A 283,990-nucleotide genomic window follows, 5' to 3' on the forward strand; every position below is an offset into this window, starting at 1 on the left:
TGTGTTATGTGAAGAATTGGACATGTCGTTCTATTTAATCATTTCAAAAGACAGCACTGCACTTCAGGGGCTAGAACTAACATTAGAATTGTACACTGCCTCAGTTTTAACACCATATAATCCATACTGAAAACACTAGAAAGCTTTACCGTTTGCAGATATTTCACCCATTTTTTAATTTCCCTCCCTTGTTGTTTAGGTTTTGGGTTTTTTTTTTCCATAACAGTTGACTCTACCACCATGCTGGGGTTGTAAGATTTGGAGGGAGGGGGCAGAAGCTGAATATGGGGTTACAGTGTCTGACCCACCAGTTCTGGGTCTGTTCTGGGCCCTGGTGTAGGAACACATGATGAGATGACCAAGGAGTGGACAGAGAAGGCTGCCTGAGACTAACTGCTAGCACAAAGGGACTGAAAGCCTAGAAATAAAAGCAGAAGCTTTCTTACAGAATTTCCATGATGGCTGGCAAACGAAATACAGTGTGAATTTTTTTAGTGATAGTGTAAAGTCACCTGTGTGGTATCTTTCATTCAGAAAACTATTCTTTTAAAAAAGTGGCTTATTATTCACAGTGCTATGAACCCAAAGGTCACTGCTAACCAATTTGGACTGTAGCACAACAGAAATTTTAAAAACAAAAATCTGCAAGGGATTCCTTATAAATACCTTTATTTTTGTCTAGAGAACCAAACATAATCATGAACGTAAATGCCTTTTTCTGAAAGAGTTCAGTGATTTGAATTACGTTTTTAATGTGCAGATCCTGACCAACTTCTAGTGCCTTTTCAACAAAGAGAAATTTGCTACAAAAACTACAGTTTGGCTTGCAACATGCCTCCTTTTCTACTTCTCTTCCACACGTGCCTCCCCTTACCACTAGCCCCAGTATCAGCTAGTTACAGTCCTCCAAGAGGCAGGATGAGTTCAGGGCACAGAGAAGAGACAGTATGTGGTTATGAAGAACAACCTGAGCAGGTTGCAGGAGATCAAGATCCTGTCTCTTCTTTTGTCACAGACACATGCAGTGGCCTATGCTAAATCGTGTTACACCTCTGTGCCTCAGCTTACCAACTGTAACCAGGGTATAAGATGCTCCCTTTTGTATCACGCCTATCTTTTTGGAGTCAAGGAGTCTCCAGGCTATCTTTTACTATGTGCACATGCATGGCACCGTGGCCTCTGTGTGCTATTGCAGCACAGCTTAAAAGAATGGCAATCCCATTAGGTTAGAAGAGAAAAGTGTCTCTGGCAGGTCGCTGGCTCTACTCCCTCAGCACTGTCATAAGTAGGAGCTCACCTGATGTCTGGGACAATTCAGCTCTCACCACAAATCCCCAGGCAGTAACTATAAATAATTCACATTGCAAAGTGCTGTAAAAAAGGGCTGCGTTTTAAGGTACCGAACCAGCTGTACGCATCACTAGAGAAAGGCTTAAAAGAGAGGACATTTCTGCTGTTCAAGGGTATAGAAGAGAGAGTTAGAACTGTTAATATTTATTTGCATTAAATGCCTGTAGATGTGGTCAAGCAGAGTTGAGATTTCCCAGCAATTCATCCAGGGTGTGGAGGCCCTCTGCTGAGTGGATGTGCCATCAGTGTCCTCCCTCGGAAAGCCAGAGCAGTCCACCCAGAGGGATTCAGGGAGATCCCTGGTACATGGGCTAAAGCTGTTTGAAACTATAAAGCATCAGCTGAGGTGAGCTTTGCACAAACAGAAATATGAGATTCAAAACGGGAGTCACTGCCTGGAATCCTGAGACCTGTGCCGTAGAAGAGATCAGACCACAACATGCAATCTTCTGCTGCTTGGTGTCTGTCAGCCTGTGACAGACTCACATGGACCATGTCTGGGACATACCCTCACACACCATTGCAACAACAATTTACAGGGTGGAAAACAGAATAAGCCTCAAAATTTCCAGCTACCCTATTTTAACAAGTGAGTTCTATTTGTAACTGCATTACCTGCGCAAGAAATCCAGAGACTTTACCAAAAGTACCAAAAGTGATCACAACATGTGAATAACCTTGAAGACACTTATTAATTTTGTTTTTTTCACAGTATTTTCTTGAAAAGTATAAAGTAAATATTGAAAATAAATAGTCAGTTGCTATCAGAGTTTGGACAGGTGCTAGATGCAAGGCAGACTTTAAGACTGTTTCTGATCCACCTATGAAATAGTTGTGCCAAAGCAAACTACAGCCTCTTTTGACCTCATTAGCTTTAGTTGTTCATTAAGACTGTGCAATGCAAAATGTAAATAACGGCTGCTGATGAGAAGTAAGTCAATGTTTAGAAAAGATGAAGAGTGCTGCTGCTGTCATATAAAACTGACTGCAAAATGCTTGTCTTTTCCCTGAAGCTAGACATCAGGGGAATTTTCTTTAGAAAAATATTCAGGAAAACAAGGGGAGAAAAGTTGGTGAAATTCTCTTTCTCTGCAATCGCTGAACAGAATAGCCAAAACCAATAGGATTGCTTTAGTACTGCTGCTACAGCACCGTAGCCACGTTACAGTCTGGTCTCTACACGATTACCAAGCGTCTGAGCCACCTCGATGCCTGCCTGCTGCCAGGGTCTGTGGCAAACCGACAGGGACACCAGCTGCACCTTTCTCATGGACGTTAGCTTCATATGAATGGGAGTTGTAGAAACCCCTGTGCTTCAAAAATGGTAGTCAGGCCAATTAAATTACACCAAATGTGTGCCTGCATTTATGTGTAAGTTGATATGAATACCAAAGCAAGGGCATTTCTATTACGAACGTGTGGGGAGTAGCTGAGATTTGTGAATAGGCAATGTTTTCTCTTTATGACCCATTGAACAACCTTGGCGGCCCCCACAGTAAAATGCCATGCCAACGTTCAGCCTTGGGTATTGCCTTTAGACCAGGAAACGGGGAATATTGCTGATAAAAAAGGCTTTTGCAAGTTATAATTATATCAAAAGCCCTATGCTGTTTCTAAATACCTCCATCCAGGTCCCTTTTGCCCTTGCCATCCCGAAAAGACCTAAAATTACTGACCTAAGATGCACCTATTTACTAAAACATAGTTCCTCTTTCTTGTATTTCTTTTTAATCAAGCTGTACCTTGAGATCTGGTGTCATTTTTTAATTAACACCTAAAGGTTTTATCCAATGAAAAACCCACATGCCCAGAAGAAGGCTTATGTGGAATTGAGGTGCTTATATTTAAAACATGATCACTAAACCCTTCCCCAGGCTCCCCCCCAAATTAAAAGGTATTTTTCTGTTTCACCGCAAAGTGTCCCAGTTGTCCGCAGTTCTGCACCACCACATGTCCACAGCCACCCATCCCGTGAGCCACCACCAGCAAGACAGGGAATGGCGGAGGAAGCTTACTTATGAGCAGGAACAAGGCTCATGAAATGTCATTGCATGTACTTTATTTTATTTCTCATGGGGGCTTGGCCAGCTCCCTTCACTCATTGCATGGACCACGCACCACCAGGGAGAGAAAAACACAGTGAACATAAAGCACAGACCAACATGTTCTTCAGTCCGTCACACCTGCATGTCCAGGCACTGTTCCCTGTGGCACAGATCCCCCCAGACACTAAGCATAAAGCCAGATCTGTTTGGACATGAGGTTTCCTAGTGGTGGACTTCCAGCTCCTCCAGGAATCAGCTTCTGATGGAACAACCATGAAACATGAACATGCATCAAGGGGCCAGGCTTCATGCCCTGTGATCGCACCAACTCCTGCCTGACAGAAAGACAAAGGGCCCTGGGAGCCCTTTTAAGCTACTGTTGACGAAAGCAGTTGTTGGGCTGCTTTAATTTGTGCAAGAGATTTGTCCACTTTTTACAAAGTTCCTGTATGGCAGTGGATGGATAAGTGTGAATTTAAAATACACCTTTATAGTTTAAAGGGGATGTTTATAGTGTACCACTATAACTATGTAACTATGTTTATAGCATAACACTATGAACATACCATGTTGCATACCAAACACCTTTTCCTGTTACCAGTTATGTATCTGTGTGTCTGATGATGCTCCTGTGAGTCTCATGAGAAGTATCTTGGTATGATTAGCCGATTTTCAGGCTTTCCAGTTAACAGGGATTAAAATTAAATAAATTTTAAAAAGACATCTATGATAATTTTCTACTACTTTTAGATCACAACTCAAAATTAATCAAGGATACTTTTAACATAGAAACACTATGAGTAAAAGTAATCAGTGGAAACTATAACAGGTTAACTGCAAAAGTAAGCAGATAAACATGTATTTGTAATTCTGAAAAGACTTGAAGTAAGAACAACACTGGTGACAATTCAACAGGGTGATTATGTTATTGTTGCATCCTACGAGAAGTCTACAGTTTTGATGTGTCACTTTATTTCCGAAGAATTAATATGCTTATGAGCATTACAAAGTTGTACACACTATACATTTTGTGTTTAACTTCATAAAAGACATGGAGAGGAACTGTAGATATCTATACAAGCTGCCTTTTGTTATCAGTTTATTTCCTGCTGAATTCAGTGCAGCTGGCCAGGTTTTGCCTCTCCCGTCTGCTGCCGAACCAGAGCTTTCAAGCAGCATTTTGGCCAAGGTGGCAATGGTCTTCTCCTGAAATACGAGCATCTCTGGAGTCGTCCCAAGGTTGAGTCCTTGGCATCCCAGACAGGGCTTCAGCACCTCCCCTGCTAGAAAATGTCAGTGCCGCAGATATGAAGGACCACAGATACTGAAGGACCACCTTTGCATTCTCCTAGGACGCACGATACTACACATCATGCTGGCGACAAGAACCGTCCTCCTTCCTAGCACAGTCTCTGTTTGCCGAAAGCACAACACTACGCGCAGGGCTGCAGCTCCCCTAAGAACTCTACTGAGATGACAAGGTGGTGCTGTCACCTTAACCATCACACAAGCCTGTTACCGTTGGGTTGCCATTAATGTACATGGACCCATGCAATAACACTGGAAAATCTGAGTATGGAAAATTAGAAAAACTGGTAACTTCAGAGAGAGAAAAAATCTGTCCTGGGTGGAGCACAGTGGCTTCATTCACTTATGTGCTGCAGAAAAATAAACTTCAGGTACCCTTTCACCTGTGCTGTCAGTGGTTCAGCTTTCAAACCAGTAAGTGCAAGTGAAATGTATCCATTCAGAACAATTTAACATTATTCACACTTCTCTTTACTTGAGATAATACCACTGAATGTTAACAGCAGCATGTTTTATTCTGAAATCTTCTGCTCGAGCACATCAAGCAAAGTAAACTTTGTGTAGATGCTCAGCTTTCTGTTACCTTTGCTCTGATGAAAGCAAATATGCATACCTGGTGCAAAACAGTGTTTACATTAAATCAGCACAAATAAATGGCAATTTTAAGCACCGTTCAATCATCACAACGAGTGCAAATATACACCTGCAGCTGCACACAGGAACGACACAATTTGTAAACATCCTGGATGTAAAATTCCATGATGGGGAAGGTGTATCGCGTTCAAAGCCCTTGGGCTGGTCTGTCCGCTTTCACGCCGCCCAACCGCAGTCACTCTGCTGTAAGTTACATTTTTCTCCGCCACTGAGCAAAACCTCCGGATAAAACCGGGCAGGCCTTCATTAATCTCTGCATGCATCGCACTCGTTAGCGAACTACTGAGGGTGAGCTGCCGACCCGGAAACCAGAGCCCTGCGTAAAGCCTGGCGCGGCTGCCGCGGCAGCGTCCCCGGCCCGCTGCCCCCGCGGCCGCGTCGTCGCCTCCGCCGCGCTCGTCCCTCCTCCTCGCCGGCCTCCGGCAACGGGGAAAAAGCGCCAGCAGCCCCTTCCGAAGGGAAACGGGGAGCGTGCTGCCGGCCGGGGCGCGGCTGCCCTGCCAGCCTCACGCTGCGGCCGGCCCTGCTCCGCCTAGCCCGGGACAGGCGTGGCCGCAGTCGCGGGGTCCGTGGGCGCTCAGCGCGGCACCCAGCGGAAGCGGTACCCGCCGGCGGCGGTGCGGAGGGTGAAGGCGTTGCCCTGCGGGAAGGCCAGGGTGCGGATGCCGCCCGCCTGCCCCAGGGCCGCCCGCAGGCTGCCGCCCCCCTCCAGCCCCCCGCCGCCCGGGCGCGGCGCGGCGCGGCCGGTGCGCAGCCCGCGGAAGGCGCCGTGCAGGCGCGGGGCCGGCCGCGGGCGCTTGGCCGAGGGGCTGCCCCCCGGGCTGCCCCCCAGGCTCCGCAGGGCGGCCCGGCACTTCTCCGACACCTCTCGCAGCATGGCGTCCACGCCCGCCGCCTCCTCCCGCGGCTCCGGCCGCCCGCGCCCGCCCCAGACCCCGTCCGGGGCGGCGGCGGCGGCGGGAGGAGGAGGTGGAGGATGAAGAGGAGGAGGAGGAGGAAGGGCCGCCCCGTCGGCGCGCTGCGGCAGCATCAGCGTCTGCCGGAGGGAGAGAGCGCGACTTCGCGGGCGGCGCCGCACCGCGCAGCCCCGCACGACCCCATCCTGCACCACCCTGCCCTGAACCGCACCACGCTGTCCCCCACTGCCCTGCTCCGTGCCGCACGGCTTCACCCCGCAGCACACCGACCCATCCCGCCCTGCCCTGCCCCGCTCCGCCCCGCACCACCTCACTCCACCGCACTCCACCCCACCCCACACCGCCCTGCCCTGCCCCGCTCCGCCCCGCACCACCTCACTCCACCGCACTCCACCCCACCCCACACCGCCCTGCCCTGCCCCGCCCCGCACCACCCCATCCTGCACGGCCCCGGCCCACACTGCACCACCCCGTCCCCCCCCACACCCCCCCACCCCCCCTCGCGGCCCTGTCCCACCCCGCGCTGCTCGGGCTCACCCCGCACCCTGTCCCCCACCGCCCCCCTTGTCCCCCAGGGACCAGCTGGGCTGTGGAGCAGCCGGGCCAGGCGGGCGGCAGCACTCACGTCAAGGACGGCGGCCAGCTGCCTGGCCTGGCTCGCCAGCTCCTTCAGCTGCACGTTGCTCTCCTGCAGCGTCGCCAGTTCTTCCTGCCTCTGCGTGAGGGTCTCCTGCAGCTGCGAAGGACAAGTGGGGACAGGGCGGTCGGGACAGCCCTGCCGCCCAGGGACTGGGGGGTGCTGTGCACCAGGGCCACGCAGCCACCTCAGCAGGATGCGAGGGAGAGAAACCCAGCGCAGGCCCTTGGGGAGGGCTTGGAGGTCCCCACCTGGCTGTTTGCCTCCAGGGCATCTCCCAGCGCTTTCTGGTGCTGGTCCACCAGGTCCCTCCAGCACAGCTCAGGGGAAGGCAGGGGCTGCGGGGGCATCTGTGCCAGCGCGCTGCTCTCCAGCTGCGGGGTGCAGGGGCCAAAGGCCACCTCCTCGCCAAGTGAGAAATCAAAGTCAGTGTAGTCCAAGGGCGGTGGCATTGAGGTGGACGCATCTGGAGGGAATAGCCACAGGCGTTAGCACAGAAGAGGTTTGTATGTCCTCTCTTCCCCCCAACCCCAGCACACCATCCTGGTTCTGGGCATCCCCCCAGTGTTTCCCGACATGCTTTTCACTCTGCTGCAGCAGCTGTGCACCCTAACCCTGTTTGGATTTAATTTCTGCCTCCCATGGGGGAAAACTCAGTGCCAGCCCAGGTCCTCTAAGGGGGTGTGCAGGGACGCACTGCCTTCAGACTGTCCCAGGGTGGGACGAGCGTGCAGTGAGTGGGCATCCAAAAACCCAAAAACAAAGCAAAAAAAGAGGAGACCAAACGCAGCGTGACTGCTGATGTGCATGCATAGGTGTGTCTGGCTCAGGTAAGGAAAAATTTCTACTTGCCAGATATAAAATCATCGACAGCATCTCTGAACTCCTGGAAATCAAACTCTGGTCCATCCTGGAAGCAGGGACCCTGGGAGGGGTGAAGGAAACGTGCCAGTGAGCAGGGCCCAGAGCTCGGACCTGCCCGCGCTGCCCACTGCTACCCATAGTGCTCCAACACTGACTGCTGCCTCTGCTCAGCACCTTCCCACAGCCCCGGCACCCCCGAGCGCCTGTCCCCTCCCCTGCCCTTGCCACTAACCCATCTAACGCATGGGACAAGATGCTGTCCCCCACTGTGCCCATTTCACAGGCGGGAAGCCTGAGGCTGGGGGGGCTGCCAGCAGCCATCGGCTTGAGGGGGCCACCCCCATGGGTGCCCTGTGCTGGGGGCAGCCAAGCCTGCCCCAGCCCGGGGGTTACCTGCTGCAAGGTCACGGGGCCGGCCGGGGTGGTGGGAAGGATGGGGGCACAGGCTGCCAAATCCTGCCAGTCGATGGTGGTGAGCGCTGGGGACAGCGACAGACAGTGGTGAGGAGCCCGGGCAGGGATGGGCATAGCCGGGGGCGGGGGGAGGGAAGCGGGAAGCGCGGCCGGCCGAGGTGCATCCTCGAGGGGCACGGCCGGGGGATGCGGGGCTGGGGAGCACGGCGAGGGGCACGGGGGACACAGCGGGGGCATGGAGGGGGGCATGGCCGGGGAGACACGGTGGAGGGCACGGTGGGGGTGTCACGGCCGGCGGACGCGGGGCTGGGGAGCACGGTGGGGCCACCGGGGGGCGCGGCGGGAGGCGCGGGGAGAAGGACACGGCCGGGGGTCAGGGCTCTCCGCCGCGGACAGACTCACCGAGGGCGGGCGCGGCGGGGGCCGGCGGGGCGCCGCTGCGGCGCGGGCGGGGCGGGGGCGCTCGGGGGCTGAGGGCGGCCGGGGGGGTCCCCGCCGCCCCCCCGCCGGGCCGGGCCGGCTTCTTGGCGAGGCGGGCGGGCGGACCCTGGACCCTGTTGGGGCAGATGCTGCCGAAGGCCCGGCGGCGGCCGCCCTGCTCCATGCTGCCGCCGCCGCCGCGGGCCCGGCCCCGGCCCCGGCCCCGGCTCCGGCGGGCGCCCTCCGCCCCGCGCCCCGCCCGCCGCCGCCCCGCGGGCCTGGGTGCGGGCAGGGCCGCGGGCAGGGCCGCGGGGGCCCGGGGCCATGCCGGGGGCTGCCCGCCCGCCTTCCCTCCGCTGGGGCGCGGAAACCTCCCGCCGCCTCCCCGGGCCGCGCCGGCGGCTCCCGCGCCCGCGGAGCCCTTCCCCGCGCCCGCGGAGCCGGGGCGGGCCGAGCCGAGGCGGCTGCCCCGGAGGGAAACCCGAGGAGGGGCGCGGCCGGCCCCGCTGCCGAGGCCCCTCCGCCCCGGCCGCCCCCCCGCCAGCACCTCGGTCCCCCGGCCCCCCCCGGGTCCCTGCCGGGCCGCGCGTGGGCGTCAGCTTGCGGGCTGGGCCGGTTTTTACAGGGACGTTCGTTACATGTGCAATGGGCTGGGCCGGTTTTTACAGGGACGTTCGTTAAGTGCCGTCAGCCCTGACAGCGCAAGGTGCGGCGGGAAAAGAAACCGGCCCGCGGCCCCTTGCCTTCGCTGAGCCCCGCAGCCGGAGAGGGTTCCCCCGCTGCCAGCCGAGCCCCGCCGAAACCACCGAGGGGGCTGGCGGAGCACAGACTGAGCCTCTGCCTCCTGCCGTGGGCTCGTAGGCTCTTCCTGCCGCGGCAGTTCGGAGGAGTTATGCTCAAAGGCAATAAAATTAATAAAGTATTTTACAGCATAATGACTGTTTTCTTCCCTGGAATGCTTCCCATGCTAGAGTGCCAACTTGGTTAGGAGTATGCACCTGGATTCCAGGCCCGCTGGAAAAAGAATAACCAGCTGTTTTATTATTTAACGTTTTGTTTTCCCACACCGAGGTCAGTGCATCTAGCTTGCTTTCTCCCGAGCCACGACCAAGCCAGCGCGTGTCAGCTTGAAATGGGGAACGGCACCATCGGGCGTAATTATTTTGTGGGGGCTGGAGTTAACTGTCGGGGTGAGCTCGTTCTGTGCCAATGTGCTTCCTCTCCCAGCTGCCTACACACACCGCCAGCAAATAAACGAGTTCAGGTGACAAGTAGAAAAGGCTTTATTCAACGTTCATGTGGTCCTTCCGCCGCCATCTCTGTGGACCACCCTCCGAATAAATAATACAGCGCTTGAGATTCTGCATACTATTTACATGCCGGATTTAACAAAACAGCGAAGGGCCAGTGCAACTGACACACAGTAACACCATGTGCAAAAGGAGGTCTAGCTTCCAGAACGCCAGCGACGCCAACGCGTGGCTGACCGGGCTCGGCACCAACGCCGCAGACGACGACCAGCACGGAGCCAGCTCAGCTGCAGGCCGGGCAAGCACCGCGCTGGCCAGCGGCACGGGCCGTCAGCGGCCGCCCCGCAGCCAGGGGCACTTCTGGGCCACCTCCGGGGGCAGGAGGAGCGGCAGGGACCGCCCGTTCAGAGACACCAGGAGCTGCAGCTGGTCCATGCAGTCCCGCAGCAGCCCCTCCGGGTAGCCGCTGACCCGCAGGTCCAGCGGGCTGCGGTGGCGCAGCAGCCGGTCCGCCAGCCCCAGGCTGCCGGCGGCCAGCAGGGAGGGAGCGTACTTGGTGAAGGCGTAGTCGGCCAGGCTGAGCTCCGCTACCCCCCCCGCCAGGCTCCGGGCGTCGGCCGCCTCCCACGCGTCGGCCCCCCGCGCCTCCAGCCGCACCTGGCTGAAGTGCTCCAGGAAGAAGCTGACGGTGGGCGCCGCCAGGTCGAAGCCCAGGCGGTGCAGGACGATGCGCTCCAGGTTGCGGAGCTGCTGGCGGGTGAAGGCGCCGCAGCAGAGGGCGAGGAGCTCCTTCACGCTGGGGGGGTGCACCTCCACCTGCGAGGGGCGACAGGGGCTGGGGTGCTGCAGCCGGGGGAGCAGCGCAGGGGGAAGGGGTGCGGAGCCCGGCCCGGCTTGGGCTGGGCTGGCGCCGGAACCGGAGCCGCCCCGGGCGGCCGAGGAGGGCTGCAGAGAGGCCGGCGGCGGGGCTGCCGGGCTCCGGGGCCGCCCTACCTGCTTGCAGGCGATGAGCAGCGCCGTCACCCCCAGGAGCTGGAAGCAGTCGGCGGCCACGGGGGTGGTGGCGAGGAAGCGGTCGAGGATGTTGACGGCCAGGCAGAGCGCCTCGAAGGAGAGGCCGAAGTGCCGGTGCACGGGGATGAGCCAGCTGACCAGCTTGCAGCGCGCCTCCGCCGTCACCTGCGGCACCGGCAGCGGGGCTCAGCCGGGGCCGGCCCCGGGCTTACCCCCGCCCGCCCCCCGCCGCCGTCCCCGCTGCCCCCACCTGCGGCTGCCGGGCGAGCGGCTCCCGCGGCTGGAAGCGGCTCTCCAGCCCCTTGCGGGAGCGGTACCAGCTCTCCCCGTAGTCGCGGAAAGCCTGCAGCTCCTGCGGGCTCTCCCCCACCGCCGCCGCCGCCCCCGTCCCCGCCGCCGGGCGCCGCCGCCGGGCCGGGCGCCGCGGGCAGCGGCCGGGGGAGCCGGCGGGGCCCTGCCGCTGCGGGGTGCCGCCGCGCCGCCCGCTCGCCGCCGTCACCATGGCGGGGGCGGCCGTGCCGGCTCCGCTGCCGGCCGCGGCGGCGGCTATTTGGGCGGCGGGGCGGCCCGGGGGCCATCACCGCCCGCCTCCCCGGGCACCCCCCGTCCCGCCCCACCCCGCCCCGCCCGCCGCGGGTAGGCCGGCCGGGCACTGCTGGGAGCGTCGTCTCCAAAACAAAATCCGCAACCGGGCCAAAAAGGAACCGGGTTACCAAAACATCTGGGTCTTCTCTAACGCCTTCCGCCGGGTGAGACGGCTGTGGTGGAGTCGCCGTAGGCCTGCGGTCTCCAGAGAACCGCGCCGAGCACGGTGCCCGTTCGCTGGAAGAGCACGGAGAGCAAACGGGGCGGAAGCGCCATGTCGGTGTTGGGACCGGCGCTGCTGAACGTCTTTGTCGGCAACACGGACAGCGGGATCGAGGGCACCCTCAGCAAGTGTGCTGACGCCACCGAGCTGTGTGGTGCGGTCGGCACCGGGGGAGGGACGGGATGCCGTCCAGAGGGACCCTGACAGGCTTGAGAGGTGGGCCTGTGTCAGCCTCAGGAGGCTCAACAAGGACGAGTGCAAGGTCCTGCACCTGGGTCGGGGCAATCCCAAGCACAAATACAGGCTGGGGGATGAAGGAATTGTGAGCAGCCCCGAGAAGGACTTGGGGGTACTGGTGGATGAAAGGCTGGATACAAGCCAGCAATGTGTGCTCGCAGCCCAGAAAGCCAACCGTATCCTGGGCTACATCAAAAGAAGCATGGCCAGCAGGTCGAGGGAGGTGGTTCTGCCCCTCTCCTCCGCTCTGGTGAGACCCCACCTGGAGTACTGCGTCCAGCTCTGGAGCCCTCAGCACAGGAAAGACATGGACCTGTTGGAGCGGGTCCAGAGGAGGGCCACAAAAATGATCAGGGGGCTGGAGTACCTCTCCTATGAGGAAAGGCTGAGAGTTGCGGTTGTTCAGCCTGGAGAAGAGAAGGCTGCGGGGAGACCTTATAGCAGTCTTCCAGTACCTGAAGGGAGCCTGCAAGAAAGCTGGAGAGGGACTTTGTACAAGGGCATGTAGTCATAGCACAAGAAATAATGGCTTTAAACTGAAAGAGGGTAGATTTAGATTAGATATAACTAAGAAATTTTTTATGATGAGGGTGGTGAAACACTGGAACAGGTTTCCCAGAGAGGTGGTAGATGCCCCATCCCTGGACACATTCAAGGTCAGGTTGGATGGGGCTCTGAGCAACCTGATCTAGTGGAAAGTGTCCCTGGTCACTGCAGGGGGGTTGGACTAGATGGCCTTTAAAGGTCCCTTCCAACCCAAACCGTTCTGTGATTCTATGAGAACCAGTCATAGCAGAGCCTGAACCAAGCCAGCTGAAGTTGCTGCATCTTCCATTTTGCCACTAGTAAAATAAACATTTCTCCAGCTCCTAGCATTTTAACTCAGAACTCAGTGAGCTTTAACAGCTACAGGTTGCTCTGCATAGGTAATACTTTCATTTGAGGTCACTGGGAAATACAGCATAAATACACCAGGGGAGATCCACGAATGCTGGAGTTCTCTGGGCAGTTTGGGTCTCAGTGCCACTTCCATCCATGGACTATTTATGTAACAGAGCACTATTTTAAACAGCCAAATGGAGGGAAATCAAAATGTTCCTGCACTGCGACCACTGGTTTACAGAAGCAGAGTTGAGGCCAGACATGACTATTTTATCAGATATGATTTGGTTATATGATTCATTGATCAAGTCTGCTATACATGAGGAAAGACTTGTAGAAGGAAAAAGAAAACCTCTCCTAGGTCGAGCAATGGGGAAGATGTCAATGGGAAGAGAGAGCTGCAGCAGTCTACAACCCCAGCAGCAAAAGAGAGGAGGAGGTGGGAATTCCGCAGCATGAATAGCAGGAGCAGGAAATCCTCTCCAAGGAGAGGATACAGAGACCAGGACATGCTGCCTTTTAAAAAAAGTATACCCTAAAGAGCCCTGTTGTGACTACAGTGAGAAAGATCCAATCAATACTGGTCTTGTGTCTGGCAGATGCTTTGAGAAAAGTAACACAAAGGCATTAGCAGAAGTATTTATTAAACATAGGGAACAAAAGAGAAAGTTCATCCACTCAAAAGAGCACAGGCACAAGAGTTGCTCACATACACTGCAGAAGCAGAAAGCCAGTGTAGTCTTTGTTTTTTGTTTGTTTTTAATTTTAGGATAACTGTGCTTATCTGTACACCACAGTGTGACCTGTTTCATTTGTTTTGCAGAAAACTGTTGCTCACTCAAGAGAGTATGCAGTTTCCTAGTTATTACAATATATCCCCTTAATAACAACTGAGAGACACTATTTCTTTGAAGGATTACAAAGCAGGGCACACTAGAGGAACACAATGCCTCTGAATTTCAACATTACCATACATAAATGGAACAAAAACTCTCTATTCATCACACTTAAATAGGGGAGAAGAACTCCAGCACAATTAACACTTTCACTAAGATTTAGCCATTTAAAACCAACAACTGATAAATGAAATTCAAATCCAAAAGAAACAGGAGCTTGTGAGTTGCTGAATTACGGAAATGTATTTCTAAGTCATGTTTCCAAATGATACAAATAAGAGACCTCTACTAGAACAAAATCTAGGAACTTGTTCAGGGTGTAGATTTAATTTTTATCTACAAGGAATGTAGTTTGCAGGTTTATTTCTATGCCTCTGACATGAAAGAACGTGTCTGGGAATACAGAGTGCAAAATTGAGGTCTTAAGATCAAAATTTAACTGTTTAAATGCTTCCTTGCATAAGTGTTGTATACTTTGGAATAAAAAAAAACTTCCTGGCTCTCCTAGGAAACCAGGACTACAACTAGTTTATCACAATTCATTAAAGGATAATAGATGTGATCACTTCTCCCCTCAGAGTTCTTAGCAAACTACTATTAGGAGAACTTGCCTCTTCCAGAACTGAGTGTAGAGTAACATGCACAAGCTGGTTTACTTTCAGCTTATGTTCCTCAGCATGGCAATACCAGTTCTGCTATGATAGCCTAACTGGATAGCTCCATGTATTTTGCATTTTCATCCATTTTCCTCAGTGCCCTTTCTGTACACTATTAACCTCTGCTTTAACCTCTGTATTAAATCAATTTTTTTAATCTGAAAAATACAATCTTCTGCACTATGCCTTTGTCTGCACATACAGAGTTCCTACTTGACTGCAATTGTTTAATGGCAACCCCTCCCCCCCAAATATTCCTCATTCTTGAAAGCTGAGTTGGTGATCTAAAATTTCACTTCATAATTCTAAATGGTGTAGATAGGTGGAATGTAAGAGCATCTGGTTCCTTAAGTTATCTGGTTAAGGAGTATTCAGTATAAAAGAAATAAGAAACAAAGGAACACAGACACACAGACCTTAAGGAGCAAGTGATAAGAGAATAATGAAGACCAGAAGGCTTCAGCCACTGATTGACGAGCCATTAAAGGAACTGCTCTGGCATAGCCTTGAAGAGGGTCAACCTGAACTTTGGTCAACAAATGGGGAAAAACATGATCATCATTTCAGGGGGCTTGCAGGACTGTGCAAAACTTAATATACAAAAGGGACAGCAAAACTTATTACAGCAGCAGGAAGAGACAAGGACCAGGGTGAATAGGGAGGAACAAGCGTGAAAAAAGGCAGAGGATGGGGAGGCGCTGCTGGTCAGTACACTTGTCTAGCTGAGCACCTGATCACAGCAGTCCATACTATCTTCTGATAAAGCATCTTCTTAATGTAAACCATACAGAAAAATGAAGACATCTATAAGATGTATTGCTTTAATACTGTAAATTCATAGATCAAGAAAAATTACCACTTAGGAAACCCACATAAGAAGTGTTTGTCTTCTCTTTACACACATCTAATGGAATTCTACTCAACTGAGATTCAGGACCCAATCTTTAATCATTACTACAGTCTGCACTACCAGTGATGGTATGATTAGTACATTAAACAAAAAAAAAAAGAGGATTTGGCCACAGCCATCTTTATACTGAAAAGAAACTGCTTCCATCCATCATTTGTACAGTCAGACAAATGACACCAAATGTATTGTGAAGGTTAAACATAGTCAATGTTCATCTTTAAAAATGATATAGGCAAAGGTAAATCCTATGCAAAATCATGCAGTCTTTCCACATCATGGCTGGTATCAACCACACTAAGCATTTAAATACTTTCAGTTAATGTTGGAGTGTATTTCCCCTGCCATTACTGAAGATCTGGTTTGTTACTGATTTCTGGTTTCAGTTACCATTCTCTGTTTTTATCAGTTCTTTGATGATGTGTAAGACCTTGTCATCTAGGAAAGAAAACAAACACAGTGAATGGAAAAGAGTGAGCTTAAAAATGATTCCCAAAACCCAAGAAAATCAGAAGCCAAGTCTAGCTCTCAGCAACTTAAAATCTTAATGTTTTAGGCTATGCCAGACTCTAAAGCAAAACAAGTGATTCCCATTTGCAAAGAAAAAGGGCAAACAGTATGTCCACAGTACTTCATTAGAAAGTTTATAAAACCACTCAACAAGCTGGTTGTGGCCATTTCAGTATTTCACAAAAGAGACTGAGAAAGTGGTGGGTTAACTACAAATACATTAGCACACAGGAACTTCCTTTCCTCCTCCTCCCCTACAATATTCTTTTGAACATACAATGTTCAGAGTTTAAGTTGTGCTCCTCTATGCCTTACTTTGGGGGCCAACATTTAGTTCCCCATCATTAACCTAAACTGTGAGACAACTTGTGTAACACTTAAAATGCATACATGCCTGAGGTTAAATCACACACAATCTCACTTCTGTTTTGAGACACAGACGTCACCATTACTACCACTACCTTGAGTGTTGTTATCAGGGCTATCTTTAAAACAGCAGTTGTGCAGATCTTCATATATCTGGGGTGAGCCACACAATATACGTAGGATTAGTAATGACTTTTTGTATGTCTCAAGAGAATGGAATGATATTCAAGTCACACTAACCCTAGGTTAGTGTGAGGATGCACTGTACTAACGCTTCCTCAGATTTGCCACAAGGTCCATTTAACAAATAGTCATGTCAGCAATGCAGTAATAAAGTTACCTTCAAGTGACATTTTAGGATTTTCAAGCTTCTTCTTTAGAACAGACTCAATGAGAACTCTCAGCTGTTTGAAAATCACTGCTATCTTTACAGGAGCCTATAAAGAACAGAGAAGACAAACATTTGCATTACTCAGACATTTGATATCAAAATACAGATAAAAAGATTACCTTACATATAAATAGAAGTTTATAACAAGATTCCTGCAAACATGATGCATATACATAGTTTTAAGCGTATGGATAGTGTACTCAGGAAATGACTGGGCTTACACTATGCCCTCTTATCTTTAAGCACCTGTTGTTTGTAGCACTACAGCCTAAAGAACAACAGCTCAGGAGGGTAACTCAGAATATGTTCCCACACATATTATGAACAACCAGCATAGGGTGAAATTATTAATTTACTAATATCCCACTTACTCTAATTGCCTTTTTCCAAGGTATAAAAGTACAAATTAATTTATACCTGAAACAAAATATCTACACATTTCCCTCTCAGGACATCTGCCTGGCCTGAGAAAGCAATCACAAACCGCTCCTAAATCTCGCTAGGAATTTGTATATCTAAAGCTGAAGCCTTTTCCAGGAATCTTTCATTTTATTCCTCCCTATTCCAGTCTTTATTTCATTTACATACTGCCTGTGGTACAGTAAGTAGCTATTATGGAAAAAGCACAACATGCAACATATTCTGCTTAGCATCTCAGTAGAAAAATAGAAATTCTGAAATACATTACAAGATGTAATTGGCCCAGCAACTGCACGACCTGTAGCCACCCAGGGACCATAAAAAGTTCTCCAACAAATACACAAGGGTGATAATCAGTGAATTCAATTAGATTGTTGCTTGCTTGCATCAGCGTAGTGCAAAAAACTAAAACGTTTTGTTGCTTATAGTCTTCCTTGAGTGTAACAGGGCCCACAGGAGCACAGAAAATTGTAACCAAGTAGCTGGCAGGCTAGCAAAAGCCAATGTTTGCCATTTAACAGAATTTATAGAGGATTTTGCCATGTCACCTGTTTTAATTTTGTCTGCAAAAATACGTTAAGAAAATGCATTCAGTTTTCCCATTCCTAAATGAGCTGGCTTTGGCTGGGATAGAGTTAGTTTTCTCCATAGTAGCTAGCATGGGGCTAGGTTTTGGATTTGTGCTGGAAAGAGTGTTGATAACAGAGGGATGTTTTAGTTGTTGCTGAGCAGTGCTTACACAGAGTCAAGGCCTTTTCTGCTCCTCACCCCACCCCACCAGCGAGGAGGCTGGGGGTGCACAAGGAGTTGGGAGGGGACACGGCTGGGACAGCTGACCCCAACTGACCAAAGGGCTACTCCATAACATATGGCATCATGCTCAGCATATAAAGGTGGGGGAAGAAGAAGGAAGGGGGGGACGTTTGGAGTGATAGCGTTTGTCTTCCCAAGTAACCGTTAGGCGTGATAGAGCCCTGCTTTCCTGGAGATGGCTGAACACCTGCCTGCCCACGGGAAGGAGTGAATGAATTCCTTGCTTTGCTTGCGTGCGCAGCTTTTGCTTTCCCTATTAAACCGTCTTTATCTCAACCCACGAGTTCTCACTTTTCTGCTTCTCTCCCCCATCCCACCAACAGGGAGGGAGTGAGCAGCTGTGTGGGGCTTAGTTGCCAGCTGGGGTTAAACCACAACACCAAATAAAACTTTTTCACCTAGAAAGAAAAAAACCCAAACAAAAAACCAAGCACCCCACACCCAAGCAAACAGGTATTTTCCATTTGGATTTTTTTCTTTCCCAAATACCTCTGTTTGGACTATAAAGCAAAATAGATAGTATTTTAAAGATAAATATATAGTTACATGATTATAAGATTGTAGGAAAGGGTAATATAAAATAGCTGAATTTTATATTTTATAATCTGTTTTCAGTACCAGCTCTATAAACCAAAGTTTAGTCTATAATGATTTCCAATACCTTTTCTGAAGGAACACAGACTTTCTTCATGAAGAGAGAGGGAACTGATCTGTTACAGGCCACATATTACAAGCCTATTCTTTTGAGTGTGTTTTGCTAAGATTTCATTACATGTATATAAAATTTCCTATCATCTCCTTTAATTCTCTCCTTCCTTCTTCCCTCTTGTCTTCATCCCACGTATATAGTGTTCTGAATTAAGCTTGTACATCAACTGTGTAATACAAAAGCCCATGGAACCACAAAAGGTAGTTCTCAACGCACCTGAAAATGGATCCAGCCATCAACTGTCAGGAGACACTCCCGATGCTGGACTTCTATATCCCCACCAAAAAGCAAAATGGGAAAGGGGGATATTAAAGTGGTCTCTCTCAAATACACCTTAGTGTACCTCACCTGCATATAAACAAACACAAGCATTAAAAACAACAGCAAACCCCAAATCACATAAAATCTGTAACACCAAATTTGACTCCTACTTTTAAAAGCAAAAAATACACTTTTTTCCTTTTAAGATCCAATCAACACAAGTCATTGTACACAGAACAACTAATGGCAGTTTGTCTGCCCTAGACCACATAGAATACATCACCTCTAAGTAAGTGACAGGCTTATACACTACTAGGAACTTAGCTACAGCCACATTTTTCTTGTTAAATTCAAACAGAAAGGTAATGTTAGCCTAGTGCTGTTCAGAGAAGAGACATCAAAACTAATAAGCCTACTAAAGTAAAAGGCAGGTAAAACTCTTCCGTTATACATTCTTCTTAGCAGCAGCTGGTTTGTCAATCTATCTATATCCACATATGCACATGCATGTGGGCACATGTGTAGACACATACAGAGTAAAATATGGGGCTCAGCATATGCTAATTCTGGCTTTGGAGCCTCTCACACATAAAGACAGAATGGGACGGAAAGGAGTTGCAGTGGGAGGAAAGGAAACAGAGATTGCATCTTCACACAGAAGTGCAGGCTTTGTTTGTTCCACTCTTCATTGAATAACATACCTACCTTAGCTACTGTCTTGCCCTTATGCTACAAGGTTACTGGGGGCAGGAAATATTTTCAGCTTTCAAAAAAATACTATCACTTCATGTGCATTAAGAATTCTAATGTGATTGCCTGCTTCTCTACAGTGAAGTTGGCCATTAAGCAACTCCTGTCAAGGTTTTGTTGTACCAGAAGAGTAACTAAATATAAACACTTGAATTTAGAAAATAGCTGACAAAATTTTCACTTGTGAGGGGGAAGAAAGTGACAGGAAAAAAAATGCAATTTACTTAGGAAGTTCAGCAGTCAATTACAGAATTGGCTATTTAATTTTAAGTTATTATTGGGATATGTGAGACCTAAACCAAGTTTCAAAACCTTAGAGTCTGCTTAGAACAGTAAAAAAGAAAAAGCACACTTTGAAGTGTTACTACTACATATTACTGCTTGAAGTGATCATATTAAAATCAACAGCACTGTATTAAAAAAGTCCATAATACTATTCAGTCAAATGACACACAGAAAGGTACTTTCATTTATAGCTACCAGTTTAACCACGACCTGATTTGTTCATGATGTTCAGCCTTAACTTCTTTCTTCAGCACTCACTTGACTCATTTTTATGGACTTTAGGATCATTAGATACTGAAGACTCTTAAGATGAATAAGGCATTCAGATATACTTTACACTGGTGTATGTTATTTAATATTAGAGGCATAATTCCACCTTTACACAAACTATTGCCTACATTCACAGTTTTCACTTACCTTCTCCTGGTAAAGGAGCCATCCGTATGTCTGTAAGTCTCGATTTACAGAGGAGGGATGCACTTGTGCTTTACCCTGAGCAGTTTCTACCATGCAAGCCAGCTTCTCTGTAATATCCACAGACTTTGTATATATTATTTTTCCTACGTTGTCATACAGGCCTGCAGTCAACACAGCTTTAAGAAGAGCTATTTCATGGAGAGAAAGGGATTGTGTGGCTCCATTTCCATCCCATCCACATTGTGTTGTAGGTGCTGTGAACCCTGCTGCTCTGACCACTCTTATGAGTTCTTGCTTCACATCCTGAAATTAGTAAGGTATTAGTAAAACTAAATTTAAGAAGGTACATAATCCACTCCATCAGCGAGCAATGACACTCCATCCCAAATATTCATGCTCTCCAGGGGAAAATCTCTTACTAGAAAAACACTTATTTTCTGCAACCACTTTGGAATCCTGGCTGCTTCTATGAGAAAAACATTATCTGGAATATAGGATTAGATATATGGTACTATATATACTGCAAATACTAAATCTCTTACCTGTAGTTAAAATAAAAAAAGATACATTTGCATCAAAGATCCACTTCTGCTTAGGAGAGCTCAGTCACCCAAGCTTAAACAGGAAAGACCAATTAAAACATTTTCTCACTAAAAATAAAAGGCCATTTACATAAGTTTATGGCTCACTTTTCAAACTAACTGTTACTGGACCTGTTCTTTGATATCAAGAATAACACAATCTAAGTATTTTAATTAATAAGTTTTGATTCTCTGGTGGAAGTAAGGACTAGCTTCTCCAATGGCAGTGACTGCAAAGATGTATACCAACAAAGTGTGCATATCAAAACTCAAATGCAGACACAGCTACCTCGATTGAGGGTGTGCATTTCATCAGTCCCTAGCAGTCCACTTGTTTTTGTCTTGTCTGCATAGTAACTGTGATATATCACCTCTTTAAAAGGACGTGACATTTTCAGAGGGAAATTTTAACAAATAATTTTTGAGTGCAGAGCATAATTATTTGGTTTACCTCCAGAGTTAACAGTGAAGTCCTATTAAGGAAATTTCTTCTGCAATAAGTCATTTCAGCACGATACCCTCCTTCTTGTCGAGCCCTTTTCCACCTAAGGAAAAAAATCCTATCTTATTACAACAAAAATAATCACATCAAGAGTATAAAAATATGAAAGTGGTAGTAAGTTAAAAGGCAATACTGTGTTTTGGTCAGTGTTCCCCACTCAAAACTAGAAATAAGTGGCATTAATGAAGATGGATGCTGCTGGTCTAAGAGCACTCCTGAACATGCCTGTAACAAACTTGACAGATACTAACAAAAAATAGAAGGTAGTTTTCCCTCAAAAACTACACACTTTCATCTCTCTTGACAGTTGAAACAAAATTCAGGTGTGGTTTTTGAGACTTAGTGATAATATCCTAAAAAGAAAAAATATGTACGTCATTTTATAATATATACATTTGTACTTTCTCAAATACAGAACATTCAGGTCAGCATACCACAAAAGAGCAAACAAAATACTTCAAACACTAGGATAAACAGACACAGTACACCTCTGTGTGTGTGCAAGCATAGTTAAAAGGATTTAAAGGATAAGGTACTAAGCAAGCTATCCTTTTGTGTTACAATATTTGGCAATCTATTGTTATTCTGAATGGGGAAACTTCGGGTGCAAGCAATTCAAGAGAAGACACTTACTGAGGATTCTTTACGGAACCACATTACTTAAGTGTTATCTGCATCTAGCTATAAGCACAGGAGAATTATAATTTACCCCAGATAAGCGTTGTAGATTGTTATATGGTCTGAAACTGCCATTGCTAGAGATGATTTTGCAAGATCTGCTTCATCTTTTCGACCAATTGGTGTAGTAAATGGGGATTTTTCTGTCATAACAGCAGCCAGAGTTGCCTGCAATTAGTAAAGTACAAATGACGTAAGAGTATTTTATTATAAGCTTACAGGTTTATCATACAAATAGCTTTACATTTTCTTTCACAGTAATTTTTAATGATACTTTATCTTCTACTAAGGAAAACTTATCACCGTAAGAATTTCCTACATAGAATTCAGAACTTACTTATATTAAAGACATTGCTTATATAGTGCCTTATATACACTGAAAAAAATACTAAATCTCAAAACTCACAGGAAATGGCTTGTCAAAGGGCAGAGCAATACCCGATAGGATACAGTGCAGGTCAGATTAAACAACTGCTTTAGATTAAACCACATTAACAGGAAATATTGAGAGAACAAAGAATTTTAACTTTCAGTTTTCAGCAACTAACATACCCACACTTCCTCCTAATTTGCAGTATATTAAATTGATTAGGTGAAAGTGTAAACTATGCCACAGTCTTCATATAATAAGTTACCATATCAATTACTTTGCAATAACTTTACATTAGCATTTTCTTGGCCCACAAACTGTGGGGTAATCCAGATTGGTGTAACACACATGTAAGAGGGCTCTTTCTGTAAGTATTATACTCCCTGGATCATAACAGACAGAACTAGAGACCAAGTCTGACTATCCCCTTGTGAATAGTACCTAGGAGTTTAGAATCACAGAATCATTTAGGTTGGAAAAGACCTTTAAGATAGAGTCCAATCGTGAAGAACACTTAAATTGTTCCCCTCCATGATGTCCAGGTGCCCTCATCCTAAAATAAACATTTTAACTTCTTGCATCATCCTTTCAAAATACCATATTGCAAGAAATCAGATTAATTGTAAAAAGTTAACCATTTCTATACTTTTTAAAACTTATATATATATATATTTTTATTTTTTTTTAACTCACCACAGGATCCAAGCAGCCAAATATAGCACCAAATATAAGCATTTTGCCAATCTTTACATTGACAGGAAGGGCTGCAAGGTGCTGGCCCAATGGAGTCAGCCTGGGCTCGTTTAACAGACAAGCCCCAATCTTCCTCAACAGGTTCATTGCATTACCAATTACTTGCTGCTGTGGTGGGTCTAATGCTCTGGAAAGGAAATCTTCAGGAGAGCCAAGATTGCATTTCTGTGGAGTAAACAGGCATATATTTCATTATGAAAATTATTATAACAAACTTTTATAGTAGCTACAAAGGAAACTAGAAAGCTGTTTTTGCGATCAAAAGCCCACATTCTCTCCCCCCTAAACCAGCAACTTAATTCCCAGAACACAGACACACCCCACATTAAGTTAACAAAACTTCATTGTTTGGAAGGACTTTGTATGGCATGACCACTGATCAGAGAAGCATGTTACCAATGGTCACAAGTGAGCAGGAGACTCTCAAACCTGATGAGATGCAGTTCAACCTGGCACTGATTTGCCAGGTTGCTAGTTTTCCCATGTATACCCTACTCACTCAGGATGGAGAGAGAGGGAACGGAATTGCTTCCTTAAGCAGAAATCAGTTTGAAGGCTATTTAACTAAGTTTGAATTGTCACTCTGAGGTAAACTGGAATAGTATAGTGTGCTATTCTCACTCAGCAGCATGCTCTGGATTTTCCAACACAGAGGTATTGGGTTCCCCCCTGCCCTGGTGAGAGAAGCCCCACTAACTACACTGGATTAGGGCTGTCCTAGCAAATGTTTTTAGCTAACAAGGTCAGTAATTCCAAAACCAAAACCACACAATAGTATGAAGGTGTAATTCCTCCAGAGGCACATGTAATATTTTTAGCCAACAAGGTCAGTAATTCTAAAACCAAAACCATACCATAATATGAAGGCATAATTCCTCCAAAGGCACACGCAATATTTCTGGAACAGAATATTCCATGAAACTTTCAAACCTGCAACATCACAAAAACATAGAATCACAGATACTGTTTGTCCTTTGAATTAAGGTGTTTGTGGTAGCTTGGAAAGCAAGAGTTTTAGTGAAAGAGATGGAAAGGCAGTAAGACCCCGATTTTCAAAAGAAATTCTTAAAATGCATAGCTCTCAAACAGAAGGTGTTGCATGTGGCTAAAACACACTTCATTGGTTATTTCAAAATACTTTTACCTTAACTGTTTCGCAGCTGAAATTTGCTTCAGACTTTCAGACAAGCAGGAAAAAGGTTATTCCACTGCAGTAACAGAAACTAATTCTGCAGTGCTGTATAACTTGCTATTTTCCCCATCCCTTATCCATAGAGATACCACTTCAGAAACCTACAGATTTGTCTGATAAAAAATTCAAAGTTCAGGAGGTAAGGTTTGTGTATATTTAATGCAAGGCAGTAGGTGTTAAAAACGGATCTTCTACAATACCTCGGTACTGCACTTTTCCTTTAATTATGAATTTTTTTTTCTAAACACTTACATTAGAGATACTAAGAATAGAATTTACTTTGAAATCGTGAAACAAAAAGACATTATAATATTTTATACTTTATTCATATGATATTAAAATTGCTTGGCTTTTTTCTCAGTTTAATCTTTCCAGTTTGCAGTAATTAAAGTGAATTTCAACAAGACTTCTTGTTTTTGCACAGAAAAAAAGACAAAGATATTTATGTGATTTACAAAATCTTGCTAACTAAGTTTACAGTACCTGTCTCTTGTGTACATTCGGAAGCAGAATCCATCCCTAACACGCCCAGCTCTTCCTTGCCGCTGCAGAGCGCTAGCTTTACTAACAAAGGTCTCCTCCAGGGAACTCATCTGACTACTTTCGTGATACCTTAAAAATTGTAAAGCAAGTGCCCATTCAGATTTCAGAATTAAAATTTTGATGTATACTTAACTTAAATACCAGCATATTGATAATATATCTAGATAGTATTTATTTGAAAATATTATATTTAGTTTTGAAAACTAAGCATACTTGGGGAAAACTGTATATCACAGAACCTTGGATACAACTCACTAATGAAAGTGTAAAAATTGGAAAATGAAAGAGCTATTGTATTATTTCATATCCCTAGTAATGGAAAATTGTTCCAACACATTCTGTAGGGCTTTTCACATTTAAAATGGACAAAAATGATTTCTAAAAACTGAGATAGTATAAAAAGGATCTACTTTATTTTTAAACCACTATTTAATAATGATTCTCCATATCTATGCACAATTCCCCTTGTTGTTCTTCACACCATTTGAAAATCCAAAGATTTATCCCAAACTTGTACCTAAACTGCAAGCTGTTCAATGAGCTCAGCACATTTTTTGTCCAGAACTGTAGTTTAATAAGGATACTACAAAATTCTTGCAGTACTAGCCTCCAAACATTTACAGTAATCACAGTATGATTGATTAAAATCAAACTCTCACCTATTTTCTTTTGTTCTCCCAGTATCAATTACAAAGACAACATCTGGTATCGTAATACCTGTCTCTGCTATATTGGTTGCCAAAACAATCTGAAAAGTAGTAACATAACAAATAAAAGAATTATGGAATGTTTGTCTAACAGCTTTCATCCTTTTAATCAATATTATAGAATAAGTTTGGTTAAAGTTTTTTACCCAGAAATGTTTCTTTAAGTAATCTGACAAAGCATTAAAAGCTACATCACTTGGAAAATGGTTTAGTCTTCCCCAATTACCAAGGAATCAAAAGTTAAGTGAGAATTTTGCATTCACTTTTTGTTTTATAATCCATCAAAATTACTAGCTAGTACCTGCCAAAATTGGTCAACTTTTAGTTAAATAGTTTGGCAGTAAGTAAAATACTATTTTCCTAAATAAAAGCTATACTTACTGGTTAACAATAGTTAAAATACAGGAAAGCAACAATTAAAGAAGCTCTTAGAAAAATATTAGGTTTAAAAGTTTGTCTGATTGCTGTCAAGATTTTCACAGCTTGCTAGCTTCTATCTGTTACAGAGCACCAAATTAGAAGAATTATTTCTTTGCAGTGAGAAAATTCCAGGAACAACTAGTTGTTGTGTAATTCTGTATGATTTGATTTTAAAACAATTCAGAGTTGCACCCACATAGTTTCTCCTTTCAGTGGTGAACTTTGCCTTTCTGAATATCATACCTTTCTAATACCAAGAGGAGGTATTGTAAATGCAGCTGCTTGATCTTGAGTTGAAAGAACAGAATGCAAAGCTATCAACCTGTGCCTAGAACAAGAAATTACAGTAATCAATATACACGTACCAAATTAAGATACAGGAAAAAAATAAGACCAGAACAATGACAACAGCTGGGAGAAAGCAACTAGAATGGACACTTGAAAGAGTAAAACTTTGTATGATTAGGTATGAAAGCCTGCTTCAGTGTTTTATTACAATATCAAGAAAGGATAACACCATTAGTTAATAGGGCTGTTCTATTGGGTAATATGCAGGAAAAATACTACTACTACAGAACTCTAGGTTAATTTACATCAATAGCCTAGCAAAGAAGGGAAATAGGTGTCCATGAACCCAAGTTCTTTACATTGCGCTTCCAAGACAAGGACCATTACTGAACTTTGCACAGAACTATAACACACATGCAACTTTCAGCTAGAGTAATAAAGGCCTTCAGAGATGAGACAGCCACAGAGATTTGTACTTTCCTTCTCTTCTAGACCTTGACATCTCAGTCCATCTATGAATCTTTAGAATTTGACTGCAAGTGTTTTTATGCCATCGTGTTGCTAACTTTTAGTTACCCACAAAATAAATTTCGAAACTATCTGTCACTACAACCCTATGCCATTTCTCTTAATAGGTTACTGTCTCTGGATATCTTCTCAGGAATTAGTCACTTCCACATAAACAGTAAGCCACAGAAAGCTATATTGCAGATCTGGCAGCTTCCATACCCTAAGAAGTGGAAAAGAAGTAGTCAAGTGCTTTGTGATTAAGTAAGTTTGTTGAAAAATAAAATCAAAAGAAAAAAGTTACTATTGTACCATTCCTAAGCACCTGTCATTTTTACTTGTATCATTTTTAGATAATAAAAGTACCTTTCTAGCACAAACAGCTCAGAGGTATAGCTCTCAGTTTTCCTTTTCAAGAATAGCAGACCTTAAAATCCAACAAACATTAAGTTAAACTATTAACTTTATAAAAAATATCTGCATTACCTGTTACGCAAGTTAAATCTTCTGTCAGTTGAAATTAGATCATACAGCTGTTGGATATGGGCAAGGCCTGGTAAAAAGATCAGCACAGCACCCTCAATGTTCTTGAACTGGGGACTTCTATCTGGAAAGTTACGGTACAGGCACATAGTTAAAACAAACATGCATTTGCAAACAGTTTCACTTGAGAACACAAACTAATTCTGGGCCCTGCAGTAAACACTTTTTAGGACTTTTCACATAAGAATGAAGTCAAGTACTTAATTATCAGTAGAAAGCACTGGAAAGTAAGTCCAAAGGACAGCCCCAAGTATATAAGCTTCTTAAGAAGTAGACTGTACCTAAGTATGCAAGCAACTCCAAAATAAGTTCAAGGTTGATCTTGTAAGGGTTCATATAGAAGATAGCTTGCTGTGTACGACTGCTATACTTTGCATAGTAAGGAGCCAAATCGATACCAGATCCAGATTGGACTGGGACATACTCCTAGAAAAGAATAGCAGAAAAAAATAATTTTCTCAGTGTTTTAGAAGAAGGTAAGACAGCAGAAGGTCAATTTGTCATTCACTTAAATTAGGTTTCTTAAAACGGAGATTGAGATAAGACACATTTAATTGACTAACTCCCCACCAAAATCAGTGTGACCTAAATTAAGACGGACACCTACATAACATGGGTATAGGTATCTACCACTGTTAAACAACATCCCAGATTAAAAAGTAAAAATTAAAGTCTGTGCAAGCAGTACTATACAGTCTGTTTTACAAATGAAAACAGTTCCCAGGTCCATATCTGGCATCCAACTGGTATCAATTCAAAATGGGATAATGCATTGGCTACTCTTCTTTCAATACTCCTATTTTGGGGTGTAAGAAACCAGTCTCCCCTTTCTCCTCTCCCTCACCTCACCCTTCTCTAATGGTTGCAATGAAAGTTAAGAGTGAATTAGGTGGCAACTCCTGCAGTGTTTTGGAGCAGGAGGAAAGGGGGAGGAAGGGAGAGTTAGCAGAACATACAGACATTGAAATTGTTTGTAAACATCTTCCTGATACATACTTAGCATAAGGCTTCTACGTTAAGTGGCACTATTGTAAATTATTTCATTGTTAATCAGTGCACTTCGAGAAGCTTGCCACCACATATCCTTCTGTACCGAAGGCTCAACAGAAATAAACCACAAAGATGAAGGAGCACTCAGGAGAGCACTTGAGCTTCAACTAAAGGATGCTGTTGTGATGTATGGGGTAACTACCACTCTAGGAAAAAAGCCAGCAGAGCACACAAGAGTATATTTTTCAACATATGCATCAGTGTTTGATCACGCCAAGCTAAATGGTCCTGCAGAGATTTTGAGAGCGCAAGTCAGAGCAGACAGGTATCTACCCAAAATATATACAGTCTAGATGAACAGCCTAAGTTGCCTAAAGTGAGATGGCATTCATATACTCTTTCCTTTAAGAATTTTGATTGACAAGCACATACAGCTATCACTGCAGAGTACCTACAGGATTAACCACAACCTGCTAAACCAAAAAGCTCTACACAATCTCATGTAAATCACCTCATTTGGCATGCCAAGTTGGAGGATCTTGTGAGTTTTTCAGCTAAGAAGGATATGGCCTTGCCTCTTTTCTTAGGTTCATTACTTAGGAGAATTCTTTGGGAGAAAAAACTTAAATGCTTTCCTCTGCTGTTGCTTATAGATCTAGAGCTGGGAATCTGTACAAGAGAACTCAATGTCAAATATAGCAAAATCAAGGAAGCTATAAAGGAGTTGGAGAGACAAACATAAAGGTGCAGCATTAATAAATATTTGTTTCCACTCTAGGAGTGCCATCATGTCTGTCTTATCAACTGAAAGAATATTTGATATTATACAATTAAATTGCATTTAATAAGAGGAACTAAAATGATAAAAATAATTAAAAATTATCAAAATTTCCAACCCAAAACTAGAAATGCCTATTTTACCTGATACTTTGTAGTGCCGCCTCCTTTGCTAGTAACGTTTATTGTTACTTCCTCCTCCTCCTCCAAGAACTTCTGACAATATTCTGAGTCTTTCTCCAGAACATAGCCAGTTGCTTCAATTACATCTTCAACATGGAAAATCTTTAGTGAAAATTCACAGGAGAAATACAAGGCATGTCAAAAACTAATCAGTACGTTTTTCGTTTTTTAAAGCTTACATATAAAGCTAAACAGGGCATGCCCTTCTCTTTTAAAGTTGTAATAGATCTTGCAGATTTCAACTTAATCTTTCTTATGATTTTTGAAAACCTAAACTCAGAGTTTAGGTTTTCAAAACTTAAACTGCTATGAGTTTATTAATGGGCCTCTCCACATGATCACTAACATTGTTTACCATAGCCTATATAACATGCATGAGAAACAGACATAAGAGTGTAATGACAAAGTTGCATGGGGAGCAGGGGGAATTCTTTAATGCTTTCCTTTCTACCTAGGTTGAATAGACAAAAACCAAAGGGTCACTGATGGACTGATTTTAATCAATAATAAATCCACCAGAAAAAAAAATAGTACAACCCTGTGCTTCAAAGCACAGAAGCTATTTTATATTTTCAAAAAGGAAAAGGGTTACAAGTCCTTGAAACACATGTTTAAGATACGTAGTTTTGGTAAGAAAAAAGTGATATAGGTATTTCCTAGAGACACTAACCAGGCAAACACTGTATACATGCATACAAAGTCTCTTGCATAATCAAAGAACCATTTACCTACCTCAACAGGGTAACTCCTCCCCGAGATCCTTAAAATGGGACAGTGTGAGAAATAGCTGGAAAACTTCTCACTGTCTACAGTAGCACTCATTAAAATCAGATGCAGGTCCGAACGCTTATGCAAGATCTCCTTCAGAATAACTAGCAAGAAATCAGACTGGACACTTCTTTCGTGTACCTAGAATTAGAAAAACATATCTATAGTAAGGCTTTAGTACAAGTCAAGGCCCAGAATAACTATAGTTTCTGCAGAATAGTAAGAGCTGATAACCTCATCTACAATAACATGAGATACACTTGAAAGAAGACCATCTTCTTGAAGTTTCCGAAGCAGGACACCTGTTGTACAGTACAGAAGTCTGGTTGCTTCTCCTGTTCTTGATTCCATACGGATTTGATATCCACACAGGGAATTCTTTAAAAAAAGATATTAAAAATATAGGAATAACTTAAAATAGTATACAAGCTAGAGATATTCAAAATGAAGTGAAATTTAAGCACTGTTAGATTCAGACACTGCACAAGTTGCTAATTAAATCACATGGTGAATGACTACCACACTTTTTTTATACATGCACTTTCCTTTGTTAAGAAAGGGAAAATACACTGAAAACCTGAATTTCTCCAGAGTAGCAAAGAGCTGCTAAACTCAGTGTTCTTTTCAGGGTTCTTTGCAGTCCTCAAACAAAAATATTTTTGCACAAACAGACTACCATAAAACATACAGGACCTTGGTTTTCTTCAAATAACAAAATAACTTATGTTGGAAGGGGCCTCTCTCAAAGCAGGGCCTCACTCAGAGCCAGACTGGATTGCTCAGACCCTTATTTAGGGGAGTTTTCTCCATCCTTAATGATAGAGATGCCACAGTCTCTGGACAATCTGCTCCAGTGTATGACCATCCCCATTATGAAACACTCTTGCTCTTTATCACCCTCTAAGGATTTTAGAAGTCATATATGGATACCCAGAAGTTCACAGGTAACAATGTGGAAAGAAACAGCTGACATAGCAACAAGCCCTTTTCAAGAGAAAATAACATGTAATTATTTGGTTGTGTAAGAAATAATGTTTTCACTTTGTACCAACAATTCATCCCCCTGTATTTGATCAAGACTAGAAAAAGAAGTTCAGACACATCTTACTTTTCCTCCTGGTCCTGATTCGCAGCCTAGCTCTTCACAAACCCTGGTTGCCAGACTCACTGCTGAGATTCTTCGGGGTTGTGTGCAAACAATATTACATTTATTTGATCCTTCATCTAGCAACAAGTCTTCTAACAAGAAATGGGGCACCTGGGTACTCTTTCCACTGCCTGTTTCACCAGCCACAACAACTACTCGATGTTTTTTAAGAGTTTCTACAATCGAGTATCTGTGCTTAAATACAGGTAACTCCTGTCTCTCTTCCAGAAGCCTCTGGTATCTGGAGGAACTTTGCAGCTTTTTGAACAAAATCCTTGAAGGTTCCAAATTATCTGTGTCTGAGGTCTCAAGGGAGAGACTGCTGAAGTCCTCATCAGAAACTAAGTTTTCCCAGGAATCTTCAGGACCTTCAGACACTTTTGGTTGCTTTTCAGATTGTAGCTGTTGTTGTTGTTTGAGTTTGTTTAATAATCTAGCAATAAAGTTATCACGAGGTTTGTTGGTTTCTATCTTGTTTTCTTCTTCCTTTTTCTTTTCAATATCCCTCCATTCTAGCCAGACATCTCTGTAGGTAGGAGGCAGTAACTGATGAACTGACTTCAGGTGGAAAAAGCAGAAAAAAAAACTTTATGTACTACTTAGTAGTACCACTAACATTTTATGTGTAAATGAACTTGAGTGGCAAAATATATGACAAAACATTAAATAGGGAGCTATTTCTAAATACAGAAACTATGAAAACAGTAATATAAACCTCAACAACACACTTTCTATTTTCAACTGGCTTGCATTCTTTACAACCCTTAAACAACAGTTTTACTATCAAAAAATTTCCTCCCTGTATGCTGCAACACATATGCATGATTGTAGCTAAAAGCAAATGAACATATAATACAAGCAAAGAATTTAATGGGAAACACTTCATTAAACTTTTTTTAGAATTTAACTACAGATACTATAACAAACAAGTGCAGAGGCAGATTCCAGGCTAAGAACAGTAATATTGGTGAAAATCTTACTTGTCCTTTGGTTAAATGATAGAGCGCCAAAGTAGCAGCTAGATGTTGTGCTTGCATACTATCTTCTGTCACGATTGTAGGACACATTGTCATTATATCATCTGATGATTTGGTAATCCTGACCCTTAAAGACAAATTCATACAGGCATTTCTCTTAGTTTGTTATCTATATAAATAGCACACCTGTTAGTGTTTTTGTTTAAAACATAAGAGTGAAATTCAAATAGAGAAACTAAGCTAGATAAACTTAATGTTACTCCATAATATTCTGTAAACAGAAACAACCGATAAAGTTTGATTGACTAGCAGAAAATTTTCAGCAGCAGATTCCAGCAGTGAATTTGTGATTTTTTTTCTCTTAACAAATGTGTTAATTTTCTTCAAAGCAGAAAAGTACTTATACACACACAGATCACCATTAAGGTTAATTGCTTTGGAAGAAGGACTAAATACTTGTTTGTGTGCTTGTAGCTACTTAGCATAGATTGAGATGACAGTTAATGATCTACTGAGATGCCAACATCTGTTTAGCGCATATATGCCAGTCAGACCAGCAGTAAAATTTCTCATATTTTCTTAGGGGGACAGGGTATTCATAGCTTTTAACTTAAGCAAGAAGACTAGTTCTTTTACTCGGTTCCTTCAAGAAGCATTACTCATTTGTAATGCCACGTCTACTTTTTTTGTACATGACAATACTCTACTTTATACCACTATATTATAGACTCATTTTCTAGAAGAAACTTAATTTCTAAAAGAAACTGATACTGCACTGTTTTGGTTACAAAACTTATGGCAGCTTTCATACAAATTTCTAACTTCCACTTCATTTTAAACAATCCCCAAAGGGTTTTTGGTATTCATATGCTTAAAACCTTTGATTTAATGTATTACTTTGAATGAGAATACCAGAAGTTAACTGTCCAAATTTAATCTCACAGGTTTGCCTCAGAACCTTTCAATCAGCAGTACAGAATTAAAAACAAATGCCTTATTTATGGGATCATTCACTAGAATCTTATTTTTGCAATAGTGTCCAGTCTAAGCATTACTTTTGCAGAGCTATCCAGCGTGAAATACCTCCCCAGTGGACTAAAAAAAAAAAAGAGAGTTTGGGTTAAACACACTATATTCATATAAATCTGGATCAACATGACAAGACAGAAGTAGCCAACACTTATTTTTAAATGAACCAAAAGAAAAATGTAAAGTTTATAGGAAATACATACCTACATTTCCAATATTTTCCAACTGGAACCTTTTCAAAAGCAGGATTTGGACTCTTGGGAAAATTCTTCCTGCACCAGTCAATCAAAAATTGTTTTGGAGATTTACCAGTCCAGCTTCGAGCACTATAATCAAAATTTCTTATATCTAGTGGTTCCTTCTTTTTCACTACAAGAGCAGAAAGACACATTTTAAGTCTCCTAAAATTTATTTGACATTCCTTTGATAGCCAAGAATGTTTTCACCTTTTCTTCAAATGTATTTTTACTAGAGAACAGTATTTTCTGAAATGTTTTGCAGAAATACTGGTACTGATACATGACAAATTCCTGCTTTTCCCACAAAAGTATCTAGCAGGAAATTAATTACAATATTTTGTTTACAATCTTTGATCACCCAATAATTTAAGAACTTTCACTAAAGTTCGGTTATTAGAAAATAATGTAGCAGCTTGAAGGTTCACAATGAAAATAGTTTTAAAAGATGGGGGTTACAATGGAAACAATAACTAGCCCTACAATTAAAAAAAATCAAAACTTTAGACATGACGGTATAGCAAAAATAGCTTTCAACATCATCTGCTAAAAAAAATACAGATCCTTTAAAGTCAGCTTGGTCAGCTAGGTAGTCCACCTTACTTTCCCACAATCCAACCTTGATGACTCAGCACTGCAATACAACCTAGAAAAACAAGAACTAGTACTGGAAATTTCTAGTACACTTCAAGCTTGTACTGAACCATTTCCAACACACCTTTGTCTTCCTTTGCAGCACCATCAGGTTTTTCAAGCAAGCTCAAATTCAAAGTGGTTTCTTGAGGCTGAGTTGAGGGGGTTTTCTTCTTTTCATTTTGTTGTTGGTTTGAAATCTTCAGAGCCAGATTAAATACCGGATGTTCTTCAAGTATTGCCATCTCTGCCAGAGAAAATGACACAAATGAGCATTTATTCTGCTAAGCATTTATTCTTTAAAAAGAAAATATCAATTATATTAATTGCTATTGAGCACCCAAAACCAAAAGTAGTGAAATATTACTGACTTTTTAGAATTTGACCCACATGGAAAGGATAGACTCAGGAAAGCCTGCAACTCACAGTGGCATAAAAGACGATGAAATCAATTCAATCTGACTCAGAGACTTACTTGCCTAACAAATACGCAGGCCACAAAATAAAACACAGGTAATTTGCATAGCTCTACCTTGCTGAATTCTTCTTATTTTCTCCTGTGCTACCTTCTGGCCTTGCTTGTCTTTGTCTTGCTTGGAGATGCTTGCTTGTTCTTTTGCTTCTGAAAGCTTAGCGGCCAGATGTACGTACCTCTCATTCTATTTCAAACAGAATTATTAATTACAAGTTGAATATTGTACAGTTGTCACTTTTAATGAACTTCATAATAAAAGAGTGGGGGTCTTTTGTCCTTTATACCAAGCTTACACAAAGGAGGAACAAATAGTTTTTACATAACTAACAGTCAAAACCTCTCACAATTTGATAGTCACTTTCCTAATCTTACTGAGATGTGCTTTAGGAATTTTTCCTTTCCAGCACAATGTATTCAATATTTTGAGCCCCTTAAAAAAAGGAAAGGAAAAACAATTTAGGAAAGGAGACACATTTCCCCTTCATTAGCCTGCAAATGTAAAAATAGATAACAAAAAAAGTACTCAACCCCCAATTTTTAACAAAATAGATCCACCACTTGCAGATGTGCCAGGCATATCAGTTTTTGAAAGACTTCCATGAAGTGTTATTCTGTCTTACTGGGTCAAACTTTTCTTCATCTGTCTCTTTCACAGACTCATTCTTCTCTTCATCACTCTGTTGCTCAGCATATCGCAAAATCCATTCCTTCATACTCACTTCTTTCTGTTTCCCTGCATTTGTCTCCTAGGAAGAGCAATGAAAATTAAAAGTAATGATAACAGTAAGTGAAAACACCAATGCTTTTCTCTGTCAGTATTTAAGAACTATTGCTTAAGATTTTATATATCAACTAAGTTATATGACATAAATAACACAAAAACCCACGGAGCAAACTTCTCCAACCAGGGTAAACATCTCACGATACACTTACATAGATCTTAACACTTGAACGATTAAAACTGCTGTAAGAAAAAGAAAAAAAGACTTTTGCAAGAAATCTTTTCTATTTCTAGATTTGAGATTCAATAACCCCAGAAATCAAAACACTGCAAGTATGCAGGCAAACTTAAACCCACACAAGTACGTAGAGAGTGCCATCTGTAAATAAACAGAATGAACCCATTCCAGGAGAAAATTAAGCTATGCTTTACTACAAAAGTGAGCTACAAAGAGCCTTCTAGACTTCACATGAAAAAAAGTTACCTTCAAATGACCATTCCACTGAAGTTAAAATAATGTGGATGACAATTATTAAGCATACCATATTTTCAGAAGTTTTTCATGTCAGTGTTGGAAGTCAATGCGAATTCTATATTTTAGAAAACTTTGTCCTCTCTTCCCCCCAGTAAATGCAAACTAATTTCTCAGATTACCTTAGTTTCAGGGCCATTTTCTTTCTTTTTGTTACCTACTAAGCGAGGTGGAGGTTCACGTTGTGACACAGGAGAACAAAATTTTGCTCTAGGTTTCTGTTGCTGTTCTTCAAACTGCTGGCTAAAGCCTTCAGGCAAGGCATCTTCAAAATAAAAACCCATGTCATAGAATATGTCAATAATAATTACTGAAAATATTTTAAAGTGCGTTGGGAGACAACTAGAAGAACATCAAACAAAAACAGCATGCCTGAAATAAAATTAGGCTTTAGCATTTAGGCAAGTCAGCATTTGCTTGCTGAACTTCCATAAAACTCTAAGAGTAGGAATAAGAGGTCTACAAGACTTCATACATTAAAAAAATATCCCAATAGCAGTCAGCAGCACATCTGGGAAAGGAACACTGTGATGACTACGAGTCTTAGTGAAACAACGTATTTAATTACTACTATGAAGCATTCCCATGCCAGAGCAGGTCCTATTGCTCTTCTGTTAAAAACTGTAGTCAATTCTCTGTCAGCATACTCACCATCAGGAAGGTTTAAACAAAGCCAATCAAGTGCAGAGTGAAGATCACCACCATATAAAAGTGTATTTTTCATTGCTTCCTCAATGTGCTCAGTCTTAAAAGAGAATCTCTGTAAAGCCATGTACACATCCTAGAAATAAAAAGGTTAGAAAATGTTAGGATTTAATCTAGCAATCTAATATAGGCTTGTAAACTCCTATTTCCCACGTATCAGGTAACTGGCATTAAATGAAAGTAAACAGCATAAATTAATATCAGAAGGCTGAGTAGAAAAATCCTGTTTTGCATACAGAGCTTATAATAATTTTATTGTAAAAATGTATGTATAAATAAATCTACATTCCAGCCTCTGTACAGAACATGTTTTCTAGTTAGAAAGATAAACCTACAATTTTCCAGCTATATGGAACAAAAAATGTAGGAAACATAAAACATTCAGATTAAGTTATATGCTTCTATCCTGTCTGAAGACTCTGATTTTAGGTACTGAATGCATAAAGACATCTCTCTCCTAATAAGCATACTTGTCAATTCCACTGACTAATCATTAACATAACTACTGGAGAGCACGCTACACTGGCTTCTACTACATGCAGAAGTGTAGTAGAACACATGATATGAGTGACAAAAAAAGAAACTGTTTATTCTAAATAAACAATGGTCAGAGAACAAAACTTTAAACTCTACCTGTAGTTTCTTAGCAGTAAGTCTTCTGGAAATCATTCCTTTGTCATCATTTTGTTTTTTATGGTCATTGATTACATCAATAATCCTTTTCTCCAAATTACCATTTATCATTACCTGCACAGAGAAAATTAGTTGATACAAAGCAAAACATTTACATTTTTATGACATTATCAATGCTCTTCACAGCTAAGAAACTAAGAATGCAGAAGTCTCTCTGCCATTCAAATCCCAGCTTTTCCAGCTTTCCATAAGTGTGGTAAACATTTCTTACGAAAGGGACATGTTTTTTCTTTTTACTTTTGCAAACTATATGCTTTTACTTGAAATAGGAGAGTTCATGCCTTATTACAGAGAAGACCCATTTACATCTTCAAGAAAATTTAGTATGTCAATGGAAATACTGTAAGGGGGGGAAAAAAGAAAATTCTACCAGAAAGAACAAGGCCTTTTTCCTCTACCTACAAGAACTGGTGTAAAATAACTTGATCATCAAGATACAATCTGTGACACTCTCCTTTTTACCTGGCTTAAAAAATAATTTTAGTAAAACAATAAATTTTATTATTTTTAACACTTCTAAAACATGAACCAAGCTTTGGTTGCTACTGAGGTTGTTATATAAAATCTGTATTCTTCCTCTGACAGTAAGAAGAATCCATATGCACAGCAGAAGTCCAAACATAACTCTTAATAGTCCTGCATGCAATGTATCATTTGTTACTTAAAAAATATAGACGTTCTCTTGCCCTGTTACTTTACTCCTATTTCTTAAAGCACACTCAAAATCCCAAACACATCAAGCTCAAGACAGTTAATGCCTAATACATGAATGTAGTTTACTTGCATAACATAATACTGAAGAAGAGCTGGAGAAATATTTACTCAGCTAAAAGAGTACTATGAAAACCAAAGTTGTTTTACCTAAAGAAGATACTCACCTTAAGAACAGATTTATCTAGATTTGCACCAGCACTGGAATCTGTTGTTGAACTAAAACTGTAAGTTTTTGGACCTGCAAATAACCATCAATTACATAAGCAGAACACAGAGGACATTGTTTACAGTAGCTAAAGCAGACCCAACATAATACAGGTTAGTGCAAGCAAATATTACACTAATTTGCCAGGAACATGCAGGTACATAACAACAATAAGGATAATCAATCATACAGAAAGGCCTTTGAACAAGGAATAGTGAAGAAGGGTATGACTCTTAGCAGACAAAATATAAAATCCCAGGTGGCACAATGAGAGGAAATGGGACTGACTGCTCGCTCTCTCTCAACACTGGAACAAGCAGTGCAAAATAGGAAAGCTAATGGCAGGTTCAAAACAAGTAAGACTGTTGAGGTTCTTTTTATTACAAAGTGCATAGCTACATAATGGAACTCTTTTCCACTAAAGCTGTCATACTGGACATTTACCGAAGTCCAAGAGCAGACAGGATAGCTCTGTAGTAAAGAAATCAATCAATCATTGAAAAAACATTGCATCTGGCTCAGGAAGACCCTAAGCCGCAACTGCTGGAGGATGTAAGAGTACCCTGTGGAAGTATTCCTGCATGTCTGACCTATTCTTACCTAGGTATCTGCTTTTGGCCCTGTCTAGGAGAGGGCACTGGGTTACAGAGGCCTTCGGTCTGATCATTCTTAAATACCTTTCATTGAGCAGCTGTTAGAAAAATATTAATTCACAAAGCTATTTGTTGTCATTAGAATGGTTTGGCATCTCACAATATACAGCTTGATGCTGGATTCCATCGTTTTCAGAACACACATACTATTTCTGGTACTGCACAGGTAAAAAGAAGCTGAGCAACCTCACAGCTTTCACCACCTCTCCAGGCTGCACGCCACCCCAGAGGGAGCAGTGCTGTGCTGCAGGAGGCACTACTAAATCCCAGCAGGCCGGACAGCTCATCCATGCTGGGCTGCCTGCAGAGAGGCTCTAGGGGAGCCCATTTTTAGATCAGGGCTGGGTGTAGGTAACCGCATTTCAGAAAAAAAAAGTGGTCACCTCTGGTCAGGAACTACAAGGAGCACTTAGCACTCACAAGCTAATCACTGGCACTTACTGGTAGGCTGTGCAACTACACAGTATTTAGACTAGACTAACTTACACTGACTTATTTTTCACCACAGCAGACAACCTGGGAGAGAAGCAGGATAGTTTCTCAAGAGGACTGAGCACCATGGTGTTGGAGGAGTGGGAAACATGAGAAATACATTTAGCAGAGCCCAAATTTGTAAAAGCATACTACATGAATAGGTTCAGGAAGTTTAAGTTTATGGATTGCAAGATTTTGTGTTAACAAGCTGGAATCTCAAATGGCCTGGCCATTGCATGATTTCCTTATGGTCTGCAACACAAGCTGTTACTGGTGTTATAAGGCATCTGAGCTACCTCTGGCAAAGCTGGTTTATTGGTAACAGCCATCTCACAGTGCTACATAATGATAGTTTTTCAGGCTGTACCCAGAACAGTCATCCCTCAGCTCATCCAACACTGCTGAAGTGCCTCCAGCCCTGGAACTGCTCTGGACTTTTTTCATGACTCACAAAAAAATATCCCAAATCCACATTACGTTGGTTTTGAGCACATATGGAACGAACATCTACAAAACAAGCTCATTACTGGGAAGGCGCCACACCAACACTTGGTTCCACAACAACTGGCAATAACCTAATGACAAGACATTCTGTAACTAACACATCAATGCCAACAAGGCTCATCTGCTCCGGGACACCCTAGGAAGTGAGACGGGCTAAAGCCACGCCCGACCAACCCCGTGTCGGAGGGATTTCAGGTGCCTCTCTCGACGCTCAATAACGTAAAGCCTTTCAGCAAGCCTCTTCCCGCAACGCCGAGGCCCCCAGGCAGAAGCAGGCCGCGCCCCCGGGGGCTCCCTGACGAAGCTGCCCTCCCGGCCAGCCGGAGCACCCCTCCACCGCCTGGACCCTGGACCCCTCCTCCCCACGGCACAGCCGCCCCCGGGGCTCCCTGGCCGGGGCCGCCTCACGCCGCGGGGCCCGCTACCTTGCTTGACACGCGGCTCCTTGGAGGCGGGAGGCGGCCGCGGCGCCGCTCGGCTGCCCCCCTCCGTAGCAGCAGCGCCGGCCGCAGCAGCGCCGGCTTCGGCAGCGGCTCGAGCCCGGGCAGCAGCGGTGGCGGCGGAGGCGGTATGGGCCGCGCTGCCCGCCCGCTGCTTCTTGTTGCGGCCGCCCATGGCACCCCCCGCCCGCACCGGAACCGGCCTGCCCCCTGAATCCGGGCACCGCGCTCGGCACCGCCTGCCGCTCCCCATTGGCCGGTGCCTCCCGCTTGGCACCGCCCTCCGTTTCCCATTGGTCAGCGCCTGAGGGAGAGCGCAGTTCGCCTCCGCCAGGCCCCCGTGGCCTTGCGGAAATCAGGTTCCGGGGCAAGGGCCACCGCCGGCCGCGGGGGGTTGTGGGAAGGGTTTGCCTGGGGGCGGTTGTGCGCTGAAGGGAGGGTTACGGTGCCCCAGTGCTGGCGGGGAGGCATCGGGATCGGGCCGTACGTGAGGCTCCCGGTGGTTGGGGGCGGCGGGGGGCTCTGTTTCTCCTCGGGGTGCAGCGCTGGGGTAGGGGTGGAGAGGATCCGGGGGGTGGGGGGAGGCTGTGCCACGCGAGGCATTGTGGGACCGGTGGGGAAGATGGCGGACGCGTTTGGGGACGAGCTCTTCAGCGTGTTTGAGGAGGACTCGGCCGCCGCCGCCTCCGGCGCCAAGAAGAGCAAAGTGGGCGCCACCGAGGGTGCCAGGAGACCAGGGTGAGGGCGCGATGGGGGGCCGGGGGAGCAGGGCCGGGGGTGCTCTGGCGGCGGAGGCTTGGGCCGCGCTGCTGGGCCCGGTTTCTGCCAACTTGTTTGAGCTACTGACCGACCTCGGGACCGGGGAGTCGGTGCAGCCTAAAAGGACACGTTTTCTTGGGATCCCTGGCTCCAAAGCTGTAGCCCGCCCGGGCGCAGTGGGCGACTGGGGAGCGCGGGGACCTGGGGGCAAGCTTATCTGGGAAGTGGTTTGAAAACCCACGTTTTCGTGGATGGAGTTCCCCTGGTTGTGCCCTGAATGCAACGTGGTCACTGTTGCCGTAGGACACCTGATTTCTTTTCTGAAAATACATACATGAAAGCGGCAGACTTTAAATTTGTTGTGTATTTATGTTGCAGAAAACGATCGGAGGAAAAATCTTCAGTAGCTGCAACAGGGAAGCCCAAAAGGGAAGTTGAGGTCAATAGTACTGAAGATGCTGTTTTGGGCAAGAAGCCAAAATTGGAAGATGTTGTATCAGAAGATGCTAAGTAAGTGCCCAGCTTAATGTATAAGGAAATAATAGCAAGACATACTGGTTAGCTATATGCCGGTTGTGAATAGTCAATGTAAGTAGCTTTGCAGTGTTTTCATATAAAGATGAATTTGCATATGAAGTTGATTTTCCATTATCTATATAAGTGAGGATGCGCTGGTAGTACAGCTTCAGAGTTGACGAGCATTGGGTAGGTTTAAAATAATACTGCAGACAGATAGGCAACTGCAGTATGAAATGTTCGTGTATTTCTGGTTGCTGCATATGGATCGGTAGTTCTGGGTCAAAGCCATCATGTTTATTTCAGGCATATAGCAAGAGATAAGCAGTGAGGCACGTGGGAGGAGGCAGGCTTGCTGTGTACCATGCCACTGAAAGACATAATTGGCTTGGGATGCAGGAGGAAGAATTTGACCGATGAGACAGAAACAAGGCTTTTGAGGCTTGTAAGGTCATGCCTTAGCAAAATATGTAAGGTCATGACCTCAGCAAGGTCATGCCTGCAGCAAATATTTGGAATCTTAAGTACGGACGTGTTTTTAAATTTGAGCACAAATGGCAGGTATTTGACACAGAGAAGGGGGTATACTTGGACATGTCGACAGCTGGGGAGATAAGGCAGCTAAAGGGAAGCCAGAATGCCATTTCTGTGCTTTGGGATCTGTATGTCTCTCCCTCTTTTCTTTCCAGAACATTGTGGTAGGTATGAGGGGTTTTGAAAACAAATTGAAGGGACAGTGTGGGCACTTTTCCAGCTTAGTGTATCTTAAGAGATGTTGGGAACTTGGACATTTATGTTGGTTCAGAAAATGATTAGGAGGGTTAATGGCATAAAAATTCATCCAGAGCTGCCAAATGCAGGTCTGTACCTCCTAGCTCAAGATGTAGAAAACTCCACTACAGAAATAGAAATTATATGCTTGCTGTGTTCTTATACTTTTCTCTGGGTGGTGTATTACTGACTTATGTCAGACAGAATTCTGTTCTGGATTGTCATTTGGTTTTACACAGTAATTTTTCTTAAGTTTAAGGTAAGATTTTCTGTGGGAAAGTCCTGAGAAGACTTCTCAGAACACTGTAAACAAATGGTACCTGTATAGAAACAAAACAGAACCAGAGTCAACATTTTAAGTCAGTTTCTGTGTTAGTGGTATCAGTAGAGTGTATACTTGCCCAAAGTAGCTTTCTAAGTATGTTAAAACCGTCAGAAAAAAACACTGTTTTATGCAGTGAGACTCTAGTCCCTTCTCGTGGCCATGAGAGAAGGGACTGGTAAAGAAAAGAGGGGTCTTGTCTTCAAGCAGCTGCTTGGGATGCTTCAGGCTGCTGTTATTTGGTGTCATGACTAGTTGCAGAAATACAGGTCTTGAATTTTGCTTTGTTCTATATTGAAAAAAAGTCCCCATTAATCAGAAAACTTCATGTGAACAAATGTGATCCAAGTGCAGTTTTGTGGTGCAAGTTTTTAAGGTGTTACAAATCCCAAAGCAGTAGCTAAAGTAGATTTATATAGTAACAAAATTTTAGCGCAAGTATTCTTAGTCCTGGTAGTAGTCTATGCCAACTGTCTGTTTCAAGTTTGTGCATCCTTTTTTTAATGTTGCAGTTAAAGTAGAGGTGAAGTTCAACATTTTCACATTTATAAAGAAAGCAGGATTTTTAAATACCTTTTTGGCAATCCTAATTCATATGTTTTTAGTCTGGCAGACCTGATGCCTCAAGTAAAGGTGCAAGCTGTGGAAACTGTTGAAGGTTGTACACATGAGGTAAGTGCAGTGAAAATGCTCATGAAAACTATAGGCTTGTTTCATAGAATTATATGTATTACTGCCACTATAATAATATTGGTTATTGCACTTGTACTTATTATATCATAGAATCATAGAATCATTTAGGTTGGAAAAGACCTTTAAGATCATCAAGTCCAACCATAAACCTAACACTGCCAAGTCCACTCCTAAACCATGTCCCTAAGCACCACATCTACACATCTTTTAAATACCTCCAGGGATGGTGACTCAGCCACTTCCCTGGGCAGCCTGTTCCAATGCTGGACAACCCTTTCAGTGAAGTAAAATTTCCTAATATCCAGTCTAAACCTCCCCTGGTGCAACTTGAGGCCATTTCCTCTCGTCCTATCACTTGTTACTTGGGATAAGAGACCGGCCCCCACCTCTCTACAACCTCCTTTCAGGTAGTTGTAGAGAGCGATAAGGTCTCCCCTCAGCCTCCTTTTCTCCAGGCTAAACAACCCCAGTTCCCTCAGCCGCTCCTCATCAGACTTGTGCTCTAGACCCTTCGCCAGCTTCGTTGCCCTTCTCTGGACACGCTCCAGCCCCTCAATATCTTTCTTGTAGTGAGGGACCCAAAACTGAACACAGTATTCGAGGTGTGGCCTCACCAGTGCCAAGTACAGGGGCACGATCACTTCCCTAGTCCTGCTGGCCACACTATTTTTGATACAAGCCTGGATGCCATTGGCCTTCTTGGCCACCTGGGCACACTGCTGGCTCATATTCAGGCAGCTGTCGACCAACACTCCCAGGTCCTTTTCTGCTGGGCAGCTTTCCAGCCGCTCTTCCCCAAGCCTGTAGCATTGCATGGGGTTGCTGTGACCCAAGTGCAGGACCCTGCACTTAGCCTTGTTGAATCTCATACAGTTGGCCTCAGCCCGTTGATCCAGCCTGTCCAGATCTCTCCTTAGAGCCTTTCTAGCCTCAAGCAGATATATTATTTCATACTATATTTAAGGTAGAGCAGGCTTGTAAAGAGTTTGAGGTCTGTATCTGGCATTGAGCATGCACAAAATGCAGTTGAAAAATTAATAGGATGTCTTACCAGAAGCAGTTTGAATGATGTTTGCAATAAAATGAGTGATTGTGAAAGACTCGATGATAATGTTGATAGGTTTCCGTATTTGAAAGGTACCAGTCATATCCTGAGTACTGTTGTTGAGGAGGAAAACCTACTGGTTGTTAAAACAGGTCTGTGTTCATAGTGCGGTCTAATTGTGCAGCAGTGCATTGAAATACTTTGCTATTCTGGTTGAAGAAGGAAAGGCTTTCTTGCAAGGCTGATTATTGTTGAAAATTACATTTTGGCAAAAAGGGAAAAAGGTCTTTTTATGTAAAAGCAAAATAATGAAAACTATCCTTTTTCAAATTGTGTTAATAAACATAAATACAATTTAAAATATGAAAAATCAGAAGTATTAATGCTGATTTTTTTTTAATCATCCTTCATCCAAAGATGATTGTCAGAAGGAGTTTCTATGAGTATTAAATACGTAAATTTTAACTTCCTTGTACTTTTATGCTCATTTTCTTTTCTGTGCTGTGTTCCAGAACTAGCTCAAGTTAATTAGGGTCACATTCAAGGACCCTGTATGATTAGACCTTTGTAATGAAGGAACTGTACATACAATTGACGATACAGGTTTTAAAGCCCATGCATCTGTACAGTCTTTGTTATCTTGAGATGTCTAGTAGAGGTTCACCATCACTTAGTAACTGAAGAGACCTTAAATATTTAGGACAAATGAATGTTAGATATTGGCCAGGAACAGGGACTTTACCTGTGTAAATACATTGTCCTTGGAAAGGGAGTGTTATCAATGTGAGCTGAGTAATTGCTTCTAACGTCCATTGGCGAGAAGCCATGACTGAGGCTTGGCTTGAAGACCTAATGTTCCAAGGTAGGTAAAGCAGAAGTATTTCACACAAGACAGTAGGAAGTATCAGAGAAGTGAGAGAAGGATCATTGTTGGGGCAGGAGGATAGAGATATTGGTTGAAAAACTCTTAGAGAAAGGGAGGAAGCCTTGACACATGAGCTCATAGAAACAGGATAATAGAAATTCAGATTCGTTTTCATGCACTTTACATCTCCTGCCCCAGCTCTTCATAGCTTGCCATGTCACTGGAGTGGACACTGAGAATTCTGCAACTGTTTTTATTTAAAATGTATTTTATAGGTTGCACTTCCAGCAGATGAAGACTTCACAGGCCTGAAGCCAAGAACTGGAAAAGCTGCAAAAGTATGTGATAGATTGCATTGATTTTTCTTTTTGCATATGCTTTAGATGATAGATGAGGGTAGAAGGAAAAACGATGTACTTTGTCAATAAGGCTTGGAAAAGAGTATCTTGAAAAGATGGCCTGTCATAAGTAAGAATGGTGTTTCTATATTTTAAACTTGGTAGAGTAAAATGATGTGGTTGAATGGGGTGGATAGGCTGTTGTGATTTCAATTCTGTTTTACAACATTAGGCAATGGCTTCAGTTGTACACTGTGGTTTCTCTTTCTAAATTAGTAAATTAGAGAAAATTCAGTCATCAGGGCAAGATTTTCATTTGCTATGACAACAAGACATAAGCAAAGATCTTAGGTGTGTTATTAGATAAAATAATTTAAATACAAAGTCATTGCAAAATACTGGATTAGGATCAGCTGAAGTTACAAATATCCACAGGATTTCATTTCTGCCTGTAATTTGCACACTAGATCAGTCACAAAATTACTTAGATGTAAGTAACCATCTGTGTTAAAAATATGTAATGTTTTTGCTTGCTTTCTTTTTAGGAATATCCGTTTATTCTTGATGCCTTTCAGAGAGAAGCTATTCTTTGTGTAGATAATAACCAGTCTGTGTTAGTGTCAGCTCATACATCAGCTGGTAAAACTGTTTGTGCAGAGTAAGTAATTTTCTGACAGGCTCCAATAAGAGAATGGTGTTATTTTTGTCATGTCATTTTGTTGAAGCATCAGTAGCTGTTGTGTCTCAGTTTCTTGATACAAAGGTTGGACCATCAGTGTTAGAGTTGAATTGACTTCTCTTGAATATAAAAATTACTTCTTTCACCTTGCTTAGTGGGTAGTGAAAGGCTTAATTCATGTTTAAGCTTACGTTTTATTTTTAAACAATCTGGTTTTGTTGAGATGTTATTGTATAGATTGAAAGGAAAGTTTCTGCAATACAGATTTGCATGAATTTAGAAAAAAATACCTTTGTTTTCTAGCCCCTGGCTATAACTAATAAGAAGTTTCTTGTGTGTTTTCTTTGCTTTGTCAGAAGCACTGGTTTGATTTAATTTGCAACTTGGTGTTTATCAGGCAAGAAATGTTTAAAAGATAGTGTACGTTTTTTGTCAGGATTTGGTTTGACAGTGGAGTAGCCTTGCTGACCTGAGGTGAGAAGTGAGATGTATATGTAGATATATTAGAGCATGGGTTCAAATAGTAATAGTTTGTCATGAGACAGTGACAATTAGATTTTAGATTAAACTAGATGTAATCTGATGGCCATAAAAATAAGATGACTTGTCAATGATTTGTCGCTCTCCAAAGAGGCATACATAGTTGAGTTAAGATTGCACTAAACTTAATAATCTAGATATGAAATGCTTCGTATCATTATACCAGTGTTCTGAATTGCATATTTTATTTTATTTTTTTAAGCAGAAGATTAGATGAAAGTAATATGCTCTGAATGTCTTCCTGACAACTTTAATATGTACAATGTTTGAATACAGGTATGCAATTGCCCTGGCTTTGAGGGAGAAACAGCGTGTGATATTTACAAGTCCAATTAAAGCTTTGAGTAATCAGAAGTACCGTGAGATGTATGAAGAATTTCAGGATGTTGGTTTGATGACTGGGGATGTCACCATTAATCCTACAGCTTCTTGTCTGGTAATGACAACCGAGGTAAGATCAGACATTAATTCTTGATCTGTGTTTTCTTCTACCCTCTTTTGACTGAGAGGTCTGATATTAAAGATTAAAGTGGTCATAATAAGCCCCATTAGGGTAGAAAATATTATAAAGTTCACTATGCATCCCCTTAATGTTTTAACTTTTGGTTATTGAAAAAGTTAGGTAAATTTCCATAAATTCATGCTTTTGGACTATCGGTCAGGAACTTTCATTCTCACATGGAGAAAGGCAGAACTTAATTTCCTGAACGCTCAAGACACTGAGTTTTCTTTGGATAGATGTGAAGTACTGAAAGTCAGTCAGACTTACTGAATCCTGTAGGGTCAGTATTTTGTTCTAGGGAAACAAAATGGGGAGAGGAAAATCATTGAGTGATAGTTGAGTGGTTCACGCTAGATGCTAGTACTGCAGGAATATACAGCTTTTCACCTTCGGTAACAAAGTACTGTTGGCACAGTTTTGTCATATTTCTGCTGTAGAAATCTGTCCAGCCATGAGTTGGAATTTTCCTCTTTCTGTCTTTACCTCAAAGGAGTAAAGAGTCTTATGGAGAAGACTCTGGTAGGGAAAGATTGGGCTGGAGGGACAGGATGACTCTATTTCTGACAAAAGATTTCCTCTTGATCATAGAGAGGTTATCTATTACAATGAGGGAAGAAGGCAGCTTGGCAGAAGTAGATATGTAGACCAGTAATAAATATGCTGCCACATAGCGGCTGGGAGAAAAGTAATGTTTTTGCTTTCCTGTTCCTTCACTGTTCTTGAAGGGAAGCCAGTTCATCTCATATAATGAGATTTGTTAGATTAGAATCAACTTGGAAACCATCTCACAGGCAATGTTTAAATGCTTTTAAGTTTTGTGCAAAATAAGATTTTGTCTTGCCATGTAAATATGAACCAAAATTCTGGCAGTTTCTTACTGACATCTCTATAACATGTAACTGTTGTTATATCATATGAAGGTTCTCAATTTTTTTTTCCCTTTTCTAGATTTTGAGAAGTATGCTTTACCGAGGTTCTGAGGTTATGCGAGAAGTTGCATGGGTTATTTTTGATGAAATCCACTACATGAGAGATTCAGGTATCCTATATGTATAATTTTTCTTTTCAAGAAATCTTTTTTTTTTCCCACAAAACCAAATTTTTTTTCTTTTGAAGAATTAAATCTTTATTCTCTCCCTTAAAATCAGTCATCTTTGTGCATAAATCATTCAGAATTTGTTTTCTGCTGAATGTATATAAGATAGTTATTGTGTGTTGCAGTCTTCATGTTCTTTGCCAAGGCAAAAGCCACTTTGAGGGCATTTGATATACCCCATTTGTGTAGGGAAGGCTTTTTTTAGTTTTCATTTTATTTTATCTTTAAGCTTGCTGTTCTTTGGCTTCAGAGCTGAAAAATAGGTTTTAATCACATACATTTCCCATGTGACTTTTCCATTTTCAGAACGTGGTGTGGTTTGGGAAGAGACAATTATTTTGCTCCCTGACAATGTTCATTATGTGTTCCTTTCTGCAACTATTCCAAATGCCCGTCAGTTTGCTGAATGGATCTGCCATCTTCACAAACAAGTAATGTTTTTGATGTGCTATACCTCCATCCTTATTGTTTTGTGGTATAATACTGTCTCTTTGGTTGATGAGAACTGAACCTTTGAGCATCTGTTTAGTCATCTTCTTATTGCTTATAAATGATGGTATAGGTCACTCCTGGCTTCCCTGCTTGTACTCCTAGCGTTTACAGCTATACAGGCTGTTGGTTCTACATAGCAACATTAATGCTGTTTCTTTAAAGTTTATTTTCCATACTTATTTAGATTGATTTCAACAGCTTGATTTCAACGAACAATCTGAATTATGAAACACGATGAACATACTATGATTTTCAGAGGTTATTTGGAGAATTTGTTTGAAGAGCTCAGTAAAAAGGCCATGCGGAAATCAAAACTAAATCATAAATCCATAGGAAATACTATGTATGCATGCAAACAAAGTGAGAAAAGAGGAATGTAAGAAATCTATCCAAAACCATTAGGTTTATTTTATTGGTTTTTTAAGAGATGCTTTTGCAGCAAAGAATATGGGAATTAGAATTAGGGAAGTTAATGCCCACAAGAGGTTGGTCTGATTTTAAAAATGCCCCAGAGATTGATTCTTAACGTTGTTTGTCATGAAAGGAGTGTGGTATAAGAGATGTCTATTTAAGCTTGGCACAAAACCTTGACTTCTTTTGCAGAACACTAGACTCTGATTTTTTTAAAGCAGATTTACATAATACTTAATGTTTTAAAGGAAATGTTTTGCTTATTTTTTTTCTAAACAAGCTTTCTTCGTTCATTAAACCTTAATTGTTTTTACAAGTCTGTGTGCCTGTTTTAGGTGGTGTAAGAAGTACTGCAGACTTTTTTACAAGATAGAAATTAACAGTTTTTCCTTTGGTTTTAGAAGGTGTTAGGATTTTGAGTCTGTGTAATAATACAGAAGGAAATACTACCTGTCCTTACTTGTTGTGTTAATGAGAGAGAATTTTTGTAACCAGCTAGTGTTCTTCTAAAGGATTGGCAAACTTTCCTTTTCTTAAGCAACGTCATTAGTCCGTATTCAGGAAAGAAAATTTGTTATCTTAGTTTCTGTGAGTCTTACTTTCTGGCTTTTAGAAAGATGTATTTTAATAGTCATGTATTGGATTTTCCATCAAGCAAGTGTTTTTACAATGCAATTACAAATATTAAATACTTATGTGTATGCTGTTCTTTCTTTGTAGCCTTGCCACGTGATTTACACTGACTATCGACCCACTCCACTGCAGCATTATATATTCCCAGCAGGAGGAGATGGACTCCATCTGGTTGTTGATGAAAATGTAAGGAATATTCAGTTTGTTTGAAAGATCTTTTTCTTTGTATATCAGTCATGAGCTTGATCTCTTGTAAAATTTGGATTGGCTATACAAAGGATGTTTGTGTTAAAATGAAGTACAAATGGGTAACAGTGATCTCTGAATTGCTGTTAGATTTTTGGAGTCTTATAGAAGAGATTGGTTTTATTATCTAATGTGATGTAGTCAGCTGAGTAATACTTTGCTGAGATGTCTTTAAGTGCCCTCATCCTTGCTTTGTTTTCTAAAGTGCATGCTGCTTTCTGTAAATCTGCAAAGTATCTGATGTTTCTTGTACTGTTTCTTGCTCAAAAGAAAACATGGTAGCATTTAAATTTTACTTTGGTTGAGGGAACAAAATATTTTTGTGTCTTTAGGTGATTTTGAAGTAATGACTTCTTTAAAATTCATCATCAGCTTGCACAGCAGTAGCTAATGCCATAAACAGAAGTACTGCACTTGAATCTAGGTCTTCACTGGGCACTGTAATTTCATGTAGACATTCCTAAAAGTGAGTTTTGGTATTGTGTCATTCAGCAGGTCTAGCGTGGTTGATGGTGTGGTGGATAGAACAATGAGCAATAACTTCAGAGTCACCAATGTAATTCTGAGCTGTGCCACTGACCTAGTAAACTTACTTGCTAGCTTATGCATTGTTTTTGTCCTTCTGCCTGTAAATATGGACTAATGGTACTGGCTATGCAAACCACTGAGTATTTTTAAGTGGGCTATGTAAGAAGTGATTGCTTACAAAGGTTGTGTTTTATATCTAGGGAGATTTCAGAGAAGATAATTTTAATACAGCAATGCAAGTGCTTAGAGATGCAGGAGACTTAGCAAAAGGGGACCAGAAGGGCAGGAAAGGAGGAATGAAAGGTGAGTTTGAATCCCATTCTAAAGTAGCTCTTTGTGTAGTACAACAAAGTTCTATGCAAGTTGTGCTTGTGTCTCAATTATTCCATAAGATACTTTTTTGCTAAAATTACATGTAAATTAATGTAATCTCTCTGCAGGTCCTTCGAATGTTTTTAAGATTGTGAAGATGATAATGGAAAGGAATTTCCAACCTGTGATTATTTTCAGCTTCAGTAAGAAAGACTGCGAAGCCTACGCACTTCAGATGACAAAGTTAGATTTTAATACAGGTACAGATAAAGAAAATATAATTTTACTCACAATTGTAGTTTGATGTGAAATGTTACTCTGGTTAGATAATTTCTATTTCCTTTGGGACTTTTGTGTAAAAACAAATGAAAAATACATATTGCTTTTTCATTTACTATGCTGGTGCCTCAGGCTATTTTCAGTAGGAAGCTGTTGGTGCACAAACAGTACTTGGTCATCACAATGTTGAATTGTTCCTCTATTTTATAAACTTCATTTCTTTCTCCAAAATCCTGTTCACTCTAATGATAGCACAAGAGGTCCTAGAAAATTCTATCTATAATAGGAGAAGACTGATCATAACAGAAGTATTTCCCCAAGTTTTCATGTTATGTCCATTAGAAAAATGAATATTCTCTCAAAGTCAAAACAACTGTGTAACAAACCACTAGGCTGTTCCTTCTCAGCTATTCAATCCAGTTTTCTTTCTTTCCTTCCCCCCCCCCCCCCCCTTCTCCTCAAAGAAAAACCCAAAAGGTCAACAAAGAAGATTTTTTCATTTTTGATTAAGACCAAGCTTGGAAAATAAGTTCATCGCTTCTCGGAATTGTTAAGGGTTGTAACAAAAATAAGGAATTTGTTGTAAATCAACATATCACTTCATGTTTGTGAATGGTTCAGGGTTCTTGCCTGCTTACTTGCTTCAATCTTTGCATGTCCTGGTTCAATGTTGCAAAATAATGCAGCTGTTTCTGTCAGAAAATGTAAAGGTATGCACAAATGCAGAGATGCATTTTTATATGTTTTCTTCAGTCATACCTTTGAATATATATTCTTGATACTTGTACTACTTAAGTAGAAAGGGTGTAAACTTTGAGAATTAATGGGGAAGAGGAAGAGCCTCTATGTCCATGCAGACAGGGACTAGTAGGTAGAAGAGAAACAGGGAGATTTATGAAATAGACAGAAAGTACGTAAAACTGAGAAATCCCAAGCTTGGAAATAGCTGAAGTTTGGATTATTCTGCCAGGTTTGTTCTGTTTTCCTTTTCCCTGAGCATCTACTTCTGGTTACTCTTGGGCTCCTTTAGGCTTACATTCAAGTCTTGATTGTCTGACCCAATACTGGTGATTTTGTGTAGACTTCACAGTCTTCCACGCTATTTTTATTGTCAACTTTTGTAAATACTACAATGTGGTAATGCTTTATTTACATATGGTATTAGCTTTCTAGATTTTGTAATAACTTACAAATTGCCTTCTTAGATGAAGAAAAAAAGATGGTTGAAGAAGTGTTCAATAATGCAATTGATTGTTTGTCAGATGAAGACAAAAAGCTTCCTCAGGTGAGTGGATATTGAATAGGGGTGGCTGCTGCTCTCCTGCATTCTGCAACATTGAGGTCTTTTGTAGTGGGTACAGAAATCATAAGCTGGATATTCTCATTCATCTCCCCGGGTTTTAGTATCTCTTGCATTGCTCCTTGGCATTGTCAAATAGGACTCAGTAATTAGGATTCCTTCCAGTTGTGATTCCAGCAAATGACATATGCCAAAATTAACCATGGAGTTCCTACACAGTGTTTTATTTTTTTCTAATTATGTTTTTAAGTAAACATAAGGCCTTATAAAGAGATATATCTGGGTTAAAACTGTCTGGAAATAGTTCAAATGAGAGTGCAGTATGCACTTCATCAGGTGTTGACTGCTGAGCCTTTCAAAAAGTTGAACTGATGCATCTGCATTCTAATTTATTGTATAATGACTAAGCATAGTGACTATCTTTACAGTGGAAAAATACAAGCTTCTAAATGGACAGAATATTACAGGATTCAGTACTTTTGTAACAAATACTAAAACTATAATTTCTTTCTACTCCCCTCTCTCCTTTATTTATGTCCATCATTTCTTAATGTAGTGGTATTTATTGTGAGCATGGCAATTTCTCCTTGAAAAAAACAACCATTTAATTTTTGGCCATGCCTACTTGCTTTGGATTCCACATACCTGTTTTGTTTGTGAACTTGAGAAAAACAGAAAATAGGAGTCTGACATATAAGGTGTTATGCGCCTTTTTTTTTGTAAGCTTATAACAGTGGCATTACATTCAAGTAATCTGGTTTTGTCTCTGTGGACAATATCTCAAAAGCGTATTCTTAGAATTAGGTTTGGGGTGGTAACCAAGTGTTAATAGGTTGTTAATGAGAATCTCTGTTTTCAAAGAAAAAAACAGAGACAAAGCTAAGTTTATGTAGTTACTTGTTTTAAGTATAATGTTTTCAGAATTTAAGAGATGAATTCAGTCATTTACAGCCTGAATTTCCTTGTATGGCTCTCATAGGTGCTGACTTCACTGTTTTACAACACATATCAGTAAGTTAAATGACCGCAACTAAAATTGAAACAAAATATCTCATGCATACCAGGATCACTATTTCCAAAAATGATTTTAAATGAGGCAATTCTTTTTTTATAGAGGCATATTTAAATACTAACTGCATGTGTAAATTAGGACATAGCTTCACAGTTGGCCTAACCCAATTTAAGACTAGTCTACTGAAAAGATTGGTCTCTGGCTTTACCCTTCATATCATTCCTAGTTCTAACTGGCAAATAATATTGAGGGGGTATTTATTGTATTTAAAATCAGGAAATAGTGAATTACATGAACACTAAGGGTAGTGTTGAGGTTTTCCATACAGCTTTTATTTTTTAGTAACAAATACTAAAATTTGTTTACTGGTCTTTATATGTTTCTTCCCAGGTTGAGCATGTACTTCCTCTTCTGAAGCGAGGAATTGGTATCCATCACAGTGGCCTGCTTCCTATCTTGAAAGAAACCATAGAAATTCTTTTCTCTGAGGGCCTAATAAAGGTATATATTCGATGTCCATATTTAGGTTTTTCTCTGTTGTGAATACACCATCAGTAATCCTGAAAAACCGAGAAGTATGTCTTAGCTCAGAATGTATGCTGGAATTATAGTGGAGATCTGCTCCTTGACTGAAAAAGGTGAAAGACTCATTGCATATGCCAAACTGAAAAATGCTTTGTGTTTTGAATGTGATGCTATATAGGAAGCGTAAGGCTTTACTTACCAAAAACTTTTTTTGAACATTGTGTGGACCAGTAGCTAAGCAATTTTAAAAAGAGCTACACACATATGAAGGGAAAGGCTCAGTTCTGTGGATCTACATACTGGGTTCTACAAATGCACACAGCACCTCTGGAAGTCTGTAGCTATTCCAGTGGCACAGGTTAATTTGTGTAATTGGTTGCAGCTCCCTTCCCTTGAGAAATGCAAATATTTGCATAAATGCCTCCATCTTTTTCTGAAAAAACTATTCTTGAAGCTGGTTTGTTTTTTTTTTTCCCCTCTCTCTCCAAAGTTTGTAGTCTTTAATACTTTTGCCTTAGATGTCTTATGTTAGTGCACAATTACAGCTCTAGTTTTAAGTGTTCCAGATTTTATTCTGAAGTATTTAAACTTACAATGTCTAACTTTAACATTTTCTTGAGCTGTCTTATGATAGATTTTGCTCCTAAATGACTGTAGGCATTTACTAAGCTGTTTGTTGGTTGCCCTAAGGGACATACATTCAGAAAAATCTAACCTTAGATGAAAGTTGTGGGGGTTTTTTGGGTAGCGAACTGCTATTCTCTTCTTGCAAACTTTGAATGTGGAAATTAACTGTTATTTTTCATTAAAGTAATTTGCACCCCTTTGTGTTTTCTTTTGGAGTCTTTCACATGGTCCCATCTAACCAGTTTTCATATTTTCCCAGAGGAAATAAGGGAAGGGGGAAAGAATGTTTTTGGTCCAGTTTTTAAATATTGAATGCACCTATGTTCCTATGTTGACTGTACATAAGTAGTAAAATTTGGAGAGGTTTTGTGTAGCTATCTCTGAGTATTTGCACGTTTGCTTTAAGAGCCTTTGTTTTTGCTTGCTTAACTTTAGTCTGTTTATTTAGGCCTTATTTGCAACAGAGACTTTTGCTATGGGAATTAATATGCCAGCCAGGACTGTGCTATTTACAAGTGCCAGCAAATTCGATGGAAAAGATTTCCGATGGGTAAGTGAAAAACAGGTTCTGTAGAATAACTGAGTTGCATTATTTAAACCTTATTAGGATTAAATTTACTCTTGACACATCCACTTCAATGTAGTAGAAAATATTATTTTCTTTCAAAAATCTTTGTTCACTAATCTGTTTATAATTAGTGTACAAATTCCTGAAGACAAGATTCCTCAGATTAGGCATGAGATTATTTATTTTAATAGATACAGCAAAATAGCATTAGACACAGGTTAGCAGTGGACACCGGATTAGACTAAGATTTCTGCACAACTTGTCCAAAACTGTGAGACCCAAGTATTTTCTTCTGTATTAGAAGAATGTGGAGAATAAGTGGGCTCAGTATCATAATGATCACAAAATTTAGGTTTTGACAGACCCAAGAAAAGAGATCATTTACTTCAGCAGAGTGTTGATTGTTCTGTTATAGCAGAGTATTTCGGGTAGCCCACAGAAAGACAGAAATGTGCAGAGGGACAGGCAGGCTCTTAAACAGCCGGAAAACAAATAATTTAAAAGCTTTAAACATTAAAACTAGGTATGTGATTCACATGTAAGTAATAATAAGGGTGTACAAGTCATCCCAGCAAAACTTTATAAAGAAGTGTCATGGTTCATCTTTCAGAGACAGGAGAGTTGTGGTAAACAGCACAAGTGACTTGACATGTGCATTATGAAGTAAACATCTCTTCAGTCTTTGTTTGGGCTGTTCAGTTTCATGATTCATTCAGTCTGATTGCATGTCCTTAAGTTATATGTGAGAATTAGCTACCTTTGAGGTGCCAGATATGTGGAACTCCTGCTTTTAAAATGATTTAGCACAGTTTCCTTAAGTAGTTTTTGAGATCTGACTTGAAGTGAAACTCAGGAAGTTGTTGGGAATGCAAGTTCCACAAATGACAAAAAAACCTGTTTTATAGCTTGCTGAGACATAGGGAACCAGTTATAGCTGGCTCTTGTCCATGTCCCAGTTCTTTATAACCGCTTCAATTTCACAGTTAGTAGGCATAGAAATACTGCTCTTGCTAGGTGTCAGTATTTTAATGTTACATTTGAATCACTTGAATGAAATGATACATTATTTGAAGATGGTGAAGGTGCATTATCAGTATGTTGAAGATGTATTATATTTTAATATTCTCCACCATGCCCAGCAACCTTCCATCACATAAGACATTAGTAAAATGTTTTTTCTGCTTATTAAAATGATGCACCATGTTATGGAAATCACTGTAGCTATGGGAGCATTAGTTAACTTACGCTGCTGACATACATTATTCATAGTCATGGATTTATGTCTTAGTAGCTTAGTGATCAACTATGAGTAATGAATTCGATCTGTGAAAAGTTCATGTCTTAGACAACTCTCCTTTGCTAATTTTTATACATCATGGTCATTTACTGTATAATTGTAAATAGCACTTTATATGTTCTTGCTATTTTTCTAATGTTTGTTAATTTTTTTCTTTTTCTCATTTTATCCTAGATATCATCAGGTGAATACATTCAAATGTCAGGTCGTGCAGGTCGCCGAGGTATGGATGACAGAGGAATAGTAATCCTTATGGTGGATGAAAAAATGAGTCCAACAATTGGCAAGCAGCTTTTGAAGGTAGGAGAGAAGTTAACTTTTTTCTTTATCCTCCCCACTAAGGTTATTCTCATTTGAATAATGTAACATGTAAAATTATACACCTAGAACAAAAAGTATGTGGATTATGCAGGTAGGAGATGACAACTCCTAAAAGGAGTATGGGCTTTCACTGAATTCTCATTAAAGTGTGAGTTTCTATTGTGAAACAAAATTAGAAGACTAGTTAATCATCTTTCTTTGTATAAAAGGGATCTCAGGCAGGAGAGGTAGAATTATATCCTGTTTTCTAGTGATATCACTGCTACTGCAGTATTCTGTTTGTTTCTTGCTGACTACAGTCAGTTCAAGGATATTGCTGAACTAGAAAAGGTTTGCTGAGCTTTCACAAGAATTATTAAAGGCTTGGTTCTGTGGTGAAATAAAACTTTGTTAATGGACTTTTCAGTGTGATAGACAAACTGGACAAAATCATGCAAAAAATGAGGTACATATGGTAAATAAGAAGAGTGAGATGCCTGAGTGAGCTAAAATTAACTATGGAGAAATTGACAGTGCTTGCAGGAAACTTTGACGTTTGGAAATCAAGAGGTTGAAAAAAAACACTCTTGTGATTGAGATGGGCACTAGATCACAGGGCTTCCCCAAACTGTAATGGCAGTTGTTAGAGATTATTACAATAATACCCTCTTGCTTTATAATTTGAATGTGAAACATTGCACTCATTACACTTCTATTTAAATTCCATGGGAAAAATCACCATAATGAAGCATAATATTCCGGTGTGTGTGTGCCTATCTTAGGCTGCTTACATTAATTGTGCACACATGTTAAAATTGAAAACTTGGCGAGTTACTCTGCAAGTTATTCAGGAGCTTGTAGCCTTGGTACAAATAGCAGGTCATTTGTGTTAAAACCACACTTACAGTATTATTAGACTTTGTATAAATTGTGGGAATCATCTTAAGTCAGCACCAGGGTATGTTAATAAAAAGCATGTATTCGTTGCCAAAAAAAGTCAGATGCCAATATTTCTCTATTTTGTTCAGGCAGATGAATAACAAGGGGAAAAATATGTACATGGCTGCTGTTAGCTATGTAGATGTGGATTCTTTGTTGTGTATCTTGCTCTGTCAGTGTGACCTGTTAATTCATAATAAATGTGTACTTTAGATCACTGTTACACACAGGTAGTGCTTACCCTCTTAAAGTCAGAATTTTCATGAATGCTACATTATGGCTAACTAACCAGAAATTAGTAAAATAAGAAATTTCAAAAATACTGGAACTGGTTCAAGTATGGTAGCATTAGGTTTTGAATTTATTTCTTAGTCTTAATTTGATTTGTGTTTTCTCAATGGAGTGGACATATATTTATTTGTTTACATGCCCACTTAACGCATGTGTACATCTCTGAGATGTGTGAAGACTACGTCTTTTAACTCGATTTTTATGAGTTTTTAAGACTATTTTTAAAAACAGATGTAATTTTATGGCATACTTTTTTAAATAAAGGCTTTATACCTTTGTACTTCCACAGCTGAAAAATTAAACAGCAGGAGATACAAAATGAGAGAAAAAAAACCCAGTCCTTATAAATAGCATTAATTTGTGTACTTGTAATCTGTATTTTATAAAGAATATCCCCCAAAAGTTAATTTATATTAAATAATTGTAAATAGCTTAAGAAAAATTGATATTTCAATTATTTATCTTCAGGCATTATGAGATTACTCTATAAGCTCAACCATTCAGAAGGTGATTTTTAAAGTTTGTAAATTCAGTAGTTTGAGAACTATAGAATTCAATCTGCATGAATTAAGGTGAAAAAAGGAAATAGTAGATCACTTACAGTTTTTTGATACTATTTCTGCCTTTTTGTCTAGATTTTAAAGAAATAATAAATAATATTTCCTTTATTGAAACTATAAGCCCTTTGATTTTTTTCCCCCTTTTGAATTATAAGGAAACAAATGGGAAAAATAATGGCAACTTTTTTGCTTTCTATATTATCTCTTGGCTCTTCTCCAGTGATCTAAATAAATTCATGTATTTCATTAATTTTTCACACTATTTCACTTGTGAGCAAGGACTGAATTTAAGATTTCTTTGAAAAAGATCAGAAGGGGCTATAATGAAGGTATTGATGCTTCTGTAACTATTCAGCCAATTGCTGAAAGGCAATAAAAGTAATCTTTTATGAGATGAGCAGTACAACATAAAAAATACTTCTTAATTTCCTTTTGAAATACAAAACACTTAGAGGAAATTTATGTCAAAAGAGGCCAAGAATGTATACAGACTAACATTTCTTCAATATTCACATTTTGTATTCATCGTTAAGTGTGTCTGAATTAGGTTTTACTTACTGACTGACATTGTATGTCTGCACTAAGATCACGATCATGTCTTGCGGTAGTGTTTTGCTGCCACGTCAAGTATTGTGGCTTTGCTCCAGGATAAGCTAAAGATTTATAGGGAAAACCTCAGCAGAAATAAATTAGCCATATTGAGAATGATGGGACATTTACATAGGACATTTCTATCATAGCTCTTCAACCCTAATGCATGTCTGATCCAAACCATTTCCTGAATACTAGAGCAAAACATCTAGGAATAATTTTATCAGCTGCCTAATATTGCGATCAGCTAAGTGAGAGCTTTGAGTATATTTCAGTACCAGCAGTATTGCTGCAGCTGTGCTGTTTGGCTGTGGCACTGTTCCTTGCAACATTGTGTACAGTACTTCAGGCTTAAATTCAAAGTTCAAATCTTAGATGGAGTTCTTACCAGGGATATTTGTAAATATTTCTTAAACTCAGTAATGTACATTTGTCTTCTGCAGTGTAACTAGGTTTTTTCGTTTATCCTTAACATTTACTTGACCACTGAATATTTAGTAAACTGGTGACTTGCACAAATCTGTAAAACTAAATGCTTACAATACTGTTGGATAGCTTTCTGAAGACAGTAAATTATAGTTTTACATTTGCATAATACTGAGAAATATTTGATGGGAATTTTTGTTTTTGTTTCCTTAATTAAAAGCTTTAGCTACATTGTGTTAGTTTAGGTAGGAAGTGGAAAGCTTCTTCTTGACGCTAGATGGCCTTTGAAACCAGAGCAGCATTTCTCTAGTTGGAATTTGGCCATGTTACAAGCATGTATTCCTACAAAGACAATTGAGTTACTGAGTGGTGGTAATCCGTTATGTCTCTAAAAGACAAAAATCTTAAGCTAATTATGTTATAGAAGTGAATGATTGTATAATGAAGAAAATGTGCTAATTTAAGTAGGTTTTTGAGCCTTGAATTTGAGTGTATCAATTCTTTGTATCTACTTATTCCTTCACAGAAGTTAGATGGACTGAAAAATCGAAAGAAAACATTCATCTAGCCAGATAAAATATACAGTATTATGCTTTCCTTGTCATTTGTGTATGGAACATAAAGTGCCCTGATGCCAAGCTGTAGGAGATATTCCACTAGCTGCATATGGCTCCTTGACAGGGCCTTCATTTATGGAGTTGGCAGTACTGTGCTTATTTGGCCTGTGTGCTGTTATTAGAAATCCATCTGGTCTTTTTGTATTTTATTTTGACTTTTAGGTTGTTTTATTGTACTAGGCAAATGAACAGGATAGCAATTCAGACAGTTTAATACTTTTCTCTTTAACTTCTTGCCTGTTTGCACAGCTCTCATATAACCACTGTGCAGTTGTTAGAAAGTTTCTTAATTTTGAAAGGGCAAACCATCATTCCCTTATAATTGTGGCAGCATCATTAGATGTTTTGTTTTAATCGTCTGCTGTGTATCACATATGGGTGTTCCTTTCAGACTCCCAAGTACAAAGAAAATTCTATTTAGTGAAAAGCAATATTTACATAAAAATAAATACATTTATGCTTATCAGGAATAAATGTAAGATTGGAAATGGTGAGGAGGTGATAAGAAGCTTCAGTTGCTAGAAGAGGAAGTTTCTGGAACAGGAGCTATCTGATAAAATTGCTGGAAGTTAGTACTTTTGCATAAGCATAGCTACCTGTCTGCAAAAGGAATTAATAATAAGCCTTGGGCACCAGTGTAATTTTGTGTGGATTTCTAACTTGGAAAGTGTAACAAGCAACTACAACTCTTGCCTGGGTCATGAGAAACACCATAGTTATGTAATGCTATAAAAAACTGTGATAAATCAGAATTTGGGAAAAACAGCGGTTAATGTGTAGGAACGAAATACTGTTTTATGCAGAAGTAGTTCACTTACTCTTTGACTGTGAGGTTGCTTGTTCCTTCTTTTGGCTTGTCTGGTATTGACTGATAGGCCATGGGTCTACTCCTGTATTGGTCTTTCTGTGTTTTAAAATAAATACGGGTATTTATCTTGTATGCTCTTGAATTGGGTTGAAAAATAGTAACACTTTAAAAATTACCCAATGTAAAAGTATAGATTCTGTTGTTTGAGTGATTGGGTTTTTGGGTGCTTTTTTGTTGATATTATTGTTAGGTAAATTTAGGACAGTCCAAAACTGTCATTAGTCTTCATTATTCTTTAAAATACCCATATTTATACCCACATTTATACCCATAAATACCCACATTAACATCATACTCTTGAAATTATTAGTGTGTTTTTGTTCAAATGACTTTGATTAATTGTCCTGGTTTTGGCTGGGATAGAGTTAATTTTCTTCCTCATAGCTGGTATAGTGCTGTGTTTAGGATTTAATATGAGAATAATGTTGATAGCACACTGATGTTTTAGTTGTTGCTAAGTAGTGCTTATACTAGTCAGGGACTCTTCAGCTTCCCATGCTCTGCCAGGTGCACAAGAAGCTGGGAGGGGGCACAGCCAACATAGTTGATCCAAACTGGCCAGAGGGCTATTCCATACCATATGGCGTCATGCTCAGTATAGAAACTGGGGGGAGTTGGCTGGGGGGCAGCGATCACTGCCCAGGGATGGGCTGGGCATCAGTCAGCAGGTGGTGAGTGGTTGTATCACTTGGGTTTTTTTTCCCAGGGTTTTGTTCCTCTCTCTCTCTCATTGTTTTCCTTTTCATTACTTTTTTTATTTTATTATTATTAAACTGTTCTTATCTCAGACCACAAGTTTTCTTTTGCTCTTCCAATTCTCTCCCCCATCCCACCGGGGAGGAGGGTGAGTGAGCGGCTGTGTGGTGCTTAGTTGCTCAGTGAAGCTAAACCATGACACTAATGTATCAAAAGCACTTCCAGTGAATGGGAATTTTTTTTCAGGTGGTAAGATTTGTTCTGTTACCTTGAGTTCTCATTTTGCTCTTACAAACTGTACAGAATTTTTACTGTATGATCAGGCAAGAAGCACGGGAGTAGAGCATCAACAGACGTCCTTTTTGCAAATGAAATGCTTAGTACTGTCTGAAGTAAAGAAATGGAGGTTGTTAGCTCTGCATGGCTGCCACAGAAGGCAAGAACAGGGAGCTGCTGACAAATCTCTATCAGAAAGCCCAAGGTACAATCAGATGCAGGCTAGAGCGTAGCAGTTGTTCAGCTCAGTGTTTGGCAAAATTGCAGCCCAAGCTTCTTTGGCAAGAGGATATCCTGATACACTGTCTATGAATAATGTTTTCTTGTGCAAAATTCGGTGGCGTGTGTTAAAATTGGTATGGAATGAAACGGTTTACTACTTCACTTTTTTGATAAAGACTCTGCAGAATCTTTAGTACTGCTGGTCGTCCAGTCCTTTTAAAACTGTACTGTGTGCAGATTTTCCATTTACTTTTCCCCAAATGCTTTAAAGACACTTCTAGAGAAGTAAATGGGTATTTCAGTTTATTTCCCATAACTTTTGAGTGAGTAGTAAGTAACAGCTTTCCATTTAGTCTTATTGTTTTGGATTATGCACAAGACAGTCTCACTAGAAGGCTTCACCTGCTGTCTTCCATCAGCATTCAGCCCCTCTGCAAACATCAGCTTAACATGCCAGCTTAATTACACTATTGTACTTTGGTTTGACTTAAAGCTTACTCATAAGGGAAAAAAGATAAATGCCTCAGGGTTTGAGAGATTTACCAAAGCCTAGTTTGGGAGAGAAATAGACTTCAGCTGGAGGTTGGCACTAACACTTGTTGGAAAAGCCATTGCAAAATCTAAAGAAATAGTTTGTCACTAGTGGTTTGAGGACAGTATAATGTTCTTTCTAATCTAAAGTTGTGACGTAGATGAGAATCTCAATGAAACAAACATTTTGGATACTTTATAAAAAATTTTATAAAAATAATTTTAATGTGAAGTTTTTATTTTTATTGTAAACTGCCAGACTTTTCATGCTCTTATGAGGCTTGCATTGCAGAAATTTTCCAGGCTTAAATTCAGGAAGGTATTTAACTTATAACCTTAATTTAAAATCTGCTTAAAGTCAACAAGATTTTAGCATGAAATCGTGGAGAGAATTCAGCTGTTTTAAGGGAAACAGATACTCAGATTCTATCGTGAACAGGGTCACGGTTTTGTAGATAATTATGCAAGGCAGCAGATAGAAGAGAACAGCAAATAGTTCTTCTTCCTGACATTTGCAACCAAAATATGGGAAGATGGGGTGCATGAGATGGCGTGTAAAATGGTTAATCATTCTAGAACTTCACCCCAGGCTTTTCCAGAGCCAGCAGGACTAAGCTAACTGGTATTATTTATTAATTGTGGTTGCTGCTTGTTAATACCACAAGTTACTTGATGTTTTATTAGGTCGGTCTGTGGAAAGCAGTTTCCCCCCAACTGACAGATTTTTGGGAAATTTTATTTTACGTTGTTGAACTTATCACTACAAATGTAAATGCGTTTTGACTGATTAAGCTAGATTTTTTTTCCTTTGCCTTCTTACTCTTAAAACAAAAAAGGTAAGTGTGAGACGAACAGAAGACAAAGTTCCTTTTTTTAATTTGTTAACTTTTTGTAGAAGTATATAGTCTTTACTAGGAAGGACATTTCCTTTAAGTTAAACACATTTCCTTAACACATTTCCTTTAAGTTAAAACATACTGCATATTCACTGAAATTGTAAATTGTCACATCACTGACCTGATACCTGTAGTAGCAAATCTGAAACCAATGAGTGTTGAGGATCTCAGCTAGCTTCTGAGTGCAGATACAGATACCATTTGGGTTTTTCCATTTCAGCTTTCTTTGAGTCCATCCAACTTAGAAGGAGCAGAGTTACTCTCTCAAATGTATTATACAAATACAGTTATAGTCTTATCAGGCCAGCTCCAATCCAAAAGAATCATTGCACATTGAACACATGTTAAATTACCTTTCCCTCTGCCGTCCATTTGTGTTCCATGCAGAGCAGTTCATCTAGCAATGCTACGATCCTGTTTTGGGGAGGGCCAATTTGTAAATTTTTAAGTTAATGTAAAGTATGATATTTGTGTTGTATAAAATACTTGTAGTTTTAAATCTTTGCTTGAGAGTTTAAATATTGCTTTGTTAAACTGGGATGCCTCGGTACAAGCGTGCAGGGTTTTTTGTGTATTTTTGTGTATTCAGTTCAGAAAGAAGGCAAAAGCCTTAGGGGAAGAACAGAACTTCGAGTTACCAGCCTGAAGTAAAACTAAAGATAGCTACAATGGTAGGAGCTACTGTATTAGAGAGGATAAATGACTGAAAAGTTCAGTCATTCAGAACTAACTTCAGATGGTGGTAGTTGCATGCGTGAGAAATCCAGATTCATTTTTTTCCTTTTAAGTCTCTTATTACAACTAGAGCATTTGTGGAACCCAAGCCTGAAGTATTTTCATCGGCAAAGCCTGCTGAAGCAGTCTTTTGCCACCCACAGTGGCTTCTGTTTGTGTTGGTGCAACTGTTTTGGGGGCAAAGCAGTGAGCCAGATTGGTAATAAATTTGTGGTTAAAATAGCTGCTTGCCATTGTCTGTTAAAAATAACCCTGCAGAAGGGGTTTTTATTGGTTTTGCAGTCATGCTAAAGTACCTCAGGATAATCCTGTTATCAATATAACTACGCAGTCTTTTTTGATATTTCTGAGATTTCTGATTCTGATAAGATTCTGATTATTCATGTGGTAACTATATCACTGATATGTGGAAAATATGTGTGCTGTTAATAGTTCACTAAAGGTATTTCTGTGTCTTACAGATGTGTCAAGCAGTCACTTGCATTTTTAGTTAATGAGGTTTTTCATAGAATTTTGTAATGGCCACTGTCACAGACAGCTAAGTGTACTTATTTCCCCCTTACGAGGAAACACATGAGAGGCTTTTAAATATCAATGTGTTCTGTTCTTTGCTCTTTTTATAAAGTGGTTCTTTGTGTCCTTTTTGGAAACTCATTCATTCAGCTTATTTCTGGAAACATTGATAAGTAAATGAAACTGTCAGTGGACCAAATGGTGTAAAATATGTCCTGTAGCATATCTGATTTGTGTCATAACAAAAGATACTTTATTGTTGCTTTGCAAGTTGCCTCTTTCATCTTTGTTAGCTCATAATGTCACTGTGAGTTAGTTTCAGACAGTATTTGCCATCTTACATTCCCTGTGAAAGCTTTGTACACGTTTTCCGTGAGAGGCTGGATAGCAAGAAAGTTATGTGCAAAATTTGTTCCTTTCTCTGCATGGGAACAGTTTGCAAATGTAAATATTTTTCTCCCACTATAAGAGAGAGCAGAGAGAGTAACCCTTACCAAATGTATGTCTTGCCTAACACTATGTGCCATAAGGCAGCAATGACAGCTCTCACATCTCTGGTTAGACAAGGCTTCCAAGGCATAACAGTAATTAAAAAAATGTGAAAAAACCCTTTGAATATCAATTCCAGACACTAATCTTCCTCCTCCCCAATCTTTATATCTTTCTAGTTTATGTGGGCAATAAATGGTAGGACTAGTAAATGCCGAATGCCCTGTTGGATGATTTCATTGTGTTAAGAAGAGACTGTTCTGAAATTGTTGGCAGTTAAACAGGGCACAGTGTATAGTGGCTATAATTTTCAGGTAGTTCTTGTCTAAATTATTTCTGTAGTGAATTGCTTATGGTCATGTTTGTGATTTTTAACATTATCAGCTTAAACCAATCAGTCTTTTGCAATCCAAATCTTGGAAAACTTGAAAGGGTGCTACTGATAAGTTGGCTTAAAATTTCTCAAGGAGTGAAGTGGTTGCAAGCACACAAAGTAGGTCATTAATTTCTGAGAACTGTAGTTGATGTATCCAGACTGTTCTCAGGTATCCAGGCAGTTCTCATCCAGAGGGATAAAAAAGCTTGCAAAATTGTTCTGGTTTTGTTTTAAAATATTCAGAAATAAATCCATTGCTACTGTCTGTCGAAGATTTGGGGGGGGTCTCCCCTCTTTGAAGGGGTGAGGAGGAGGATTACTTGCAGAAAGGAGGCCAGAGAACTGGGCTGGTAGTTCAACAACAACAGTAAAGTCATGGGCACAGCGTGTGTTTGAAAGTGACTTCTTGATGCCTGTTCAAGGCAGTCTTTCTCATCAACTTTTGTTGCAGCTCTGATCAGTTAGGTTTTGCCTGGTCTTTTGCATGAGTGGTTGGTGGTTCTTCCTTTCTCTAATATGGAGCTTTTTCTCTGGAGACGAGGGAGAGGCTTCCTTAGAGACTGAGAGGACTTGAGGCAGATGATTGCGTACCCAAGCTTGTCAAAGAGAAGGTTGATGAATTGTGACAGGAGGATCTATGGTAGAGGGTGACTAAATGTCAGGCACATGCTTTACAATATTTTTAAGAAAGTAAGAGAGAAAAGTAATTGATGTGGGAGCTGGTGGCACAGGGCTTAAGCAGAGAAAGGGATTGTAAGAGGAGCAAACCATCATGGAGAAAATGTAAGTTAAACTGATTTGTCTCTTATCTCAGCAGCAAGCAAAATCTGGGATAGTTGAACACTTTATACTGTGTAGGCTCTTCGAGAGCAAGTTAGGAAAGGAAGGCCCACCTTTTCCCTTTTCCTGTCAGTAATATATCCCATCTTCCCTCTGCTCCTGTTCTTCCCTTCCCTCCACCATATGAATCTGGCAGGTGGCTTTAGGAAGCCACTAATTGCCTCTTCAGTAATCACGCCAATCTTTATAATTTGCCAGAAAAGGCTGATTGTCTACTCACATTTTGTGTGTACTTAGTATAGAAGAACAACTGTAGGGCATCCAGGTGTTTGCTTCCTGTTAGATGCGAGTCCGTTGATAGCCCAGGGTAGTCAGTAGAGACTAATGCACACTGCAGAATTCATTGGCTGTGCTGAAGGTGTAGCACAGTAAAGCTACTATAGTTCTATTTAATTTGGAGAAGTAACAGTTCCAGTTTTCAGAAAAAATAAGCTTCTCATAACTTTTGATTTCGAATGTATTATTGCCAGAACAACACTGAGAAAACAGGAATTTCTGAAACTTGGAGAAAGATGTGTTTATGAGATGGAGGAACAGGAACAACTCACAATTTTTGCCGAAACAGGATTCATATTTTAACTGCTTTGTCTTAATGGAATGGTCTTATTTTCAAATTGTAAAAAGCTGATTATGTGTTTAAAATAAAAATTGCCACATCAGCAACTGGCTCAAATGCTGCCTTTCAAATAAGTCTGCTTTATATAATCTTGGAAATAGCTGGGTTTTTTAGTTTGTTTTTAAATTACTCCTCCTTCACAGTTGAACTGTGCTTATTTTAAAAAAGCTTTTGAAGTGAATCTGCAGGAATTGTTTGGTCTTTCTTGGCATGTTCTGTGCATGTATTATAGTTGTATAAAGTTCATTGTTTCCTTTTCTCACTTTATGATAGCATCTAAGTGAGACTGTGACATTTATGATTGTATTCTTTCAAATAGTTGATAATCTTGCAAGCACACAGCTAAGCTATGCATTAAAGCTATGTTCCATTCCTGACAATGGAAAGAGGGGTTCATAATGTGATCAGAGCAGTCACAGCAGCATTTTGACAGATCTCCACTGGTCTGTAGATATGCCGATGGCTGTAGGCAGCTGGTGGGAGTATTCCAGCTGCTTTAGTTGATGCCTGGCTACAGCAGTGGATGTTGCTGTAGGAAAGAATCTGACCCACTGTTAGCTGACACTGACATAATTGCTGTGCTGTTCTTTAGTAAATGCCATTCTTTAAATGTCATTCTCTGTTGTAGAGAAGCAAACTTTTTAGGGAGTGGTAATTTCTCTTTCCTAGAATAACTGATATATTTAGAAAAATAGACAAGAGCTTGGGTACATAATCCTTTTACCAGGTCTAAGGAAAAAGCCGTGTTAAACGTTGGTTAGCATCAGCAACAGAAGTTCTCTCATCTTTGTTTGGTGTATCAGACCAGAGAGATCTGTCGAAACTTGAGCTTTCATCCACACACTGCAGCTCAAGTGTTGATGTCGTACTTATTGAGACGTTTCTGTTAGTAGAAACCCATTTGTGGTAATTTCAGAACTGACGCTGTTGTTTTAAATACACATTTCATGATCTAAGTTGAGAGGTATTTCTGTTCTGTGGTGCATCACTTGAGGTGAAAACCTACATGTGTATTTGTGATCTACTCACAGATGTAAGCTAGAATGACTGAATGAGTCTCTGGCCATGGAAAGCAAAACATTAGGCTATATGATTTATCTTAAACTTGTTTTACATATATTCATGTTGGTACTTTCTTAGGATAAACATATGCTGAAGGCTTCTCTGTAACAGCTGATTTTTTTCCTGAGGTGAAATAATCATACAGTGAGTAGGATTCTGGTATTTGTAAGGTAATCTCATAAGGCTCTATATCTCACATAAAGCAAATGGGATTACAATATTCTTAAATCTCCTACATGTGAAGGAGTCTTAAGTTCAAACTGTCTCATTAAATCTGACATGAGTGCATCAGTGGATTTAGTATCAGAATTCCTGACTGAACATGTAAGATTGAAAGAAAAGTGTGTATATTGTGGTAATGTTGTTTCAAATCCATTAGACTTAGCTTGATCTAGGAGAGGACGTGGTCTGAATTTCAGCATTTGCATATATAAACTAATCATCAGTTGGTTTTTTTAATAGCCTATGCTTTTTAAAATTATGTATGATGAGGGAATATCTCTGCTAGATACCTTACTGTATAGCAAAAGGCAAAGAAAGGAGCTCAAGAGGACACAGTATAATTGGTTTTAGGTAAAGCAAATCTTGAGCTTAAAAGAAAGTGCAGAGGAGCATGTTTCCCAGTGTTAGCCCTCTCTGAGCTTCTAAAATGTCTGACAGAATATGTTGAACTTTCAGCAATAATATAGTTGCATGAAAAATATGTCTTGAAACATCCTCATTTTCTTGTTACCTGTTTTAGTTGTTATCAATTTAAAATGTTTAATCATGACTGAGTTTACTCATAGGCCTTGTTGAAATGACACTTGTTTAGTAAATCTCTTTTATTTCACATATAGGTCACTCATTAAAGAGCAGTGAATACTAAACCATTGCAAACTGTTGCACTTAGTCTTCTTTAATAATATACTTTCAGATTGAATTTCACTTGCCGTTTTATTCCTCATCATGCAACTCTCTGGGTTGTTGGTGTCTTCAGTGATCTAGTAGTATTTTTAGCAGACCCTAACTATTTTTCTATCTATGCCTTTTCTAGATTCCTTGTAAGTCCAGACCCCTTTGAATCTCCACTGGGAAATTTTGTTTTGAAAAAATACTAAATTACACTGGTTTTCTGTTAGTAATTCACAAGAGTTTGGTGGGGCTAGGGAGGGTGTTGCCATAAGCTTTTCAGGAATCAAGGAAGTATGGTAATCCATGTACTTGTTAGCACCTTCAGAGAGCTCTGAAAGATTTGCAAGATCTAACTTGGTTTTATAAAAAGTCTATTTATGCTGCTGTATTCTATCCAGCTGTCTGTTGCTTCTGGTTTCCATGCCTTTTGTTGCACAGAAATTGTAATTTTCTGCTTCATAACTCCTGGATTTCACTCGGATCCTTTCTGAAGAACTGTCAGGCACCTGTTCCTTTGATACCAGTGCTACTTTATATCAAAGGTTATGCACCACAGTTAGGCAGTTTCATACTTAAGAAGTTTTGGGTCTCTGTCGTCTTATTGCAGCAACTTCTTACTTGGTTTATCAGGATGACCTGCTGTGCTGACACTTAAGTTTGAGACAGCTTCTCAAGTTTGCCCTTTGCTCAGAGTGGCTGTAGTGTTGAGGTCTTCTAGATCTTCCTTGAACTGTTCTGTGTGTTCTTTGAATAGCTGGTTGTTTTACTGCCTATCAGTTAAATGTTTGCTCTTCTTATGATGATGAGGTCTTCCTCGTGGGTAAGAACATAATAACAGCCATGGTGAATCAGGCCAAAGATGCATCTACCTAGTCCAGTACCCTTTTTTGACAGAGGACAGTAGTAGATGTTCCTAGAAAATAAGAATGGGGAAAGAAGGTAGTGATGTTATATTTCCCCACAATACTTTCCCAGCATCCTTTCTTCTTAGGTTGTTCAAAATACCTGTAAATACCACTTTGTAAAAAAACTGAACTTCACAGGGTCCCAGAATGGTTGAGGTTGTAAAGGACCTCTGAAGGTTATCTTGTCCAAGCCCCCTGGTCAAGCAGGGTCATCTAGAGCAGGCTGCCCAGGACCATGTCCAGGTGGCTTTTGTGTATCTCCACTTGTGGAGATACACAACCTCTCTTGGGCAACCTGCAAAGTAAATTAATTTTATAATGAGACATTACTTAAGTTAAATAAGTTGTAGACTACCTATTTTTGAACAGACTTCCCAAGACACCAGTGTGATCAGTAAGTCTTAAGAGAAAAAGGTGTGCAAATAAGTTTTTCCAGAGTGTTAAAATAATGGATTGCTTTAAATAGTTAAATAACTATTACTTGAAAGTTAAAATAATGGAATCCAAGTAATAGACTATAAGAAACATCTAAGTTTTTAATCTGAGCTTTTCATTTCATTCAGATCTAATTTATAATATTGTAGTATAACTATAGATACAATGAGACGTGAATACTGTTACATGTTCAGCATAATAAAATTGCTTAGGATTTGATGAGACACATAATCTAAATTCAAGACAAGTTGTACTACCCATCAAAACAGCTCCTCATATAAAACACTGCATCATGATTTATTTGATATGTTCTTATATGCTGCAATTAATATTTTTTTAACTGGACAGTGTTCTTGGATCTTTTTCAGGGTTCAGCTGATCCTTTAAACAGTGCATTCCACCTGACGTACAACATGGTATTAAACTTGCTTCGAGTAGAGGAAATTAACCCTGAATACATGTTAGAAAAATCCTTCTATCAGTTCCAACATTACAGAACTATTCCAGAAATAGTAGAAAGTAAGTATTACTGTATATTGTACTCATGAGAATCAGTATAAAAGATGCTGCACTGTGAGACTGGGTAGTTACACTTCATTACGCTTGTAAGAGCTTATACCTATGCAGTTCTTGTCTTCCCTGCCAACAGTTGCCACTGCACCATTTGCTGTTATGTTATAGTTTCAGGAAGAGTAATTTCCTCTTGTTCTTAGGACCTATATTGATATGCACTGTCAGTCTATGAAGAGAGCTTTCCTCTCCGAGTCAAACAAGAATGGTTATCACATTGCTAAGCTGTAGGACAGGAAGAAGGAAAAACAATGTAAAAATTCTTGCAGCTTGTTGGAAGTGCAGAGACAAAAAGTCTTATTCCTTTTCGATATGCAGGACTTAGCTAAAAAACCCATAATTTTAATATCTCATTACAATCTCTAAAAATAACTCAGGCACACTGAATTCAGAGTAGTATAGGAAAAAATGTTCAATTAAAATACAAGGCAAAATTCAGAGAGGACTGAGACATTATTTGCACTCCACTGGGTAACTAAATTTTGAGCCATGATCTTTAAATAGTATGTTTTCATGAGCCAAAGTCAGTTTCCAAAGATCTCAGCCAGTGTTTGAGAGTGAGGCCTCTTTCCAAACTTAACCCAGAAGAGTCTTAAGAACACAAGAAGTAACTACTTCCTTTGCCACTGATGAATGAGCAGTTCATCTGTTCATTTATTGATTGAATATTAAGAGAGGCAGTGTGTGTGCCTGTAGCTTTGATAGACATGCAGAGTGGGTGTTTCAATTCCCTTTGCAGAGTTTCTGTTAGTTTGCAGATGCAGTATTTAAGACAGTAGTAGTCAAATACAGTATGTATTTCCTGAGAACCTCCCTGTTCCAATTGGCATGCCTAGATCTTAATTCTGGCATTCCAGCATTGCTAGTTAAATAGAGAAATGGAGCTGGAGAACATTTTCATATTTCTTGGACATTTTTTGTTTAAGCACCATACTGGGCTTTAGAATTTTGTAATAGCTTCAGCTGCAATTAAAAACACAAAGGAGAGAAATGGTTGTTTAGATCAAGGAGGAAATTATGCCATGAGTATTATGCCATGATTGCTAGCTTTTTTCTTTAAAAAGTTGGCACCTAAATATAGGGAGCACTTCCCTGAACTGTGTCTCAAGTCCCAGTGAAGTGGGATTTCTGAGTCACCCATATGCATTCAAATAGCGTGCAAGGGGGTGAGGCGGTAGAGAGGAAAAAGAGATCTGTGATGTGTCCTTTGTTTATGTTTACTAGTGGTATTACCAGTGTGAGAGAATGAAGCATGTTGCCTATAATATAAACCGATTTGCCTACATAAGGTGTAAAAATGTTGGAGGAAGAAAATACTGATTTCCGACTGATGAAATCAGAGCCTAAAACAGGTTAGGAAGAACATCTTCTAACAACTTCCCTCTTGTTGGAAGACATCTTGTTAGAAGATGTACTTGAGAAATCTTATTTTCATAGGAGGAGGCAGAAGAGCACTAGTAGGCAATGAATACCCTCCTACATATCATTGCAAGTTTTTGTGGGACTTCTGTGCAACCCTAAATCAGTGATTCCTGGACAACTGGGGTCCAGCCTTCTCCATTTTCCCAAGCTTGCTTTTTTTTTTTAAATTGATTTTTAGTATTAATATTTAATTTCCTATAAATTAAATGGACACATTTACAGATTTCTAGCTTTCCAGAGAATGGCTTATTGTAAATAGAAAATGAATGCCAAAAATGGTGACAAAATACTAGTTATATAGATCTGAAACATTGATTTCTAAATCTCTGAAGTAATTAATTTCCATGACATTTTACTTTCTATTATAGGAGTGAATAATTTGGAAGGACAGTACAACAAAATAGCAATTCCCAATGAAGAAAATGTGGTCATATACTACAAAATCCGACAGCAGCTTGCAAAACTGGGTAAAGAGATTGAAGAATATGTTCACAAACCAAAGTATTGCTTGCCCTTTCTACAGCCGGGAAGACTGGTAAAGGTAATTTGATTTTTCTTTTGTTTTGTTTTTATTTCAAATCTCTGCCTATCTATCTGCAAAATTTGCAGGGTTCATTTGTGTCTGCCAATTTGTCATCTTGAAAAATTACACACATTGCACTAAGCAACAGTTTTGACTTCTGTTATGTTTCTTTGTTAAACGTTCAAAAATAAATTAAAAGAAATACTGTTTTCATCATGAATAATGGTCCATGACTGTTGTTGTAAATATCAGAAATACAAAAGATATGCTTGCTAGGATGTGATTATACATAGGTTATGTTATAACATCTTGTAATATTTTCAGGTGAAGAACGAAGGTGATGACTTTGGATGGGGAGTGGTTGTTAATTTCTCTAAGAAATCGAATGTTAAGGTAAAATATACATTCTCTCCATTAGAAAAATATATACCTTACTGCTTTTTCTGAAAATAAAACCTATTTTCTTTGTAGTTTTCAAAGGCAAAAAAAATTTCCTTTCACCTTAAATTTGCAAAAAGCTCAAGCCTTCCTGAAGTGAAAGTATAAAGAAAAACACCATGGAAGGTGGGACAAACCCTCAGTCTTGTGTTAATTTTTTAACTTTTGGGATATTGATGGAGGAAATGCTTGTGTGTGTCTGGGATAAGTAGTTCAAAAGTGCACTTGGCACTACAAACATTTCAAACTATCTAATTTGTTCCTGAGACATCCACAACAGCGCTACACTAAGCCATTCATGGGAAAGATACTATGTCATCTACTGTCAGAAAATCTATGGAAGCTGTAAGTGAGGGTTGAGAGCATAGGGGGACTGACATTTGGCTCTACATAGAAGGTTATCTTAAAATAGGGAATTGTGTCTTGAGTCCTAAGCTAGTGCATGAGACATGGGATTACTGGTCCTCTTGAGACGTTGCTGTAGAGTTGAGGGTTGGGAAGTTAAAATACAAAGAGCAAAACAATAGAAATGGATTGGGGAAATGTGGAAGAAAATACAGAAGGCAGTGATGCAATAGAAGCCAGATTCATTTTTCCTTCCAAAAATCCATTTTTATAGTTGGTCTCCGCATAACCCCAGAGATGATGTTTTGGTCTCCCTTTCAGAAATGTTTTGACAGGCTGCTCTGCTGGCTAAATTAAAACCTAAGTTTAAAGTGTATTTTTCTGTGGTAGCATTTTTGCTGTAATTTTGGCAGCAGAGCATTGGCATTAATTACTAGGTCTAAATGAGAAGTTGTCTTTGTCAAGTTCTGGTGGCGCCCGTACATTGTGGCACCTTTTGGTGCTTCTCTAATATATATTCATTAAAGAGGAAATGAGAAAAATGTGTGCATACAGAACTTATTAAGAGAGATTTTGTTTTGGTTTTCCATCTTCCTTTTGAAAGTCACATTTCTTTCTAAGTTGGAAAACTGGACTGTTACTGCTATTGCTTAAACTTACGCTTCTAGACTGCTTTTTTCATGGAGCCACATGAGCATTAAAACAGATTTCCCCCTAACCCCAGCCTTCTATGTAAAATTGCCAACTTCTGTGTCACTGGAGGCATTTCTTCTATCTGTATCGTATTTTATCCACATATATATTTGCATTCCCTATCTGGCCTGTCTCACTGTTGTATAAAGCCTTTAGGTTTGAATGTTAGCTTTGAAATTACGGTCTGTTCTGCAGGAGATGGCTCTGGCTCCAGCAGCACTTTTTTCATTAAGTCATTCTAGCAGCTGGGTTGAATTTTTCCTTCTGAGTTCTGTGGAAAGAATGACAATAGGTGCTGAAAATCATGGAACAAACTTAAAGCTATGTAACTTTTAAAATCAGTATGGAAAGACTAGTTTCTATGAGCAGAGGCAAAACAAATGACCTAAAGAAGCTGTTATTTACCCATTTTAATGTGCATCTTCAATGCATTTTTATCCTGGGATACAGACGCATTTCCCCATTACTGTTTAAGGTAGTGGTATACTTAGTGTTGGAAATATGTCACTATTATGCCATGTCTTTAAACCTTCATCCACTTCTAAGCTGTGACAGTTCTTTGGATTTGCTTTTAGAAATCATGTTGAATTCAGCCTATATTACTAGTTTTTCTTTAGTTGTAAATTTTTCTTCACTGTATTAGTTTCTAATGAAGTCCTTTCAAGTGAGGAATATATGTAATTAAGATTGACATTTAGAGTTACAGTATGTCTGTATTTCACTGAGTAATTCTCTTTGTTCGTTGCAATGTGAAAGCAAAAGCATGAGTCATTGTCAGTTATGTTCATTGTTAATTATATTTATATATTTTTCCAGCATAATTTCACGATGCAGTGTTCAAAAAAATTGTGAATGCAAATAGCACTTTATCCTGTATTACAGTAGACAGAAAAATTTATTTCAAGCAGTGGTGATTGCTATGTATTATACAGTATAGTAGGCAGCAAAGTAACTATTTGCTTTGGAATTCATAAAAAAACCCCAAATATTTTTGAGTAAGAAGTTTTATTTCCACTAGATTGTGCCAGCAGTATGCTAGTTTTATTGTTGTGCTGTTTATAGTCCATATTGTCATCTGATCCCTGATTCTAGACAACGAATTTTTGTCCGTTAACAGTCATTGATACTAAAATTTGAAAACTTAAATTTACGTACTTATCTGTTCATGTTTATAATGTTTACTACATAAGCATCGTTTTTAGTGCTGTGTCATGGTAATTGAATTTTCAGTGAGTCTGATGTTATTAATCTGGGAATCTGAATTTGCTATCTGTGCCATATTTCTTGATTTGCAGATATGATCAGCTGTCTTGTCTTATTTTGTTTCCAATCACATGAAGTAATAGATGTTTCAGGGCAAATCTAAAATCCTTGTAATATGCCTAATAATGCAATATTCTGCCAAAGAGGGCAGAATTTTATTCTTGAGGCATGTGAATTGGTGCAGCATGAATCAAAGGATCATTCAAACTTGATATGCCAGAGATGTCTGTGACTTACAGATTTTTACAGGGTGTTCTAGTCTCCTTTTGCTCTTGCAAATAAAAACCTGGTTGTTCCTGTTCAAGGGTTTAGTACCTAAAATGTTGTAGGAAACCCATCGAAACCACATTCAAAAAGCAGTTCTAGATTAATTCATGTCTGGTCAGCATTGTCTAAAAGCCATTGGTATACGTAAACTTACAGAGAATTATATTAACAGCAAATGTTAATGCTACTTATACTCCTGCTTTATTAATAGGTTTACAATACAGTTACTGATAGAAATATTTTTTTCCTTCCATAATTTTCTAGGTGTCTCCAATTCTAGCATTTTCTGTAGCATATATGTGCAGCTATGAGTTTAGTCTCTTCTTCATTCAAGTCAGCATTATGCTTTCCATGGCTTTGGCTGGATACTGATTTGGTATATTTGGATATTATTTTAAAATTCTAATTCAGGGAGCAGCCATGGTATGGGTCTTGTACATTGTTGTGCGTGCTTTCTGCAAATGTAGGATAGAATTCAGAGGAACAGTTTCTTCCCCAGCAAGTAATTGCGTTTCTTGAAGAAATTACCTGTCTTGTAGAAGAGGATAACCCTGTTTTTCTGTTTGGTTTACTATTGCAGTTTCTCATAGTACTTCTGGGAATCTTTCAGAAATGCTATCTGGCTCCACCCTGCTTTGCATGCAGTGAAAGAAAATAGTATGTTGTAGATTTGTATTGAAAAATACTGCCCAGTAAAACTGAACTGAGTTAACAAGGGATTTTGGAAAGACTGTTCTCTCTTTCTTTCTCTTTTGTGTTTGGGAGCTAAGCTTGCACATAGTGTTTTAAAAGATGACGCCCGCCTTCAGTGTTAGGCCTATAACTTAGTTCTATTCAAAGTCGTTAAAATATTTGCTTATAGTAGGAGTATATTTGAGCAACCTTAGTGCATATTGATCCAGTCAAATAACTAACATCAGGGTTTTTTAAAGCAGTGTATAATAAAGGTTATGGCTTTGTGATCAATAGTCTTTGATCACCATATTGGCATGTTTGTGTTCTTTAAATGAATGTCAGATGTTATGTGTGCAGTTTGGGGTGTATAAAGATGTGGCCTGCAAGATGCAGCTTCCTGTTTGCTGCAGATATGAGCTGTTATGCTTGAAAGATTTTTATGTGGTCTTTATTGTGGGAAAAACTTGAACTTGCAAACCTGCAAATGAAAGAGATCCCCCAAATTGTGTTTCTTTTTAAAAAAAAGGCCAAGTTCAGTACTGCTAGCATGATGCAAATATTTTGCATTACAGTTACAAAAGATGGTGACTTACTCTGAAAGAGCTGCATCTGGAAGAAAAGGCAGAAGCATCTAAAGCTGCAAGTAGACTTTAGGCTACACTGGCAAGGGAGGAGTGTGTTTTTCTATGTGAGGGATCTTTCAATCCTGATTCTGTAGCTTTTAGAATATACTGCATCACTGAGCTGATACTCTGTGAAGAGCAATAGCTCATTTCATACCTTTACAGTTGAATAAAATAATGCTTTTTCCTTCCATTCTTGCTGGTATTTTAAAATAACTGTTATGGACCTGTTTTTTCTGTGCCCTCAACAGCCAAATTCTGGTGAACTGGACCCATTATACGTAGTTGAAGTGCTACTGCACTGCAGCAAAGAGAGTTTGAAAAACTCTGCTACTGAGGCTGCAAAGCCAGCCAGACCTGATGAGAAAGGAGAGATGCAGGTTTGTTACACATTTATTCTCAATAGTTTCTTATAAATTTTCTCAAAGATTCTATTTCCAAAGCATTTGTGAACTGTGGTAAAAGAGGGATTGACGCATTAAGGAAGAGAAAGGAATTGTACGCCTAAGCTGTTTTTTTTCTTGGATAGTTGTGCAGGATTTTGTGGGTAATGTGCATTTCTTCTACTAGATTTGAGAATTTAGTTAGAATTTTTATAATCCTTGAGTAATAAATTTTAGTAATGCTGTTTGGCAGATACTTTTCTTAGCAGTATCTTCTGTCTCTGGGAACAGAATTCTTTTTTTAATTCTTTCTCTTTTTCAGAGAGCCTTCAGAGAGCCTTTTCACACAGCTTTCAGCTTTGTGAGGCTATCTCATTCTAAAATTAATTGAAATTTTTAGTAAAAGCATTTGCATTATTTAAAATTTTCAATTTGAAACCCTATTATCAAGACAAACAATTATACTTTTCAGATCAGAGACAGTTGTTTAATTTGTCTGCATGTTTTTTTTTTCACAAAGTCAATTTAAAGCTTGAGATACAGTATTGATTCTTCATGGTTTTGATACTTGTGAATATGTATTTGCTGATTTGATGTTCTCTACTGTTAGCATTCCTAGTTAAGTATATGACAATAATTTGTCTGGTTTGGATGATAAGAGTTATTCCAGTAGATAAGAGGCAAGGTAATAAAATCTGAAAATTTTTTTTCCACTTGCAGCTTCTCTCCAGATTTAACTGAATACAGAATTTTCCCATTTGGACAAACTTACTTTTCTTCTTTATTAATGCTTTATCTTATTACGACGTTTTCCTGCTTCCTGATATTCCTTTACCCACTGCTGTGACCTTGTGTACTCAGTTTTCCTCTTCCTTTGTAAAGTTTTGCTACAGAACAGTAATAATAAATATATTTTTTACTTATTTATCAGTTACTGCACTCTCTTTGATAGGTTGTTCCTGTTTTGGTACATCTTCTCTCAGCTATCAGCAGTGTCCGACTTTACATACCGAAAGACCTGAGGCCTATTGACAACAGGCAAAGTGTGTTAAAATCTATACAAGTAAGTTTAACTAGTCTGTGTAAGCTCTCTGCTCTGATTAGTGAGGTACTCTTGAACCCAAGACAACTTGTTCTAAATAAATTCTTCTAAAGCTTGTGTCACATCTTCAGCCTTCTTCTTAAAAGGGGTTGGAAGCCATGATGTACGTCAGTTGCTTCTCCTGGTCAAGTCATTTTAAACTAATTTTGAAAACTGCTGAAACATCACATAACAAACTTATACTTCTGCCCTCTGTGTCCCTGTAGTTGTGCCAGCTGATTTGTAAAAGTATAGTTTATTTTACTGTTACTAATCTTACAAAAAAATATATTTTTTTGTTTTGTTTTAGGAAGTACAGAAGCGATTTCCCGATGGAGTACCATTACTAGACCCTATCGATGACATGGGTATCAAAGATCAAGGACTGAAAAAAGTAATCCAAAAAGTAGAGGCATTTGAGCATAGGATGTATTCACATCCTCTTCACAATGATCCTAACTTGGAAACTGTATACAAACTTTGTGAAAAAAAAGCACAGGTAAAAATACAAAACAAAACACTATATCTATACTTAGCTGAAGAGAGAGGCAGTAATAGTTCCCTTGTTACTTGCTTTTCTTTTTATTTGCAAAGCCCAAAGAATCCTTTTTAAATTAATAAACCCAAATAATCCTTTTTAAATACAGTAAAATTATTGAATCTCACTAACAAACTGGCTGAGTCAGTGGTATGCCCTTGATCAATACAGATGGGAAGTACATCTGAAAAGAAAGCTCTTCAGAGAAAGTCATTAGGGATTAGAAGGTTACAGAGGTGCCACTAGAGTCTTTTTCACTGAATAGGCATAGCACAATACAGCATAGGCAAAATCGTCACAGATATTTGAAACTGATCATTTTTAATATGCTTGTGCAGAGTGAAGTTGAATTGAGGGGGCTTATTAGCTTGGGGAGTGTACCATACAAATCATTGTGCTGCTGCTTCCTGAGCTGACTCCCAGCCTGGAAGCAATACACTTAGTTTGTATAGAGTCGCCTTGCTAGACTGAAACTGGTTGTGCACAAAACCAGCTCTCGTGTTTCTGTGCTGCTCCAGAAAACAGGTTCCAGGAGGTGCTTCCCAGAATTGAGGTAGTTCTGGTATGGTCAGCACAAAAAGTTGCATGTGGTAAGACCTGATGGACCAAGGAGACTTCTGCGAGCGTCTCTGCACTGTACAGTGCGCCGTCACGATGTTGACAGTGACTGTGATAAACTACAAGACACTGGAGAAGCTCTAATAGAAGGAAATAATGCTTTTGGGTTGCATTTGATTGAATAGTTGGTTAGCTAAGACTTAGTATGGTCTCAGAAGATGAGTGCTCATTTCCCAACCAAAGATTTATTCTGTGGTTTTTTGGTGTGGGCTGGTTGGGTTTTTTCCCGCTCTGGGTAAAAGCTTAACTTCCCAAACGTGCCAGAGTTTCCTATGGGTAGATGGAGCTGATTTTTTTTTTTTTTTTAAATTTGTTTTAAACCTTCCTCTTAGTAGAGTTAGATGAGTCAGTGTCAACTAGTATGTCCATATACCATCGTTCTGAGGCCTTTATGTAAATTAAACAGTGTCTTTAAAACACTTAAATCTGTTAAACCAGCAACATGTAATTTCTCTTCTTCTGACCCCCCAGATTGCTACGGATATTAAAACAGCAAAGCGAGAACTGAAAAAAGCCAGAACTGTCTTACAGATGGATGAACTCAAATGCCGCAAGCGTGTTTTGAGAAGACTGGGGTTTGCCACATCTTCGGATGTTATTGAGATGAAAGGACGGGTTGCTTGTGAAATCAGCAGGTAATTGGTTTCTGCGTGAAGTGATTATTGTCATGACTGAAATTAGTCTTGTCATGTTTATATTTTAAAGTTCTGAGACCATTAGAAGAAATATTCTTCAGAGACTGTGATCTGTGTCATAAAAGGGAATATACTGATTGAAGCAGTAAAGATAGCAACTTAAGGACAAAATACAATGATTTTAAAACTAAAACGTGGTCATGAAAATGCCAAAACAATGGCTATTTTCTTACACAGCTTAGGCAGTAGTGTGTTTTTCATTTAACGTTGTATATTACATGAGAGGATGGTCTCAGTTTCTATGGTTCCACTTCCCAGGACTCTTAGTACAGAGTCACTCACAAACAAGGGTGTAATGGTGATTGTCAGCAATTACCAAGTTGCTGACAAGTTTGGAATACAGCTTAATTGCTTCCATAGGGCTTCTGGAAGAAACCTATGGAAGTCATGCATTTTACTGTAATACATTTAGCTGGTATATTTATATTGAAACATATTGTAAAGATTTCACGGAAACTCATGAATCAGACTTTTTAATACTTCAGAGTGTAACTCAGATTTTGGTAGAATTGTGTATTTTTAAAAGTTACAGTGACTGCTGTACTCCTTGCCTTACAGACAGTTTGAAAGATCCTACCTATATTTGCTCGATATTTAATAACTTTTTTCCCCTGCAAAATTTGATAGCAAATGGGGAAGCTGAATCAGAATTTTATCAACTTCCTGATTTTGAGGAGCTGTTTGCTGATGAGTCACACTTTTCTTTGTAAAAAAAATCTACTTTTTTTACCCCATCCTGTGCATTTGTCTGATAAACTCCAAAAACAAAGGTGTGGTCTTATCAACAATTTGATGTTTTATCCAAATAGTATGTTTGGATTTTGTATCCTCATCATGCACTTCCCTTTATAATTCATTATTAAGTCTTTATCGTACAAGTAAATTGAAGCAAGTTTGTTCTTCTTTTCAGTATCTTGGAAATACCCAGTTGAATCTTTTTTGAGCAGCAGCAGTACCAATTTTAGTCCTTTTCATGAGTTGCCTGATTTTCTGGTTCTTTTCAATCTCTTGATGTTCTGTCTGCTAAAAACTGACTAAAGCAACTGTTAGTACTAACTTTTATGAACTATCGGGAGAGATGCTTTGTAGTTCAGTAAAAGCTTTTAGTTTCTTTAAAATACTGTCTCACTCGTACTAATTAGCATCCCCCTTAAAAAGCTAATATATTCGTATTTGGTGTTTCCGTAAGAAAAATTAAGAAGCTATTGTTTCTTATCTATATTCAGTTGCTTCACAAAACAGATTAGTAGTACTTCATTTAAAAATTACATTTCACTAAGTCTTTTCCCTAAGGTTCCTTCTCCTTCTCTTTATTTTAGTGCTGATGAACTACTCCTGACAGAAATGATGTTCAATGGTCTCTTCAATGACTTATCTGCAGAACAGGCAACTGCACTACTAAGCTGTTTTGTATTTCAAGAGAATGTGAGTTACTTCTTCAATTCATGAATTCTAGACATTCCTGTCTACCAACAGTATTGTTTATAATTCAGTTCCAGCAATGGGTCATAACAGTACAAGCCATTCCACTTTTTTTATCCTTTCCTAAGGTGTTTGACATAAACTCCCATTGAACTTACCGAAAGCATTGCAGCTTCAGGGCTAAAATACCTTTCCTCATGAGTGACATGCCAAAGATTGTGTAAAATTGCAGTCCTTGTAATGAATCTACAGCTGTTTCCTCCTCATGCAATGAAGCAATATTAGTAGATTCTCAGCATACATGCTTGTATTTATGTATGTATACACACACACATCCTTACAATTTAGAATGTAGAATGATTATTTCAAAAAAGAGGCTTAACAATATCTGCTCCTGCATTGCGGGGGTAAGGGTACCATTACCTCTGAGACATACCCATGTTTGGACAGTACCCTATTGTTTGGATAGTACCCTGCACCTCTTGGTGGAAATGGCAGTACCGCATGGAATTGATACTAAAAGAGCTGTTAAAACAGACCATATGTTATTAAAAGTTATTGTGCATTTAATACCAGATGCCATTGTTTTCCCACCTACAAGCTGTATAGAAGTTTAGCTTCATCAGGAAAATACAGTAAAAATAAACTTCCATATGAAATACTACTGTGGATAGCTAGCAAGAAGTTGATTTAGAATCACTCAGGTTGATTCTGAATATGGAAAGCACATTAGCAGCAGATGCTAATGAATTACTTTTGTTAGTAGAAGGGATGCCAAGGTAAGCCATTGTTAGAATATTGTGCTTCACTCAACGGTAGTACTCAGGTCTAAACAGGTGTTTGAATAGCCATGCTTTCCTGCATAACCACTGGTGTTTAAATTATTAAAAGCATTTGCTTTTTATATCCTAAAGAAAAGCTTGTAACAGTTAAAGTAGTAAATGATCAGCATTTTGGCAGTTCAAAACTATGGAACAGCTAAATAGAGGGGATTTTGGAAGTATACAGAAAGCAGGTGCTTTTTTTTTTTTTTTTGTACTGTTGCCATACTGTACAGAAATATTTAATTTTCTGATTTAGTTTGAGGAACAAGTACTTGGGGAATTCAGTAAATTTTAGTGTTTGGTAACAGGTTTGAGAAATCATTGGAATAATTTAGGATGGCACTAGCACCCATTGAACTTCTATTTTTGCATTTAATTTGGTGTAGAGCAAATGTATGGCAGCACATGAGATTATTTAATGTCTTCTTTTTCAGTCCAGTGAAATGCCAAAATTGACAGAGCAGTTGGCAGGACCACTTCGGCAAATGCAGGTAATCTGTCCATTAGAAACCTGTCTGAGCTCGGGGTTAATGTTAACATGAGTAAAGTGTATGAGTAAATTACAATAACTGCACAGTGAAGACTTGATTTTGGATCATCATTGAATTTGGCTGGCACTGCATGTGGTTTTGCAGTGTGCAATAACAGGTTATCTTGTTTGCAAGAAATCTTTATGCTAATTTAGAACATGCGTTTAACAACTTCTGTAAGCTTGCTTACTACTCTGTAAGTTGTTAGTGCAGGCAGACCTAATGTAAATGGTGGTTTACTTTCGGATTCTGAATAATTTCACACTAAAAAGGAAACGTCATCCTGTATGGACTACCTAATAATATGCAAGCCTTTCTACTGGTTAAACACTTAATCTGTTTAAGCATATTATAAATTTAAACTATTTTATTTTAAAGGAGTGCGCAAAAAGAATTGCCAAGGTGTCAGCAGAAGCAAAACTGGAAATCGATGAAGAAAATTACTTAAATTCTTTCAGACCCAACCTAATGGATGTTGTGTATACATGGGCAAATGGAGCTAACTTTGCTCACATCTGCAAAATGACTGATGTCTTTGAAGGTATGTTAATCAGTTCTGCTCTAAGAGGTGTGAGATGGTAATTCCCTAACATGGAATAGTAATTCTGAATAACCTTACAATAGATCACAAAATTTATTAACTCAGATGTATTCAAGTATCTGCACAGCTGAAACTAAGTGGGAAAAAATTGTTTACGATATATGTAAATTTATAGTTACGCTGTTGATAATTTAGAATTTATAGAAGACTTTTTAAAAGGGCTATCTCTGCATTTTAAAAACTTTAAAAACTTCTACAGAACTCAGAAATCCTAAGTAGTGCAACGAAAGACTATGCTTACCCTTGCTAGTTAGAGGGAAAACTATGATGTTCCAAATGGTTGCTATTAAGAAGTACAGCTCATGTGCTTGTCCTCATTACAGTTAAGTGTTTTATTTACTTGGTAAATTGAAGGTTCCTCCTGCTGTCTTAATGATGACAGAAGTGAGAGGTGGTAACCCAAGTCTCTGTTTTGGATGGTTCATCACAGCAGTGCAATGCAGATATTTGAAAAGCTTAGATGTAACCTGTCACCTGGGTTAATTTGGTTCCTAAAATTGGAGTATTAGAAACTGCCCCTGGAGGAAGGAGACTTAGTTTTCATTATTTTAAAAGTAGGATGACTTAAAGCCCAGATACTTTGTAAAAAGACAAACCATCCACCTGAGGGTCAAACCAGAATGAAAAACCTAATTTCATCTTTTACCAGCTACGTTGAAAGTCGTGAAGAACAGTAGGATGGGTGCACTAGTCTCACAAGTCTGTGTGTAGTGACTGATATTTGAAAGTCCGTTTTTGAAGTTACTACTGTCACCATTTCTTGCATCTCTCAAATGCTGTTTCCTTGTTTGTACGTACACAGTTGCAAATGGGAGCCCTCACAACAGAGGAATTCATGGACTTCAGTAATCTAATGCATAGACCCAGGAACTTCCTAAAGCAGGTTGCCTGCGGGCAACAGGAATCCTGGCAGTGTTTGACTCTGCATTCAGCAGATTCGTCCTATTGCAATGAATGTCTGAGCCTTACATCTGCTTTGGAGGCACCCTGAGTAAGGGGAACACAAAAAGAAGAGCAGTAGCTGGCATATGTTTTTATGTGGGCACTTGACTGTTCAGAATACACAGGGCAGTAATGTTTTCCATTTACCGTATTTGGGAAAAGGCTAGTTGGACAGCTTTGTCCTAGTCAACAGTGCTAGCTCCCTCAAAATTAGATCTTACAGGCCTATTTTGAGAAATTCAGCTCTTGTGGCAGGGGTTGACGCATGATTCTTCCCTTAACTTTTAATAGGCTGGTTTTCTGTGCATTGTCCAAAAGGAAGAAAAGCACTTCAGACATCCACCATCAGTTATGCTTACCTTAAATGCAGTGTGGTGTTGCTAAACCCCACAGCAGTTTGCCCTGGTTAACCAAGTCGCTATAGTGATTTCAAATAAATTAAAAACCAGAATACAGAAAAAAAAACCCAAACAACAAAACATAAACCAAAAACCACAGCATCCTTATTTTGATCTTAAGTACAATTTTTCATTTTTGGTATTGGTGCTTCCTGTCTTAACTGTCTTAATTGCGATAGAGGTTGTTACCATGAGGTACAGCATGACGGCTTATTAAAGCTCTAAAAGAAGGTATCTTTTTCCTCTTTGCCTTTTGGGCAATGTGGAATTAGCAATAATGAGTTGCTGCTATTACAGGGAGTCCCAACCTCACTGTTGTGCACCAATTTTAGTAAGGAGGCAGAAAATTGTCCAGCCATTAGAGAGTGCATTGGAAGCCACCACTTTTTTTAAAGTAGTTTTTCATCACACCCCCCCCCCCCCCCAACTTATTAAAAGTGCTCTCTGAAAGATTGTGCTCTTCATGAGTGAGAGACTAATGTTCAGTTTTACGCTGCCATCCACGCTAACAGGCACTAGCAGAACTTTTCTAGACAGAAATCTTGAGTTGATGGCATGCTTCCACTCTCACAAACCTAAAGGTAGATTGTGTTCTGCTGTTTTATTAGTATTGATGGTCAAGTGTCTGAAACCCCTTTTGGGTGCAGTTATGAATAGTGTGAAAGCTTGTAGTTGTGGTATGTAAATGGCTGCATTTTCAGGTTGCAGCATAAGCCCAAGTGCTCCAAGAGCAAGTGTGCTCACCACAGCTTTAGAGCAGTGTTGTTTGGCTAATGAAGATGAGTTGTCATTAAGCTGAAATGCGTGTGTTGGGAAGAAACAGAGAAGCTTTTTAAAGCTCTAGGAAAGAGTGGTAAACTGAGCTAAGTATCCTGTTAATCAGTTCCAGAGTGACTGTTTCGGTTTGTGGAAGTATGTACAGACAATAGAAATTTATTCCAAAAATGCAAACTTTTTTCTTGCACAGAAAAGTACATCTGCAAGAACCCCAGCTATGCTGCCTGTAAATGAGTACTCCCTAGAACAGTTGTTAGGGTTGGCCTTGTAAACAGAGACGAGCAGGATCTTTGAGGGCTGAACTGGGGCCTGCCACAATGCAGCGTGGCCATGCTCAGGAGAGCTGCCCGCGGTTTACTTGCTTTGGCTTTGTGCTTTGTGTCTAATAGACTATGTACGTTTTTTTTCACCCCATGTCATTGCAATAGGTTTTACAGACTGCTGCCCTCACACAACCTATTCTTACTGTAGAAACTGACATGGCCTACCGGTACCATATGCATGTGTTTTAGAAAAGAGAAGTGTTATTTTACTTTTCTTAACTTCTCACTTTCCCAACAGCTTTGTAGAATGTTCTTTTCATATGGACAGTTTGTCTCCAGCTACTATGCCTTGTCTAGAGCTAGTATTTTACTGAACCATAGAAAGGTCATCTAGTCCAACCCCCCTGCAATGAGCAGGGACATCTTCAACTAGATCAGGTTGCTCAGAGCCCCATCCAACCTGACCTTGAACATTTCCAGGGATGGGGCATCTACAGTCTCTGGGCAACTTGTTCCAGTGTTTCATCACCCCCATTGTAAAACATTTTGTTATATCTAGTCTGAATCTACCCTCTTTTAGTTTAAAACCATTACTCCTTGTCCTGTCGCAACAGGCCCTACTAAAAAGCCTGTCCCCATCTTTCTTATAAGCCCCCTTTAAGTATTGAAAGGCCGCAGTAAGGTCTCCCTGGAGCCTTCTCTTCTCCAGGCTGAACAACCCCAACTCTCTCAGCCTTTACTCATCAGAGAGGTGTTCCATCCCCCTGATCATTTTCGTGGCCCCCCTCTGGACCCGCTCCAACAGGCCCATGTCTTTCCTGTGCTGAGGGCTCCAGAGCTGGACGCAGTACTCCAGGTGGGGTCTCACCAGAGCACAGTAGAGGGGCAGAATGACCTCCCTTGACCTGCTGGCCACGCTTCTTTTGATGCAGCCCAGGATACAGTTGGCTTTCTGGGCTGCATGCACACATTGCCAGCTCATGTCCAGCTTTTCATCCAGCAGTACCCCCAAGTCCTTCTCCACAGGGCTGCTCTCAATCCCTTCATCCCACATTTACCCTATGACAGTTGTTTTGCATACCATAATTTTGACTGTAGGTGTGAGATGATGCTGAAGGAAATGACCAAAGAGCATACTGTTTGCGTGCTGCTAGAAGAGCATAAGCATTAGGGTCATTTTGTGAAACTTGTTACAGTGACTTGGGCCAAGCTGAGAAGTAAGTTAAAAGAGGAGATGAATGCATAACAAACTACAGTGGGTATTCGGTTGCAGTGTAGGAGCTATGTCAAGACTGAGCTTGTATGCGTTACTGTAAGCATGCAGTTGATTGGTAGAGTGGTCCATAGGCTCGAGTGGCACACAAGTAGTAAGGTAGACCACTTACTGTCTCACTGGCTCTGCCAACTAAAGAATTAAGGGCTATCAAAAAAAAAAACCCCACACGCAACTGTGTGTGGTGGTTCTTGAAGCAGCAAACTTAACCTGTATGGTTTTTGAGGAAAGTCTTAACAAATACTTGAAAGAAAAACCCACTAGGAATTGCTAAACAGCCCAGAAAGTCCGAGAAAACAATAACAAGACAAGCATTGGACATAGCTTCAAGGAAATTCCTGATGGAGAAACTTGACTGTTAAACAGAAGCCAAGCTTAAAGATGTATGGCTGTTCTTACCCAGTCTAGATAAATTGAACAGGGTTGGAGAGGGAACTGTTGCTTTGGTCCAAAGGGGGCTCAAGCAACTGAATTATTGTGACCTTATGTGGCAGGGGATACAAAGTTTTCGCTCACTTTCTATACAGGTAGCATAATTCGTTGCATGAGGAGGCTAGAAGAATTGCTTCGGCAGATGTGCCAGGCTGCAAAAGCCATTGGAAACACAGAGTTGGAAAATAAGTTTGCAGAGGGTATGTATTTCACTTCCACAGTGTAAGAAGTAATTCTAGAAAGCATATAAAAGAAAAGGGGGGGGGGGGGGGGGCGCGGCAGGGTGTGTGTGAATGAATTGGTAATAGAAGCTTGATATTGACTGATACAGACTTCATGGTAAACAGCATCATTGTCCTATTTCCAGATAACATCTATGTGATAAACTTTAAGTTAAAGAGTTAGTATTTTGATGCGTACTGACAGTTTAACCAAGTTTGTGACTGAAAATGGATGTAAAATGACTTCCATTTACAACTTGTAACACTTTCTCTACTGTAAAATATTACATGCCTGTAATTGTACTTAAAATAGTGATTGTGTTAATTATGACTGCTAGATATTAATAGTTTTCCTTTTCAACAGGGATTACAAAAATCAAGAGAGATATTGTGTTTGCTGCAAGCCTTTACCTGTAACAGAAGGTATCCTTTAAAAACAGTGCTAGATTCACATTATGGAACAAGTTCATCAACTTCATGTGCTACTTCCATCTCAAGTCATTATTTCTTTTAATGGTGTGTATTTAAACCACAGTTGTTTCAACGAGGCATGTACAAACAGCAGTGTATGTAATATAACTGTTACCATGTTTTCAATAAAAATTTACAATTCGAATAGCTTTTTTCTTTTAAGCCAGAGCTTGAACCAACAGAAATTTAAAGTTTAGATATACAATAACTGTGGTAGATGTTACTATATACAGGTAAAGTGAGCATCCAAGAGCAGCAGCAGTCTCTTAAAGGCATTTACTTATATTACATAGTTAGACTTGTGAAATTGTTTTCCTTTGAGAGCAAGACAGGTGAGGTGGGTCATTCTTCATGGTTGATGATTGCTGCCAAAGTGATTTCCATTTGTTGGAGTCTCATGTAGGGTTGTATGGGAATCTTCTTTCGGTTGAAATGTACATCCTCTCACTTTGAAGAAGTCAGACACATACACAACCTAAGTGAACAAATTCGTGTTAAGCTCCTGCACTTGTAAGTCTTTGAAACAGTGGGTAAATGCTTTTTCAGAAGGTAAAGTCCATGATCAAAACTAATAAAAAGTTTAAACATTAAAACAGTAGAAAATTGCTATTAAGTCTTATATAAAATTCTGGCATCTGTTCTTTCAATAGCTTTTTCTCCAGCTATTACCCCCCTCCCATTGACCCCTTAGCCACTGATGGTTTAAGTAAAATTCAAGGCTTGTGTGCTAACTAACTGCTCTAACTGCCCTATCGGGCACTGCTTCATTACAATAGCCATAGCTTGAACAACTCTAAATGAAGGAGCAAGATATGCTTGCTGAGGGCCCACATCGCACATATGGCTAAATTTATTCTGTAATTTATTTAGAACAGAGAGCCTGTGCTTTAGCTGAGGAAGAGGGTTCAACAGTTAGTAACTTCCTCTCTGGAATGTCAGTCTCACTTGCATTTCTTTAAAAGCTGGTTAACCAAGCTTGGATTCCTCTCCTTGGCAAGGTTCACAGGAGCTCCCTCCCCAATACCTGTGTCTCACCCACAGCTCCAGCAGCAGTAAGGCCAACTCTACCTATGTTATCCTTTCCTGCATTCCTTTGACCATACCACCTCACTTCTTCACAGCTACGGACTATGAGACAGGTGCCTTGATCCAATTCTGCAGCTTGCTCTCTTCCTGCTGCCCACTTCACCATACTAGTAGACATGCTGGGTACAGTGCTGCATGAAGTGCAATAAATGAGAAGCCTTCTCTCGTGCTCCCTTCCCTTCTTGTACCACCTCTTCCCCTCCCACTGCAAACCTGAGAACTGCAGAACACAGTTTAGGGCAGCAGCAGAAACTATTTTCCACACTGAGGGCTGGCTGATGAGCCAGCATGCTGCTTCAGCTGCATACCAGATGAGTTTCAGCTTCCACTTAATGCTGAATTCACTTGACTCAATTTAGTGCTCCATTTGCAGCTGCTGCCCCAGCATGCTTTATCTCAGCTTTCTGTTTCTGGAGGTGAACTCTTCAGTTCTTTCAGATAAGGGTTTTGTTTGGGGGGTTTTATTTTTAGCAATCATTTCCTCACCTTTCAACTCCGTTCACTGTAATGCCACCTTCTACTCATTCTTGTATTACCAAACGTCTCTAAGATATCCTCTCAATCATCCAACACCCTTCACTAAACTTGTTTTCCTAATAAAAGTGCCCTCAGCTCTTCAATCCCTGACGTTTCTCATTCCCTGCAGTCCTTCTCTTAGAAAAGGAGACTGTACAAAAATGAGGTGTAGGATTATGTTTTAGTCAACATGCAGCCATTTAGTAACAGCTAATGCAGTATGTAGGGTTTCCCAGAGCTGCTTGAAGATTTGTTTTGATGACTGACTGCAATAAGTAGACAAAGCTTTGTCTTGAAATGAACCATACCCTTCTGACTTCCAGCTGAGAAAGCGTAAAATCTTGGAGGTGGTTCTTACAGGTGAGCCTCAGTTCCTGATAAGTGAATTCCTCACTATGATCTCAATTAGCTCTTGTCTCTGAACCAGAAGTCTCTCTGATCTGTCCCTTCCCACGGATGAATCAACCATGGCACTCTGGTGACAGCCAGCACAACTGCTGCCATTAAGTCAACCGGGCCTGTAGGTCCAAGCTCAGCTGATTCTCTGTTCTTTGGGATAGCTTTTCACTCATCAGTACAGCTAAGCTTCACGTGCTGGTTGTTGCGAACACCCTTTTAGCACTCAAAACGCACACAAGAAGTGGTGAAGAGTTTCAGTTTCCCATTGGACTGAAAAAACAGGCCGTATAAGCTGGCAGTGGCAGAAACTTTCACGCTGTCTTTGTCCCTATCCTTAAAGGCCTTTTTTTTGCCCTGCTTACCTCATACACAGTTCTCCTCTGCTGTTGTACTTGAGATTTAGAATTTGGCTAGAAGCAAAAGGTGTGGTTATATAGAGGCCCACATGGTTTTGCAGTTGACTGTTTCCATCTTGGTTATTTGAAAAGCTCTTGGGCACAGACAATTTCATGTTGTCTAACAGCTAAAACAGCCACTTATCATTGGCTCAGAGTTTGCCTCACTCCCCGAATTACTATTGCTACACCCAGTTCAAGGAGTTGTTTCCCCTTTCCAGCAATTTTCAAAGCATTACAAAGACAGGTCTGCTCTCCTCTGAACACAGCCTCCAATTCCAAGGTTCTGTTCACAGAAAGCAGTGTTTACACCCCCCCCCCCCCCCCAGGAATTACTTACAATGAGCACAGCTACCACTGCTCCCTGAATGAGTCCTGTTAAAACATCACTCCAATGATGCTTGTAATCAGACACACGTGAGAGACCCACATAAATAGATGCAGCAATAAGACCAAATTGTAGAGTAGGACGTACAAGTCTTGCCCAGTCTCCTTTCATTCTGGCCTGAAGGTAAAGCTAAAAGGAAAAGAAAAATCGTTATAAAATGCAGTAAATACAGAAGCAGTAACGTCTGTTGAAAGAGTTGAGTTGAAATTTGTGTTCAGAGACATGATAATGTCCACAAATGTTCCAAGTGCTATAGTCTCACAAGTATGCTAAGGCAGAGTTTGATAGTCAGTGTTGATCTTTGTTTTATATAAAACTATGTAACACCATCATATAGATACTAGCTGTATTTGTACCAATGTGAGAAATGACCTTTTTCAGGATAAAGGTACTGGTAATACCAGAGCCACTTAAGGCTTAAAAGGAATGCAGTGGAAGTCAAACCAGTATTTTACTCCTGCATTAACTACATGTGAGTCTTGTACAAAAAAAAAATATCTGGCAACAATCCAAATTTACAGTCCTCCAAATACAGGCCCCATCTTGCTCTGAGCAGGAAGACCATTAACATCTAGTGAAGTTCACATATACTATACATAGAGCTGACAAGTTTTTCACTTTTTCAACTTTTAGCATAATATTCCAGCTGTAGTTAAGTGTCAGAACTAACTTGATATAATGATTGATAACCTCTAGGATCACATTCCTCAGTTGTCACTGGTGTGTTTCACTGAGCTCCATCTGTTCCTAGTCCTGCATATTAACCATGTTACCACTCTGGTAAGCACCTCAGAAAAAGCATATGTGCAGTTCCTATGCTTTTTCTCTGCCCTCAGCTCTTATGTTGTGTGTATCTATGTTTTTGATGTGTTATCTCAAATTCACAGTATTTATTACTTTCCCATCCAACTTAAAACCCTGCTTTTGTCTCCTTCTCCAGTCTGTCTAGGACAGAGACCCCTTATTTTAGCTATAAGAAGAGGTTCTCCAAATCCAGGCTGTAAACGTCATTGAATTTATTCTGGAACTTGATCCTGTCACCAAAAAAGGCACTATAGTTCCAGTATTTACGGAGAAGAACAATACAGTTGGAAGTTATATTTAACATTTCAAGTTTATCTTTCCAGTACCATCTAGGAACTTCAGGTTGAGTACAAAACCTTAATTGACAGTCTTGTGAAATCGTAGAAGCTAACTAAAACTCAGGCCTCAGACACTACGATGGCACACTAACTTCTGATAAATACCTCCATTGCCAACTTCAAAAGCCATGGCTACCTTTTAGAAGCATTACATTTACAATGTAAATACAGGCATAGAGCATGCACTGTAAATGCAACGGTGATACTTTCCAAAGTTAAACATTTGGGGAATGTTTGGTTGGTTTCTCTAAGTAACTTACATAATGATTTTGGCATGCTGACTTTTTCAGCTATAAATGGAGCATCAAAAAGATCAACCCTATCCATAACCAGTTTTCTTTAATAGCAAGGTCAGGGTGAAATCAGACTCTGAAGAAGCTACAGCTAAGCCTGAACTGGAAAATAATTTCCCACCCCCTCATGTGTATTTCTGGGGGCACTGTGTATTTCTGGGGACCTTAATTTCACCACTAGGGAAAATACTGTTTAGCCACTTCAAAAATTAGCTGTCACACAATTATTTTAACAAAAGGTGTTTTAATGGTGTTACATTAACACTACTTCTGGATTTACCAACAGTAGACCAGAACACTGGCAGAGTGCCAAATGGAGTAGAGGCGGGTCCAAGGAGCACATGCTGAGAGCCTAAAAAGAGCTGGCTGATGCTGCGATACTGGCTGTTCTTTCCTCTTTCCTTAGTCCCACTAAATTCTGCTTAAGACAGCTAAAAATACTTTGCTGTAATAAAGTGTTTTCCATGTAAGCATTTCTGGTAGTTGGCAAAAATGTATAGTCATATTAGAAAGAAAAAGGGTTATGCAACTGCAGATAGGTGGGAAACCAGGTTTACTTCTGAACAGAGGAAGGAAATCAGGCAAGCCACACAAAAAGCAACCTTGGAAAGATGCCAGCCCACAACACCAAATGACCAATAAAAGAGTCTTTGAATCTCCCTTACGCAGCATGCATTCAGATTTTCTTTCTGCTTGACAAAGCATCAAACAAGAAACCTGGATTTAACATCTGTGTGAAGACTTAATTTCCGTACTAAGAGAGTACCTCCTACAGAACCTCCAGTCATAGAGAAGATCTGGAGCTGCTTTATCACCTGCAGAACACATGCAGGCTTCATCAATTCTAGGTCCTTCTTCACACCAACTCCAGTAGCTGCACAGGAAATGCCCACAGCCCTTCTTGCACCTTCTACCAGCAGATGGATTTCTATTATTCTAAAACTAGATGTGAGAAGGGTGAGAAATCATCCCACAGATAAGTGTCAGCGTGACTCATCACTGCTGTGCTTAATTTCAGAAGGAGCAGCTGTTCTTCTGGTTACAATTGTTTTTCTGTTATTTTTTTTGTTCAGTTGAGAGTAAATTGCTTATTAACCAGCTGCTGCAATGGCAAATTCCATGTTATTTTTAAGCAGGTAGCTTTTAATAGGCTCAGGCAGTCATGCTCCCCTGCAAAGATCCTTCCGACTACCATGACTCACCCTTAGAAAGACAACAGTGACACGTCTGGGCTAACAGGCCAGCAGGACTGCACAGGAAAATAAAGCAGCCAAAGAGAGGAAGGAGCTTTTGCCTTATAATTCCATTAAACAGAAACTAAGGTTGATACCAGAAGTATGTCCAAGAGTCCTTTATATAGTTTTAGTCCTTATATAACATTATATGCACAATATAGCCATGTCCTGGTGTTACGCTGCATTAACACTGACTACTACTTTGACCCTGTTGACTAACAGAGGGCAATGACTTCAGACTGTTTACAGAACCCCTCCCGATATGCACAGCATGCCTCAGGTTCTTTTGCTCCTCTTTGAAGTCATTTACAGCACAGGCTTAAAGAAGGGAAACAGAAGCAAATCCCTGCCTGTCTCCCCACCCAAGTCTCTTTACTAGAAAGGAATAAGCTTTACAAGTAAAGCTTGTAATCTACAGAAGCAGCAGGAACTTTAGGAAACATCATCTGGTTAATATTACTGTAATGCCCCTGACCAGCATTTCACTTGTTGCTGAGAAATACATTTGTGAGCCTATGAACCCCACAGGAGCATCTGGAGCTGTTCTGGTAGCAACGTGCTCCTATCAGTGACAGCTATTTGGCCATGCTAGCTTCCCTGCTATCCTGTTTCTGAGCATCTGCCTGATTGTTCAGTAATATCATGCAGCTGTGATCTAGTTATCTTCACCCCTCCGTCTTGCTGTTTCTCATGTTTGTTTGTTCGTTCTTTTTGAAGTGCACAAATAGATCTCAGAAACTCTCTTGTAATGGGATTAAATAATCTCCAACTTTTTTTCCCTACTAGCTAATCCTTACTCTATAATGAAAATATGTTCTCTACACAACACACATCCTGAACACAAGTTTCTTCTTAATCTATGGTCTAGTACTTCATTTCTAAAAATACACACAGGAATGAAGAGAGACTCACAGCTACTTTGTGGCTTCTTGCAAGAAGCCACAGACATGAATGGAAGGGTCCCCGCAACTGGAGAATTACTTGCTACTCTTAATGCTTCTAGCATAGCTTTCAAGTATTTGCTCTTCCACCAAAGCAGTATTAATATACATATACACACATGCCTGCCTACCTAATTGTAAAAGTACAGTGACTTTTATTTCCTAGATGGACTTTTGGAGGTGTAACCATGCGGCTTCACAAGAAAATTTCCTAACGGCTAACATCTCACATCCCTAACCTTAAGGGCACCAAATTCTTTTAAATCTACCAAAACCTACTCACTCCGCTAACTGAGGTCATATTTCAGATATTTAGTTTCAATATTTAAAACTCCTCAGTCATTTTTCATTCAATACCTTCTCAGCTTTTTTACAAAATCCTATTACACAAAAATTCTGTACTGCAAAATGTTTTGCCTATTAAGGTATGGGAAATCCTCCTGCACTTTCAGTCCTTCAAGAATGGAAGTCAAAAGGAAGAAAGTTTTGGGGGTTTTCCCCCCACCCAGGAAGAGTTTTACTTGTACCAATTGATTTGTTCTGTCACTTTTCGAAAAGTGATTTTCTTCAACAGGATTTTGTTTCCTGATATCACAAGGCCCTACTAATTGCATTTCCTACAGGTGTCCTGTTCTGTCCTAAGGAACAGAAGCACACTTTCCCTTTGGAGATGTACCTATTCTCCCCTCTTATTTTTGTCTCCTCAATCCTAGTATACTCACATCATCATGAACTTAATAGCAAAACAGAGAGAGAATATAGTTTTCCTAGAGCAAAAGCTCCCCTGTGACACAGGGAAATGAGAACACTTCTCAATTTGTCTGAGTACAAGTAGTAAGAGTCTGGAGGAGAAACAAAGGTCCAGAAAGTCAGTTTTCTTATGAAATAAGCCCTACTTTGAGAGACCATAGTAGTCAATACAAGTTTTGGGAGAGAGCAAGTAAATGGCATTTACTTTACTTAGCTTAGCATTTACCATTAATCATGTCTAACTTGGGTTTCATGATATATGCCTGAGCATTAAGAAAAAGCTCTATGGCATTACTGTTTTGTTCTTAGCAGGCACAAGATCCTACTGCAGTTATAATTAGTATTTGGATCCATTATTGACTACAGTTAGAGAAGCTCCTACTTCGAAGCAAGTTTGCTGACCCAAAACGTCCTGAGAGCCACAAACAGTAATCAGTGCTGTGGAAATCCACCATAAGGATTCTTCCCAAACCAATAAGTTCTGAAACAGTTATGCACAAGCCACCTCAAAAGTGTGTGTACACATGTATGTGGTTGGCTTTGGGATTTCTGGGTTGGAGGGAGGGGATATGGAGGTACTGTGTGTTGGTGGTTTTGTTAATGAGGCAGGGGTGGAAAGAAGAAAGGAAAGCACAGGAGGCACCAGTGTTTGAAAGTCTACAGAAAAACCAGCCTCAGAGTAACTAATATGATAAAAGATGGGGCAAAATTCTCCAGGAGACCTGAGGTTAGGAATAAAGGCTGAGAATCCAGGCACATTTATAGGATAGGAAGATTCCATTTCTATAGATAGATAACCCAAGGACATCCTTACAGGACACAATCCCCCCACTCCTAAGACACTGAAGTCTGCCATTAGGAAGCTGAGTAGATGCACAGAGACCAAAATAACTATCCACCCTCCAGCTCCATCAGTAAATAAGCATCATTGTCTTTCTGTGATGAGAGGGGACGCCAGTAACCCCAGTACTACACACTTCTACAAGACACAGTTTGCACCCGAGTATCTCTGACACAAGCAGTTATTCAAACAAGATTCTCCAAAAGCATGAAAGAGCTGAGACACACCCCTGGATTCTTGCATAATGCTATAAAGTAACAGAAAACAAACATTTAGACAGAGGGATGATCTGCCATCTCACTGTTCCAATCCTGCTAAACAATCCAGCAGTACAGACCAAGACACCTCTGCCCTGCTCAGACTAGGCAACAGGGGAGGAAAAAGCCCCCTTCAGAGATCTTCCAAGCTTTCTACTTCTGTGAAGGTTTGCAAAATAGCTCTTCCCTTTCTGCATGTTACAGGAAACTTGAGATTCCTTTGTATAAAAGCTAGTTTGTAGAAAAGCTATTACTCAAATAGCTTTGTATAAAAGCCATTAATCCTATTTCAGCTAGCACAAACTCTGGAATTCAAGGAAGTGTAAGAAGCCCAGGAAACAGTTTAAAAATTGCAGTTCTGAGCACAAAACAATGGCCAAGAGCCACAAGATGTGCTGAGAAATAACCTGTCATATAAAATCTTGTGTTTATGCAAATGTTACATACAAGTGCAACAGCTTGTCTTATACCTGTAAGCACTGTATCTATGAATAAACACAGAGCTCTAGGCATCAACCAACAAGACACTGCCTGCAAACCAGAAATCAAGGTGCAGTTTGTTTCATGTGAAGGTTGATGTTAATATGGGTAATGCCCATCCCATGTAATTTTAAACAACAGGCTGACATCCAAACAGAAAACTTATTATAAAAGCACTACAGAGACGTAGCAGAATTCATGAGTCACTTATGAGCTGGGGTTCTTAAAAAAAAAAAAAGAAGAAAAAAGCAACTTAGACTTCAAAGTTTATTTTGCCTTTTTAATGAGATCTCCTCCTTTTCTTAACAAATACGTATTTATGATCCCTGGTATATCTGCAATATTATCCATTCTTTAGTTTTATTTTGATTGGGCAGAAAACAAAGGAAAGAAGCAGCAACATTTCAGAATTAATTTTTCCCCTTCCAGTGAAGGAAAAGGATATAGGTCTGCAGTTACTTTGAGGTGGATGTGTATCCAGGCTGCTGTTCAAAGGGATGGTCTATTCCTTTTACTCTAACCATGTATTTCTGCGGACTCCCCTGTGCCAGCTCTGATGTTTGAATAGCCCTATGGTGAGCTGGTACAGGGAACTGGTACACTGGACAGCTGAATTAAGGGAAAAAAAACGCAACCAGACTAGGGAGAAAAGGCAGAATACATACTAGTCTGGCCTCTTTAAGACAGCTACATGCTGCTGTCAAAAGGCAATTGATGTGCAAGTGCTGCCTCCTATGCAATGGGAAAAAATCCTGTCTGTTACTAGTAATAGCCCAACTCTCAATTCAATATCAAAAGTACAATCCGTCTATTCTGTACAGACATTTCCTGCTGGACAAGTACAGTTTTTTTGGTTTTTAATCCTCCAGCCTCAACTTGGCTGTACATTGCAGAAATAATTGTTTATTGACATCATTTTACCATAAAGCAGGGTAAGGAGTAATATTTTATTCTATTGCAAATGCTAACACTTGGCTCTTTTCTGATGAGAAAAAACCTAAATATGTTCCTTCTACTTGGAGTAAATATTTTTATGTTGTGCCTACCAAGTTACAGAAACCGTCGCTAGAAGAACATAAGCACTTCAAGGTCTTACTTTCAGCACAGTCCTACAAGAGCCAATTCACAATAATCTCATCACTACTGACAGCCATGGCTCCCAAGCAAACTATGGAGAAGTTGTTTTGCTTTGTTTGCTTACTATTAAAAAGTCTAAATACCAACATTAAAAGAATACTAGCAGCGCCTACAAGTAGAAGTTCAAGTGTCTCCATACTTGAGCCTCACAGCATGACCAGTTACCCTTTATTTTTTAAATTAAGGACTGTTCTGTAGCTCTAGTCAGTAGCATCTGGGAAAGTAAAGAAATACTGCCATGCAAACAGATATACCTAAAATAGTGTTAAAGGCTCCCAGGCTCTTATTTGGGTACTGTTTCACTCAACCTCCAATCCCAACATAAACAATTAAAGTAAGAGATTTCAAGAGCAAAGCTTGACTGGCATATTTAGGAGCATGAGTACGAAAAGCAGCGTAAACCCCACTTTCACTTGTGTTTAGCCTATGATCTCTCTGCAAAAGAAGGCTGTCAGCCCAGATCACTGAAATATCAGTTGCCCTCCTGTTCTCGTCTGTAATTCCCTGTGTCCTGGGACACACAAGATGTTCTTTCCCAATGAACTGTAGGAGGGCTTGAGAGCTACTCCAGTTACATCACGCAAAGATTCATCATCCCCTTTCATCCCATGTCCAAGCAACACAAACACGTTGCCATCCCCAGAATAGCAGGGCATCTTGGCTAGGTTTCTGCTGCCCTGTTCTTAATCCGGAGTTAGGTGCAGACAGGGAAGTGCCCAGGCCAGCTCCAGCCAAGACTGACTCCATTACAGGAACCTGATCCTCAGGGCTGCACTCATTTCTGCCAACTGCAACAGTTGCAGCACGTCATTCTTGCTACTGAAGACAGCATGCATTTAGCATTTTAATTTACAATAGCTTTCAGATGTAAGTTTAAAAACCATTGACTCAAAACCTTATGATTAACTGCAGCACCTCCCGCTCTAGAGGAAGGGTGCTTGTTTGGTTGCGTGGACATTGCTAGAAGATGTGTTCAACTACACTCGCCCTCCCATTCTCCAAGCCAAGATAAAATGATTTTGTTGATACAGGAGAGATTATGCCAGCTGTTTAACTATGGAAGGAAAGGAGCAGCAGGGGGAGGGGATGACGGAGACAATTTGGGATCCAGCATCTGCTATTAGGTCACTGGGTTCCCACATACTGTTGCAGCTCAAACTCTAAATTTCCACGAGGCTCTTGTTGGCAAAAGCATCCCAGAGGTAACAGCTCTGTCTGGACCCAAAGTGACCCACCTAGCCCTGCCAAATAAATCTCAAAATACATTCTCCACCACAGCTTCCTGCCCTGACAGTCTGCAAACAGACTTTTTCTGTGGTTTCACTCATTCCATATACCAGTGAGTTAGAAACTAGAAGAAACCATAAGTCTAACCTGGAAGTAAGCTGAAAACCCAGGACAAACTGATCCAGCTAGACACAATGGCTTTTTTACAGGTACATGGCAATACACCATCCAGTTAAAAATGCAGCAGTGATCTCTATGCTGTAAGAATGATAAGTGATATACACTACTGCTTATTTAAATAGGTAGATTATATAAATTATTTAACCTTCCCTAAAGTTATTCAAACCCCACACATTTCTAGCGTATTATCATTCTTTTAGAACTTGTTAGGTAAGTGTTTTATGAAACAGAATTAATGCATTCTTCTCCTTACTCTGCAGATGAGCAAACCTCATTTCTCAATGACAGGTGCCACCGCGATTTGCAGTAGGCGCTGCCCTTGCTTCTGTTTTAATGCCAGATAGTCACATACAACAAGCTAAATAAGACCAGTTCAAGTAGAGATTTTGCACATGAGCACACTGACAATTCAAACATGGTAACAAAGCATAGATTCATTATAGTTTGCCATAAAAGGCTTTAAGCAGGGACTAGCTTAATGAACTATGGAGGTACATAAGTTGATATGGTATCAGACTCATTCCTTTTATTTAGATAACCTTTAAAAGCTTGACTGCCACATGCATGGAAGGTGAATGCTGCTCCTGCAAGGAACCCAAGACAGACAATATTAAGTAACCATAAATGCTGGGGAACAAAGGTTGTTTGTGTCCTCCCAGAAAGACATGAGCCCAAATTACATACCAAGTAAGTATTTCCGTTCCTGAAGTTAAGAATTAAGTTCTGCTCTCCAATGCTGTCCCACAAACCAAAAGACAAACTAAGGAGAAATGCTTCAAATTCCCAGATATGTGCTTGCTTAGACTATTCCTTTTGAACAGTTCATGTGGCATGATATTCTTTCATGTTTCTTTAGCTCTTTTCAAATTAAAGTTATGTATTTTCAATTTGGAATTTTAAGCTTTTCAGCTTCTATCCTTCCTTCTGAACTGAATCACACATTTTCTTCTATATGCTCCTGAAGCAAGAAAATGAGAGACCATCTAGACTAAATCCCTGCTTCCAGGGTAATGAAGCCCCCAGAATATGAAGACATTAAAGTCGCAACATCCCTAAGAGATGAACTTTTAAAAAAAACACGCACCCAGCAGCACCTACAGCTTAGTTTTTGTCAACAACTTCCTTCACATTAAGTATAAAGCCTGATCTGTCAGGTGTTTCCACGTACTGCCCTCACTATGAGGTGGGACATGCAGCACAGGATTGTTCAAAATTGCAGTTTTTTCTCCTGATACCAACTAAGCCATGCAGTCAGAACTCAGATACCACAGTTCGCACTGAGACTTGTGGAATTTCTCATGTTACTAAAGGTTTAAAGCATCTAAAACATTTGAAAATGCTGATGAACCACCTCATGTTCGTGTTTAATCCACCATGTGCAGGTGCGCAGAACAGAAAAAAGCTACAATTTAACTTGTTTGTAATTCAGCAATTCTGCTTTAAGTAACTGAAGCCGCAGAAGTATTTCACTGCTTTGCATAGTATTTTGCAAGGTGGCTTTATTTAAGCCACACACTTCAAGCATCTCTCATTTCATGGTTGCAGTGTTTGTGCTGTCTGTGGCAGGGATCATTTCCCCTTTGATTCCCCCAAAATGTTCCCTCAATTTTGAAATGCATAACCTGACACAGTACACATGTTCAGGAAGTAACATTTAAGAGTATGCTTTCTGCAGTATGCACACATGGCAGACTCCTCCAGTCTCTCCAGAAACCAGCATGGTAGTGTCTGGTTATGATTAATACTGCCTGTGAGTAATGCCACATGTTAACGATTCTGTCCTGCTCATGACTCTGTCTGTGGCTGGAGTAAGTGTGCAAAGAACAGATGAAGACAGCATCAGAGTTTTCAGTTAACGAACAGGTTATCAAGTGCCACAGGTTTGGTTTAGAGCCAGTGGCAGCACTCTGCCTTGCCATGTGGGCAAGGGGGAGGGTTAGAAAGCAGTTTTCCTCACCTTCCTGCAGTAGCTGTCTGCTTGAAGACATCTGTACTTTTTTTACCCCCCCCCCCTTTTTTTTTTTTATAAAAAGACCACATTCAGTGCAAAGGTTGGTATGCAGTAATGCTGTGTTAATCAGCAAGGTAAAAACATCCTGCCCAGGAGTCATTAACCTTCTTCAGATGTCCCTGTGAAGGCCTCCCAACAGTTTTTGGATGCATAATCTTATTACAAGACCGAAGAAAGTAGAAGCCTAATCTCCACAAAGCCTCTTATTTGTACTGGGCAATAGCTCAGTCAGAGACAAGACAAAACACGACACTGGGGTGCAAGAATAGATGAAGAATGCCTTCTCCTCTAGCCAGGGTTCCGGCTACTCATTGACAAGTTTACTGAGTAACAAACTGATCTCCAATAAAACACTTACTGTTTAACTCTTTTAACGTGACATTTGTTAAAGACGTTCGTACCCTTCTAGTTTAAGGGAGCTAAGTAAAGCCATGTTGTCTTGCAGTTGCTACAGAACTGAATGAACACAAGGACAGTTTCTGTAGCAGCATGCTGAGCCACAGCAAGTTTTATTTCATTGCTGAACCAGGACTGACACAAGCTCTGGATTTACAGCATTTCAAAGTGGCATACAGAGGATGGATTTTACTTCCACTGTCCCACCTCTCCCCCATGCAGAAGGTTGAAGCTTCTAAGACTGAAGCTCACACACACATACACATAAAGCCCCAAGACAGGTAAGGTTCATAGTTGCCTGTTCAGGAGCTCTCCACACAATCTCCTTTGCATGGATTCAAAAAACCATGCCCCAGGCAACTACAGAAAGCATTATTCAACCCACATGAAGCTAGTATCTTCAAAATACAGCATTCTTGACTTTCTTTGCCAAAGGCTGCATTGTTTCAAATCCTAGTAGGTTAAACAAACAAGGCCTGAAGTCCAAGCTGTTCAGCACATCTTCTATTATATTGTATTCAACTAAAGATGGCCTCAGTATTACGGGGGGGGGCAGCCAAGGCGCACACATGTTTTAATTAACAGATGCAAGGTTTGAAACTAGCAACTCCTTTCTCTCAGTCTTGAGAAGTCCTCCTGACCACCACCTTTTTCCCAGGCTGCAGCAAGCAGGACTCTCCCTACACATACCTGTGACAGGTAAAAGTTCAGACAGATTCAGATCCCTGCCAAATGACTGTAATCCAGTCAGTATAAATTATAAACCATACTCATTGCCACACACCTAGCAAGTTTTTTCTTGTCTCTTAAGTTTGTGATTCTGAGAGGTGGCAGTATCACATTCTCACATTGCTCAACAAAACCATGCACGGAGAAGTTGGATCACAAGGGTATGGCTGAACCCAATGGAGCAAATCTGTATTAGATTGCTATATAGCAGTAATTGCTCCACTGTACTATGGAAATGGTGGGTTTGTTTTTGGAATCATATCACAAGTGGACCTATATAATTTTGGAGACTGTCAGTCATAATGAGCAAGTGAAGAAACTTCACTGTATTTTTTTAAAAAACAGCTGACAAATAGGAAGTTGCACTATATTCTAGTCAAACCCAGGACCTAATACTTCCATGAACTCTTTGTATTTACATTAGATAAAGACAGGCAAGAGAGGGGAGAGGAACTAAACAGGTTTAGCCACAAACAGACTGCAATGATAGATCCAAACCGAACACTGAGCTTCTGAAAAACCTTTATTTTAAAATAAAGTTTAAAAAGATCTATGTCATACTGAAGAGCCACGTCTTTCTGTATGTGGTTGTAGGGTTTTAGTTTGAATAATCTGTCCACTTGCTGTGGATGTTGTACTATTGCCAAGATACAGCAAAAAAATTGAAGACGCAATCAAGATAAGAAGGCAAATTGAATTGAGCTCTGTGGAGATACTGGCATGTATGTATTATGTTAGCAATTTATATCCAGGACTAGAGCTTAATTTTACAACTACATAAACAACAAAATTGCACAAGTTCTTTAATACCCTCTGTGTTACAAATTAGCAGGGGGAGAACTCCCAAATCAATCTTTCAGTGTTGTAAAGCTTACCCTAGGAGTGATGATAATTTGCCCTAGCTGACTTAGAACAATTTGAACTGAAATATATTGGGCTTCCATTGAAGCATTAGTGAATTGACCTTATCATTAGTATTTACTTACAGACAGATCTGTCCTCTTGCTTCCCTCATGCTCCCTCCCCACCTCTAAAAGACAGGAGAAAATTAAAAGGAATTTAAAAATTCAAGTTGATCTGCTGTTTCGTGCTTATGGGCCCACCCACATTTGGTCAAAGTTTAGGTTTTTTGTTTTTTAAATAGGCTTTGCATGTTTCATTAAGTCAGACATATCCTATTATGTATTTTTATATGGCTTGCAATACTTACCAATAACTAAATTCAAGTAGCAGCTTATTTTCCAAATCCACTTGTCACCAGGTTAATTTTAGACAAGACACACAAGTCAACTACCATATTAAGTATTTTTAGGCATATTGAACATAACTCTACTTCTTGTCCCAGTATCAGTGGCGTTCCCGTACAACTCCTACTGAGAAATCTTCAATTATGTCGGAGAAGTATCCTACAAAAGCAATGTCCCGTGCACAAAGCAGCCAAGTAAATATTTCATTTTTTGTACTAGCTAACTAACAGACTTTTTGTTGCCATTTACATAGAAAGAGCATACTTACTGCTAGGAAGAGCATGCAGTACATGGAGAACGAAGAATGGCCAGAGTAAAATGATAGTCTGGAAAAGAAGAGAGTAGACATCTCATTATTTGTCTTTTGCAACATTCAGTCTACAGTGATACTAATTTATCTTACACAAGTGAACTGGTAAAATGCAAACATCTTCATGGTTTTTCTTCAAGGAGGCTATCTAGGTACAACAGCCATCACACATGTCTGGCAACAGTCTTTGATAGACAGCACAGGTATCACTACTCAGCAGCTATCCTATTCCAGCATTTAATTGATCTCCACATCAGGTAGTAACTACTAGCCCTTTGACTGAAGATTGAACAGCAAGTGAACACAACCTCGAAGTTAGAAATCAAGTGTCCTTTAAAGCAGCATATTTGTTTCATCATCTTGATAAATACCAGCATACTGTAAATGTTATCAATTTTGAAAATTACTTATCTGATAGTCACAGTATGTGTATGAGAACAAATGACACATTAATCACCAATGTGTTGCATTTGGTTACCATCAAGAGGCAGTAGTTAACTCATATCTAGATGTTGATACCACATATACATATGTATACCTTTGTTAAATGTACTAATTCATACAGACCACAATCATCTATCATTGAAGGGTACGGGGAAAGGCAGGAAGGTAGTTCATTAGCCAGCCAACCGCAAAAGATGACACCTCATCTAGCATTTGTAGCCAAGGAGGAAGCTGTTTCTCCCTCATTTAAAGAGTGTCAACATTGCCTTCAACACATAAAGGCTTCTAGCAGGTCCAGACTGAAGGGGCTTGGACAGTTGATGCTGACAGTCCAGGGTGCCTTCAGCAAGGTCTCCCCGGCACAGGTGGTTTCTGTGAGGAGCTGAGTATCACAGCTGTAAAACAAATCCCACCCATCTCTTTGTCAAGAACAGAGGGCAAAATGGAAAGACATTCCTAATTCAGTCTTAAGCGAGACATTAAAGAAACTGTACTTAAACTATTTTTTCTATTTTACGTGCAGAGCCTTGTACATACAGCACTCCTCACTTAAGAGTTTGGCATACACAGACAAGGTCAACTTAATAAAAAGTTTCACAGCTCTCCAGACTGCCCTCAACCATACCCAGAAGGTCCCTGTTTTGGTGCCTCAGCCAGGCAGGGAGCCTAAGGCCAGGGCAATTCCTGGTCAAGGGACACATTTCTGCTCTTCAGTCCCAGAGTAACAAAGGCAGCTCTGATGTGCAGTAAGATAATTGGGTTAAACATTCACTACTCAAATACCACAAAGAAGGCAATAAAACAATCTTGTGCACAAGTGAAATTGCAAAACTTCCTGCATTCATTTGTATGCATATCATCACAAAACTGCATCAGCTATCAGAAAAAAAACCCCACATAACTTTCCTCCATAGGTTTTAGAGTTCTTGGTTTACAGTTGATTCAAAGCACTGCCAATAGCTTTCAGTTTCAGAGGTACTAAATAAGCAATCTTGAAAAGAATAAGATTACTTTTGTATGTGTGACTATATATATATATATATATAGTCACACAGACACAAAAGTGAATATATATTCACACAGCCCCCCCCAGATAGTTTTAAATTCTGTTCTTAAATAGAAAAACTGTATTGACAATGTGTTATCTTCAGATATTTAAAATTCAAAAACATTAAGATTATATTTTAGCTAGACATCCCTTCTCTACTTTAGTACTCTTCACCAGTAAAATCTCTGGGCAAGAGTCTACTATGAAAGCCAATACAATACACATTTTGAAGACCTTTGTCTTTCAGACAAACATGTCATCTGAGCCATGAAAGCAAAGCATGCTGTTCTACAGAACAGAAGATACAGAATAAGGAATTCCTGGCTCCTATGCCAATATCCACTGACTTTGGGGCTATTCCACTGACTTTGGGGCTATTCCTGTTGTCCATAAAGTGATGTTTCCTACAATTCCTGAAGGCAATTTATTGCCAACTGAAGGAATTCAGAAGGCTAGTAAGTAAGAGAAGGAATAAATAAAATTCTTTAAGTTTATTTTGGAATTCCTATACCATTTTAAAGGTGGTGTTGACTACTGCCATTCTTGGTTTTAGGCATGTATTAGCCCAATGTAACATTAAGAATGCCTTGTTCCAAGTTGAAGATTACAAGATTTGGAGGCGTTCTCATCAGGCGTAGATAAGTATGCTGTACATGATTGAAAATGTTGTGCTTAGCACATGAAGTATTGCCAGAAATACAACTGGGACAAAGTATTGATCCAGCTTGTACATTGTGCAATCCCTGTGAAATTTCTTTGGCAATACTGCTGTCTCCAGACTTCTTTAAAAAACAGACGTCTTAAAAAAAACACACACACACATAACCTAAAACCCTTTCAAACACGAAGTTTGACAATGGAAAAGTTTTCCAACAATTCCTCAGCACACAAACATCTTCCCAAAGCCTGGAGAACATCCTGTCTATCAAACCAGACAAGTGGCTGCACAGCCCAGGCTTCTTTGATCAATACTGCAAGTGCTGGCTTGCCATGACACAGCATTTCAAAAATAAATACATTTTTAATTAAAAAGCCAACCAGTATTTACTAGTCTCAAGAATGCAGAAGTATTAGAAGAAAATACATTTATAAATAAAATGGTATAGACAACCCTCAAAACCCCACCTTCCGCTAATGAAGGAACGGCTAAATTATCCCAATAGGAATTTGCACATGAGATTTCAGGACATCTTTTTCAAATGAAAATTAGAACAGCATCCAGTGAAACTGTAGTGTCATGAAATAAGTCTGGTAAGTGCAAAGTCTTGTTTTGATTCTTTCCAAAATGGCAGAGGCTGACATCAAAAAAACAGCTTTGCAGAGATCCATGCCTTTTACTCCATCAATACCTACCTCACACATCACTTCCGATGTGAAGAACAAGGCTTCATTTTAATAGGAAAAAGCATAAGCTTTAACTATTTCCACTTGGGCAATATATTACTACCAAGTTAGAAGAATGCCTTAAGCAGTAACATGAAACCAGTTTCAGTTCTCAGTTGAGGTCTAAAGTATACTGTCAGTTTCCAATGCATACAGTACAGCTGGACATCTCAAAAAGGTCTTAAAAGAAGGTAATTTAAGGGCTGTTTAGCTTTCTTAAGTTTTAAGTTTTGGCACAAATTTCACACGGTTTATAATAAAAACAAAAGTAAAGACACTACACTTCTTTAAAAAGGTTGCCGTACAACTGATTACAATTAATCACTACAGATTGTTATTGTAAGTCTGCATTTTTAAAGATTACCTGGAAAAATAATCAAAGTACAAACAATTCCTACAAGAAGTGATTGAACTGAACCACTCAGTACTTTTAGCCAGGATTTCTAATCCCAGATAAGCAAGTCTAAAACAGATTGCCTTGCAGGACTTCACACCAACAACCATTTCATTCCGTTCTACTCCTTTCCATGCAACTTAGCCTAGGGAGCAGAGCTCACCTGATAGAAGGTTCTTCAATTAGTAGAAAAATGGAACATAATACACAGCAAATAAAAGGATCATTTGTCTTACACTGTCACTTGCAAGAAAGAGCATGTTTTAAGAAGTAAGTTCTGCTTGGCAGTATTTTGTAAAGTGCATTATTTCATAAGTGAATTACTGAACACTGGAGCTCAGTAAACAAGCTTGATGTCACGACTCCATATAACGTGTTTGTAAGGACACCTGAATATGTAGAAACATTTAAGGAAAGTGCAGGAGTGTGACAGGGAAACAAATAGCCTTAGTGAAACACGAGACTAGGAAATAGCTAAATACATATGGCATAGTGGAGCATTAAATGGTGAGAAATTAAAGTATTAGAAATTACAGTAGAAAGGGATAAACCAGAAGAAAGCGTATCTTATGGTGCCACAATAAACCTGGCAGAGGCTGAATGATAAGGCAATCTTCCCAATATAACTATTGAATTATGGAATGATCCCTTACAGAAAAACAGGAGGCCCAGTAAAACATTATGCACACTCCCACATCAAAGCAAATAAAACCACCCACTGGATTAGCCAGCAAGTCCTTTCTATCCTCAAGTTATCTGGATTCTCCAAGTCTGACTCAAAGCTTCCACTGACATTCATGTTACCCGTTCCATTGATCTGGACAGGAATAAGTGCCAGACAGAGCTGCAGCCCAGCACGTCTATGTTGAGTAAGCCAGAGAGCTCCACATGCCTGTCAGGGAAATATTCCTAGAGGACGTGGTTTAATAAAGTGCTAGTCCTACACTTAAACAGAAGCACCATATTCTTTAAAGTCAATTTTCTCTGCATTCAGCAATCCACATGTTTTCACAGCACCTGCTCTTTTCTCAAGTGCTAGACATGCATGAGTACAACTTCCAAGATCAGGTTTGAGGACTCTGAAATTAAGCACTTCTGTGATTACTGCAAAGAAATGTGTAAGTAAATGCACAAGCAGTTCACCTATTTTAACAGTATCAGCAACTACTCAGAAACCCATTTTCAAAAGACAGTATTCCAAATTTCTCCACTCTGTTCCTTCTCTGCCAGTAGTTAAACCCACGCTTAAGTACAAAGCCTTACACTTAGCAAAAAGCTGCCAGCGTCTTTCCATGTCAGTAATCCTCATCTGGACAATTCTGTTGACAAAGGTGTTTTGACATGAGACTTAATAATTAGTGTCTTGCAAAATTCCCTATCGTATTTGGGGTGACGGGTAGATCCACTCAGCTCTACTATAAGTAGTGGCAGATAGTGAGAAAACTTTGCCAATGCTGACACTCAATACACATCAGATTATGCCCAGTTTTTTTGCAGACAGTTAATTACACATTTTTGCTTTTACAGGCTATCTTACCATATGCTTATATTACACAAAAGTTCCCTGCTTATTCTACTGACATAAAACAGATCTAGCAGGTTCTAGGAAGAAATAGGCAGTCTTTTTCTAATTTCTAACCACCTTCCCCACCACCACCCTTTTGAAATAAGCCCTGCAGACAGTGCAAGAAACAGGGGTATAAGAAAACCTTTTCCCAAGCTCAAGATCAACATGAAGTGGTTTTGCTCAGTTATGAGTACTACAAGGCTTGTCTTCACTGCTACATTGACCAGATTTTTAAGTTTAAAAACTTCTGCTGGCATAATTTGTTGGTGTTTCCCCCCCCCCCCCCGGGAATTGAAGAAATATCTCACAATACATACAAGTATGCAGGTATCATGTAAGTTTTGTTTAAATAAACAGAAATATTACACACTGGTGGAATAATCTAACTGGGCAATGACTAGTTAGCGAGCTATTCTGCATGTCAGCTGCAGTTTGTACCCGCAGCTACTAGATGAATAAACTTCACTGTAAGATAACCAGTAAGGAAAAATCTCATCCCCCTACTATTTTTTCCTTTTCAAATGAGCAGCAGTCAGCCTGTGTCTTGAACTTCCAAAGATACTGAAGTTTTATCTAGGGAGCAAGCTACCAACTCCTGGCATTCATACCATGCACAAACATGTATGTTCTGAGCTATTACAAAGCCCAACCAACTGGCACGCTGCAATGGCATTCCACATGCACATTGCAAAAGCACCACAAAGCAAGTTCTCTTTCATCAGTTTTGACTCTGTCACTCAATTTGACTCTGTAACTCAATTAACACACGAAAGGAAAGTTTAACTTTCCACTACATTTCTAGTTAGCCTCTTCCAATAGAAAAAAAAAAAAAACCACAAAACAAAACAGGACTTCGTTTACTTCTCTTTCCTAGTAATCCCCTCTCAGGAAAGGGTAAAAGTGAAAACAGCAGCAAGGGGGACTCAAACCAACATTTCTAAAGACTAATAGTTTGCTCTCACATGCATCAGATTACAGGCTTCTGTTCCATTAACCACATCTGCACAAGTTATCCACATAATACTGTTCTGACTCACAGGCGTGTTATTATCATTTTACATAAAAGGAATGAGAACAAAAAAGATAATCCCTGTTAAATCAGGGATTTGATTGTTATTCCCTCTTTAAGAAACCACTTTGGGCATGAAGCACTTGGCAAGTGTGCAGGACCCTTCCCCCAATAGATTTTTGTAATCTTCAAAAGGGGAAAAAGGAAGGGAGGCAGCAGGAGGATTGTCAGCATTTAAGGGGATTTCAGTTCCTACAGTACTGTTTGAGCACTACACAGTTATACACATGTCCAAAGTTTTATCTTAAGAGACTTCTCCCTTCTATTGACTTGGACATAAGCTTTGCAAATCAGTAAAATTCTCCCAAGAATGAGAAGATGCATCCACCTGCTTGATTAGCCATAGCTAGCTTCCAAATAATTTTCAGGGTGTACTGAACACAAGTTATGAATTTTGAATTCTAATGAACTTAAACATGATACGCTACTGAAATAGCAGACAAACTGCAAGCACAGCTTTTTCTGAAAACTGTTAGAGGGTGAAGAATTTTATTTTCAGATATGAAAATGCATGCTATCCCTCACCACTGAGAAGGACCAATTTGCATTAGGGCAAAGGAGATTAAAGATCAGAAACATGATCCAGTTTGCAGAACTGCATCTCAAGTGGTTACAGCATGTTCACCTTTCAGATTTGATTCTCCCTACTGCCAGTTAATTTCTATTGCAAAGGCAACTCTTTATGCTTCTAGATCAAGTACACACCAACTTCATCATCCACTGTAACCCAGAAGCTTCTAAAGTTTAAATATTTAAAGACTTTTATTCACTATCATATTTCAGCTTTTTTCTTCCATGTGAAATTAAGTGTAGGTCCCCTGACTGAGCTCCCATTCTCAGAAATGGTGAATAATTTTATAAGGACTGGAAGCGTTCCCAAATCAGCCATGTTACATCTTGAATAACACTAGTGACAGGTAAGAAGCAGCATTTAAGGAAGAAGTTGCACAATCTGAATAATAGTACACGTGACCTGCCATTAATCTCTTAACTGCTTTGGTACCCAAGCTCCTTGAGATTTTTTTGCATACATCTTTTCAGAAGTGAAAACTACTAAATTAGCTGCTGATGAAAACTCCTGAACGTAGACGTTTCAGTACAATAGAGCACTTCACAGCTTAAAAGCTCTGTAACAGAAATAATCAGAATGCTATACACAACATACCAGCATGCCCCTAGTAAACACATAGTTAATAAGTCTGTTGCAGCTTTAGAGGCATTTCTGATTCATAATGCTGTTAAAAACTGCCAGATTACATAAGTAATCCATTTAGTTCTGCTTGAATCATTAAGTGCAGTTTGATTTTTGACAAAGCTTTAAGAAGTTTCAGAACAAAATATTGGAACATTTCATACAAGCGAAGTTATTTTAATGCAAAATAATGCTTCATCATAGAAATACTCCCAGTATTGAGAGACAGGTGGGGGGGCAGGGAGAGGGGGAAGGAGAGGGAAAGGCAGAAACAATTGTTTAATAGACATGGGTTAACTTGAAGCAAACGTCCAGTCTCTTGGCTTAGGTTTAAAAATACCAAAGCAAACCAATTCCAAAGGCTATCTAATGAAAAAGAGGAAAACAAAAGTATTCATTAAAATGGAATTAAGTAATTATGAAGTTGGGTTGTTTTTTGGGGTTTTTTGGGTTTTTGTTTTGTTTGTTTGGTTGTTTTTTTTAAACACAGTTACAGTTTTGAAGTTGTACATAGGGCAGACAACATAAGAGTTTCAAGTTTGGTTGAACTTCAAAACAAAAGTTATGCAGGTTAGCCCCATACCAGCTGTCTGGCATGGGTACCTAGCTACTGGGAACTGCTCCAAGTGATTTAACTGCACTCACCAGCATGCATAAGCACAACCTATGAAAGAGCTCTAAACAAAGCTGAAATAAAATTCCTTGCAAATGATTGGTAAAGGGCACCTACCTTGGCAATTGTGTTGAAGTAAGTTATCAAGGTCAAAACAGTCAGCTCTAATTTCCTGAAGACTTATTTGAAGATTACATTTTGAGTTTGCAATGGCAGACTAAATACAGCTTGTTTTGAATGCAGCCAGCCTGGGCGCAATACATCAACTGAAGTAGGGAACTGTTTTTGCCTTTAGATATCTGAGTTGTGATATGAATCTGTACATTAGTAATAAAATTATGATTATGAAACTTAACAGCTGCATTAGCTGTTACTACAAACGGAACAAAGCGACAGACTGAAATTAGAGACCTTCAACTATCCAAAGTTAAACTCAACGTCAGAGAAAGTGTTTCGCACACACACACATCCCCCTGTTAGTTGCACATCTGCTTTGGAGCCTAACAGCATTCAGACTGCACAGAGTACCTCTGAAGTAGCTAGACTTGTATAACATGGCTTAATATTTACCACTTCAGGTTCAAAGGTTTCACTTTTGTGTATGTGCTTGATGAATAAAGCAGAAAGGACAGCTTCTTGGATCTCCCTAGTTACCAGGTTTTCAGTGTTCCTCCAAACCCAGAACTCTGAACTTTCAGGTCCCACCCCAACATCCATACTCAGTAAAAAAGCTAAATAGTGATATCTAACAAAAATATTTAGAAGTCAGTGATTGCATTATTGTGACAAACCTGCACTGCTCAGCTAAAATGCAATAAATACTGCATCCAAGAAAAATTTGTAGTAAACTCAGGAAGCCTGAGCAGGTAGATTAAAAGCCCTTTAGCACACACCCAGGACTAGTACACGTGGAAAAAATAATGCTTCACACTGTACAAGAATGTGTGCTGATGGGAATTAGTTTAACCAGTGTTAAAGCAATACGATAAATCAGCAAACTGTACCGCACACTGCAACCAAATTTAGCATGACTACAAGAGGAGAGTATTAGCAGCCTAAATGAACATGCTGGCATCCAGTTCATCTTCTGAAAACCCATACCACTGTTCTGTTCCTCCTCCTTTATATTGAACTGTCCTGTTAAGGGAGAACATGGATTTGGGGAACAATTAATAAAAAATTATTTTGTTCTAATTTGATTCTAAAGCTCTGAAAAATTAAAGCATGTCCTCAGAACTGATATACAACGGGACTCAAGCTTCAGCTACAAAAAGTTTTAACAGCAAATTCCTTTTAATATATACTATAAAAGAGAATTAAGGCAGCCACTTTAAGTACTTCCACTGTCAGTACTCATTTGCAGATCAGCTGCACCACCTTCTATTTGCTCAGAAATTGAGCTTACGCAAGACGTGGTTACATATGCACGTGCATAATACAAACACACTCTTAGTAGGTTTCTAACTAACCAATTATCATAGCTGAAATTGTTTGCCCTTTAAAGGGCTAATCTGTCAAAAGACTGTTTAGACTTATATTTTCACATCCTTCTCTGGAAAAGATCTGAATCCCTACTTTCTACTCCCAACTTTGCAGTGTGTTAATCAAGGAAGAACATGTGCTTATGCCTTCCTATCTGCAACTGTTCTGTATCTCACAGAAGCAGCATGGTAATTCAGCACTTTACATCCCTGGAATGGAAAAAGCTGCTTGGTTTACCTGAAGATGACAGAGGTATAACACACATGTAGCAATGTTCTGCTTTCTCCATTTTAAAGAGCATGAAAAAAAGTGGGAAGTGAGATGTTTGCTATATACATTTTTTTGCTCTAATGAATGCTGTCCCCTCCACTTTCAGGATTAGAAGCCTGAACTGTCCCCTCGCACCACACTGACACTGCTTTGTTATAGAACTAGCAGCAATATTTCTGTTTCAAAAATGTGAAAGAGTTTTGAACTGCATTCATGAAGACTTCTAAATTTTATTATATATTTTTGAAAAAACAAAAGCTGGACCCAGCAATTACCCAGATTTGAAATTCAACCCAGATTTTTCAGTTGCACTCCAAAAGGACCATATAATTCCATCACAAAGGGATGCATCTGGCATTTATGAAATCCAGTTTGGGGCAGATCTTGTATATGAACAAGACAAAAAGCCCTCATATCTATGTCTCAATAGAAGAACAGAAACAAGCCAACAAATACCTCAATGGTAGATGTTTTAAGAGACAGAGGACTGGAACACGTCCAAATCTGCACCTTAAATGAGAGGTCAATAAATAAGCTCAAGAGTAGAAGTTAGTGAATTGAAGGGTTCAAGAAATTAAACCCTATGTTGACCCTTCTCCTTTTAACTCATCATAAGGTACAGCTGGAGATGCATAAAAAGGAAATGCAAAGTCATTAGAGAAGCTCAGCAAGGAGGAAGCTCACTTAGATGTTTGGAGGCCAGGGGGTTCAAGTTTTGCCCAAAGCTGAAGAATACGAAGAATTGCTAAGTCATCCTTTCAGGCTTAGTAAGTAATTGTTGTGCACAAAAGGGAGGGGGGTACAAGCCCAAGATATGTTAGAATCCACTAGTTAGACTGGACATGTGTAACATTGAAGTACAGACTAAAATTTCTAGAGACTGGAGGCATAGGAACTTAGGCATCTCATATCTAGAAAGGCTTCTCCTAGGGAAATTCACCTGCCTCAAAATCTGCTGGAAGGGCAACATGGCAGGGTGCAAGCACTTCAACAGCTTTCTTTGACACTGCTGTTGGACAGGCCTAACAGGAAAAGTGCTCTCTGCTAATCTGTTAGTCAGGAGCAAAGATGAACTAGTTGGACATGTCAGCAGCAGCCTTGGTTGCAGTAACCATGAGATGGTAGGATTTCAGGGACAACCTCCTCAGAGCACAGAGACATTCCATTCCCTTGTGGAAGAAAACAAGCAGGAATAACAAGAGTCCATCTTGATTCAGTGAGCAACATGTGACTGAGTTTAGATACAAAAAAATCATGAAAGCTAGAAACAGACTGCCTGCCAAGCACAGGTACTGAAGCACCACCTAGGCATGCAGAGAAGGAATTAGGAAGGCCAAGGCTGGAGCTAGTGAGGGATACAAAGGGCAATGTGAAGGTGTTCAACTTGTAGGTCAGCAGCAAAACAAAGACAAGGATAACACAGGCCCACCATTGAACAGGGTGAGCTACACTGTGACAAAGGGAATAGAAAAGCTACAGGTACTTGATACCTTCTTTGCCTCAGGTTTTGAAGTCTTTTCCAACAAGGTATTTTCAGCCTCCCAGGTCTCCATGCCTAGTAACGAAGTTTAGAGGACAGAGGTACTATCTAGTCAAGGAAGATCTAACTATGATTACTTAAAGCTGGACTTGCAAGTCCATGAGACTGGATGGTTTGCATCCAGTGGTGCTGAAGAAGGTATATGATGCCATGATTAGGCTGTTTAGATATCTTTAAGAAGCCATGCTAAGGAGGCATGGGGTCCCCCTGATGGTTAGAAAAAGGGCAAGAAGGACTGAAGGAATAGATTTTCCCAACAGGCTGTGGAATCTCCACCTCCAGAGCTCTTGAACGAATCACGATGCACAGGGCTTTCTCAAAACTCTACAGTTACCTCCACTTTAAACTGGAGGCTGGACTAGTGACCTCCAGAGGTTCCCTCCTGTATATACACAAAGGCTTCCTAAGCATCCAGCCACATACCAGAAGTATTTAAGCCATTCTTGCTAGACATTGTAACAAGGTCTCCGCAGTCTTCAAGATGATGTGAACAATAACAATACTGGGTGAGGGGAAGAAATTGATTCAGCAGTAAGAAAAGGTTCAATGAAAATTTCAGAAGACAAAGATTCAGAATTTTATAAGATATCTCTAAGGTATACTCAAAAGGGTAGAAAACTTTAGCTTTGAAGAGAAGCCAGCATGTTTATTTTCTGAAATGTTTTAATAATTTTTCTGGTGACTTTTTAGAAAGGTTTTTTTAAAAAATAGTTTTCACCATCATCTGCAGGTAACAATCATCCTGAAATACAGTATTAAAAATACAGATTTATGTTAATCCAAAACTATGAAGAGTAACTTCATAACCCAATTGCCAGGTATCTGAATTGATTCTTAAACTTTTATCCATTAAATTGATTGGTCCCAATTAGATTCTGTTTCAGAGACTTTTGTGACCACTACAGCACAAGCAGCAAATCAGGTACACCAAACATGTGAGGAGGAACACATTAATTAAAGGCCTTTTGCTTTCAAAGGTTGTAAGTTCAACACAGCATTAGCAACAGTTGTGTTTCACATTCCTTATTGAGTACTAATATTACAAACCTACTTTTTTCCTACATTATTACTGCAGGAAGCGATTCTAAAACCAGAAAATTTAAGGAAGTATACTTTGAAGTTTTGAAGTTCCAGGGAGGCATAATTTGCACCAGCAGTAACTAGAACTTATTTATTTCCACCCTAGTATATTATCGTCCCTGTGAAATTATTCAGCAGACACTGAGTAATAATACTGCATACTTCATGCTACAACATTTATTCTTAACATTTTGTGGATAAAATGTAAGTTTAAATAGTATCAATTCAATATACCTGACCTTTACACAAGACTTTATGTACTGTTTGTGCTGCCAAGTTTATAACATGATATATATAAGAAAGTGACAGCACAATCCCAAATTAGGTTCTAAAAATACTGTAAGCTGTATGTAGCACCTGCTACATTGTTTGAGAATGAAAAAAAGACTCATTCAAATGTTCTTTCAATTACACAAAACTCTTCAATACCAGAAGCTTGGTTTGTGAGGGTTTTTTATTGTTGTTTTGGGGTTTTTCTTTCAGTTTTGGGTGTTTTTTGTTGGGGGGCTTGGCTTGGGGTTTTTTTTTATTATTTGTTTTGTTGTTGGTGGTGGTTTTTTGTTTGTTTTTTTGTTTGTTTGTTTTTACCTGCTTGCAGAAAGAATTTTATAAAACTGGAGAGAAAAGCCTATCGCCATTACTAAGTTCCCATCCTCCTCAAAAAAAAATATTGACAGAACCTTTATTTAAGCCACATTTACTGTCTTTGAGATTGGATCTTACAAGCAGTAAGAAAATGCCCATTCTTTGCTTAAGATGACACTCAAAGTTTGCAGACACAGTTAAGACTGACCTGTTCCAGTTTCAGGCTGGCCTGCTCAAGTATGTCTCCTGGATTCCAGATCCTGCTACCTAGGGATTACCAATGCTTGTCTGCACAAAGGTGATCAAGGTAGAATTAGCAACTCCTGACTGCCAAAATGAGTTGGGAGCAACCAGTTAACATCACTACTCAATATATTAGTACAGTCTAACAATACAGTTAGAAGGCACCCCATCACTATCTTGACATCCTGAAGTACAATACATTTAAGCGTAACTAAACCAATAGCTTTTAAAATTGCCTTTTTTCCCCTACCAGAAGACTAAAAAATTTTTCCAGACTAGTCAAGTGTGAAGGTACACTAACAACAAAGGCTTTTTTGAGAGTGTTGAAGGCTTATCCCACAATTCATATCCTGGAGGAAAATACAAGTTCTTGATGTTCTACTTTGTTACTCTACTAGACATTCAAGTTTCACTGTTTACAAACTCATTTCAGACAGACAACCAGCAACTACAGCAAAGTACACTCAGAGAAACAGTAAAATGTTAATTCACAACTCCCGCTGCTGAAGATTTGTGGTTTCTATTAACTCTTTTGGATGCAAGACAGCTAACAAACAGAATGCACGAACAATCTGCCATGGACTGGCTAGAACAGACAGGTTTGGGAAGTACACCTTAGCTACCAATAAGGAATGGAAAAGTCATCGTCTGTCCTTGTGGTGTCCTCTATGCCTACTTCTCTTTGAGGAATTCGGTTATCTTGCCAACCAACTCAAAGCCAGGCAAAGGTAAGCAGTAGCAAGCCAAAAGAAGGAAGAATTGAACGAGAATGGGAGCTGCCAAGGCTGAAGAGATCAGAGATTAGTAGAGACTGCTCACTCACATCCCCACTCGATCAGGGTTATAACCTAGCACACCAACCTATTTTACTGAGCCTTGCTTTGCTGATTTGAAAAAGAAAACAGCCATTTGGCAAGTCATTATGTTTATAGGTGCGCTAAAGAAAGTACCTTAAAGGCAATCCAGTAGCATTAAAGTATACACTGCTATACTAAAAGTGACATGCTAATTGCTAGCACCAGTGACAGGAGGATTCCTTGGCCTTGATCTCTCTTCATTCATAGACACTAAAACTTATGCTTGTGTATCAAACTTACTTTTCTAAAACAAGCCACTGTCTCCCAGTAAAGAAACTACATGATACAAAGTTCTGTACCCTTCTACCCAGTGCAACTACATTTTAAAAATACGTATCTTACTCAACTGTGTTACGTGCTTTAAGGAGAACTTTGCTATTTTGATACTCAAAAATCACCTTCACAGGTCAAGCACCTTCATTGAGTTACTACTCTTAATATTTATTTAAATGGACTATTACAAAGCCCTACACACAACTAGTTGGCATAAAACCTAGCAACACCTTCATAAAAGGTTGAGAATGCAGTTCCGTATAAGTCATTCACGCTGAGAAAACTGCTGTGAAGTAGCTCAGACCAAGCTTCTGTGTCTAGCTCAAATTAAATGCCAAAGACTGCCTGAAGAAAAGGTTGTCTTAAAGAGACACAGAAGAAAAAGTACAGTTTTTAATGCTAATACTTAATTCAACTAGCAATTTTTAATATAACTAGTGATTTCCATGCATATTTTAGAGATCTGCAAGTGCTACATACTTTCAAGTAATATATGCCAACTCTTACATGCATCTTTCAACAAGTATGAAAGAGATTTACTAAGCACACAACTGTGTGATCCTCAGCTTAGTTTGACCACCAGTAATACTGAAAGTGCAAACACACTATAAAAGTTGTCAAGGAGAACCTAAGCTATTTAAAACTGAAGAGGATTCTGTTTTCAGCATGATACAGAGCAAACAAGACACTTAAGTGAGCAAGAATTAGCTTATCAAGCTCATGTTCAAAAGTAAAGCCTTACTGAAACTAACCAAAACCCACAGGCACTTTATTAATTTAGACAACCAAGCATAAATCCATTGGTTTATATTCACGATAAAGCATATATGTGTTTTAGCATGTATTTTAATACTACTGTTACTGATGAACAATGACTAATGATTATCTTTCCCCCATGTTATAATACAGTAGACATATGCAAAGAGTTGCAGACATCAGATTTCAATAAAACAGTACTAAAACAAAATATGCAACGATGCTTGCCCAAAACACTCTCAGCCTCCAACCATAGCTTACAGGCTTCCAGAAACATAGGTTGTTTTCTTGGTTTTATTCTTCTAGAAGTTTGTTCAAATGGTTTTCGAACCCACCTATAAACTTACATATCCCAGCACTGCAAAGAGTTCCACAGCTGAGTTCATCTTCTTAATCTTCATGTGGGAAAAAATAAAAATAAGAAACTACTACAAATGTTTTGCCTTCCAGTTTTACTGTTAGGAGGAAATGGGAACAGTTGTTCATTACCTAACTTCTGTACCACTTCTAAAATATCCTTTAGAGACTTCCATCTTACACCCATCTCTTCAACACACAGCCACTTAACTCTCTTTCAGACTAAGAGCTCTGATCTACTCAGGGATGCTGCATACCAAAACTATTTTATACTTTTGATAAGTATAAAGTTACAAGAAGGGAGGAGAGAAGAAAACAGAAGAGTACAATATGCACAGTGGAAGCACACAATGGATTTTTACACTGGAAGCATTGTTTTCCTGGTATGAATTAAGAAACAGTAAACAAAGATTAGATTTGTCTTTTTGACTGTATAACTGAGCATGAATCTCTAAAAATATTCAAAAAACCCTCAAGTTCTACTACTACCAAGGAATAACAGGTTCAATTCAGAACATATGATTTTGTATGCAACACATTGTCCTGTCTTCATTCTTTCTTGGTATTTCTACCTGCATATATGTTTTATGCAAATGAGGGTAGATGGTAATAAGTTTGCAGCTAATAATTTTGTCAAACTGATCCAGAAGTTCACCTCTAGGTTACAGTTTGAGAGCCTACTGACCTCCTCCAACTTGCTGCAAAACTCACTGCAATCAAACTCCCTCCTCTTAATGGCTTATTAACTGTAAGGTATGTAGGCACATGACCCAAGATCACTGAAACTACCCTTTCAGATGTAGGGCCCAATTTCCACAAGAAACACAGAATGATTTACTGGGTCACTGCATCCATGACATCTACCTGTACAGGACAGTGTCCCACTTTAATCTACCCTTCTGTGACCACTCACTAACTTACTTTTTGTTTACTGCTTCCTATGACATGGAAAAGCCTCAGCTGAGAGCAGAAGCACCACAGGTGAGCTCACACTGAAGTCATCACTTCAAGGCAAGCTTTGCCCAAAAATGAGAGCCCTCTTACATAATTTTCTAGGGAGCAATAGGGACAACAGAAAAAGGGAACAAAACAGTAGCTGGGAATACAAAGCTAGCAGCTCATCAGTTAAGTGATGACAGACAAATCTTGCTTCCAATATGGAAGTCTGAGATTTCAAAGCACTAGTTGCAAAAGGATGAACAAAAGCTAAGTGATCACTATGCCATTGTTCCCCCATGTTATTCTCATACAACAAAAATCTGTTTCCTTGTTTAAGAATGGCTAACTCTGTTTTTCAGCATCCCCAAAACCAAAAAATTTTTTTTCAGGACCATTTTAGTCATTACAATCAACTCAAGTCTTCTCCTTTTCCCTCGTTACATTTGAGAAGCATTTTTAGACTCATGCAGAAGTTGAACTGAAGACTCTTAAGCTATGCCCAAGTTGAATTTTAACCCCACAGTTTCATGCTGAAAGCCATGCAATTCTGTTTCACAAAGCACCTGAGGATGTGCAGTTTTGTTTAAAGACTCATTCCATTTGAAACTTAGACAAGCATCTTTTCACATAGTAGCAGAATAATAAAAATAAATACCACTTTTAGTGAGTTGAAACAAAAAAGTCAAAACATTTTACCCCTGCCATAATGTAATATATAACAAAATCTGTATTTCTCCCCTCTTGTGTTTTAAGTTACCATTTTATCTTCTTTTAAACTCTAAAGAGTTAGTTTCTGGCAATTACTTCTGCTAACTCACTACGCTAAAATTTGCAAAGCTGACAAGATACCAAGGCAATTTGTTATCTTGGAGGAGGTAGCATCTCCTTTATTTCAATTACTAAAGTTGTTCTACTACAAGTCAGATCTTTGAAAAGTCAGTAACATTTAAGTCTGACAGACATGCTGTTGAGAAATTGTTTTCTACATTTCATGAAAATCCTCCTTTGTTTACTCTGCCTTTTTACAAACCGAAGTTGACAGTCATCTAGAAAGTGACTGTTACAAATCTTCAGAAGTACATCATATATTTCCTGGAACGGAGATAAAAGTTATGCCTTACTAGTGGATACTCTGACTCTACAGGGCTACTCACAGGCAAGGAAAGTCTGTCCAATAATCAGTGTCTAGAATAGCTTAGAGTAAGTAAATAAAGTCTTCTAAGCACAATTATGGGCATTAGTACAAAAAAGCTGCACATGAAGCACACTTCTCTACTTCAATCTCCCAAAGAACAAACTCCAATTTGTCTATTTACTACCTGCATGAAGTTCTGCTCATTTTAGGATTCTCTGCTATACTGCCTATCTATCATCATGCACTTGCTCCTCTACTACCAACAGCCATTCAAAATCCAAATTGCTCCTGGCATCTTTGAACAGCTGCTGTGCGTGACTTGGAGCTATCTTGGTCCCCCACCAAATCAATATGCAACATTTTCCTGTTGCTGCTGAGGAATACCATGCATGCTACTGGAAGATCCATAGGGGACACATGCTAAAAGAGCAAATGAGCACAGAGGGCAGTGAGCAAAACCTGCACACATGTACTTAAAAACCACACACAGAGAGAAAAGTTCTAAGATGGTATATAGGTCTTCTGGAAGAAGAATGGCAAGGAGTTTCTCTAAAGCTAAGCTTCCAGGGAGCTCAAGCAACTCTAATACCAGAAATTATGCTGAACATACTTAAACGTTTCCAACAGCATTCAAACACTGTTTTTTATAACACAGTGACAAAACTCCAATGTGTCAGATGCTTCATTTTTATTTCCCTGTTATCCTGCTGCAATTGAACTGGCAGGTAAGTATTTAAGGTAATGAAATGCCAAATAATGAGAAAACTGAGTAGAGTGATTCTCTTAACAGTCCTCCATATTTTTATATGGATACATCCAGGTTTTATTTGCTTTCATTCCAAATCTGAACTGTTTTCCTTGCTATTCCACATCCAATTTTGAAGGCAGATTTCAAAATTCTTCTCCTCATTGGGATGCACAGACCTTTTCGAAACATAAATAGAAGCAGATCAAAACTCATCACCCCCCACATTTTGTAAAAAAGCAAAAATGAATACACAATAATTTATGCATTCTTCTGTACATTAATAAGACAAGTTTCCACAAATTAGAAAAAAAAAAAATCACAGTGTCTAGACAGGGCTCAAAGTTTAAAATTCATTACAAGAAATTTATTCTAGGAGAAGCACAAAAAATGCAGTAGTGATACCCAACTCATCATACCAAGTTAAGAAACAGGTCTTACAACCAGGTATACAAGGTTAGTCAGACTCACCTTCCCTCATTGATTTTTCCTTTGTCTCCTTGACAAGAGAAGTTCTCAATGTAACCTAGACTGCAGTTGATTCGGGTCCAGTCGGGCTGGCACACAGCAAGGAAGTGAGGACGCAGTCTACCTATGGAGTACTTGGCAATGTCTGTCAACGACTGGCTAGCAGCTGCTCCAAAAATGAAGGTCCCAATGGCTTTGTAAATAGTGGCTATGTAGTTATTTCTGACAAATGAATTTGAGTGCAAATGATTATAAAAGACAGAGAGAGTCTCTCCTAGGATTATCTGAAAAAGAAATAAGGACAACAGTTAAAGAAAAATAATCACTTAGAAATGTATTACTCAACTGTTGCTAATACTCAGACATGTAGTTTCAGAAAGATTTTTTTTTTACAAAACATTAAATTGCAAATTTAAATTTTCCAAGAGTCAGCAGTAACCATGCCCAAACTTTAAACACTTACGTAGAAGAAAAAAAAAAACTTTTACCTTACCTTGCTTCATGTTGAACTTAGTATTACTGATTTTCAGAATAATTATTAAAACAAAGCCTTCTCAGAGTAACATTTATCCATATTATTTGGCATAGCCCTAATTAGAAACTTTTTCTCTAGTATTACATTTTATTCTACATTGAGTCTCCTTCAGCTAAACTTCTGCTGAGCAAAATTTTTCTATTTCATCGTAAAGTTGTTAGGTTTTTTGTGAAGCCAGAGACTATTCTGAAGGATCTAGACTTCATTACTGGATGCGAAAGGCCAGTTATTTAAACAAAGAAATTTCCTATTCCTCAGGAAAATTAAATCTTTAGGGGACAAAAGAAAACTAATGAGAGTAGGGAAAGACAGGCATTACTGAGGTCTTTCCAAGGATTTTTCACCCTGTGTCTCCAAGGTATATGCATCAAGTGTGCATCAAGTGTTGACAGGAAAGCAGATTTAGTTTTGTTTTCCTGCAACTTTACCTTCTGCAGAAAGTTCTTCCTTAAACCCAGCACAAAACTTCACCCCAGATAGGTTGGATATTGAACCAGACTGTCCCATTTTGTACAGAAAGGCTCGTTTCATACAGATGATCAGATGGGTGGGGGACTGTATGCATATATGTAAAATGATCTTGAAAAATCCTGTAAAGATTAAATGATGGCTCTGTCTGTCACTTGAGAGTGACAAGTCCAGGATCCCAGCAGAGCAGAGCTTTAGTGAATGAAGCTGTTATTAGATGCTCTGACACCTAGGCAGACAAAGTAGCTGTCAGCAGCTTTGCACATTAAGGCAAACAGACAATCCCATCAGATGCGTGACACTGAAGTTTTACACTCTGCACCATACCGAAACATGGACTGAAGCAGAGAAACACCAGAACGTGGACTAAAGCTGAGAAAGTTTTCAGTAAAGTAGATGTTGGTAAGCTCTCATACAGAATCCACCTATCCTGGAGAGTAACCTCTTAATGAAGATAGTTGAGCAGAAATATCACAGCCGTGACTGGTAAATAATGAATCCCTTTCAAAGAACACTGCTGCAAAACCTGCAAGAATGTCACTTATCTCAGTTGAGGTGACAAAAAAATTAGGTGATGTCAATGCAGCTACTTCACTGGACGCAGACATCAAAGAGTACTCATCTTGAATAATCTGATTGAGCATTGAGTAAAGGACACCAACATTTGCTTTTACCATCTGACTTCAAAGCAATCTTGGCAGAAAAGCCTGATTTCACAACTAAAAGATGGTCCCTGATGTTACAAGGGTAACTTTGTTAGCTGCATGTTCATATGGGCTCATATGGAGATTAGATAAATTCAAAGGAAATACATCCATTAAAAATTACTATATTCACTGAAGCTTTTCCTGACTTGGGAAGTCCCTGAGCTGCAAATGGCTGGTAGCAAAGTACTGAGGGCAAAACATCAATCTTTGATTGCTCTGTTCGTCTGTTCTTCCTCACTCATCTGTTTTAACCACTGCTAGAAATGAGGTAACAAGCTAGATGGACTCCATTTGTGACCAAGTACTGCTGCTTTGAGGTAATACTGACTACTGACAGTAGTAACAGAGTGAAAAAAATATTCCTATCTTAAAAGGCAGAATCTTTTAGCATAAGCCACTTGGCCAGTTACTAGAACAGAAAAATAAAGAAGTTTTATCTGTTCAAGTTTTTGAAGCAGTTTTTCCAAAAGGAAAACTAGGTAAGTCATAGTTTTGATTCCCAGCCCCACATTTCTACAGTTATGAAAAAAATTCCACCCAAGAGCAAACATAAGCTACAAGTTGACCTTTATGTTGGAACCTAGATAAAAATCCATGCAGTCCTTATGCAAGAAAGAGTTAGATTGCTGTAATATCCCTCCCGATTTTAACCCATTAGCGCAGAGAAACAGCTGGCAAATACTGAGGTTTACATTTAGCTGCTCCTTTTCCAGCTTTGATTCCTAAAATATACTTGGATAAGTATTTACACACCTAAAAATCTGATTTGGCATAAAAGAGTTTTAATTCTGCTCAAAGTGTAACTATGATGACCTTGGATGTCACACAACACAGAGCCATGAGTGGAGTCTGAAGCTTTTTAGTACATCTGGACAGGGATCTTGAAGCCCCTGTTGAAGGGCCATTGTTGGAACGAAAGCGCAGTCCCATGAGGCTTAGGACATCAAATGGTTAGCTGATGAGGTCCAGCTCTCCCCATGCCCAAGGGCAGGCCCCCACCACTTTTTGCCCCAGCACTGATACTGTCTTCTTCCAGGAGCCATTTCACTCAACCTAGCTCAAAGAATGCTGTTTTATGCCAGGTTAAGGAATTTCACTAGCTTATCCTGGTTCAGACAAGCCACCAGAGGTGGCAAAAGACAGGGTAATAGTGGGACCTCACCTTTTGTCCACAGTAAGCTATTAGGTTAGCTCAGCTGACAGCACGTAATTAAGTCTTAAGGATATGGAGTTATTATACGCTTGGGCCAGTTCAACTGAGCTAGGAGCTGTGGTCAAAGAGGGACATCCCAAACTGGCAGTTGCAGAGGCAATCTCTCCAGCTCACTGATCTGGTGTGAAGAGGAGGGAAAGGAGAACAGTACCCCGTTTTCAACCAGGTTAGGTGCAGCATGAAAGTGAGCCTGAGCACTGACTCAAACACAAGTGGTGCCAGTGTTTTATCCTGACCTTCGGGGAAATATCCAGGGAAAAATTCCCTGGCTACTTACTCTTTTTATTCTAGTTATGCTTTTGATAAGTTCTGACTGGAAGCAATAATATTTTTCTGTTAAAGAACCTAGTATGTGTTGTTGAACTTCCACACACAAAAGTATTTCCAATGACTCTGTGGCAGATGGAAATGCTGACTTATTAGGTCATGCAAACTCATATTCTGAAAGTAGTAGCTCCCAAAATAGAAAGGCTTGAGACAGTCATTTAAAGTACATCAGTGTTATTCTTAACTGATGTGGTAAGGGAGGAAGCTTTTCTCTCTCAGGCTATAGAATTAAACCACCATAGTTCTAAGGTATTCTTTTGCTGTTCTATAATTCTAGTTACTTGACCTCAATTAAAGAAAACCTTTTAGTTATTCTTGCCAGAACACCATTTCTACTGCTTTAGCACCTGGTCGAAGGACATGATTTTAAAGTCAAGAAATCTTATAGACTACAGTTTTAGAAGTCTGTATTAACAGATTGCCCCTCCTCCCTCTTCCCCACCCCCATTGAAATCAAATGCAATGAAGAAAAGTTTAACTTACAACAATTATACTGAAAGGAATAATTATTCCTGCTAACAACTTATAAGAAATGGTGTCCTCTTTGTATGGATACCGGATGGATTCATCACTACAGAAAACTCCTCTCTGGAAGGGGATACGTCTTGAATTGAGAATTGCAAAAGGCAAGCCAGCTAGCAAAAAGGAATAAAAAATACATTACAAAAGCAACACAAACTCTGGCGATGATTATACCCCCACATTTCCAAAGAGAAGTGCATGAAGAGGAACAGGCGTGCAGCAAGTTAGAAGGTTATGCACTTCATTTGGCCAATGACTACTGCCTTGTCTTTGCAGCTCCAAGGAAGACTGTTGAATGAAGGAGAGCAGGACAGGATTCCTCTCACCTTCGCATTTGTGGCACATCAAGTATGGGAGCATGCTGAAAACATGACTGAGTAAACAGTTCAGTGACAACCACTGAGTTGGTCAATCTGCTGCTACTGCCACAATTATCGACTATTCCTTTATATTTCAGTGAGCAACAGTTGCCCCTTTATACCTTCTCTGGACAGCTTTACAAGTCAGAAGAGCATAAATTGCATTTTATGACAGCAGAAAAGGGGTGCTCCTCAGGGAGTGCAAGTGCAGAGGGAGTTTTCAGGAAGAGATACGGGAAAAAGGAAAAGTTACATATGCATGCCATCCCCTCACTGCCACACACACTGGATAGTTCCCTGGAACAATGTGGTCACTGCACAAGCCCTACAACCTCAAGGCATGGAGATTTTATTCCTCTCTCTTCCACAAAAGGGGAAGCCTTTGGCTCATCTTAAACTCAACAGAACACAAGATTAAGGCACACAATGCTTTGTGCTATTGCACCTCAAGAGACCTGCAACACTAACCAAAACTAGTCATTTGAACAGCAAAGTTTTTAAAAAAGCTCAAAATAGGATACAAATTACTACAAACTAATAGAATCACATTTTTTAACCCTGATCCTCCATCCTTGACACACATACAGCGTCTGCACAATCTGTGTACAGGGATGAATACCCTGTACACATTTCAGAAAGAAATGGCTGTATGGAAAAAAGAAGTGGGGGACTACCAAGAATGTTCAACAAAACAATACATAATCTTCTTTAACTTAGGGATATACAGCCCAGTGGCATTGATTTTCAGTGCCTAAAGCCCTTGATTTTGTGCTCAAAATTCAGCAGTATTGCACATGAAATGCATACCAATTTAGAGTTAGACAACAAAAATCATCTGGGGGGAGGCACTCTAATGTACCAGTAAGGGATTAGAAGGCTAAAAACAGCCTCCTTCCTTCCTTCCTGCCAGAGAAAGATGTTGCTGTAGTCTCAGTTCTCTCCTCAGGACCTCTGTGTCAAGGCATAGACCACGTCTTCCTTTCCATATACACAGTTACTGCCAAATAAGTGTGTACAAACAAAAAGTAAACACAGAAAGAAAAGGAAAAAAAGAAAGGATAAAAAAAAAAGATACCTACCAAGCAGTAAGAGAACTGTTAGGGAAGAGAAGCGAAACACTAAACTACACGGTCAGGATTTACAAGAAGAAAAAAAAGAAAGAAAAAGACCTAGGATCCTTTTCAAACCTCTTCCCCCTTTAACCTCCACCCATGAAGTAGTCCAAACCAAGCCTGACTCCTGGGCCCATCACAAATGAGACATACTGTGGTTTCACCAATGATTTGCTATCGATTTTGCTCTTCACACCCTAAAAGGGACGGCTTAAAACAATGCTTCAGTTTGAAAACAGACACAGAAGAACAAATAAACTAATGGCTCATAAGGTGAAAATTTCCTTGAAGTGACCTCTGACAAATGACACACAGCTTTGTTCCTCAACCAAGCCGTTATGGGCTTATCATAGTGCACATGTATTCCAGCTAAGCCCATCACAAAGAATCAAGTATCTTCTGTGCTGTTACAGTCATAAAATCAAATAGCATGCAAAACCTCCCCTCCGAAAGTGGCGGAAGAAACCACTGTCGTTGAGAAAAGGGGTTGTTTCCAGTTCCATGCCAGCGGGACTACAACTGACATAGCTCTGGAAGCTGTCCAAGCACACCAACAAAGCAGAAGGACAGCAGGACAGGCTAAGAGCCAAGCCAGAGGCTCTCCAAAACACTGAACCATTCAGACACCAGCCAGCACAAAGCCCTGGAGCTGGGCTCTGCAGTACAGTGCAAACACACAGCCTTTCCTACCAGGAAAAAAAAAAAAAACCCTCTTCCTTTCTCCTCAGAGTAAGAACAGCGGGGTTTTGAAAAACGCTGCAGCCCAGACCTCATTTCTGCCCTCCCCTTGTGTTGGTATTGTGACAGCATGTCACGATATATCATCAGTTCTGTAGAATTTAGCTAACTTGTGCAAGGAAGGAGGCAGAAGCAGTGTGAAGTCATGGTGAGGGAAGGTAACTTGCAACACAATGCCATGGTGTGTTTCCAACACCATTCATTTATTCTAGAAAATATGTATGGAATGAAAACTTCATCCTTTGCCCTGCACACATACCAACACCAAGATTCAAGACTGTATATTTGAGAAAAGTGTATTTTTAGATCTCCAGAATTGGAGAATGAGGCATACAAAAATAAGAGTCTCTTGATTATTTACAGGTTTACTTCTTTAGAGTAAGTAGTTTTAAGCATCATGGTAAAGCAGTTGCTCACAAAATTAAGTTCAGTCTACAAGAACCTTATCACAACTTCAGCACACTGCCACAAATACTTGCGATCATAGCTAGATGGTGTCACTGACATCCCACCACCAGCTCTGCATCATCCTTTTTAAAGGCCTGCTCTATGAATAATGGTGTCATGGTGGCTTACTCCTCATTTCCTCCTACACACACCTGAATGTTTCAGCTTCTCAGCATGGCAGATAAAATTTTCAGAGTGCTGGGGTAATTCAGGTGTTTTGGGGGGCTTTTTTTATGTAATTACCTGCTGCTAAATCAGAAATGGAAAGCAATGGTATGTGGATCATGGGAATGAAGTCCCTCATGCAGTGAGGACGTGTGCTTTTCCACGCAAAGAGAAGCTGCTTGAAATGTGTGCTCACTCTTCAGCAATATTGAGATTGATGTAATTAGTCTGTAATTGCTTGCAGCACCTTCCTATATCAAGATCATGCAAACAAAATACCAAACTCAAAGTTTGTTCTTGTTTTGCTTTTTAAGCAAGTAAGAACCAGCTAAAATAAGTTATTAAAATGTCTTCTCTTTCATAATTTCTTTCCACCTCTTTTAATCTATCTGAAACCAATCCTACTTTGCTAATTAAGAAAGAAAACATTATAAAGTTTCCTGAAGTCATAACCAGCAAAATTTAGCTAAGACAGTGTGAGTCTTAAAGTTCTAGGTATCTGCCTCGTTTGAAGTAACACTTAATTGGAAGAGCTACACATTGAAATACAATACTGCTTAAAAAGCTTATAAAGTAAACTTCATGAAGTGTTTCTTCAGCTTCCCCAACTGTACAACAGATTTAAAAAGTAATTCCACCAGTCATTTGTCTTATTGCTGTTCTCAGCACATTTCAGTGCTGAAAGGAGATGTGCTCAATAAAAGCTTGAGATAAGTTTTAATTTCTAAAAACCAGATTACAGTAAGATTTATCAGATTGACTTAACACTGTTAAACTGAAAACTAAAGTCACAGAACTACATTTGTAATTTACTTTTTGCTTAATCCAAGGCAGTTATTAGCCTGAAAAACCATGCCAGTACTGGCTTTTGATGTCTTTTTGGTTAAAGTACACGCCAATGTCAATACCTATTCCCTCAGAACACACTCCATACGGCAAGTTTAATTTACTTTTTAAACACACATGGATTAGCTTCACTATTAGCTGGTGGGAGGGGGGAGAAAAACATGAGTCAAACCAGAGGGGCAGCAACTCCTACTGTTTCTGGCAAGTGACGCCATTAAGAAAAACTTTTCACAATACTTAGGGGTTTTGTTCTGTTTTAAATGAATCTGAAAAGCCTGGTTTTGTGGGATTTTAAGTTTGGTTTTAAAACAAAAAACCAAACTTAATTTATAAAATCAAATCAAAGTTATTTAAAATATATAGCTTAAGTACCTTCTGCAGTGCAAGTCTCTCTAAAAGACAATGCGGAGACAAGGAAAAATACAGTTTGGCTTTTTCATTAGTACAAGGAGTACAAACAAGCAGAAGAACTAGCGTAAGTGATGAAAGAGGCAAAGCCTCTTACTATAGTAAGTACAACAGTAGGGTTTCCCTATAGTTGTGATAGACATGTTCGTTGTATCTCTCAGGGTGAAAAACTATTTCAGAAGACTGGAATAAAGTTTTTGCATCACGGTAGCAGTTACCCAAGTATGAAACCTCCTGGCACAGGAGGACTGGATATGACTGAAGATACCAAATTATATTTGTCTTCATAATGGTACAACTATCATTAGTGTCAAGGTCTTTAACTTCCCAGATACAACTGTAGAACAAATTTTAACAGTAGTATAGGAGGTGGTGTACTTCCTTGCCAGAAAATTTATCCACATAGAAGTGTAAAGTAGTTTCTCAAGGAAAAGTAGCAAAGATTCAACAGTGGATCACTGGGAAAAGAAATCCTGCTCATCTGCCACAATCACATGTTGCACAGTAAGTTAAAAGAAAAGCCTTGCTTTTTCTACAAATATCCATTTTTCCCCTAAACAAGCTGCAATTTCTAAGGGCAGAGTTTGTCACGTTAAAAAGGAGAATTACTAAAAATTAGTTGGGTTCAGTTTTACATGAAAGTAGAAGAAATCAGGGAGTTAAGTAGTCCTTTTAAGGAAGGAGTGGAGATGGCAGAGGGTCATTAAAGGCTCTCAGCTGAGTATTTCCCATATGACAATACCAAAAAGCATCCCTGATGTATGCTTCATTTTCCAAGCCAATTGTAATGCAGTGAAGAAATTGCCTAAAGGGAAGATGACAACAGGTATGTTAAGAGGAATTATAAGGTTGGGAAGAGGTTACCAGTAGGGTAATCTCAAGGATAAAGCCAACAAGCTAGTGTTATGCAGTGCATATGGCAGCATCATTAATGAATAACTAGTAGATGTACTGCTGACAGAGCTGGCAATTCTTTGATACAGTGGAAGATCAAGGTCAGCCAGTTCTCCCTGCAAAACAGCTCAGACTGAAGCAAGAGAACAGATGGAGATTTGTGTAGTAACTGAGTTCAGAGTCATGCACTTGGAGGTTAAACAACTCTGGTGAGCTGGGAGCTCGTCAGTTCAAACCATGAGGGGAAAATAACGTCCGCTTCCTATGGCTGTTGCACATCAATACAATAGTGTGACCATTAGACAAGTCTCTGAAAGGCATTAACACTTTTAGCCACCAGACAAGAATTTCTTCTGAAACAGCATTTAATCAGAATTTGCAAACGTGTTTGGTTTTAACTCATCTGTCTTAAATGTGGACAGAGAAGGACTGCTAAGGTACATTCCTTGTTATCTCAAAAACTAGAAAGGTTGGGGTACAGTTGGCAATAAAGATATTCATAGTGAGGGAGATATACAGGGCTCTGAAACAGCCTTTCTGTCAGAATACAAGAGGTAGAAACACAAGTAGCTTGACTGATAAGACTAAATATTTTAAACAATTATAGTATACTTGTCCAATAGTCTGACCCATACAGTATAATAGATTAGACTTCCTCACAAGCTGAAGTGATTTCTGACTGATTATGTTGGGTTTTTTTCCCCATAAATATCCTGTATAACACAGGTCTATTTCTTTCCAAGTTTCTAATCTTGATTAGGTTTCTTCACTGTTACTGGGCATGAAGTTGATCTCTCCAGAGAACTAAAAGCTGATCACTACCACTCTGGTGAAGAGAGAGAACATCACATTACATGCTGCCCTCAAGTTGTCCTTTCTACTCTCCTCAGGAAGGACATCACTTGACACTTATCCACACTGTATTTCACCAGCCATGTTATTGCCATCTTTTGTATCTACTGCTCCGAGTACCCTACTTTGCGGCCTCACTGCACACACTCTCCTCCAGGGCATTTATGAGTATACTGAAGAGGGCAGACTCCTGGAGAGCTCTACTTGGTACCTTCCTCTCTTGTGAAAGCCAGGAAACACTTACTCCTATTGTCCACTTCTCACATGTCAATGAATTATTTACACATTTAAGGATTCTTCATCTAACCCCATGACTCCTTAGTTTCTTAAGATTTTGGTGAAGTAATCATTTGTGCAGTACTAAGTAATGAGATTTTTTTAAAAATGCTGCCTTTAGCTTGAGTACTTCATCCTCCTGGTCTATTAAAGGGATTAGGAAGAGAATAGGTGTGACTGACACCAGGAAACAGTAGATATGTTTCAGCCAAAATAGCTTTAAACATCTGTGCTTAAGCAGTGGGTAACAAGTCTTTTTCCAGAATTTAGAAACAAAACAAATTTAAAAGATTTTGTCTTTTCTCCCAGCGCTTCAAGAAAAGCCACCACCACTTCAGTGCTATTATCTAATGCCAACTTCATTAGTGTAGCTTTAAACCAGAAGCGACACCTAGACTTCTTATTAATCAACCGTAAGTAGTATTTTGAGGTTTAAGTCTCCTTACACCAGAAATTAAGATAGAAAGCACAAGTTAACATTTCCCCTGAATATGCTGTAGAGATTTCATTACTAATTGCATCAGCAAAAACATCCATAGTATTCATTTGTACAACACTAGAAATCCTGCCTGGAAAAACATGCATTTTTTGAAAGCTTAGTTAAAACTTTTGAGTTTAGTTTACTCTGTATAACTGCTCACATTCTGTGGGGTTGATTATGGTATCATACAGCTCTTTGCAAATTAAGTTAAGACTTTGGCTTCTTCTCAGTACCAGCAGAATGCTACTTTCCATTTCTTAAAAGGAACTTTAGAGTTCAGGAGGGCGCCTAGCAAGAAATGTGTTTGTACCATCACTCCACAGTTCACCAACTGCTGCATGCTGTCATTCAGCTTTCTCCAGAAAAGATGAGTAAAAACCATCTCTCTGCATAAGCATTTTACTGGTCAAGGCAGAACAGAGAGGTACAAACGGGGTGAACCAGAGGAAGGGAAACAGAAGAGGGAACACAAAAAGGAACTTTCCCCTCTTTCACTTACTTTCCCTGTTGCTCATCTCTGGTTTCTGGTGCAGTCCCTTCCCTTTTTCACCACCCCCTTGAATCTCTGGTTTAAGTCCTGGATGTCAACAGCAAGTTATTAGTAACTAGGTATGAGACTTCAGGTGTAAGACTCGAGACAAGGAAAAATCTATGCCACAGAATGGTTTTTTTTCTTAAATGACAAGACTTCAAAATATTTAAGTTGCAACTCCTTCCCCTACGTTTCTCCCTATTCCATTTTACCCTTTTGTATACTCTACTAAATAATACCTCCAAAAACAACTCCAAACCACTGTGACTGCTTGGTTTTCTCAGTTATGACCAAGCTTCACTCAGGATTTTAAAAGCCCTTGTCTGGAGCTCCTTCCACGGTCAGGCTGCCAACTATTTTACTCAGTTTCATATACTGTGTGTATTCTTCCTCACTGTTATTAACAAATGTACCTGAAGGATTGAGAGAAGTACAATATCAAGTCCACAGACTTAACAAGCAAGTTGCTGCAATTTATTTAAAATTAACTGCATCTGGTAAGAGTGATTTTTACAAGTACCAAACTGGAAGTGGCACTCCTCAGATCTTTCCTCACCTGATGTTAAAATCGAGCCCACAAGAACACCCTTGCCATGGACGGGGGAGAAGTGGGGCCAAAGCTGGATACAGCTACTGCCATTTCTCAGCCTCTGTCCCCCACAGTGGTGATTTCACCCAGGAATTGCTCATCAATTCAACTGAAGTGCATCACCCTGCACATTAACCCTTCACATAGTATAAACATGGGTTGTTATTATTATGTTGGCTTTAAACAGAGTTTGAACAAGCACAAATTAGCAGTTTATTCCTCAAATAAGCTTGGGTTCAGAGATGCTATTCATCTGCAGTAGTACAAGATGAACAGTCAGTATCAAGTAGAACTCATGCCAGATTATGAAGTTCAACAGCATTGCCCAAAAAGGTTTCCAGTGCCATGAATATACCAAAAAAAATTGAAGATAAAACATTACTCTCCTTTTCAAAAAGTTTACCAGATAAGAGGCAAAGTCTTGTTTAGAGCATAATAAAATTATTAATATGTAAACTGAAACCTGAAAGTTAACTTAAAGGATGCCAAAGTCCACTCTGTCAAACAGCAAGTTTAATTTCAATTAGTTGCAAAACTATCAATGGCGGGTCATAAAGCTTTGACACTGCTGCAAAAAGTGAAGTGCACATCTACCAATCTAACAGTCTTCAATAGGTTTCCTTACAGTCCCCTGCTTTATCAGTGCCTACCACAGCACTAGCTACATTTGTCCCTCAAGAAACATACAAATTGGCCAGTAAGTGTGTATGTTGTTAGTGAAACAGGTGCTTTCAATAAAAGCTTCCCTGCAAAATGTATCCCTTTCACAAACAACACATAAAAAGTTCGTTTCTTTTGCCAGAAAATAAATCAGTAGATTGCCTCCAAAGTATGATTGTGCTAATCTAGGAAGCTAATCTAGGATTTCTAGGAAGGAAGAGTTACAGTCAGAACATTGATACACATGGTAGAAGGAGACATTTCTGAAGACATTAAGCCTCCTGCCCAATAGGTTAAAGCTGGCACAGGAGCAAAGCTACATACGTCCCTCTTGGGAAGACATCATGATACTGAAGACATTAGCCTTTGCCAAACCTAACTAAGAATGTTTTGGTTTTTGAAGTAGAAGACAACATGACCTGACCACCTAAATATCTTTTGGATGTGTTCAAGGTGGAGAAATTAAGTTCTACAGGCCCATAACATTCCTTTCTCTCCAAGAAGTCCCAAGTAGCAGAGCTCATCCCAGAGAAGTGACTTATTCAAAACTCTGTTTACTAGTGAACACCTCCCCTGTCAGAAACATCAGCATTTGCATTACCTGTTTTAGTAGCAACAGCTGTGGCTAACTACTTTGTTCCCCAGAAACTCAGTGCGGCACTTTGGCTCACTTAGAACTAAACTCTTGTCCTCTCACAAGTCAGTCCGTCATATAGAAACTCACCAGTGGGTTGTGTCTCTTCAGCTCCTGAACAGAGCAGCCAAGGGAAAGCTTTGGCAGAGAACTACAGAAACCCTGCTCAGAACCTAGCACAGGGAGCAGATGAAACTCAGCAACTCTTGAGTTGCTCTGTTCTTCTGCTCCTTTGTCAAGAAAGATGCTTCAGAGAGGCCTCCTTTGGTCTGTGCTTCTCCTTCCCCCAATCACACCTACCCTTGGATCCAAGAGAAGCTGTATGAGTGTCACTGAAGGCAGCAGTTGTAAGAAGCAAGATGACTGGAGGAAGAGAAAATTGATTTGGAGATGAAGTCACCAGAAAAGACCAACTGAATGGGATGCACGCAAATAGACATGATTGGACCTCGCTGCAAGAGAAAGACACTGACATTAATTTGTCATTTATATTTGGAAGAGCTGATCTCATGCAGACAGCTAAACACCAAAAATGCCAGACCAAGTACATCTTCTTAGAGATTAAATTCAAATTATTCCTAGAGTTGTAATCTATAGACACTACCCCCTAACTAGTCAGGACTTTTAGAAAGTAATTCTGAATAGACTTGGGAAGGTAGAACTATTGGAAGGATCTTCTGGGGTTCCTGAAATGTCAGTCATCATGGATGTGTACTGCTCCGGACACTGGCCTAGACCTCCAGATTCATTTTTCCAGAGCACTACCAAGGCTTGTTTGACCCTAAGTCTCCAAAAATTCTAATACAAAAATTGTGCTTCCCATCCAGACACAGAAAACATTTGGAATATTGAGAAGTATCATACTATGAAGTGGCACTTGGATAAGAATAAACATGAGTTTCCTTCCCAGACATTTTATTTCCTGATAAAAGGTGGCAATGGGAACAGAAAGAGTTCAGAGCTATAAATGGAATTGTGAATTCTAAGAGCATACTTTTAATTTTTTTTTTTTCCAATAAGATCCCTGAGAGTTTAACACATTTTGTAAATCTTCATAAAATGTTCTGAAGACAAATCAATGTTCAGGCAACCTAGTTTCTTTTATGCACAAAGAGACTTCTTAACAATGAAATATCTATGCCTTACTCATTACTGCAGGTTTTGTTGGTATTTTTCTTTGAAGTTTTAGGGACTAAGGAATAAATAACTGGATCAGCAATACCTGTACATTGTTGAATACTAAGGGGAAGGGCTATAACCACTCTACTACTCAATTAACCATTTATTCTTTTTTCGCTTTGCAGATATGATTCTTTTTGTTTCCCTTAGCTTCCTCCCAAAAGTTCTTCTTTCTGTTTTGTGATGTGACAAAGCTGAGGTGTAAGTCCTACTTCGGAACAAGGATCCTGTTTGAGGTAGTCTTTGATTAGGGAAGAAAAGTTTGAATAGAAGTCCAATTTATTAACTCTTATTTGCATAGTATTACACCAAATTTTTAACATCAATTCCTTCATTGAGAAGCCTGTTCCCTTCATGGAAGTCTCATGTCAGGATAACATTTTTTACTAGATATTGGATAATCAGCATTACTACCCAGTAAGCTTTCATGAGCCAGCTGTGTTCCTCCTGAGGATGTTGACTCTGGAACATACTACTTCCAAAAACTTAAGCTGCCTTGGAAAAAGCCTCAAGCCTTGAGTTGGTCCAAAACAAAAACCAGTCTGAATGTCAGATTCTCCTATTCCCAGACTGATCAACTTTTCCCATCCATTTTGAATACAGGCAAGCTTGAAGCTAGAAAGCATTCAACTGGAACCCACTTCCAACTGAGTAAGTTGTGATAACCCAGATCTCATACTCCCTAGCTCTACAGCTCACCATAGCTCTAAGTTTTCAGTAGCCATAAATGATTTTTCCACCTGTTGCGTGAGGCTAAAAACTCCCTAAATCTAAAATTGAGACTAAGAAAGCCAGTTAAGTTAACATACTAACTACACAGAGCAGTAATATACACAGTACCATGATTACTTTCTCCCAAGATTCCAGAAAACCTGTTATGCTTTAAGGTTTGTAAAATGTTCAGACTGAAGAAGACTGATCTGGATGGCCTCTATTGTTGTTACAGAACTACAGGTGCTTTAGAATTATTTTTTGTTTTTAAACCTCTCTCAGCATGGAGGCCAGAAGTGATTGTTCCAATTATATACTCCAATCCCCTGCACAAAGACAGGCAATAAAAATTCACTGTGTGAGTCCTACAAAAGTATCGTAGAAGAAAAATACCAGAATAGACTGGAATCACTGACAAGTCTAATTCTAACTTATAATTTTAGATTAAAGTTCAGTTAAAGTTACAACAGCTGTCCATACCACTCCTTAGATGTTTACACTTTTAAGTAAATTAGCTATAAATCAGATGTTTCTCCACTGCTTTAGAGACAGAAAAAAATGCACTCTCAATTGACTTTTTATTACAGGAACAACTTCTTCAAATCAAAAAATGGAAGATAAAGAAAATGAAGCAATTCAACAGATTATCTAACTGCAACTGAAATGCCTCTTTAGAAGTCCAAAATTGCACAGAACTGCAATGTCTAGTTCACCTGTGCACATATCAATTAAGGTACACATGAACCGTACTGGAAAAGAAATTTTCCTGAAGTTGTGCTGAAAATATATGTCCGTACATGTCAAAATGACAAACTTCAGACTATTTTCCTCAAAAGTGAAACTATAGTAATGATACCAACTGTTGTGTCTACATTCTATTTACTGCATAGGACTAATGAAAACTTTAATAAATAAGCATTTAAGGGAAAACTAGAGTAATGCATGTAGAGGTTCTGCAGATTTCTGTTTACTTGTTTTAAGTGACTGCTTCCATCCTTAAACCAGCTTAATACATACTTCTTACTTATTAATTTAGCATATACATTTATCAGAAGACCAAAGATTATGACCATCTCTAATATGGTTTGGTCAACCACTGCAGGCAGAAACAAGAGGTAGTTTCAGGTTCAAGACTATTCTAAATAGTTAAATTTTGGTTCTCTAAACCAGTTAAAACCTTACTAAAAACTTGGATACAATCAGGCTTAAAATTGTTAGAAAAACCTACTGAAGAGTTAAATTGTTCTTTGTAAAAATCACGTGGTCTTGAAAACACTAAGCCTCTTTTCTACAAGCAACGAGATTTTCAGCCTCTGTATCCCATTTTGAAGGGTTGAAAGAGTCACCACTTTTTTTTAAACCTAAGAAAACCCACGGAGTCCAAGTTAGACTTATTTCTGTAGAAAGTATATGGAAGCAACAGTCACTAGTTACAGGTTTGTGCACTCCACTACAGTGCAAGTTTTAACATCACAAGTGTTTAAGTTAGACTAACCCATTCTGAACAACAGATGTATTTATTCCATAGCATTTTCGAAGCCTGTATTATTTTTCTCTGCAATGATAAAAGCCTAGACTAACAAATACAGTTTAAATCCTCATCCCCATTTTTTCTGCTCTTAAAACAAATGAGATTAGCGATAGTAACAGTTAGAGATTAGTTCCAGATTTTCTGTGCAAACAGAAAGTAGCAACGGCACCTTTCACATGCATATGACTACACATATATGGGATTTTGCCTATGTAGGCTGTCTTCAACTCACGGTCACAGTGCTGAACTCTTGGAAGGCATACATTTTACTCCCATCACCAAAGCTCCCTATATATTAGCTACTTACAGAGAAAATGGGCAGGGTGAACCCCACTGTGTAGAGGACAGTGGATGTGATGGTACTGTCATGGAACGGATACTTGATGCTGTCATCATTACAGAAAAAGCCTCTCTGATACGGTTTTATTTTGGCCAAGTTTAGAACACCAAGGGGTAAGCCAGCTGTTGGGGGAAGGAAAACAAAAAACAAAAACAAGAAATACATGTGGTTAAATCAAAAAAAAAAATCATTTTTAAACATGCATGGAGGAAGCTACCAAACATGCAAAATTCAAATTTCCTAAGTATCATGCAACGCACACACTTACCAAATCCTTTTTCTAGAAATTTAATGCTTCTAGAAGTCTACTTCAGAAGAACTCTGAGATTGCCCACCAGATACAGAAGTTAAGAAAGTATAGAGTTCAAAGTCCTTTCATCAGTAAGGTGCGTTGCCACACACTGAACCAAGATTATGCTTAGAAAAGCATTTGCCACTCACATGACTGAACAGTTACGGAGGGCAGGCTGCCTTTTGTGCCCCCTCCTTCGCCACTGCCCCACAACATTGGCTTCTATCTGAATTACCAGCCTTGTTCTATACACTATAATGTGGTCCGTGTTTTCAGAGAACAAGACAAAAATACATACAGATTTTGTCATAGTTAGGGAGTTAAAGATTTCATGCAGGTAAGGGGAACAAGAGAACTGCAGAGACACCAACAGGAAATACAGACACTCTGAACGGACTGCATCTCAAGCTAATGAGATTTATACTTTTAAGAGTTGCATTTACCCAGCTTTTGTACACTTTGGAAGATTTCTGCATGAAAATAACTAAGTTATTAACATGGAAACTGAGACTCACGTACAAATGATAGCTCTCTGAACTTATACTGTGTGACATATTACCTATTCCCTTTCTTACTAGTTCACTTCCACTATACTGGCAGTCATGCCAAAGGAGCCATCAAGACACTGACAAATACATTCAGGTCTGTAACTTATTTCTGACAAGAAGAATCAACTAGGGAATAGATGTTTGCAGGAGCAATGACCTCAGGAAACTCAAGTATGTCATTTTACTCTTTCTCATCCCCCCTTTTCCTTTGGTCCCGAGGAAGTAATAGATCAACAGTGGATAAATTAGGCAATGCTATAAGAACTGCAAAATCTCCAAACAAAAAAAAGTAGATTATAGTTTAAAACAAGCTTAAAAAAAGGGCAAACTAAATGTGGACAAACTGCTGTACTGAGAACAAAAAACATTTCAAAGTTCATGTGATGAGATTGCTTATTGCAATTTGGTGCAATTTAATTGCAGATTTCTGGTGACACTTGTAAGATGACTATCAGATGAGTCAATTAAAGGGGTTTTAAATAAGCTTATTCCTATATACTTCATTAGAAGAAAAGACATAGAGTGAAACGGTAGGAACGGTGATAAATCCTGTCCCCTTCTTTGGGCTGCTAAGTCACAGTGCAAAAGCTTGTGAAGTGCACATTGAAACTGTGTATGAGCTTGGTAATACCCCAGCTCCCAAGTCCTCTTCTAAGAAAATTGCTATGGTCACAGAAGACAGTTTGGAAGAATTTAAAGCCTCCTATGGAGGAGAGAGGAATTTTTTCCACAAAACATCTGAAATCCTAAGGACTGTCCACACTTATCCTTACAACTGGGGATGCTGATGCAGCAAAGCACTTCAGCAGACGCTTACCATCCCATACGGCAAAACCAAACAAAAATGCAAATAGCAGTACACTTCTTCAACTTTAAGCACAAAGTTTTTCATGAAGTAGGATGACATACCTTTGAATCAACTGTATCTCAAAGGTCTCTCTCCTTCCTCTGCTTTAATGATTGAGAAAAGAGCTAGAGCTTCACGGAATACAGATGGCAGAAGTAGCTGAAACAGAATCGCAACCCTTCAAATACGAAGGGGGCCACATTGAAGAACTCAAGAAAGTTCACTTGGATCAAAGGACATTGCTGTATGTTCGCATGTCTGGAGCCAATTTTCAGCTCCACTCAAGGCCATGGCAAGATTCCACTAACGTAAGTCAGAGCCCATGTTTCCTGTCTTTATCTCTGCTATTGCATACCCAGTGTCAGGATGATCGAGTGGCAAAGCCATTACCTATTCGATACAATCCTATCTTCTCAAAACAGGTCAGCAGATTTTCATCTGCGGAAATATCACATCCTCATGGTTAATTTAAGCAGCAGCTTGTGTTTTGCAGAAGGTGACTACTTAACAGACATAAATACCTCTGTTTTCCCAAGAAAAGCTGCTACACCTCAACACCAAGAATTTTTCTGTTTTGTTCCGTTACATTTTCAGCCTTCCAGCTCAACCATTGTTAGCCAATATTGCTCAGTTTTTACAATAACATTTTGAGGTGTTTTGCTTTGGTTTTGTTTCTGGGTTTAACTTCATTAGGACAGGGTATTTCATTTTCACCAGCTGCTGAAATATGTTCTCTAAGTGCTCCAGTTCAGAAACTAGAAGACACTCCAGAAATTCATTTGCAAACACGACAGAGTTCTTGGCTCAAAAATTCCAAATTTCTTGTCACCAAAGTATGCAGGCTTACAGTCATGGGTCACGCATTTTTTTCAAGGAAGATTTCTTTAGGAACTAGAAGAGAGTTAAGTTACATGAGTGTACGTGAAAAAGAGAAAGTATCCTAACTTTGACAGGCAGTATTTTAAGCCTACCAGCAAAACAAACAATCAGTTTGAATTTGAAGGGGTTTTTTGTTGTGTAACTGCAGCAGGAGAGAATTACTCACTCTGTAACCTAGTTAAGACAGAAGCTTGAGGGCTTTTTTTTTTTTAATTAGGGAGAATTTCTGACAGTAAGTGTTATGCACTCAGTTTTCATTAAAGAGGAAAGGAACTCAAGATTTAACTTAAGCTTTCTTTTCTTCCCATTAAATAGTCTTATTTATGTGAAATTGGTTTTTATAAACTAGTTTGTGAGAATTTTTACATAACCAGCAGTTATGCAAATTTTTCTGGTGCCCATACCTTTAAATATTCCTTCATATATTTTTGTTCCTTTCTACATCTGTTTCATTGAAAGAAAAGGATGCACCTTTGTTAAATCAGATTGATTCAACTACATTATGCAGTACTTAGAAAGTACTTTAAAAGTGTGTAATCTAGAGTTGGAATTAAGAAACATGCTTTTTTTACTTTCAACGATGAGATTCTGGGAAGGGGAGAAAAGGAAAAGCAGCAAATAAAGTGGTCAGATGAGGACAGTTTCACCAAAGTGACTGCAAAATTCATTTTTATAGTCTATAGTAAAAGACAAGAAATTAGAAGTTGGTCACACATCTTACACTAACAGCCAATTTCCATTTTTTACATTACTGTTAGAATTGCTATTGCAATCTAAATGATGCACTGCTTTTGAGCAGTGGAGAAGACGACTTTGTGGAATGGTGTTTAGTTGAACGTTAACCTACCCCAAACAAGTAGTAGCATTTTTACTATTGCTCATTTTACAGGAAGAGAAGATAACACTTAGTACATGTAAGCAAACGGTCCTGAAGTTTTCACTAAGAGAAAAAAGCCACTAGTGTACATAACAGGCCAGTATTGCCATCACAGGTGCCAAGCATCTCCATGACCTTTAAGCGGGCTGACTGTACACTGAACTTCTGAGGAATGCACGGATGTTCAGTTTCATTAGCTTCTACAAACTGGAGGATAGGGTGACCAAGATCTCATGAACGATTACAAGGCTAAAAGGCAATCTTGCAGATCAACTTTCATGCCTTGTCCTCTTGACAAGGTACCTCCTCTTCCTTTTTACCTAGCCAGTACCAGCACTAACCTCTGAGGGTACTCTTCTGATGCAAATAACATTATACCTCAAGGGATCATAACGGTTTAGTTGTTATTCATATCCTCTAAAGCATGACCTTCAGCTGTAAAAAAAGACTGTTCCTTGAACTTCCCTGTGCTTCAGTCTCAGAATTGGAGTTTCTCCATTTTCTGTTAAAATTTGTCTAGTTGATCTTGTCAAGGTCTAGCAACCAACAGGTTCTGGGCTGCTTTGCTAGGCAGTAGCAAGAAACAGACGACAGTCTTCTGATCTGGTTTCTCTCCCCTTTAATTATACACAGAAAACAACCTGATCACTCAAGTGCTCTGGAACTGGCCCATCCAAGACTTTGTAAAAGACTAGGAGGCACTTCTCCTGTAATGCTCACGCAAACAGACTCTGGCTAACCCTGAAAGCTATGGCAGTAGTAACAAAGTTCTACAGGAGGCAGCTTCAGGGTCTGACAATACTGTCTGTCTTCTACTTAAAATTTAGCAACATTTTCCTAATTAAGTCTATGGACACAGTTTTAGATAGGTCTTCCATTTTAAGACTACTTAAGTTTTATATCTGAAAGGAAAGAGTCTTGAAGTTTCTAACCATTTCAGTTACACTGTACCATCTAGTTCAGAACCAAGTGTGGTGCTCACAAAACCTGGCTACGCTTTCAAGAGCAACTCAAGACAACCTAGGCTGTCCTGCCCTTCTCCCACCTCTGGCCATCCACTGCTAACCCCTTCCTTGCCATAGCACTGTCCAAGAAAAAGAAAAAGCCCATGCCCACACAACACAGGTTTTTCAGGAGCACTTGCTCATCTGGCTGAGTGCGTGACTGTTAGAGCTGGTGTAAAGGACAGAACAGGAACATGTAGCCAAGAGTGTGGAAGAAGGGAGAACAAGGACAGATTGGCTATAGTCTTAGATCAGCTTAAACACCTCGTGAAACTGTTTCCTGGTCAGTGGTGTTTTCCCCTCCACAGTTTTAAGCAGTCCAAAGGAATGCACTGCATTTTTTGTAAACATCCTCTAATTAACCCGGTTGGCCTCCTTATCTGTGGAAGCAACCAAATCTTCACTTGAGGCTCTGTGCCATCTTAAAAACTTGTGCTGAATTGGTGTTTCAAGTTCTCCAAGACACACAAGACTCCTACCTGGTCCTCAATCAGGAAGTTCTTCTCTTTTAACAATTATCTACAAACTGGGAGAAAGGCAGTTACCCTTAAGGGAAACTATGGCAAATAAGAATATTCTAGCTTGATTATTAACCAAAGTTTTTTCTCATGCTGTACTGAACTCACAATTAAGTGCCAATTAAGAGAAACTGTACTAGACCAACATGAAACTGAGAAGAATATTTACGTTTCTCTGTACTTACCCTGAAAAATAGGATTTGTACATTCTGCACTTGTGTGCTGACAGGAAGTCAGCTTCAGCTTTTGTAAAGAAATCCACAATTTACAGTTAAGTTGAGGGGTGTCAAACAGGAATTCTGGCTGTATCAGAGAAATAATCTCCATAAAACACAGTAAATTACAGCCTCAAAACAGATCAGTTATTCAGCTAACGGCTGCTCATTTAAGAAAAGGGTATTTTTCATAGCTCACATTCTTACTAGAGAGATGATGCTGTTAAATAACCCCACAGACAGATAGATGCCATCATTCCGAGCTGAACCTATACAGCTAGTAATTACTACTGAGGGCAAGGGAGAATGTAAGTTCTCCCACTCTTACACATGTATTTTTGCTTTAATTTTCAGCCAGGACAACCATGTTTGTTTTGCTGCTCATTTTGCAATGTACAGTCTGGGGTAAGGAAGTATGCAAGAGATTTAAAGAAACTGAGACAGATCAACCTCGTGCTGCTGGAGAGTTTGGAGCATCTGTAAAAGAGACTGTTCTTTGCAGAAAAGCAGATGTGCTGAAAGTTTTTTTCCACGAGCAGTCAAGAGGAAGAATCAACGCCTCTTAGACAGGAGGTTTTGGGAATACAGAAAACTACTCAGTGAAAGAATAAATTTAAAAAATAAGAAAGCATTTAGACTTGACACCTAGAGGTGAGGGCTGTACAAAAGAAAAATCAACACACTATTTTCAGTAGCTGAGATGAGTGGGTAGCCCACAACTCACCTCCTAGCCACTTAATCTTACTTTTCTACCCCAAGGAATGCAAAATATTTCTAATACCAGCACACTGATTGTTCTGATAACACCAGAAGCTGTGTTAGGCTTCAGTAATCAGGGTGTATGTATTTAAAAGCATAAGCTACATTCTAATCTCTGCTACTATTCTACTTGCAACTATACACTACTTACATTTTTATTTGTTTTCTGATTTATGATTTGGCTAGCAGAGAAGCCAGATCAGCAACCTGGGCCAGCTGACAACAGCTTCACTACAAGACTCCCTCACCATGCCTTACACTTTTGGCTGAGCCAAGGCAAGGGTGGTAGAGGCAGGAAGCGAAGGAAACCTTCCTCTGAGCTGGACCAGCCTCAACACAGAAGAGTGCAATTTCTAGTCCAGTCATTTACTAAGAAGGAGAACTACATCATATTCTAGTTTCTTCACATTCAACAGTTTAGTACTACATGGGACCACTAGTTCAGTTATCTACATTACCAATCCATTAGAAGTCACAACACTTAGTTTAAAAATATTCACATAGACAAGTATATTCTCCCTTATATCTACATTTCAATCAAAAATTGACTGAAGCACTGAAGGACTTTTAGAAGCACTAAGTACCTGTTAGTCTAAAAACCATGCAGTTGTCTCTCCTGTGAGCATTTACAGAAGTATAAATACAAAATAAAAAAATGCAGAGACAAGACAGTAATATATCCTAGCCTACTCTATGACTGACACAGAGAAAAATATGCAGCTCACACAAGCCAGTTGCAGGTCACAAGCAAAGGCTGTGCCCTGGGCTCTGCTCTGTTCAGGGGAAAGAGAAGGTTGAAGTTAGACCAGCCGATCAACAACCACCTGGAACTCATCAGCAGTTCACCCAGTGGGGCAGAGGCCAATTGCCCTGATTACTGACAGACCTGACAGAAAGATTTAAAGCCCTCAGACTAATAGCTAAAAGACACTAGAGGGGGGGAGGATGGAAAGGGAGAGGTCAGCAGCTCCTTGTGCTGCAATGCTGCTCATGGGGTGGGGAAGAATCCAACCAGCTGCAGCCAGAGCAAGCGATAGTGACTTCTCCCACTATAACCCTTCATGTTTAGGGGAAATGAAGTATTTAATCACTGCTTGCATTATGTGCTCAGTATTACATTCACTGTTAAAGGCTTTGATTTTATCGTCTAGAGAATTAAAAAGCCCACAGATACAAAACCATGTACACGCCCCCAAAGATCAAGATCTTCTACATACAATCTACCTAAAGCCCTAGGCTTACAGGCAGGGAAAACAATACAGCAAAAGAAATGGAACTATCAAGGTCAGCTGTTGACAAGGCAGGGAGGGATTTTTTTTTTTACTGCAGGTGACAACAACTATGAATGTCATTTAAGACCAGCACTCTTTTAAACTCCACAAGTTATAACTATTTTTCCATTTCAATCTTTGTTTAGTGGAAGCGCACAGCAAGAGGCTGTCAGAGTATTTCACAAATAGCTACACACCCTAACCTGAAATACCATTCAGACTCTGGACATACAAGAGGCAATTAGTTGTTAGGAATGTAAATGCTCTTTTTCCAGTGAGTCTTACAAGCATAACAATATTTCATTTAAACAGTCTTATTAACTAAGTCAGGCCTTACAATGGCAGTGCTACAGAGGGACTCAGAATTTCCATAAGATTGTCTACCTTGTCATCCACCAGAATGTCATTTTATACTGTACACACTGCTGCATGCCACCATGTTTAAGAGGAGTATTTTTAGTTACCAGAACCACATTTTTTCATGGTACACTCAAGTTTGTAGTGTCTAACAGTACATTTTGAGAACATAAGCTCTGTATTAAGCTAGATCTAAACAGAATTTTAAAAGGAAAAAATGAGAATACCCTATATATTTTAGGGCTATCAGAGCAATTGTTTTGTACTGATTCAGAAGACTTCCTGAGAAATTAATTTAACCAGAATTCATTAAAAAAAATTTATACAACATTGCTCTTGATATTTGAGTATACTGAATAATGCCACAGCATAGAAAGTCTTCCAGTACTCATATAATAGAGCAGGTGTCACTTTCCAGTTTCAGCAGAAATTATCAGCATTAGATTTGTGATGTTAGTTTCTATATATTAATGGTTAGAGATTTCATTTTCTAGTGTTGATGACTGGAGTTTTAAGACTCAATAAGAGATGGGGAGAATGACAAGAGACTGAGTCTGCAAGCAGAAATAGTGACCTTACTTCCATTCCCAGGATCTCCACTAGCATTAGACCCAGCCACCATACTGGCTTGGAGTATTTTAACCGAATACTAGTACTGCCATATAAGCTCACCTAATGAAAAAATTGAAGCCTTAATTTCCCTGAGTCAGCAAAAAGCTACAGAACTCACTCAAGAAACACCAAGAGAAGGAGACACTGACTAAGATGATGATTTTTGGAATATAATAGGGAACAGTTCCTGACTGGAGCTATTTGCAAGGCTCAATCTCATTGCCTCCCTTCTGTATCTCAGCATTAAATGCCCTCTTGATCCCTTAAGGGCCATATATGCTCCCCATTAGCTTGCTGCACATAAGAAGGTTCCCTGGTTATAATTAGAAGTGTATTCTCTCAGGTCTCTCCACCACTAGCTTCCAAACCAGTCCCTTCAGCTTAAGGTAAGCATAGTCCATTGCCCTTCAGATACCTTAAAATAAGGTAGATAAGCTTAGATATATATGTGTTCCTTATCCCAGTACTCCAGTTTCAGAGAATATCGCACCTACTGTTAAGTTTCAGTGACTCAAGTCAGAACAGGCTTAGAGTAATCTGTAGATCTGCAATAACAAACTGAAGTTAAAGGGACAAAAATGCATTAAGATTAATTTGAGGAAAAAATTCCACCTTATTCTAAGAGAGGCAGAAGCTACCCAAAATCCTGAAATTTGATACATAATCTCTTCTATACTTATGGCAAAAACTGAGCAAAACTCCTGTTTCATACAGCTTCCTCCTTCCCTAGGAAAGGGATCATGTAACGAAAACGTATGACCCTTCTTCTATACCAGGGACAGCTAGCTAACACCTTGAAGAGACCTTATGAGATCAAGCAAGCCCCATGAGGCCCCTCTGAAAGCTGCATAATTAGCAATGGCAGCCGAAAGGGAGGAGGCACTAAAATCTAGGCTAAGTCTAGCAAGATCCATTGTTTCATCAGCAGCATCACAGAAATAAGGGTGTATTGACATGGCTCCTGCATACCTTTGGTTCCATTTAGTAGAATTGGGGTTTGTGGCCATTCCAAGATGGGTGCCCTGACCTGACATACTTGCCTTTTTTAATTTAAAATAAAAAAACCCCTTTATTTTCCTGTTGCCAGATATCAAGATGCCACATGAACAGGAGAGGCCAAAACCGTGTTCAAGTACAATACAAATAAAACTGAAGTACCTTAACACACTTCTGAGTCAGACTGCTTCTTGGTTACAGCTTTTTAAAGATGAACTGGCAAAGTTTATAGAAGAGCAAGACCAGCCTATTAATTCTTCTTGTACTGGCTGTTTCAAGTCATATAACTTAATGTGATAGGAGAAAGACTGTTTGATAAGTGCCCCAGACAGTTTCAACATTATTTTTCTGTATCATATTCTGCTAAAGAAGCTTACTTGAGTCTATTTTTGCCTTCTATATGAACAAGCAGTCTGATTTTAAAAGCTGGACCTGACTGTGCTAGAAGGATTCGTGTACCAGAGAATCTGGCAAAAGTAGTTTGAAAGACACAATGCAAGTTTATCAATAGACAGGTTTTAGTTCCGTGCCTCTGAGATCAGTCTCATAACTTGGACAGGAAAATTCCTCCCAGAAAGTGGGTTAACTCATTAGCAGTTGATTGTTAAACAAGAAAAGATGAGCAGAAGATCCTTAATGTAAGTGGCACAGTTTTCTTCCAGTTTTTAAACTGCAGGACTACACCACTCTGGCTGGAAAATTGCTTGTGGGTCTACTCACACGTGGGACTGAGAGGTCTGTTGCTGCAGCTGAACTGATAAGTATTTCCCGGTGTAGTGGCAACTATATTGTTCCAACAAAACAGTCTAAGAAGGTATCTCAATGAAATCTTGCTTCTTCAGGATAGCTTTAAATGGTTTTAATTTTTGTCATAAAACTGGCCTAAAACTAGTCACTTGCTAGTCATCCATTATCTGAATTTCTAGTGTTTGTGGATTTTTCAGCTGTCTTCAGTCAACTATTTTACCTGATTAAACCCCAAGAAGGAGGAGCTTCCTTTCTGGGATACGGAAAAGAACCAATCCCTGGCACCACTACCACCACCTCCCTGAGCAGATACAGCAATAATCAAGCCCATACCAATGAATCTGACTTTTTTAAAGCCATACTTCTGTGGGTGATATATCTTGCCAATAAGGTTCTATGTCATTCTGTTCAGCACTTTTTTCTTTTTTTCCTCCCCATCAGCCAAGATGAGTTTGTTTTAATTCTCCTGGACTAATTCTGGAAAGAGCATTATCAGTTGTCAGGGAAAAATCCAAGTCACTTGGAAAGCTACAAAGCTCAAGTTCTCTCTCATCATCAAGTACCTTCCGGAGCTAGGTCACCTCTTTGTTCTTTGTGCTACCTGCTTCCGTGGCTCCAACTGAGTCACAGATAGAGGACTATCACAGCTTTATCCTGTCATCAGCATCTGGCCAGTTCACCAGTGCTCCTACATAAAACTATGCAGTAGCAGGCAACCAGTAGTCAGCTCTTTACTTCCCCTTCTACCAGGGCTGTGATTGTACGCATTTCAAACCAAGCTGCTTTTAGTCAGTATGAGTTCATGCTATCCAACTCTTTATAAGCAGGTCAGTGTAGTGAATCAGGTCAGCATAGGCTCAACAAGCACCCAAGTAGCTATAAGGGTGAGGCAGGACCTCTTCAACTATGAGAGATGAGCTATTTTATCATTTAGCTGTAGTGTGGTACTTCACTTTCCGCAGAATATACGTCAGAAGCCCCTTCCCTCCTATTCCCTTAAGCAAAGGTCACCACCTTCACATAAGGATGCTGCAAGAGCCCTTCTGTCTGTTTAAGGTTAAAAAGTCACCAGGACTCAAGCAGCTGGTAAGGAACCTCACTGCTGACAAGCATCTTCCTCTATTATGCCAAGAGGAAAGAGTATAGTGCTGAAATCAAGATTTGGCTCTTGGGAAGGCACTGGAAGGTGAATTAGGATTTACCCATTGCTGTACAAAGCAAGTGCAAGAATTTCTCTTTCTAAGGCAGGGGTTAGTCAGAGTACAATATACACTTCAACAGCAATACCTGGCAGAGCAAGAACCTGATTGCTGACTTTGAATAGTGTTCGTTAACTAGTTGAGTTCTAATCTGAAGATTTTCTGTAGGCTTCCTAGCAAGACAGAGAGAGTCTCTGGGTAGAGCATCTTTCTTTATGGTGGGGAGGTAAAAAGTGACCGTTGCCAAGATCAGTTAACAAGGAACAACGTCATAGCCAGAGTATTCGGTCCTATGGGTTTGAGAAAGCATAGTAGGAGAGGGAAGATTGTCCCTGTTTTAGGTGACAACTATGTTTCCAATGAACTGAGAGTCAACTTAATGAGTGTCAGCTCGTGCTACCTGGTAGACAGTGTCATTTGAAGACAAGCTGCTCTCTCACATGAAACTGTTACAGCTTAACAACGTATTCATGCGCTAGAAAAAAGATTCAGCATCCACATGATGTGGAAAATAAGGATGGTGACACATACATCAGTGAGTCACAAGTAATAGGGGAAGAGGTTTATTTGAACTAGGGCAATGAGGAAGTGCTAACCCACATAGGAGGCCTTCCTTGACTGAAGAGCAATACCTGAATCATCATGGAGATGACTGCCTTCAGTGATGGCAAGAGTAAACACTCCCAGAAGGGAAGAACAGCACCTAAAGCAAAAACATTACACAGGGTGCACAGAGTGGTCCAGTCATCTCACTCTCCCAGGTCACACACTGCAAAAGCAAACTCACCTGTCCTCTTCATATCTATCTGCTGTTTAGCCTCTATTGCCATGTATCACACAACACTCCAGCAGTCTTTAAACAGTAAGCTTAAGAAAGTGATGTAAGCATTTAGTATTTCTGGGTTTAGTTCACATGTTCTTATGTTTGGAAGACTACTCCTTCCCATACTCAGAAGTAGTTTCATGACAAAAAAAAGATAAATAAGACTGCCACAGCCTCACCTTCCCCACCACCAGCCACCTACCAACCTCCTCCTTTTTTGCACGGGTACTGCTTGCAGCTCAGGGTGCCTCAACACCCACATAGCAGATAGCTCCGCTGCTAGAGAACAGCTGGGCAGTAGGGAAGTTTTCAGTTGGCTTCTTGAACCAGCACAGGACATGGAGAGGAGGAAAAAAAAAAAAAAAGAAAAAAGAAAACCCTACACATACACCAAACATAATTAGATTCTACAGCAGTTTTAAATTTAACTAATTAATTCTTTACTATTTCCCACATATTGCAGAACAGTGGCTCAGAACAGCGAAGGGCCAAATTCTTTAGAAGACATCAGTTTTTCTAATCTTGGGTTGTACATATTCTTGCATTACACCAGCAATCACATATTGACAAGTACACTCCCTAATTACTTAAAATAGCTTGTCAGTGAGTGTATAGTCAGCCAAGAGATTAAAGAAACACAGTTCTGTTGTCTTGCATCCCTGCACTCAAGTTCAGCATGAACTGCAACAAGCACGGACCAGATGCCAGTTGTCCTAGAGTCTAGCGTCACACAGAATGTTTTCCTTATGGCTCCAGTTGCTCCAGCCACCTCTGCAGATCTTACTTTAATCTCACTTGGTCTTAGTGAGAGTTTGGTCTAAAGGTAAATGTATTTACTTCCACCAATTACACTTCTTCCACTGATTACAGGAATATTAACCATGGGTTTCCCAACTTTGTTCTTTAGGTGTTGTTTACCTGCCTTAATTAAGAAGCAGCCTGATTTGCAGTCGAACAATAGATCTGTAAGAGTGGCACAGAGTATATGTATACTGCGTAATGAAGACATCAGTCACAAGCTAACTAATTAAGTTATTCTAATAAGCTGTTATTTTTTGCATGACAAATTGAAAGTGTAATAAACCATAAGAATCAAGTCTCAGTACCAGTGAAAAAAGGTTTTACTATTGTCTAGAAATGTCATTCCATTTACACATCTGTGCCATGCTATATAAAATGTCCCTCCACCAGAAAAATAAGGAGGGACAAGTAACAAAACTATGCAGGAGAAGGAAACCCAGACCACTCATGCCTTCCAGTGTCTGAACTGGACTGCACAGAGTAAGGGAGCTGTTGCTTGCAGCACTGCAGAGCTGCATACGGACATGCAGCATGCACACACCCAGCACTGCAGATCAGCACACACTCACAGAATGCAGATACAGCCTCATCGCACTATTTAAGGACAGATACTGCAGAAATATGCAGCTTTTTCTTTTTTTAGATTACAGAATATTAAACTAGCTTAATGCTGAAACACTGGTATCATTTAGAAGGAGAGAATTCTCATCCTGATGAGAGAAAGAGTTTTTATTTATTTTCTCAGGGCACCAAAGACTGCTTTCCCTGAATTCTCTCCCCCTTACTCGGTAGAAATGTGGATGAGGGAGGGAGTTTCTTTATGGCCAATTAAGAGCAACCTTAGACTTAAGTTTCAGGCAACCAAACTGATCTAATGGCTTAATACCACATAAAGGGGCAAGTTGCTCCCTCCTGTGCTGCCTGCTCTTTCTTGATCTCTTTCTTACTCTCTCACCTCTGCTCCATCTTGGGCACTTGTCAGACCTTTCAATAAACCCATTTAAATCACCAAACATCACAGTAAAGCTCTTTTTCCCTTCCTTCCCTTTTGGAAAACTTGTGTTGGGAGAGCTGAACCTGCACAAAGAATGGTTTGACTAAAACAGGAGCGAGTAAGTCAGACATACACAGTCAGAGTCATCTGCTTCCATTGCAGCAAGCTTATAGATAAGTCAGGTCACTGTAACTTGAAGCAATAGCCTCAGGTTTTTTCTGTCCAACACTGCTGAGACAATTAAATTAAATTTTTCTTCCCCATCTTTACTTACTATGAGGAAGGTGCAGGCAGGAGAGGAAGGAGAAAAAAGGCAAGCTCTGTATCAAGTGACAGTAGGAGTTACTGTGGGGACCGTGAGTATGCTACTGGTAGCCCTTTTTGTGGTAGAATGGGCTACCACACCAAGACAGGGAGTTCAGTCCTCAACTGAAGGTGGCCTACCTAGTTTTAAACTTTCAGTATGAGACAGTTAAAGAAGTTTTCTTTTTGAGGCTTCATGGTCTCTTTAGTGGAGATACTAGGTATCAGGTTATCAATACCAGCAAGTCACTTTATCTGGGCAGTTACCTCGGTCATTTGAGCAGGTATCAAAGCGCATGTGGCAGGGAAGGACAGGGAAAATGTGAGACTTAGAATAAAAGTCCACAATCAACAGGAACTATTCTTCTCACAGCAAAAAAATTAAAACAGATTCCCCCTTTAGACACACAGAGTTAAGACCTACGTTCTTCTAAGTGCCTGTCTAAATCACATGGGAGCCAGGCAGAAGAGGAAGAGAATTTGGTCCTATACCCAGTATCTTTCCCATTCCTACACTTACATATTTTTGTCTCAGCTAGAGTTTCACTGAAACCTGTAACTCAGTGTGTTTAAAGTTGCAGGTGTCAAGAGACTTATGTTATGCACTGCCTGCATTTTTCCCCCTGCAGGTAGGAAGTAAACAAGCCCAAGGGAAAATAAAAAGTCTGTCAACCCTCCAGCACGCCGAGGCATCAGACTAGGGCATCTGTGATCCAAATGCTACATGGGGGCAGCAGAAGGTGTGTAAATTGATATGACACTGCAGGGCAAGGTCAAGAATCTACCCCCCCAGGGTAGTAACTTGGGGCAGGAGCAGGGGGAAACCCCCATTCTTTTAGCTGGATAACCCTCAAGTCATATTAAAATTAAAACTACAGGAGGCATATATTTTGTTTTCCTTGATTACTCAGGGTTACTTAGGATATGCACCTATGCTTCAAAGAGACCGAAGTATATGCATAGGGCAAACTTTTGCCCAATTATAAAGATTTTGTAATGACAGTTATCAGGACAGACAAAACTGCTTTACTGGCCGTAAAGACAGCATGGAAGTTTAAGCCTTGCTACAGCACAGCTTTGTAAAACTTGTGATCTGAATAAAGATTGCTCCTACTGAACTACATGGATGCACTATCATTCTCCAAAAACTATCCCTCATATAACATTTATTCAGAGCAATGCATCATTCACCATAATTTTGTTCTTTAATGCCATTTAGCTACAGATACAATTGCTATTTGCAGCATCTAGCAAGATAAAATATTACTCATTATATTCATAATGATGCTAGAGACACCGTTAGCTAAGACGGACTTCATGAGCCAGACCTGTTTCACTAAACACCATCCACTGAACATGATGAGAAAGTGCTTGGATTTATTACTGAGGTACTGCTCTCAGTTGATTAAGAAGCAAACATCCAAAACTAACACTTCCTGAGACGGACTGGGAAGTACATCTTCAGATGCTGAAGACCCTTCCCAGGCTCTCAACACCCAGAGGTCCAGAGGAGTCACAGCTCTTTAGAGAGTCAAGCTTCTCCTTCGCTAACATCATTACTCTTTACACCGTGTCATTACATAAAAGGAAAAAATTAATGCAAATTGACAGGCCACGATGTAGCTTCAACAGAGCTAGAGATTGAAACAGAAGAAACATTAGGAAGCTGCCGTTCATTTCGACTAGCTAAGACAACATTTGCAGTGCTGTGGCACTGTGCTGTGGCTGCTGCCGTTCGAGGCATGGCCATCACCGCACCCAGGCATCACTCCTGCCCCCACACGCGTCCCTTGCTGCTGCACCCCGACACGAGGACGCAAACGTCATGTTCTAATAAACACCCCATCTCACTTTCAGCCTCAACCTAGAGCACTAGCTTAGTTTCACTGAGACCGCACACAACTGAAATCTTCCAGTACATCTCGCCCCTACTGCACAACACCTATCGTTTCACCTCTGTTGGGCGCTGGGATGAAGCCTGTTTCCCGTGATGCCGGCGCCCTTCAGGGCGGTCTTCCGACCCACCAAGGGTAACAAACGCATCCCAGGCTGCAGAGACCTACCTTCCCAGCACAGGCTTTTCCCACAACCGGTTTATAGCCGACAGAAGAGGTATGGGGAGGAAGAGCGAGGACATCGGAGAGAGGCGGGATTCCAGACGTCAGTGGATAAGCGGCAGCAGCCCCCTCCCCCGGGACTCTCCCCTTCCCTGCCCGCGGCCCCGGCGGGCGGGGGGCCGGCAGTGACCAGACTCCTCCGGGCGAGGGGCGGGCGAGCGCGGCGCCGCCGTCTCCCCGGGGCGGCGGCGAAGGGAAGGCGGGAGGGAGGGAGGGGGGCGAAGGGAGGGCAGGCAGCGGTGGAAGCGGCAGACAGGCAGAGCGAAGGCGCAGGCTGGAAGAAGACCGGCTCCGGGGTGGTGCCCGGCGCCGCGGGGAGCGGGAGGCGAGCATGCGATTAGCCCGCTGCCGCGCGGGGAGGGAGCGGAGCGGAGCGCAGCGCCCCGGGGACGGCTTCCCTCGCCCCCTCCGCGGCCCGCCGACCTACCCAGCACCACGCAGACCACGTCCAGCGCCACGAAGGGCAGCCGCGTCCTGTCAAACATGCTGGCAGCGCCGGGCGCCCGGCCTCAGGCGCGGCGGCGGCGCCTCCTCGCGCGGCGCGTTGACAGCCTCGGCCCGAGGGGCGGGAGCGGCGCGGAGGCGGCAGGGAGGGGCTCAGCCGCGGCGAGGCGCTGCGCTCCGAGCCGACGGCGCCCACCCCCCGCGATCCCGGCACCGCCGCAACGGCAGCCGCCCGCACTGCGCTACTGCCGCCACTGCGGCGCCCACCGGGGCTTTAAGGCGGGCGGAGGAGGGAGGGAGGGAGGGAGGCAGCGAAGGGCGGGCGGAGGGGAGGGAGGGAGGGAGGGGGAGGGAGGCAGGCAGGCAGGCAGCGAAGGGCGGGCGGAGGAGAGGGAGGGAGGGAGGCAGGCAGCGAAGGGCGGGCGGAGGGGAGGGAGGGAGGCAGCGAAGGGCGGGCGGAGGGGAGGGAGGGAGGCAGCGAGGAGCGAGCTGCCGGCGGCGCCCCCGCCCGCCGCCGTGACGCCCCGCCCGGCGGCCGCGCTTCAACGGCAGGCCGGGAACGACCAATCGCGCCGAGGCCCGCCCCCCGCCCGCCCCGCCGCCGCGGCGCGAGCCCCGCCGTGTGAGGGGAGCCCTGGCCTGCGAGGGCGCGCCCCGCCCGTCGCCCGCCCGCCTGTGGCGATGGCGGCCCCTCGGCCCCCGTCCGCCCCTCGGCGCGGGTCCCCCCGGCCGGCCGGGGTCGTGGGGCTGCCGCAGGGCCAGCGCCGCCCGAGGGAGTGCCGCGGCGGTCGCCCGTGCTCTGCCTCCACCTGCCTGCCCGGCCCTGTCCTGCGGCCACGCGGGTCGTGGCACCGGAGCGTGGCCTGCCCGGCCCCCGAGGGGCCGCCGGGGTGACGAACACCCCAGGGCGTGTCGGTGGCGCCCGACCCCGGCCGGGCACGGGACTCCAGTCGCCGCGGCGCCCCGGCCTGCCTGCGACAGAGCTGGGGAGCGGTCCTCTGCTGCAGACACGGGGGCTGTTCTAAATTCTCTTTTGTTTTAAAAACAAGGGAAAAGCTGCCTCCGCCTCTGGAAGAGTGTCGGAAAATTGCAAAAGAGCTGAGAAGTTGAATTTCAGCCCAACCCAAACCAATCTTTTTCTTTCCAAATAAAAGCTTTTAACAAGGAGAACAGTGACCAACACGAAGGAACTGTTTTCTGCATAACAACATTTTTATTTTAACGGCCTTTACCACAAGACACAAACTTACCACTCACGCCACTGAGCACATCTGTGTTTTGTTCTAGGCAATTGCTGGTGAGATGGGTGGCGCTTCCCACACTCGGAGCATCAGGCATAAACTTTCCTGCGATTTCTCATGTATTCCACCCTCTAATTCTGTAAACAGCTTCACTTTGTATTATATCCTCAGGGCTGAATAACAGGTTTGGCAGAACAACAAGGGAAACAAGTTCTCGAGGTGGAAATGCCTTGCTAAATATGCTGTATCTTCAATTCAACCGTGCTGCCTAAAAATGTACATTAAGCAGTTCCATATAGAATATATATGGAAGTTCCACACAGCAGCCTGTACCAGAGTTCCCAATTTCGTCTCGGCACCTAAGAAGCATCCCAGCTACAAATCAAAATGGGCAGTTCTAGAGATCAAAACTACCTTTGATTTCTGTAAGTGTAGTGTAATTTACAGAGCGCATTTTCCTCTGCAAGTATGCTGGGATGGTGTCACGGAGGTAGAAACTCCAGTGTTATCTTAAAATGTAGAAAGTAATGGAACACGTTGGAGCGCAACCTGGCAATGACGAAAACTGGGCTTATCTTTGCGAGAACTGCTGCGGAAAGAAAAGTGTGCGCTCTACCCTGCTCCTCACAAAGTGGGGCATTGTTCACAAGGTCTTAAATCGGGAGTAGATAACATCCCCAAAATTGCAAGATGGTTAGAAAAACCAGGAGACAAGCAACACAAACATTCCATGCACAATTGCCATAATTGCTTTCTTCAACCCCAAAGCATAATGTTAATCTTGTTTGGGCTAAGCAGCAAACAGCTCTCCTGATCCACACCCCTATGCAGTAAATTAGAGACCGAAGAGATTGCGCCAATTTAAATGGATGCCTTCCCAGAAGAATGTAAGCAAGATAGTGATTACACATAAAAACACCTGGAAATTGGGCTGCAGCAGCACGGCGTTCACCAACAAGAGAAATTAATCACGCTTTATTGTCTTGCAGTTTCTACATGTCTGTTTCACCCCTGAGATGTAGCTTGCCTGAGGGAAGAGGCATCTCTGCAATCTTCTGTCAGAATTCAGGAAAGAAAGCAGTCACCTCTCCAAACTTTCCATTGCACAAGGGACGTGAGCCTTGCTGTTGCAACCCTATTCCCACCACTAGACTTGCTGCGTCTTGGAAACCCCCAGCTGAGCACAGTTTGAGGGATTAGGGTAGCACTGCACTGTTCTAGGCTCTCAGAAGGCTTTTCTGGGCCTCCATATGCAAACAAGTATTAACCATGGAAGCACGCCAGCCCGAGCACTTTCACCCCGAATTACAACTCGGATTAGCAAAACCCGACATTACTCCAGGGCTGTGTTAGTACAAGTACTGCATCTTCAGATATGTTGCTATTTCACACAAAAAGGATGTTTTGGTATAAAACTGAAGAGAGGAAAAAAAACCCTGCATGCTTAAGCACCTTTAACAAAGAATACAGTATCTGCGGCAGCAACAATGCCCAGGGTAGCAGAAGTGGCAAACTGATGGTGCTTGATCAGAGACCCCTGGAGCAGTACGTGACCGAGGGGACGGAGGATGTTTGACTATAAACATGAACAAAAATCACATTCAGCATCAGCTGGAAGTTTGGGTTTTTTAGGTATACAACACAAATATCAGAGCTTCTAAATTTCATTTTCTCCTGGTACTGCAAGAGTTCAGTATCTTCTGACTTAGTGGCATTTCTCCTGTCTAGGCTTTGCTTGGTATCTGTTCCTCACAGCAAGGCTCTTGGATGTCCACCATTCTTAACCACCATAGTGACCCAGTGATGTCAAGTCAGACCCACTCACATGCTTAGCAGAGTTCTATGCTAAAGAACATTTTTGAACTGAGGCCCAAGTAAAATGGAGGCAACAGATGAAACTTATAAGTTATATTTCATCCCTTCATTAAATTTACACTTTAAAATAGCCTAATATTACTCTCTAGAATTTAGACTTTCCTAAATACCTTCCCCTCTCACCTATTCTCGTGTTTGGTACGGTTATTTAATTGTTTGTTTTGTTTTGTTTTTTTACTTCTATCTTTTTGTTTGTTTAATTGAGAGCAGTGAGCAGCAGAGAACACCAAGACCAAGTTAAAGCCCTGTTCAAGTCTTTGTTTTCTTCTGGTTCTTCTGGAAATCATGATCTTCAGCGTTTTGCCCATCCTCCTTAAAAGTTTTGTGTGTACTAGCATTAAACTCTTAGGAAGTTTATCATTAGTCTGTAGTGGTACTTGTATGATAATTAACTACTGCTGACCCAACAGGACTCTTAATTGCAATTAACATTCATATAGATCAGCAGCTTTAGAAAATGATGGGACTTTCCCAGGCTTGTTTCTCTGTAGCTTGATCTGGGGTGGGAGTCAATAGCTCTGAATGAGCTGTTACCACTCAGGAAAGGGATGAGAGGGTCACGGTGGATAGTTCTGGGAAGCCATCCTCTGGGTGCTCAGAGGAGAGAGCACCACGCCATGCTATTAGGAAAGACATGGAGAGCAATCCGCCAAATATCATTATGACACATTCCTGAATGCCGGCAATCCCACATCAAAATGGATAAGTAGAAGCAGAGAAAGCCCAAAGGAAGGCAAAAATGATTTTTAGAACTTGTATACAACAGCTTCAATGCAAGAGAAACAGAAGTAGAATAAGGATTTTTCAATATGGAAAGGGAATGATGGGAGAGGAAAAGGCTTTATAAAGTGCGGATTATAAAATCATGAAACCTGTGGAGAAGGTTAAACATGTAGCAAGTATCCACTACTTTGTATCAGATAAGAACTAGAGAGAGCCTATATAAGGTGTCAGACAACAGGGCTCCTTCTTTACATGAGAATATTGTGGAATTTATTGCCTTAGGGTGCTGTGCAGCGCAAAACTACAAAGGAGCCAAAAGGCACTAGGTAAAGTCATAGAGGATGGGTCCGCTGTTAAATAGTGGATCTTGGTGGTTTAAGAAGTATCAGAACTGCTGATTTCCCACATTATAAGGGTCTGCTGGGGAAGGGTCATTCCGCAGGGCCTGTTTAATCTTAAACTCCCCCTAAACATGTGCTGCGGGGCACTGTTGCATGGTATTGGGCTGGATGGACTTGATCTGAATCAGGTCTTCACGTGTTCAAAGCCAGTCAATGGCCATAGTGTAACACTGCAAAGTACATTAGTAATAGTTAGCAGAGATGAAAGAGTTCAGACTTGCTTGTAATGTTCTGTCAGATTCAGACTCTGCAATACTTTTGTGTGGTTATTTAGAATTTATCTGCCAAAACCCCACTCATGCAGTAAGACCTCCAGAAGAGGACCAAGGAGGAAAGTCTGCCAAGATGGTCCTCCTAAATTTCTCTGACATCATTTTTCCAGGACATAGGATTTTCCCCTTACGAAATGACACACGCTCTTATAGGTACTGTTGAGACCTGGACCCCTGAAGTCAGTTGACACCCCTTGCACAGAATGTTTCAGGAAGCATAATTTAGATTCCACCAAAATATCTTAGCCTCATATCTCTTCTTTTGTTGGTCTGGCCATTTAGTTGTTTCCTTTCTTTTGTGCCTATGTGTCATGTTTGTTTGTTTTTTAATAAGGGAGCAGTGAGCAATAATATTTATATTTCTAATAAGCAAAGCATGAGGAGTTTCATGTCTTGTCTCCTTTAATTCTTTTCCCTTTAAATACATTTGATATTTGTTTGGGTACTTCACCCCCACATCTCTATTGAACTGTGTTGTCTCTTCACCAAAAAGCTCCTGCTGTCAGTCTGACTTGAGATTGTCAACTACGGTGTTCCACTCCTTCACTCCTGGGCAAGTTCAGATCCCTGAAGGGTTCTGCTCCCCCAGTTTTAGGTCAAAGTTACATGAGCATTTCCACAAGAGCGATGAGACCTGTTCTAGTAGAAAAGACAGGTTATTTCTAAAGATTAGCCACAGAAATAAGGAATCAAGCAGACATCATCAGCCAGCGTAATAACCTAAATTTAATATTCATGTCCATGTAATGAATGAAAATGCATTAAAACCCAAGTATATAGCTTTGTTTATATATGTTTAATGGCATGTATCATACAGCCTCAGAAGATCATATAGCATATTCTAGAAACAACACTTCAGGCTACATCTACACAAGTTAATTGAGTGGGGCCAGCACACACGAAACAGCTACTGGCACATGATTGTCCGTACTATTTATGTGTTAGCTCACAAATGGTGGTGTTCAGAACTAACTAGCACAGGCCAGGGAACATTCGCCATGGCAATTTTGCATGCAGCCATGCTATTTTGACAGGAAGAAAATACAGCTGTGTGGCCATCAGCTATGCTCTACCAGTTGGCCTTAAGGCTAAGAAACTGTCCCTGTTTGCTCTTTATTGGATTTTATTAGTTGTTTCAATTACAGATATTGCTCTGAAGCAATAATAGATTCTGAAAGAAAGAATATGTCAAGGGCACTCACAAAATGTTGATGGCTGAGGGAAACTTATTTTAAAAAGTCTTACAATTATTGCAAGTTGGAGTGATTTAGGGACAGCAGGATTTGTGTCCTCTGGCTTCCGATTTCCCCTGTCTCTTCCTCCCTTCTTGGTCATGCTTTCCAGTCAAACCAGCTAGCATAACAGAGGTAACTCTGGCAGCAGCAGGAGTCTCAAGAGATGAACTTCAACAGGGTAAACCAGCTGCACAGTGAATAATTTGCCAATGATGTATCAAAGGCACCCAGTTTTGACCCATCACACACATAAAGCAGTAACTCAGCCTCCTGTGCCTGGTTCCGTATATGTTTGGATATCCACGTAGCCACTTCAACAGATAGAAGAAGATAAGCTTGAAGGAAAATGTCATTGCACCTCTTCCAGGTACATCTCCATGTGCTTCACTGGCTGATCAAAGCTGTGCATCCAGAGTGCAGCAGCTAAGGTGTCTGCTCCTGCTGCTTGTCCCTGCTTGGGAGCAACAGTCCCACCCCTGACACTCTGTGCTTTAAACAGGCAGCAACCTACACTGAAACCATTGCGAGGCAGCAGCTCCCAGTCCTGTACCGCTTCAGGATGGCTTGGATACCAGTAGGAGTACCACTAGAAGTACAGCATGGGAACAGACAGAAGCAGAGAGACCCGGCAAGAATTAGATCTGAGTTTTTTTCCTGGCCCAATTCTTATGCTCCTGCTAGGTGGATGAACCGTCTGACTGCTGCCCCTTCAGTCCCACACGTCCTGCTCATTTATGTTGAAAAGTCTTCAGAACAGCAATGGTCCCTTACCATGTACATTTCCTAACACAGTGAGTTGAGCCTCCAGACATTACAGCAATACTCTTAAGTAATATTCATCCAAAACTACACTCCGAAGCTAAGGCCAAGCTATTATGACCAGAATGGCTATGGAAATATGTCTGTAGGGGGCCTTTTGCAACATTTTTAGTAACGGTATTATGCTGTTACAGTTGTCAATGTTGCTTTTGTTTGAGATCCACAAATTTGTGATTATTTTTTTTCCAGTGCCACAGATCCAAAGGAATTTATTCACAAGTTCATAGCACTTTGTTGTTGTTGTTTTCTTAAGACATTATAAATATCTTGGATAAAATTCAACCTTGGACACATCTCCCTGCACTGATACAATGCAGTTACAATAGCCGAGCACATAAATAATTGCAACCACAAAAATAAATTATGAGGGGGCTTTGAAAGTGAAATAACAATAGGCAAAATGTCACCAAAACCCTCAAGCTGGCAGAATCAAGTAAGGCAAAAAGAAACCTACTTCAGTATTGATTGTGGAGCACATTTATTTCTTGCATCTTTGAATTATTCTTCACAGAGCATGATCAGGGTCAGTTCCTGCTCAAAATAAAATTAAGGGTGGAGGAGAATAAATCAACAGAAAATTGCAACATTAATTATTTAGAATGCCTCTTCAAAGAATTACGTGAGGATTTGGGTCTTAATACAATCATTATCTAATGAAAGCTTTTGTCTCTCTATCTTCTATAAAATATTATTTGACTCCTTGAAGTAGTCGTCAGAGTTGAACAGAAAAAGCCCCAGCTGGAGCTGCTCCAACATCAAGAGTGTTCAGTTACTGAAATCACTTCCTCTTAGTTTGCACCCTACATGCTGAGCAGCAATTCACTTTGGATTTCACTTTGCTGTCTTGTCCCTTACAGGTATTCACCCTCATGCCAACAGTAGATTCGGTGCCTTAAGGTACAAGTCAATGGCTCCTGTAGTCTATTGCCAGAGCACAGAATGTCCAGATTATAATTAAGCCCTTACCACTTGGTATTTACTTTTATTATACTAATACTGAGAGGCCCCAGTAAGATTGGAGCCAATTGTGCTATGTGCTGTACACACTCACAGCCATTGCCTCAAAGACCTCACAGAGCAGGCTGAAAAGAAAGGAAGTATTATTTTCCACAGCAGCAAAAAGAGCCTTAATTTTGCTGCTGTTCTCCTTGAGGCATTAATCAGATGAGGAATAAACCTGTCCCATATGAGTCATCTGTGCAGATGAAAGCATAAAAATATCCTCTTATCTCCTCTTTTATCTTTCCCTTCCACATTGCTGCTTCTTTCCCACCTAGAATAATAACAATAAAAGTAAGGGTGAAGTCAGCACTGGGCAGGGATGTTGTAGTGTCTGGAGCACCAGAAGCAGTGGAAGCAGGCAGGAGTCTTGCTTTATGTGCTCTGGCTCCTGTAGTCAGAGCAAGCGCTTGGCAAAGGAGAGGAGAAGGATTATATCTGTCAGAATAACTTTTATGGGACCCAACTCTTCCAGGGATTGTTTAAAATCCACATAATGCTCTTGAGTGTTAATGCTTGCATCAGGACGTTTGCATTAGCAGATAAATGTGCAAGAACACACGTTTCCAGACATCTGCCTAGTGACTGCACATCTGAGCAGTTTGCTGAAACTTGGTCCAAGGTCCATGAGGTCCTTGGGCTCCTGAAATGACTTCCAAGGTTTGTAATAAATTGTGCTGCTGAAGTGTACCGCAGTTAAGCAATTCTCACATGATAGAAACAATGTGTGGTGCACTGCACTAAAACCACTCTATGTTATTTTAACTTTTCAGCCTTCGAAAGCGTTCAGAAGGGAACACAAACATACTGAAGAAATTCATACCTACAGATGTTGTGAAAAAAAGAAGAAAACTTGGGATGATGTCTCCAAATTATCACCCTCCCAATACAAGACTAGTGGATAACATAATACTGATCTTCGCTGTGCTTTGTATTAGCCAGAAGTGAGGAAGAAGAGTGTAATTGTTAAGGTATGAGCACTCCCCCAAATTTCCAGGGAGCCCTGTTTGAATTGCTTACATCTCTCCAGCTAGGTCCATATTTTTTTAGCCATGTCGGAGAAGTGAAGACTTGAATGTGCAATGCCATAGGGTTAAGTGGTGGTGTCTGGGAGGGAGGGGTTAATTTTCAGGCACAGAAGGCATTGCAGTGTTGTTGAGTTTCCCTTCCTGGTGCACACATGGGCTTGCATCAGAGTGTGAGTGAACAAACAGGTGGTGCAGGCTTTCAAGGAGCTTGGTCTTGAATGGGAATGCAAGCCATGAGCTAAGGTACACCGTGTGCCCTGTTCATTCCCTTCTGCCAGGTGGGGAAGATAGTGCTGCTGTACTGCAGGTAGGTACTGTGAAGATAAACATCACAGAAATGACAAGGGACTCAGATACTACTGTCATGGGTATAGATTCAAGGCACAGATTTAGTTTGCTCCTTTCTCTAACGCTATTATTATTATTATTACATTCACAAATAATAATATATTACCAGGCTGAGATGGAAGTTTTTGTTCGGCCATAGTTAGGATTAGCACAGCTGCTTGCTTTCAGATGCAAACCCAAATTATTTCAGATAAGATCGATTAAGGTACCAGTGCATCAACATCAGCAATAAACAGCTGGAATGGTTCCTCCTATAAACAGCGTCTTACAGAACACACACAAAAGATGCAGATCCATGCAAGTATAAAAAGCCAGTGTGACAGCTATCTTGGGCAGTATTGGTTTTCTGGAAACGAATACAAGAGCAGAGCAGCCTCATCACAGAATCCTTGCACAAATCAATAGGGCAAAATCTGCTCAATGCATACGTACTTTTTAAGACTAAAGCAATTAAGAGGCATAAAAAGGCCATGCAGTTGCTAAAAATAGGCAAACGGGGAGTATACCATCGCAGACTCAACAGTTGGCAGAGGCTACACGGTGCAGTCATTTATCATGAACCTGATCTTTGTTTTCCTTAAGAGCCCATGAAGCGTGTGACAAATTAACTTATATTGGAGCAGCCACGGCAGGTTGGCAGAGGTACCCTGGACTGAACATGCTTTTTATTGCCCAGTTACCTGCAGTCTTAAAAAAATTTTGTAACTGTGAATCAATATAGGTGACACATAAATTCTGAGTGGTGTTTCACCATTGTGTTTGTCTGCTTCTGGAATAAAAGCTAAGAGGAAAGCTATAAGCAGAAGTGGGAGGGGACATGGTACAGGCAGATAAAGGCATGCCTGTAAAACACGTTAGACCCTGTTAAAAGGTGACGTGTGTGATGCAATGCAATTTTGATATTGCTTCTGCTGAGTATGTCCATGGTACGGTTTGTTTTCTATCAAGTCCTTTGTACTATCCTTGTTTAAAAAAAATTAACGAGTTTTATAAAATGAAAAAAACCCAGGCCTGTTTAAAAATCAGACATCAACTCTGTATGGTAAAGAACCCGCTCGACTTCATCACATTTACGGACAACTGAGAGAAATTGCTCTGTAAGGCTGTTGATTAGGAAGATCTCTGAGAGCTTGTAGCTTTTGCTGTAAGTCTGCTCCACATGTGTTATGGAAAAGAAGGGGGAACTCAGCTTCCCAAATCTCCCATCTCCCAGCTGAGTGCTTTTATTGCCGGACACTGGCAGGACATAACACGTCTGCTTCCTGGCTGTGTTTCAAGGGACAGTTAGGTGTGCTCTGGCTATTCCTGCTCGACCAGGATCAGCAGGTGACAAAGACTGGAGATCCCCATTTTTTTGCATCTGCCTTGCTCTCACCTGTGAGGTAGGCTCTGAGCACTCTTGTGACTCCAGGGATGGCTGTAGATGCCTGTATGGTTGGGTCACAGACATTGCGAATACGCTTAAGTGCTGATATCTAAAAAGCCTGTTAGGCGTCGAAGACTCTGTGTATCAGACTCAGGATGGACACTGTCACAGAGCTGTCAGTCTTCAGCCCTGACCCTTCCTAAGTGCATTTCTTTAATCTTACTCATCTTTGCTGAGACTTGTTTGCTCAAATGCTCAATCCAACACACACAATTGTTGGTAAGATGGGAAGCTTCCCTTTCCTCTGCAGCCTGCTTCTAGCACAACCATGCTGTTGATTTTTCTTACACTTTGATCATTTGGAATACAACTGTATTTAAATGTCTCACAAAAAAGTTTGTGTGCGTGCACGTGCATGCGTGCATACCTGTATTTATCAGATTAAATGAAACTATTTTAACTGTAATTCAGTTCAGCACTATATTTTAGTGTAAGAAGTAGAAAAAAAGCCAAGGTGTTGTAGACAAATTATGACATTTGTTAGAGGGAGGGACCTTCTCCCATCAGTGCAGTTCAGAGTGGTAGCTGGATCCCAATCTTGCAGAGACAGGGGTGCAGCTCTGGAGATGGACAACTGTCAGCAGGAGAAGAGGAGAAAGGAAGAAAAGGAAATGCAGAGGCATCCCCTGGCATGTTCAGTTACTGCAGAGCGTGTATGTGATTTCAGCAGTGTTGTTAGCGTTTAGTCTTGCAAGAAACATTTTGAAATAGAACGGTAAAGGAATACTGTATGCATGGTGGTGTGAAGGAGTAAGAAGTGGGGAGCCTCATCTGAAAGCATCAGAGAAGTCAGGGAGTGCAACAGCTGAGGTGAAAGGCTCAGTGGGTTGCTCTAATAAAGGAGGAGATCAGTATCAATTACAAAAGTGTTTTAAATAATATTTCACAATGGAAGAAAATAGTGGATTGCATTCTGTTTCTTTGGAAACACGAAGAAAGATGACAGAGATGGATTAGAGTATTCCAGTATGAAGATCCTGGATAAACTAACTCAGCACTGGTCCTTCAGGCTTTCTCAAACGACATGACAGGGTATCTAGCATAAAAACATGCTGAGAAAGGTTCAGATTCCAGAAACACAGTGACTCATGCATTTCCAAAACAGTGTTATAACAAGCTGCTGTCCAAATTTCCTGCTGTATTATATGTAATGCACATTCAGTGGTGCTGCTGGCACACTTCCCTCTGAGTCAGTATTGAACCACTGCCCCAATTCAGAGTTAGGCGACCACTGTGCTGCTGGAGCTTCTGTCATTAAACACATGTAAAACAAATGTCCCAATTCCTTGTAGTCATCGGTATCCTCTTACAGATGGCAGAGTCTAATTCATCTCTGACCTGATGACCATGTATAAAGACGGGCACTTACCTTCTACATTTCTGTGCCCTTGTTGGTTACAACCAAGTTGGTTACAACAATTTTCAGCTGGATTAACATTTAGCTCTGGGGGCCTCGCCTCTAAGTTAAGGAAAGAGAACAAAAAGCTGGAAGGGAGCATTACTCCAGACATGTTTTCTCTTTCTCTCAGTACCTAATGCAATTATATTATGTCTTAATGCTACATGACCTTTCCTGTGGATCCTCCTTGCACTGTGTGTTTGACAAGCTCTTAGAGGCATGGGAAACCATGGGGAGAGGTGAGGAGGAAAGTAAAGTGGAGAGAATGACAAGTACCATCCTTACCCATACAGACATGAAGGGATTCAGTGATGCCAGGAAGCAAGATAACTTGCCTACTCCACAAGCCCTGGAGTAATCCTCCACGGGGATTTCTCTCAGTTCCCCTCTTTTTTCTGTCCTGGGTTTTACTGCTAAAGAGAGGCACTTCAGCCTTTGGGAAATCTTCACCCGTCTACGTAGACGTTCATTGCAGCTTGTAAATGAACTAGAGGAAAGGGTAATAATAAAGAATTAGCAGCATTGAGCTTGGACTGACATCATCATATCCAAACCTGTTTAAACTGCAAAAACTAAGAAACCAGACTGCAATAAAAAATTTGGGGCCTTCTCTAATCATTAGATGCCATCACAAATATGAAGAAAGAATAGCAAAAGCCTCTTTTGGTTTTTTTCTTTCCTTTTAATGTACTGGTGGTTTCCTTGAACAAAAGACATCACGAGGCTCTATGTGCCTTCCTAGTAAAACTTTTGCCCTCTGTAAATGTGACTGTTTCATACTATGTCGAAATCTGGAAATAAGAAATTGTATCCTAAAGGCAATGTAATTGAATTGATAGTCTGGCTTGAAGGAGTCAAGTCTGAATGTTTCCCAGAGCACATTACTTGTCTGCTGAAATAGAGTGAATTTTTCATGGGTTAGGTGTTGCCTAATGTGTGCTGGAAAACCACCTTTGTAGATTTGCACTGAGGCAAGATGGTATTTGAATCTGCTGGAATGCTTTACATATTCATATTGCCTGAAGGCTGGAAACTTTTTATCACCAGCAGAGTAGCACAGATGACAGTAAAGATACAGTTCAGGCAATGGAAAATGAGACGAAAACAGTTGTTGAGGCTCAAATTTTCTTCACAACACTTTTTTTGAATGCAGAAGTCCAGATGTCTTTTGTGGAGATGTACTGATTTGCACAGTATGTTGTACTGGATCCCAGGGACAGCTCACATAAGTACAGCTTGATCCCTGAATGGACTTCAGGTGTAAATACAGAAAATGCAACAGCTTTTCTTGGTTATAACGAGAAGACTGACATGCCATGTCCCTGCAGCTCAGACTGAGGTGAATAACTCCCTACAGCATTTCCTACAGCATTTCCTTCTCTACAGCATTCTTGTTGGCTAGATCACAACTCATTTTATAGCAATGATGGTTTCCACAAATCTTACTCTTGGGGATATAACTCTCCCTCCAAGAACCTATCCTGAATGGCAGGGCAGTAAAAATTAGACACAGTAATGAAGAGCAACCTAAATCTGGTATCTTTTTAAAACTAGTGCTAAGAAGTCCAGGAGAACCAGATTATAATCTGTTTTGGACCTGCCTCAAATAATCCAGATAGACTTCTTGCAATTGTCTGTTTTTTTGCAATGACCTTTCTACAACACCACTCTTAAAAATTTAGTTGCAAAATCAGACATGGCTGTGGAGAACAGAGCTAGTGAAAGATGAGGGAAGGACATGGGTGGCTTTTATACTAATGCTTAGTTTCTGGTTCTGCAGCTGACAGGATCCATAAGCTTTACTAATGTCTGGAGATCTCTGGGTGTGTGCAGTCACATTCCTGTGCACACAATAGCCGGAAAAATTGCTGTTGCAGCCTTGGAAAACATGGCTTTTCTTCACAATTGCGATTCATTTATATAACTGCAAGATGCAAACCTAAGATTGCAGTTGGCAACACAGCAAATAATTAGAGATGCTCTACCTTGTGGGATATATTAATGAGTTGTATTAAATAAAGAGTTACACACTCACATTAAGTAAGAACATTAATGTACTCCATTACATGACATAATAAAAAACCCCAAACAACAAAACAGAGAACAATGCAACACGCGCACACCCAGGAAAGGAAGAGGAAAGAAAGAAAACCTGTTGAATAAGTAGTGCTATAAAAAGCAGTAAAACTTTTGCCAGAGACCTTGTAGTCTCTTACACAGATTTACAATTGTGTTTGATTCTCCTTTTCAGTTTCTCATGGGACCCTTGTCTAGCTTTGTCATTCTTTATTGTGAGACTGACATCAGTCAGCTGGTTTGTAGCCAGTTGCACTAATAATATACTGGCAGGGAGATCAGAAATTACTGGAACTATTTGGTCATCTTGAAACTGAAAAAGGAGGACTACTCCAAAACTCTTGAAGGCAAAAAAAGAGATTCTCTTAAATGCCATGTCTATAACAGTTGTTTCACAGCAGAAAAAGTCTACAAAGTTCAAATAGTTTCAGTTTACTTAATGCTATGTTGGCCTTAAGAGTTATGAGGAGGGCCAGGCAACAGAATCTATGTCCTCCAAGAGGGATTAATTTAATATTAGCAAACAAAAATGTATATTGTCGAGGACCCAAACCTTGAAAAGCATAGAAATAATTTATTAAGGAGAATGACTTTTCATATCATATTGCCTACAGCTTTATAAGTAACATACTCTTATTTGTCTCATAAGGTGTATAGTCTAATATAAAAGAAACTGCATAGACTTTTGCATCAGCTACACAAGCACAGGGTGTGATGGATTTGCATGTTTGACTGCCGCAATTACACAGTTTTTTAAGGAAATTCAGCTCTCCTGTGCTGAGGTCATTAACTTACAGCTTTGTAGTTCTAACCTGGCTCCACAGCAGTACGTAGTGCTTTGGGATATCTGGCTGACTGCTTTTGAATATCTGGCTGAAGGGAGAGCTTGGTGAAGCTTGGGAGTATCTTACTAATACTCTTGAGAGCAGTAAGAAGATGGAACCAATGACACAATGCTTTCCTCTAGCTCTGCACCTCTAGGTTTCTGGGTGGAACTGCACATGTCCTGAGGTAGCTTTTGCCATTGCATGCCATTTTTCTATTAATTTCCTATTATTTCTTCTACAGCTTTAGTGTGCTCAGTAAGGCATAATTTTATCCCCTTTGAAAGTTCCTGAAGTAAGAACAGCAAAGTAGTCTGCAGAGTTGTACCAAGCTTAGCAGCAATGATGTATTTGCCAGCTGGAGGGCACCCCCTCTCAGGTGTAAATGGCTGGAAACTGGATATAGCCTGGAGCAGATGCAGCTGTGCGTACCCATGTTATACCAGCCCATCCACGACTGCTCCCTCCCCTTTACTGCCAGTAGGAAACATACCTCTTGAATTCACTCAGGCCATCATGACTAATACACAAGATCAAAATCCTTAGAGCTAGAACCATGTAGTTTTATTGTTCCTGAGAGCCAGGCTGTCAAGTTGACTGCCATCACACACTCATCCTCTTGGTGGACTGGATATCAAGGTGTCTGCATGATGCAACTGATCACAGCTGTGCTGGTTTTTGCTGGGGTAGAGTTAGTTTTCTCCATAGTAGATAGTATGGGGCTATGTTTTGGATTTGCACTGAAAACAGTGTTGATAACACAGGGATGTTTTAGTTGTTGCTGAGCAGTGCTTACACAGAGTCAAGGCCTTTTCTGCTCCTCACCCCACCCCACCAGCGAGGAGGCTGGGAGTGCACAAGGAGTTGACCCCAACTGACCAAAGGGCTATTCCACACCATATGGCGTCATGCTCAGTGTATAAAGTTGGGGGAAGAAGAAGGAAGGGGGGGATGTTTGGAGTGATGGCGTTTGTCTTCCAAAGTAACCATTACGCGTGATGGAGCCCTGCTTTCCTGGAGATGGCTGAACACCTGCCTGCCCATGGGAAGGAGTGAAGGAATTCCTTGTTTTCCTTTGCTTGCATGCGCAGCTTTTGCTTTACCTATTAAATTGTCTTTATCTCAACCCATGAGTTTTCTCACTTTTACCCTTCAAATTCTCTCCCCAGTCCCACGGGGGGGAGTGAGCGAGTGGCTGCATGGGGCTTAGTTGCCAGCTGGGGTTAAACCACAACAACAACCCAGCATAGGCAAACTTCATAACAAAAGGGGGCAACTGCAGGGTGTACTGCAGGGATTCAAGCAACAGCAGATAGATGCATGTTATTTGTCCATCAGGCATACCCAGTGGTGCCCTCTTGAAACAGGTCAGCACCAGAATGTGAGTGCTTAGGCCTCTAGATCCCCAAAAGAGATTGTTTCTACTTGAGTTGCACAGGTCAGTGGCTCCTCTGCAGCACACTCACCAGAGGAGAACTCGACACAGAGATACCTGATGGGCTATGCAACTATTTATCTGCTGAAGAACTGTCATTGGGAGTGCCAGAACAGGGATGGTTGGTAGTTGGGTTAAGCAAAACTGGATTAGTTGCTCTAAAAAGCACTGCAATACAATGGACAAGTGGTGGGGCTGATGGAGAAGGACATGGCAGAAAACTGAGTTCCGAGTGTTCCGTGACTTTATATATACTTGGCTTAACATTTTAAAATATATGTGGTCAAAAAAGTTCACAGCTCCTCTCCAGCTGTCTGCTGGCTTGAGGATTGTGGCTCTAGTCAGTAATGAAGGTAGTGAACTGCATGGAAATTCACACAGCACTTAGAAAAGGGAGGATCTTTTAAAGCTCTGGGACCATTCCTCACAAGTGTTTTTGAAGAAGACAGAGTGCCCTTAGTGTACTTTTCTTCCCCAGAAATACATGACCGCATCTACACACAACGAATTATTCACCAAATTTAGCAGGTTCAGCTTGGTGCATACTTTCCATGTGGTTCAACTGCTATAAAATACTCCACAGAGAAATGGCTGCTGACAAATAACTAACAAGTACATAGGGGAGCAACAATGCAACTACAAACAAATCCCAGAGTGCTTGTAAATTTTTGTCCAAGAAGTCAAAGAAAAGCAACATCCACCCTGGGGTGAAATAGCCACCTGAGGGTACTTCAAAGGTATTGTTTTTTCCTGTAGGAGTTACCACTGCACAAAAAAAACATTAAAAAATCCGGTTGTGCTTCCCACTTATATGCTGTGTTTTACTTTGGTACTCACCTTTTCAGTGGTTTCTTTTTAAAGGTAAATGTTATATCACACTCAACAATATAGCATGTAAACTGTGATGCAGGTCCAACTGCACCTGAATAACAGCTGCTGAAGTATACCCAGCTTCTTGCGTGGATAGCTGAGTCCCGCTGTTTCTGATGGAATCTTCCTATAACCGCCAAAATCTTTTCAAGAGCAGTTTCTCCAAGGCCTGAATCAGTGCCCATTGAAAGCAAAGGGAAAGATTCCTATTGATGGCAGCCAGCCCAAGTAAGCCAGAGGTCTAGGCTGCCCTTGCCAGAAAATTTTGTTTATGTGCATTTTGATGACTTTTAAAGCTTCTCTTTTCATGGTTGTCTTTCTTATGGATCTGACTTTTCAGTGAATTTTTTTCCAGACACTTCACATACTGGATAAAGCGGGGTTGATGTGTTTCTGATTCAACACAGAAGATCATTTTATCAGATTAATTTTTAAGAGATCCGCTTTAGTCAGGGTGCACTGGGAAGCATACACAATGTTAAAACATTCTGCTGTCCGATGGCCTGATTCTCCCTGTATAAACACATGGGACAAAGGTAAAAGACTCAGTCATGTGCTAAAGAAAACGGTGCGGTGCCCTCACAATAAAACCATAGAAGCCAGGTTTTTAACACGTTTACCCAATGGTTGAAGTTTACTTGCAGTTTGGCCTCAGAGGTAAGTATAGACATTCCAGTGCGGATGGGGATTGAGGGCAGATTTCACTGTGGAAAGAACTGGGACAGTCTCGTAAGCTCCCAGGGAAGGCGTGGGAGCCTGTGGTCATGTACATACTCCTTTGATGCCACTAAATGGCAATTTATTACCAAGGTGCAAATCAGGTGAACAAACCTGTCTGAAAGGGGCTCATTGGGGCGTTTGAGTTATCTATGAAAACTGACAGGAAAGGAATGAAAAACCGTGCACCTTTAGGTAAAAGTTTATTTCTGGAGGAGCTCTAGCCCATCATTTATTGCAAGTGCTATGATGGGTAGCTGGCTGCCTGCAGAAAGTAAGTGCTGTCTATGGTATAAACAAGTGCAGAGTGCAAAGACTGTCCTCTTCCGTTTTTCTTTAACTAAACCTGTTTTCTTCTGTTAGAGTAGGAGCAGGAACAGTATACCCAGTTGCAACTCACTGTTTTCATAGACCAATATTGTTTTCGGCCAGACTTCAGTTATTTTAAAAAAATCCAACCTTGTCCCCAGCATTAAAAATAGCAAATTTTGTTACACCTTCAATATCCCAACTAATTATTCAGAGAAGAAATCACAACTAGCTAGAGTTTGGCTATCAGAGGTTACCCCTAACTTCTCCCCCCTCTGGTGTATGACATATCAAGAGGAGAAACAAGATAACACTTAAATCTGAACCACCACTGCAAACATAGGGAGCTGATGGCACCATAAAGAAATGTGACTTCAAGGGCTGAATAAATCCAGTCACAGGAAGACAGCAGTTTCCCAGGCAAGAGTCAACTGCTCACGGTAACTTTCACAGAGACAGGACATGAACTTTTGCCCATTGTTGTCAGTCAATCTGGCTGCACCCTAAATAGAGCTATATTTCCATAACAGAGGACTTTAGTTATGCAGATCCTCCCTCTCAAGCCTGCAGACAGGATAGGTGACATCAGCCTTCCCTTAGTAAAAAGTGTTGTGCTTCTATAGCAGAAGAGATGCCGAGTGAACATGAGCTCTCCCAAATCCCAAATCCACAAAGCATTAGCAGGAATCATGTCCACTGCCTCTGCCACCCTGTACCAGCCCAGGCACCTTGAACTCTTATGCTGGAAGGTGAAGGGATGTCCCTGAGTTTGCTTATGCTAACTTGGTATGCCAATCTGGGCTCTCATTACATATCTGTTTGTAAAAAACTGGATATTCACTGAGGAGATAAATTAAAAAAAACAGCTTCAATGCAAAACAGCCTCCCTTCTCCTCCCATAACCGGCCTGTAATTTGAATGCCCTGTGGTAATTTCGTAATACAATCTCCTTTTGCTCTAAGAGGTGAAGCCAGCTGGGCAGTGGGGACAATGTCTCTGTTTGGTGTGGCATTTAGTATCTAGCCTGGAACTCAATGTGCAGGCATTTCTCCTCCCCTCATATTGCAGCTGAATGACTTTGCTGTGATGATCTGAAATGACCTGACTAATCTCAACTTCCTCTAACAGTTTAATGAAACGTCAGAAGTGAACAAGGGCCACGGAATTGAAAAAAGACCATTCAAACAATGATGAAAAGAAACACATGGACAGCAGTTTTTAAACAGTCTTTGGGCTATTGGAAATAATTCAATGAGCTTTAGCCAAGCTGCAATATAAACATACTAAGAAGGGACCAAAAAATGTTTTATATAAAGCCGCATTTTTCAGCTGGACTGTTTTATCTACTTCAGGATTACAAAAAGGAGGTATATAGGAAAAGACACAAGTAGATAAATTTGAAAAAAGAGAGACACCCTTCCTGCCCCACTCAGATCAGTTCGTGTTTGGAAATACAAACCACAGAGCAACAGTTACGTAGCACTGGTTCCACCATCTGAAATTACAGGAGTGAGAGGTAGAGAGGATCTGGCAAGTTGAGTCCTGTTCCTTTCCAAGAAAAGTTTAATGGTGTTCTCAGCTGCAGAAGAAATTAAATACGCTGATCATGACTCCAACCTCACAGAATACCAACTCAGAGGGAAAAGCTTACACTGTACTCCCCCATTAAGCACGGTACAATGAGCTAAAACAAACATATCAGTGCTTTGCATATCATTAATATTTTACTTCCTATTAGGAAGTTACAGAGAGCTCTGCTAAAATAGCATATTCATTACTGAAGACAGCCCCCAGATTTCATGAGCTGCCCATGGAAATGAATTTCTGCTTCCGACTGAAGGTAAGAGGGACACTGTTTTGCTGGTACAGCTGGTACCAGCTATTATCAAGCACTAATCCTTTCTCCATTATTATTTTTCCTCAGGTGCCTTCATATCCATTATAATAGTGACAGATGTTTACTGCAGTTGTCCTCTGGTGCAAAACATCCTGAAAGGCAAAAATATGCTTTCTAGAGGCTACCATATCTCTCACCTCCCTTACTACCATGTCGCTGCAGAACTTGGCCATTGCAGCATCAGCCTGGCTGTACGTACACAGGAGTCTCCGAGACTTCCCAGAATGCAGACTGTATATTGAAGATTCAGCTGTCTCAGTTACTCCGGGAAGTCTCTCCTCCTTCCCATAGCAGCTCCAGCATTCAGTTGTACTGTTGCTGCCTCTTAGCCTTCCGCTATTATGCCATGCTGGAGGGACATTCACGGACATGGGCCACAAAGGAGTTTGAAGCAACCTTAGGACTGACTGCACATTCATGCATGTTAATCAACATTTGCCCAAAGTCCAGCACTCAAAGTTAGGAGATGCCAGGTCTGAGCAATGATAGGGAACCAATTGCTCTTGCAACCTTCGCACTCTCAAGCTGACGCCCTATGGAAAAGAAAGTTACATGATCATGTAATCAAAAGCCAACCGTTGTGTGGAAAGGTGGTGGAGGAGGGGACAGTCTGGAGGCTGAGCGATCAAACTGTCAATGCCACAAAGGGTTCAGCATTGCAACCAAATGCTGTTATCTTTACATATTTTTTGTATGTGGAATTCGAAATGCTGAACTTTTAAGAAAAAATGAAATGTTACATAAAATGTCCTCCCTGAACCCCTCCATTTAAATGATGCAACGTTTGAATCCTGAATGCTCGTTTTTGGTGTGCAGATCACTTAAGCTACAGGGTTTAATACATTAACATTACATTATTAATCCAGATAGAACAGGAAAAATTGATTTGTAGGAACAGATGCAGCTGTGAGTGACTTGAAGAGCAAGGGGAAACTGAGAGCTAATAAGCATAGGAGAGATTTTGAAGCCTGCTAGAAGCTGAAAGGAAGAATCTGGGCCACGATAACATTAAGAAACTGGAACAGATGATGCTAGGCCATTACAGAGAAGGCAATGAGGTTAGTACAACCATGGATATGGAGATGGTAATTCTTTCTCTCGGCATGGCAGAAGGCAGACATGAAAGCCTCATCATCTGTCCTTGTCCTTAGAAAGTACAACTACTTCTGTTCATCACAAAGCTCCCACTGAAAAACTAATCCCTTGGTCTTGGTGCTCAGACTGTGTGTAATCACCCACAGACATGTCCACAACTTCACCATACAGGCATGTCCACAACTGCTCTTGGAGCTTCCTGGGAATTTCCCTCGCTACTGATGCTTTGGCAATGTCTAAAGGTCATGCTGGGTTAATGCCTTAAATATCTTGAGATCTGGATTTTAGCTTGATGGTATCAGCACAGATGATTACAGCTGTTTGAGCCTCATGGAACAAAAACTTCAGTTTGCATCACAGAGTTACCACATAATATGGAAGGCTGGATTTTCAGAGTGCAAGGAGGTAGAGATGGTGCCAAACAAAGAGCCTGGTACTGTTATGAAGAAAACCTCTTACTCAATGCCCAGAGCTGACAGTATTTCACCTCACAGCTTATTCCAGCAAAGCTCAAATGTAAAGGCAGAATTCAGTATTTCTGGCAGAAATTATTTTTCTTCTATGAGAAGGTAATAAATGACATTTCACAATACACCATCAGGTCCACATATTACTTTTGCTGCTCCACTAAATCACATGATGACTTGCTGGAGCAGAGAACATAAGGAATTGGAATTAGCTGGCCATCACTGCAGGTCACATGAGCAAGCAAGATGAAGTGTGCATTTGCAGAGAACTACATTTTGTGTGTGCATGAAAAGAGACACTTGCAGTCTACTTCTGGTCTTTTAGACCATTTAAGTTGCCATTAAATTTTAAAATATTACTTAACTTAGGATGTTGACTGTTGACAAAAAAAACCCCCCTGAAAATGCCACTATACTTACACACTCCTAACTTGCTTCTGACACTTATGAATAACTCAACTGCATGTAGTAAAATAAAAAAATACTTTCTCATAAGACAATGTACTTCAGGTGATGCCAGTGTAATGAAATATTCATTATTACTTTAATACTTACCAATTTATAATTCAAATAAAAGCTGTTAAAGGCCTGTATAAATAAACAGTGCAGCAATAAACTATCTCTGTAACCCAGAGCTAAAACAGGCTTTTAGAAAGGTACAGAATAATTTCCTTCTAAATATGAACTCAGATCATTGTACATTGCACAACTGGAAAAGAGACAAACAGATACAGGATGTAATTAAAACACTTGACTGTAAACTCTGTCCTACTTGGGAATTTCTTTTGAACTACTAGATCCTAAGAGAATTTAATTCTGCTAAAAACAAGGGGCATTTTACTTTCTGCTTCAATGGCAAGGATATAACTCATGAAATCATATTCAGATGGAACATGGAAGGACATAATCAAATTTAAGTACCTGCACTCATCAGGGTTTGTACCTAAATTAAGCACTGAATCTATAATAAATAAGCACAAGAACTTAATGTGAATGAGCCAATGATGCTTGAAAACCTGCATCTTTTGTCCTTTTGTTGTTCAAATACTTCTCTTCTGTATCAAGTAACTGTGGAGGGTTTAGCAACATACTACGGTTGTGGAACTGTAAATTTGTAACATTTGTTGGAAAGAAGAGGAAGTTTGTTGGAAAGTAAAAAAAATAAAAATACAGGTTTAACTGGTGAAATACACTGCTGAGAATGTTCAGGGAATGCAGCCATCAAGTTACAAGCAGTAATGACTACCTAGACATTCAAGGAAGTATTTATGGGAGAGATCAGACCCAGTCCCTAAAAAGCAGATGTGTTGACCAGTGCTAATGGTGTCAGCACTGCAAGATGCGCTCACTGGCAGGCAGTGAAAAGGGTGGACAGATATGCCCTAGAGAATAAGGAAACCAAGCAGTGGAAGATAAAGAGTATACACAGGGAAAATGACCGGGATGGGGCAAATACTTGTAATAAAGAACAGATGATGGATGTATTCTCCAATTCTGACTTAAAGGCACAAAAAGTTTCACAAGAAAAAAAGAGAGAATCTGAAATAATTATTCTATTCTGCAGATAATATCCCAAACCCATATGATCTTGTATTTCATACAAATCTAAGGACATTTATGCAAGTCAGTGTCCTTTACACAGTTTGCGGAGCCTAACTCAAACAAACAGATTTACATCGTTACTACAAAAATTCACATCACTTCCCAGAGAAGCATGGTAATTATCTAGGTTATGCTTTTCACTGTCTTTCTGATGAAAATATGAACTCTTACCCTGCAATGTAATTATATTTCCCAACTCAACTCCTACTTCAAAAAAATGGCATCACTCCAATTTTTTTCCTCTTTTACTTACTGTGGAATTTTGCATTCATCAGAGTCCTCTTTCAATTATTCTACATTTCTTGATTATTTTAATACACTTAAATTCTGTACAAAGAGGAGTTTTTACTCTCTTTCCAACCATAAAAGATGACATTCTACTAGTGTCTGGCAACTTAATTATTGCATCTTTTGGGTTAAGACTCAGACTCACAGATGGCAGGTAAAGGAAGGTGTCTGTGTGCTTATGTCTGTACACCCTCTTAGTTAGTAAACAAGACGTTAAAAAAAAAAAACAACACCACCACAACAAAACCCTTCCCAGATTCTTCCAGCTTCTGTTAGGAATTATCTAAAACTTAAATTATTTGATTTAGTCCACAATTCTGAAGAGTGCTAGCTTTGCCTCTCTGCTCACATCCAAAATGTCTAGAGAAACATAGTGGAAGAGAGACCACTAGAGTAAGACCCTAACAAAGGAGGGAGCAAGCCTCTGATGAACACTGTGTCCAACGTGCATCCATAAAACCACATGCAACTCCTGACAAGACAACATCACAGAACATAATAGCCCAGTTACCAGAGTTGAAGTGAGGTCAAGCCTGGAATTCTAATTTTAATTGTCTTGTTCTAATTTTTTTTATCCTCCTGACTTTTTTTGTTGTAAGTTCACAAATAACTTGTGTACATATTGGTTCTGAATAAACACTGAGACGAGTTTATTGTTTCTCTTAGTTGGAATTTCCTAGAGGAAAAATACTGACAAAACAATGTAATAGCATATTCAAAATTAAGAGTGCATTTTGACCCAAAAGACTATAAATGAACCTAAAAAAAAAAAGGCAAAGACAATTTCTTCATTTTCCAAACAAAACAGAAAAATAACTGCAACAAAAGAGCATTTTCAAACAGTCACTGAACAATACTGTGAAAGCATGTTTGTTAATAAAGGTAAGGACAGTGCCTTTGGAGGAAAGAGGACTTCTACTGCCTGAGGCTGAAAGCTGTGTGTTTTGAGAAGTACGCTGTGAAGAATTAAAGTATTTGAGCTTCATTAATCTTTGATATACATTCAACCAGAACAGGAGAACTACCTCACTCAAATCTGAACCATTTCACTTCTCACAAAATTGTGTTTTTAGAGGAGCAAGACATGTTTCCTGTCAAGTGTCTGAAAGATGTCTTCTGAATTTATTTCAAAGGTGCAGCTTTTCTCAAGATCATATTGAGGACTGCTCATTCTCATGCATGACAGTGTTGCTCAAGGCTGTTGCCAAATGTCACAGTACCACTTGTGACAGCCACAGGGAGAAGGGCGAGTTTTCACAATAGGAATTGTGCAATCAGATTAGCCAGTCCAAGGAGGATTATAAAGATGTGAATGATCAATGCTGGCCACGTCAGCTGCTCAGCACGATGCAGGGAGATCACGTAGATGAGGGACGGATACACGAATACAAAGGCCAGACCACATGTTGCTCCAGAGTATCTGAGGAAGGGGGGGGGGGAAGAGGGGAGGAAGAAAAGAAAAAAAATAAAAAAAGAATGCTTTGTGTTAACTCTTATTTCTTGTTGTCATTTTGCCCCCTCAAATCAATGAACAGTCTGACTGAACAATTACTATCTGCAGTCGCTAAACATAAATTTCTGTTCCTTGCTGTCCTTCACCTCCTTCATGGCCATTTAATTATCCCCCTGTGTTTTGCTCAGCCCCCTGCTCCCCTGTACCTGTGCTCTGACATGCCTCTGATGTTTCAGTCACGTCTCAGATGCTTCTGGGGACTGACTCCCTATCTTTGACTTGATGTTTCTGCTTTCTTTGGGGAAATTTGTCAACATGCAACAGAAAAAAGACTGGACAGTGCATCCTTTACTGTCAAAACTGAAAATCTCATTGCACCCCAGCCATCTGAGGACACATGTTAAAGCATGTAAGCACAGAAATGCACCCGAATCTGCATCTTTTATTTTAATTTATTTAATGAGCTCCTAGCAAACCATTCTCCAGACCTGAAAAGATCAACATGCCCTTCTGGTAACATGATCAACCACAGCAAGTGAAGCATTTAACTGTTCTTTTTCTAACCACTCCCTTGCTTACCAAAACCTTCTCATTATTTTCCCCTACTGTGAGTTTCCACCTTCTAAGCTATACTGCAGCCAAATGTGCATTATTAACTAATAATATATTTTATTTCAAATATTTGAACATTCCTTTTATACAGAGGAAACATCATAATACCGAGTAACCATTTGCAACACAAAACCAGCAAATACCTGAGGCAGACCGTATATAGACAATTTATCACCTGGAAACTCACTGTTCAAAATGTTTGATTACTATGCACAGTATGAACACATTAACAGAGGTCAGGATCAGTTTGCAAACAGAGAAATGTATTGCGTGATATTTATTCGGAATTAATAACTAGACCATCTCTATTACTGGAATACAAAAATTTTCACTAAAAGGAGAGGTAGAAAAAAAAAGGAAATGGAAAAAGCCTCAAAGATCAGCCACTGAGCAGAAGTAAGTTATTTTGCTACTCTGGTCAGACTCAAGCCTGTCATTCTGGTTTTATAATTGCAGATTTCCATATTTTTAAACACTTCCCTCTCCTGGTTGCTGTAGAAAAGATGCAAACTAGGAATGAATGACAATGATTACAAATATGGTGGTGTCAAACGTAGAAAATAAAACTCATTGGACTATTTCCTCTAATCTTTCTCAATTATAGAAATCCTAGGTGTTTATTAACATGGTAAATTTAAGATACCATGTAGAAGTGTAACTTTTATGTCACTTTTCCCTTTGAAGTTACTTGCTTTCTTGGATTGTTATTATGGACTTTCAAAACAGCTTCAGATGGTCTTAACACAAAACAAAAACTTGAGAGAAGCCACACAATAACCAAGCAACTTTTCTACTGACATCATATTCTTTCATGCGTGTAGTTACAAGGTCCTCAGATACAGCTCCAGTGAAACTTGGGGAATCATCCCAACCACCTCAGATACAGAGACACAATTACCGATAGCTGCTTGTCAGAACTTTAAAAGAGCTGATTGTGCATACTTCTAAATAATTATTTACAACTTAAAAAGGTGTAAGCCTCACAAAATATAAAGATAGAATTACCCGCACTCATACTGTTCCTTTTCAACATCAAGAGGCAAACATGCAGCAACACCACACGCAAGTTCACTGTGCAAGCAACACTCACCTTATGATACCTCCAATATTCGGATAAAATCTTGCCATTGCTACTCCAGCTCCTACAATTGCTACGTTCAGGATGAGCACATGGAAAACACTACATGAAAGTGAGGAAAGAGTGTTAAAATCTATGCTGTATTTATTACAAAATACCACCATTATCCTTCACTTACCCTAACATTTAACTGGTACATGGATGGTGTTTCCATTTGCATGGCTCACTCCTCTATTAAAGCTAATTAATTTCACAGCAAACATAACATCTACTGAATATTCAGAGTGCCAAACTCTAAATATCTAGTGTTTTGACTCAAAATATTCTTAAGGAGTAAGTATGTGTAATTTGGCAGTTCTTCTGAAAAACACCATACGTGGCACTCAGCACTCAAGTATTTCAGATGGATATTCAAATACCAAGGAAACAATACTGTATAACTTAATTCCCACAAGAAAGAAGTAGCTTGTTCAGAGAATGATCTGAATTGCTCAAAGTGAACTAATGGAAACCAGAAAAAAAGAAAAGATGCACCGAGTGGAAAACATTACATAGAAAACTAGGAGGGAAATAACACCTTAAAACTTGAACTCTAATGCATTTTGATAGAGGACAAACATTTAGAATGTTGGACCGTCATTTAATAACTGACCTGTGTATTATTTATGCTGTAATTTTTTGTTGAATGTTTTTACAAATAATTTCCTGTTGTTTTTCTTTCTGCATTAAGGATGAAAAAAATGGAGATTTTCTGTTCTGCAAAAGCAGCTTTTAATGCATTAGACAAACTTGGTGTAGTTATGCACAGAGCTGAGACTAAGGAGAGTATCACTTTTCTTTAGAGAATATGAAATGTTGGCATATTTTACCATAAGGTAAAGTCAGGAAATATAATAAAAAACTATGATATTTTGGTCACACAGCTGTTTCTACGAAGGGAAAAAAATTCACACAGAGGAAACTATACACTTACAGGTTTTGTTTATTCTTCTGGAGGATTTGATTTCTTAAAATAAACAAAATCTGTAAGCCAATGCTAATTTTTTCTTAACTGTAGAAAGTATCTGTATTAGGAGGATGTCACTAACTAACAAGCTTTTTAAAAGTGACCACTTCCATGACTGAAAGGCTTACTGCCAGTTTCCAAGTTAGGAAGAAAGATTAGAGACGTAAAGTAGTCTCATTAAAGTTTAGGGGAATGGAGGTAATATAAACACAAAGGAATAATTTAAGATATGGACTACTTCTAACATTCGCTCTTAAAAATTGATTTAAAAAAGACAGAAATAATATCTTTAATTTTGTACATGACATTTTAACAGGGGTACAAGAGGTGTACCTCAGAGACTGAAAATAGCAGTGGGAATATAGCAGCTGAAACTTTAACAAAAACGTAATTGGATATTAACCTGGTAAAACCCCAAGAACAAAAAATAAAATCCCAAGAATCAGACTTACTAGGGAAAGAAGGACCAAATGTTTACTGCTTCTCTAATTTTGCTAAGGAAAGCCAATTAACTAAACTGTTCATAAAAAACTGTTTGCCATTAAAAATTACTTCCTCTCTCCCCACACATACAGCAGATTGCAAATCTTACTGTCAAATAGCACAATTGAAGCCAAAAGTTTATGAACACAGAAAATGACGGCACTTCTTCCATTCTTTTTTGGCTGAGATTAATTTTTTAGCAAGAGGGATTAAAAAGAGTGCAGGCTTAGTAATTCAAAAACGTTTTGCAAATTTGGGTCATTCAGAATATTTTAGCAGAAAACCTGAAAAAAGTCTGAAGTATTTCATTCTGGCATGATTTGAAACAGAAGAAGTGATTTTGTAGTTCAAAGTTGTTGCTTTTAAAACATTAATTCTAGCTTCTTACAACTTCAAAAGCAAAGTGGTGTGTGTGTTTGGTGTGAAATTAAACATTTTTCAACTTCTTGATCTGGGAAAAAATCATTGTGGGGGAGGGAATGCGTTTTGGCTCAAATGAAAACAATGGTCTCAAAATGCTGGAGCCTCCAAAACAATTCAGTATTTGCAGAGTAGTGCTTTGCAGTTTTAATTGTTACAATTAAGCAGGACCCTCAAGAACAATACAAAAATCAAAAAGTCTGAAAAGGATTTAAACCCATCTTTTTCAGGGCAAAAGGTTACGCTGTATTTCTCCCCTGGAACATCCTTGCTCCCTTTTCTACCTTTCTGAAACAGCCCGAGTTGTAACCATGTGATCGGACAACAGGTATTTAACCTGCAACCCTTTTCTTTTACCTAGGCAGGTATCCATAGTTCATCTCAGCTCCAAGACAGGAAAAAGCCTCATTCTTAATGGAGAGAAAGGCATTATCATTTAGGAAAAAACTATCCTTCTGAATAAAGAAGAATCTGATATCTAGGGCTACTAATAGCTGTATTATTTGAGATAGTATTTTTGCATAAGACTGTAAGTTTCATGCAGGTGTGCTCCAGAAAGGACAAGCATTTCTCATAGCCTGTGACATTTTAACAAGTTCTACATTGCTCAGTTTTAGCCTGACACTGGCTTACAGTACAATTAATAGTCACCACACACTGCAAAAGAGCGATTAGAAAAACAGTATTTTTGAGGGGCATAAACATACCACCTCTGCTTATTATGACTAGAGGAAGAAAAGTATTTAGGTGATGTTAGATATCAGAAAGGATTTGGTCCCTTTTTACCTAACCACCTCGCTGGCACATAGCTGTTTTCTAAGCAGCATAACTTTCTTCCTCATGGTCAATGGCAGCAGAGTTGAGTGGCCCATGCCATGGCTGGATTGTCCACCTGGGCAGCCTGATTAGCATTGCTGCTCTGAGGCACAGGTTGGATTGCCTTAAGGAGGCTGTAATTCACAAGAGAGGCACACCCATGGCAGTCCACATGTGGCACACGGCACTCCGTCTTTTATATCCTGTCCTCAGTCTCAATATTGTCAGTTGGGCAGATGAAGACTCTAGCTCTTTTCTATAAAGGGAATCACTGCTCACCTGCAAAAATCCCCCAGTCCCACAAAAACAACAGTAGAGAGGAGGGAGGGAAAAAATAATAATAATCAAGCTTTCCCCCAAGTCTTGCTTTTTTTCCCCCATTACAAGGTTAACCTTTCAGATTGACCTTTCAGAGTCCACAAACAACCTGGTATGCTAGAAGATCATTAGAGGGCTTGCTCTATCAAGTTCTCTCCTCCAGAAGTGGTAGTTACAATTAAGTCACTGAACGACAGTGACCACATATAGCTAATTAACTCCAGCATCCTCAAAGTAAGAATCATATCAAAAACTGTGAAACCAAACCCGAGGGCAGGGGATATTTAAAGAAAGAAACTGATTTTAAATCCCCTCAGGTCAGATGTAAGGAAATTAGAAGTGCTGGACTCAGCATGGAGTCACAGAGTGAACACACACAATACGGGAACCAGGAAAGCAAGGAAAAAAAGCAAAACAGGATCATTTAAGTAAGAATTTTCGAAAGGTTACTGTATCTAAAAATTCATTTTCTTCCTGGAAATCTCACTCAAGTGACATCGGTCAAAAGACTATGAATCACAGCAGTTAAGAACCAAGACAGAAGCTAGGTGAAGAGCAGATAACTAAACACGCACGCAAACAGCAGAAATATATTTCATTGCATCAGGAGACACACATCTGTGGGAGAACTGGCAGGTCTGCTGGGCTACCATGGAGTAAAGGGAGGACAATTTTAAGGAAAGCCAAGTGATTTCTGTCCATCAGCTTATTTAATCGCTCAGAAGAGTAAAGATTTTAAAAAGTCTTAAAAACTGATCAGATGACTGTACAAAGCATTTTATGTGTGGCATATAATTAATCAAGGGAATTCTCAGTCACAAATATCACTGTAGCCAAGAGCCAATAATAAAAAAATAGCTTTCTGTACATCTAAGAAGATCCAGAGTCACGTAAGAAATGGCAGATAAACCACATGCCTCTGGCCTTAAGTCACCCATTAAATGATGCCATTGCAAACATATCTCACTTTAGAAAAGAAAGTAATTTCCCAATACATGACATTTTGGCCTTCCTTTACAACACCAGGGAGAGAAGAAGAGAATGAACAGTTCCTTGGGTTTCATCCCAGTATGTCACTTTCTATGTTGCAGTCTGTACACTAGCATACATTTTGCAAAATGAAAGAAGGAATTAGGATGCCTTCTCTTGCCTCTAAATCTTTTGCAGGAAGCACAGAAAGGCTGAAGGCTTTGTGATGATGCCTGTCAGAAGACTACTGTGCCCAGCATGTCTACAGATGTATTTGTTTTTAAGATGGGCAGAGACACAGGTGACTGATTGATACTAGTACATAAAAGGAAGGAGAATCCTCCTTCTTAAAAGCAGGGGTGCTTTTGATCTCCTCCTTACTGCTGGAGGACACAGGATGCTACTTGTTTCTTCTATGCTTCAGACAAGCAAGCTGCCACTGTTCAGCTGATCCCTGATGTGAAACCTGGGAGAATAAAAAGTTATGTATTGTCTGCTTAAGCTTTTAAGTCTGTAGAGGGTGAGCTTCTTCATCATGCAAGACTACAGGTTAGTAGGATACACTATGGACAAGCACAGCAAAGCATTGTTAGTAGACAAACAGCACTTCAAAGTCTCTAAAAAGTGTGGGACAGAAGAGATGGGGATCAGTCTTCAGACAAGAAAAGCTCCCCTGAAGCTGAGTAAATGGTTCCTCATTATAATCCAGTTATAATCCATGGCCTACCAGCAAAAGCCAGGATATGAAACAGGATGCTGCTTTTGGTAGAAATTGTCTTGGATTAGACCACCTGGCAAGACTAAGAACTACAAAACAGCAAACTAATACCTTGGTACTTCATCATATCCAGTGACAGATAAATAGGAAAGAAAAAGGAGTTAAAGCAAAGAATCAAATTGATCTGAGCAACACAGTCTATGCTAGGAAATAAATTATCTGGCAGCCCTGTAAGCATGTGTGTGATCAAGCTATTCAATCAATAGCTAGCTCTAAGATGCATCCATCCAGAATTCCAAGTGGTCCAGCTAATAACTTAATGGCTATCTGTTAACTCCATCCATAGCAGCAGCAGGTATCCATATCTGCAAACAGTTGTTCATATGAAGAAGCCTGGCTTTTAAAATCAGGGAGCTTCCACTTCATGTGAAACCTGCAGCACAGCCATATGGAGCAACCCGGGGCTTAAAAATGAAGATAGGAAAATTTACAATGGGGACTCAGACCAAAGGAGGAGGGCTTTGTTTGTTTGTTTGTTTGTGTTTTTTTGTAAGAAAAGAAATAATAGGGCAATTATAGCCAGAAGGTAAATTTGTAACATTCTCTCAGCTGCAAAGGAAACTTAATACAGGAAGGATAAACCTATGGAAATACATGTGATTTAGCACATTGAATCACAGGGTTAACCAAGGCTAGGTTGCCAACAGAGATCCTCAAATGTGCAATCAATATGAATTCAGCACACTACCCAATGTGCTGTATAAACAGATGGACGGACATACCATCAATGCACACCCCTAAACCCCACTCCCACAACCTGAAAATAAAAATAGGAGAAGGTAGAAAATTCATATAAATGTACAGAATCAGTCAAAAAAGACAAGATTTTAAACTGTGGGTTTTGGGGTTTTTTTTAATTATTCTAGAAGAACAGCACAGAACCCCACTTTCTATTCTGCTCTTTTTCTCCTGCTTCATCCTTTTGGTTCATTACCTACATAGAAATTTTATCCAGTCAAGTGATCGGGAATATTCCCCTCCATATATACACCTTATACACACATCTAAGAGCTAAAGTTCGAGTCTCTGCAGGTCAGTATTCTTACTGCCTGAGAACCATTAGCCCTGGACATTGAAGATTTCGATAAAAGAAGCCGAGTATATGCAACTACTACTAGAGTGCTCATTTTCCTACACAAAAGCCATGGAACTTAGTATTTCCAGGTAGGTTCTTCAGGGTGGATCAACAGGCTCCTCAGTGATCCATCAGTTTATGTCAGTAAAAGCTACTTCTTTATATTTGCAAAATGCTTCCCCACAAAAGCAGCACTGGGAAAAACTCAGAATACTGAAATTTTTCCTAGAAAGGTGATATTGGCACAGTGCTACTAAAGGACCTTCATCAGCTTTAGCTACTGGTGAGAACCAGTCATCAAAAGACATATTTCACAACCAGATAGTAAATCTTTACTATACTCCCATACACAGGTCCTGTGCTTGCTACCAGTCTTCAGTTAGTCCCCATTGCATAGAAAAACTAAGGGCTGACACCTTGCCGGTTGTAAATGCACAGAAGCTGGAGCTTGGAGGTTAGTTGAGTAATTTTTGTGCTATATTTGAGATACGTGGGATACTAGCGAGGGAGACGCAGCCAGAATGTACTACCTTATCACTATAGGTTCGAGTGATTTAAGTAGCTTCCTAGAAACCATTTTTGACTTCTCAGAAACTTTAAATGCCTCCTGATAAGGAGTCTTAAAAAAAAAAAAAAAAAAAGTGAGCGAAGCTACCCACAGGACATCCTGGAGACAGGAACCAAGCAAGTATTTGCATCATCACATTCGTCATACCATGAAGGCTTAAAACAGCAAGCTGGAATTAACCTGAGAAGAAACTGGTATGAAGCTGTAGGTTCTAGGAGAGGACATGAGGGAAATGAAAAACATTCTGGTCAGGGAGTAACTGGAGGGAGGAGATAGGAAGAGGCACATCCACATAATATAAAGGACATGGCTATTTCCCAGTGGCTGTGAAATCCATGTTTAGCACTTAAATCAATGGCCTTGTTTCCAACAGTAACTTGCAGTAGTTTCTAAAAATCTCCTCAACGTTGAACTGCGTACAATTTAGCATCAAAAAAAGTAGGCATTTATTTCACTGCCTAATTTTAGGCATCCAATTTCTAGACCTTCTTATACCTATTTTAGGACCCAGAAGAAACCTGAAACTTGGAACGTCTTCCCAGACCTGTATGCTACTGCTGATGCCACACAGGAAATACACATTTCTTCCTGGGATATTTTTTTCCCTTTCCTCCATCAACAGTAATTCACAATATAAAATAAGAAACTCAGAGAGAAATGCCAACTTCTCAGCTGTGACAAATTCAGACAGTACTCCAAATATAAATGTCTTAGGTTTTATTTAAAAAAAAACAAAACTAAAATTGAAATCTGGATCAGCTCTTCTCTGGAGTTCAGACAGTGTACAAATGCAGGGTTGTGGCTCATCTCTGAAATTAGCATGTGAAAAGCTATTTTTATAAGCATAGCAGCAGCCTAGATAACACAGCTAATGACTTACTTAGCTATTAGCTCTGTTTAAAAACAGATGGATGATTACCAATTATGCACAATCAAAACACATATGGCACCCTGAAATGTTAATATCCAGAGTGTATGTCCTTCACAGCTTAAAGACTACTTGACAAAATGTTTCTGGACTGAACATAATTTTTTTCCTATACAACTTTTCTTTTGCCATATAAATGCATAACACAAAGGAACTGTGTTGACAAAATTCCTCTGTTTATTGACACAATGAAGAGCTAAAGCAAAAGAACCCCCCCCATTCTGCTCTGCCAAACTGTAGCAGTCCTGATCTGCAGGCAAGTTTATTTTGCATGCCTATTGACCCCCTGCCTCTACAAACATTGTGAAATTAGCTTTTACAATGTACCTAATGCAGCAAAGGAAATGCCCGAAAGCTCAGCCAAATTTCTGACAACAGAAGGCCAGTTATGCAAAGCACGCCAAGCTCTTGTCAAGGAGTAGACTTCTTACCTTGGGTAAGCATTTCCAAAGAACTGTCTTAACAGCTGAACTCGTGCCAAATAGCCCAACAGTGGGTATACAGTTATCATCTGGAACAGCAGGAATATTCTTGCAACAAACGACATGATGTCATTGCTGGGAAAGTTATCTAGAAAATTCTAAACATAGGAATAATGTTACACTTATCAATGGTGGCTTGGTTACATGTATCTGCTGATTTTTAATAGCTGTGTGCAAGAAAGAAGGGGATAAAAGCCAAGCAACTACAATTGCTAAATGAACTCCATAACATGAAATACCTCTCCCTCTTTTACAATTGCCTTGCCATCAAATAGCAACTGATTTTTTAATATTACAGGGCTGATGTCAGCTTTCATGTTAGCATTAAAGGTAGAATTATTTTCTAATCTTCTGAACATCCTCAAATAATAAAGGCTGTGGACAGGCCACCTGATTTGTTAGGCAGATAGATTCATATGCTCCTATTACCTGTCATATCATATCTAGATATTAAAAACAGTCATTTAATCAGTAAAACTGGATCATATACCAATGAGGAAGGGATCATATACTACAAGTGGGAATATCTGAAAAAGTAGTATAAGACTTAAGTATCACGGAAATATACAAATGGCTTTGTAAGTACTTAGGAGAACTACAGAAAATAAATAAGAAAAATCACTTGTCATCTATTATTTAACTGTGGATTTCACCTCACGAAGTTACTTCAAATGGTTTGAAAAATCATTTCATGGTTAAACAGTGGTACCAGTTCTAACTAACCTACAGTCTGAGGAAGCCTTTAAATGCTGCTTTATTGCTAAATATTATGCAAGAGCCATGGAACAACTGGCATAAAATGGATCACCAATTGATAACTCCTATCTTGGAAGTAATTCAGGGTGTGGGAATCAGCCTTGCGTATAAGCAGATAAGAGTTTAATAGCCTTCACAGGGTGTTTCATGTGGTGCTATTATCTGAAGAACTCTGCTGGCAAAGCTCACCATAGTGTTAGATTCCAAACCTACCTGTGGTGAGGACTCCTGTCTAAATGAGCTTGCATTCGCATTGTATTTCTTTTTCTGGAGTACCTGGAACCAGTCCCAATGAGTGGGATTGGTCATTGCACACACAACTACACGTAAACATAATACTTTTCAAGATTAAAGCAGCTAAAGAAATTAAAGCCTCAACTGTTCACTGGTTCATTTTGGTCCTTTCTTCATCACTTTCACAGAGTATGTATTAAATGTTTGGTTTTTACAGAACTACTGGCAACCAGACATGAATATAAATGAGATAACACAAGCATTACTCATCTGCTTGTGGTAGTGCCCATGAGGTGTTAGCCAACTGACCAGAGTCAAGGCAGATGTGTCTGCCAGGGTGAGTCATGAAGCAAGAAGCAGTAGCAGTTCTTTTTTAATAAATATTTATTAAAAGACCAAGAACAAATATACACTGCAGTAAAATCTCTCACCTGTTCAATACATTCTTTGGACAGTGGTGGAGAAGGAAAAGATGCAAAAATTATCACTCCGACATACAGGTATGTTAATCCCACCAGGAAGTATGCAATAGAGAGGTCTCTCACCTGAGGAAAAATAAAATCTTATTTTGGCCAGCACTGACACACCAAAACAGGCAAAATAAAAACCTCATGAGATTTCTATTGTATTTATTACTGTTTTATATTTATTACTATTACTTTTATATTTTCACTTTAACTTTCTATTACTTGAATGGGGACTTCAAATCTGGTCCTGGATCAGATCAGAAAGCTGCAAGAAGATACCCTGAAGTGGAGCTAGACAAGTATTATGTATCTATCTACACACAGAAAAGTCACCACGAAACAGATATGCTAATAGATGTACCATGTTATTGCTGGACACACAAACATACACTGGTTATTAAAACAAACAAGAAACCCCCTCTACTTTCTTACATTCACCTACTCCTACCTAAGAGCCTTGGGACACAGAGACAGCTGTCAAAGACAGGAAGCCCAGCAATCCCATGTGTCAAATTTCTTGTCACGACTAAAATCTTGCAATTAAAGATATCAGCCTACCCAACTGCATATATAATGTAAAGGACATTTTTTAAGAAGCTGCTTTGAAACCTAAGAGGATGATCCACACACACTGGCTCCAAACCAGAAACTAATACGTCAGGTTTCTGTATGAATGGTGTGATAATGGAAGACATAGCTAAGACACCATTAAATAAAAAATACAAATAAAACACCAATAAACCAGAAAGGCATAGGTAGGCACAGAGGTATATATGTCCTTTAGCTTTAACACTATATTTTATAATGACTCTTTCAGTTAAAATTGCCTATCTGCTTTATTACTAAATTTCTATAAACACCCCAGGTAAATGAACTAAATAATAATCAAAGATTCTTAGGAGAGAGTGCTGAAGCTAGGGTCATAAATCTGTATTTAACTATATTACATATACCTAAATATGGATTTAAACCTTAACTTCAATGTTCACTTCTGAAAATTTTGGCTATGAAGTATCTAATATTTATAAAGATTGTCAACTACACAAAAATAATTAAAAGTTTTTAGCAACATTTAGTACTGGAAAATAAGCAGCAAATCTACTCAAGTACTTTATGAAATTGCAGAATCCACATATACACCAGAGTGACCTCATAGCAATGTACTTAGTGGATTATTCTTCTACATCAATTTTTTTTTTTTTTAAATAAAGTGGGAGACAATTTGTGTCTAGTTATTAACTAACTATATTCTGTATAAGCTTATGCTACACTACAAAACACTCATTACCTTACAGCAAACCATTCATTCAGCTGCTGCTAATAATCAGCTTCTTAAAGGATTACTATTAATGCTTCAATACATGACTGTATTTTCCTATGTCTGAGAAGCAAGTCTTAGTAGCACAGGAACAGCACCAAATTATTAGGACTATATGGCTTCCTGACCAGGATCATAATTATGGCCTCCAGCCAGCTCACTGAGCGTGGGCAAAGCTTGATCACATCTGTGCATGGAAATGTTTCCCTAAGTGTTTCTTCACACTACCTCCTTGACAAAAGAAGCATATCCTATACCTTTCTGGAGTATTCCGAGGGCAAGGTGGTCCCCAAGGAAAGTATAAAGTGCTAGATTACGAGTTTCAAGAAAAGTTCAGAAGGAAGCCCATTTTTAGTGAGGGAACTGGAATCTCCTGCTCATTTTGCCAGTGCTTTTGGGGTAGAAGATTGATGCTTTTTTGCCATCAGTCTGCAAGAGGCCAATGATATTTCTCATCAGACAACAAAGCACTGTTAATGTGTACCCCAGGGTGGCCCTCGTGCCCCTGGTAGGTGCATGCTTCCAGATGCAACCTCTTCCCCCTGCCGACCAGTTACGTGCAGCTGGAAGATGCTTCTCTACTCTTCACACTCTCCTAGCACTGGTCACTTAGTAAGGACTGTCAACCTCCATCAGAGGCTGAGCAACAGCATTTTCTTTAAATTATACCCAGAATTTCTCCTCAGTGACATGAGAAGCTGTACAGGGTTTTTATATAACAGCTACATCTTCAAAAGCACCAGTGCCCATCTGAAAAAGTGATTTTAGGAATACTAAATCTGAGCACTCAGATTTCTTACAGGTATTTATGAGTAACTTCCATTAACCACAGGAGCCAGAGACTAATCAGGGTAAGGTGGTTTTGCAGACAGACATGGACTCTCATCTCTTGAAGACAGAACTTGGACAATTTTTCAAAATGCACCCAAGACCTTCTTAAGGCACATCATCTGACAAAACCTATTTTCACTTGCTTTAAATTTGCTATTTTAGGTGTATGCCCCATGTGTAAAGACAGCATAGTAACTCATAGTTGTTATTTGTATTCAGCCTACATATAAGCTCTAAAACCAATTGTAAAACTATTTTTGCTGTGACAAGTACTTGCAGTTGTGAGGGCAAGCAATCTGAAACAAAATTCTTACTGCTTCCTTTGGAGTACACTTGATTAAGGGTAGATAGCTAGTGTGCTTTTAGCTGTGATTATACTAACCAGTTCATGTTCCTACAGTTAAGGGTGTATGCTTTCATCTGTACTGAAACTAAGCACTGAGATAATTTTGATAATGTATTTTTATAGCATGTAACATAACAGACTCTTGTCTTCGGGTGCTCTCACCATACAAAGAGTATCCAGATTTTGATTTCCATAAGCAACAAGAAATAAAGACAACTCCAAAACGTGAATTTCTTTTTTCTCAAACATCCGTCAGCTCCCTTGCAAACATCTGCTTCTGCATATAAGACAGTTATCTTTGTACAAGAGTGTGTCTTTGTGTATATAACAGGAACATCTTTTGATTACCGTTCATTACGCTTCAGGAGACCTGTGTTCAATCCCTAAAGACCTTGACTAGAAATACTGTTTAGACAGCATAATTCCAGATAAAACCAAAGGACACATGGAGAGAGATAAAAGGATTAATTTTAAGTAACAGAGCAATAATCGCATTTGTCTATTTAAAATTTTGTATTAAGGTGTTTATATTCAGAATGGACATCACTGTGATGGAAGCTGCCTAAGCATAAAGAATATGGCAGTCCTCGCACCTGGAGTTTATAATCTAAGATTCAAATGTAGAAAAAATGGTTGAAAGGAGGAAGTATTCAGCGGATCAAGTTGTAAGGGAAGTATCAAAAGATAACATGCAGGTCACAGTCCATAAGGATCACAGCTTGCCACCTGCCAAGCCCTTGTCAAGTACACCTGAACTAACAGGCAGATTTTGAGGTGGAACTTGGAGAACGTATGTTTGCTGCAGTTACTGCCGACCAGGAACTTTTCTGGTCAGATGCACAGAACAAAGTGTTAAAAGTGCCTCTGGAAGAACAGCAGCAGAATGAAGACAGAAATCAGCCTCCTAACAAAAGGATGAGTCTGATAAATCGGGTGGAGCTAACAAAGAAAACTCTGAAAGTACAAGACATTATATCACACTCACAGACTAGTACCCAGGCGCAGGCTGGACCTGTGGCACAGGACTAGATGCAGCACAGTGAAGGCTCTGTGGTTCTACAGAGCCACATTTTCTATGCGACGCTGAAAAGAACAGGCAACTTCCAGGCCTTGTTTTCCTTGTTGCATGCCATAGAGAAAATAGCTCATTTTTTCCCCAGTACCACAGTGAAAGCTAGTTTGTAGAGTTGCTTCTTGGATAGAGAAGCCTGTATCAGTGCTTAGTAATTATTACCAGAATTACTAGTATATTATTACCAGAATATACTAGTATATTCATGTCTGTAGATAGTGCTCTGGGCTTGTGCAGCACCTGTACAGCTGCTCAGGGGATCAGATCACAGCCATGAATCAGAAAAAAAACCCCATACAAACAAAAACCCCAACAAATTACCTTTTTGTGGCTGGGTTAGTTTTCTATGCAATCAGTTTCCAAATGAGTTGATTGCACAGTGCACAGAAACTTACACTGATAAATACAAGGGAGCAGCAGTGGGAGTGGGAACAGGGAGCTCAACTTCGCACTGCAGACTAAGAACCCTACTCACAGGGCTTCTCCAGGCTGTGCTGCTGACATTTGGCTTACTCCAGTGCACTGCTCTTCTCACACCCAGGCCACTGTACTGGAATAGCAGCCAGAGGAATCCTCCCCCCCACCCGTGTGTTTTAGCTCTGGGCAGTGATACACGCCTGTGACCAGAATGGAAGCTGCTATTGTTTTGGATTTCTGACTCCATAAAAGGAATGTTATTGTTTCTCTTACTTTTTTCCACCTCCCCAAAGAGTTGTTCTTATGAGCACTCATTTCAGCAAGTTTTGTTCAAAACTAAAACAGTACTTTTCCAGCTTGCCAAGTTCTATGCCTTTTCACAGAACTCTGATGGAAGTGACATGTTAACAGGTCAATCTATAAAACAGTGGAGTCTCCATTCGACTCTGCTTGAGATACTGATATAAGAAAGTATCTTGTTGATGTAAATACATAGGAAAAAATACCCTCAACACTGTGACTTATCACAGGAGTTGAGACCCCTATACATATGTAAACCTCCCACTTAGTCCAGCAGCTTAGTGAAATAATCACAAAACAGTTAGCTCTTCAAGAGCATCAGTGCTTCATTAACATTTGCAAAGCATTATGAGTCCTAGGTGAAAGGCTCCTGTACAGCTACAAACAAGGAAGGAAATCTCTAGCCAAATAAAACTCCTAGAAGAACTATGCACAGACCTGGTTTCCCATTACAAACCTTTCCTGCCATACTTAAAGGTGCTCTTCCCATGCAATTTGAACATTCTGCTAGAACATGAGACTCTTGTCCAGGGCTTGGGATCCATGCTAGGGCTGACTTGGAAATTCAACTTAAGCTCCAGGAAGGGCATTCAGAAAAGCCGATTTAAATGCAGGCAGCCATTTCTTCCTCCTTAACACAGGAAAAGCAAGCTGGAGAAGATTCCAGGTGCTGCTCTTTGCAGCTGATTGCTTGCTCCGATGTAAACGGAGGGGAAAAAGCCAGAGGAAAAGTCTTGAAGGTGGCATGGAAGCATTAGGCCTTGTCTGCATAAACAGTTTATTGCTGGAGTGACCATGCCTTTAGAATTTGAAAGCCACAGCTAAAGAGGAAGAGCAATCTTTCACTTTTCCACATTGTACGATTTTCTTAAGAAAATAGAGAAGAAACTTACTTAGTTTTCTTTCTCCAGAGTTCCACTAACCCCCTCTTTAGTTGTTAAACTATTTTAAGAAATGCTCATAAACCCTGAAAAGCTTTCCTGGAGGAGAATTCATGACTCCTTTGCAGAGGTGGTCACTCACAAGCTGTCATTGGTTCACAAGGACAAAAAAATAACTATGCAGATTACTATAGAAAAGGTCATCTCACTGCATTGGCACATAATCTGCACTTCACCTCTGAATAATCAAATCAGATATATTTTATCTGATGTGTTGTGTAGGCAAGCAACCCTAGGTGGCCTTGCTTGAGCAGGGGAGTTGGACAAGATGACATCCAGAGGTCCCTTCCAACCTCAACCATTCCGGGATTCTGTGATTCTGTACCAGTTTTTCATACCGCTAATATTTAAAAATCTTTGTATGTTATTGTAGTTACCTTTATAGCTAAGATTTTAATGAAGCTGGACAAGAGTCCTGGAAAGTAGGGAGGAAAAAATTAAATAATCAAAATCATTACAGTAAAAATGTACTCTAGGACTCTAACTCTGTATCATGTTTACTCCATTTTGTATTTTAGAATGGGAAGATATTAAGAAAGAATGCAGCTCCATCTGGATGAGCAGTACCTAACTTTTTCAAGGGCAAAGGACCAGTCCGAAGGCTACATGGCACAAAGGTTCCCAATCCAGGCTTCAACTTTGAGGATTTCCTAGATAGGGTGAGGTTTCCCTATGAACCTTGACTTCGATTGTGACACAAAACTACTGAAGCAACTCTTGAGACTCTGCTAAAATCAGGCCTGTGCCCAACATTCTTCATCATTTTTCATTCTAAAATTGGTCAGTTTTTCTACAGTCTTACAACATTGTCAAGCCTTCTGCCTCGTGTGTAATTTGGCCATTTAACATCAGCCTCACCACAAGTAAGTCTGGGACCTCCTCAAGGCTTTCATTTGAATAAATTTGTAATGTATCTGTTACTCGTTGGTAGCCAGTGAAAAGTATGTATAACTGGTTTCTTATCAGATCACAAGAGTGAGTTACATTTTTGTGAAGCTATTACAGTCCCTGGATCAATTTCAAGAGAAGCAGACAGGAAAAAATTAGTGTCGCCTGGCAATCTAGATACAAATCAGCACAGTGTTGTGAAATTACTTACATTGTTTTCTTGATTCCTGTTATTTTGAAGAAGTGTGATGACACAATTGTGGATGAAGAAGGCAAGTGTCAGAACCCCTGTGAGCTGAGGGAACAGAATTCTAAACTCTAAGGGAGGAAAAAAATGTGTTAATAACTTACTTCTTTGAAACAAACAATGCCAAAATGCAGAGGACATACAGTGCTGTGGAGTCTTCTGGCAGAAACATAAACCTCCACGCTGAAATGGGACAATCTATCTTATCTTCGACCATAGCCAACACAGATATTTAATCAGGAAGTACAAAATGCATGCAGACAGTGGTTACTATATAACACACTCCCCAGCAAAGTTTCTCGAGAGACCCCAACCATCAAAGAGTTATTTGGTTATCTAGGATTTACACATACAAGCTTTTCTGCTTCTCAACAGTTAACTGGAAACCATTTTTGAGGCAGGAACTGATTGCAGTGAGGCTGTATATCTATTGGTCCCTAAACAGGGAGATGGGGGGAAGGAATCATTTGCTCTGTGAGCATCTTTTGTTGTTAGGAAGTCACACAGGCTACCAGAGGAAAAATGACATCTGTAGATGTTTAAGAGGTTCTGCTTACAAACCAGGGCATAAAGAAAGACAGAGCAACTTCCCATCTTATCATACACCTTACAGCATCTATGAAAAATTTATTTATTTTTTTGTCTCCATGGGAATAGCATTGCTCTGCTTCTTTGAATACTTGAACTATAATGTAAACAAGATTGTGTTTCTAGAAGCACTGCAACTGGTCTAGGAATTCACCAATCTGTAACATCATTAAAACATCATCTTTGTTGGTATTATATAAAGATATATGTACTCTTTAGAGTGTTAACAGCAATTAAGGATCCCTGAGCTAGCTCAGCTTCTGGAAAGCATCCAGCAATATAGCAAAACACTCATCAGAGGCTCACAAACCCTTACAGATCAAACCAGAGAGAGCTCCATGCAAACGTATTTAAATCAGATTTCTCTAAAGCGCTATGAAGTCAGCAAGGTAAACACACACCAGCCAATTAATGAAGGGCTCATCCAGGTTGAGAGAATATGTCTTCCTTGGGGTGGGATTCACTGTATCTTCAATACCTAACTAGCATGATGTGCTACTGATAGAATTGAGAGTGCAAGCGACTTTTGGGGTTGTTTTCCATCCACTACTTTAATCTCAATAATAAAAATCAAATTGACAGTTCAGAATCTCTTTCAGCACTGCATTTCCCCCATCACTACAACAATCAGTAGTAGCTGGATTTGTATGCACTAGCTACATGCTTTGTCTGTCTCCTAGCAGTCCTAGTCGCATTGCCAAAATAATCAAACTACTGGGTGCTCCACTTCTCAGTGACCCGCGGCACACATGTTGTGCTATAACTCCTTTTACACTAGGACTGCTGAATAGATCTTGGACTTGAACTTCAAGATGCTTAAAACCTGATTTCTTAGACTTAGGCTGGTTTCCAGTTTACATGGGTTTGCTAGTGAGCTATAGTTTGGGCAAATTTTCTCCTGCAGTCTCAGCAAGAGTCTGTAGATACGAGGCCATATGAGCATTTGAAGACTCCCTGCTGGGGCAGTTCAGGTTAAAACCATGTTTCTATGCCCGCAATGGAGCAAGACCAAACATTGTGGTCTACCTACTGACCGAGCAGCACATGCTTAAGTATCATTTCTACTTACAGACAGCATTAAGAATAATGTCATACAAAATAAATTAGGTCATTAATGCAGATGCTAATCATCCAATGCTTTGAAATCCAAATTTTTACACTGGAGACAAAAGTAGTTTGTTAGTCCAAAAATTCTGCCTAAAAGTAAATGCAGTGACGGAGGAAAATAGATAGCATAGGCAGCACTGTTTCAGAACTACCTACATCCATCTGTAAGTTTGTACTTATGCTGCAGTAGTCAAAAGGCTTCTCAGGGAATTACGATGATAATCCAGTTCATCCTCAAAGCATCTGCTTTGGTCTTGCACACAGGCACACTCAGCAAAAATTGCCTGGCTTTGAAGACTCAGCCAGGCAGGACAATAATTTTTTGATTCTTGGCGACATGACCAAGCTGAAGAAACTGTTTTACACAGCCTTTCACTTGTTTCTTGTCATTCAGATCTTGAAATAGGGTTCTGAATGCCTGGCTGAGATGAGGGAGGAATGACTTCAGCAGTTATGGAAAAATGAACAAACAGATTTGATCTGTTTGGGGGACAGAGAAGGGGAACACTGGATTTTGAGCAGACCTCTTTGCCAAACGTACATGGAATACACTAGCTAAGTTTATTCTGCTTATTATTGTGCCACATCAATTTCAGTTCAACTAGAGAGCTGAATCAATCCAAAGGGGGTGGTAGAAGAAGGCTAAGAATAAGAAGCTGCAAGACCACTGCAAGTATGATGTGAACACACTTACATCAGTTGAATTTCATATCAGTAACTTTACTCAACTAACTGCTATCTGTAGTTTACTCACTGAGTTGTTACTCTTGTTGCCACAGTGTGTTACCGTGATTCCAAGAATTAGATCAGATTCTGTTAGAAACACGGAAAACTCTGGTGTTTCTTTTTTTGATCTCTATCTTGCTACATTAATTCAAAATCCATCCTAATGTTTTAAGTTATCCTTGTTTTCTTCTCCAATTCTACGTTATTGCACCTAACAATAGTTTGCAACCCATGCATAAAACTGTTAGTACAGTGCTTATTGTGACTGGGAAACTGAAAATGCACAAACCCACAAAAGAAACCCTATCTCTGAATTTTGCCTTAAGTAAATAAGTAACTTTTAAAGAAGGACAAAATACTCTTGTTTGTAAGAACAGAAGGAGTGATATAATTCAATAGTACAGGACACAGCTCCTTGGTGCTAATGGGTCGTACAATTTTGCCTGTTGAAAAGGATTGGGAAAAAACAGCTAAGACCTAACCCCAGATCTCTCATTCCAAGCCTCCTAAGACACAAAACTGATCTGTTTACCTGTTCATGCAATACCACTGTTTATGACTGTGACATCTCACATGGTAATTTGTAACAGTAATTTGGAATGAACAGACAGCCACCAAAACAACATTTGAGAAAGAAAAGAAACATACTGGAAAGCTAATGGGTGTTTAAAAGAGAAGAGCTAAGATTATGGACTAAAACCTGAGATGGATCGGGAAGTACAGGAAAATCGTACTTATAAATTATGGTGAATAAGCTATTTCATTTAAGCAAGAGAGTGCGTGGAGAACTTGCAGCACCTTTAACCAGTCAGTCTGCCTACAGTTTGTCATTTGTAACTGCTACTGAAATAGGGATGATCTGAAAATGGTGCGGCCAGAACTTACTATAATATAGGCGAGACAGGACTATGGCAAGTTCCCTGTCACATGATACATGTTGGAGATACCTCTGATGGGCACTCCTCCTCTTCTCCAGTGTTGATACTGTCTCCTAATTGAGGAACATCACTAGGAAAGGGATTCCTTGTCACTTTGTCACAAGGGATCCTTCCTTAGCCTCTACATGCAACATCAGACAGCATTTCCTCACTTCTCTTATGTCACAGAGGTGTTAAAAGGTAAATGAGAAAGTCACTCATGAATTGCTTTAAAAAAATCTTAAACCCATCGTATATATGCTTCATTACTGCATTTTAACTATCTTACCTGGTACAAAAAAATCATTCTTTGTAAACCAGTTGTATTCTAAGTGGATTCCCAGATGAGCAGCCTTTACAGTAACCAGAAAAACTAAGTAGACAACTGAAACCGTACCTAGAAAAGACAAGAGCCAGACAAACACCATGAAGCAGTAGAAAGTATTTGTGCTGTGTTTTATTCTTGCTCCATCCAACTAGTTATCAGTAGCCCAAACACTTAGGGTTGGTATTCATTCTTAAAAATACAGGCTAGGTCTAAATTTTCTTTTTCTTTATTTCTTTCATAGGTCAGAGAGAAAGAATAATGCACTTGCACCCAGTGCAAGTTTTCAGCATGTTTAATGTTCTCCAGACCCTCCACTTGTGACACTGGAAGTACCACCCTGTAATCCCTGGTGCTGGCAGGTAGGGAGGTCCCTAGGCAGTAACAGATCGGTTCCAGCTTCAGCTGTCAGGATTTTAATCTGACATGAGATAGAGTCGGCCACAGTACTGCAGCTATTTCAGTCATTGACCTTTTGAACCAAATGGCCCAATGAGATATGAATGTTTACTGCAATTGTGAACTTTACACTGGCAGCTAGAAGCTGATAATGACATTTGATTGCTACTGATTTAAACATTGTCTTGATCATAACCTTGATCATAACACTGGATTTGCATTCCATCTCATTGGTTGAGGCATCCAGTGATACTCTGCACAACTAGGGGACTACAGATAAGATCACAGGTGGATATAACTGCCTTGCTGTGTCTGCATGTGGGATGGAAAGCATATGATCTTGTCTCCTGCCATTTGAAAAAGGTAAGGGCAGAATAATAACTACCTAAAAATTGAAGGAAACTGTGCAACAGTAATTAAGGCTACTGCAATGCAACCTCCCAGTCAATAATACTGCTAGTCACCAGAGAACAGGCTGTAAGTAATTAAAGACAAAGAAACAGCATTTCTGCAGCTTAGAATACAGATTCAGATAAGACATAATTTCATTCTAGCAATATATCCAAGGTTAAAAAATAAATTGAAGACATTACCATTTGATTATACAGACCATAGTCAAGGAATTAGGAAGATAAAAGGTTCTGTACTTGACGATCAGCTTAACAACTAAAATATCCTCTAGTTTCCTAATGATTTAGGTTTCTGTAGGTGTAAAGATAAGTAAAAGTGCTCTATTAAGATTCATTTCAGCGTCTCAAAAATTGCCTTCCATTTCTTCTTGTCCTATAAACTTCAAGGTTTACAAAAATTAAGGCAACTTTGAACAGCTTCTGAATTACATAATAATCTACTGAAGTTATGAGACATTTCATCTTTTAATATTCAGGTTCTCAAATTAAAAAAACAGTTGCCCATGATGATGTGCTTATTTTAAAAACAGATACAGTTATGGCTAGATCTCACTTGATAAAATATTTTCTTATTCCTAATGTTATATCTAGTCTATGTAAAAACCTTACTCTTTACACAGAAGCACTATTACTTACCCAAGTTCCCGTGTTGTATTTTCATTTAGTGGTTCCAGCAACAGCAGATCCAAGTTCTAATTAAGTGTCACACTGGAACAGAGGACAAACTAGACCCTCAATTCCCTGTCCTCTACCTCATTTACAATACATCTCCATCTTTTTCAACCCATTCTGTGATCCCCATCTCCATTTCCCTTTCTCTTCATCATGGGCTCCAATGCCATATAGTGGAACTTGTTTTACAGGATTGTCCAGGGAGCAAAGGAAAAAAAATTAACTCCCTATTAACTGTAAGACTCAAGCAAAGCACGGTAGAAAGCTTGTGGATGATTAACAAACCAACCAGCAAACCACTCTGAGGCACAATATCAGCTGCCAGCAAACTACTGGAAGAGCAACTGGAAAGCTGCCCAGCAGAAAAGGACCTGGGAGGTATTGGTTGACAGCCACCTGAATATGGGCCAGCAGTGTGCCCAGGTGGCCAAGGCGGCCAATGGCATCCTGGCTGGTATCAGGAATAGTGTGGCCAGCAGCACTAGGGAAGTGATCGTGCCCCTGTGATTGGCACTGGTGAGGCTGCGCCTTGAATACTGTGTTCAGTTTTGGGCCCCTCACTACAAGAGAGACATCGACGTGCTGGAGTGTGTCCAGAGGAGGGCAAGGAAGCTGGTGAAGGGTCTGGACCACAAGTCTTATGAGGAGCAGCTGAGGGAACTGGGGTTGTTTAGCCTGGAGAAGCGGAGGCTGAGGGGAGACCTTATCACTCTCTACAACTACCTGAAAGGAGGTTGTAGGGAGGTGGGTATCAGTCTCTTCTCCCAAGTAACAAGTGACAGGACAAGAGGAAATGGCCTCAAGTTGCGCCAGGGGAGGTTTAGATTGGGTATTAGGTAAAATTTATTCACAGGAAGGGTTGTCCAGCATTGGACCAGGCTGCCCAGGGAAGTGGCTGAGTCACCACCCCTGGAGGTATTTAAAAGATGTGTAGATGTTGTGCTTAGGGACATGGTTTCGTGGTGGACTTGGCAGGGCTAGGTTAACGGCTGGGACTCAATGATCTTAAAAGGTCTTTTCCAACCTAAATGATTCTGTGATTCTGTTCTATGATTCTACTCATTGGAGTAGCTTTCACTGTTTTCTATACATTTTAGTAACAAGGAACCAATGCTTTAATAGTATTTGTTACCTACCTAGGACATTAAACTTTGCAAAGAAGGATGGAGACTTCAGATTTAGCAGGGGTAGAAGAACAGCAACCAGGTAAAATGGTACTGTTTGTGATTTATCCCACCACTCCTCAAAGAGTTCAAAACCTGTATTGTTGCCAGAAGAGAACATCATACTCCTCTTCTGTGGTGGGTGACTGCTAGCAGCACTTGGACAAATGACTGGAAGAAAGTAAAAGAAAAATATTCCCAGATGAAAAGGGTTTTACTTGCACAGAATCTTCACAGCCAAAATCCCAAAATTTCTGCAGAGTGTTCTACCTATAGGGAATAGGACCACTCAAAAGCAATGTTTGACAACTCAGTTCCTACCTTCCATTTGTTTTTTTATCAGTTCAGTGCTAAAATTTCAATGCTAGGCACCTTGCACTCTAAGCTGACAAGTGCTACAGTTCTTTCAGCCAAGCACAACAAAGACACTAATTTGTCTGAAGCCTGAGCTGTGGCACAGGATCAGCCTTCAAGGCCACATACCTGTAACTAGGTGTGTTCAGTGTCTACATGCACCTGCTGGAATCAAGTCATACCAACACACTTCTGCATCTGGCTGTGTATTTAGCATTTGTAATCTGTCTCTGCACACTTCAGTAAGATCAAATGAACCAAGATGGAAGTGCACCTGTGTACAGAAGAGCCTGTATTACTGTACTTTGCTCTAGGAACACACAAACCAAGGATGACAAGAAAGCTACCATAACAATTGGCAGGTCGAAAACTCACGCACCAAACCAAAACACCATCATTTTGGTGCCGTGCCAGATGCAAGTACATCACTGCTAGACAACACAACAGAAGCAATTTAAGATATGCTGCCAAAAGGGAACATCACACTCCTGTTACATGGTGGCTGATCAATGGCAGCACCTGAACAAGTGACTGGAACAAAACCAACCAAACAAGAAGACCCCTTGATAAAACCATGTTTATTTGATTTTTGTTAATATCAGCATTTCTAACACATGCCTACAAAGTTATGTGTTGAAATATGAACCTGTCTTATTGTTCTTATAACATTTTATCTTAAATTTTGGCATCCCAAAATACTTGATAGCCTTCCTTCCACATTGGCTGCATGCCTGTTCTGTTACAAAGGCAAAGGTGCAGAAAGTATTCTGTCAAATTTTGTGAGAGAACATTATGTTACTTCCAATTTTCTCATTTGCTTTCTCTCCATGGCTTGTAAGAGGATTGTTTCACAGACCTTGAAAAATGCTTTTTTTCTTATTGATCCCCTTGGTAGCCCTGAATGCCCTGCCAAAAGTCATCTGAGCATCTGGCAGCCCTTAATTTTGTGAAGCAGCTGCTTTAAATCTTCCAGTTGCTGGAGGATGCTGTGGAATATTGTTGTCTACTTTGTCTCCAAATTATACCCCCTACTGCATAAGAATGGGACAGAACAGCAGAAGCCAGAGAAAGCACAAGAGAAAGAGCACTGCAGTAGCTATTGATGCCTTGCTGGTAAGGATTGTAGGAGAAACATGATTCAACGATAGCTCAAATGCAAATCAACTGGTTTTCAGATTATTTCTCAACTCCTTGCCTGATTCCAAACAGCTGCTCTCCAGAAACACGGCTGCAGCTAGTGTGACACACAGCTGTCCAGCTGGTACTGAAATTGTTCCCCATTCTCATAAGCACCCAGGATAGAGAAAATTTTCTGCTTCATAACAAAAAACTACATGTTCAGTTACTATATATAGGCAGGAAGATCAGAGGCTCACAATGCCTAGCTCCTGCCTTCATTCTACATTATTCTGCCTACTTAAGAACTCCCAACAGACCTATTTTCATATGTGACTGCAGTTTCTTCTCTCTTTCTTCTCATTTGCAGTTGTGCAAATGTCAGATCCTCCACAGAATGCAAGCGGACACTCATGTAGCTGGACACTTGCTTCTTTTTGCGCTCAGCATCATTAAAGCTATTCTTACAGTATTTTTTAAAATACGAATGCTGCTGCAGAAGCAGTGAGGAGCAAAGATGCCCCAGCCAAGATTTTGAACAGTAAACAGATCTGATGTGCCTCAATTTTAGAGTGCGAAAGTTAAAATTCCTTAAGGCAATTCCTCATTGTGCAACTACTGTTAAGAGGTCTAACATTCACAGTTTTAAGGAGGATCTATCTGGGTATACACAAACTTGTAATTTGCTTTTTAATGCTTATCCCCACCCCCACCTTCTTTCTTTCTTTTTTTCCAATTATTAAGCTTCCCGAGTGTGTGGTTATTTGTGGAAGTACAAATCTCACATAGACAATTACATTTTTTTTTTTATAAAACAAGTAGTTAGAACTTTCGATATACATTTTATAACTGGAATGTGGTTAGGCATGGAAACATGATGATTTGCCTTTAAACCTCCTCCCCCCAAACCAGGAAACACAACACTAATAAGTGCTTCTTACCTTTGTTACTTCCATTAGTGCCAGGGACAATATCTGTTACATTAATGTCATGAACAAAATCTGAAAAGAAGAAAATCATCTTACTATCAATGTCCCAAACCTGCTATTAGGCTTTTATCTGTTGACTTAATAAAAATGAAGGAAAGAAAGACTTTGGAAAATTACATCAGAGTCATGATACCACAGCTTGCATTCCCCCCAGCCCGAAGTCGGTATTTAAACTTTCGAAGTATTTTAAAGCAGCCCCTCACTGTACTACTTTCTTCTCAACAATCCTGTCCATTTATGAAGTTCCCAAGCCTCCCCTCCCAGCTGCTCATTCCTCTTCCCCCAGCACACCTCTGCTTGTCCCAGCTCCTCTGTCTGCAGTGTTGTTCAGTAAGTTGGTGAGAAGATGCATCTTAAAACCAGCCTCTTTGGGGACAGAAAAAAAGTGCATGCAACCATACCCTTAGTCCAGATGGTATTATACGGAAAAAGCCCCTACTCATTTTTCTAATCTTTTTTTCAGAAGAGGGTTTGTGGGATGTTTTTTCCATGTTGTATTTTAAAGAAGGGAATCTCTGGAAAAAGGTTTAAGCCCCACTGTCTACTGTTATCTCTAGTAGTATTTTGTTTCCAAGTACACTCCTGTGCTACTTTACTGCTCTGCCACACCAGATATTTTTGAGTTTCTGCAAATTCAACAGTATGAGAGTACTGGATAGCAGTTTCTTTTTATTTACATATATATACACAAAGAAAATGCCCATCAGCTTGGAAATTTAATTACTGTATCGCTGGTTAAAATTTGCTTTTGCTGCATGTGGGAGTATTATGCATACAGAAAATCAACTGGGGCAGTAGGCCGCGGATTTTTTAAAGGCAATTAACAGCAGCTTGTTTCTCATAAAGAAAACAAAAAGTCTTGTGGGAAGAAAACTATTTTTTGTTTCTTCATTTTGATTTATGACACCCTGAATCACAACTGAGTTTCTCATACTTACTGATATCAGTTCACTGTATACAACAGTCAGAATATTTAATTAAAATCATTCGTCACCTCCTCACTTCACCATTGTTTTGCATTGTTACTTACAAAAAAAGTACCTAGTGTGAAGCCATCAAGAACTGACAAGAACTGATAGCTCTTACAGAATTAGAGCACATTAAAATTAGTTATAGACAGATAGCCAACTTATGTTTCCTTTGTATTTAAAAAGTGTTTTAGGACTAGCAATTGCATTTGTGGATTTATTTCTGTTTCATAAAACAAAAACAGAACAATAGCATGGGACACCATGTTAAAAAAAAAAAAAAGACAGGATATCATACTTGGCTTACAGTTTTCGCATTCTTTGCATACTACTAATTTCTACACCATCCTCCCTTAGAAAATCAATTTGCTCCCACCTAAATTGTGTGTGCAGATTTTTTAAAAAGTCATCCAAATGTACTAGAATTAAATACAGCAGCTTGCTTAGAATAACTTAGAAACGCATGGCTGGAAGATGACATTGTGTCAAACCTACATCCTATTACCCATTTTATAACTTAGTAATTAAGTAGCCACTATGAAAATTGGGACAAGAATCCAATGATTAAAGTTATCACAGAGCAAACAAGTAAGAACCCCTAACAGATATAGGGAAGTGATAAAATAACAAGCCAATCTCAGGGAAAAGCAGGACTTTTTTCCTAGAAAATGAACTGTTTTGATCATTCTGAAGTTTGCTTATTAGAATTGGAGTTATTTGGTTTAGAATAATTTAGGATTAAAGTGCTAACCTTATTAAAAAAAACAAAGTCTAAAATGAAATGGCCTTAACAACGTATGAATTAGGTCAGCTGTAAAATACACCAGTCATTAACCAATAAAGTAAAGTATGTCCTTCAGGGATGGTGGGAACTCTAATTAAACATTGTTTAAGAGGTATAAGTGTCTGTGCTGTTATTTTCCTCAGAGATCTGTTAATTACCTTCAAAACAGAAACTCTTGAATCTTAGTCGTGCTATTCAACGCTATGAGTCAGATTTTCAAAGCTTTCAATTCCATCATTTATTCCCACAACTCTACGTACCTAATTGATTGTATCCACAAAAGCTTGTGTGTGTGTGCACATACAAGGGTGTAAACAACCAGTATGTTTTCCTTTGTAGCAATGCCAGTCTAAGAATTATTCTTCCACTGTGCTACAGTTCATCATTCCCTCAGGGACGCTTGCAGAAACTTTCTATATGGCAGCATTCTAAGTGTGTTTGCTGAAATCTAGAATGAAACTAGATTTTTTTTTGTTAACCTGGATCATTTCAACAGCCTAGCCTGTTATATAGCTGTGCAAATAGTTACAACCATGCAAACAAGGGGGGAGTGAATATACAAAGTGGAAACAAGCAACCAGGTTTGGGTTGTTTAAAGTACACCAAGAAGCCTCATTACTGACATGCAAATCAGATAATTGGTACTTTTGTCTTTCATTAAAACCACACTTTAAGAGAGAGATTGAGAAATTGGCTTTGAAAACATACATGACTGTGCCCATAATTCCACAGACAGTTACTTAGTCTCACTTGACTTTTCATGCAAACTAACAGAAAAATCAAGATTAAGCAAAATGGACAATCCTTTTTCAGTATAAAGCAAAGTCTTCATCTTTCCACAAGATAGCTGTAAAAGTTAACAAAAAATGTATTACTTACTGTATATAAACTTTCCTGTGTTGAACAGAAAGTTGGACATAAGCACCCAATAAACAACCATGGCTCCAACAAGTGATACCATAGAAAATAAGAGGCTTGACCATTGACCAAAGGATCCAAAGTAATACTTGCAAACATCTGGGAATTCCCAGTTTGAGGTATCTATTAAAGCTGAAGAAGATACAAAAAACAGAAACATATCTAAACAAAACGTTATATTAGAGTCAGTAGAACTCTTCATGACAGGATGTGTTCTTGTTTCAGAATATTCTGACACAATTCACAGTGCTTCCAAGGGTTAAGAAGATTGCTGTGAACTTTGAAGTGTAACACTCATTAGGTGTTCAACTGAAGGAGCATGAAGAAGTAGAAGCATTTATTGTGGCCATACTACTACTTTGAGTACTTCCAGAAGCACTGGAATAAGACATGGTGGCAAAAATGCAGCCATGCATTTGCAGCTAAAGCCTTTTGCAGGAGTTATGGCAAAGTAGGCCAGACCATGAACTAGTCCTCAACAATGCCCTGAAATGAGCTGTCACAAACTGGAGGTCTTAACTGCCTTTATTGAGCAAGTGAGGGGTTAGTTTATGCATAAAAGCACCAACTACAAGAGCTGCAAGATGAGTTTTGAACAATAAAAGTACATTCTAAGTAGAACCACTGTCAGTGAGGCAATTGTCCACAGATTGCTTCCAACACAGAATATATGCAAGTATTAGGGTAGTACAGGCATACAACACAAGTGGATGCAGCTACAGCCCATGCTGTTCCACTGCGGAACATGATCAGAAATACATGTAGAGAACTGGACAGTGGTTATGGAGAAGAAGGGAAGCCTCTAACTCCGTAAGTCCCCAAACGCTTAGTAAGTGAACATCTGAAACCTTGCTTGCTAAGAGTTTGGGTTTCACTGTAATACTTAGGTCCCAAGGAACTGAAGGATAATCTAGCAGGGGAAGACAGACATTTAGCTTACAGAGCTTAGATCCAGACTACAAAAGTAGGGAGACATTCAAAGGAACAGCTTTTATTTGTAGGTCAGGTCTAACATAGAGTAAAGATACAGACAAACTAAGAATCTATTAGATCTCTGTATTTCACACTCAACAGAAATATTTGCATAACGAAGCTTTGTACTTCTTACGTATCATTTTCCGTGATTCCACAACCCTGTAGCAGCAATAGAGAGTCAAAATGCCCATCAGTAAGATGAGAATGATTCCAGAAGTAAAGCCTGCCTGTTAAGAGGGAGAAATACTGTTTACTTTATCAATAACACTACAGAAAAATGAAGAGCAAGCCATGTTGCCAAAAACATTTTCATATGCATACACTTTGCATAGTTTTACCTGTTTTATTCCCCATGGGATACTTAATATAGATGTACCCATCATTGTATTCCATATCATAAATCTAGGAAGAAAAGAAAAAAATCCAGTCAATAATTTAAGAAGCACTCTTACTTCATACTATCCTCTTAGCTACAATAGTTATCCATACAATATAGAACATTCAATAATAATGCATTTTCTGGCTAATAAATGGCAAGGTGCTTAACATACATTGTCACTATACTGGAGTTTTTACCATAGCCATCTGTGCAATTGTCAACTTTAAAAGCAGTTCCTAATGGACTGTACACGTAGATTTCATCAGGAGCTGGAAGTACATGATCAGGAGCAATCTAAAAAATTGATAAAAACCAAGACTTATTAGTAAAATTAAAGTAACTATTGTCCCAAATACAGCAAGCAGCAAGCCAACTGTTCTAAATCACAAAATCTTTCCATGAAAAGTGCATTTAAAAAAAAAAAAAAAAAGTTGGACTACATTAATTTTCTCCCCAGGAAAAGAACAGCTGATAGTATTTTTATCTAGATAGCAGAAAAATAGATTTTTCTTCTGCAAAAGGTCTGTAACATACTATGCACAGATCATGCTAATTCAACCATTGCAGCTGACCACTGCTTAAATCCCCTTACAGATGGGAGAAATTAGTACACACATATAGGCAGCCTGGACCACTGTTAGAAAATTCAAGCTGTTTATATGTTTTCTTTGCATGGTGAAGGCATTGCACAAGAAGTCAATCACAACTTGTGATAACACAAGACCTTGTTAAGGTACTCAGCCACTAGATATTTACTTCAAAGCAAGCTGCAGAGCAATTCTCCCTCTACCTTTATTTGTGTGTCTTTTATAAACCTAGGCTGTGGAAGACCCAACATGCCAGAGACCACTCAGTTGATCTGGCCCTGTTTTTGCCTTACCAATGCCCTGTCTGCAGGAGACGCAAGTCTGCTATAGTAATGAATCCGCTTATTCATTGCTGAAGCTTCATCAGTGACTCTTTGCATGTCATCGTTCACACTGACTACGTTTGTTGGCTCCACATGAAACGGTCTAAAGGAGGGGAAAAAAAAGGAAGAAAAGGAAAACCTTAAAACCCTAGAACAGAAGAGCTTACAACTCAGAGAACAGCTTAGCATCACTCAGGTTGACCGTGTCATTCACTGACACACAGCAAATGCAAAAATATCGCTGCCATGAGGGAAGCTGCCACCCATGAAAGAATCGTATGTTTACACCATTCATATTAAAATGGCCTCTTGCCCAGATTCTGCGGGACAACCTAACATCAAAATTCAGACCTAATATCCAGTCTACTAGTTCTCAACTATGAGTCACACCAGAACTACATGTTAAATAAGTTTGGCCAAGCTTATTAGTGCTTATAACCAGTGTTGCTAGAACTAGTGATGAGGAACAGAGGCAGAAATAGCATGAGAATGCAGAAGCAGAAAGAAGACAGAGAAAAAGAGAGGAATGAGAGGTGGTAACGAGGACCATCTATAAAAAGGCTAGGAACTACTAATCTAGCCAAAAACATTGTATGAAATTGTGTTTAATGGGGAAGGAACCAAGCTCAAATAAGTCCATGTGCTCATAGTATTTTTAAGCCAATGCAACCGTGAATGGAATTTGTCACAGAACATGGAACAACAGATGTCCATTTGCAGTTCTGAACTACTTCACAACTTCCCTTCAGATTTAATTCAGGTAATCACAGAGAACAGGACTGTCAGCAACAGAAGTCCTACATCTCTCATACAGAGATGTAGAGTATACAGGTGGTCTCCCTTCCCTCTTCCTCAGCTGAGTTAGACTCCAGGCATGGTCACAGCCACTAAAGGAGAAAGCAACCACACCATACACCCCTTGTTTTCTCTGCTTTTCTCTACACACGTAGGTACTGAGCAGAGTGAAAGCTGCTCCTAAAGTTAACAACACAACATAAATCTAGCTTCATGCAAGGGGCACTACCAGAGATATGCAACCTAATAAAGATATTGCAGAGATTTTTTTTTTTAAATCAAGTGTAATTTACTTCCATCTAGGCATCCTATACTATTGCCTAAATGAGACATTCACTCCTAGCACTGACAGGCTAATTTCTCAAACAAGAGAGGGGATACTGGTGACCTGTAAGCCTTCATACAGGGTTTTGGTGTTTTTTTTTTCCCCCTCTCACCAGTGCTTTTAATTCCCAAAGCAATCTCACCAGCTTTCTGATCTTCTTCCAGGCTGATGTTTAAATCACTCAGAAACAAGAACCACCCCAAAACCAGAACTCACAAAAGTACAGATCACAACAAGTTTCAGGCTACCAAGAGCAGAAATTTGATCAGCAATAAATACATGCCATTTTTCCTGTAATATGAGCAAAGTCTATTTGAATTGACTGTTTTTCAATACCCACTTCTGGCTCAGACTACAAAGGAATGTGGTCAACCCCTCCTGCCCTAGCTCTCAATACAATGACAAACGTCCCATTCTCTTTCCCAGTGAATCATTAAGCATTTGCACCATGGCACCACCTTTTATCTGGAAGGAAGAAAAGGAATACAGCTCTGAAGCTGGTTGTTACATCTTTGGAAGAGATTAAGGTAGGTCCTTACTCCTGTGTGCTTAAGGGGACACAGCAGGTAAAAGTATTTATGGGACTAATAAAAACTAACTGACAAAAGTGGAAAACAGAGAAAAATAATTTCCTTCTCCACAAATTCATTCTTTCCTTCATCTTAGACATCATTAATTCTTACATCTTCCTTCATCACGGAAAAAATGGCTTAGATTTGCTAAGCCGTTTCCCACTTACTGAAATGAAAGTAAACACACTTTCAATTTTTAAAACATTCTCAATTGACTCTTTTTTTCCATGTCTTTGACATGAAGGGGGAAATCCCCATTTCATGTGTGGACTTCTGTGGTGTTCTTATAAACAATTAAGAGAGATAGTGCAATTAAACAGGAATAAAATTTAAGCAATAGCTTTATTACTGAAGTCAGACACACACAGGGCTAACTAATTCCATAGGTATGTAATGTACAAAAATACTCATGGACAGTCAGCTCTAAAGGACTTCACTTGTTTTAGCTTAAAATTTATTGGGCTGATCTAGTCATTGGACACTGCTAAAAAATATTTCATTAGAAGACATGTAAAATAAAGACTGTAGTTATGAAAACAGGAAATGTAATATGTTTAAATGCCTCCCCACTGCCAGTCAGCTCTCTGTCGTTTTCTTTTTGGATCACTGACACACATTATATTTAGAACACAAAAAGTACATGCTTTGCTAATTATACAGCAGCTGCATAGCGTGAAGAGCTTCATGAGGACTACCTCTTTCCCCATCTCCAGTTAATATTATTAGTACATCCCCATAATCTTCCATTGCTACTGTGGAAAAATTACACTGAGACAAAATCTGCATTTTGTTTCAAAGCGAGCAGATCTGTGGCAAAGATTTCCTTCAAAATGGTGTTCAACAACTGCTGACATGGATGTCAAAGAAAATTATTCCAGACTGGAAGACAATGGGAGATTATTTTTTGAAGCAATTCAAGTTAAAGCCATGGATGATTTTAAAATTAAAATAACAGAAAACATGAATTTAACATCCTATTTTATGGGGAAAGCAGTGTTGTTAGTCAATGACCAAACAAATATCAAGAAAAATTTCACGTGTAGCAAAAACATATCTGTCTGAAGGTAAGAAATTCTTTAGAGAATATTTCATTTTCTTCAGTATTATGAACAGAGTCTGGATTGAACAAGCAATTTATAGTCCAGCACAGAACAGCAGGGTATGATCCAGAATCCAGAATATGGGTGAGGAAAAAAAAATTAAACAACCCCAAAGAAATTCTATATATTTGTTGCTGCTGCTTCCTGCCTGGAGGAGTGCACATGTTGAATGCTGCCAGTTTTTGGGCTACTTCCCCTCTTGATCCCTTCTGGTGCACATCTGTTGCGAATAAAAACGATATAAAGCAGCAATTAATTTTCTTTTTCTCAGGGTACAACTGAACCTCTAGTCTTAATGAGGAAGTGACTATGCTAAAATAGACTGTCCACCCATCAGTTTTGTCGTTGTTAGAGATCTCTCTGAAAACACCAGTCTGACCTGGAAGCTATGCTGGGATGCAACCTTTTTCCCTGATCTCCACTAGGAGAGGGTAGCACTCCGTCTAGGATCAAGATCATTTCCCAACCCCCAGCTACACCCAGATCGAAGACTGGTTGTAGGGCATACTCAGATAGAAGTCTGAGAAGCTCTCAAAGACTCAAAGAAGTTCTCAAAGACTGATATTTTCAAAGCCCAAAGCAGGTAGGATATAATCCGTGATGTATTTTGGAAAACTCTCTTTAGGGACCTTAAGTCTAGCAGACAAGCACTCTGTACATGCAAGCAGCAGCAGCTGCAACAGATACCTAGAAAACTTTCCAATTTATACAGGCAATCATTATTATATCTCTCATGTGGCAAAATGGTTACGAAAAGGATGTGGGACAATGTGACCTGGGGGAAGAGGAGAGGTTACGTGACTAAAGGGTGCGACTATTAATGCAAAACAGTGCAGACAATTTCCATGCATTGAGATAGATTATGGTGTCCAATAAATTTATATACCCATACTAAAAAACACAATTGCAATTTATATTTCAATACCTAGCCTGAAAAACAATGCTCTTTTTACCAGGACAAACACACCAGTAAAATGCAGCTGTTTTCCACAGCAGAACGTGTATGGACAAGATGCAGGATCTCATGCAGGAGGTTCATGCCTCCCATACACTACACCTTGCATATGTACTTCAGAAACCATTCCCATTCCCAGAAAACATGCAGCTACACTCATCTGCTACTTATTTCTCACTCACACAAAGGGACAGTTAATAAGAGTTCTAGTGCTGGTCCAGGAAAAGAGAGAAGAGGGCTTCTGTCCAAACTTCCTCACATTATTAACTTGGGTAGCAATTTTTGCAAGCAAAGAAAACAAAAAGAGATGCTCATGATTAAAGTTGTTTCAAATATTGTGCTAGGCAAAGTTCAAGTGTTGGATTTGGAGGGCTAGGGGGAACAGCACAATAGGAAAATTTGTTTGGCAAACTACATACAATCTTGCAACTGCTAGCATTCATAAGGGTGCTACATCTTTTTTCTGCATATTTTCAGCAATGTACTACATCTTGCAGAGCAATGAAGCAGTAGGGCAAATACCTATCTCAATAAGTTTTAAACTAAATAATACTGTTTTCTGAGTACCTTTGCTGAAATATTCTTAAACAGAAAGTAACTAGTTCTGGACATCTGATCAAAAGTAGTGTTCTGAGTATTCAGCTGTTACAATATAATATAATTTTTTGTATCAGTGTGTGTTTTGGCTCTACATGATGGTATTAATGACTTCACATTAGACCAACTTTTCATATTTAAATAAATATGAAAAAAAAAAAACCCTCTTTACAGAATGCTAAACAATTTATTTCCTCTCCTCCAAAAAGGCAATGAGGAGCCACTTTAGCTTATTGCACAGATTTCTTTGACACCTCACATCAATCAGTTACTGTTCAGGTATGTGATAGGACTATTATACAGAAAAAAAGCTAGTAAATTCCTATGGCTTTATTGTTTTACTGAGTCACCAAATTATTATAGGAATGCTGTATATGGCACAAGAGAAACTAAGGAGTATAATTTCCAGGATAGTGAATAAATTTAAGTAAGGAGAAAAAGCAATAATAAGACTATACTCATAGGTTGCTATTTCTTAATCAGGAACTGCCTATCTGGATAGGAACATTACGGATGTCAGTGCACTTCTCTTAAGGAAACCTATTCCAAAGAATTCCACGACTGACTTGATTTTTACTTTCTAAGCTGTCTGAATTTACATAAGCATTGTAAATAGTATGCTTACAGTTTATCCTATAAGATCTTTATTCTCTTGGCAATACATTTTATTTAAACTTTTTCCACATTCATATCACCACTGTCATCATAATGATTACAGCATGATGACACAAGTATCTTAAAATGCTGGATGCAGAACCAAAATAACCTTTCAGAGCACAATACTGTCGCCCCTGTTGCTCACAGGATACCCATTTCAACAGATAAAGACTCACAAGCCTTACCACACCACATTTCAAGCACTGCTCCCTCTTCTGTGTCAAAGGCAAAGGTATTCTACTCTTCTCTTACAAAGAAGTACGAAAGTGCTTAATTAAGAAGGTTCTCATACTTCCCAGTTAGGAAGTAGGAATATTCGGAATTAGTAAAAATGTTAGCAACACAGAAAAATGAAAAGCAGACAATGGAGTAAAAAGACAACATGGGTGTGGAGCGGTAAAAGCATGATGAATGCAGAAACAGTAGTTTTGCACAGGTTAGTCCCGACCATCGTTTACCTTTTTCTAAGTTAAAAGAACTTTGAAAACAAAGGAGAACCAACCACTTTTGCATTAAAAAGGCTTCTCTGAATGCCAATCTACAGGCGCTGTTTAACTTAAAACTGCTTAATTTCACCTACTGATCTCTCCTACATTGTGTGAGAACACTACGGGACTTCAAAAAGAATAGGAAAAGGAAGAAGGCTTGATCTCCCTTTAGCAGGGGGCACTGTCAAGTTTTTTCATATGCAAAACAACTAACACAAAACATCATTTGTTTCTTTGAAGGTTCAAGTATTCCCGAAGACAACTGCAGTATCTGTTGACAACTAACAGATTTAAAGAGCAGTCAGAAGAAAAAAAGAAGCTCCCTCTCTTGCATGCCATAATCATCAATAAGCCATGGCAGCAATGACATTCTGGTTTTTAAAGGGACCTACAAAATGGACAAAACACACCTAATACAGGGTAATTCGGGTCATTGTGAAGAACAATAACATCCTCTTTAGGAGGATTAAAAGTGGCTTTATATTTTCCCCAAATTAGCAAAAAAATACTAGACAAAATAATTTACAACTCTGAAAAACAATTAACTTATTGTTCTTATGTAAACACTGAAAAGCATACCTTTCAAAAATCCCAAATCCTCCAAGCTGTTAAGAAAACCAAATAACTATGTAAATGCCATCAAATCTCAAACAACCCAAACAAAAGAGCAGAACACCACCAAGAAAGACAAACAGTGATTATAAGCAAAACACTTCAAGAGCTATCTCAATCAAAGCAAAATGACCACCCACCAACATCTGATCAGGTTTCTGAATAGTGCGTTAAAAAAAGGAGCGAACTGAGCAGAGCAAAGCACATACTATTGCACTTGCACTGTTTGATACTTTTATGCATGATAAACCTCTCTCCCTGGAGCTGCTACTCCCTAAAGCTCTAATGAAGAAGCCCTTCAAACACCCACTGCTCTGACCATGCCTGAGGTAGACCCTGATGGCCTGTTCTTCCTCATCCCTTCTTCTAAAGATGGCACTGCATTTTCTAATATGCAGAGACGGAGTTCAGCTTTGTTTGGTCCCATTACGATTTCCATGCTTTCCTGATACCTCAGGGCTCATGCCCTTCATCTTTGTGCCTCTGCATGCTTGGAAGGCAAAACACTAGGTTGTAGAAAATGGGAGAAAGAACTCAAGAGAGGAGCAATAAAGACAAAGAGGATGGATCTGCAAAGCTGGAGGCTGTGGAGGTGGGAACACAATCCAAGTACACGCTTCCACTTTTGGGGAGGGAACCAAATGCTACATGCTATGACCTTTTATGAAGCTGAGTCTACAAACTTAAGAAATCACAAGAAAAAAACACACAATGAGGAAGCTATACCTAACGTCACTTTCAAAAAGTGGATCTTGGCATTTCGATATATCACAAAGGTGTAAACTTCTCTCGTTACTCCTGCATCACTATACCACCTGAAACCCATTGCTCCTCAAACACAACACATAGACTTCCCCCAACACAAGGAGCTCCCAAAAGCCATATAAATGAGCAGCCGTCTTATGCCAGGAGGGCCTCAGACACTCCTCAGAAAGAACATAAAGCAAGAATTCATTTCGCACTTTCCTTTTCCCACCTGAAAGTACTCTACTGTTTCCTAATCTTTATATATACAATTCTGTATGCTTCTACACCTGTGCTCCGTTTGTTCCCCCGGGTTCACTCAGACCCTTATCCTCCTTCCTTTGCTCGCAGAGAAAAAACAGATTGTTTAGTCCCTGGCTAACATGCGAGCAGGCTCTCACGGCTTTCCAAAGTTGCAGGCTGGGACAGCAGCAAAACACTATCATTAAGAACTCTTCTTTTTGCTGAAGTGGGCCCCAACAAGAAGATATTGTATACAACAGTGCCATCTTCAGTTCCTTCAGGAAAACTGCTCTACTGAAATACGATGCTGGATGCAAATGGCAAAAAAGTCATGAATCGAGTCCAAGAGGTAGCACAGTCCCATTCCTTTGTCTAAAAAAGCAGAATTGCCGCCTCCAGCTAGTATTAGAAGGTTAGTTCCCACTCCGATCTCGGTTTTGGTTCCAGGACCAGCTCACAGAAATCTTAACTGCAACAGCAGAGGAAGTCTCCCACTCTGATTCTTTCGGGAAACAGAGCTGTTAAACTCCTAAGAAAACATGCAAAACAACCACTTAGCTAGATATGCATTGTTTTCACAGGCATGGCAAAAAGGCTGGGCTGCCGAATTTTTCATATTTGCTCAATCTCAAAAAATACTACAGCTTTTTTCTCAAAGGCAGTAAAGGTTGCTTAATTCCCTCAGTACTAGCAAATGATGCATTTTTCCAGCATCACCTGCAGAGAGCATACAGAGCCATTTACACATACCGACAGCCATTTATCTACACCATCTGGCAAGCTTTCTTACCTAACCTCAACATTTCAGTTTGTTGTGCTAAATAAAAAACATCATGCTTCAGTATACACACGCTATTCGGTGTTTGAAGAGCACTGTAAAAGCCACATGCCAAGTTCTTATTGGAGCACTCTCGCTGAAGTGATGTCAATAGAAAAGTCTTACCCTTATAAACAAAACACAATATGAACATCTGTTCACCTGGTGCTTGGAAATAACATCATACAGAGACAAAGTAGGAACAGTTTGTACTCAGATCCTGGTTTCCAAATGTTAAGTCTTCTGTCTTTGTAGGATTCTGCTGCGATGCTAAAAGCAAAGATTAAACAACTCATTGCTATGTAATCATTCTGTAGGTTCAGTCTTTCTCATACCTTTTGCACTTAAAATCTTCTGGATTGAACTGTATATTCATGATGCCATAATGGCTTTCATCGCCTCCCACAGGAACCAAGAGAGGTTTGGTATCCTCTTCCATATTTGGTGAATGTGCCTCCTTCTAGATTCCGTCAGTTATTCTGACCTAAAAAAAAAAAGGAAACGAGACAACTGCAGTTTAGTAAAACTGTGTCCCTGCTACTAATTTAGCACTGGCAGAGTCCCACAGCTTCAGAAGCTCCTGGGGTGAAAATCACCCGAAAATCCCTTCAACTTGCCACTTGGGAATTCTCATTCCATAATGCAAACAGCACGGTGCAAGTACAGTGGGGACAGTATTTTTTACAACACATTATCCATTTAAGTAAAGTGGTCAATGTACAATTGTGCTCTGAACCTCTTTTAGCACCACAACAGGCAATATAAATTAAAGGAATATGATGGATGCTGTTGCTTATACAGGCACTGAAACAGGTTTGTAAAAAGTGGGGCTCGGAATCTGAATTTCCTTTGAGCTACCACAGCTAAGAATCAAGTCCACCATGTGCAAATTAACGTTAAGTATATTCGTATGTAGGTCTTATCTTCCTGCTTTCAAAGTATGGGACTCCTTTTCTTACTGCATCCACTGTAAGACCAGTGTGATTTTTAAAGGAGCTGTATTTCCAATTTGTAACAGTACAGCTGAGAACAGTTTATCATAGTTACTAGAGACTATTGTTTCACTAAATTACTTCAAACTTTGCAGCAGACACATATGCAGTTTTCCAGTGTATTTCCCAGAATAAAGATCGGATTATTGCAGTCTACTGTGTCCAGGCTCTTTGAATTAAAGGCAATGAATGGCTTAATAATGCATTAATAATAATGTATTACACACAGTCAGAGCACTCCTGGCCAAACAATGGGGAGCAGATCGCTTTTAAGCTAATGGAATTCTACTTAGTCTGAATTACAGTCCTCACATGGGACTTGCTGCGGTCTCGTGTGCAGCTGAACAAATGTAATGGCTTTAACAGCTCTCATCCCTGCTACCTCCTGAAGAATTCCTCAGCCAGGACTCCTTCTTCAAACAAAAATTGTAGAATTATCTGCTCTTTCAGAGGGCTGTTTCCTGATGCTTTAGAACATTAGACAGGAAAGACAGATGAGAACCAGAGCCGGCACAAGATAAGGAAAGATGGCACTGGATGTTTAAAACCTGGGGTGGTGATGCAGGAAGGTAAGACAGAAAGAACAAGGTGTGTATCATCCTTCTGCATCCTCATGGAAATACACTGTAAAGGCCCAATCCCAGAAATTACATCAACCTAAGTTAAGCACTGACATGGCTCTATCCCTTCCTAGCTGCATGTCACCAGTTCTCTTGCATTATTAGCTCATCCTGGTAATGCCTCCAGCAGAAAAACCCCAAAGAATCTGAAGGAGAGGATGAAAAAGGAAGGAAAGTCAGCAGTTTTCAACCACTTCGACTCTCTGGGGTTCAAACAATTGCTAAAGGAGGAGTGGGAGAACACTGAAGGAGTAGGGGGGGGGGACTGCAGAAGCACTGACTAAGACTGGCTCAACCTGTTGAGGAAGTGCATTTTAGAGTACAAGCACCCGCCTCCCTCTTTCCGTCCCTGCCCCCAGTGTGCTGAGCACAGGTAATGGCTCTCTGCTCTCAAGGGGCGGGGACCACTGGAGGCTCCAGTTCATGGAAATGCTACTGAAAGCACTAGTCCTGCCCTTGACAGCTCAAGGGCATTTGTGTGATCCCACACTAAACAGGACTGGGAAGACTGATCAAGATGAAAATTAACCGTTCTTTCTCTTGCTTTAAATCCAAATCAGTGTTGAGCTTGGAGCTTGTTGTCTGGCTGCACATGCTTGCGTGCTTGTGCAAAGGAGGGGATAAATAGTGCATAGGTGAAGGCCATTTCACCTGGCAGTGGTGCCAGTTTCCTCCTAGTATCAGCATCTATGATGAGATTTGAATGAAGTTACTAAGTTTAAAGGCATGATCTTCTCTTGTTCATTTTAGCTCTTTGAGAGGACATAATAAGCGATCCGTGACAATAATCCAGGCAATCTTAAGAGCCTTATTTGCACTCCGTGATAGCATCCTCTTTCTCTTGCACTTCATTTTTGCTGTCACTCTCCTCTTTCCAAAGCCTTTCCAAGATGGGGCTTCTCTTACCTACCTTAACTTGCTGCTTCCTCTATTCGGCCACTCTAGCCCTTCTATAAACCATCAGTTCAGATTCTTTACCCTAAAGTCCTTCCCTTCCACATCATTGCTGCTGGTTCTTTGGCCTCAACTGAACGTCTTACTTGCTCTCATCCTTCTCAGCTCCTCTAGTGAAGCTCAGCTTTTGAATTCCTGCTCCTCATTTCCTCTCTGTTTTCTGTCTCTCCTCTACACTGTCAAAACTGCTTTCCAAACTTGCCTTTACTAAGCACTGTTTACAAAGAGATTTCTTAGTTCACAGCAATATTTTTATTACCTTTCATGTGGCACTCTGTTCCTTTCCAAACCATGTTAATAGCTCCCCTCTTGTTCATTTCTTTCCTATTGATTTCCCTTATTTTTCTATAGCTCTAGGTCACCTTCCTCCCTACTGATTCCACAGTACATTCCATTCCTTTTACACCCTGTACCCTCCCACTGTTAAATTCACCCCAGTGCACATCAGCTTCCTCCAGCAGCCAAATACTTCTGAAACAAAACTACAGGCCCCAGAGATTTCACACACTGCTACAGATATCCACCTACTCCTCTGCCATTCCCATTACAAAACACTTCTTGCATCCTTCTGACCACACCTTAAGGCAGCAGCTTTCATGGGCTTTTATTTTTTTCTTTTAATTGTCACCTCTGGAGTCTACAGCCTCTTTCTTTCTAAGACCTCACCAGTGGTCCCAGGTAGAAGACTGGTAACGTATTATCTTCTTTTATTCCATTCTTTTCTCTTTTTCACCTTAATATCCTGCATGCTTTTTCTGAATAGATACACCTAGGTCTTAAAAACAGATCCCTTGTTCTGCATTTTGCAACACTCTGTGGCTAAATCCAAAGTGTGATTTAAACTCAAAAATGCAGATGAAAATTTAAATTCCTAATGGCTGAACTGAAATTCAAAATAAATTCAAACCCCAAATACTCAGAAGTGTTTTTAGCCAGAATTTTCCAGAAGACTGCTGTACTGAAATCCCTTCCTTCCACAGGACCTGGTTTATGGTGCAGATTAAGCAGACCTTAAATGCTAATTTAAGATACTGCTTTGAACACATCCCTTCCTTAAAACCTGTTGTAAATAATGTATTTGTACTTTACAATTCAATCTGACAAATGCAGACAACATTGATCACCAGTTTAATTTTCTCCACACCATAGCTATAAATAAAGAACCCAGAACATTTTATAGTATTCCATGAAGAAATATAATCCTTCCAAAACATAGCATATGCTAAGTGGGGCTTGAAAGCACAATTTGGGGCTTACGGAGTTGTTGCTTACTGACTTTTTAGGGTCTACTTAAAAGCTGGATTGGCAAAGACAGTTTTTTTAAGTGCTTATAGTTGAGAACAGATAGGTGAAGCTTATGACCAGCAAACTGATTACTTTACAAATAGATGCAGCTATCATATAGGTAAAAGCTGCAGCTGGAGCCAGTACAGCTTAAAAGAAAATTGTTAAGCAGAAGATCAAAATGAAGAAGAATGAACCTGATTAACCTCTCCTTTATCTAATTTCTACCCCTTTTGGCTGGACTGCATTCTCAATAAACATTTTTAATACATGGGATGGAGCCAGTTGTGCTATCTGAACATACTGCCTGACATTCTCCATTACAATAACCTCTTCTCAACTGCTTACTTTCCTAGTGTCTTAGTTATCTAAAAATTTTTTTATACTGGGTATCTGATCTATGTTCACCTCATTCTAAAGGTTTCTTTTAAAAACCTGTGATATTATATGCAGTATTCTCTGTAAGGTCTTAAAAGCCTATAATCAGGACTGGCATGTCAAACACAAAGAATTAATGTCAAAAGCCAAAGTTGCTTGACAAATCTCATTCTGTTTGCATATTTTATGATACATCATGGTTACAGTTTCCATAAGCCCACTGTTGCATTCAGAGAATTACTATGGATCTCTGGGAATTAACATATGGCTGCTTGGAAATGGAGAAGGCTGTTTTAAGGATACCTGACTCATCTGTTGTCAAACTGGATTTTCATGCCAGTGGGAAAGAGGTTCCTGCTAGCTGTAGTGTACCTGGATTGGTGATATGAATTCATGGTACTTTGTCTTCAGCAGTGCTATGAGTTAAAGGCATCGCTCTTCCCCACTGCTCATTCTCAGAGTCTTTCCTCCCACTATTTGTGGTGGCACAGCTATTTGTCTTCTTTCTTGTCTTGGTGGAATGAACAGGACTGGGAAATAGATCTGCCTAAAAAAATAAATCTAAAGAGGAAGATAATTGTTTTGGGTCTGGTTTAGGGTTGTCTGGGCTGTAGTTCTGCAGAACCAGCAGTTTCACTGTCCAGTTGAAGAGACACGGGCATGGTTTCTGGAACAAAGAAGGCAATACTGCTGGAAGCATAACTAAAACCATGGCCTGAGGTACCACCTACTTCTGACAGTACGCTCCCCATTTTTCTCCTGCTTAGAACCTACTTCGTGTAATGCTCCAAAAGAAAGAGCATTTGTGCTGTGCACCACTGAATGATGTTAAATATTTTGAAAACAACCAAGTAACTCTCAGACTGAGCATTCAAAATTAGTGGATTTTCCTCCTATGCTTTATTCCCTATCCTTAGAATAAGGATAATGCTAATACTTGCCTTAGCTCATAGATGTGTTGTGAAGAGAAATTAACTTTTATGTAAAACTTAGCTGTGATTCGTACTAAGCACTGCAAAAAACGTCCAAGAGGAACAGTTACAGTTTGCTGAGCAGCAAATAAGGCAGATCAGTCTCATGCAAAAGTGAACTGAACTCTATCACTTTGCTGCTCTAACAAAACGTTTCATATTCTGAGAACTGTCCAGCTTGAGAAAAATAATGATCGGATAACTAAGTATTTCTAATCAATACCATAACTCATATGTTAGACAACCAAGACAACCAAGACTGCCCAGGGAACTTCATTTTTCATTAAACTTAGCTAAATTTAAGACTCCAACCTTTGAATATTTCCACTTTGCAACTTCTGTCCTTTTAAACACAGGTTTGTGTGTTTACTTATCTGCGCAGATACTAGGTTCACTTTGTAACATATTTGGTAATGAATGAGAAATAGGGATTTTCTCCTCAACATATTGCACCCTATGTTCTCTCCTAAAAATCCTTCTTGTCTCTCCAGGTCCTCTGCCCTTTGCTTGTCACCATTCTACTCTCCTGCAAGCTCTCTTCTTTCACCTGCAGGGACCTGCTTTCTGTCCTCCTCTGCCACAAACATCATGTCTCTCCTCTCTTAACTTCTACTAGTGACAGCAGAGATGAAGATCAGAGAGAGTGCTAACTGCATTCTTCCACAATAAAAATCTTATTGATAAGGGGGGAACAAAGCAAGAAATTTTATGTTTTCTCCTGCAGCATACTGCGTTGCTGCTGAGGGGTAAAGGCTGTAAGAATGTTTTCTCTCCACCCACATCACTCTTCCTTTCCAACTCAGCTTTGGTGAGGAAAGTGTTTGGTTTTGCTTGTGAAACTCCTAACCTATCATGTAACAGATACCTGCTACTTAGTCCTCCAAGCATTTGACTCCAGGAGGAGATACTCTGGCTTTGCTACCCCCCCATGAAAGTCCGCTTTAAGTGCTGTTGAAAAAGCCTCCCTAAATTTTCATGGCTGTATCTAGCATAGTTATTAAGATAAGAAGGTAGATCTTCCACAACAGCCATGATAAAGGAAAAATATTCTTGACATACCTTTGTAGTACCAAAAACTCCAAAAATTTGAAGGAATGTTGACACTAGCGTCTTTTAAGAACTGTTGTTCACTGCCTTAAGCACACTCAGTTGTCCTCCTTTCACTTACAAAGGAATGGCTACAACTAGAAGGAAAATTTGAACTACTCTTCCTGATATAAAAAATCTGTCCAAACTTTTAGCATGCTAAAATAAGTTTGGGATTCTCTTCTGGGCAAGGGCTTAAAACAGCAATTATTTTTTTCCAATCACATGTTATCAACACAGTCCTAATCATCATTAATATCTAATCACCTTCACGTTCGAACACCATTAATGTCAAGGTATCTTTCAACAGTCAAAAGTCTGCACAGACTTTGAATCCTGTTGTCCCTTTTCTTTTCAGGGTATAATATCACTGGTTGCCTGTGGTGAAGCTGTCTTAGTATGCCCTCTTGCCCTATTTATAATTCTCCTACAAACATCTGAAGCACTACATCAGCAGGGCAGCAAAAGGGAACAAGTGGATGAGAATTTAATAATCCAGGTTTTCTGCTGCTGGTCATAAACTGTGCAGCAATACCTAGGGGTACACAAGATAATTTTCCTAGTCTCACTCCGGGCTACACTCCACATGACTTTCAGATGGTAATCTAAACTGGGCTAAACCTTCTTTAGTCCTGACTGGCTTGCCCCTATGGGTTTCTCCTTTCACTGCCTTCAGGTTCTCTCTCTCTCTCCTGGTTACCAAGTCTGAAAAGCTTCAAGGATTGAAGACAAGGACCCAGCAGATTTAGAAACCTCATTCTAGCCTGGTGGCTGTGCCGTGGCCTGATCTTCTTTGTACTGGATGACAAATGCATATTAGTTTGCTTGCACTGTGAATCTAACAATGGTAGTTTATAGCTCGGCTACAGATGTGTGTGTCAATGCTTTAAGATGAGACACCCATCTTAATAGATCGTTCAGAGTTACAGCCCAGGCCAAGTAAGAGGGTTACCAAACAGGTTTACCCCATAGCAGGAACAAAACTGTGTTCATTTAGTCAGTCATCCTAGTCATCCCATGAGCACAGACTGCGCTTAGCTGGTTTGTAGGACTGCTGTTTATCAGAGAACCTTCCATAGAGGGCAGGGTGAGGAAGGTAGAGAGGGGCACTACCACCACAGCCTCTACCATGCCATCATGGCTACCAGTGCAGTTGGACATGATGCTGGAAAAACAGCAGCTGGAGCTCTCAGAGCTGTTTATGCTCCACGTTACTAAAGCTGAAGTTGCTGCACAGACATTAGCAGTGGTTCTGTAACAATTTCCCAGCATAGGAGACCCAGTGGACCAGCCATCAGAGACGAAGCCAGAACTCTTAATTTGGAAGTCATGCACCTTAAAATAAATGATCACAGAACTTAGTCACCTACAACTTGTTACTTTTCAACCTGTTTAATTACACTGCAGTCTTAAATTATTTTGGTAGGAATTTTGCCACCAAAAGCTATTCTTGTGCTTACGTGCAACAGCAGTTTTCTTTGAGATTTCTAGTGGTTCTTAAAAGGATAGCTTCCAGTCAATTAGACTACACAAATAAAACTGTGACTATTTAAACTGTGGACACATTTTGTTTCATTTCTTATTTAAAGTCACTACTCCTACAACCCCACCTCAAACTCATGGTTGAAATGCAAGAATCCACTAATGAAAGTATTTAGTTCAAATAAGGAAAATTATTTTTAAAAGTGCTAGTTGGTGTGACCTGGTCTTCTCTTAAATTCTGAGCAGATGAATGGATGAATAAAGCTCAAGATATAAATCTCAAGTAAACTGCAGGCTGTGCACATGTAAATTGTGAGAAATAAGCAGGGTCTACACTGAAAGACAAGGACTTCAAAGCAGGACAGAAGAATTCCTCGATTCCTCTTTTGGGACAGTGAGTCCTCCATCAGAAGGGACTGAAGAATGCTATGCTGGTCCTAAGAGTTAGTAGCATACTTTCAGAGCTCCTTAAAACTGGGACAGCTTGCCACCAGTTAGCTTGTACATACTCTCCTACAACTGTATTGGTTGAAGATGATTAAAACTGTATAAGCAATGTAAGTTAATAACTTTTTGGGAAAAAAACCCCCTTGAATATATAAGCTTGCACCACTGTTGAGCTTCTGTGTGCCTCAGACTGAACCAATGGGTATGTGGTCACTGCCAGATGATAAATTTAAGTAGAATTAAGAAGAAACGGAACATTGATTTGACTTATCTTTGACAGATAAAGCATCTATTATTTGTCTATAGATTTTTTTTGTGGAGAGTGTAAAGAAATAGTTATAACAACGTTAAGTTATCACCTTAGGAATTAACTTAAATATTTAACATTTTAAAGTTACTGGGTCCCCGGGCCTGTTAAAACCTACGTAAGGTTTCCCCTGACTTATGAATCGCCCGAAAAGCTTTCACGTCGTTTCTGTACATCAGACAACACTTTGACGTTTTGTTCGTTTTCCCACGTAACACTCGAACCAGACACGGCGTCACCGGTCAGTTTCTGCGGCCCGAGCCGCTCCTGCCCTGGCCCCCTCCTCCCCGCAGATCCAGCGCCCTCGGCAGCAGGCAAGGCGCCTCGGAGCCCGCCCGCGCGACGGAGCGGAGCGGCCCGCCCCGAAAGAAGGCAGCGCCTCGGCTCGGCCGGCCCGCCGCCCCCCTCAGGGGGCTGAGCAAGCCGGACTGCAGGCGGCGCTCCGGCCAGAGCGGGTGAGGCAGCGACACCCGCCGCACCGCGACCGTGGAGCCTCCCCGCCCCGAGGGCCCCGCAGCGCGCCCCCGCTGAGCCGCCCCTCCCGCCCCGCGCTGTGGCCGGGCCTGAGGGCACTGCCAGCTGGCGCCACACAAACAGACGCGACTGCTCTACCTGCGGCAGCGGCACGGCACCGCCTCACTCCGCTCCGGCAGCCCCGCACTTCCGCGGCGGCAACAGGAAGCACCCCGAGCCGGGGCCGGGGCCGGGGCCGGGGCGGTGGCAGGACGCTCTCGGCGGCCCCCAGCGGCGGGCGTGGCGGGCCGCGTAGTTCCCGCGGGCGGCTCGACTGGGGAGGCCGCCCGGGCGCTGCCGAGGGCAGGACTGCGCTTCCCAGGGAGCCGTGCGCGGGCGGGAAGGGGCGGGGCCGCGCGCCTCCCTGCAGGCAGGGCTCGGCGCGCCCGCGCGCTTCCCGCCCTTCGCCTGTGCGCGGCGGCGTCGCCTGCGCTCGATTTGGAGGAGGCCCTGACGGCGTTAGTAGCCGTGGTAAACCAAACCCAAAACAGTCGCTGTAGCTCTGAGGAGCCCGGTGATTCCGTTTGGGGCAGGCGGTGCCACGGTTATTGCTGGTAGCGATCTCGCCTCCCTCTTCTTTTTCTTCGTAAACAAAGTCTCGAGTTAGGCAGTCAAGGGCACGTTCCTCCAGGTGCTCGGGGCCTGACCAAGTTCTCGAGTGAGGTCATTACAGTTTGGACAAGCATTTACCAAACAGCCGTGAAGAAAAGATTGGATTTTCCGGTGATTGTTGATGAGGTGCCAATCAAAAAAAAAAAAGCTCACCCACTTGCCTCCATGCTTTTGCAGTCAGTATGTTGAAAAAGTGTAGACATAATCCTTGCCAAAACCGCACTGGTCTTAGCATGACTGCAAAGTGCCTTCTGTGGGGAATGATGTATTGGGAGTCTCCTGACCTGCTAAGGGAGGTATGCAACACTTGCTGAGCAAAGGACTGCTAAGCAGAGTGGACAACAGGGACAATCAGCCTACATGTTAGAAAACTATTTTTAATCCTAAGGGGTTTTTTTTGTCCTAGTTAAATCAAGTTGGGACCATGTCCTTTTCACAGTTGAAACCCTAGTTAAACTAAAATTCTAGGGATATTTATAGCTCATGCTTGGGAAAACTGCTGAATTGCATGCAAGGAAGACAGCAGAGAGCTTCCCCATGTGAGAACTATATTACAAAACAAGCTAGACACAAATCCCAAACTGTACAAACCAGATTGTGTGGCTAGCAGCAGGACTGTTTCCTGCAAGAAAACTGCTGTGTAATTGAATTTCAGACTGTGGGAGGAAAATGAGGCAGTGGAGACTAACACCACCTGTCCTCCTGAAATTCAGCTGCACGCAAGCTGAGTTGGACCAAAACTCTTGGTTCTCTGTAGCCCAGCAAATTCACTATCATTTTTTGCCTCTGAGCCACTCTTGGAGTCCAAGTGTACGTTGTGGCTCTTAGACATTGTACTGAGTTTGCGTGGCAAGGTTCTGGTGGGGGGGGCTACAGGGATGGCTTCTTTGAGAAGCTGCTAGAAGCTTCTCCTGTGTCCAACAGAGCCAGTTCCAGCAGGCTCCAGGACGGACCCACTGCTGGCCAAGGCCAAACCCATCAGCAACAGTGGTAGTGCCTCTGTGGTAACATATTTAAGAAGGGGGGAGGGAAACTGCGCACAGCAGCTAGACACAGAAGTGAGAACATGTGAGAGAAACAACTCTGCAGACACCAAGGTCAGTGGAGAAGGAGGGGAAGGAGGTGCTCCAGGCACCAGAGCAGAGATTCCCCTGCAGCCCGTGGTAAAGACCATGGTGAGGCAGGCTGCAGCCCACGGAGGTCCATGGTGGAGCAGATATCCACTGCAGCCCGTGGAGGACCCCACACCAGAGCAGGTGGATGTGCCCGAAGGAGGCTGTGAGCCCATGGAGAGCTGGTGCTGGAGCAGGCTCCTGGAGAGAGGAGCCCGCACTGGAGCAGGTTTGCTGGCAGGACTTGTGACCCCATGGGGGACCCACGCTGGAGCAGTCTGTTCCTGAAGGACTGCACCCCGTGGGAAGGACACATGGAAAGGACCCACGCTGGAGCAGTTAATGAAGAACTGCCGCCCATGGGAAGGACTCACGTTGGAGAAGTTCGTGGAGGACTGTCTCCCGTGGGTGGGACCCTATGCTGGAGCAGGGGAAGTGCATGAGGAGTCCTCCCCTGAGGAGGAAGGAGCGGCAGAGACAACGTGTGATGAACTGACCGCAACCCCCATTCCCCGTCCCCTTGCGCTGCTGTGGTGGAGGAGGTAGAGAATTTGGGAGTAAAGTTGAGCCTGGGAAGAAGGGAGGGGTGGGGGGAAGGTGTTTTAGTTTTTATTTCTCATTACCCTACTCTGATTTGACTGGTAATAAATTAAACTAATTTCCCCAAGTTGAGTCTGTTTTGCCTGTGACGGTAATTGGTGAGTGATCTCTCCCTGTCCTTATCTTGGACCCACGAGCCTTTCACTGTATTTTCTCTCCCCTGTCCAGCTGAGGAGGGGAGTGATAGAGCAGCTTTGGTGGGCACCTGGAGTCCAGCTAGGGTCAACCCACCACAGACATCTGAAGATTTTGGTCGATGAGTCAGGAAGTCTGTCCACCTGCTACCACATGAATTTGAAACGTAATGCTAACACCACATGCTAGTGCTATGAAAGTGAATTGAACTAAAACCCGCAGAAGTGGAGATGTGTGAAGAACTGATTTTTTTCAGCATGCAAGCAGCTAGTCTTACTCTTGCAAGCCTGTCCTCTGTGTCCTATGCTATAAAAGACATATAGTTACTGCTATAGCACATAGATGATGTGTATTTCATTGCATTCTTGGTCACCAACTACAGTCCTCAAAAGAGTTATGCTTAGGAAAAATGTTTTATTGTAAGAACTGCAAGTGAGCCAAACAGAATTACCTACCCTTCTATAAGTTTTTGTAATATACTTTTATATGTTTTCATTGTGATCTGCAGCTCCATGTTCCATTTGAATGTACTGTATAAGACACCATTTATGTATGTTGGATCCTACTTCGTTCTCTTTTGGCTCTAGGAGACTCTGCTTGAGTGGGGCTGGTTGGACAAAATGACCTGCAGGGTAGTCAGCAAACATCTTGTGCAACTTGTGCCCTGCCACCATGGTTTACCATCAAATTGTTAGCAGCCTTAGGAAAAAGAAAAAAAAGAGTTGTAGCTCCCTGAAGAATCTTCTGAGTTGAACGAATTAGTTACATTTAACATGTAATTTCTCTGCATTCACAAAATCTCATCGTTTAGTTTCTCCTGAAGGAGTGGCAAGTAATTTGGAGGAAGCAGATAGTGTCCTACAATGAGCAGAATCAAAATAATAGAGGAAGAAGATAAGAACTCTCCAAGTCCATCTACTAGTTAGAGGCTGTGACATCTGATTGTATCTAAAATGAACTAAGAGATTAACCATCCTTGATTACAGATCATGGTGGCACACCATGACTGCATTCATAGTTGCTCCCTATGTCTACCATTAGAAGTATTCACCTAAATGGTATCTCCTTGAGCGAGTTAGGGAGTGCTGAACATTAAGTTATGCTGGCACAACTGAGGGAGTTTTGCCAGCATAACTCTGTTGATGGAAAGGAGGATGAACAATTTGAAAGCTCTCAGTTTGGCTTAGATGTACCAGAGTAGTACATCTGCCATTAACCATAAATTTCTCAGAAAAACAGACATACTGCTCTTTTTCTTCAGGGATGTCCAAAATAGAGCTTCAGTGCAATGAAAACAGAAGCCATTTTGGCTGATGAAGCAGCCTACTCCATTTCCTTGTTTAGGCAAAAAGTAAAATGGTGTGTTATGGCATTAGCACAGTGGGTAAAATTTAGCTTGTGAGCCTCCCTGCTAGTTCCAGACGCTGCTGCAGGAACTTGCAAATAGCTTTATATGCTTCCCACAGAGATGCTCCCACTGCGAGTTCTTCATCCTTGGACATTGTGTATCTTACTGATCACTTACTGAAAGCTATTAACTGCATGCAGCCATCTTTGCTACCTGCACTAAGGACAGCCTTATATGTATCATCTAGCAGCACAGTTTTAGGCTCACTGTGAGACAGAGAACCTGGTTCTTACATTTCTCAGCTGCTTTGCATTCTAAGTTGAGCACAACCTGTGTCTTGTCCTGATGTTCCTGAAAAATGAGCAGCTATAAAGGGGTAGGGCTTAACTGACAATAAGTAAGGTGAAAATAACCAATAACTCTCCAATAACCTCCACCTTCTGTGGGAATTTGCCTTATCACTGCCCAAAGCCCCTACTAGACATTCAGATGTTCACTGCAAAATTACAGAGCTGATGCAGCTTCTCTGCAACAGAAGACATTAAAGTTCTCAAACAGGCACACAGTTTTTCAAGTAGTTTTTCTGACGAGGAAAATCTGTTGAATATGGTGGAGCAGGTTAACCAGTATTTATCACAGTTATGGAACAATATATACTTCCTTTATGATTTTCAGAATAAGCATTGCTGTGTTATTCCACAGCACAAAAAGAGGCACAGAGAAGACATACACTGCACCAGCAGCTCAGAAGCACAAGCAGAAGAGTCAGAATACTTGCCACAATTTTTAATAGATGCGTTGAACTGATACAAGTTCCATGTTCTTCTGCACTTCAACATAAATAAAACTCCTGAGCCAGGAATTTAGCCCTCTTTCTTTTCTCTGCTAAGTCTGGTATAACAAGAAATGGTGGGAAGGGGATGTTGTTCTTAAGCTTGGCGTTTTTTTCTTTTTAAATAGGCTGTTTAACATAATTAAACAATTTTTTTTTTTTATTCTAGCAAAGTGGTATGTTGTTAGCTGTTATGCCAATGCTTGAAAATTTTGTTTGCAGTAAAATGATTGATCTTAGTTGTAGTTCTGCCAAACGGTGGATTCCACTTTTATTAGAAGTAGATATCTGTAAAATAAACCACACTTTAACACTGATACATGAAGAAATTAAGGAATATTCGGGTGCTCAGAGAGCCGAGCGGGATCATCGCTGAAGCACAGAAGCACCCAGATACTGTGAACCTGCGTTGTGCCGGGCTCCCCTTTCCTTCCACGCGCACCCTGACTACCCCGAGGCCCCCGCTGCCCCACACACCGCCAGACGCCACGTCCCACGTCCCACCTCCCGCCCTTTCCCACCGCCGAGGCAAGTCTCCACAGCGCGGCAAAGGCCTCGGCCTCCCCCAGCTCCCGTCAGGCGCGCAACAGCGCTCCCTCCCCGCTGGGCTCGCCCTCCCCCACCCCTAACGGCTTAACGCCCGGGGCGCGCGCTGGCTCAGCCCCAGCCATGGGCACCAGCACGCGCACCCTGCTGGCGAGCCGCGCTCCTATTGGCTGGCGGGCGAGGCACGTGACGGGCCCGCAGCTGCACGTGGCGGTGGCGTTTTTAGGGGCCTCGGTGAGAAGCGCCATTTCCTTTCAATGCGGAGCTTCGGTGGCGGCGGAAAGGAGGTAAGAGCGGCGCTCCGTGGAAGCGGGAGGCTCTCCCCCGAGAGGACGCCCGCCGCGCGGGGGGAGTGGGGGTTGTGATGAGGACAGTAAGTGCTGGGACAGGCAGGCTCAATAGTGTCCCCTCTGCGGGACGTGCTGGGGGCAAGGCAGGGGGTTGCCGCTAATGTGTTTCATCTCCTGCAAGCAGATCTGGCAGGGCACAGCATGAACCAAGAGGACTGGAATGCAGAGATGGGGGACGAGGCGTCACCAATTCTCCCACCTCTTGAGCAGGTATGGGGTGGCAGCTGTTGGGCTGGAGCATGTTTGCTTCTTTTCCCCTTCCGTCCATCCCCAGCCCTGCAGCCTAGGTGGCTGGCAGGCTGTGGTCCACTGTTCCTGTGGTTTGTTGAAGCACCTGGAGGAACTTGCCCTTAACTTGTGTGTTGAAAAGACAGTGTTTTCTTAACAAATAGTAGCAAATGTTGAGGTGCCTTGCCTCCCTGGAGGCTCCTGGGGCATGGTCAAGTGTAGCCAATTAGTGTTGATTCTCCAGCTGCATAATGCTGTCTCCTTACATTCGGTTGTGAGAGGATGGGTACTTTTTGGAAGAGCATGTGGTATTAAAGTGGCACATGCTAGTATCTCATTCGTTATGGTATATGGGCTAGGAATTGAGTATGTGTGTGGATAGGCTAGTGGGCTAGCAGAGGCTGGAAGGGAAGTAGCAAAAACCTACGTAGAAACTTAGAATTGCAGATCAGTTGTGGTAAGGGGTATTCAAGTAAAGTTTTGTAACTACTGAAAGAGGTGGTTCCTGTTGCTTGTCCTTTGTCCTTCCTAATGCGTTCCTGTTCCCTTATGTACATCAGATCGAGTGTTTTTAAAGTTGTAAGATAAACTGAGAATGGATTGCTGGGTTTTGGGTGTTAGTAGGCTGCAATTTCTCGCACAAATCAGATTGGTTTGATGGTCCGTATTACTGCCTATTGAATAGTGAAAGGGCAGTGGTGAAACTGCATTATTGGGGACTAGCAGAAGCGTGTCTTTTGGTGATGGTTCTTGGCTGTGGGTTAGATGTGAACTGTAACTTCCCTTTCTGTACCATTGATGTCCTTTTTGCTGTTTTATTTGCTGTCTCTTTCTGCTGGCAGTCACTGAATTGCTATTTCTTTTTACCACAGTAACAAATAGAACATGGGAGACTCTCTCAGCTGATCTCCATTGTTCAGTTAATATTGCACTTTATGTTGTTCCTGAACTTTATGGTCTTAAATGTGTAGCTACTGTAGGAGGGATGAGGAGTGCACCTGTTTGAGGATTGTAGATAGGACTTTGAATATAATTTACAGTATGTTTTTGCAAATATGGTAGGCTGCTATAGGAGTTCACTGTTAATGAAGAGGGGGGGTTTCCGCCCCACCAGCAGTTTGCTTGCTGCTGTTTTGTTCAGGTACCAGTGCTTGTTGTGCACTTCTGTGAGCTCTTTTAATTTTCTGACCGGAAGACTACTCTTCAGTGATGGAGAAATGGTGTAGATGGCCTTGATGACCAAAGCTGGTAAAGAGAAAATAAATGGAACCTCATCTTTTCTTGACAGCAGTGAATTGTTAGATGGACTCATTTGCTTGGGAAACTGCAGTCCTAGAAAATGGGAATCTGACTTTTCAAGCAGGCTTAAATGTGCAGAGAAACAAAGTCGACTTAATTGCATCTATAGCTCTGTATGTGTAAGCGGGTCTCATCATGATTGTTGTCTTCTAAAAGAAGTGAACATGGTCACTGTATTTTGTAAAGGGATTCAGTCCTTTTGCTGTGTATTTTGAAAGTGTTTTTAATACCCAGCTTTTTAGGGAGGAAAGGCAAAGAGACTCATGGATCCTGACTGAGATTATGTAGCAGCTGTGGTTCCAGATCTGAATAGTTCCTAGTCTTGCTTCCCAAGCTCTCAGGAACCTATCATATATCCAGAAATAGGTGGAGCTGTTGCATCCTCTCAGATCTTCTTTTTAAGTTGCTTCTATAAGTTGCCTCTACTCTTTGCTAGAAATAAAATTGACCACAAGAGTGTAATGTGAAAATTACATGCTGTTCTGAATTGTTTAAAATGGAATATCTGAATTGTTGAATAAATGAACAAGGACTGACATATTTCAGGTATTTCCTTTTAAGGTAATCTGTAAGCATCCTCTAATAAAACCCTAGAAATGCAGTTACGAAACTGATGAAAACAGGTTTTTGTTCACAATACAAACAGTCTGAAAGATTGGAAAAGAAAAACACTTAAAAAGATTATAATATTGTTTTGAACAATAAATGTTTCTTATATTCAAGGCTTAAAATGTTGTTGGCAATGTGACGAAGCTGGTGCCTCCATAAATCAATGGCAGAAGGCAAGATAAACTTACTTAACTCCACGTCAGCTGTGTATAATGTGGTTGTGACATTCAGATGCAAACAATATGCCATTTAGTATACTGAAGTGTAATAAACTGAAGTGAACAGAAGAGTCTGAGAGACTGCATTTCAGAAGGTGCAGATGGCAACTTCTTTCAAGTGCAAAACTTAGCAACTGCATTTGTATTTATGTACTTTGCTTGACCTGAGGTTAACATGATGTGCCTTTTTTCTTTTTGCAGGCTAGCTTCTCTGAAAGACCAAATGGCCCCTCGTCTGACTTCAGCCCAAGTGTAGGTTCATTTGGTATGTGAAAAGCACTTTTGATTTTATCGATATTTGGGGGAGCTGATCCCTTGAACAGTTTAGGAGGTTAAAGAAAACCACAATATTATTATTGTGATACTTTCATGTGTCCCCCATGGAGTAAGCAACATGAAATTATATGGATAACATGAGTAGACTTTCCTTTTAACCCTCAACCGCTCTTTATTTACTGCAGTTACATATTGAATACAGCATATAACTTCTAATGAGAGTCAGTAGGTGTTACCATCATTTCTAAAACAGGCTGTGCTAAACAACAGTATTGAAAATAAGTAGGTGTTACATGCAATGTGGAGCAGTTCTAGTGAGCTGCTGTCTGACAGTTGTGTTAAAAATAAGAAAAGGTCAGATGAAGTTGTTCAACAGAAACTTAGATCTGTTTAGAAAAAAACAACAAAAACCACAAGACAAAACATTAATGTTTGGTATCAAGTTTCTGTAAAGCACTCTTGCTTTAATGAAGATGATGCCTTGATAAACTTGAACAGAAGTTTTAGATACAGAAGTTAGAGGAAGTTTAGATATAGAAGAGAGGAGTGTTAAATACGCCAAGCCAGGGTTGCTGCTGAAGGTTGTTTGCCCCAGGCTTTACTTTGTGTGACTCCACAATAGTCAGATCAGAAAACAGGTTTTGCTTAGAGCTGCCAGTCTGGGATAAGGCAATTGGGGTGTTCTCATTGTAGTCTGTGAACTTAGGAATGGTCTTTAAGACTGCTTGAGGATATTTTAACTTCAGTGAAATTCAGTCTGAGGTAAAAATTTTGAGCTTATATCATTCAGTTGATCCAGCTGTGGAAGAACACCTAAACTTTATTTTAACAAATTGTGGTTAGCACAAATTACGTTGATATCATAGAATCATAGAACAGCCCAGGTTGGAAGGGACTTTGAAAGATCATCTGGTCCAACCTTTTGATGAGATTATCTAGCACCCTATCCAGTCCCATCTTTAAAATCTCCAGTGATGGGGACTCCACCGTGTCCCTGGGGAGGTTGTTCAGGGAATGGTTGTTCTCACTAAAAAATTTCTTCTATCGAGATGAAACCTCTCCCAATGCAACTTGTACCTGTTGCCCTTTATCTTCTCTGTGTAGCTCTTTGTGAAGAGAGAGCCCCTGTCCTCTTTGTAGCTGCCCTTCAAGTGCTGGAATACTGTGATGAGGTACTCCCTGAGCCTTATCTTCTCTAGGGAGAAAAGACCTAACTCCCTCAGTCTTTCCTCATAGGGCAGGTTCTTAGTATGTTTATAACTGCTCATGTGATTATGAGCAATTAGAACACAGCAGTATTTTTATTGCTGATGTCTCTCTCCCCTGCCTTTTAGCGTATAGCTGAAAGTAACTTAGTTTCTCCAATTCCTTGTCCCCAAAATGTTGGGAAATTAGGAAGGGCAGGAGCAAGGTGTCACTTGCGCTACTTGAATTCCTCTGAATTTGGGATTTGGACAGTTACAGGAGGTAGAAAATTGGGAGGCCAGGCTTTACATTCATCCTAGAACAGCAGAAATGTTTTATGAGGTCTCCAGGTTGCGGACGTCAGTAATGGTTTGACATAGAACAAATAGGAAAGGCAGTGCTTGTGAGGAGAACTTGAATTGCAGGTTAGGTTGAAGTGAGTCTTGGAGCTTCATGTTTTGTTTGTTCCAGCTTTTCCTGAGTAGCTGTCAGCTCTGCCTGCTGACTTTCCCATTACATATTGCACAAGTAACTAAGTATTCTCTGATTTGTGCCTCTTGTACAGAACTCATGGCAGGGAGGGCTTTTCCTGCTGAAGGTCTTGCTTTCACTGTCATCATTAACCATTTATTCCTCTCCTGAGCTAGGCATATCGGGCCATTTTAGATCAGTGTGAGCAATTTCAAAGTGTCTGTTTTGGCTTAACACAATCTTTCTGGTTGTTCTTAGTTGATAGGGAACTCTACCAATGTTTTGGAGCTTAAGTAATAATACTGAGATTGCTTATTTGTGCTGGAAACAAGCAAACCTTATTTGCTGTTTAAATAAGGACTTAAAGAACTAAAGCTGTTCGGGAGGTCCAGAGGTGAGGCTCTCAGTTGATAAGATGATGCATCTTGTCTTGACCTTGTTTAAAAGGGTGCATCAGTATTAGGGATTCTTTCCCTACAACATGATGGAAAAAGGTTTTTTTTTTTTTTTTCCTCCCCAGAAAAGCCTGCATGGGCCTTATTTCTTTTTTTCCCTTGCAAAAATTTTAATGTATGAACAGATTGTGCTTCAGCTGAGTTTTAAATTAAACTCTCATGAGCTGCTGTCTTGTATGCAGTGCACTTCTAGGCTCTGTATCGTTTCTAACTATATTGTTAGCGATATCGCTCGCTTGCTTGACACTAAATAGCATAAGCAGAGTTAGTGTACGCAGGTTAAACTTTAATTTTGATACTTTTTTTTCCTTGAAACAATATCTAATTGTGTAAGCCCTTGTAATGAGGATAAGCTAAAAGTAATTGCATACTTGCAAATTATTTTTTTTATAAAGCTTTACTTTGACTTAAACAAGTGAATTTGTTCTTTGTATTGCTTCTTCATGAAAACAAAACTTTCTGTACAAGCTGACTGTTCTGAATTTTCAATTCTGAAGGAACTTTTTTCTTTCCTGTTTCATACTCCTTTGGTACTTGAAAAAAAACCAACCACATCCACAAAAAAACCCAAACAAAAAATAAAATTAAAAGTCTTGCTAAAGTCACATTTATTTAGTATGTACAGGATTTGGGAGTGGATGTCTCTGGAATGGATTAAAATCAGGATTTTAAATCCCCATGTACGGCAGAAAAATATAAGTGAATGCATATGATGAGGAAGTCAGCAGATCTAACAGCTGTTGTTCAGAGATATGGTGAAGCAATGCTAGATTTTAATTCCAGTGAATTGGAAACAATTATTCATTCTGGTGCTTTTACTCTATCAAATATTGCTTGAAAATTAGTAAATTTTCAGTGGTAAATGATATAGTGATGAATTAAACACTAGCGTTTAGTACTTCTAGACTCCCTGTAAGACCAGTTAGCTTGCAAACCTATATAGACATGAGTTGCATGAATAATTAGCATAGTAGGTGAATGATAATTGTGAAAGTTGCTATGCTTTGATCAATCTTAATAGGTTGGTTGGCAAGTAACAGTGCAGTCTACAGTTGATTTGGTGTAAGTGCTAAGCATAGCACACTGGACTAAAGAATGATTATTGATTCTATCCTGTTCACTGTCTATAAATCTGTGGTCTTGTCCAGCATCTTTCACTAGTAGAGGCAGTAAACTCTGTGTTTACTGGGCAGCATGGTGAAGGAACTTATTAAAGCAGATGCTTTACTAATCAAGTATTTTGTTGGCACATGATGTGCTGTCCAAAAACTTTGAATATTGAATTAACTTCGTGTGCTTAAGGTGTTGAAATCTCAGTGAAAGAGGAGTGATGGCATAAGAATGGGTTAGGATGGGAAGTAAAGGGAAGAGAGTCCTCACCCCTTTAAAGGCAAATAGACTTGGTCAATGGAAGCCAATCAATTGTGGTAAACCATAAAAATATTAATTTAAATAATTGGTAAGGTGTTTTTATTTGCTGCTTGTTACATGTCACATATAAACATGAATATCTGAATCTTTTATACAGGCTTTGTCACAAACCACTCACTTAAATCTTCCAAGTGAGCAGGAACTCTGAACATTGTTCAGACTATGAAGACAGCAGTTTAACACTTTTAGTGTTGTAGGAGCGAAGTTTCCTAACTGAGTGACTTGGTAATGTACCAGAAGTTGTCCGTTGTCTTTTTTTCCTTAATGACAAGCTCTTGTATACACGTGATCTCTTCTTTAATGTGTTTGTCTTGTTGCAGAATGTACTAGTGCCTAGTTTTTTTCAGGGGTAGCTATATCGTTATGTTAAGCAGTTTTAACTTGGAAGGAAAACAGTAACAATGCATTTCTGTAATGTGCCATATACTTGCACATCACGGAATTTTGTAGACTTCATGTTTTGATTTCAGATTTCGTATCTTTATGATGGTTGCTGATGTACCCTGATCTTGACTTTGATATTGCAGAATAGGGAATTTTGTTTTTATAGAATCACTCAGGTTGGAAGGCAACTCTGAAGATTGGCTGGTCCAAATCCTTGTATAGAGCAGGGTCACCTATAGCAGGCTGCTCAGGACCTTGTCCAGCTGAGTTTTGAATTTCTCCAGGGATGGAGACTATACAAGCTCTCTGGGCAATTTGCCTAGTGTTTAACCACCCTCAGAGTAAAAATTTTCCTTATGTTAAAATGGAATTTCCTGTATTTCAATTTATGCCTATTGCCTCTTGTCCTCTTGTTGGATATCAGTGAAAAGAGTCTGACTCTGTTGTCTTTGCTCACTTCTGTTAAGGTGTAAGATCCTTTGAGCCTTCTTGTCTCCAGGCACAGCAGTTGCAGCTCTCAGCCACTCTGTGTATGACAGGTGCACCAGTCTTCTCATCTTTGTGATCCTTTCCTGGACTCACTCCAGTATGTCGGTGTCTGTTTTGTACTGGACAGCCTAAAACTGAACACAGCACTCTAGATAGGGCATCATCAGTGGGGAAGGACCACCTGCCCCTACCTGCTGGCAATGTTCTTCCTAATGTGGCCCAGAAGGCCATTGGCCTTTACTGCAGGGGCACTTTGCTGGCTTGTGTTCAGTTTGCTATCCACCATAGCCCTTAGGTTTTTCTCTGCAAAGATGCTTTGTAGCTGGTTGGCCCCAGTGTGTGCTGGTGCCTGGAGTTACTCCTCCCCAGGAGCAGGATTTTGCATTTCTCTATGTTGAACTTTGAGGTTCTTGCCTGCCTATGTCTCCAGCATGTTTTGAGTTTCCTCTGAGTGAAACGCAGCCCTGTGTTATGTCCCAGTTTTGTATGTCTGCAAACTTGCTGAGGGTGCGTTCTGTCCCATCATCTGGGTCATGAACGAAGATGATAAACTGTGTTGGCCCCAGTATCAATCACTGGGGTTACTCTGCTAGTGATTGGCTTCCAGCTGGAGTTTGTGCTGCTGATCACAACCCTTGGAGCCCAGTGGTTCAGCCTTCTTCAGTCCCCCTCCCTGTGCAGTTATGTAGGCTGTACTTCATTGGTTTGCATATGAGTATGTTATGGGAGACAGTGTCAAAAGCCTTACTTTCTTGTTGTCTTCCTTTTCCAGGCGCTGTTGAAAGACCTAACAGAAGTCAGCATATGCAGGATCATTTTGGAGGATATTGTAGGAGTAGAGGTAGGATTGCATGATTAAAATTTGTAGTTTTGGGGGTGATTAAGCCTTCCTTTTGGACAGAACATTTAGAATGGAGGACCTTGCAACTGGTGTCCTAGTAGGTTCTGGACACTCAAATTTTACCATGTTGGTAGCAGTAGTGTTGCTGAGTGGTGCTGTTAATCCTTATGGAAAACAGTAGTTAGACCTGTCCTAAGCTTTCTCATTTTAATTCATTGTCTTTGTCTTACAAAAGGACACCTTCGTCATGTGGTGCTTTTTTTGTTGAGTGGGAGGTGTAGGCTACAGACCTGAGGTCCCTTTCAGCCAGAATGATGCTGTAATTTTACTGTTGAGTTAAAAACCAAACTGAAACAACAAAAAAAAACCCAAACCCACCCAAAACCAAAAGCCTTCCCTGAAGTCAAAGATAGCTTTGCATGTTAAGTTGATTCTTTTTTCTAATTATAGATACTGATGAATGTCTGAACAGACAATGTCAACCAGTGAGTAGATTTGGTAGTGGAAGGAGTTTTGCAAACAGAGGTAACTTTCTGGAGTGTCTGTAATTCTAGTGGCTAGTCATATTTGATAGATTAAATTTTCCCTATTCAGGTACTTGGTTTTGTTGTATTAGAGCCAAATGAGTTTTTGACTTGGACGGTAATACCAGTCCTTATTTCTGCATAATGTAGACACTCAGTATTACCCCTTAGTTTTGACTGCACAACATAAAATATCCCCCTGTATTTGCCAGAAGGCAGGATTCTATATTTAAAATCGATGTTTTGTTTACCTCTTGCTTTGATTCCATTCTCCCTAGAGAGGGGTATTCTTCTGATCATTTTGTTGAGTCATAATGTAGTATAAAAGGCAGCTGAATATTTGGATTCATTTATATGCCATGCGAGGGAGTATACCAGTGCTTTTCTGTGGAAGACCTGAAAGCTTGCTTTCTTTAGTATCCATAAAACAATATGTAATCCCTGTCCTCTTCCTGCTTACAATGGCGAGTGCCACTCTTATATGCAGTGCATATTGAAAAGGTTAGTAACTGGCAGTTTGGCAGTGCTGCTGCATATGCTTCCACCATGTACTATCAGAAGCACATAGGGCAGTGGAAGCTACTGTCGTGTAGCATCTGTCTAGATAGTTCTATGGCTGTAAGTGGGGCTGACTATGAAGCAAGGAAGATGGAAACTCTAGTCCTGGTTTGGGCGTGTTTAGCAGAAGTTCTGACTTGCAGAGCAGCTGTAGAGCCACTTGAAGTTATGTCTGTTCTTTCAAAAAATTTTAGACCATTTCTGCTTCTTTTGGATTGATGCCCATTATGGTAGGGGAATGCTAAACTTGTTTGACTAAGCAGGCAGCAAGAGTTCGGTGGTGCTGTGGAATGATGACGAATGGTTCTGCTGTAGACTCTCTGGCAATTGTGAAGTAACTCACAAGCTGTATTTAATGTCTGTAGTATTTATGGATGTTTATATCTAGACTGTCTTTTGCATGTGAGCCTTTAAGATGTGATTTTATTTTTTTTTTAATTTGGAAAAACTCAAATGACATAGATTGGTATGCACCAAGCATTGCTGGAGAAGGAGCTACAGATGTTGTGGTAGGAGAACTTCTTGGTCTCATTTAGCAGAAGATGCTCTTTGTCATTAGAAGATGATAGAACAGGTGTTCAGTTGAAGAATAAAGACTAAGGATTAAATGACTATATAACTTGACTGCTTAGATCTTAGACAACACATAAAACTGTCCAATCTAAAATGAGAAATACCTTGTTTGTGCATGGGGCTGTTTACTTCTTCTCCCACCCCGTCAGGAGAGGGACTAGGGAAAGGGGTTAGAAGTAAAAATACGCTAAATACTTGGCACTGCCTGTCCCAAGCAACTGAATAAGCAATTCTGAGTAATAAAAATACATAAATTGATAGATCTGAAAGGCAGGTTTTCAAATCCTCGCTCCATAGGAGGCAGCAATTGCAATACTACCTCACTCTGCAGTACTGGTTATGAAAACAATGCTGTCAGTTGTCCTGTGACTGAACCAGAGGACTGAAGTGATCTGCATCATAACTGAAGAGTTGAAAGTTAGTAGCTTATATAGCATATATGCATGTAAAGTCAAATACTTCAAGACTTAATGTTTGATTTACTTCTTGCAGGAAGCAATACTACACGAGAGCAGTAGACTCTTCTTCTGGTCATACTTTTGGCAAAAAATATTTCTTCATTTTTTCGTGTGTTTAGGCAAATCACTTAGTTTTATTGTACTTTTAATCTGAACTCATAAAATAAGGACTGTGAAGAATAATTGCCAAACAAAAGGCACCTGATCTGCACATGGAAAATTGGGCAAACTAAGTTGTGTGCTATGCTGTACTGCAGGTTTTCAAGAAAGGAACATTGTAGAAGACTCTAGTACACAAAATAGAGGTTTTAGAAGATTTCCTGGTGGCTTTGGACGAAGTGAGAGTAAGGTCTTTTTTTTTTATATTGACTGGTTTGGGAACAGCATACATTTGGTCATTCTTTCTGGGTTTGCTTGCTCCCTGAGAACTACAAGTATAAAGGTGAAAACTATGAAATAGCTTCTGTTCTTCAGCTGTGTTGTGGAACATGGATGGTGTCTTTGAAAAATAGTGTCACAGGGAATAATACAGCATAGGCTGGAGTTCTGAAGAATCTGTTGGGGCTGTTGCACTGTAGAGTTTTTGGAGTAAACAGTATTAGCTTTAAGCATAGTATTTCATTATACTAATTTTAGACACTGTTTCCACTACACTGTGTATTACTTCCAGGTATTAAAAATGAGCAAAGAGACAGACCTCAGTCTGGCATTTTTCCTGGCTCTAGAGGAAGAGGAGTATTTGGAGGTCGTGCAGGTGAGACTTTTTAGTAGAGTAGTGAACCTTTCAGCTTTCCTCATTGCTAATTTGTGGCAATGCAATACCTTCCTAGCTTTGCTAAATGCTGTCACTGTGATTGTTCTCCCTGTCTGAATTAAGAACCTACTGCAGATGTTAGATAGCTTGCTTGCATGCCCACACAAGACATGTTTGTAACTTGGATAAATTTTAGTAATAGGATTTTCAAAGCTGTTGTCTTCTGTGATTTTTTTTTTTCCTTGCTCCTACTGCTACTGGATCAGTTAACACACAGTGAAGCAGAGGTACTAACTCCAAAATTCAAAGCAAGCCTTTAAGAAGTTGCTCAGTTTTGAGATAGTCATGCTAGACTTTTTCCACCCCCCATAAAGGGAAGTGTTGTTTTAGGTTTGTCCAGGCTGACAAGTAGGGTTTGTAGCTCTGAGAGGCCAGCTCTTCCTTATGACTTTATTCTAATGTTGGAGTTTTTTTGCTGTCTACAAAGGAATTTCCCTCATGGTGCTATCTTCCTTTGCCACTGATGCTACTGTAACTTGTAACCTATGTGTTGTGCTACCTAGGGCATAGTAATCTGTCACTCACAAAAGGCCCATAATTTAAATTAGAAATACCATTAAGCTAGTGTAATGGGTAGTGGATGGCTGATATTCTCAATGTAAGAACATTTTGTGTGGTAAAATAATTTTTCACTGGAGAAAAGATACAGTGATTAGTATGTGTTTTCAGAAGTGCTCCTTAATATCCAAAGAACAATTGATTTGCCTCTATTTGACTAGTTCAAATTCAGTTTTTCAGATTTTTAGTTCAAATTATGGTTTTTAGAAACTTTAAACTTAAGTTTAAAACACAAATACGGGGCCTTTGTCTTCTGGCTTTTCGTAACTAAGCTTTCATTGCTTTTACCTAAATATTTCCACTCGTTCTACCAACCATATCAGGACCCACTGCTGAGTTTTCTAAGTGCCTCTGGGAATTTTTCATTAAGTTTCTTAGATTTTTCTCTGAAATGAGCTTTTTTCCTAAAAGCAGTTAACTTTGGAATGCTTTCTTTAACAGCAGCTTACAAAGAATGCAATGAAGAAATAGGCTCTGAAAGAGGTAAGTAGCTTCTTCACAAGTAACGTGCCGGTTTTAATTTAGTTTTAACTCAAGGAACATTCTCTAACTTAAAGTTGCTGAAGTAATTGGGTAAAAAAGGAGGTAGTGATATGGGTAAATGCATAACCATCTCAAAACTGTTCAGGTAGCATGAGTTGCCAAGCAAATACTGTTAAACTCAGTATGTTTAAACTTTGTTCATCTTTAAATTACTGGGCAACACAGTGGTTGTTCTCACCTAAATAAAGACTTAATGTTTTGGAGTGGAGTGCTGTAGAATTCCTCTTTTGCTGGCTGTTTATTCTTTCTAAAGCTTGTATACTTGAGACACAAATGTTAGAGAACTTAATTGGCAATAGCGTAGGCATCTAAGTGATGACAGTCATACAAAGGAACAGTAACTTCTCAGTTTCGGATGCTACAGCATCTGGGATGCTATTTCTGCAAAACGGGCTTGATGTGTTTTACTGAGTGCAAGTTAGTAAATAGAATTTCATGATTTGTTTGTGCAGGAGATCAGCTTGAAATGTGTGAACAGTGACTTTCTGACACGTATTGAAAGTGTCAGTTGGGACAATCTATTAGAATGTTTACTTACCTGCAGTGTTTTTTTGCAAATGACTTTAGCCTTATTTTGCCTTTCTCTTGACTATTGAAATGCAAGAAGACATATAGTGAACTCCTGACTTTTCTATGAATAATTTTGGTTCTTGATCCTTCCTCATTTGAGGTCCATGTGAAATGACTTCTCCTGCTAACATTTTAGTGAGCATCAAATTCAAATAATTAATTTTATACCTCTGCGTTTATTAGCTTGAAAAACACCTTAAGGAATACAGAACTGTGAACAGCTTCAAATGCTATGAACAGATTAATTTTATCCTTGTATAGTAATAAATGCATTGTTATTGAATAGGATAATTTATAGTATAATGAGATTTTGTGGTAGAATTGGTTTTTGCATGGTGGTAAAGTAGCACCTAATTTAATTTTTGTGAGTAGCTCTTCAAAGTAAGGTCCCTGGGCAATGTGGGACAAGAATGCTTTGCAAAAGTCTGACTTATTTATTTGTAAGTGAGTTTTAGGTCTATTAGTATAAAACTAAGTTCTAATAGAATTTCATTTATGAAATTTCTTGCCTTCCTGGAAAGTAGAGAGAAGTCTAAATGACATCCCACTGAACTTAATTTCAATAGCTCCGTACATAAAATAGTTTAAGTTTTCTTTATATTGTTCATGAACTTGAGTGGTTGTGTTCTTAAGGTCCAAAGGTGACTTACGTGCCCCCTCCTCCACCTGATGATGAACAATCCATCTTTGCACGTTATCAGACAGGAATTAATTTTGGCAAGTATGACGAAAACATCGTTGAAGTGTCAGGACTTGACCCTCCAGCACCATTACTGGTTAGTGAACTCATTAATTTCAGGATTTATGTTGAGCATGATTCTGTATACTGAGTCTAATATTCCCTGCTAATGAAAATATTAGTGAAGATTTTGAGTCTTGCAGACAGTACTGTGTTGGAAGTGTTAAAGGAGAAGCTTCTGCCCGAGCACTCACACACCGTTCAGGGAGTTGCACACTCACCACCCAAGACTTCAGCTGCTAGGACCCGAGTCCCTTCGCAGCGGCAGCTCCACTGAGCTGACGGGTGCCCCTTTTTGACTCCTCGCTCACACACACTCACTCTCGGGCGCTTCCTCTCTCCTCTGGCTTGACCCTAGGTTTCCCAAAGCAGAATCTCTGATACAACGTATGCCAGATGGATTTATTGGTACAGCGGTGAAAACAGCTTGAGCTGGGTGCCTCTGGAGAGGGACTCAGAACAAAGAAATCCCTGGGTAATTATACCCTTGCAATCTAAACTTCCCTCCCCTCAGGAGACAGTTCGGACCAATAGTAGTATCAGGGTCTGGGGTCTTCCTGTTGTTCATTGGGCCCTTTCATTGTCTCTAGGTGGGCCGATTGTTCTCTTATCCCTAAGATTGCAGCTTCTGCTAAGGTTGAAGCCTCCTTATCTTTCTGGTTTGGACCAGTTTCAGGGCCTTGCTTCATGTAGCCAAGTAAAAGTTCAGTGCGCGGTTGGTGGATCTAGGTGAAAGTTCTTGGGGCCTAAGACTTCAGCAAGCCTTGATACTAGTGCTAAAGTGACTACTACGACAGTCCTCCCTTTGTGGTGTTTTTATCAAGCATTTCTGCTCAATATGTCAGACAAAGGTCAGACAAAGGCCGCAAATTTTCAAGATGAACAATTAACCACCATGTTCATATATATAATATGATTACAAGTAACACAATAAGGCTAAGCATAATACTATTATCATGGGATGTAACGTGGTTGGAGAGAGTTGTCAATACTGGCATAGTAGTTTCACAAGTTACATTGACAAATACCACATTAACATTTATAAGATACTGGGTCAATCATTCACCTCCATCCAACAGGCTGGTCTTAGCTGGTATGTAAGTCCCTGGTATGGCCAAATGTCTCCCAAAGAGAATTTCTGCTGGTGCTAGCCTGTGGGTCGTTGTAGGGCATTGCGCACATCCCATAGGGCTAAGTGCAATGCGTCCGGTCACTTCAAACCTGTGTTTGTACATATTTTTGCTATCTTTTCCTTCAAGGTTCTCTTCAGTCTTTCTACCTGTCCTGAGGGTTGTGCATGATAGTGAGTGTGCAAGTTTCTTTCTATACCTAGCGACTTATATGGTTGACTGATTGTATTTGCTGTAAAATGGGCACCCCTTTCTGATTCATTTGATTCAGAAACTCCATATCTGGGTATAATTTCCTTCAGTAATGCTTTCATTACTCTTCCTGTGTCCACTTTTCTTGTGGGGAATGCTTCTACCCAACCTGACAATTGATCTACTATAACTAATAAATGTTTGTATCCACTGGCAGATGACGTATCTGCATAATCTATTTGCAATCGTTGAAAAGGGAAATAGGCCCATGGTCATCCCCCTAACTCTGAGCTCAACTTGATATTTGAAAACTTTTGGCAGGTTGGGCAGCCACTGGTTATCCTCTTTGCAGCGGCATAAATTCCTGGTGCTGTCCATCTTTTTTTTTTTTTTTACCTGGTTAGCCACTGCATCTGCTCCTCCATGAGCTTTGTCATGAAACCACCTAGCCACAGTAATGAATTACTTCTTTGGCAAAATTGGTTTTCCTCCAGTTGTCCATATTCTGCTGTCACTTTGTTCTGCTTCCCACTTTTCCCATTAATTCTTTTCCTCTGCTGTAGAGTCCTTTTCATACATAGCTTTGGAGTCCACTAAATTTGGCCATTCATTCTGATTGTCCATTGAGATTGCAACCATACACTCCTTCAGAGGTTGCTGGGCTGCAGCTTTTGCAGCTGCATCAGCTAAAGCATTTCCTTCACTAATTTCTGTAGCATCTTTGATATGGGCTGGGCAATGTATCACAGCAATTTCTCTGGGTAGTTGGACCAATTCCAGCAAATTGTGGATTTCCTCTCCATTGGATACCCTTTTTCCTGATGATGTGAAAAATCCTCGTTCTTTCGATAACATTGCCGTCGGGGAATGCCATGCAGCAGCATACCGAGAGTCTGTGTAAGTTATTGACTCGTTTTCCCTTTCCTAGATGAGCTGCGTGTGTCAACACTACCAGTTCTGCTCCTTGTGCGCTCAACCTTGCTGGGAGTGGTTCAGCTTCTATCTCTTGTCCTTGGCTGACCATGTTGTACCCAATCCGTCGTTGTCCGTGGAAGTAGTAGGATGAGCCTGTCTACAAATAGAGCTAAATCTGGGTTCTGCAAAGGAACATCAGTTAAATCTGTTCGTGGTTTGCTAGAAGTAAGCATTACTCGTTCACACTGATGATGTTCCTCCCCTTCATCAGGCAACAGTAACAACATTGCAGGATTCAGGGTATTGCATCTTCTCAGAGTAACATTATCTGCCATTGATAGGATTAGTTCATACTATGTGCCCATTGTGGTGACAATGCTTGGGTCTCATATTGCTTCAATAGCATCTCTACTTCGTGTGGTACATAAACAGTCACTGGATGCCCTAAGATAAGTGGGTGACTCTTCTCGAGTATAGCCGCTGGTGCTACTGATTTAACACAAGCTGGTGCCCCTGCCGCCACTGGATCAAGCTGAATTGAGTAATAGGCGTCTGGCCTGTGATGTGGACCCAGTTTCTGCGTTATAACTCCACTGGCTATCCCTTTTTGCTCATGTACATGAACATTAAAGGGTTTTGTGTAGTCTGGGAGTCCTCTTATTTTAAAAGCTTGCTTCCTTTCCAGACCCCATGCAGTAGGTTCTGTCTCCTCATTCTTGTTGCTTCTGTGAGTGATCTTGTTAATTCTCCTAACCCAGAAATACATGGTCAACAAAATCCCACAGCTCCAAGGAACCCTTGCAACTGTTTCTTTGTAATAAAGCGGAAGCTGTAATAAAGCGGAAGCTGTATTATAGCTTCTATTTTTTCTGGGTCTGTTACCCACTGCCCTTCCCTTAGGATAAATGCTAAATATTTAACTTTCTTCTGACACAGCTGAAGTTTGGACGGGGATGCACGATGACCTTTCTCCACTAAGGCAGTACATAGATGTATAGTGTCTCTTATACAGGTATCCTCATCTTTACTTGCTATTAGCAAATCATCTACATATTTTACAAGGGCTGATTTGCCTGGTAATTTTATGTCTCTCAATTTCTCAGTATTCGTGAAAAAATTGTAGGAGACCGTGCAAACCCTTGTGAGAGACGCATCCAGGTTAATTGTTGTCCTTTCCACATTAAGCCATACAAAAGTTGGCTGCCCTCATCTAAAGGAATGCTAAAGAAGGCAGCCCTTAGATCAATCTTGCCCAGTGCAGTATTTGTAAAAGTATGGTAGAGGGATTGGGCACTACTGGATGTGGAGTCACTCTGTGCTGATTAACTACCCATAGATCTTGCACAAAATAGTATTTTGGGTCTCCATCTTAATCTAATCTGTTCTTTTTTACAGGGAGTATGAGTGTTATATGGTGATGCACGCACCTGCAAAATTCCCTGGGATAAATACCTGTCTATTTGCTTTTGAATGCTCTTCTCAGCTTCTTGGGGACTTGGGTACTGTTTCACAGCTGCAGGGGGGTGTCCTCCCTTTGGTTTTATGTTTACAGGTTGACCTGAAAGTAGTAATCCCACATCCATGCTAGTTTTACTCCACATACCACTTTGTTGGTATGGATTTCAATACTTCCGGTATTTTTAGCTCACTATTTGGGCTTCCAGTGACTGCAGTCCTTCCCATGATTATTAATACTATTCCTTCCAGCAACAAGTGTAATTCTACATCTAAAGCCTGCAAGAGATCTCTCCCTAACAGGCACACCGGGGAGTCCTCTACCAATACAAATTGCCCCCAAATACTCTTGTTTCATATGGTTACTAATAGGGGTTTGCTCAAATTCTGTTTTCTCTGTCCTGTGACTCCATGTATTAAAATTCTCTCTGTGGTCGGAGACCCTCTCAGGGTAAAATTCAAAAGGGATAATGTGGCTCCTGTTTCTACCAAGGATTCAACTTCACGACCGTCAACTTTACATATTGGGTTAGCCACACATTAAAAATTCCCAGTCCTCCTGCTTCCCCTTCAAGATCCGCAGGATTTCTTCCCTCTAGTCATTGTGATTGTGAGTCTTTCTGGGCCAGTTCTTCCCGGTGATAATTTCCTTCTTTTGCCCTCTCCCACAGCCAAAGTGGGCATTCCCACTGTATATGCCCTAGATTCCCACAATAATAACACTCCCTTCCAACATTCCTTCCTGATCCCCTTTCTTTTCTCCCAAATCTTAGCTCAGACCTAGTATCCAGTCTCCTTCCCCTGCTTGCCCACCCCTGTCTCTCACTTGCAAATGCCTTGCTAAAGCCGAGGCCAATAAATCTGCCTCCTGCTCTTTTACTTTCTTCCTTTCTTTAACCTGCTCAGCTTTTCGCCTTTCCTCATGCCCATCATATACAAACACAGTGATACTCAAAATATTTTGCAAATTCTCCCCCTGCCACCCGGACATGTGTTCTTTAAAGTAATTCTGTATATTGTGGGCTGCCTGATCCACAAAGATACTAATTGCAAGTGCATCGTTAAAATTCTGTGGCATCATTCCTCTGTATTTTAACAAAGCTTGTCGGAATCATCCCCAGAAATCACTAGGATGCTGCTCAGGTCTCTGTCTGCATTCTTGTACTTCAGTCCACTCCTAGTTCCCCCCATGCTCTTATAGCATCTACCAAATTCTGGAGCCCTGTCTGACAAATGGCTCGATCCCCTGCATGATTATAGTCCCAGTTTGGATCATTTGCTGGCCAGGGGTTTCTGTTTCCCCCCTCCTGTTAGCCAATTCAGTATCCTTATTAATTATTTTCTCTCTTTCATCAGGGCGAAAGAGTTCCCACTATTGTATTTGAGTGTCACTCCAATTCGGATTATACTCTGTACATATATTTGAGAATAATTGGGCACATCTCTGGGTGTCTTCTCTGCGGCAGAGCGCCTTACTTCCCCACAACACTAAGTCACCAGGTTTCCAAGGCTGGCACCTATAAAAGGTCAATACTGGCCCAGTCTCCGCCGGGGCCCCAGGGGGCACAGCAGCAGGATTAGGAACATGAGTCACAGTCGCAGGAAAGAGCCTGGCAGCTGGAGGGTTAAAAGGAGGAGAGTCAGAAGAAGACAGATAAGAAGACAGATAAGGTGGGGTTGAACTACTCAAAGGAATTTCTTGTTCTGGTAGCTTTTTTTTTTTACTTTTTTCCTGGGAGGTTTTTTTCCCCAGACCATGCATGCCATACATACCAGTAATCCATTTGGTATGGGTACCTGTCCTCCAGTTGATGACTTAAATACATTAATTTGTGTGGATCCATTCTTGTAATAAACAGCCATTCACCTTGGTATAATTTGATTGTGTGCTTTTAAGATAATTCTGCTGTACCATAAATTTTCTCCCAGTTCTGTAAGACCTCAGCCTAGGGCGTCCACCCTGGGTACATTTCCCATTTCTTCTTTTTTTTTTTCCCCTAGTATCAGGTTCTCACTTATGTGTGTTTTACGTTGGTCAGGCCACGCACCAACTTTGGCTTCTTGTGTGCTTTACGCTGACCAGGCCATGCACCCTCTCTTTCTTCTTGTGTGGTTTATGCTGATCAGGCCACACACCACCCCGATCACTAGTCTCAAGTCTGCTCAGGGAATTTTAACACTCAGCTGTCGGAACCTCCCGTTCCAAAGGTCCCAGGTGAATTCACCCGCTGGAGGCACTTGGGTGTTTGGAGGCGAGAGGATCCGAGGGCGCTGGCCTAGGGTCCCATCTGGGTCACCAGACTATTAAAGGAGAAGCCGCTGCCCGAGCACTCACATGCCATTCAGGGGGTCGCACACACACCACCCAAGACTTTAACTACTGGGACCGGAGTCCCTTCGCAGCAGCAGCTCCACTGAGCTGACGGGTGCCCCTTTTTGACTCCTCGCTCACACACACACACTCTCGGGCGCTTCCTCTCTCCTCTGGCTTGACCCTAGGTTTCCCAAAGCAGAATCTCTGATACAACGTACGCCAGATGGATTTATTGGTACAGCGGTGAAAACAGCTTGAGCTGGGTGCCTCTGGAGAGGGACTCAGAACAAAGAAATCCCTGGGTAATTATACCCTTGCAATCTAAACTTCCCTCCCCTCAGGAGACAGTTCGGACCAATAGTAGTATCAGGGTCTGGGGTCTTCCTGTTGTTCATTGGGCCCTTTCATTGTCTCTAGGTGGGCCGATTGTTCTCTTATCCCTAAGATTGCAGCTTCTGCTAAGGTTGAAGCCTCCTTATCTTTCTGGTTTGGACCAGTTTCGGGGCCTTGCTTCATGTAGCCAAGTAAAAGTTCAGTGCGCGGTTGGTGGATCTAGGTGAAAGTTCTTGGGGCCTAAGACTTCAGCAAGCCTTGATACTAGTGCTAAAGTGACTACTACAACAGAAGGAGATCCTGCCCGTTTGAAAGATACAAATTTGAATTCAGAATGACATTGACAAACTGCAGAAATGGCCCAGAGAAAGTAATAACCGGATGGACAGGAAGTAATGTCCTTAAATTGCAGAAAAATACCAGTTTAGATCTTGAAAGAAAGAGGTCTTTGGCAGCAGTTTCTGGGAAGGCTGGGAGAGCCATCTTGTTGAAGTCTGTTACTGGGGTATCTTTAACAATGTAAATGAACACCTGTCAGAATAGTTTTCATTTGGACAGAGGGGTGTTTTTGAAGTAATTTCTAGCCCCGTTTTCTGTGGCTGCTGTTTGTTGTTTACTTTGCTTCTATTCCATACCAGGTGGCTAGTGTTTTAAAAGAAAAAACAAAATGCGCTTTTTAGAGAGAAGAATGAGGAAGAAGGGTGGAGGGCATAGTAGCATGTGTGTTGCAAAAGAAGATGCAGAGTTTTTTTTCCCCATCCATCTTCTGAAAGGTTTTCTCACTGAAGTTAAACTGATTTTGTCATGTATGATGCTTTTTGGTCCTGGATAGGGATGTTGCTTTAGCTCCCTGTACTAGTTGTAGCGTAGACACTAAGGGTATAGTCCTATGTGAAATCAACTGAAGACTTTTAGTTTGTTTTCATAGCATGCCATGATGTAAGTTTACCTGCTTGGATCCAGATGTATGGCTTCTGAGCAGTTTTCTCTCAAAGATAGTAAGACCAGCTGAAGGCCTTCACTGTCCTACAAACAACTTTACTTGAATGGCATGAGCAGGTTGAAGAAACTTTTGGGGCTTTTACCTGTAGGAACCTTGGCAATCTAGATGACTGGTGACACCCCCTCAAAAAGTAATACTTTTTAGTGTTTGGATGACTGCATCCTATGGTAAGGCATCTCAGTTTTTAAACTTTAACTTCTGTGGTAGTGTACTGTTAATAATTTTTTCTCTTACAGGCTTTTGAAGAAGCTAACCTCTGTCAGACTTTAAACATGAACATTGCTAAAGCTGGATACTCTAAACTTACTCCAGTGCAGAAGTACAGCATTCCTATTATACTGGCAGGACGGGATTTAATGGCATGTGCCCAGACAGGATCGGGAAAAACTGTAAGCATTTTCTGTAGTATTCATACTATTGGAAGTGTGTGACCTTGAACACACTTCCAGTAGTGGAATGCCTCAGTCTTCCACGTGCCAGATGCTTCACAGCTTGATGTCTAATGATTTGACTTGCACTGCAGTAGCAGGTGTAGTATTAAGCACAGATATGAATGATGGATGAGTTGTTGCATTTTTGGGCTGAATTTCTTTTTAATTTCAGTGGACTAGTGTCTTGATACAGCAGGCAAGTCTTCAGGGCTACAGATACGGAAGTATAGGCAGTCATAGAAACTGCTGATGAGAAAAAAACCTCAGCGGTTGAAAGTTGGGGTTTCTTCCTGTGTTGTGTGGGGTTTTGTGTTGGGGTTTTTTTTTTGTGTTGGTATGTCTGTTTTGTTTTGTGTGGTTTTGTGGTTTTTGTTTGTTTTTTTTTTTTTTTTTAAACTTATGACAAATTGTAACTGTGCTGTGCTGGTTTCTCATCCTTGGTTTGATCAAGTCTGATCTGCACCAGACTTAGTTTTAGGTGATTCAGTATTAATCATGGAACAGTGGTGAGAGTTGATACTAAGTTGTCTCAACTTGTTAAAATGTCTAATGTACCCAAATCTAACAGCTCTGTATGAGAATATTTGGATATTAAGTACAGCTTTTTGCTGTTCAGTATAGTGTGGAATTCTAGCTTTGTTGTTATGTAGCTTTAGTTACTTCTTTTGAAAAACTTCTGTTTTCAGAGGGAGAAATGTCCAAAGCTTATGCTATAAATATTCTGAATGCTTTTGGGACTGCTATACAGGTTCTATTTTGGGGGTAACTAGTCTTACATGGAAGTAAGGGTGCTGGTGCAGCTGTGTTGCAAACTGATCTGCTCTTGTAGTAGTCTGCAGAATGGTGATACATGTTTACCTTACAAATCTACTGATGATAACGTAAGGCTTGTAAATAAATGTTGAAGGTTTTTGGTCCTGGGGTATGTAATTATCAATGTATGTCAGCATGATGTGTGGAACTGCCTGAAGAACCCAGAAGTTAGCTAGTGCCTGACCATGTTCCTATATTATTATACTCTTAAGGTCCAGAGAGATATTTTCACGCTTCTTAAACAAGGAGAAATAAGCTTAAATATTCTGTAGTGCATTCGGGTCAATCCTTTTGCAGTCTGATTTCCCTGAGGTTGATAGTGTGCTGTATCATTCTAGCTTTAAGATTGATATGCAGCTTTTAGTGTGACTGATGAAAGCTTTAAGACTAAACAGCATAAATACTGCTGTTTCTTTTAGGCAGCTTTTCTTCTGCCAATTGTGGCCCACATGATGAGAGATGGCCTAACTGCCAGTAGCTTTAAAGAGCAGCAAGAACCGGAATGTATTATTGTCGCCCCAACTAGAGAACTGATAAATCAGATCTTCCTAGAAGCAAGAAAATTTGTGTATGGGTAAGCTTTGCACTGTTGCTTGTTATTGATTATTACTTTGTCTGAATCAGCAGTGCTTTATTTTTTTCATGAATGCTTTCAAAAATTTTTCCATGCCAATTGAATGACAAGAAACACTTGAATTTAGATGGTAATACTAGCTAGTAGGTTTCTTACTGTATGGCTAGGGATTTAAACTCCTAATCTTCCTGATATTTGGCGGGGGAGAGGCTTATTCCAGCTTTAAGGGGAGATAAGCACTAAACTTGTGTCACATCATCTTTACTGATGAGAAAAATGAAATTTCTTAAATGAAGTAACTTAAATTTAGCTTGCCTTATGTAATTTATACTTGCTTGTATTTTCCTCTTCACAAAAATAGAGGTATGTGTTAGGGGTTTTTAGTTAACTTCCAGTGATGGTTTCTAATAACTCTCTACTTCCCGGTGTTTCTGGTCTTGGACAGAAATTTCACAGCTCAAGCAAGCTCTTTTAGTTCTGCTTCAAAACAGAACAAAAAGTCTAAACTCGTCATTGAGCTCTTGGATGTTGTGCGAGAGTACATTTGTACTAATTTGCCAGTGCTCTTTCTGCTGCTAAGTGATACTTTTCACCAGTGCATGGGAAGAGAATTAAATCTATTGTCTGTAACAGCTTGTAACTGTTATGAGGTGGAATGGAGAACGTCATCGGTGCAAAATCTGGTGGGCTAAATTAGACTTGCCTTTGGTCATTCAAGCAAATTTATGCTTGGAGATTGTCTCTGCCTTTGGGAAGTACCATGATGTTTGCATATCTACTTTCGAAACATGTTACTAAGAATAGCTTCTTAATCTCTAAAACTGTTCTAACTATGTAGCTAGTTGTGTTGTGTTATTTTAAACTAGGTACATGTTATTTCACAATAAAATAGCTTTTGCATTTAGAAAGCTTCTGCTACAGCTGCCCTGCAGTAAAAGCAAGATAACCTATATTTGTGGGACAGTTAAAACAATATCAGGGTGTGAATCCTTTGCCTCTAAAGAACTGCATGCATATTGCTCAGTTCAGATTCATGATATTCTTAAGCTCTTTGGTTTAGTTCACAAATAAGAATATGAAATATTTATATTAATTGATAGTGGATAGATGTTGAAATGTTATGAGTCCAACCTGTTCTATTCTTGACTAAAGCTTTCTGAAAAGTTCTAATTAAACCTGGTAAAAACTTACCAGGTTTATCTGATTCACTGTTGTTGCATATGAAGCTGAACTAGTGTCTTCAAGAATAGACAGTTTGAATTTGAGTCTGAAAATACTCATTGCATGCATGTAAAAGCCTTAGCAGGAGGTTATAAAGATGAGGTTGTAAACTTGCTCTTCAGTTGCCTAAGGTAGTTCTTGCTCGTAGAGGTGGTTTTCTGCAGGAGAAGAGTATCTGATGTAGCTCTACTCAGTAGATCTAACCAAAAAGACAAGTAGGAAAAGCACTAGGTAGTTTAGCGTCTGAATGGGTTTGCAGTCCAATGCTTGAGTGGCACACTGCATGACCAGTGTGATTAGTTGCTTTACAAAGATCCACCTGTGTATTTTTTTTTTTTTTTGCACTGTCCTTTCAAGGTGTGGAAAGATTACTTCTGAAGCTCTAAAGGCATATATTTGGTGGTTCTCCTTTTTCTAAGTATGCCGCATAAAAGGGGACAATGTCTAACACCATTTTGGCTCTTACTGCCAGAAACTCTCAGTTGAAGGGAGAGGGAAAAATGCAGGTGAAATGAAGTATTCTTTCCAAGTAAGCCGCTTGTGCAGCCTCTATTATTTAGTACAAATGGGAACTTTGAGCTTACAGTGAGTGAGTTTCTGGTCTTGGGTTCTGCTTTTGGTTATAATTTGTGCTATATGGTAAAGGAATTGAACCACTCTAAGTATGCTGGTTTATGGTAGGTCTGATGATTTTTTACGTATTTTTATGAAATAATACTGTTTGCATACTTACATAATTAATCCAATTTTTTTTCTATATAATAGAACTTGTATAAGGCCTGTTGTGATCTATGGAGGTACACAAACAGGCCATTCAATTCGTCAGGTAATGCAAGGCTGTAACATACTGTGTGCCACTCCAGGAAGGCTTCTAGACATCATTGGAAGAGAGAAGGTAAGATCTTAAAACTTAATCTGAATTCCCTAAACACTCTTAGCTTTTTCCATACTGGTTTTCATTCTTCAAATTTGATAGAAGCAAATATAGAGCCATGAAAGCTAGTTAGTATGCTGCCTTTGTACAGGCACTTACTTAAAATACAAATGAGCTTTTCTTGGAATATCTAAATACCATGAGGTTTTTGAGAGTAGCGTGAGTCCAGATGTCTTCAGTCCTTTTCAGGGCCCACTGGAAAATACCAGTCTAAATTAAACTGGCTGCAGTGTTTTTGGCAATTAAATTTTATAGTTTAAATACATGGAACACCTTCTCGTAGTTCTTGTGGAAAATGCCGTAGCACATTTTCAATTGATGTCCTTCTTGTTTTGCTACAGTAGCTTTTATCTGTCTGGAACTATGCTAATATTAATTGTTTGAATGTTTTACTATTCATTTTATTCAAAATATAAAAAACTCCAGGTGTAATAATTGTATTAGAATTTTTATTTCCAGTCATTATAAGTTCAAATTGAAATTGCTGCATATTATAGTGGTGGCTCAGGGATGTTGCACTGGACAAATGAAGTTTGGAAAAACACTTCTTGGTAAAAAACGGGAGATTGGCTTTCTGTGGTTGTCAGGCTTCTAGTCACAATGACAGTCTTGGTCAGCAACCGTGAAGTTGTAATGCACTTAATAATGCTTTCTGACCTAAGTTTTTTCAGAACGAATTTTTTGAGAATGTGTGAGCGTTATATGAAAGAACTTTTCTAAAACTCAGACATAATTTCAAAATAGATGTGCTGAATAATAGTCGATCTGTGGGTGCTATCTTGGTTTACACTGCTGAACCAAGTTCTGAAGCACTTCAGTGTACGCATACTATTTGAATTAGTGCAGATTAAAAAGTTAAATAGAGGTTGAGATGCAAATAAAACATAATGCACATAGGCTTTTATTTGTGAATAATTAACTTCTACTAGAAAGAGATAAGTAACAGGTGGATTTTGGCAATTAGGACATTCTGTAAGTGTATACTGTCAGTGAACCAGTACAGTTTTTCTTTCACTGAAATATTTGCAGATTGGTTTGCATAATGTGAAATACTTGGTGCTAGATGAAGCGGACCGCATGCTTGATATGGGTTTTGGGTTAGATATGAAGAAGCTGATTTCTTACCCGAGCATGCCACCAAAAGACAAACGTCAAACACTAATGTTTAGTGCCACTTTCCCTGAAGAAGTTCAGAGGTGAGTAAAGTAAAAATGGAAATATATCTGAAGATCTACTTGTATAGAGCTAAATGTCTGAACACTTAAGAGCACTCCTTATGTTTAAAAGCTTATAATCTTGCTAGAAGATACTGAAAAGCTGTGCTGTTAACATTCCTTGCTGAAGACTTCCCTTTTTTTAGGTAACAGAACTAGTAACTTGCATAGATTAACTGCTTAATATAGGTGGAGTCTCTAAAGCAACTTAGTTTGTCTGAAGACTTTTAAATTGCACTTCTGCGGAAGTCCTCATACTGCCCCTGTTTGTTTCTTGTCCCTCCCCCACCACATCTGTGCAAGCTCAAAAACAGTGGTCTTGCTGTTTCACAAGCAGCACTGGTAGTGCTGTCTTTGGCGCCAAGACATAATATAACCAGACATCACAATTATTGCTCAACTCACCAGTCTTTCTGACATACAATTCTTATTTACATGCATAAGTGCTATTTGTTTTTGATAGTTTTAAAGCTTCCACAGATGGGTTTAGGATATATTTCACAGCTCTACTACTCACTACCCTTAAAGTTCCACTTTCCAGACTCTGAGAGAAGAGTCTTCAACAGATGGTAGTAGGGTTGCTGAGCCTGGGGGTAACAGAACAAAACACCCCATTCCCTGTAGGTGAATGGAAATTACTCAGTATTTCCACTTTTGAAGAGACAGGCATCTGAATGCTTATTCTTAAATCAGAAGAGTCTAAACTTCAGTTTGACCAGTTGACATAACTTTGATGGCTTTTGTGGTAGGGATACTGTTGTGACAGTATCACTAAAAAATACCACTAACCATATTACAGTTTGAGAGCATGTAAACTGATCAGACCATTACAGTGAAGTATGTTGGTACTTCAGCGAGGTGAATCCTGACAGCTTTCTTCTGGCCTTCAAAAAGCCTGAAAGATTTTTTTGAGGCGGGGAGAAAACATCTTCATCTGAATGAAAGAGGGGAATGGGCTGCTTTCTCCCATTCAGTCAGTTAGTACTGACAGCTGTTGGGGAGATGAATCGCCTTCCTTTAAGTAGGATTGAATTCACTTTAAATTTGGTCTTAAGTCACCTGTTGTGGCTTTGGTTCCTCAGTCAAGACTTTTTTCATAGAGTTTTTGATATTGAAAGAAGATCTTGTAGTGAACTAATAATGGCCTTGTTTCCGCAGCTGGGAGTCAAGCATTAAAGTATACTGTACATGAGTGTGGTTCATGTTCATTCCATGTGTTTACTGTTTGTGCAGGAATGTGGTCTCACTTCACAATGCATCCTGGGAAAAGATCAGGTGTGTCTCCCTTTAAGATGCACAGTGTGTTCTGATTGGCTCACGTTTTGGGGTTGAGAGAGGAGTCTTGATCCCTTGATCTCTAGATCTGTTGTCTTCATCAATGTGTTTTCGCTAATGCTCTTGCTATGTGTTTTTGCTACATACTGAGAGATGAGTAAAGAGTATTGTAACTACCAGCATCTGAAAGGAGGAAATCCCTTCAACTGTGCTTCTGTTTAATATAAAAAAAACCAGAACAAAACAGATCTACCTTTCTACTGTCAGTCTTGTAGGATTTACAAGTGCTGGTAGAAGACTTCAGAAACCTGAGTGCTTGGATCATGGTTCAGAAGTGCATAATAACATTCTTGTAACCTTTTGAAACTGGAATGCCTAAAGGTGATGTTCTCATTTTAGAGGGTGAAAACCCTTCTTGTCTGGAGTCAATTTCTTCCTGGATTTACTGCCTTTCTGATTCAGGAGTCAGGAAAGATAATATTTTCCCATACTCTATTGTCAAAACAACTTTGGACAGTATACTACTTTGGTAGTGTAAAACAAGGTGCTTTCTTTGCCCCTGTTGGGTTCAGGCTCCCCTGCACTTGTATTCAGTGAGTGTAATCAGATTTAATTTTGACATGCCATTTGGTTTTGTACCTGAATTTGGGTCTCTGCTGTTACATAAACCTTTGGTCTGATCATCAGGGCTCTTCCTGTGCATGTGACTTGAGAGAACCATCCATTTCCTAGCCGACTGGTGAACTTCAGCTTAGCATTTGGGGCTTTATATCTCCCATTAAAAGGTCTTTTCTTTCTTCTCTCCCTTCCTGTTTTTTGTTTACTATTCTGTTTTGAGAGAGTTTAAACTTGCCCTTTACTTTCAATTTAGAACTTTGCCTCTCTGTGAGATCTTAAACTAGAGATTGCCAGTCAGCTCTTAAGACCAAACACATTTAAATCTCTAGAAACTTATTTATTTGCTATGAAAAACACCTGTTCAGTGGTAATTACACCTATGAATCAGGTGGGAGGTTCAAGTCCTTAGGGCAGTCCTTTAACATTTTTAAGACTTCCCTCTTTTTTAGGAATTTGTTCTATGACTTGAGATTGCCCTTTTTCAGTTAAAGGTTGACTTGTTTACCATCTGAATTTTACTGCAGTGGAAGCTGCTGTGTGTACACTGGACATGAATCACACTTGTGTATTGATATGTTAATACAGTTTAGTAAAACTCTCGAGTATTATGGGGCATTCCAAGGAGTTACCTATTTTGGCGAGTTTGATGTCTCAGATAAGATCACCTGTGTAAGGGATAACTGAAGGGGAGCACTGTCTGAGCAAAACTTGACTTTTGCCTGTGGCAACTGGTAAATAAATGCCATGTAATAAACTGAATGTTTTTAAGCACTGCTTTTGTTGAACAGTCAAAAAGAATGGTGTTGTTCCTTGGAGGCCTGTTTTTTGAATTCTGGCCTGTGTAGGATTCTCCCCTGTCCTTCCAGCTAGTGATGAAATAGTGCCCCAAGAATGGTTCTGTGAGCATATATGTCAGTAACCTGTTTTATTACAAGCATGTATGTGGAACTCTTTCTGAGATGGCTAGAAAATGCAGTGTTTGTATTATGAAGAGCTGCAGGGACATAATCAGTCTGTGCACCTTCTTATTGATCAGGTTTTTTGTAAAGCTGTCTCAAAAACAATACAGACTATTTTAGCTTTTTTAAAAATGCACATGTGACTAATATCCTCTGCCTTGTGAGGAATGATACAAGTATTTGTTGTGAGGGTTGCTTAAACTAAATGAAGTTACTTGATCTTAAAGCAAAAATAAGCTACATAATAGACTTTATGTTGCTCAATTTTGTTTCTTTTCAAGGCTGGCTGGTGAATTTTTGAAAACTGATTATTTATTTGTTGTTGTTGGACATGTGGGTGGAGCTTGCAGTGATGTTCAGCAAAATATTCTTCAGGTTCCTCAGTATTCCAAGAGGGATAAACTGATAGAAATTCTACAAAGTATAGGTAACTTTCCTTATTGCTAATTGTTTTCCAGGGAAGACAAAATTGCTTGTTTTTACACTTGTGCTCTTGCTGTTGACCAGGTCATGATTCCATTCTGTTATGTGTGTTACACGCTTTAGAAGACTACTAATTGAAGCTTGAAGCAGGCCTCGGAGAGTTCTAGGTTTTTAGGCATATTTGTGTTATGGGTATTTTTCAAGGTCTCATCTCTATCGAGTACTAGCAGAGAAGCTTCCCAGATGGTTAGTTTCTTTATATGGTCAGTTACAATACTTCAGCATCTGGGAGTATTATCTCCAGATTACAGGTGTATTAAACTTCTTATGTGAACTTTTGGACCTATATTTTATTAATGGCTGGGATTTTTACGTTTTTGCTCTAAAAGTATCTTAAGTTTTAATGCTGAAAACTGGAAGGGAGTTTGGAATTAAAAAAATGTCTTTGTACCTTACTGTTCAGTACTCAGAGTGGTGTGCCGCTTTTAACCACATGCTGTAGAAAGGGAGTGCATACTTACCACAGAGAACAACATTTGTTTCCTCCTTTATTGAGAGAAAAATACAATGCACTTGTCTTCACCTAGGTTTCTGTGTTGATCTAGAAATCACTGGATTGAATTTAATTAGTTCAACAGAGGCAAGAAATTACAGTCATACCTTAAAGACTTTATTCAAAACCCCTTCTGATATTAGGTGTTTATATAAGTAACTGCAAATGTGAATAGTGAAAATGCATCAGGTTTCAAACTGCAGGGGATCTGAACTCTTGTTTAACGTAGGTCATGAACGAACCATGGTGTTTGTGGACAAAAAGAAAAAAGCAGACTATATTGCAGCCTTTCTTTGTCAAGAAAAAATATCAGCTACTAGCATCCACGGGTAAGTATTTTTAAAGTGAAAGTCAGGTAATAGTGTTAAGTGAAGGTCACTTAATACTACATCTTATGAGAAGCTTTTATTGAGGTTTCATGTTTGGCCATATCTGTATGACTTAGCTTGCCTTGTTTCAGATAGCCCCGTAATCCTCAGCAGCTCTGCCCAATTGAAAATGTAGTGTTTCTGAAGGCCAGTTATCACAGCATTTGCTGAGTATACATCTTTCTGGTTGACCATACTTCAAATGCTGTATATGAACTGGAGGATCTTACACTTACTGCTAAAAAAAAAAAAATTAGTATATAATAAATTCAGTATAATTAGCTGTTATTTATATATAGTTTTTGTCATCATTTATATGACCAAAACCAGACCTTTTGGTATTACTGGTGAGATGATATTTGTAAATTCAAGTGGCAGTTGTGGACCTTCCACTCTGTCTTATGGGCTTCCTCAAAGTGACGAGGTAAGTAGTCATGGACCATACAGATTTCTGATGCTGTCATTTCTGCCTCCTTGATGTGTTCAGGGACATAGCATTTGTATGGAGATTGATCTAAAGAGAAGATGCTTCTACCGTGTTTGTAGTCTACTCATTAGTGTTGCATACCTGAACAAGTGCTGAGAAACAAGATGAAATAGTTGCTAATTCCAGGTCTAAACCCATCTGAAAAAACATTCTGTCTTTCACGTAATGAGCTGGAACATAGTTCTGTGGCGTGTGTTTGTATGCCAAAATGTAGGACAACAAACTGAATCTTAAGATTACCAGCACATCAAAAATGTAATTTTGCAATATTTTTCATCTTGTAATAGGATGAAAGGACTTGAATTCTTGCCAATAAAATGATGTTTTGGGCAGTGTTCTAACATATATCAGAATCTCAAGGTTGTAGATGTGTTAAAATGATCTTAGTACACAGATACAAGATGTTTGTGTGTATCCTGTGCCCCGTCAGTTTTACAGGTGTGTGAAGGGTCATTTTGAGAAGATCTGGCCGCCTGTTCTTGGCTAACGTAAATTGCTATCTCACAACCTCTCTTGTGTGGGAGGAGGTTCTTAACACATTTCTGTAGAATTATTACACTGTGAGTTAAGGTATACTTAGAAAGAGAATAACTGGTTCCATGGAAGCCACTAAACTGTCATGGATGTCACTGAGTTTTTCAAGTTGAAGTTAGTTAGGATAGTTGCTCTTCTCTGGAGTAGTGGTCATACCAGACTTCACTGAATGTCCCATGTTAGATTCAAAAGAGCACTGTTTTTTAGCTTTCTAATTAGTTCTCTCATTTGGACAACAAAGAACATGAGTTAAACTCTGATCTACTGTATTTAAGTACTAGATAATCTGTAAATATTCTTTAAAAATGCAAACCCCAGAGCAAATCTAGCTTTCTTCTCATGATGGTAAACAAAAGGCAAGTTCTATACTGTTGGCTGGCCACAGTTTCTAGTATATCTGAAAAATGGCTACTCAGGAGTCTAGGTAGACTTCTTTGCTATTCTGGCTCCCTGCTACAAGGCAGTAGGAAAAGCACTTCTAACTACAGCATGGAGAAACAATCAGTAAAACAAGTGGATCTTACGGAGGCAATGAGTTCAATACATGACTATCTCTGGTTCTTTCAAAAGATTAATTTCTCAAGAGACTTAGGTTAAAATAGTTGCTGTGTCTTACTGATAATTTTTCAGAAAACCTAAACTGGTTGTGTGTGTGTTGGTGTGGTGTCGTGTCTGTGTCCCCCCTCCCCCGCCCTGAGAGGTACTTCTGTCTATGAATCATGACCTTTTAACTTATATCGTAAGTAATACTGCAGACTTTTTGAGACCTTCATGACCTTTTAACTTATATCTTAAGTAATACTGCAGACTTTTTGAGACCTCCATTCTAACAATTGCTTTCTTTGTAGAGATAGAGAACAGAGAGAGAGAGAAGTAGCACTTCAGGATTTTCGTTCTGGAAAATGTCCAGTTCTTGTGGCAACTTCAGTGGCAGCAAGAGGTCTGGATATTGAAAATGTTCAACATGTTATTAATTTTGATCTTCCTTCCACCATTGAGGAGTATGTACACCGAATTGGACGAACTGGTCGTTGTGGAAATACAGGCAAAGCAGTTTGCTTCTTTGATAGCAGTTCAGATGGCCATCTTGCACAGTCTCTAGTTAAAGTGCTTTCAGATGTAAGTTTTAAATCTTTCTTTTCAAATCTTCAAATCTTATAACTTTTTCTGTTCTTTAGGATTTCACTTCAATGTACTGAGCAACTAGTATTTCTTTGGTACAGTTATGGAACTCTTCATCTGAATTGGTAAAGCAGTCAAAGTCTCTAAATTCACTTTTCTAATTATGTAGGCCCAGCAGGAAGTTCCTGTTTGGTTGGAAGAAATTGCTTTTGGTTTTCAAGGAGAAAGAGTCTTTACGTCACTTAATACCCAGAAGGTAAGTCTGGAAGTGAACTGGAAGTCTTGGCTTTTAGAACTTTGTCTCAGGATAAAAGTGTGTTTAGCAGTATATATCCAGAATAATGTCAGTGAAACTGTTTTGACTGTAACTGTGTCCCTTATCTTAGTTGTGCATCTTCAAAGTGCTCAGTATCTCTGAAACTAATTTTGGAACAACTTGCTTGACTTGGACTCTTATAGTGTGGCCTTACTAGCTGTGTTGGTCTTGATCTGTAGTGTGAAGAATTAACTCTGTGGAAGAAAAGGTTTGTGCAAACATATGCAAATGCTGTAGTTCTAGAAGTGTCTCTACTGGACATGTAGGGTAGGAGTGAATAGTTGCTAGTTATACAGTCACTGCTTGTTAGGAATTGCTCAATCAAGTAACTAATTTGACTGAAAACTTTAGCTAATTATAGCTATATAAATGCCCCAATCTGATAAATGTCAAAAATGTTCTTAATGTCTGTGATGAGGAGGAGCCTTCTGATCTCTTAGTGTTGCTGATACCTGATGTTAAAATATAGCTTGAATAAATGAGACAGCCAAGGTGGCATAGCTTTCTAATCACTCTGCAGTCACTAGTTTAGGATTTAAATTCTGTGCCTACTCCTACTTCGAATGATTTATTTTTTTTCCCCAACTGATGTTTGATACTACTTGCTTTTATCTACTTGTATTTTCATCCAAGTAGATGAAAACTACTTTCATCAAAGTGCCTTTCATCCAAGGCACTTGGTGCCTTCATCAAAAGCCTTTCCTTGACCTCTTGCTTCCGTAAGACCTTTATCACATCTCAGTTGCATTCCAAATATTGATACTCTCCTGGAGACCACAGGAGAAATTATTAATCTCACTGCTTACACAATGTCTGAAGCTTGAGTTCAAGCTCAGACCTTCCTTTCATTAATTATCTTTTTCCATACTGTCATTATTGAAAGTATTGGGTGTTTTGAGTGTATTTACCTGCCTGACTAGTTCCCTAATCAGATCTGAGTCTTTTTTGTTTGGGTCTTAATGGGACCTCAGTTACACACTTAAACTTTTGCTTCCTTCTCACGCTTGCAGCCTCAGTGGATCTTTCTTCTATATTCCTGTTCAGGGATACTTTTTAATTTGTATGGGTTGCTTTCAAAGGTGGATCTCGTCAACCTTTGAGTATAGATTGCTTTTAGATGCACATCTCCAGCCTTTGCTGTGTGTCTCTCAGCGTTTCATTAAATCTGTCATTTCTAGGTCCAAGTCTGTCCTTCATGTCCTTTACAACCTCTGAGTTACCAAATCTCACTGTGACTCTTCGTCCACATACTTGTGAATAGAATAGTTTCAGGGGAAATCTGTCCGTCTGCCTTGGGACTACTGCTCCCTTAATCACATATATGCAGTGCACCAACTCTTGAGTTGGAGATCATCAGGTTCTAATTCCTTTCTTATGAGACCTGCTAATGTCAGTGATTGTGACAGAAACTGCACATTTGTAATCAGTCCTCCTTTTTTCTTTGAAATCAACTGTTAAAGCTGTTCTTTGCTGTTTTACTGTTACTAAGAGGCTTGTATCATCTAGTGTTCAATAAGGATCCTGATGCCCTTTCTCCTGGGAAAGAAAAGTAACATCTTATATGTGTTTTTACAATACTCACTTTCTCTTTCAAAGGGAGTGAATGAAAGGGCCATTTGATAATCAAATTATGAATATGAAAGAGGAATCTGTTGGAGGCTCTTACCTGATTGTTTTGGGACAGTCTTATAGATGATGGGGCTTCATCCTTTTTCCGAAGGAAAAGGATTTTGCTGGGAAAGTAATACAGACAGTCATTCTTAAATAAGCAGTGGAGAAGGAAGTGTTTCCCCAAAGTTGTGTGAACTGATTGGTGCTGGGTAAGAGAAGAAGTTGGGATTTGAACTTTGGGAAGGATTATTCCCACACCTGATAAAATCTGAGGTTGATTAAAGTGCATTAATTTCACTCTGGGGTCTAAAAACCTTATGTATAGAACTTTAATGATGAAAGAGCTTCTGTATTTATTTAAAAAATATGATGTTCAAATTATATTGAGACATGCATGCAGAAAGCTAAAATTGGTTTGCAGTGACTTTTACTGTTAAATGATTGAAAGTGTTAATGATTCTAAACTGGTACCTGTTGTGTTCCTAGAATTATGGCGGCAGAGGCAACATGAACGCAGGAGGAATGAAGATGTCGTATTCTGCAAGTGCATTTGAGTCATGGGATTAAAACTACTTTAGTACCAAACTAGATTGTATTCTGTTGTGCTTTAAGTGAACTGTTGCACTTAATGTTCCTTACTGTTGAGCTTATGGAAACCTTAATGTTTAAAAGAGTATCTCGTATCATATGCTAAAGCTTTCAGCAATGTATATGTACTCTGTTATGATGAACCCAGTGACGATTAGCACTTAATGTAGGAAGTCAAAAGCAATTTTTTAGGAAACGCTTCAGGTATTAAGTGTTAAAACTTTCAGTAAGTGTTTGATTCTTGGTAGCTAGTATGCTGCTGTAAAAAGATGGAGTTTTTGCAAGTGGAAAACAGTAGATCCCTTGAACTTGCTACTTTAGTTATGAAAATTTTGCATGGGAAGATAGTCTTGTGATGACCTAGTGTGGGAAAGAGCTTTATGTAAAGGGCTTATCTAAGCTTCCTGTTCGTTCCTTTTTGTAACAGGTCAGTTAGAAAATTTGAATCTAGTGATGACATGATTTAATCTTAAGGATCTGTTAAACATCTTGTAAACAGTTACTTAATAAAAGCTTGAGGAGTGCGTATTGATATTGATGGTTGCTTCTACCTCAGATACACAAAAAAGCATGCGTCATTGCAGTTTCATGAACTGGTATTATTTTGACATGCATGGAACATGTGCATCTCCATATGGAACTAAAGGTCAGTGGCTACATCCACAACTTAGTTGAAATACATGTTTCTACAGAGCTATCTTCAGAGAAGGATGGAGCCCTATGTTCCTTGTAGTACAGTGTTTTTGCCTTTGGCATACATAAGTATTCTTCTGTTACTTGTGGAACAGTTTGCTTTAGAACAAGCTTGGTGGCTCATGTCCAAAAGAGTTTCCCAGACTTGTAGAAGCTATAGAGTGTAAGAAGCCATTAACAGTTCAAGCAGATTTCCTTAAAGTTGCTTTTGCTTTGAAAAAATTTTTTTTATTTACCAGTTCAGTATGCTACAAAGATGCATATCATTGTATCCCAAAGGAAAATTGCAATGTAATTGCAATCATAATTTGTAATGTTTTGCACAGCTGAACAAGCTTACCAGCTTCTCTCATGTTCTCTGGTATTTAGCACACAATGCTAAGCACTATTTCTTGTACAGTCTTCCCAGTTAATACAGGGAAATAATACTTCTAAGCTGTGCTTACAAGACTGAAGGTTTAATGCCCAAGTTTGTGAGAATCAGAACTGACTTGGGCAGTACTATGGAATGTGTTCTTGTGGAAGAGCGGGCTGTCGTTCTTATTTTTTGCATGAATATATTTTCAAAAATATTTATCTACTTAAATATCTATTTACAAAAATACAATTATTTTCATAGACTGTAGTTTTACTGCTAGATAATGTGCAAAAAAGTAAGATAAGTCTTAATTGTGTACTTGGAAGTGAGCTGAAAGGATGATACACCTAAATTGCAACTCATAAGCAGTGGATGTATTTAAGCTTGAAGTCTGTAATTCAGAGTCCCATACCCTGGGCAGCACGACTCCTTTTCCTGACAAGTCTCCTTAAGGATTTTTGCATCCATTCTGAATTTCAGGTAAGAAATTGAGGGTGCTTCTGGTTGCTGGCTGCAACAAATGTGAGTGAACTGTAATTTTTGGAGGAAGCTGTACGGCTGATGAAGCCTTCAATTTCTGTGAAAAGCAACCAAAGGAAATAGTCATGAGCCACTTGTAACGTAGAATAAACTTATGAAGGGAACGTGGCTTAGCCTTGTTTAAAGGACCAGTTAGATCACTGGGTGTTCTTTGCTTTGCCTCTCATCTTACGCCTTTTGAGTTGGGCGGGGCAGCAGGGGGAGTTCTTTAACTGCCTAAAGAACTGTTCTGGCCCTGTTGTTCTTAATCACTTGCACTGAAAGCTAGAGAGAAAAAAAACGGTTCTGTTCTAGCTTAGAGCTGCTGTTACTGTTGTGATATGTCACATCTTCCTGCTGGGAACTATAAGTGCTCAAATTGCTCAACATCTTCCTTTAGAAGCACTGAATGAAAAGCTAAACATGGTGGAATTTAATCTTTAGAGGAGTTGAAGGTACAACTTGTCATACCTGATTAAAGGCCGTAAGGTGTGGTGGGTGGAAGTTAAAGCTGCAGCAATCTCAGGCTTGCATTTTATTTGTAGCTTGGAAGGTAATGATTAGAACAGCTTTTTAGTACCTATTACAGCTTATCAAACATCTCAAATTACTCCTACAAGAATTAAGAGTGTTTGCATACAACATGTTTATCAGAACACATGGGCTTTCCTTAAATATTTTGAGAAAAGAGTATTCATATTTGTGTAATTTGGGGTGGGTGGGAAGACAGTTTGATAATCAATCTGGTTTTCTGAATAAACCTTTATCTAAGTAAGGGTAAAACTGAATAGTGGATGTGTGTGCACACTTGCCATGTTTTCAGTGTGCATGTTTGCTGATTTACTGTTTCATTACTCTGTTCTTTATAGATACCTTTTGCATGTTGTCTTTCCATGCAGGGACTTGTTTGATTTATTTCCTCATGTTTCTAGGTAAAAAGAGGTTGCACAGAACTTCTACTTGAACTTGCCTGCATGCAGTCCTGAAGTATAGTATCTCTTTGCTTTGAAAGATAGTGGCATTATGCAGTGAACTACATTCTTTCTTTTTTTTTCTGCTTCAGCTAGGTGTAAATGTGCCATAAGGGTATTGAATTTATCAAAAATATTAACAAAAATAATTTATTTAAGACAAAAAACCAATAGGCAGCTGACTTCACCAATGTAATAATTGGTAGTGCATTAAATAGTGCATGCATAAATGTGGAACCTGTGATAAAGTCTCTCTGGAACGTTTGGTGGCACAATGTTTGCAGACATTTGTGCTTGAAGTTCCCTTTTACAACAGTCCATAAATAAACTTAACACATAGTACTGTTCAATACACACCATATTATTCTGGGCAAGACAGACTTTTTTGCGTTTCTTTTACATGGAAATGTTTATTTCTTAGCTGTGCATTCCACAACTTCAGTCTGTTTTTCTACATAACTGCCCCTTTCCTAAGGGAATAAAACTGGCCATTTCTTTCATTTAAATAGTTTCTGAAGGTGGTAGGAGTTGCCACAAGCAAATGTTTTCATATTGTTAATTTTTTTCCTGCTACAGCATTAAAAAAAAACCAAGCCCAACAAATGGGTTGGGTCTGTCCCTAGAATGGTAATGAAATAATTTTAAGAGGAAAATAACTGGGATTTACTTTTTATGAGAGGATGAGAAATTGAAGAATCAAGTCTGATGTCAGATAATTTTGTCTGATCAGCAGTATAGATACCCATTGAAAAGGGACTGAGGGAGAATTAGGATTAAGGAAGATGGAAAACTTCAAGAATAATATTTGCAGAAAACTACAGTTCCTTTTTGAATATCCAGTTTTGTTTAAAGCCTCTTGTGACTAAATACATGTTTAATCTGCAGGAAAATATTTCAATCTTATTCTCAGCTGGAGGAAAACACTGACAAACAAGGGAAGTTGGGGTGGGGAATGAACTGCCCTGTCAGCTGTCTCTCTGTTACTTTTATTCCTGCACTCAGGTAATTTTATATTTTTATGGAGAACATGTTGAAAGTCTTACTGGGACATACTATGTTAATACCTTCTTCACTCAGAATGAGTCCTGTTGTCCTGCAGTTGGGACAGGCAGTCAGGATGAGCGTTCTTAAAAGGTTTCACTGAAGTGATTGAAACCTGAGAACAACGTACCTGTAATTCCTTTTAGATGCTTCTGCTGCCTACAGTTGCGCTAACCTCAGGTCCTTGAATGCTTTTTCCTATCTTTACCTCCATGTTTATATAAAAAATTCTGTTTGTATTGGAGTGTAGTTCAAGATTAAGCTGGGGGTTCTTGACAAGCTAGTGTTGCAAAATGCCATCAAGCCTTATTTCCTTCAACAATACTTTGAATGCTGCTTTTTCTTATTTCTGTCACATTGCAATAGTAACACACTTAATACAATGCCTGAACTTTTTTCCCCTCATGAGTTGAGTTTCTCATCAGAGTCTGAGAGGACTGCAGTCATGAGGGTGAAAAGGGAGGAAAGTCTGTAGAGGTGACTTGTGACAACTGTTTTGACTGTGGATGCTGATCAGAACAGCAGTTCTAGGGGTGGCAAAGAGTAAGTGAAGTCAAGGGTTTCTTTGTGTAGCTGAAAAATGAAGGAGAAATAGCACAGAGAACCTTGCACAACTGCTAGCTTTGATAAACAGACTTTATCTGAAACAAGCTCTGCCTCCATAACTAGCGTAAATACCAGTCCCCATAGACATTATCTTTTTTATTTTTTAAAGCATTTAGAGCTGCTAGACAGTTGGTAGTGGGGAGGTTGGATATTCTGTGAACCACTCTGCGCTCCTAGAATGGAAATGTGCTGGGACAGATGTCTGCTCTGATCCTGTAAACCCAATAAGGATGGTATGTATGGCTGTTTTTGTGTTACTGGTCAGTCTGTGATCATTGGTGTGATTGTGTGGTTTTCTGAACACATGGCAGAATTCATGTAGCACTTGTTTTTTCGTGGCTTGTTTCTGGGGTGCCTGAAATGATTCTTAAAATTGTTTGATGCATTTGAATATATATAAAAAAGAAATAACAACCGTACGAAACAGGTGACCCTACACACTGTGATCATCCTAGTGCATCCTATTGCACTGCTAAGTAGGAACACATGAGTTGTTTTTAAAATCCTTTATTTTCTGGGACTTGCACCAAATGATAAAAATGTATGGTTTTGGGTTCCATCTCTTGGATTTCCCCCCCAAGCTATGTTTGAGTCCTGTACTGATTAAAAACTCTTGATTTTTCTCTTCACAGCTACCTAGGCTGTACTGTGATACAGCACTGGGGTATGAACCTCATTGGTGTACAGCTGTGGTTGCAGACAGTACTATCCTTCTGTTACATGAATGTTCTGTCACTGTAATTAAACTACATTCCACCAGGTACTCAGTAATCTGGATACAGATTTACGAAGTCAGGCGTGGTATCTCAAAAGTAAATGGGTGCAATTTCTTTGGAAATAATGATCATGACTCAAAATACTCTGAGGCAATTAAGTTCTTACAGATAAAAGCTACTGGTATGGTAGTGCAGAGGAAGGCTAAGAAATTGCACAAAGGACTGAATACTATTCATGAGTAAAAATGAAAGGGAAATGAAAAACATTTTAATAAGTTTCAGGCTTATAGCAGTTGGGCAAGATGATCTCCAGAGTTCCCTTCCAACCTCAACCATTCTGTGATTCTGATTCTGTGAGACCAAATCAAACCAGCAGACAAAAACTCAAAAGTTGAGAAGAAGCTGGGAGTTCTGGCACATCACAGGATGACTGAGCTGCTAGTTTTAAGCAGCTAGGAAAAAAATACCCTAGGATCAGGGAGAGGTGAGGGACCACTTGCTTCTCAGGCTGGCACGTAATAAATACCATGCTGAGGGGGACCAGCAGATGCATTCAAGAACAGGGCTCCCATCCAGAGTGACCTGGGCAGGCTGGAGGAACAGGTCCTGTGCAATGCAGCTTGGACAAATGCTGAGCTCTAGTAGCATTTAAAATGATACCTTAGGCAGTCTTGAGTGCCTTTCTTACTGGGATCGTAATGGACCAGCACCTCCTGGTGCAGAACACCATCCTTGGTAGTTTTCCAGACCAGACAGGATAAAGCCCTGAGCCACATGCTCCAGTCTCCTCACTGATTCTTTGAGCAAGAGATTGGACTGGGGACCTCCTATGATCCCTACTATTTCAGGTAGCAATAGGAGTGAAGAAGGCTGGGGAGAGTCTCTTATGAATTCAGGGTGTGATTGTAGTCATCAGTCTTCAAAGTGAATTGAAATAGCAGTGCATCCAGCAAATGATTTCTAGGGTAGTTGGAGAAATAGAGCAGACAACAGTAGTCCAGAGAATTGTATTTGGGAATTTTATTCCGAGTGAGATTTGATATTTATGGGACATACATAAAACAACATTTACAGCAAGTGTTCTGCTTTTGATGCTAATGGGATGCTAGTTTGAGTACAAATGATGTCCAGTTCTTGTCACTAAAGGGAAATGTAAACTAGTAGTTTACAGCCTTTGATCTGCAGCTGCTCATGGGCTATGGACTAGTTCTAAGGGATCTGCAGGTAGTAGCTGAGAAAAGCAGGCATTCTGACAGTATGTTTAAATTTGCTGATTAAGGGCTGCATCTCAAAAATTAAGGGTGTAGGAATTGAAGGATTGTAAACAAGAGTTCAGACCAACAGAAAGATACAATACTATGTCCTCAAAACTATTTAATACCAGATTGATTTAAGTCCTTCCCAATGTTTTGACAGATATAAAGTCTTCGCTATAGTTTGCTTTCCTAAATAGCCTGTTCTGAAAATGTCTTTTTAATTGGTGGTAGTATTTGTTGGAATTTGTATTCTGCAAATTAGCTTAAAAAATACCGGAGAAAGGACCTGTCTCTCCTTATTGATCTCAGTCGGGGCAGGGAGTAGAAAGCGAGCTCACTGGACATTTGTTAGTGTGTCAGTTGGCTTTATACAAAATCTACATTCCTCTTTGATTTAAAACAAACTGTAAACCTTTAATGCTAGGTTGTAATAAGTGTTTTTTTTTCTGTTAGCTAGTTCAGTCTTTTGAGCGTGCTGTTTAGCAGTTCCAGGGAATTCCCTGGTGACACAAGAGGGGGATATGGTGACATCTGTCACAACTTTGTCCTCAATAACACCATATATGGAGGTCTTGGGTCAGATGTCGATGTCTGTACGTGGTCCTGTACAGTAGGAATTCTCAAATATGAACATACTGTCTAATTCTGTCACTGCAGATTTTATTTTCTGTGACTATTATTCTGTGTGTTTAGCTTCAGTCTTTGGTGATGGCATTTCTTATAAACCCTCTGTTATTTGAGATTTTTATGGTATGATTGTTTCCATCTCTTAACTGCAGTAGCCAACAAGCAACAGTAGAATAAATCGTATGCCTATGGAATATGGACCAAGGACATGTGAGTCTTACATTTAAGCACACACTTAAAATTTTTCTGATCTTTTTATTTTTTCTAATTGACTTAAGGAAAACGTTGGAATCAAGTGGAATGGTAACTCTAGGCTATAGTTCAGTAGTGCTTGAAATATATTAAATGTTTTTCATTTTATGCTGTTTGTTTTCTTCAAAGTAACTGTACAGTACAGTCTTCAGCACCTCTGAGTGTAATGAGTTGGCTTTTATTTGTTTTTATTAAGTGAAACTATTACGGTGAGGAAGGATACTTAAAGGAACTACTTTGTGTTCAAGGCTAGGGAGTCAGCTCTTTGTTCAGAGTTGACTGGACAAATTATTTGGGAGCCAAACACTACTGAAAATATGTCTTCCTCCTTACACGTCTAAATAGTTGTAGAAATCTGACTCATCTGTCAGAGCCTGCTTTCCATATATAAATGAAGAATAATATTTTATTTGGAACTCACTGTAAGTGTGCCTGTTGCCTGCTGGTATTGTCTGAGAAAACTATGGACAGTGGCTGTAGTTAACCGATTTCAATGTACTAGCTTGTCATCACTACTGCAGTGTAATACTATCAAGCAGGATTTCCTTGCATTGTTGTCTTTCCTCTCCTTTTTTGAGTCAGATAAAATAGGTTTCAGTATCTAATCCTTGCTAAATAGCTCTGAACTTTAAAGAATGCTATATTTTGCTCTTCCTCCACTCTTCAAAGTGAAATATGGACATAGTCACAGGAGATGGGATGGTTGCTTACAAAGATTTTTTTTTCCTGGAAAGGTGAATGAAGTCTGAACTGAAAGAAGTCGAGTCAATTTTGGCCTTTTGGTGCACTTCCCTTTTACCACTAGTAGCAGGGAGGTGAAAACAGGCAGGTGACTTACCAATAATTCTTTGTCTTGGTAAACTAAAAAAATCCAAACAATCAACTCTCCCCCTCCAGTTCCAGTGCTTCAAAATGCTGGTTTTGTCCCGTTAAGACTGTTACCATGTATCGGTTGAAACTGTGAAACTATTCCTGCAGCTCTGTGGGCTTCTCAGTCTAAACATACCAGTCATGTAATAAACTAAATTATATTAAAGGAAAAACATGTTTTTCCTTAGGAGATTCTGTATTTTGAAGTCATGTACAGCATGCTCAAATGTACCAAGTAAAAGGTAACATTCTTCACCAGAATAAACTAATTGCTGAGCATGCTTTTTTGTAGCAGTTGGTCTGCTCAAACTTTAGAGATCACTTCCAGGACTGAACACACTTGCTTTAGTCACATCTACTGTCTAGACCAGTGAGTATACAACCCACCCTGACTGAACCACTTTTCTTCAGGAATTTTTCTTGTGCACAAAGACTGCAAGTACAATAGGTACAACTTAAGAATAGAAAGCAATGATTTATTGGAAGGTGTAGCTAACTGGTAGCATGTTAGTCCTAGCTAAATGTTAATATGCCCTTCAGAAAACATCTGATAAGCCATGAGGAAGAACCTGACCTCAGACTACAGCAACAAAAATGCCTGGTCTCACCAAATAAAGACTTGTTGTACTGACTCCTTGGGAGGTATGATTATGGGTATCCAAATAGGGACGGAGGAGCTTAAATCATTCTATGAATCCCGTATGAGAATTTCAGAGACCTGGAAATAAGTAATTTGTATGAGAGAAATTTCCTATACCGTTTGTCCTATTCCAGAAATGTGGTGACTTAGCAAGTACCTGCACAGTCTCAGATTTGGATTGGTCATGCTTGCTTCCGTAACTCCCTCTCTTTAAGCTGGGGATGTTTGTTTATAAAGAGCAGTTGCACTTCCGTATCGTGTTCTTCAGTCACCAGTCACCAAGATTTACCTCAGATTTGCACGGTTAGAGATTCATTAGTGAAATGGTTTACCTCTTAATGTTTTCCAGTCTGAAAAGTTTCATGAAGCACTTAATAACAATGCCAGCATCCTTCAGAAGAAAGCCTGTTCATAGCTGCTGCAGTGGCTGGTCCCAAGCTGCCCAGCTGGAGATTGACAGTCTACAATCCCTCTGGCTGTTCTGGGTAGAACCCTCAGAGAACTAAAATGTCATCATCAGCAAATGGAGTTCGTAGCAGTCACTATCAGCTGTTAATGACAACAGACGCTAAATTCAGGATGTGTCTGGGACTGCCAGGCAAAATGGCGGTAGCTTGTTGCTGCTCTGGCTGAGGTGCCAGAGTTCTTGCTGAAGTTCTTGGTGGGCTGCTGCTTCTTGATTGTACCAGCTTACCCTTAGCTTTTATGGGTGCTGGTCCTTCAGTACGAGGGGGTCATAGCTGAACCTTCCATGAGTTTTCCTGTACAGACAAGGTGGCTTCAGGATTGGCAGCAAAGCTGCTTGTCTGAAGTGCCCTCACTTTTATCCGCGTACGTCATCCAGTTGATTTGAGAGGCAGCAGAAAGTAGAGCAAATACAAATGTGGTGTGTTGGCCCAGGCTAACAGCCAAACTCCTGCCCAGCTACTCAGTTACTCCCAACCGCTCCACCTCAGCAGGCAAGAATAAGGAGGAATAGGAAGAAGAAAGCTTGTCAAGATAAAGACAGATTGCTTATCAATTACCATTGCAGGCAAAATGGACTTGACTTGGGGAAAATTATTGCCAATTTTTATATATATACATATATATATTTAATTACTAATTCAGATATTGGGAACCATAAAGAGAAACATTGAAACAAAGGGAAAGCGCCTCTTGTCCCCCTTTTCCAAGCTAAACTTTACTCAAGGGACTTCTCCCTGCCTGGGTATTGCTGCAGGTTATGCTCACTTCCTTTACAGTGGGAGGACTGGGGAGGTGGGGTGTTGTCAGTATGTAGGAATTTCACCCTGCTCCTTCCTTCTCCCACGTTTCATTTGCTGTGGCCCAGGTCCTCTGTGGGCTGCAGAGGCTGTCTGCTCTGGTGTGGGTCCTCTGTGGGCTGCAGGAAACACCTTTTCCACCATGGACCTCCTCCTCCTCCAGCCCTGGTGTTCCTCTGGTGCTGCTTGCTCCTTTTTGTTCCCTCTTCTTCTGCCTGTTGGGCGTTTTTGCCCTTTCTTAAGCGCATTTTCCCTGAGGCACCACCAGCTCAGCTGAGGGGCTCAGCTGTGCCCTGCGGTGGGGCTGCTGGGGTGGCTGGAACCAGCTGTGTCTGGCACCGGGCAGCCCATGCTCCTCCTCGCCCTGGGGCCCCCTGGTACCCAAACCGTGCCACTGCAGAGTACACCCAACCTGGGATGGCATATGCTGGGGCAGGAACCACATCGTTTTAAGGCAAGAAAGCTGAGAAGTAATGGTCCCGCTGTCTTTTGGGGGCCAGCTCAGCAAGGAGCTTTGGTTAGCAGAGACTCAAGAGTTTGTAAATCTGATACTTAACACAATTCGCCTTTGAAGAGGCTATCTTGTCTCTTGGAAGTCTTGTATCTGTGTGGTAGTGTGTTTCCTACCCTTTAATTTGGAAGAGTGCAGTGCTGTTGGGCATCTTGCCTTTGCAAGATGCCAGCTCCAGTAAAAATGTGAGTCTTTTCAAAGCCGAACGTGGCGTGTGTGGGAGGAGAGGAATTATCTGTACGATAAGCCATTCTCAGCTACGTAGCCTTTTCCTTTTTTTTTGGTCTCTGTTAGAACATATGCTTGTGAGAAACTAGCTTTCAGTGCAGGTGGTGGTTATGATAAACTGCGGCGACGCTCCCTGCACCACGGCTCTCTGGCAGGAGTAAGTCGTGCTGGTTGTAGTTGTCATCAGGGGTCTGCTCACTGCGGTCTTGGAAGGAAAGTTGGACGAAATGGCATCTTGTATTCCTGCTGTTAAAGCCATGTGGGATTTTCAGTAATTCCCTTTGTTTGTACAAATGGGTTTAATTATGTTTCTCTGCCTTTGTAATTGTAGTAAAAGGTTTGGGAAGCTTGAATTACTGTAGGATGAAAACATTTAAAAAATTTCTGGAGTGAACCGTCACAGGCAGCACTCTGGGGATAAAGCATCTCTTGTTTGCCAGCGTTTTAACTGATTGCAATTACCGCTGATGCTACAGTGTTGCAATACTGTGAAGGCAGATGTGACGGGAAGGAAGTATTGCATAGTTCTCTATTCTGAAATGGATAACGGCTTTGTGGCCTTCTTAGGAAAACACCTGATTCTTTTCTTGAGTAATAAATCCTCTGTAGAACAGAGATTAAGATGATTCACAAATAATTACATTTAGCTGTTAAAACCTTTCTGCATATATTAAATGTGGGCAGTTGCTCACTGCACAGCATAGCAATTGACGCATTTCTTACCCCTTCTGTAAGGTTTGGCCAGTTTGTAGGTCTGCCTCTAAACTATGTCAAATTAAAGTGATACAGTTGTTGCATGTTCTTGTTGCTTGTTCACTGATAAGGTAGTCAAGCTTGGCCGAGGTATTGCATTGAAACTAAGGGTATAGTCAAACCAGTGATTTAAGAGCATGGTTTTGAGGGTTCTGCTGTTGTGGAATTTTTATGTTATTCTAAAATGAAATTTAAGAAGGGCATAGTTAATTTTTCAGCCCTTAAATGCAGCCTTGCGTGGAGGTTGATGCTAGTAGATTTCTGATGACAAGTTATTTACTGAAAAACAGAGTTGTGTATACTGAGAAATTGGTAACAATCTGACTATTTGCACTGGATTTTCCCCCCACGCAAGCTAAATCAGTAGGGAGTAGAAGAACACTCATGCCTTTTATTTGTGTGTGGTTCTGCAATGGCTTAAGTCAAGGAAAGTCAGTACCCAGCCCTTCCTCTTTACATTTAGGGGAATGAGGTGGTTCAGGTCATTGGCCCAGGAAGAAGTCAACCTAACAAGTGATGTAGAACCAAGTTAGCTTATACAGGGTCTTGTGAGCACAAGTACTGGCATAAGAAGTCAGGAATGTCACTGAGGTAAAGGAGGGACTGGGGCAGTGCCAGCTTTTATTGGCTTGCATTGCTGTGGAATTGTACCTTTTATAAACTGGTAACAATGCATCCTCATATGCAGAAGAAAGTTTTATCCTACTGCTGACAGGAAAAAAATATTCTTACAATGATAGTTTCCGTTATATGGTATAGCTACACAACTACATGTATTTGGTGATCTTTTGTAAAGCAGTCAGAATGTGACTCAGTTTGCAATATAACTTTAAAACCATGCTACTCATCTCCGATGACATTAACGTGCCAGATCTGAAGTCATACCAATTTTCATGTTACTGTGCAAGGAAGCTGTAGGTTCTTGAAGCAGTTAGAATTTCCAAATGTGAATACAAACCATTAATCTTATTTGCTGTTGTGTATATCAGGAAAGCCTTTTTTCAAAGATGTGCTGCTGTCCTTTCAGTAGTTAGAAATATAAGGTAGATAACATTTAAGAACTATGTTTCTATAATTATAATAATGAAATAATTAAAAATAATTAAAATAGTTAAATAAAAATTAAATATGAAATTACAGATTACTTTTATGTTAATCCTTTTTTAGCTACAAAATCTGTCCACAAAAAATGTGGCATGGCTACCTTTGAACTTCTGTAAAAATAAATTCAAGTCGCAATCAGGTGGTCTTTTGCAGGCTATATTAACATTAGCATTAAAGTTGACTTGAGAATGTAAACAAAAAAGACTCAGTATAAGAGTCTTTGGTTTAGAAACCCAAGATGTAATATTTTTCTTCTTTTCGCAATTACATTATGATTACAAGTTTATAGGAAAATCAAGTTATGTCTTTGGTATTTGAATTAGTCAATGCTTTGCATCAAGTGTGGGGAAAGTGTGTGGTTTTCAAGAGAGTGGCTCATCAAGATCTGACTGAAGCCTTTGTAGCAGGATAGAAAAATAAATAAATATTGCTATAAGGATTGGGGAACCTGCGTGGCTTGGAGAGCCATAGGCAGAGTGGAAATAGATGGGAAGGGCAGAGTTAAGAGGAGAGTTATGTTTGATCTTCCTTTGGCTAGACATTTGTGAGGCAAAGTAGCAAATTTATCGGAGTAGCTCAGGCAATGCTACCTTCTCAACATATGTCACTGCCACGTGCATCTTGACTTCTTCCTTGCCAACAGCAATGGCTTTTCAGGATGCTGGTGAAATGATTAACATGGACATGGCCAGTTTGCTTCTCTTGGTCATTACTATTTTGCCCATTCATATAAATCTCCCTGGTTCACTCATTTCTGCCTTCAGTTCACTGATGATTGGGCTGGCAAGGATGTTTAGCCTAGAACTGCTCTCAGTACATAAATTTCAAATTATTTAAAGTTTTTTGAAATGGTTGAACAAGTGAGTTGTAATTAGAAGTGTCATACCTTTTTTTTAATTCCTGGAATGAGAATCTGACCAAGTTGTCCCTGAAATTTTGAAATGTTTTGATTCTTTTCATGGGCGAGTCTGGCATTTAGGTATCTTTGGTTTTAAAAGTATTGCATCCCAATTGGATGGATCAGAAGAAGATGTACATGCAGCTCAAAATGTGGCAGAGTTTTTAAGTGCTTCTTGAAATTACAGTTCCGAATGCTTGAGGGTTTCCTCTGTGTGTGGATGATTTTTAGAAAATGTTACCTTCTCTTGTTTTAGTAGTTGGTTCTGTGTGTGTGTGTCCCCTTTTCGTATGATATCACTGAGTCTTCAACTATTTCATGGTTAAAACCAACTTTGTCAGTTCTTTAGGTAAAATTCTGTACATGTTTTCCATCAAACCTGCTTTCATCAAGACTGCACAATCAGTTTGCAAGGTCAGTTTGCAGGCTGGCCAGTAGAAGTGCACCTCATTTTTCCACTTAACTACACAGTTCTCTGTTCTGTGCCAAAGTGTTAATTTATACAGGCTCACAGTGATTAGTAACTTTATAGGGTGTGGTCATACATAATACAGAAGAGAAGCGCTTTTTGAAACCGAGCTACTGTAAGGTAGAAAATTAATGTGCGATGAGGGTCAGATTTTTAGCAGTAGTTCTGCAGTGTCCTCTCATCCTGCAAATGGGGACAGAGCAAATGCCGCCTTTCAAGAAGGGGTGGTGGCATCTGGGATCAGCCAGTCCCTGGAGCAGCCATCCCTGAATCGCCAGCTAAAAGAACATTGGTAGAGAGGAGTGGGCAATGAAAACAGTGAGTCTTCCTTTTGAAGGCACTTTGTTCCTCTGTGTTTCAGGAATAGCAGCTTCACTTTCCTCCCACCCTCAGGACAGAAGAGTTTGTCCTTTTAGAACATTCATGTGCAAACTTGATAAAAGCATCTGTAAGCATGGATATGAAAACACATTTTTGGCATGATTCCTATTATACTGTAAAGGTTTCCTGTCTCCTATGGCAAATCACTTTTGGTAAGTCACATCACCTTTTTTTGTAAGATGTTTTTCCCTTTACTATTAAATCATTACAAATGGCGGTAGCTGGAACAGTTATTGCCACTTTAAGTGCCCTCTACGTCCTGGAATCCCCTAAGTGCTACAGCCCAGGCCACACCAAAACATTTAAGACTATGGGAGCTTTAATTTAAGCATGTAAGTAGTCCTGAGGCAGTCAGAATGATGACTCAAGGTTTTTAAAAGTTAAGCACTTGCTTAACTCTTTTGTTAGGTCTGGTGCAACTTTTCATCACTTTGAAAGACTGAGCAGCCATCTTTCAGTAAGTCAATAAAAACAATGTATTAATCTGTCAGCACAGGCAACTATTAGACCAAGTCCAGAATACAGGTCCAA

At 40.3% G+C, this 283,990-nt stretch overlaps 7 protein-coding genes across 16 annotated transcripts; 2 read left to right on the top strand and 5 right to left on the bottom strand.

The window, feature by feature from the left end:
- Window positions 1-4,321: 4,321 nt before the first annotated feature.
- Window positions 4,322-8,793, bottom strand: MCIDAS (multiciliate differentiation and DNA synthesis associated cell cycle protein). Its single transcript, XM_072860916.1, has 6 exons — window positions 8,592-8,793; window positions 8,169-8,254; window positions 7,764-7,836; window positions 7,163-7,377; window positions 6,900-7,010; window positions 4,322-6,393 (listed from the first exon to the last, which is right to left on the bottom strand). The coding sequence occupies exons 1-6, from the start codon at window positions 8,791-8,793 to the stop codon at window positions 5,935-5,937; spliced, it is 1,146 nt and encodes a 381-aa protein (XP_072717017.1). The 3' UTR covers window positions 4,322-5,934.
- A 1,120-nt stretch (window positions 8,794-9,913) lies between these two features.
- Window positions 9,914-11,375, bottom strand: CCNO (cyclin O). Its single transcript, XM_072859820.1, has 3 exons — window positions 11,124-11,375; window positions 10,853-11,038; window positions 9,914-10,675 (listed from the first exon to the last, which is right to left on the bottom strand). The coding sequence occupies exons 1-3, from the start codon at window positions 11,373-11,375 to the stop codon at window positions 10,190-10,192; spliced, it is 924 nt and encodes a 307-aa protein (XP_072715921.1). The 3' UTR covers window positions 9,914-10,189.
- Window positions 11,376-13,462: 2,087 nt separating this feature from the next.
- DHX29 (DExH-box helicase 29) lies at window positions 13,463-40,334 on the bottom strand. Of its 3 annotated transcripts, none has more exons than XM_072859691.1 (27): window positions 40,107-40,334; window positions 38,010-38,083; window positions 37,072-37,185; window positions 36,385-36,514; window positions 35,895-35,998; window positions 35,101-35,226; window positions 34,538-34,664; window positions 34,091-34,252; window positions 33,340-33,505; window positions 32,111-32,234; window positions 31,092-31,688; window positions 30,218-30,361; window positions 29,948-30,124; window positions 29,177-29,317; window positions 27,547-27,691; window positions 27,209-27,329; window positions 26,171-26,255; window positions 25,460-25,548; window positions 24,741-24,869; window positions 23,920-23,995; window positions 23,006-23,230; window positions 21,974-22,110; window positions 21,214-21,307; window positions 20,182-20,484; window positions 18,685-18,816; window positions 16,476-16,572; window positions 13,463-15,697 (listed from the first exon to the last, which is right to left on the bottom strand). In XM_072859691.1, the coding sequence occupies exons 1-27, from the start codon at window positions 40,294-40,296 to the stop codon at window positions 15,642-15,644; spliced, it is 4,065 nt and encodes a 1,354-aa protein (XP_072715792.1). In that variant the 5' UTR covers window positions 40,297-40,334; the 3' UTR covers window positions 13,463-15,641. The 3 variants fall into 3 exon arrangements, with proteins under 3 accessions (XP_072715792.1, XP_072715791.1, XP_072715793.1); XM_072859690.1 differs by having other exon boundaries at window positions 35,856-35,998; XM_072859692.1 differs by lacking the exons at window positions 34,091-34,252; window positions 34,538-34,664; window positions 35,101-35,226; ... (3 more) ...; window positions 38,010-38,083; window positions 40,107-40,334 and having other exon boundaries at window positions 33,344-33,478.
- A 376-nt stretch (window positions 40,335-40,710) lies between these two features.
- MTREX (Mtr4 exosome RNA helicase) lies at window positions 40,711-88,876 on the top strand. Its single transcript, XM_072859254.1, has 27 exons — window positions 40,711-40,859; window positions 41,259-41,390; window positions 43,095-43,161; window positions 45,368-45,430; window positions 45,976-46,088; window positions 46,926-47,100; window positions 48,100-48,190; window positions 48,554-48,678; window positions 49,871-49,969; window positions 50,758-50,860; window positions 50,998-51,129; window positions 52,354-52,433; window positions 53,851-53,961; window positions 55,061-55,162; window positions 56,652-56,777; window positions 70,924-71,074; window positions 72,916-73,088; window positions 73,395-73,463; window positions 77,626-77,754; window positions 78,710-78,820; window positions 79,149-79,337; window positions 80,466-80,629; window positions 82,009-82,114; window positions 83,370-83,426; window positions 83,844-84,006; window positions 88,247-88,351; window positions 88,737-88,876. Exons 1-27 carry the CDS (start codon window positions 40,744-40,746, stop codon window positions 88,787-88,789), a joined length of 3,105 nt encoding a protein of 1,034 aa, XP_072715355.1. The 5' UTR covers window positions 40,711-40,743; the 3' UTR covers window positions 88,790-88,876.
- PLPP1 (phospholipid phosphatase 1) lies at window positions 88,866-156,574 on the bottom strand. Of its 7 annotated transcripts, none has more exons than XM_072859255.1 (8): window positions 156,356-156,497; window positions 139,737-139,891; window positions 136,309-136,460; window positions 126,977-127,128; window positions 123,247-123,527; window positions 104,762-104,819; window positions 91,580-91,756; window positions 88,866-89,318 (listed from the first exon to the last, which is right to left on the bottom strand). In XM_072859255.1, the coding sequence occupies exons 2-8, from the start codon at window positions 139,823-139,825 to the stop codon at window positions 89,193-89,195; spliced, it is 1,035 nt and encodes a 344-aa protein (XP_072715356.1). In that variant the 5' UTR covers window positions 139,826-139,891; window positions 156,356-156,497; the 3' UTR covers window positions 88,866-89,192. The 7 variants fall into 7 exon arrangements, with proteins under 7 accessions (XP_072715356.1, XP_072715358.1, XP_072715359.1 ...); XM_072859257.1 differs by lacking the exon at window positions 156,356-156,497 and adding an exon at window positions 155,875-155,984; XM_072859258.1 differs by lacking the exon at window positions 156,356-156,497 and adding an exon at window positions 141,519-141,641.
- Window positions 156,575-180,363: 23,789 nt separating this feature from the next.
- On the bottom strand, window positions 180,364-229,485 carry SLC38A9 (solute carrier family 38 member 9). Of its 2 annotated transcripts, XM_072860322.1 has the most exons (15): window positions 229,260-229,485; window positions 220,462-220,610; window positions 212,192-212,324; window positions 211,484-211,605; window positions 211,271-211,334; window positions 211,066-211,159; window positions 209,919-210,089; window positions 207,240-207,299; window positions 204,802-204,999; window positions 202,149-202,256; window positions 198,486-198,592; window positions 192,126-192,239; window positions 190,654-190,802; window positions 182,874-182,963; window positions 180,364-181,138 (listed from the first exon to the last, which is right to left on the bottom strand). In XM_072860322.1, exons 2-15 carry the CDS (start codon window positions 220,563-220,565, stop codon window positions 180,973-180,975), a joined length of 1,680 nt encoding a protein of 559 aa, XP_072716423.1. In that variant the 5' UTR covers window positions 220,566-220,610; window positions 229,260-229,485; the 3' UTR covers window positions 180,364-180,972. The 2 variants fall into 2 exon arrangements, with proteins under 2 accessions (XP_072716423.1, XP_072716424.1); XM_072860323.1 differs by lacking the exons at window positions 220,462-220,610; window positions 229,260-229,485 and having other exon boundaries at window positions 211,509-211,605; window positions 212,192-212,233.
- A 4,634-nt stretch (window positions 229,486-234,119) lies between these two features.
- On the top strand, window positions 234,120-269,280 carry DDX4 (DEAD-box helicase 4). The gene is made up of 18 exons (XM_072860917.1): window positions 234,120-234,327; window positions 234,820-234,905; window positions 237,251-237,314; window positions 242,513-242,581; window positions 243,032-243,106; window positions 244,952-245,038; window positions 245,365-245,448; window positions 246,508-246,549; window positions 247,813-247,955; window positions 255,497-255,649; window positions 256,924-257,078; window positions 259,065-259,194; window positions 260,263-260,429; window positions 263,581-263,726; window positions 264,505-264,604; window positions 266,513-266,783; window positions 266,956-267,042; window positions 269,200-269,280. Exons 1-18 carry the CDS (start codon window positions 234,120-234,122, stop codon window positions 269,278-269,280), a joined length of 2,148 nt encoding a protein of 715 aa, XP_072717018.1.
- Window positions 269,281-283,990: the final 14,710 nt, after the last annotated feature.

The sequence above is a fragment of the Ciconia boyciana genome, chromosome 4, assembly GCF_034638445.1.
Source record: "Ciconia boyciana chromosome 4, ASM3463844v1, whole genome shotgun sequence".
In the NCBI taxonomy this organism is placed as follows: Eukaryota; Metazoa; Chordata; class Aves; order Ciconiiformes; family Ciconiidae; genus Ciconia; species Ciconia boyciana.

What these genes read in the sequence shown, in the direction of transcription:
- MTREX (XM_072859254.1), top strand. Translation starts at nt 40,744, where the DNA reads ATGGCGGACGCGTTTGGGGACGAGCTCTTCAGCGTGTTTGAGGAGGAC. An exon ending in GTTGTATCAGAAGATGCTAA is followed by an intron (nt 41,391 to 43,094) that starts GTAAGTGCCCAG and finishes ATATGTTTTTAG; the next exon opens with TCTGGCAGACCTGATGCCTC. An exon ending in CCACTACATGAGAGATTCAG is followed by an intron (nt 48,191 to 48,553) that starts GTATCCTATATG and finishes TTCCATTTTCAG; the next exon opens with AACGTGGTGTGGTTTGGGAA.
- SLC38A9 (XM_072860322.1), bottom strand. Translation starts at nt 220,565, where the DNA reads ATGGAAGAGGATACCAAACCTCTCTTGGTTCCTGTGGGAGGCGATGAA. An exon ending in CTCCTGCAGACAGGGCATTG is followed by an intron (nt 211,606 to 212,191) that starts GTAAGGCAAAAA and finishes TCAATTTTTTAG; the next exon opens with ATTGCTCCTGATCATGTACT. An exon ending in CACTAATGGAAGTAACAAAG is followed by an intron (nt 205,000 to 207,239) that starts GTAAGAAGCACT and finishes ACTTTCTTCCAG; the next exon opens with TCATTTGTCCAAGTGCTGCT.
- CCNO (XM_072859820.1), bottom strand. Translation starts at nt 11,375, where the DNA reads ATGGTGACGGCGGCGAGCGGGCGGCGCGGCGGCACCCCGCAGCGGCAG. An exon ending in CGCTCGCCCGGCAGCCGCAG is followed by an intron (nt 11,039 to 11,123) that starts GTGGGGGCAGCG and finishes CCGGTGCCGCAG; the next exon opens with GTGACGGCGGAGGCGCGCTG. An exon ending in TGCTCATCGCCTGCAAGCAG is followed by an intron (nt 10,676 to 10,852) that starts GTAGGGCGGCCC and finishes CGCCCCTCGCAG; the next exon opens with GTGGAGGTGCACCCCCCCAG.
- PLPP1 (XM_072859255.1), bottom strand. Translation starts at nt 139,825, where the DNA reads ATGATGACAGCATCAAGTATCCGTTCCATGACAGTACCATCACATCCA. An exon ending in ACTGCATGCTCTTCCTAGCA is followed by an intron (nt 91,757 to 104,761) that starts GTAAGTATGCTC and finishes TTTTCCTTTTAG; the next exon opens with CTTTACCTTCAGGCCAGAAT. An exon ending in CAGTGGTAGCTGTGCTCATT is followed by an intron (nt 89,319 to 91,579) that starts GTAAGTAATTCC and finishes TTGTTCACTTAG; the next exon opens with GTTGTGTATGTGTCTGACTT.
- DHX29 (XM_072859690.1), bottom strand. Translation starts at nt 40,296, where the DNA reads ATGGGCGGCCGCAACAAGAAGCAGCGGGCGGGCAGCGCGGCCCATACC. An exon ending in TGCTGCAAAGGAAGACAAAG is followed by an intron (nt 33,506 to 34,090) that starts GTGTGTTGGAAA and finishes CTGCTCTTGTAG; the next exon opens with TGAAAAAGAAGGAACCACTA. An exon ending in CTTCACTGTTAACTCTGGAG is followed by an intron (nt 20,485 to 21,213) that starts GTAAACCAAATA and finishes TACTAATTTCAG; the next exon opens with GATGTGAAGCAAGAACTCAT.
- MCIDAS (XM_072860916.1), bottom strand. Translation starts at nt 8,793, where the DNA reads ATGGAGCAGGGCGGCCGCCGCCGGGCCTTCGGCAGCATCTGCCCCAAC. An exon ending in GCCCCGTGACCTTGCAGCAG is followed by an intron (nt 7,837 to 8,168) that starts GTAACCCCCGGG and finishes CACCCCTCCCAG; the next exon opens with GGTCCCTGCTTCCAGGATGG. An exon ending in CCCTGGAGGCAAACAGCCAG is followed by an intron (nt 7,011 to 7,162) that starts GTGGGGACCTCC and finishes TGTCCTTCGCAG; the next exon opens with CTGCAGGAGACCCTCACGCA.
- DDX4 (XM_072860917.1), top strand. Translation starts at nt 234,120, where the DNA reads ATGAAGAAATTAAGGAATATTCGGGTGCTCAGAGAGCCGAGCGGGATC. An exon ending in CCCAAGTGTAGGTTCATTTG is followed by an intron (nt 237,315 to 242,512) that starts GTATGTGAAAAG and finishes TTCCTTTTCCAG; the next exon opens with GCGCTGTTGAAAGACCTAAC. An exon ending in ACATCATTGGAAGAGAGAAG is followed by an intron (nt 259,195 to 260,262) that starts GTAAGATCTTAA and finishes AAATATTTGCAG; the next exon opens with ATTGGTTTGCATAATGTGAA.